The sequence below is a fragment of the Rhinolophus sinicus genome, linkage group LG07 (genome assembly GCF_036562045.2).
Source record: "Rhinolophus sinicus isolate RSC01 linkage group LG07, ASM3656204v1, whole genome shotgun sequence".
Taxonomy (NCBI): Eukaryota; Metazoa; Chordata; class Mammalia; order Chiroptera; family Rhinolophidae; genus Rhinolophus; species Rhinolophus sinicus.
In genome coordinates, this window is record NC_133757.1 from 104,105,269 (window position 1) to 104,350,130 (window position 244,862).

General features: G+C 41.3%; 4 protein-coding genes and 2 long non-coding RNA genes across 14 annotated transcripts; 2 read left to right on the forward strand and 4 right to left on the reverse strand.

Moving 5' to 3' along the window:
• Positions 1-1,858: 1,858 nt before the first annotated feature.
• LOC141572733 (uncharacterized) lies at positions 1,859-14,622 on the reverse strand. Its single transcript, XR_012498174.1, has 3 exons — positions 14,195-14,622; positions 2,947-3,168; positions 1,859-1,988 (listed from the first exon to the last, which is right to left on the reverse strand). It is a non-coding gene; the product is annotated as an uncharacterized LOC141572733 (long non-coding RNA).
• Positions 14,623-14,916: 294 nt separating this feature from the next.
• Positions 14,917-23,660, forward strand: SFRP2 (secreted frizzled related protein 2). Its single transcript, XM_019722455.2, has 3 exons — positions 14,917-16,104; positions 18,522-18,602; positions 22,485-23,660. The coding sequence occupies exons 1-3, from the start codon at positions 15,606-15,608 to the stop codon at positions 22,787-22,789; spliced, it is 885 nt and encodes a 294-aa protein (XP_019578014.1). The 5' UTR covers positions 14,917-15,605; the 3' UTR covers positions 22,790-23,660.
• A 2,605-nt stretch (positions 23,661-26,265) lies between these two features.
• On the reverse strand, positions 26,266-35,270 carry LOC109442211 (uncharacterized). Its single transcript, XR_002136632.2, has 4 exons — positions 34,878-35,270; positions 33,875-34,003; positions 33,416-33,533; positions 26,266-29,012 (listed from the first exon to the last, which is right to left on the reverse strand). It is a non-coding gene; the product is annotated as an uncharacterized LOC109442211 (long non-coding RNA).
• RNF175 (ring finger protein 175) lies at positions 34,343-71,775 on the forward strand. Of its 5 annotated transcripts, none has more exons than XM_074338421.1 (10): positions 34,343-34,553; positions 36,838-36,875; positions 39,624-39,765; positions 50,003-50,157; positions 53,825-53,899; positions 54,198-54,305; positions 58,246-58,366; positions 60,097-60,230; positions 63,105-63,206; positions 67,704-71,775. In XM_074338421.1, the coding sequence occupies exons 1-10, from the start codon at positions 34,491-34,493 to the stop codon at positions 67,723-67,725; spliced, it is 960 nt and encodes a 319-aa protein (XP_074194522.1). In that variant the 5' UTR covers positions 34,343-34,490; the 3' UTR covers positions 67,726-71,775. The 5 variants fall into 5 exon arrangements, with proteins under 5 accessions (XP_074194522.1, XP_074194521.1, XP_074194523.1 ...); XM_074338420.1 differs by lacking the exon at positions 67,704-71,775 and adding an exon at positions 65,518-65,863; XM_074338422.1 differs by lacking the exons at positions 63,105-63,206; positions 67,704-71,775 and adding an exon at positions 65,518-65,863.
• TLR2 (toll like receptor 2) lies at positions 69,251-80,413 on the reverse strand. 2 transcript variants are annotated; one of them, XM_074338419.1, is made up of 3 exons: positions 80,121-80,314; positions 78,339-78,508; positions 69,251-71,773 (listed from the first exon to the last, which is right to left on the reverse strand). In XM_074338419.1, the coding sequence occupies exons 2-3, from the start codon at positions 78,380-78,382 to the stop codon at positions 69,400-69,402; spliced, it is 2,418 nt and encodes an 805-aa protein (XP_074194520.1). In that variant the 5' UTR covers positions 78,383-78,508; positions 80,121-80,314; the 3' UTR covers positions 69,251-69,399. The 2 variants fall into 2 exon arrangements, with proteins under 2 accessions (XP_074194520.1, XP_019577939.2); XM_019722380.2 differs by lacking the exon at positions 78,339-78,508 and having other exon boundaries at positions 80,121-80,413.
• Positions 80,414-96,860: 16,447 nt separating this feature from the next.
• Positions 96,861-242,532, reverse strand: TMEM131L (transmembrane 131 like). Of its 4 annotated transcripts, XM_019722355.2 has the most exons (36): positions 242,331-242,532; positions 241,558-241,628; positions 234,476-234,519; positions 177,558-177,635; positions 170,993-171,061; positions 166,435-166,558; positions 165,241-165,357; positions 164,245-164,355; positions 145,297-145,374; positions 144,957-145,110; positions 143,593-143,651; positions 143,145-143,253; positions 140,925-141,018; positions 140,268-140,421; positions 139,556-139,726; positions 138,171-138,240; positions 136,746-136,863; positions 135,276-135,417; positions 133,930-134,039; positions 132,820-132,892; positions 130,200-130,327; positions 127,904-128,046; positions 126,153-126,339; positions 125,754-125,939; positions 125,019-125,168; positions 124,096-124,721; positions 117,950-118,098; positions 109,195-109,319; positions 105,913-106,079; positions 104,645-104,827; positions 103,432-103,510; positions 102,427-102,509; positions 100,019-100,139; positions 98,874-98,965; positions 97,805-97,944; positions 96,861-97,184 (listed from the first exon to the last, which is right to left on the reverse strand). In XM_019722355.2, the coding sequence occupies exons 1-36, from the start codon at positions 242,452-242,454 to the stop codon at positions 96,909-96,911; spliced, it is 4,905 nt and encodes a 1,634-aa protein (XP_019577914.2). In that variant the 5' UTR covers positions 242,455-242,532; the 3' UTR covers positions 96,861-96,908. The 4 variants fall into 4 exon arrangements, with proteins under 4 accessions (XP_019577914.2, XP_019577919.2, XP_074194519.1 ...); XM_019722360.2 differs by lacking the exon at positions 177,558-177,635 and having other exon boundaries at positions 242,331-242,531; XM_074338418.1 differs by lacking the exons at positions 177,558-177,635; positions 234,476-234,519; positions 241,558-241,628; positions 242,331-242,532 and adding an exon at positions 196,529-196,832.
• Between the last annotated feature and the right edge of the window lie 2,330 nt (positions 242,533-244,862).

A 244,862-nucleotide genomic window follows, 5' to 3' on the forward strand; every position in this document is an offset into this window, starting at 1 on the left:
CTGGGAAACTCCTCTCAGGAGCCTGAGCATCAACAGCCGGTATCAAGAACACAAGGCTGAATGTCCGTGTTCAGTTATATAACAAAAACAAGATTTAACAAGGAGGTTATAGGAAGAAGCTTCTATTCTTTCTCTTGACGACACCTCCCCCACCAACCACATCCCCTCACCTCTGTGAACAGCTAAATGCAACAGGGTCCCTGTCTTGCAAAACTTTGATAACCACCCTTCTCAGATGAAAACTATCACGTTATCAGTTCTCACGAAGAAAAACATACACAGTTTGTACACATATTTTTAGTACACTCGGAGGACGTAAAGGTGTGAAAAGTCAGAAATGTACGAATCTGAAAAAATATTAGCAAGATATTGTTCAGAGTAGTTGTTTCTGGAAGTCTGACAGTCAAGTAAGTGCTGTATGGAGAAAATATTTTAAATTATTATTTTAATCCTAGTTAGTTCTGTTGACTGAGAACTTGGTCATCATTAATTGTTTATTTCCTAAGTAAGACTATTTACATACTTTTCTAATATTTCTGTTGAGGATTTCCTATACCTATGACAAAAGTATTTCACTGTTGTAGGTGTACCAGCTTGCCACTATTTTTTTTTCATAACTATTTTATTTTCACATCCAAGGTGAGGTATTTTTTTTAATTGTTTTAATCACGTAAACTACTTATGGAAATTAATATCATTTTTGGATACCCCCCAACATCAAGATTTCTCTACGTTAGAATAAATTTTATCTGCTAATTTGTGTAAGGATCTGCCCATCAACGAATGGTCTCTGCCTGTGAACCTTTAGCTCGGGAACTAACAGTGGATTCACAGATGTCTCTTGTGGTTCCAGGGAGTAGGCAGTCTGTCTGATCCATGAACCACAAGCCACACAGGATATAACACTTAAACTGTCTTATAACTACTGCATAAATAACAGGTGAAGTTTTCCCATGACTGCCATTCTCTTGATTATTACCATAATCTCCTATGCTTTCAAGCAATACTGAAGTGTATCAATTTATTTATACCTTAATCTCAGTCCTGGAGGATTACTTTCTTATCCTTTGGTGTGTGATAGTCAAAGGACAGTAATCACCACTATACTTTGGCTAATAAAGGTAACCTTTATCCTCCATATTCAGCTAAGTAGGTCCAAATGAAAAAATTGGTAGTGAACATGAAAATAATATATGCATTGAAATATTTATTTGATGAGGTAGATGTATTTTTAACAACTGACCTTTCAAAATTAATAGCAACATGAAAAAGTAGGAAGGAACATCAGAACAAAAGTAGAAGCAAATAGAGAAAATAAAAGTACCCACCACATAAGGACATTTGTGACACTAGAAACAAAGTGTACATAACGAGAAACAGGAAAGCCAGATGCAAGTTCTACCAACTGAGCAAACCAATGATGGGTGAAACTGGATGATACATCATTAGCGAAAGCAGGATGAATCTTCTGCGCTACATAAGAACCTATTATACCCAAGAGTTTGTAAATCTCATTAAATCTGAAAGGCAAAGAAATAATAACAATAATAAAAGAGCATGCCTCATTGACTATAAGTCATCTAGAATATAATAACCTGCATAAATAAATAATGGTAACATTTGTCCACATAGACTAGAAAGATCAGTTCATTGAACCATTTAAAGCAAACCTATTGGCTTTATCAAATATCTGCAGTTATCTACCCCTAGATGTTTAGAAATGAGAAATCATCACATCACAGCTAGCACCTGTTCCCAACATGAATGCCCTTCAGTTACAATAAAAACTCATTGCATTACTGATAAGTATGAAATCTCAAAAGACAGTCACTTAAGACCTACCTTACGGAATCAGGTGCATAACTGCATGGAAAATCATCTCAATTTCAAAGCAGCAAAAGCACAGATGTGTCCAGGCGCTCCCATAAGGCTGTTTTATCCCGTTTCTCCAACCATTTCCAGTCCCGCTTCGGCATCCAACAAGAGAGCTTGAGGAATAAAGAGATGCATTTCAGTTCATTTTGTTGGGGTTCATTTGAGTACTGAGTGCCTACTTACTATGGGTGCTAAGTACCATGCTAGACTCTGGCCGCCCATGATGGAGAAGGCAGGATGCCTGTCCTTCAGGAGCCCCTAGTCAAACACAGTCTTTAAAGAGGTGATTAAATAAATGAAGATGTTAGGGTGGGGCCCTAATCCGATATGACTGGAGTTATAAGAAAAGGGAGGAAAAATAGGGATGCTCATACACAGAGGGATAACCACGTGACAAGGCAGCAAGAGGGCAGCCATCTGCAAGCCAAGGAGTGAAGACTCAGCAAACCAACCCTCTTGCCACCTTGACCTTAGACTTCCAGCCTCCAGAACTATGAGAAAATAAATTTCTGTTGTTTAACCCACCCAGTCTGTGGTATTTTGTTATGGCAACCCTAGCAAACTAATACAGCATCCTTCCCTATATCAAGTTGCTTGATGAATGCAGGAGACAGTGAAGGGAGTTAGGTGATCTTTAAAAAGAGCTCACGAGGAGCTCCTCATCCCTGTGTGTGTTTCATCCAAGGAGAAACTGGATGAATCCCTCTCAGCGACAACACAGTGGGTGCGAGACAGACCAGCTGGTCTCAAACCTCTTTTCCAACACTTAGATTCTATCATTTTTCTCTACAAACTTCAGTGTCTCCATGGAAGAGAATTATTACTTCCATTATCAAATATACATCAATGTCTCCTATCTAGAAATTAAAACGAAAACAAAAGTAAATTTAAATACTTTCACTGACTCCCTCTGGCCCATCCTTCATTTGGCTCCTTAATTTCTCGAACACATGGTCTCTTACTCCTGACATCATCTTTTCCCCACGTTTTGGAGGTGAGTATTTGAAATGGAACTCAAAGGACCCATCAGATCTTACCAAATGGAAGGAAAAGGTCTGGGAGTTGTCTTACCAGCTGAGAAGAAGGAGGGTGATGGTCGTCTGTCTCTACTGTCAGGGTAATGGAGAGGTGAGATGGCCTTTGACCAGCTGCAGTTACCACAAGATAGCAGTATTCTAGAATTTTCAGCCAGGATCCAGAGTCAGCAGATGCGTCTGCTCTTGCTGGTTGTAAAGATCGACTCAGCTTAGGGAACTGTGATCTGCATTAAGTTGTTGCCCAGTGGAACCAACTCTGTTAAGAGAAAATAATAGCAAGAATAATGGCTACTGCTAACTTAACATTTTCATTTTTGTCAAATACATTCTATTTTCTATGCCACCAAATCATTTTACAAAGCTGCGGCGGCGAGAACCCGTTCAATGATAAGGGGTGTCCCTGCTCTTCTGTTCCCTCCTTTGGTATAAGTGCTAATGAACAGCACACTCCCCAAAATGTAAATAGCACTTTGATTAAAAAGTTAACACATGTACTTAATGCCACGGAACTGTAAACTTAAAAATGGTAAAATTTATGTTATATATGTTTTACCACAATTTTTTAAAAGTAACACAAAGTTTTTATCACATAATAAAGTAATACCTCTCAGCATGTTAACCTTCTAAGAGAGTAAGAAGGAAACCGGCTAATAGAACCATGTTGGTCAGCATGGAGGGGTGGGAATACGAATGGAGAGCTGAGAATTATATCACCTGCACGCAAAGAGATTTAAATGTCTTTATGCTGAGAATAATACTCAGTGTGAACTTCTCTGCAAAACACGAGTCACACTATCCTAGTGGATTTTACAAGGTTATACTCTTAAGTTGTTTGAACCAGTTTTCTATGAACACTCTCTGTCTACTGTTTTTGAAGAAGAAGGTCAAAACCCAGGGTGGAGGGCCAGACTCCAGATGTTGTGGCTCACCCTGTCAGAAACAAATTCACTCTTTGCGCTTGGCTCGTCTCTCAACAATGGCATGTGACTGGAAAAGAGAATGGCTCGATTCCAGGAAATCCTTCTGTTCTGTGTTTGCCTTAAGTGTATAATTTTATATTCAGCTCTCCCTGCAGAGTAATAACAAACTACATCGATTATACACTTGCTGTATGCAAAACATACCACTGAATCTTGGGGCTGTGGCAGTACAAAAAATATATACTCCTGCCATCACCAGGCTTAGAATCTGGATGGGCTGACAAAACATGTTTCTAATTAGTAATGGTTACCCTGAGGAGATTACCAGTGAAGATTAATTACAAGGGTTTTCCTTGGAGTGCCAAAACCGTTTCCCTCAGTTAATATTTCAACTACTTGTCATCTATTTTGTAATACAATTTTTGACTTAAAATACAAATTCCAACAACAGTAACAACATTTTAAAAAATAATTAGACCTCTTTCCAACTTAGTGAGCCTGACTTTTGTTTTAATGTGTACAAAGCGTAAGTCATGTTTGCTTTCTCTTTCCTGGGATGATGGTGTGGAGTTCATTCCTGGCCCAGCCCTTCACTGCTGAGTGGCACTCCAACTCTCCGAGGCATTTGGGGTTTTATTTGCAACCTAGGCAAGTCCCTCAACACTTCATTACATATACATGATAAGTTGCTAGAGGAAGCCTCTGTGAGTGGAGTCGGCTGACAGGATGCACTAATGACAATTTGGCAGAAAAAATAATAATAAATAGCACTAAACATAAAATATTTACTCCGTATTTCTAAGTGTCGTACTCCTTCAACCCTCAATAGGTGCATTAGTATCCCATTTGACAGATGAAGAAACTGAGGCATGGAGAGTTTAGGTGACTTGTCCAGGATCTCACAGCCAAAAAGCAGTAAATTCAGGTTGGAACCCAGTCTGAGATTTTACTATCGGTCTGCCCAGATATCAGCCTAGGAGAAGCTGATATCTCCCAGTACCAAACATATATATCAAATTAAACCACAGGCTTTACTTTCTTGGGTTGTAACTATGCTGAAGAAAAGAATCTAAGAAAACATCTGCAATCCTCATTTCCCCCTCTGTGACAAAAAGACTCTGACTCCCCTCCCCTGGGGAGTCTTGAGATCTGTTCTTCCTCTTTTTGGCATTCCTCCTTCCCTGGGAAACAAGAGCATCCAAATAGCTTAGAGGGTTCCTTTATCTTCCTTCCCTCAATCTACTGTCTTTATCTAATTTCCTGGCAATTTACATTTCATTGAACGTATTTTCATAGCTGGATCACCTCAAAATGCCAAAAAAAAAAAATCTAATCCATGAAGACCAGTCATGCTTGTTATACAAAATATATCATAAGTATCTATTCCTAGCTATAGCTCCAACACATTTCAGTTTGCTCAAGGATTTTATTAAAAGAAATTAATTCAAAAAGTCATTTTCTTTCGTAAAAAAACTTTTGCTCTCCCAGGTTACATTCTTGTAAGCACTCTCTTTCTCAGCTACATAATGTAAACGTATTTGCAAAGCATATTTCCTTTGTTGTTTCCTTTCAGTAATTCTCTTATTTCCTGTAGGCATTCCTATAGGAAACACCTATAGGAGTTCATTAAAATTGCCAATTAGAGATGTAGATGAACTTTTACAAGTCCCATCAGCTCAGGCCTCAGTTTCAGGGAGCAGCTCTATATTCTCCTAGCCCTGCTAATAGTGGCCTGTTTTTATTTCTCCATGTTAGCCGACAATGTCAGTTACAAATGCAATGGAATCAGATCATAACTTAGCTGGTTGTCATAAAGATTCTGTTCTGATACAAATCATAGCATAACCATAGAAAAAGGTTCATGTAATATTTTCCAGTTGTCAATGTTTTCACTAACCCCAACTTTGCACCATGTCAATCTACAAACCTTACCAGTATTTACTCATCACTTGACAATTATTGATCAGCAATAGTAACTTAAGCACTACACAAAGCATGGAATTAGATATGAAATGCATACATATATGTGGTAGGCATTACTTCTGTTCCCTAATATCCAGTTCTTCTCCACTTCCAGCCACAGAGTAGGCCTGCACATTCCACCCTTCTAAAGTGAGGGATGGCCTTCTTACTGATTTTGGCCAATGGAATGTGAGTGAAAGTGACATGTATCACTTCCCAGTGGAAGTATTTAACTTCTAGTAATGGACTCACCAGCCCCTCTATGCCTATTAAGTGATTATGGGAGCACATCTTGATATGCAAGTGCCATAAAATAAAGCAGCTGGCAATGCTGAGCTGGGAAAACAACGGTCTTGGAAGGACACCTCAACCCACAGCAAACTTAGCATGAGTGAGAGACAATCTTCTGTTGTTTGGTGATGATTGTTACAGCAGTATAACCTAATCCATCCTGACTGATACAGTATTGGATGTGATCTGTGATTTGCATATGTGTAATTCCTGAGTAAATGAGTCGTTCTGCCAATGGTCAAACATCATGTTAACCCTACTACTGAAAATGAGTACTAATGTGCACAAGGAGCACTGGGAAAGATAATTTGTGTACATCAGTGTACAACTGTCTTTACTTCTCTAAAAGCCCTGTCCTCCTCCAAAACTATACCCGACAATGAACACATTCCTTTCCCAGATGACATAAACTCATGGAGTGATAACCCTCGACTATGATTAAACTTTCCCCCTCCTTCCCTGTCGATCATCCTCAGGATAGGCAGAACTGAACCTTCCAAGTATCTTCTCCCAGAACCAGAAAGTTCTGGTTCCCAAAGTACATTCTTCTCTGCACAAAGGAATACTTGAAATACATGAATGAGGAAAATGGCTCAGAAAAATAAGAGCAAACCAATCTCAAATTCTAACCATGCCATTTTTGAGGTTAACAGAAAAGCTCATTTGTCTTTTTTTGTTGTTGTTTCATGGCAAATCTAAAATTCCTCTTTTCAACCAAGTTGGTGTGGGAAATATCATATTGAGAAATACAAGAAAAACGGTTCCAGAGCTGTGGCCTATCTAGCTAAGTGACAAAAGCTATTATGATCAAACTTCCACATCTAGACCCTGAGGTGCTTACCCTGACCCATCTTAATCATGATATATTTACATAAGCCAGCTGCTACAAAAGCACTGCCACTTATGAACTGGTAAGAAACTGGAGAGGAAACATCAATCAATACAGGGAAATCCACTCATGAAATTGAATATGGGTCGAATACTATATTCAAAGGTAATTTATTATGACATAGATTTCCATTGGCTGACATACGGAAAGTTATTGCAAACAGTATCATGTGACTGGATTTTTATAAAACTTTGTGTATATTCCTTTTCTCTTAAATTAGAAGAATACAACTATTTTTCACATTTTTTTGGTAGATCTGGGCAGTGAAATTAAAGAGATTTCCATTTTTCTTTTTATAATTTCCGTGTTGCCTGAATTTTTTACATGTATTTCTTTTATAAACAACAAAGAAGCATTTGGGGAGGGAAAGCAATTCATGAGTAAAAATGAAAGTTTCATTCTAACTTGATTGAATTTTCCATCTATTTCCTTTAGTCTTCTATCCAATTGTCTGCTATTGATTTGGGAAATGCAACTATGCAGGATACATCACTTATCTGGGGTTAATGAGAATTTCCCTTGTATTTATTAGAATTTAGGGTTATTAGATGCTGAATATTCTTCTCTGAAAGTGAATTTATAAACTGGACAGAATGCAATCTCCCTTTGTTCATTTCAATTGGTCTTCTGTGAGGGCAAGGAACAGATCTCGCAAGATCTTTTACAGAAGGTTTTTTTGATTGTCTGCTTCCTAATAAGGCTTATGAATGTAAAAAACTATGTTCTATCACAATACAAAAAGCAACTAAGGTTCTCATACATGATCCACAAAATGATCATTAGCTTTGGTCTTTGTTATTCCTTCCCCTAGCAACACATATTTCACTCTGCGAGGACCTTCATAGCCTCCATAGCCCTGTATCCAAGTGTAATGGGAAAATGTCTTTATCCTTAGAAATATGTGCCATCTTCACCTTTAACTTAAATGCAGATAAATTGAAATCCTATTTTAACCTACAAATACTAACCTTTTGATTTCCCCCATAGTGGATGGTAGAGGCCCAATATCTTCTGATTGGATGGATGAATTAAACCCCAAGGAACTTTAGGAATTCATTCTTTAATGCATTAGGCTACTAATTACATCATCAATGGTTAAAGAGAAGAGGCAGGGCAGAATTATTTGTCCTGCCTGTGATAACATGGTAACATTCTATGGAAATCATCCCAAGGACTACCTGCGTCAGTCTCTCTCTCTCTCTCTCTCTCTCTCTCTCTCTCTCCCTTTCTCTCTGTCTCTCTCTCTCTCTCTGTCTCTCTCTCTCTCTCTCTCATACACACACACACACACACACACACACACACACACACATTCAAAATGAAAGAAATCTGGTTTTGAGACAAGCAAGACTGACCCCCTTTTCCCTCCCCCCATCCTACCTTACCTAACTCCTCTGCATGGAACTATAACTAGCATAATAAGCAAAATGTTTCGACTTCATAGTACCAAATAGAAGATAGTAAAAATGTGTTTTCAGTATTTATTCCAGGGAAGAATTGATAATAGAAAACCTCAGACAATCTTGCTCACTTTGAAACTCTAATCCAGACAAACTTGGGCATGGGAAAGGGTTTCTGAACTAGTACAAACAATAATAAAATAACTGTACTTATAAAAGCAGTCTTTTCTTTCTTTTTTCTTCCAGGGCTGAATTTGTTTTGAATTTCTTAAACTAAGATTTCAAGGAAACCAGGGAAACTAAGCTGTGAACATCATGGGTAAAATGATCACAAGACCCTTCATAGCCTGCCCGTTATACGCCCAATTTGATATTTGAAAATGTTATTTCTATGTTATATTTCACTTCCCATTATACCACTGGAGATATACAAACTATTAATATTAGGCTTACTAATGAAACTTTGTTAACATTTAGTGCCGATGAATTCAGAGTGCTGAGTCTGTGTATGCTGCATACTATAGTTACACTAGTTACACTATTTATGCCAGTTACACAATAGTTACTACAGTTATACAAGTTACACTATTAGCCCTACATCAACCAAAAACAAATACTTTTTTCTAATTTACATATTTGTTTGTTGCTGTGAATACCTGTGACTTACTGAAGCTGAATATGTCATAAAAGGATGAATCCCTTTAACGTATCTGTCAAATTTCTTAGTTTGGGCAGCATAAAACTTATAGAGAAAGACCAAAACACAGAATATGGAAAGGTGTCCCTAAAAGTCGGTTCAGTAAGAATGACAAAGGGCTTTTTATTCTGGGATTTGTCTCTGGAAAGATCGTACATGTGTGCAGGAATTCAGATTCCATCTGTTGCTTTAGAGCCAACAGGCTTTGTTGTATTGACTTTGTGCTCTTATCTGATGGCAATAAATTCCCACCAGAGTGAAACACCAGCTTAGCCACCGACCCCTGCTGTTCAGATCAGACAATGGAGCAGGTCTTTCTTCCCAGAGACACTCTGTGGCTTCTGGACCACCCTCTATGAATGGCCTTGGGATTTTGCTGTTTCCATTCAGGATTTCCTAATGTGAGCAATTAGGAGATGCTTCATTTCAAGAGTCTCATCGGCAGATGCAACACATCAGTGAGCAATAAACTACTGGAACCTGAGAAAAAGACACAGAAATTGGGGAGAAAGAGGCAGGAAAGGGGAAAGAATAAATATCTGGCAGAGTTCCTTGCATATCAGAGGTGCTCAATAAATATTTCTTTAATTCAGAGTGCAAAATAAACTAGGTGTACACAGTTGACAGGAATTTCAAAATTTTGAACCCCAAAGACCAAGGAATTACTACTGGTCCAGCAAATTTGAGACCTTATGCTGTAAACATAAGGTGGCTGGAGAGGATATGTGCACTAAACAAAAATGGAATTTCCTTTCCAGAGGTCCGTGTCACTGAACTTACTCCCCCAGGTGTTTTTGTTTGGTCAGTTGTTTTTGTTTTTGAAATAGAAGCAGCCTAGGGATGCACTAGTAGGACATGCCACACACTAGCCTCATCCTTTCTCTCCAATATCTAGGGTCATTTTCTTGTTGAGAGAATAATACTAGCAGAAGTGGAAATTGGTCTCTCCCAGGGCACCAATCACAGTCTCCATGATGTGCCTCTAGATGTTCTGAGAAAAGCACAGTACTATAAAACAGCTTTCTCGGTCTGTCCACGTCATCTGTTGACTAAAACCCTCATGTGGCTGGGGAAGCACAAGAAAATCATGTTGCAGTAGCAGACGATCACTTTAGGTGTATTTTATTTTTAAATCATTTTGGAGCAACTGTTTTTAGCCCTTTTACTGAGCTCCTAAGCATCCATCCATGGCTTTCAGGCCTTTCTCAAAGGGCATGTTCGCTGTACTTGGTACAAAGAGGCCTCAGGAACTTGAGGGGTTCACACTGGCTTAGGACACAGCAACCAGAGAGCTCACAGAGCCTTGCGCAATTACAGCTCTCCCCAGGCGGCCTCCTTCTCAGCCAGGTGGCCCGTGGGTAGGGGCCTGGGGTGGCTCCTGCTTCGCCCCAGGGAGCTGTCACCCTGCGCCCTGCGCCCTGAGTCCGGCAGAGCGCCCACCGCAGCCTTGGTCTCCACTGCCCATTCCACGCCCTTCCTGGGCCAGCTTTTATCTCCCGGTAAAGGGGGCGTCGAGCCCCCACATCGGCCTCGGCGGGGACGGGGACAGCGGGCATGGCAAGCGCCAGGCCTCCCTCGTGGCCCCCGCACCGGCCGAGCCAGAACCTTCGTTTGCTTTTCCAGCTCCGATCTGGGCCCCGCCGGCCCCTTGAAATCTTAAAGGAGATACACGCTACTGCGTGGGTTAGCACTTAGTAAACTGTCCGCCCTTAGTCTTGACTCTTCTTAATATGCAAGGCAAAGGCTCTCCCTTCTTCACAGGGCGGTACCTCCGTACCGGAAATCTGAGTCCTACCCTTTGGGGTCCGAGAGAGCCCAGAGCGCGCGGCCAGGGAGCTGCGGGCACCTGCGCCGCGTGCTTTGGCGGGGGAAGCTTCCCATCTATCGCGGACCGCTTCCTCGCAGCGGGGCGCGGGTGCCGGGAGGGTCAAAGGCGAAAGAATGTACGTAGTAACCCATCCACCGCCCCTCCCCCTCACAAAAGACGGCCTCAAACACCCAACACGTAAAATGTGAACGATCTCAGAGCCTCAACCACGTAAAGGAAGCCGACTTGAAACCCTCGTGGAACCATCTGTTTGGGAAATGGCGCCCCCAGATGGCTGCCGCGAATCCCACCGACAGAAGCTCGGGCTGGCGCGCCACACCGCCCTACCAGGACAGTGATGGCCTGGGACAGTCCCAGGAGGAGAAAGTGACGTCACCCACCTGGCCAGCCTGCCTGCCTGTAGATGAAAGCCAAGCAGCAGCACTGTTGGGAAACACCCAACAGGTGAAGATGCGTCCCCAAAGCCAGCCCGTGTAACACCAGCAGCTGGACCCTCACGGTGTGATCCGGTTCCAGCCACTTAACCCCTCCGTGCCTCTGTATTCTCGTAACTACTTACGAATTTGCAAAATGATAATAGTCACACCCATCTGCCCGCTGACAGTGAGGATTTCAGCAGACATGGGGTCTGCAGTCTGTTAGTGCAGCCTCTTGGCGTGGGTGCGCGCATGCAGTCTCCCCAGGAGGCTCTGGGCCTGCCCTAGCTAAATGCATCCTACCTGACTCAGAAGTTGCTATAAAGGTTTAAAGCCTCAGAAAAGGCCGTGCCTTTTAATAAGGAGCAGGTGTTATCGAACCAACGGGGTATGTTGCTTGGCGTGTTCTATTCAAACAGAAGCGTTTGTGGATAGTTTTATTTACTTGCAGCAAGTAAAAGAGAGATGGGATTCACATACAAAGCTGTCTCCCCAACGGAGGCCTACCCATTACTTATATACATTATTTGGTTAATTACATGTTGGTTTCTTCTTTGCAGTTGGCTAAACTTATCCGGTTGTGTTCAAGTCAAGCTCGCCGGGTTACAGCTGTGTCTGCAAAATACTGTGCTACATTTTAACATTTAGCAAGAACCTCCCCAGACCTCTGAGACCCTTGTGCTATATAACACAGGGAAACCCAAGCTTTCCGATCAAAAGGAAGGTCAGGTCAGGGGTACAGTCATTTGGGGCTAAGAAGCTTGTTTCCAATTTGAGGCTGCCCCTTCATAACCGGTCCTGGATTTTGAGAATTAAGAAATTGGCATACACTTGTTCTCCCCTTTCTTCCTTGCACTCCCTCTCAGAAATGAGTACATATGCCTTAACTTTCGTATTTGCGAGTGAGAGTGGGAGGTTCCGTTTCCCCGGCTCTCCACAGATGCAGAGGAGACGCAGGGGTCTGAGACCCCTCCCTCAGGACAAAATGTCTGAGCATGAGAGCAAGGGTCCTACTGGCCCAGAAACTCCTTTACTACCACAGCCGAATTGTTCTGGCGAAGTCGGCGGAAATTTTCTTTGTGCCTCTTGAGTCTTCTGCGCCTAAACAGTCGGAATCATTCAAGCAGAGCTGAGGGCCAAATCGGGAACACGGATTGTCGAGGGTGTTCTTCAGGCCTTCAGCATTTGGGTGGGATGTTGTTGGTGGGGTGTGTGGTGGGGGGTGGGCAGAGGTCCAACTCCATCGCCAGCTACCCAGGGCAGGCAGCCCCCTTTAAGCAGGCTGCCGGGAGGAGTGAGCACACACCACCACTTACCCTGGGTTTGGATGAATAGTTTCGGTTCCTAAAAACGGGCAAGTACTAAATGAACCGGGGATGGGGGTGGTAAGCATTGATTCTCGGTTTGTAAAAGCAAAAGCCTTTGGATAAGCGACAAGGATCTGCAGAGACCGGTAGGCACGAGGGCCAACCCGGAGTGCAGAGGAGTTCGGGCGAATGAAGGTGCCGCGGCGTGGCTGCACCACGTGTGCGTGTCTCTCTGCGGTTGCACAGCGACCCCGGCTGGGGAGGCGCGCCGCGACAGTCACCAAGCATCCGCTTTCGTGCGCTTTTCGCAAGGTCCGCGCTCGCATTGCAACCTCCGTGGGAGGTGATTTTCCTGTCCCCCCCAATCAGCTTGTCTCGCGGGGGCGTCTGTCACGCGGACACACATTTTCCCCGGCACTAAAGAGCAGAGAAGGAAAGGGAGTGGAGCGCGACCCGAGGTAGGGAAGAAGACGCAGCCAGTGCAGGGTGAAGTCGAGGCTGGGTGGCGCGGGAGCGAGGAGGGCCGCGGGACCAGGAACCACGCAGGCCAGAACACGACTGTAGGCGCGACGGGTTGGAAACTCCACTGAGGCTCCTGGCGCCCCCTGGCGGCCAATGGGGCCGCGCGGGCTCCCGAAACAATACTTCCAGCCGCGCGGGCCAGCGGGGCTCCTGAGTCTGTGCCACTCCCGGGTATGCGGTGGTGCCCCTCCTCAAACACGCCGGACCGGCTCTGGGCTCCTAGAGCCCGGTTCGTGCTAGGGGCTGTTAGGGACCGAGGCGCCCCCGGGGAGGGCGTTGGGGCTGGAGGGGTGAATGCAGTATGGCCCTCATCCTATCTCTGGGCCCAAGTCTCTCCCAACTCAAGTTCTAGTTGATTCGGAATGCTTCCGTTGCATTTGTGGTTTATTTTCAAAATAGTGTGTTGGGAACGCGGGATTTTCGGACTCTTGGGATTTTAGTTAGAAACTAAAAGGCCCAGAATCAATCCCGCGGAGGAACGGCCTTTTGCTGCCTCCCCGGCCCTTGCCCGGCAAAGCTGCACCCGTGTCAAAGCACAAAAGATGGAAGCTGTCTTTTAGGGACCCGTTCTTGAAGTCCAGAAGATGCTCTCCCTCCAGATGGCGATTTTCCCTGTGTGTTTACGGCCAGAACGGAGTAGGAGATAACAGAATGGGGCTTTCACCACCCAAATTAATCCCCTTTTCTAAGCAATGGGACCACAAAGCGAACCAGGCGACTTGGACCTGGGGAGCCGTCGTCAAGGACAAGTCCTCTTTCCGGGAGGAGGGAAGTAGGGAGACTGCGGATAGGGCCTGCCCACGGCTCCGAATGGCCGGGAAGTAATAACAATGCTCCCACCTTACATATGAAAGAACTTTGGAGGGCTCGCTCATCCGGGATTATCTCTTTGGACCTGCACCGCCACCCCTCTAGGGGAGCTGAGGGGGCGGAGACGACATGCCTCTAGGGGACACTTGGAGCGGCAAGAGGAAAAGAGCCCCCCCACCCCCCAATCACACACGTTCCCTCTGCTAGCACCCCAGTCCCAGTTTACAGCTAAGAACTCACCGTTTGCGGTTCCCAGGGGCACTAGAGCTCCAGACCACAAGGGCAGAAGCCGGCATGTTTGTTCACCTCTGCACACGGGGCGCCCAGCACCGTGCCGACCGGCATATATAGGACGAAAGAACCAACTCTGGCAAGGCCACGACTAGCGCTTGTTGATCTCTAGGCAGGGCTCCCTCCTCTGCCCACCCCCACCCCTTCCCAGTCTGCCCACCTGGCTCATTCTCTGCCAGTCCCTTGAGCCCAGCCCTAGTCCTTTCAAACCGTGCCCTGGGGCACGTCGTCTGGCTTTCCTGAGAGCCCCGCTGCGAGGACTGTGTGTTAGGGCCGGTGACGCCTTCGCGCCAAGAGTCATCCCATTCATTTAAGGAAGAACAGGTCTCTCAAACCGGGAAATGGTGGCAGGCGTGTGTGATTCACACGAGACTCTGTAGAGGTGTTTCCGCAACAGCAAAACCTATCTTCGCCCCAGCAAAATAACATCCCCAATGTTTTTTTGGTTTTTTTTTCCATGTCAAAGTTTTGCTCCTACGACTCACTGATAGTCTGATTTTTACAAGGGCAGGGGGAGCACACCGTACAGCATAGGACAGGTTGGTAACTGTAGCTGGAGATTCCAAAGGAAACCAAGCTCACGGAGGAGGCCTGGGACCGGCAAGTCCCGGCGCAAGTCGAGGGCACAAAGACCACGACGTCTGCGGGTTCGCGCCCAGGGATGCAGTTCCGCCGCGCAACCCCGGGGGCAGAACAGGAACTTCAGCTTGGGGTCAAGCAAACCCTGGCCGGGGCCTCGCGGGGGGCGGAGCGCGTTCCTGCTGGGACCTGGCGGGGAGGCCGCCCACCGCGTCCCGGGCACCCCACGATCTCCCGCAGCCCGCGCCCAGCACGCTCACTGTTGGGACGCAGCTGCCAGGCTCGTCTATTTGTTTGTTTGTTGTTTAAAACGATCCTAGAGCGCGCGCGCTCGGCAGCATCTGAAGGGGGGTTTGGGAGACAGCCAAAATTTCCTTCCAGGGAGCGCGTGAGGGGCATTCTCAAAGGAAAACCAGACCAAGAGAGTAGTGACCAACCCTCCTCAGATTACTCTCCACTGGCTCCTCCCTTGCTCCCCCCACCTCCAGATTTGCATAAAAAAGGCCAAGAAAACTCTGGCTGGGCCCCAACAGCCGTTCACTACTTCCCCGGGTCGGAGCCCCCCCGGAGCTGCACGCCGGCTTGCTGCACGAAGCCGAGCGGAGAGCGCCTCGCCGCGCAGTTCTGCCCGCGCCCGGCCTCTCGGCGGTCCCGCCGCCCGCTTTCCAGGCCCCCGAGCCGCGCCAAGCGAGCGAGCCAGCCCGGGACAAGCTCGGGCCCCGGCCGTCTCGCACTTCCCCGGTTCCGTTCCCTCCGCCCCCCCGGGGGTCGCGCGCCCACGATGCCGCAGGGCCCCGGCTCGCTGCTGTTGCTGGTCCTCGCCTCGCACTGCTGCTTGGGCTCTGCGCGCGGGCTCTTCTTCGGCCAGCCCGACTTCTCCTACAAGCGCAGCAATTGCAAGCCCATCCCGGCCAACCTGCAGCTATGCCACGGCATAGAATACCAGAACATGCGGCTGCCCAACCTGCTGGGCCACGAGACCATGAAGGAGGTGCTGGAGCAGGCGGGCGCCTGGATCCCGCTGGTCATGAAGCAGTGCCACCCGGACACCAAGAAGTTCCTGTGCTCGCTCTTCGCCCCGGTCTGCCTCGATGACCTGGACGAAACCATTCAGCCCTGCCACTCGCTCTGCGTGCAGGTGAAGGACCGCTGCGCTCCGGTCATGTCAGCCTTCGGCTTCCCCTGGCCCGACATGCTCGAGTGCGACCGTTTCCCCCAGGACAACGACCTTTGCATCCCCCTCGCTAGCAGCGACCACCTCCTGCCGGCCACCGAGGAAGGTAAGCCTTACTCCCTATTTCCCCTCCTCCCAGCTCCGCTAAGGCTTTGGGTGAGGGGGGAATCCCAAGGCCCGCCCCACGTCCGGATGCGTACCCGCCTGGGGTGCCAGTCCTGGGCGGGGGGCAGACGCTCTCCTTGCCCTGGTGTGTCATCGTGACAAATATGAGACAACCTCCCCACACACACCCCAGCCTCTAATTCCCTTCCCGAGTTACACCAGTTGCTCTTTCTTAGGGACAGTTTAAAAAAAGAAAGAAAACGAAGAACTGAACGGCATCTTTTCCTTATAGTAGATACATAATTATTTTTAAAGATGCTAGCAGGGAGGCCGAAATTTTGAGAGCGTTGGAAATGGTCCCGCGTGGAGTTGTTGACGGTGAGCATCTGGGCAGAGGCTCCTCGCTCAGCCTCATGCAGCACGTTCTTACCGCTGGGCAGGATTCTAGGCACTGGAACATTCCCATACAGACAGGACAGCCAAAATCCACAAAACATGCAGTCTTCTAAGGTACTTTTTGGTCTTTGGGGATGTAAGTTTGGGAAATAAAAGCAGGACTGGCTCGGAGTGGATTGAAAATTGAGCATTTGTTGTAACTGCCCAGGTGTCTAAGGAAGAGGGCATAAAGGGGATCTCCAGGGAACATTTTCTATCACAATTCAGCTTTTATCTTGGGAGTGGTTTTAATTAACTGGAGAAAATCATGCAAAAGAGAGTTTCCCAAGTTTTTAGAAAACAGAGGGGGAGTTCCTGTGCAAAAACCATCAAAGCAATGAAAACCTCATGGGCTCTTGATATTCTTCCTGAAAGGAAAACATATACAATGTGTCTGAGCTGATTTAGGTCCTCCTGGGATGGAAAGGGGGCTTGTAATCCCTTTCAGGGCTCCAGCAGCATCTCCCTTTCAATCTCTAATTGTTTTCCTACAGCCATCATTAGTTAAAGAAAATGCAAAGTTGCTTAGCAATCTTTCCTGGCAGGCACCATGAATGTGCAATCATCTTATTGGTTAGATTTCTAATTTATTGCAAATGTTTGGCATATTTCAAACATTTGTCCAACATACACCACAGACCAACCAATACAGGTTAGTAACATTTTATATACATTCCTAGAGCTCCTAATTGGAAATGTTTCATTTTGTTTGAGTGAGGGGAGTTAAGGGCAGTTTTATGTGTGTTGCAGTTTGTTTTTATTTCTTTCCACTATCAGCACCAACATTACACTACCTTTCTCCCAGAAGCCATTTTCTCCCTTCAAAATAAAAGTTTACGTTCTTCAAATTATGCTCTGCCATTTTTTTCTAACTTGATAAATAACTCTTCAATCATAAGTTACGTGAAGTTTTTTTCTGTGAAAATTCTATTTTGTGTTAATGAAATCAAATTTCACCTAAATTTTAAAGACAGAATTAACACATTTACAAATGGGAGAAAGGGAGTATGTTTTCCTTTTCCTAAGAAATCCAGCTCTTCTAGAAGAATCCTTAGTAGTCTCTCTGATTATTGTACAAGTGCACACTCCTACGTTTGGTCAGACCCCAGAGACCATTTGCTTCAACTTTGATTAGCTTCAGGAAAAGGTGTGTGTGTGTGTGTGTGTGTGTGTGTGTGTGTGTGTGTGTGTGTGTGTGTTTGTTTGGCTGGTTTTTTGTTTTGTTTGTTTTTGAGAATTCGTAATGGACAAAAAGGGGAAAGAAGAACCTTCACCAGGGACAAAGATAACAATGAAATACATGCTGCTGGACTCAAGCATGCATTTGGCAGGAAGCACAAGGTGATACAGACACAGCCAGTTAGAGCAGGTTGTTGGACTTATTGGGGTGTGTTTCCAAGGTGAGAAAGAGCCCCTCTGTGACCTTTACACCACTAGCCACTTCTCCCTGTCCAAACTTTAAAAGATCTTGAAATGACTCTCCTGAGGCACAGCTCTGCTAAAGAGCCCAGCACAGACATGGCTGTGCTCGTGCCCTGCAGCCAAGAAAGAATCTTTTAGCCGTACGTTGTGGTTATGTTTTCCAAAATCCTCAAGAACCTTCTGGTGTTTCCTTCTCAGAGAGCCTTTGGGAATGAACAACTCTTTCAGAGACTGAGTTTGTCCAGGGGTGGGGAAGAAGAGCTAAAAAGCTACAACCCATCCCCGTTAACTGTAGCTATACGTGCACACTATGCCCCTAATGCCCTTTTTCTTTGGGAGTGACTATTGATTAAACACAGCATATGGGCATTTTTGCCCCTCAAAAAAATGGCAGGCATGGGAGACTTCTTAGGAATGACTAATCCTTCTTGGATAAAGGAGGCAGAGCTGGAGTCTTGTAGGACAATTGCTACTCTTGCCTGGGTGGGCCCCTGTGAGTTATTTACAAACTCTACCTGCTGTCCCCTTTTAAGCAAACTTACTAATTTTTCACCTTTCTAGCTCCGAAGGTATGTGAAGCCTGCAAAAATAAAAATGAGGATGACAACGACATAATGGAAACTCTTTGTAAAAATGATTTTGGTAAGTAATACACCACCAACAACAAAAGATTTCACATTCAAAAGTTGTATTTACCACTAAAACTTAAAGGTGCAAATAATTAAGATGTTATTTGATAAAGGTTGGGTAAAATACTATCACCGTTCATCTTTCCTAAAATTATTTAACTTGCTGTATCCTAGTTTCCTCCCTATGTAACTATCTTGTATTGAGTTGTATCTTTTTAGGTGAGATTCGTTGTTTTGTTAAGCATCAAATAATGAGAATTATGAATTTTTCAATGTCACATTGTCCATTTCACTTTGGCTTTTTCTTGCCAACGAGCCTAATCCTGGGCCATGTTCTCTTTCTGACACTTGACATGTGCACCAGGGATGGAAACATAAATATTAGCCCCAGCAAAACACACTCAAAGCATTCAGTTGGCCACGAATGAAAATGTACTCCAGTGCCAAACAGAAATATTCTTACTTGATTCATAATACTTGACACTGTAGTGTTACACCATTAGTGAATATATCCAAGGTACTGGTTAACACTTGAAGGGGGTTCCTTAAATTTAAAAAAGAATAAATAAAGCTTAGAAATTTGCTTTGGCAAAATACATGAAAGATACCATGATAGCATGGTGCTTAGGAACAATAAACAATGCGTGTGATCTGTTACCCAAGTTCCATGGAGGGTAAGTCACCACCCTCAAGAGAGTATTATAAGAGGAAAGAGAGTTAGAAACTGTCCCCGCAGGACTCCATCAGCACCATAGCTGTTATCCTTAGGCCTCCGAGGTGAGGGCAGGAGCCCGGCTAGACACGGGATCGATACTCAATTCATAGCTGACAGCCGAGAACTTTACCCAGATTCCTTAGGCATTCTGGCTTTCGTTCCATTCCAAAAACAGGCACCTTTTGATGTGTTGAAGTGGTTGGTACCCCTTAGAATCATTTATGCAGGCAGAAGGCTGAACTTACTGGTAGACAGGTGCCGTTCATGCTCTATCAAACAATAGTGGACTCTAACAGACCTCGATTAATATTTCTACATCCTCAACAAAGTCCTTGAGACTGAGAGAAGTCACTCCCGCTCCCACTATTAAGGAATACCCTCTCAGAAATCTCAGGCTTCGTCGGGTCCCTGAAACTCTGGGAACAATCCAATCACTGCTCCTTACAACCCCAGGTCTCTTCTAGAAAGTGCTCTGGGTTTAACCTTAGCTGGTGCCAGAACAACCAGAGCCACAGCTTTCGGAAAAGCTTCACACTGACAAAGAAGGGAAAAAGAAAGGCTGCAACTCCTAAGTCCTAATCACTCCTTCCCCTCAGCAAGAGCCATAAATGGGATGAGAGGGTGTCCTATGTCTATATTCAAATACATACACATCTCAGAGTAGCTGAGGGCCGGGCACGCTGGTCAGCAATCCCAAACCTCCAGGGCCTTACCAAACCACAGCTTCCGTGCTATAATATTTGATTAAGGGCAAGATAGAAAAACAATGTGAATAAAATTTATATTAAAATTTACATAAAATGTCATTTTCTTCTGACAGCTTATGTCCTTTGCACTAGATCTAATACAGACCTCTCCTGACTTCCATGAAAAACCTGTTTATCCCGAGGCTCCAAAACAGTTCATTTAGGGAACACACAACACACACACACACATGTGTGCACCCTCGCATGCATTCATTGCGTGCATTGTGGTTTATCTTACAGAAGACCTCCTTCCTGAGAATGCTGTACAAGACTTGGGCCCTCAAAAAATGGGTGTGTGTGCTAGTCTGTCCTTAGAGGAGAAAGCCTTTCCAAACAACATGGAAGTCATTACACTTAAAGTATCACACATGTAGATTCTGTACAAGTATTGTTTTCTATTTCCCCACGTTCATTTTGTCGCAAAAAGAATAATGAACTGAATTGTAGGAAGTACATCATATACTCCTGGTTTATAAGCAGTAATCCACGTTGCCTCTGTACTTTGGGGGAGTAATGGAAGGGTAAAAAGAACAAGGGTAGAAATCGGATTTATTTAACATCACACTCTTCCCCCACGGCACTCCTTATTTCAGGGGCAAAAGTACCGGCAAAGACAGGAAGGCCCAAAGTGTATACAACCTATTGCTGGGTCACATAGTGTCCCCACTGCTTCCTACCCACACCCTGCCTCCCCATTCACATCTTCCAGGGCAAGAAAAGTTACTCTGAGGCTTTGATTCCCTATGCTCGGTCCCAGCTGAAAATCCGGGGAGTTAATGCCTGATGTTTTCCCATGGTAAACTTTTGCGGAGTTGGTTATTTTAAAGCTAGAGAAATATGACTAATAAACCTTTCCTCTGGTTAAAAGTGATGATTTTTCTGATGTTTGGAGTTCAAAAATATTTAATTTGACTAGGTGAGAGCTCACACACATGCCCTATCTGTGTTGTAGATAGGGCTCCCATGCAACGTACAATCATTTCTGTCATATTGTCCCCACCTCCCACCCTTTACCCAGAGGCCACAGGAACATGTGACGCTTCCATGTGAGTTGTTCCAGGATTTAAGACTCATAAACCCTGAGAACTCAGTCATGTGGTTCAGATGCATATCAGATAGAACATTGGTTGGTTAAATCACAGCGTCCTTGATTTACCTGGTTGAGCTTTGGTCATTTCCCAGTTGACGGGAAAAGCCATGCTTAAGTCAAATTCTCTTTCTAAGAAAGAAAGAAACCCCCAAAGCACTTATACACACACACAAAACTCTTCCTCTGTTAATAATTTACAAAATGCATTAAACTCCGTCAAAGTCAGGAAGTTCACACTTGCACATCATCTAAACAGAACAATTGCCAATGGCACCAAGGGTCTTAGGACACATCACAGTTAGGCGAGTTAATGCTCCAACCAGGACAAGAAATTGGAAGTTGCCTTCCGAGACTACAATGATGTTATAGGAGGCGGGGGGTGGGGGGAACCAGCGTTCTGAGAACTAGACTCAGCTGGGACACCACCTAACTGAGGGACCTCCTACACGTCTCTGGATTTCAGATTCTTCCTGTACCAACAAGAGATTTTAACTAGATGATTTCTTCCAATCTTAAAATTCTATACTTGCCCTGCCTTCATGGATTCTTGAAATGTAATTCCAGCATGTGTGTTTGTAGGGTTTTCTTTCCCAAAGCATACTGTTTATGACTATAAAATGTGTCTTTTATGTAAACCACTTACTTTTGGTCTTAGCATTCTAATGAGTCTAATATCCATTTTGGAAACAGTACATATATGATCTGTAAACGCCCTGGCCTTGGACAGGCAAATGATAGCATATGAGGATGAGGTCTTCAGAAAAACACTTTTACAGCTACACATGTGCTCTTAAAAAGAGTCTTGGATATTTTTCTCCTAGTTGCTTTACCAAATCAAATGCAGCTGTAAGATCAATTCTCCTTCCCTGTAGTCTGTTCTTTAGAAAACAATGATTGTGTGATATAATTTCCTTACAGGTTTGTCCAAAAACCTCTCTGACGTAATAAATTGAGTTTAAAGCTTATGGCCACAGAAGGATCACGTTTCACCAAAGAATCAGGCATTTCTTTTCATGCTGACGTTTCCAATAGGGGAAGTCATTTGTTGAGAGCACAAACCACATGCGACCTACACACAAACACAAGGAGGGCTAGGAGAGTTGAGTCCTGCAAAGGGAGTTTCCTGGCAAAACCTTTGAAGCTTTAGAAACGGAGCCACCTGCTGTCCGCAGCTCCCAACCCCCCAACGCAGCCCCTCACAGTCTAACTCTAGGAAGCCCTTCTTCCTTCCCCCCCAAGCCAGGTCACACCAATAGGCAGTGGAATGGGGTGAAGGAGGCTCCCAATCCATACTGCATCCCCTCCTTATCACTGGTGTGATTCCGTCTCCTTTTATCTTCGTAGCACTGAAAATAAAAGTGAAGGAGATAACCTACATCAACAGAGATACCAAAATCATCCTGGAGACCAAGAGCAAGACCATTTATAAGCTGAATGGTGTATCGGAAAGGGACCTGAAGAAGTCGGTGCTGTGGCTCAAAGACAGCTTGCAGTGCACCTGCGAGGAGATGAATGACATCAACGCGCCCTATCTGGTCATGGGACAGAAACTGGGCGGGGAGCTGGTGATCACCTCGGTGAAGCGGTGGCAGAAGGGGCAGAGAGAGTTCAAGCGCATCTCCCGCAGCATCCGCAAGCTGCAGTGCTAGTTCAGGCGCCTAGGTTGCTCCGGACAGGCCAGCTCCAGGGCTCAGCTGACCATTTCCACTCCGAGGCCTCAGCTCTCGTATCCCAAGCACAGTCCCTTCAGCTCCAGCCCCAGCCTGGAGCAGTGTCCCCCCCGCCTTTTGCACATTTGCACCCCCAGCCTTTCCTGAGATGTAAGGCCTTAGGAGGCCTCAGGAATGGATAGCTGTTTTCACATAAAGGAAAAACCCCCCAAATCTTGTAGAAATATTCAAATGAATAAAATCATGCATATTTTTATGAAGTTTTAAAATAGCTCACTTTAAAGCTAGTTTTGAATAGATGCAACTGTGACTTGGGTCTGATTATTTTTCCTCTTTGGTTTGGGTCACGTGATTTTCACTTTCCGCTGAGGTTGCCATAACCCACAAATAGCTTCATTTTTGTATGTGGCCCAAACTGTTGTGGGTCACAAACCTGGTTGAGATAAAGCTGGCTGTTATCTCAACATCTCAGCTCCAGCCTGAGACTCAGTTCCTAAGTCTTATAACAATTCACTTACCATTTTACACCCTCGTTGGGAACAACAACTGTAGCATGTATTGCATTTCCAGGTAGAGTACTTCCATTTATAAAAAGCACGTTAACCATCATAGCATGATTTCTTCGAGTAAAGGGCACAACAGACAAATTTTATAATTGACCTGAATACTTTAAGCTTTGTTTAAAACATTTTTTTTACTTAACTTTGCAAATTAAACCATTGTAGCTTACCTGTAATATACATAGTAGTTGACCTTAAAAAGTTGTAAAAATATTGCTTTAACCAACACTGTAAATATTTCAGATAAACATTATATTCTTGTATATAAACTTTACATCCTGTTTTACCTACTCTTTGTCTTCTGTCTTTTCTTCATAGAAGGAATTGGGAAGGGACCTGTGTAAGAGTGGTCACCTCCTTTTTCCTGAGGCCCATCCTTCCCAGTGTGAAGTATCTTTCTTAAGTGACTCAAAGTATCTGCCCCATACACCACTCAGCCCGTTTTGTGCTTTCATCTCACAGATTTTTATGCTGCGGACCCTGCAGGGAAGGCAGAGATTTACAGGTTCTGCAAAGGATTTTGCTGCTTTTGTCCCTTCTCAGCAGATTGATTGGAACTATATGGCACCACTACTCTAAACCTAAGGTTCACGAGCTCTATACTCCTTTACATTTCCAGAGATTTTCATAATGAAAAAGAACCACTGCAAAAGTGTTAGTTTTTTCTCCACTTAAGAGTATCCATTGGAAGGCAGGGGGTAAGGAGGGGATGATGAAACATCAACATTTAAGAGGAGGGGATATCCATCCATAAATTATCTGGAAGCCTCCAGAGAAATTCTACTAAACACATGAGGAAACAGGCTCAGAGGGGTTAGACATCATTGCTCATAAGAAGGAGAACTGAAACTCAGGCCTTTCAAATGACAAAGTCTACCTTCTATTCAACCTAGGAATGGATTATAGAAACATGGTGACACTCATCTATTAAAGAAATACTTATTGGGTATCTGCTGTATGCCTGGCCTTGTTGTAAGTACTGGCAATACATGCATTAGTCCTTGTTCTTATGGAACTTACTTGAGGGAGTGAAAGAAAACTGCAGTTGCAATTATAGATTTATAATTGGTAAGTTATATGAAGTATAAGTACAGGTAATGTGAAAGAGCAATAGAGTGTCTCCAGCAAATCTGAAATTTTTAGTGGCTTTCATGTGAAACCTTTATCTGATAGCAGTTTATTGATTTCTTTAAAAGTTTCCTGAACATACATCCACAACCTCTCTATAGCACTTCAAGTTCTTCTGCCACCAAAAGTCAATATAGCCTACCTCCTGGGCTGCACGATTTCGGCAGTCTCTTTCATTTTCTTATGGGTTGCCACTTGACTCTGCTTCTCATCTGAATCGACAAACTCAAGACACCACCCTCTTCCTACAAGGTACCCATGGACTAGACTAGAAGGGTGACACTCATGGATCGAGGTCTACTCTCCTTTAAACATTTAGAACAGAAAACTAGGGACCCTAGAAAAGGCAAAAGTGGAGAGAGAGAGAGAGAGTAAAAGACGAAATAGTAAAACAAAGATTGAGAGATTAGAAGGGGAAAATAAGTACAATTCATCAGAAACTAATGGAAAGAAACAATTTGGAAGAAACTGGCCCATCTGAATTCTCTCTTTCCAATCAAGCCAAAAGTTACTTGCCCATATAATGGGATGCAAAACTTTCAGCCCTGGAGAGCAAGTTAATGCCAGACATAGTCTCCTTCAGTGACATTCTGGGGAGTTTGCAGCTCAGGCATCACTCCAATGTCTGTCTCCTGCCATATGTGCCTCCCTTTGGACTTTCCATTCCAATATTTGATGAGGCTATAAGCCAATGAGACATGCTTGAGCTCAGTTGATTTTTGACAAGGGTGCCAAGAAAATAGCTCAACGGGGAAAAGAATAGTCTTTTCAATGAATAGTGCCAGGACAATTGGATATTAATATGCATAAGACTGAAGTTGGACCTCTACTTTACACTATATACAAAAATTAACTCAAAGTGGATCAAACCTCTAAATGTAAGAATTAAAACTATGAAACTCTTAGAAGAAAACATAGGAGTACATCTCCACAACTTGGGATTAAACAAAGATTTCTTGTAATGGCTCTGTGCGATGTCAGAGGGATAGTGGATGGGGGAAGGGAGATTCACACAGTGTGAGGAATATAAATGATAAACGTCTAAGTATTGCTTTGTCTTGCGTACCTGAAACTAATAAAATTAAAAAAAAAAAAAGATTTCTTAGATATGACACCAGAAGCACCCATACAAAAGAAAAAAATTGATAAATTTAAACATTTGTGCTTCAAGCCACACCATCAAAAAAATTAAAAGACAACTCATAGAATGGAAGAGAATATTTGCAAATCATATATCTAATGAAGGTCCTGTATACAGAATATATAGAGAACTCTTAACAGTAAAAAAACTAATGACCCAATTTTAAAATGGGTAAAGAATCTAGACATTTCTCCAAAGAAGATACACACATGGCCAATAATCACATGAAAATATGTTTGACATTATTATTCATTAGGGAAATACAAACCAAAATCAATGAGATACCACTTCATACCCATTAGAATGGCTAGAACAAAAAAAAGAAAAAATCAGGTAATGACAGCTATTAGTGAGGATGTGGAGAAATCAGAACTCTCATACACTGCTGATGGGATTGTAAAATGATACAGCCAATTTGAAAAACAGTTTGGCAGTTCCTCAAAATCTTAAACATAGAGTTACCATATGACCAAGCAGTTGTACTACTAGATATATACTCAAGAGAATTGAGAACATACATCCACAAAAACATTTGTATATGAATTTGCATAGCAGTATTATTCAGAATAGCCAAAAAGTAGAAACAACCCAAAAGTCCACCAATTGATGAGTAGATCAACAAAATGTGGTATAACTACATAGTGAAATTTTATTTGGCCATAAAAAGAAATGAAGTACTGATAAATGCTACAACATGGGTGAACCTTGAAAACATTATGCTACGTGAAAGAAGCCAGACACAAAGGCCGCATATTGTATGATTTCATTTATATGAAACATTCAGAAAATCTATGTAGACAGAAAGTAGATTACTGGTTACTGAGGGGTTGACAGAGAAAGGAGAAACAGGGGAGTGAGTACTAATGAATATGGGTTTCCTTTTTGAAGAAATTGTTCTGGAATTAAATCGTGCTGATGGTTGCATTGTTTTGTAAATATACTAAAAAACCACTGAATCATACACTTTAAAAGGGTGAATTGTATGGTATGTGAATTATATCTCAAGTCTGTTATTTGAAAAAACAGTCAGATGTCCCAAGGCTTAAGGTCACACAAGTTATAACTCGCTGTTATAACTCGTGTTATAACTCAGACTTGTAGCCAAATTTGGTTGATTCTAAATCCTATTGTCTATATCCTATCCACCAAATACCTGCACCTCCTTCTTTTCTCACAGTGCAGACTTTCAGGACAATGGTCTTCACTCCTAGAGAGTTCATCAATGTCAAACACCAAGTCACTGTCACGGTCCCTAACTCTTCTCCTGAGCTTTGGTTAGTCTCTAACTGTGGACATCTCTGCCCGCATGACCTAGACTGCCTCAAAATCAACGTGCATTAAACCAAATTCAACTTCACCTTCCACAGCCTTATCTTCCTTTTATGAATAACCTTTATTGGCAGTTACACTTCATTGGCTGGTGTCCTTTCCATTTGTCAGGCCATTTGGAAAGCCAAGATAATTAATCTACCCCTAAGTCTAGCAAATAATCAAGTTTTTCATGCTCAGGTTACCAGCTCTGACCTCTTCTTTGGTGATTCTTCACCCAGATGACGTCTTACTAGGAGATTTTTCATTTCTTTAATAATAATTCCTTAAATATGTATACTTAGAATATGAACGCAATAGCAACTACGGGGGGGAAAATAGAGAACCTTTCCAAAAAACTCTAGAAAGCCAGAAGTAGAGGGAGGCCCCTGACTCAAGCCCTGCCACACACTGAGACCACACATGCTCTTCTCCACATTTGTAACAGGATAAAACCTCCTTTGAGTTGTTCACTCAAAATCGTCCCCCAAACTATGGCCACTTTGACAGATATCCGCAATTATCTGCAGGAAAATCTTAAACAAGTAGTGCCCAACTATTCCCTAAATTACCTACTACCTATTGTATCCAGGATGGCTTCTAAAACTTTCCTTCTTTGGAGACCCAGCAAAATGTGTTTATTATAAAAATTAAACATACATAAGTAATTGTATGCCAAGATATTACATTTTTTAAATAGTCATAATTCGACATGCCCGACACAAAATTTTTGTTTATAACCATTTAGTAACTTAGAAAAATTAAAATTCCACAATGGGATTTATAGATGATGTAATATAGAATTGTCACCTGAAATCTATGTAACTTAATTAACAATTGTCACCCCAATAAACTTTAAAAAAAATTAAAATTCTTCCCCAAGCAGGGGTAAAATCAACAACAACCCAAAATGCTGATATTCCATTTGTCTGATCATCTAAAATAATGTAAATGTGTGTTTTATTTCCATGTGTACACTATTCTAATTATATGATGTACTAGGATTACTGCATTTATAGAATAAATTAGAAAAGGAACCGTATCTCCAGCACTCATGCAAGCCCCATATTTTTAGAATTATGTGGCTAAACACCAAAATTTACATTCACTTGATACAAGGATAAGATAACAGGTAGAATGGAACAGATGCAGGCCTCACCCTTTACATTGTTTTCCTTCTCTGGGCTGCTTCTCTAAGTGATGGCAAAAATACGTCCCCTTCCTAACTAATAATGCCACATGAGAAAACAAGAAGTAGTATCTGCACATTCTGAACTGCAATGGAGAAAACGTTAAGGGCACAACGTAGGCCTCTATTTTAAGTTCTTTTGGAAGTGCAGAGCTCTTAAAGGTCCTGTAATCAGTAGAATGGGAAAGTCTGCATCCACAATGGTCCCCTCTCCTTCCTTGAGAAACCTCTGCAGGCCATGGGCTAAAGGAAACCACCTGTCCTCACTCTCCCTCCATAAGGCTTGGGGTCCTTATGGAGGCTTGGGGCAAAAACCCCATGACCTGGAAATGTAACCATACCACCAATAAAATTTGGCTCCAGGCCAGACATTGTGTTCAATGCAGTGGTGGAATAGTGATTAGAACAGAGTCTCTGCTCGCTGAGTGTTTGCAGTTGGTGACTGACAGAAACATACGTACCAGCACCTTGAACACAAAACAGTCTGAATAGATGCAAATGCAAAAGGATTGAGAAAGATGTATTTCCACCGGGGATCTGGGAAAACCTGGTGAAAGAATAGGGTGGTCCTGGCATGAAGGGTGGGACTTTCCCAGATTAAAATGAGGAAAGGAGTGGGTCTCCTAAGCAAAGATGATGGCCTTATTTGTCCTTAATTGTAAATGAGGATAATAATAGCACAGCTAATTCATTGGGTGGTTTTGAGGATTAAATATACGTAAAGTACCTGGCATTAGTAGGAATTATAAAAAGCTTTGGCTATTACCATGGTAAGTCCAGAAGTGCAGGCTGTGGACTCCATGATAAAATAACCGTGTCCTCTTGTTGTTGCTTCTATAATGGATCTTGTTTCAAGCCCCCACATAGGGCAAATACCTAAAGTCAAGAGAAAATAGAAATGTTAGTATTTTTCTTTCATAAGAAAGTGACTTTTGTGGAACAGAGGTGCTAAGGGATATTCCCAATTAACCTGGGCTGTAACAATGATGGTGGCAAGTCTTTGGTCTTAACTAGAAACGACAAATACAACTTCCACAGTAGGACGGGGTTCCTGGGGGTGCCCCCAGTGAAGCAGTGGGCCTCCCATACAACCCGGTGCTTAGGGAGCTGGCAGAGCAGTGGTTGCTGCTATGCATTCTTAGATAAAACAATTAACCTCTTCTTAAATGTCTTAGATCTGTCTTCATGTGTAAAATGTGGATGATAATACTGTCACAGGGGTCATATTAAGGATTCAGTGATATCAGACACAGAAAGTACTCAGTCCGGTGCCTGGCGCTGGAGGAGTTTGATAAATATTAACTTTCTTCATAGTTAGGACAGTAAAGATTGGCTTGCCTGGGAGAGCTGTCTAGCTTCTAACTAACTGTGTTTCCCCGAAAATAAGACCTAGCCAGGCAATCAGCTCTAATACGTCTTTTGGAGCAAAAATTAATATAAGACCCGGTCTTATGTTATCTAAGACCTAGTATTATATTATATTATACCTGGTATTATATATATTATATTCTATTATATTACATTATATTCTATTAGAAGACCTGGTCTTATTTTACTATAAAATATTATTTTATTTTATTTTATTTTGCTATAAAATAAGACCGGGTCTTATATTAATTTTTGCTCCAAAAGATAGATTAGACCTGATTGTCTGGCTAGGTCTTATTTTCAGGGAAACATGGTAGTAAAGATGAGACTTCTTAGAAAAAGCACAGGAAAGGAAAACAAGAAGGGGAGAGGGGAAGGAGCCCCATGGAGGACTTAAATGTATTTTCCCCTCCTGCTAAGAGGGCCCCTGCACTCAATAAATTAGAATGACCCTATCTAAACTTCTAGACTTGGAAGTATAGTTGGTTTTTTAAAGCAGTTCTTTTTCAAGATCAGTTGTTCAACAGAACTGAAAAGCCTGCCCTTGGAAGAGGCCCAGTCCTAAAACCTGCAGGGTAACCCACGAAGAGCCAGAATGTGTCATCTCTCTATAGGGAGCGGGAAGCCCCATCATTGCTGTTGTCTGATGGCTGCTGCCTTCTCTAGTCCAAATTAACCAGAAACCTGAGAACCTGAAAACTGAGCTCCAGCTAACATTATTTAAATGAACTGGCTGTTACATGAACCTTAAACCGCATGTCATTTGGTTGTGGGGCTGCCCTGGGCCAAGAGACATTAATACAGAGTTCCCAGCTCACAAACGGATTGTGTTCCAAACCTGCATTTGGAAGCCTGTGGTTTGAAAGGCAGAATTCACTTCCCCAAAGAAGAGATGTTATAAATGGCAATCAGGAAAAAATAAAAAAATAAAAATAAATGGCGATCAGGGCCACACGCCAGCTCACAAAACTCCATGTAACCATGATAGAGCTAAACACTGTACATTTTTGCCAAAACAAGAGTAGGAGTCAATAATGTTACAATATTAATCATTAAAGGATGAGATAAACAGTTGAGTATCCATCATTTGTCTTGAATACTAGCACTTAAGCAAAGGCAGATTTAATAATTAAAAATGAAAAGGTATACCCAGGGAGGCTGAGGGGACGTGGAAAACTGTAGTCAGGAGCCCTGACAGTTGAGAATCAGACCAGATTGCACGATTCTTGTCACTTCTAAAAGGATGGTGTCTGCAGCTGAAGGCCAACCTAACACCCAGTGGGGGTTGGGGAGGAGGAAGGAGGGTGAAGGTTGACTCAAAGGGAGTTAGCCTAATTATCTCTATGCAGCCATCTCCTCAGCCAAGGTAGGACTTGGCTTCCCTATTCCTCTCCTTTTAGAAATGACTACACCCAGTTATCAATCTGCCCCTGACCTCAAGTATCACTGAAGTGCAGAACTTTTGGTGCCTCTTTCATACTGATTTCTGAGATCAGACAAGCTCTTGGATAGTCACATTGCCTGGATGGTTTGAATCTGACATCCTGGCTCCCATTTGGACTGATTCTGCTCCTGCTATCCCTCTCACAGAGCAAAGGCCTTGCCTGTTGTCTAGACTCTCTCCACCACCCTATTCCCTGTGACCAGCACTGCACCTGGTTGAAGACATCATAAATCACCCATTATAGCTGTAATGCTAAGGATCAAACATACATTTTGTGTATGAATATTAACAAGATGTGAGAAAAGTGGAAAGGAGTTCATTGAAAAAGAAAGTTACTTGCAAAAGACCATTTGTAACGTAATGGAGGGGACTTCTGCAAGATCTAACCATGATGTGGCACCATCAGCCCAGGGCAGTTTGGTTGTCCTCAGAAGGACAGTGGAGAAAGGGGGGAAATTCATGAGTGACAATCAGGGAGTGCATAGGAAGTCTGTAAGGAGCCACTTTACAGTAAGTAAATGCACTCTGTGCATTCTAGATTAACTCACATATATGTAAATACAATAATTCCCTTAAAATTACCAAAGTCTCACAATTTTATTTCTTCAAATTGATTTATATCCCTTGCTCATTTTCGATTAATCTACACTCTTTTGAAATTAATTCCTAACAGTTCTGTTTTTTCTGAGAACCAATCCTTGACAACTAGATATATGCAAATAAATATTCTTTGACCATGGTGTGCTTCTTTTTAATAGCAACTTTCTGTTGCACGGAAATGTTAAATTTTAATGTAAACTAATTCATTCATCTTTTACTTCATGATTTCTTCTTTTCTGAGTCTTGATTAATATGTTTTACTATCCTGAGATGATAAACGTAGTCTTCCAAATCTTAAAGTTTTGCTTTTAAAACCACCTGTTTTGTTTTGGTATGACATAAATTTTTTTTCAGATGGATAAGCCAATTACTCAATAGTGTATCCTTTCCCTGCTGATTTGCCACTCCTCTCATATAATGAGTTTCCTGTGAATGCATGTGACCATCTGGGGTCTTTCTATGCTGGTCCATGGCTCTATCTCTATTCCTGCACCAAATTCCATACTTAATTATCTACTACTCTTGACTCCGCCTTGTTTTTCAAACAGCTTTAGGACAATAGCTCATTTCTTCCATTCAGTCATTACAATCACCTTAGGGCTCTAGGACAGGAGAGGACAGAAGGATGCAGAAACTACTGCCAACAGGAATACAGCTCATCTATTCCAGGACTTATGACAGAGTCAGCTGCCAACCATTTGATTTGGGAAACAGAGTTGCAAACTAATTAACTGTGGTTGGGTGAACTACTCCAGAAAGTAGTGGTTAACGTACTGGGAAATGAGATATTGGCTCTGGCCTCCTGGAATTTGGTCACAAGAGGAACTGGGTATGAGGAAAATAGAGTAGAGCAAATCCATCACTATCAATGGGGGTGAATTGGACCTTTTCAGTTTTATTATCTTATGACTGTTGAGCTGAAGCCAGAAGGAAGATGACTACCTTTGTGTTTACATGTGTCTCCAGTGAAAGATGTGGACGATTCTGATGTCAGTCAACCAGGGAGGACAGGGAGCCAAAACTTATATAATGATAACGGGCCAGAATTTTATAGGAAAGAAAACTTCTAGATCTTTTTTGGAGGGTGGGAGAGAAAGACTGACAAAAGAATCTAGAAGAATTTGAGGACATCCTGAACTAGAGAAAAAAAGGGACTTTTGCCAGAAGTCAGGTTGGGAGGCAACATGTCCAAATGAACTCATTATGTTTGTACCCCCAAATCTGCTGCTCTTTCGGTATTCCCATTCTCAGGGATGACAGCACTATCCGCCCAAATGCCAAGCTACTCCAACCACATGCCTGGGCACCAACCTTGAAGATCAATTAAGTCTTACAGATTCCGTCACCTGCGCCACTAGGCTTCATCCACATTTCTCCGTCTTCCCTCCACCCCATCCCTGCACACATTCACAGACACCACCAAGGCCATCGCCACCTTTAGCTGGAACTACAGCAATAGCTTTCTAACTGGTCCCCCTGTCTTGGGTCATAGTGGAACCCCCCTCAAGGCAAGTCTAGTAATGTCATTTTCTTGCTAACCACTCTGCAATGCCTTCCCATTCTCCTTAGGCTACACTCCAAACCATTTAATATGATTTACACAGGCCTTCTTGATCTGGCCCCTGATGACCCTTGCAACCACTTTCCTGAGTGGTGAAGAGTCCAGACCATGGAGTCAGTCTTCTCTGGGTTCAAATTCCCCCAGCACCACGTACTAGCTTTGAAACTTAAACAAACTTCCGTACCTCTCTGTGCTTCAATGTTTTCATGTGTAAGATGGAGACAATAACACCAGCTACCTCATGGGGTTGTTTTGAGGACTGAATGAGTTAACATAGGTGAAGTATTTGGAACACGAAGCACTTACCACAACAGAATGTACTGGATGTTTGCCTCTATAGCATGCTAGGCTGGCAGGGACACGGCCATCTGTTGGTCAGTCTCCACTGGTAGCTTCTTGTAGGTGTTGGAAACACGAGTCATCACTGGAATGTAGTAAGCCATATGTGTAAGTCAGATTATCTAACTGTGTGTTCGCTCTTTATCTATTGGCCTATATTATCACCCAAGTATTCCTAAAGGCTTCCCCAGCCATGAGTCCAGGCTTGGGCCTGAGGGTAAGAGAAAGGAGAATGTCCTCTGAAAGTGGAGAGAACAAAGGCAAGTTGTGGGTGATTTCCAAGAGTCAAGTGCACCTTCCAGAAGTGGCACAGGGGCCAAGAGGCTCTGTGTTCTCTCCCCTACAGCAGTTTCTCTTTGTTATCTTAGGAGGGGCCAAGTTTGCCTTTACCAGGGAGCTGTCCCACACGATTAAAACTGCAGATACCTGAGGGAGGAGAGGACAGTGGGCCCAGGGAAAGGATCACGACTGCGGATGCAGCAAAGGTTCAGTCTCCCCGCCTTTGGACAACCACCTCAATTGTTGTCTTCTGAGAATCGCTGCTGGGGGACAGACCTGAGGAGGAGAAAACGAAAACAACAACAACAACCAAAAAAAAACCCCAAAAAACCGATCTCTCTTCCTCGCCCCTTCTCTCATCTCCATTTTCACTCGTCGTACACCCCACATCTCTTCCTACCTACCTCTGAGCTGTCCTCCAGCCCTGTCACCTGGTAACAAAACAGCTGGTTCCTGCCCCGCGCACAGGACGTTTTATTAGCGATGATGGCTGACAACTGCTCTGCGACAGAGGGGCCCGAAACCCGAAGGGTCTCCACAGCTGTGCTGGTGAGCACCCCTCCTCCGGAGCAGGCCGGAGCGCGAGCGGAGGGCGCAGGGGCGGGCGCGCTGCGAGGCTCCCCGCGCCGGCACCGCACTGCCCCGGGCGGGGCAGCCCGCTCGGCCGCCGCAAGCTCAGCTCCCACCGCGGCTCGCGCGTCGGAGGGGCGCCCCATCTGCTGACTCCGGGAGACCCTCCCCGCCCGCGCGGCGCGGCGCAGGCATGGCCGCGAGGGCCGCGCGCAAGGCGAAGCCGGTGCTGGAGGTGCCCCCACAGCACGAGCAGGTACAAAGAGCGGGACACAGGCCGAGGGAACACGGGGCCGGGATCCCAAGGTTCTCGCAGGCCTGGGCGGCCGCACAAAGTGTCCAAGTCCCCCGCCCCTAATGGTGGGAACCGGCCCAGGATGCTGGTGGCTTCTCTTTATCCCGCCCCACCCCAGGGAAGCTGAACTCCCCTCCGTTTCTCTTCCTTTTTCTCCTCTTTTTCTTCCTCTTTCTCCTCCGTTTCCCATCTTTCCTCCTCCGTCCTTCTTTTTCCCTTTTTCTCTCCCTCTTCACCACCCTCTCCTTAACCGGCTCATCCCTATCCATTCCCTGCTGGTCCTACCGGCTGCCCTGTCTCCTCCTCGCTCCCGCTCCCGGGCAAAAGCCTCCAGGGCCTAGGTGAAAGCCAAGGGCCTAGAAGGAAGACAGCTGAGGGGTGATGGAGATACACCAGGCTTGATTTTATGGTTCTCAAACTGAAGCGTGCGTCAGAATCACTCCGGAGGGCTGGTTAAAACGCAGATCGCTGGGCTCTGCCCTCAGGGTTTCTAATTCCTCGCCTTTGGGATACGGCCTGATTCTTCACAAGTGTAACTATTTAATTCCCAGGAGATGTCGATGCTTGAGCTTTGAGAACCACTGGGCTAGCACTTTCTTCCTTCTGCTGGCGGTGATTTCAAATCCAATCTTTTATTTTTCATTCATAGGACAATTCTTGGGCCATGACCAGGTACCTGAAGCTGTGCTACACATGGTGTGTGTGTGTGTGTGTGTGTGTGTGTGTGTGTGTGTGTGTATACACACACTGGTGCACGCGTGTGGGGGGGGCAATTAGAAGTGGAACCTTTCCTCTCGAAGCTCGCATCCTGGAAGGAAGGTATAACATGGACAAAAATGACTCAGAGAGTAGGAAGAGATTACTCTCCCCAAAACAGGTTCAAGTGAAGCTTTGTAAGATTTCTAAGAAGCAAGGAATTGCTCCTGGCTGAGGGGATGGGTAAGGCTGATGGGGAGCATTTGAGTCGGGCCTCGGAGGATGGATGAGATCTGGTGCTGGAGGTGATGAGGGGAAATGAGAATTCTAGGTGGAGGTGACCACAGACCACATTGCTTGAGGTGAAAAAAACTGTTGGGGGTGATGATGGGGAAATGCAGGGCTGCAGGAGGGGGATATTTACTATGACTCACAGAAATACAGGGTTCATGAAGGTTTGTAGTGAATAATAAAGGAGAGTAGGCCTTGTAGACCACAAGACGTATTTGAGGTTTATTCTCTAAAATGGGGAAGCTATAAGGAAGCTCCGTGGCTTCTTTGCTGGTTTCAATCCCTGATCATCCAAAGGGGTATGAATGAAGAACTCTGCACACCAGGAGGGGCAGAAGACTGGCAGAGTCACTTTTGCTGCTGCTATTTGCTCTCTCTTGATGCTGACATCACTTCCTTGCCCTCTGCCCTCAGGAGGCATGGCCCCTCTGTTAACTCCACCCTAGGAGGGACTCACATCTTTTCCCTTGATCCCCTGTAGCACAACTTTGTGATCCAGAGACCAGCAACCAAGATGTCACCTGGGAGCCAATTAGAAATGCAGTCTCAGTCCCCACCCCAAACCTACTGAATTAAAATCTCCACTTTAACCAGACTCCTGGGTGACTGCATGATTGGCTTTTAGCTTTCAAATGGCCAAATATAGTGGATTAGCAATGATCAAGGGATGACAGCACATGGGTACACTCTGTAGGTCATGCAAAAAGCACTTCCTGGGCATGGTCTCTGTGCTCTCTAGCTCAGCCTGCAAGGGTGTGGCCAGACTACCCCCTTCCCTGGGGCCAGGTTTTAAATTCAATTAATAAGAGGACACAAAAATGCTCCAAACAAGTACATCCTCTGGTCAGCTTTGTCTCTAAAACCTTGAACTTAGAGATGATATTTACTCATTGGCATCATTTAAGATATCAGAAAAACATGATTTTTAGGGATTCTTGGATTTATACATTGTATCCCCAAAGCCAGTGTGACACTGCCTATTGGTTGGCCACTATCTACAACCATGACTGAATGGGGCCTCATCTTGTTCTCAAACATTGACCAGATTACTATTTTGTTTTGGGGTGTGTGTGTGTGTGTGTGTGTGTGTGTGTGTGTGAGTTCAATAAGCAAACATTTTATTAGGACTTTCATCCTACATTATTCCAGTACTAGGAAACATCACTGTTTTTCTTGGTTTGGGTTTCCCATGTAATGCTATAAAATACAAGCTAAAAAACAAGGAAATTTTGAGAAGTGCTCTTTGTATGTTTTTCAGATCTCTCACACAAAGCTCTCCGTGGATGATGAGTGGAAGTAAGTGATTAGTATTTATTTTTATCACCATTATACTAAAAATTAGATTTCCATCGTAACAGTTTTAGAAATTAAATGGAGCTATCATTTTATTTGTCAATTTCTCAGGGTAGAAAAGATGGGTTTGCATAGCCAGGCCCACACAAAGGTAGTATAGACCAAAACCACAGTATACTCTGTGCAATCCCAAAAAGCTGGATTTATATGTCCTTCAAAATAAGGCAGTGTTAACTTATTATGTATTTTAGGCATGAGACACATCTGGTTTTCCTTATATGCTATTTCCTCTGCATTCTGGTACCTACTGTGGGGCCATTGGGTCTCTGTGGGCATCACATGAAATGAAATAAAAATGAAAAATTTCTCCTTTTTTTGCATTATGATAATCAATTATGAATGTATTCCTAATCAAAGTAGGAAATACATTTGTATACTGCTCTATACTTTCCACAGTATTTCCACATAGATTAACCATTTGAGATGTGCTTCCATTATACATACACAAAATAGATTAATATCATAAAACATAGTTTTATAGCTGTACAAGTCCTGTTTCAGACTGATGATAGATTTACTCCTCTACCTACATGGCCTAAGTTGAAAGTCTATTCATTACATAGAATATTAAATAGTTACTTTGGATTTGGGGCTACAAAAACTATAACTAAATTCTTGTACCATTTACTTTTTCCTCACTTCCTATTTCTTCAGAGGAATGAGAGTATTTTTTAATGAGTTTTTAGAAATCATTCTTGTCTCCCAAGTTCAGCTTCCAACACAGAGACTAATAGCCATGTAATTTTATTCAGGCTGCTTACCTGATACGGATTTCAGTGTCTTCATTTGATAAATAAAAGGTTTCAGTACATCTATGATCATTTGCAGTACTGATATTCTAAGATTCCATCTCCAAGAAACTGAACTCAAGCAGGAATATTTACTCTGTGGGCTCATTTCTGCACAGTCTCCAGCAGGGGGCACCCCTGGGATTTGGATGGGGCCCTTTTCTGAGGCACTTTGCTCTTCATAGTAGCTCTGTAGAAATGCTAGTAAAGAGAGAAACCCCAACCCACATACACAAGTGCCTTAAAAGGTCACAATCGTGTGACACAGAATGTTATTCTGCAGTATTTTCTGACTCGTTCTCTCATCAAATGCATACAGTCACAAGTGGAAACTTGAAGAGATTTTGTGACAGTGCCCCATAGGGGCTGAAATATAAAGCTAACTAATAGTTACAAAGGAATTGATTGGCAATGTTCATAATTTCCCCCTTCTTTCCTAATCTTGACTCTGGACCACTCTCTCGTCCTCTGGGCCCATAGTTCTCAATCTTGGTTGCATCTTAAAATCACATGGGTAGGGAACTTTAAAAATTACTGATGCCTAGATCCCTTCCTAGAATGGCAGTTTGCCAGAACTGCCATAACAAAATGCCACAGCCTGAGAGGCTTCAACAACAGAAATTCATTTTCTCATAGTTCTGGAGGCTAGAAGTCCAAGATTAACGCATCGGTGGTTTTTGTTTTATTCTGAGGCCTCTCTCCTTGAGACTTGGACACCTTCTCACTGTGTCTTCACATGGTCTTCTGTCTGTGTGAGTTTGTTTTATAATCTCCTCTTCTATAAGGATACCAGTCAAATTCAATTAGGGCCCACATCTATGACCTCATTTTACATTGATTACCCTTTAAAGTCCCTATCTCCAAATTCAGTCACATTTGGAGGCATTGAGGGTTAGGACTTCAAAATATGAATTTGGGGTTGGAGAGACACAATTCAGCCCATAACACCCAGCAATGGTGTTTTTCATTGATATGGGCATTGATCATTTAATCGATGTGGGGTACAGCTTGACAACTGCGATTTTTAAAAGCTCCCCCATGATTTTAACTTGCAGCCAAGGTCAAGACCCACTGCTTTAGGCTGCTTCAAGGTCACTTCTGCTATAGGAAGTTAAACCAGGTGACATATTATCTTAATGGTTTTCTCTCCCATTGTGTAAAACCAAGAGTCCAACTAAAAATTGAAACATTCAGTCATCAGCTGAATGTATGACCCATCTAATACTTAAACCTCTTCTTTCTCCTTATAATAAAAACAATTTATACATGTCATTCAAGAGTTTTCTGTAGCCCCATGGATATTCCCTCCCTAGGCTCCATCTGCAGGATATCCTTTTACTCGAGAATACTAGAAATTACTTGAAATTACCAATATTTTACTATTTTTGACTTTCAAAATTAGCAATTTCACATGATACAACCTAATAATTATTATTACTCCTCATGTAGGAACATATGTGCTTTGCAGTTTTAGAGCAATCCTGTGAGGTACGGAGCGATCGTTATTTTAAATTTGCAAATGAGGAAACAGGCTCAGAGACCCTCACTGACTTTTGAAAGGCTATGTGGTGATGAAATGGCAGATCGAGGACTGGAAGTGGGTCTTTCCAGGGCCCATCAAGATCCACTTAACTTGAAGGGACAAGGCTAAGGCCAAAACCACACAGAAAAGCTAAGGGCTGAGAAGAATTGGTTTTGCTGATAAACTTAGGCTCCTCCTCCCAGCTGACCCTCTCCCAAGCCTAAGGGGGGAACCTACAAAAACTTAGGAAAACTTTGCAGTCAAATCTTGAAAAACCCTACGTGTGATATCCCCAACTACTCCCTGTGAGCCCAGTCTGGTTGTTTTGCTAAATGTGCAAAGATTGAGGCCTTTCTCAATGACCTCCTTTGCCGGTTCCAGCCTGCAGCAAGAGAGGATGCACAAGATGCACCAGGGCCATGAGTCCATGCATGTGGAGATGATCTTGATCTTCCTCTGCATCCTAATCATCGCCCAGATAGTGCTGGTGCAGTGGAGACAGAGGCATGGCCGCTCCTACAACGTGAGTCGTCCCAGTGGCTGCTGCCCCTCTTGCTGCCACATCCCTCCTTTTTCGCCACTTTGAAGGAAATGATTTGGTTTAAGTCAGTTGCTCTCAACCGGGTGCATGGGTACAATTTTGCCCCCAGGAGACATTTGGCAATATCTGGAAACATCCTTTATCCTCACACCTCAGTGGGAAGAGAGGGGGGATGGGACTTGCTACTGGCATCTGCTGCTCAATATACACAGGATAACTCCTCAAGACAAAAATGTCAGTAGTGCCAACATTGAGAAGCCCTGGTTTAAGGAAACCAATTTTCCTTTTGTGCATGAGCAACTTCTGCCAATGGCCCAGGAAAGGAGAATTAGGCATAGCAGAAACAAAAGGTTGAGGCTGGCTGTCTCATCAGTGATAAGCGGTCTTGGCGCTGATGGTTTGCATATCCCTGGAAACCTATTAATGCACACACTGCACTGACCTCAGCCACGCAGAGCACCATCCCGTTTTCACAGACCAATCCCACGCTAGCACATCCACTAGAACTTTGCCATCTCACGGCCTCAGAATCATCCGCTGGGCTTTGTTGGACTTGAGGCCTTGCATTTGCAATGTTTAAAGCAGTAGTTCTCAAATCTTAGGGTGCATCAGACTCAACTGGAGGGCTTGTTCCATCAGACTCTCAGGTCCCACTCCCAGAGTTTCTGATTCAACAGGGCCCAATAATTCGCATGTCTAACAAGTTCCCAAGTGGTGCTGATGTTACTAGACCACATTTTGATAACCAACCGTTTAGACTTGAATTTGGCCTAAATGGAGAAAAGTCGCAAAGGGAGAAGGTCTTCAATTAACACTCAATAGGGTTCTGGGATTTAGACTGGTCATTGTGTAAGAAGACTTGCCTGTGACATATGCTAGCTTAGACCAATATGTCATTTTTTTTTTATCCATCATAAAAAAATTATTTTCTGTGTAGCACAGGGCCTAAGGGAATTCTTTTGAGTTCTGTATAATACTTAAGTTTAGGCAATTTTGAACATTTTACTTAGAAAGAGGAATCTATTTTTTGTCCTGTCAATTAAAATAAACACCCTCTATATTGTACTTGGGCAACTTTTTTTAAATGAAGGAGACTAGAATCAAACCTCATTAAGTATGCCCTCATATCAAAGAAAAGCTCCTTAACTGTATCTTAACCATAGTCTCCTTATCTGCAAAATAGAAATAGCTAACAGAATTTCTGGAGAAACTTACTAATATAAAAATACAGACAGGTTAAAAGTACAGGTTTTGGGAAAGGAAGCTGTATTAAGTTACATGAATTGCAGACAAAGCAGACTTTAGAACAAGAAAAATTATCAGGGGTAAAGAGGGCATTACATAATGATAAAAGGGTCAGTTATTCAAGAAGATATAACAATTCTTAATGTGTATGTGCATAGCAACAGCACATCAAAATGTATGAGGCAAAAACTGATAGAACTGCAAGGCGAAATTGACATTTACACCATTATATTTGAAGATTTCAATGCCCTCTTTCTGTAATGGATAGATCAAGCAAGCAGAAAATTGTAAGGATATAACTGACCTGAACAGCACCATTGATCAACTTACTTTAGTTGACTTTTATAAAGTAATTCCTCCAACAGCAGGAGAGTATACATTCTTCTCAAGCTTACATGGAACATTAACCAATATAGACCACAGTCTGGGCTATCAAACACACCAAAACAAATTTTAAAAAACAGAAATCATGCAAGTACAGTTGACCCTTGAAAAACCAGGTTTGAACTCCGTGAGTCCATTTATACAGATTTTTCTTTTCAGTAAATATACAGCCGGCCCTCTGTATCCTTGGCTTTCACATCTGTAAATTCACCAACTGCAGATTGAAAACAGTATTTTCCACCTTTGGTTGAGAATCCACTTATTTCGGAGGACCAACTGAAGTTGTGTGCAGATTGTTGACTGTGGGGCGGTGGGGAAGGATTTGTGCCACTAACCCACATGTTGTTCAAGGGTCAACTATATACTCTCAGACCAACAAAAATTAAACTAGAAATCAGTAACAGAAAGCTGGAAAAATTCCCAAATATTTGAAGATTAAATAACATAATACTAAATAACAGGAGTTAAAGAAGAGTACTTGAGAAGTTAAAAAATAAATTGAATTAAATGAAAATGAAAATATAACATATCAAAATTTATGGAATTCAGCAAAAGCAGTACTTAGAGGGAAGTTTATAGCATTGAATGCATACAATAGAAAAGAAATTTATAGTATTTAATGCATACAATAAAAAAGAAGAAAGATCTGAAATCAGTAATCTAAGCATCTACCTTAGGAAACTAGAGGAACAAGAATAAATTAAGCTACACAACAAAGGAAAAGAAATAAAAATTAGGGCAGAAATCAATGAAATTAAAAACAGAAAATCAATAAGAAACTTAATGAAACCAAAAGATGTTTCTTTGAAAAGATCAGTAAATTTAATAACCCTCTAGCCAGCTAACCAAGAAATATAAGATTGAGGACACAAATTACTAATATCAGAAAAGAAAAAGGGGTCATTGTTACTGATCCCATGAACATAAAAAGAACATAAAAGAATATTATGAACAATTCTGTGTCCACAGATTTGGATAACTTAGATGAAATAGGCTAATTCCTTGAAAGACACAAACTATACCAAAACACATGAGGAGAAATAGATAATCTAAATAGGCCTACATGTTTTTAAAAATTGAACCAATAATTTATAACCTTCCAAAAAAGAAAGCACCAAGCCCAGATGCTTTCACTGTGAAGTCTACATTTAAGGAAGAAATGATATCAATTCTCTATAATCTCTTCCAGAAAGTAAAAGCAGAGGAAACACATCAGAACTCATTCTTTGAGGACAGCATTACAGTAATACCAAAACCAGATGAAGACATTACAAGAAAGAGAAGCTCTAGACCAATATCTCTGATGAACATAAATGTAAAAATTCTCAACAGAATATTAGCAAATGGAATTAAACAGTGTACAAAAAGAATGATATACCATAACCAAATGGAATTTATTCCAGGTATGTAAGATTGATTCAACAACTAAGAACCAATTTAATCAATCATAGCAGGAGGCTAAAGAAGAAAAATCATATGATCGTATTAATAGATGTAGGAAAAGCATTTGACAAGGTCCAACACCCATTCATATAAAAATGCTCATCAAACAAAAAATAGAGAGGAACTTCCTCAACTTGATAAAGAATATCTACAAAACAAAAAAACAAAAAACCCTACAGATAACATTATACTTAGTGGTAAGAAACTGGATGCTTTCCCCTTAAAATAAGAAAGAAGGCAAGAATGTCCCTTCTCACCACTCCAGTTAAACACTATACTGGAAGTTCTAGCTAGTACAATAAGATTTTTAAAAGGAAATGAAAGGTATATAGATTGGGAAGCATAAAATAAAACCATCTTTGTTTGCAGATGACATGATTGTTTCTACGGAAAACTCAAAAACAAAATAAAAATAAAAAACTCCTGGAAATAAGAAGTGATTATAGCAAGGTATAGGAACAAGGTCAATATATAAAAATCAATTACTTTCATTCATATATACTAGCAATGAACAATTGAACTTTGAAATTAAAACACAATACCATTTACATAACACTCAAAAAAGGAAATACTTTGGTATAAATATAAAAACTATGTATAAGATCTATATGCAAAATGTAGAGCTCTCAAATAAATGGAAAGATAATTCGTGTTCATGGATTGGAAGGTTCAATATTGTCAAGAAGTTGATTCTTCCCAAACTGACCTATAAATTCAATAGAATCCCAATGAAAATCCCAGTAAACTATGTTGTGAATATCAACAAACTGATCCTACAGATTATATAGAAAGGAAAAGACCCAGAATAGACAACACAACACTGAAGAAGAACAATGTTGGAGCACCTACACTATCCAACTCCAATATTTATTGTAAAGCTACAGTAATCAATACAGTGTGGTATTGGTGAGAGAATACACAAATATGTCAATGGAACAGAATAGAGAGCCCAGAAATAGGCCCACATAAAAGTAGTTAACTGACCCATGACAAAAGAGCAAAGGCATTTCACTGGAGAAAGGGTCATCTTTTCAACAAATGGTGCTGGAACAATTGGACATCCATAAGCAAAATAAATAAACCTAGACAGAGAGCCTACTTATTTCACAAAAATTAACTCAAAATGGGTCATGGACCTACATGTAAAATACAAAACTTAAATCTTCTAGAAGGTAACATAGGAAAAAAAAATCTAGGTGAACTTGGATTTGGTAATGAGATTTTAGATACAACACCAAAAGCATGATCCTTGAAAGAACATACTGGTAAGTTGGATTTTATTGAAATTTAAAACTGCTCTGTCAAAAATACTGTTAAGAGAATGAAAAGACAAGCTACAGACTGGGAGAAAATAATTGTAAAACATCTACCTAATAAAGGACTGTTATCCAAAATATACTTAAAACTCAATCAAAAGCTCAGTTAAAGCAAAGATCTGAAAAGACAGTTCATCAAGGAAGATATGCACATGGCAAATAAGCATATGAAAAGAAGCTCATCATCATATGTCATTAGGGAATTGCAAATTAAAACAATAGTAAGAATACAAAACGGTAAAACCACTTTGGAAGGCAGTTTGGAGGTCTCCTATAAAGGTGAACATAGTCTTACCATATGATCCAGCAATAACACTACTAGGTATTTACCCAGTTGAATTGAAAACATACATCCACACAGAAACCTGCATGCAAATACTTATAGCACCTTTATTCAGAATCGCCCAAAACTGGAAGCAACCAAGATGTCCTTTAAAATATGAATAAATAAGCAAACCGTTACGCATCCATACAACAGAATATTAGTTAGCAATAAAAGATATGGGCCATCAAGCCATGAAAGACATAGAGGAAAAAGCCACATACTGTATGATTCCAATTATATGACATACTGAAAAATACAAAACCATAAAGACAGTAAAATGATCAGTGGTTGCCAGGGGTTCGGGGGGCGGGGCAAAGGGAAGGATAAACAAGTGAAATGAAAATTTTAGGGCAGTAAAATTGATCTGTATGATATTGTAATTTTGGATATAAGACATTATGCATTTATCAAAGCCCATTGAACGCTCCAGCACAAAAAGCGGACCTTAAGGTATGCCAATTTTATAAAAGCATTAAGGAGTTTGGGGAATCTCAGGGAGAAATGCAGGCGGTGATGAGAGCATCTAACTGTATTACAAATGTATGAAACAATCTCACTGAAGGGAATTGAGGGGAAGGTGCTGCCCAAGTACTTTTGGAAATGGGAGGGGTCGGTAAGATTAAGGCAATAGGAACTTCACATAGGCACTGTGTTCTAGTTGATCAAATTTCCCTTGGGAGAACAGGTTAAGTATTCTGCTACTGCTCTATATGTATACTGGGGTGCAACAATTACGTAAATCATGGCAGAGGGTGGGAGTGGGAGTTTACAGAGAAGCAAGGGAAGTTAGGAAAAAAGTAGGAAATGCACACAGTAATATGCGTGAACAGCTTTGTATACTAATTATTATTTATACAGTTATTTATACCCTGAAGATGTTACATATTAAGGATTCTTTTCACATTATTTTGTACATAATTTGGGCCACGTACTTCAGAGGAGAGGGACTAACCCAAAAAGCTCAGAACATTTTCAGATACAGCTTTTAACAAATATGTCTATCTTCTGAAGTGATCTTTTTTCAGTTTGTCTAAACAGGTTCTATTCTGTGGTCTGTAGAGCTGTGTATATCAGAGCAGCTTATTATACACACAGAAAGCAAAGGAAGCGGGTTATTTTTTAAAGTTTAAAAATACAGTATTAATTGCTCTTAGATGATGCCAAAAAGTGCAGAGAGAAAGTAGATAGAAAATGAAAAGTTCTTATTTTGTTTGGGATACAACTAAATCCCAGGATGTTTCCAAACACTCATATTTTTAGCATACTGTAGACTGCGCATCTGGATATTTGAATTTTTCTGTTTCCAGCTGATAGTGTTTGATATGGTATAGACATAGACAGAGCCTCAAAGTGAAATTATTTCCAAATGCTTGTAACAACATTTAATTAAAAATAAAATTTCATTCCACACATCCGCTCCACATTTTTTTATGTTCTCCTTTTCATATCTGCAGGAAACGGGTAAAGTACCAAAAAAGAACCCTACTTCCCTTCAAATGAATAGAAGGAAGGCCTGACGACTACCTACACACTGTTAACTTGCCTCATTTTACTGACAAATCATTTCCACGCTGTAAACCACTAGAACATATTACTGTACCTAGAAATATTACGTATATTCAAATCTTTTTAAAATGAGGCAAAGCATAAATACATACATACTAACATACCAGTGTAGAATCTCCTTTCAGAATTTAAATAGCAAAATCAACTGTCTAAATTTATCTGAACATAAAAATACGGATCAGGCAGGCCCGGTGCCTCAGGCGGTTACAGCTCCGTGCTCCTAACTCCGAAGGCTGCCGGTTCGATTCCCACATGGGCCAGTGGGCTCTCGACCACAAGGTTGTCAGTTCAATTCCTGGAGTCCCGCAAGGGATGGTGGGCAGCACCCCCTGCAACTAAAATTGAACATGGCACCTTGAGCTGTGCTGCCGCTGAGCTCCCGGATGGCTCAGTTGGTTGGAGTGTGTCCTCGCAACCACAGGTTGCCAGTTCGATTCCTCGACTCCCGCAAGGGATGGTGGGCTGTGCCCCCTGCAACTAAAAAATGGCAACTGGACCTGGAGCTGAGCTGCGCCCTCCACAACTAAGACTGAAAGGACAACAACTTGACTTGGAAAAAAGTCCTGGAAGTACACACTGTTCCCCAATAAAGTCCTGTTCCCCTTCCCCAGTAAAATCTTAAAAAAAAAAAAAAAAATACGGACCAAGTGAATTTCTAAGAGTCCTTCATATGCCAAGATTCCATAATTTTACTTGTTCAATTTATGACCACGCTTTCCTTCATGCCTGTGTACTGGTAACAACCATTTCCTGGAGTCACTTATGTACATGATACCTTTCTGCTTACCTCGAGCATCCCCCTGCTCTCCTTCCGCCCCTACCCAGACAAATACACACAGACACATGTACAAATGGTCGCAAATACAGTAGTTTGGGATTCGCAGTGCAAAGGAAATGAGCCTCATATGCATACATAACTTCCTTCCTTCTTTCTTTCCTTCCTTCCTTCTTTCCCTCCTTCCCTGCCTCCTTCCTTCCTTCCTTTTATCCTTCCTTCTTTCCCTCCTTCTTTTCTTTCTTATTTCATGACCCATTTATCATCCTGTACAAAAAGACAAATTAAAAGATACGTCAGTTTTGCAAGTCTTCTCAGATTCAGCATGCACATGGCTACAAGAAAAAACCATGGTGCTGTTGGGCAGCGTCTGATAAGTCAGGCTATTCCTCCTGCCACGAGGGGTGGGTGGGGAGAACGTGGGTGACGTGATCCAGGTGCATGGCTGCCCTTCACCCATCATGCAGATGTGTTTTATATGCACATGCCCAGATGGTGACCCCGCTGGCATTATTAATGGGTCCCAGGTGCCAGGTTTCCTCCATTGCATGCATACACCTCAATTTCACATATTTCATGTGTTTATTTATGAGGCACAACATTCCTACATTTCATATGTGGCAGTTACTATTAAAAATGTGAAGTTTTAACTGCTCTGGAAATTGATAAAGAATCTTTTAAATTGCTATGAAATGTGGCCCTCATTTCAAAAGGACGGCTCGTACAATTATTGAATTCATAAGGTGAATTTCTGACCTTTCCTCTTGCATGTTGAGAAAATATGGTGTTAGGTTTACACTTTAAAGATAGTTAAGAAATTAAATATCTGTATACATAATACACTATAATGATTTTTTTGCTTCCTTTTTATTTCTGATCTCTAAGGCCTATTTTTAAAAAGTAGTGTGTCTATACGTTTGAACATTGTTATTCACCGTTAATTAAATCCAGGCATCAAGTAAGAGAAATTTGGTGTATTCTAGAAATGGGTTGTATTTATAGATCCACAGGGAGAGAATAGTTTTATAAAAATATAGTCTAATCGTCGTTTCAAACTATCATGGATTGTAACTCCACCGAGTTGAGGAAATGGATTAGTCTTGTAAATTTAGGCTTATAATCTAAACCATAAAATATAGGAGCATGGTAGTTTCACCGAATTAAAATGAACTGACTCTTAACTTTTTACTAAAAAAAAAAAAAAAAAAAATACTTCAGCATTCTTATGGGGGAAATAAAAAGATGAATCAAATTCTTAAAACAGAAAGACAAAAAACACAAATGACAGGTGATCAGATTTTGAAAGGTGGAGTTCATGTCCACTTTCTTCTTTAATATCAGAAGTAATGAACTAAAAAAATTCAAAATCTATAATATATCATAGATAACAATTTGCATAATCAGCAAAAGGAAATCAATGACCAAAATACTGGTGAGACTTTTTTAAGGAGCTGCATACTTTTATCATCAATAGTAGAGGGTCAAAGTAATTAGTGCTGAATGCTAGAGGGAACGTATCTTGACTCTTGGTTACCTAGCATATGGTTTTTGGCCCTCATGAAAACTATTTTACTTCCTTAAGGAAAGACTGTTTTTCCTATTTGGATATATAAATTTATCTCAATTTCATCAATAAATTGGCAAACCCATTCATTAGCTTTGACCATACCCACAAAGTAGGATGGAAAATGAAAGCAATTATCTGACTAATTCAGGCAGAAGTAAACTCTTCCCTGAAAGTACTGCCTGGCATTTAAAAACAAAAAGTAGGTAATAGGATATGTTTCCTGAACTCTCTAGGTAGTTACCACAGTGTCACTTCATGTGTATTTTTGTTCGAATGCATATGCAGAATAACAACTGTAGCATTCTCTGAAAGACGATTTAGAGCAACTCTAAGATTTCAGATCCAAGTCATTTATGGGAATGAAGCAATAAAAAGAGAATGAAAAAAGACCAATAAATGACATCGGTCGTTTTTATGCTCAGATGATAAATATGTGACATGCATTCTCTAACAACTCTTTCCACGTCACTGGCAGACATTAACCAATCATGATACTCTTTACCACAGAACCAAGGACCCAGGTTTAGAATCCTCAATGGAGTGCTTCCAGGTGCCACTTCCAATTAAAGTCCACACCTAAGACAAAACCTCTTTGCCATTCCCCTCTTATATTGATGCTGAGCAAACAATAGGTGGTTAGTCTAAATGTGATAAAACATAAGAGACAAAGATATTGCTATCGTTTAAACCTAGCTGCTTGTCACAAGAGAGGTGACTAGCTGGTATTAGGCCTGATTTAAAGAGGAGGAGTGTCACTATGGGAACTGTGTGACACCATGGACCCACAGCCCATCAGCTTCCTGCCATGTGGGATTGAGGACAGCCAACTTAAAGAATCGTCTTAAGGCTACTTGGACTCAGGTCAGTGTTATAGGCCACAAAGGGGTTACACACAGAGGAACAGAAGAGTCCGATCCACATCTTAGGGCTGCCTGGAAAGGGCACCAGAAACTAAAGAAGAAAGACAAGAAGCAAAAGGTGGGTTGCAAATCTAGCAGTCAGGGGAGCGGTAACCCCCCAGTTAGGATTCGAGGGTTAACCCTGCAAAGTGCACTGGGACAGGGGACAGAGGAGATCCCAGAAATTGTTCTGACACCACTTCCTCCTTTGAGATCACTGTGCTTTTGCACATGTCACCGCGATAGTGACAACAGCACCTTAGCTCCACATAGTACAGTACTGTTTGCAGAACACTTTCCCATCTGTGATTTCTTTTGATCCCCCCTCAGGTAGCACAGGCAAGCAGGGCAGGCATTGTTATCCCCAATTTTGCAATTAAAAGGAGGCTCATTTGTCCAAAATCTCATAGCTGTTGAAGTCTAAAGTTGCTTTCATATGAACTATCCCAAGGAAAGGAGGGGACAGAAGCTGGGTACTTTGCATCATTTCCCATTGGAATTTTCAGAGACATGTGACAATCTGCTCCATAACTGTCCATGTACAGAGCAGCCCGCAGTTGGATGATGAACCAGTTGCATGTTACAGACAGGATGATGAAGGTGGTTTCCCCCAGAGCAGTTTCTGAATTATTTAATAACAGACATGCCATCTGGGGCTGTCAGTCATTAAGAGAGACTTTTTGTGCATTTCTCTGACAGCTGGTAACCCTGTTGCAGATGTGGGTTGTCCCTTTGTACTTCACGATAAAACTTTACTGGTGGCGATTTCTGTCTATGTGGGGACTGTTCTCCGTTATTACCAGTTACATCCTGTTCAGAGCTACCCGAAAGCCCCTCTCAGGGAGAACACCGAGGTACGTATGCCATTCATTCCTTCCCCACCACGCCCTTCACTATAAACACTAAAAAGTATATTTAATTTTCTTTTTTTTTTTTGGATCGGGGAGGAGGGTGTTATACTTCTTTTGCCTTCAGTAGCAAAACTATTTAGAGATTAGCCATGCTATTAGTTCACATTCATTATTGATTCAGATATACCTGTAAAATTTATTACTTTGGATATTAGCTCATGAAAGGCCAGAAGAAAGAGAAGTGAAACTGTTGTTTAAGTTTTCTAGAGCACTATTTGCATGTTTATTTTTAACGCAGCATTTTGTTTTATTCCACTAGAAGTTGTCACGCACATTTTATAATAGAGGAAGTTAGAAGTTTGTATTTCTGACAACTATGTATGAGGTTTATTTCTGATAAATCATAAGTAATGGACAACTTATTACTCTCATAACAAATGAGGTTTTAATAGTCCAATGATCATTTTAATTATCATTGTCAACCTCTTGACATTCATATAATTCCACATCATTCAAAAGTCTTTCCAAAGTGCTTATAATATGCTCACAAGTTTGCTCTCACTTTCCTTGTTCTTTAAATGATATCTGAATCCAAATCAAGATAAAACTGAAATGGGATCAAGAAAAGATGTGTAAAGGGTTTAATGATAAGACAATGTCAAATTTTGATCTTTGTCAGAGAATAAATCATAAACTCCTGTGAAATATGATTATTTAGCCATTTAGATATTTGTTTCTTATCCTCTAAAACAGTGGGAGAGACAAACTCAACTTTTCCTTTTACTATGGAGAAGAAAAAATATGTAGTGAGAGAAATCAGATAAATACATAATGATAAAGACAGAAATTCAAATAAATGAATTAAGGCCAATGATTATTTTAATTTAATTCCGCTTCAGGAAGAGCTTTGGGGTGATGACAGGAGACCTTCTACACTGGCCATTTAGGGGTCTCAGATAGCCTTTGGAGGGACTGGTTTACCCACCAGTAAAAGGACAGCTAGCACGCTTCCTCCTTCTCACAAAATGTTGTAAAGTTATTTAAGACTTGTGAAGCAATCTAAGTTTCAGATGAATTGAAATGTACTTGTTTTCATCCCCTAGACAGAATGTATATTGTATTTCAACGAGAACAGTTCTCTTTCCACTGCGTAATGAATTACCCTAGCTAAAGGTAGTGTTTCTGTGCATATCAGCTCGTTCCATACAGAGGAACTTCAGGAAATACCCAAATACTGCTTCCTTAGACTCATGGCTCATATATCTCAGATGACCATGGTCCCATGCCCTCTGCTTCTCATGCCCACAGAACATCCATTTCTGGACAGAACAACTCTGAGCCCTGGCATGGTCTGAGAGCCAAAATGCTCCACTAAAATTTTAAGCAGGCCCGGCTGTCATTTGAAAAGAAACAGTAAGAGAGGCTAATTAGGGCCCTTTCTCTTTTAGAAAAGCAGTAAGGATGAAGAAACTCCTAGTAATGAGAAGCAGTAGGCCCTAAGCATCTTTAAGGATCTTTGCTCAATTATCATCTTATAAGTAAGACACATCTTAGCAATTTTACATTTGGAAGCAGAGGACGTCGTTACAAGCTGAGACACCTGATCAGGCAAATCCACATGGTACAGAAGGCAAATCCAAGAGACGAGGTCTCCAGCACCAACGCCGTTTAAAAACTGGCTGTTCCTCCCCCAGCAAACACCAAGCCCTTGATGTAGGAAAGAGCAGCAGGGAAGAAGTGAGTTTCCTCTCTACTACAGTCGGGTTGTCTGTCAAGCAATGGACAGGCTCAAAAACAGGCCACGCGCAGCCACACAGAGCTGGGCCTGAGCACATCTATTCCAACCCAAACCCAAGGCCACGCTTTCCTTCGTGGATGCCACTCTGAAGCCCTAACTCAATTTCTTTTCTGGCGTATCTGCCTCCCTGTGTAATCAGATTAGCAAGGGAGTCCTGGACCCTAGTGCTCTGAAAACTTGTGCCCCTCCTCCATAAGCAGGATGACTTGGGGGTTGAGATTTGGAAAATATAACACATCTATAACAATAACATGGCAATATTGAGCATTTCCTGAGCCAAGTCTATGAATACCTTATCTCACATAATCTTCAGAATTATTTTAGGAGCTGGTGTGATCCTCCTCACTTTATAAAGGAGCAGGAAGAAATGCTAAGTAGGTTGGCCAGGGTCCACACAGGCAGGAAGCCACAGAGCCCAGAAGCAAACCCAAGATGACTGAAATGCAAAGCCCGCGCTCCCAACAGCATGCTATGGCTTAATTACATCAGCAGACCTCTTTGCACAGAGAAACCTTGCATTTCAAAAAGTTGTTTTGGGGTGAGGTGGAAGATCCTCTTAGAATTGGCCACTTTTCCCAACATCACCCCTTTTAGCAACAGAAACTTCCACCTCAATCTGGCTGCACTGAGAATAGATCCAAACTGCTCAGCACTGGCAAATCGAAAGGACCAGCCCAATAGCCCAAGGAGTCACTGAGGCAAAAAGAGCCCACAAGCCCTCTCTGGCCCCCTTTAGAGATGACACAGCCCCATAGCCATTGGCGCCACCTGTGCGGTCCATGTGACTTTCCAGCTCCATGCAACTCCCCATGGCCGACCCCTTCCACAGGCAGGATTCCACCTTGCAGGAGGAGGTGGCACCAGACAGCCCTTATATGTGAGTTGCTTAAAGTGGGGAAAGCTTTTCACTAAAGAAATGATATAAATGACAACTCATTTCTCAGATTAGCCCATAAACCCCCATTTAAACCATAGTGTTTCAGAAAATCCCTTCTGACTGGAATTCAGTGAAGCAGGGTATCTTTTAAAATAAAATAACATCAAAACATTACCTCAGTAATATCACCGAATTTAAGCATTTGGTGCCATGGTTCCAGCAGGGAGGAAGCTGGGGAAGGTGAGAGAGTTGGGGACAGGGCTCCAGGGTTTGGAGGTGAGAGGGTGGGGCCACGTCTCTGAAGTGAGACTCTGAATGAAGTTTGGCGTGGAAGGCAGGAGAGGGGCTTCAGGAGGATAGGGAACGACAGGGCTGAAGGGCAGACAGGGCCTCCGGCCATTGTTCGCCCTGAGATCAACTTTCCAGTGGCCCCCTTATTGTCTCTGGGCACCAAGGATAGCCCCCCAGCTGCTCCTTCTCCTCTCACTCCCTCTTCCTGTTCCAGTGGTGGGGCCCTCAGGCCGTGGCACACCAGGAAAGGAACTGTGCTCCAGCCTCTTCCGACATGCTCCCTGACATGGAACAACCATGCGGCCCTTTCCGTAGTTTTTCTAAGGCTTTTACTGCCAGGGATGAGGGGAATGAACAGGATGCAGGGATCCCTTCCATATCATCTCCACTCTCATTCTCCATTCCCATCCTCTCACTTCTCCACTGAGGCCCCGTGGAAAGAAAGAATGGCCTTAGGAGTGCTCATAGTGAGCTCTGGGACACACACAAGACTGACCCACATCACAGAAGAAAACAAGGCTGAAGCAGGCTTGCCATTTCATCCCAGTGCGAGGGAAGGGGCTCTTTGATGGAGAGGAGATGGGATGAGGGCTGAGGATATCTGCTCTAGTGCTGGGGGGCAGCAGGAGCAGGAGGGAAGAGAAACTCCTGGGGGAGGTGGTCTCCCCTCTTGACTTCTCTTCCTGTCTTTGCTTGCCTCTGAGGTACTTCCGCCCAAACCACTCTAAGCTAACCCTGGAGCCAAATGAGAAAAGGAAGGAAGGGAGGCAGAGTCCCAGGTAGAGTAAGCAATGCTGAAGGCCATTTTTACATGAGGAATATAGGTAAATTAAAATAAATTTATATATGCATACACATAGAAACACATGTACATGATAGTGCTATTTATATATTGCTTGATAGTATATTAAAACTCAAGATTACTATTGCATTTAGCTGATATAATTTACTTATGTTCTATATGTTACATAATAAACAGGATTTTAGAAACTAAAAACTGACTTATGACAATGTTTGAAAAAGATAAAATACTTTGTAATCTATCATGCTCTGTTTCTTCCGTTTTTCACTCCGTAGATTGGTCTACAAATGGTTTCTTCTAATCTACAAACTCAGCTATGCATTTGGTGTTGTGGGTTATTTGGCCATCATATTTACAATGTGTGGACTCCATTTATTTTTCAAGTAAGTATCTCCAATGAAGATATTAATATCTCTCTAAGCACTTGCTGGTACATTCATCTGGTCAAGTTCTCTGTAATATCTGGAAGCCACATTTGGCCCTACCATTTTCCATGCACGCATTGTTTATATTAGGTTGGTACAAAAGTGGTTACGGTTTTGCAATTATTTTTAATCTTTTAAACCGCAATTACTTTTGCACCAACCTAATAGATTTCAGTAGTATAGCAGATATCATTGGGGAAATCACAAGATAAGTAAGAGAGAACCCTACAGAATAAAAATTTTTCAAAAAACAATAAGCTTTAATTCAGTAAAAGAATCGCTGCTAACATTTTTGAAAAACACATTTCCCAATATGTTTTTAGATTTCCAGAGAAATTCTTCATTCCAGACTATATCTACCATAAATGAAAAACATGTAGTATAGCATTTTTAATTTAACTACAATGAATTCCAAAGTAAAGGTCCATTATCTCAATAACTTTGTGATTTATTTATCACTTTCTCAAAAAGCAAAGTTGGTAAATCTGATTATTGAATATACTTTGAAAAGAGAAATTAATTTCAAAGGACTAATAGTAACACTTTTCCCTCTTCCTACTTAAATATCAAAGACCTGAATAAGTTCAATCAATTTATCTCCTTTTTGTTAAAAACAAAGTGATTAATGTATGTGAGTAAAAGATGATACTCAAGCAAAGAATAATTTCAGGGTAGCTAAGTAGTTTCCTACATTTAAGTTTACTAAGATGTTTCTAGTTTACTTGCTATTTTTTTTAACACCCCTCTTTACTCCACCTGAAAAAGGAATATTCCAAAGGCAGCATATAGTTTAATAATCCACATGAATTAGTACTACTAGACTACTAAGAAAATACCAATGTATGTAACAACTTGTATGACAAAATGAATATTTTTCATTTTCTGATTCTCCTATTTTCAGTGTATTAAAACTAGTATACTTTCATTATGCATGTATTCTTTTTTCCCAATGAAAGTATGATACACATTGTGTATTTAGTTTTTCACCTTGGATTTATATGTTTACTCAAATATTTTTTAAAAACTATATTTGTTTAGGTTACAAAGAAACACTATTATTTACTACAACTGGAATCATTAAAGCTGAAGCATTTCAAAAGCAGCTAATGAAAAAAAAATGGATGTGATATTCCCAAATAACAGCAAAGCACTAAATGTATTTCACAGCTATGGTAGAACTTTCCTTTTAAAATAGGAAAAACATATTTGTATTAAATTTCATCATCATAATTAAATATAGTATTATTATACTGAATATTGACTTTATACATTATGCAAGACTTTGCTGTCACTGAAATGTATTATTAAAAGTAGAATGACAGGTATGATAAAATCTGCTTGTGTGTCTCAGAAAAAGTACATAAGCTTTAAAGAGAAACTGTACTTGATCTGCAAATTTAAAAGATCACCATTAAAAGTAGCCCTATGTTTGTGGTAGAGCATTTCTTACTGAACGACAAATTTTTCTTCCACAAAATTGTGAGGTGTCATTTTCTTATATATATCTTCTTCCCTAAAACCTTGAGAACTATGCTACCCAATACAGTAGCTGCTAGCTGATGTGACTATGGAGCACTTAAAATATGAAATAAAATGTACTGTAAGTATAAAATACACACTGGATTTCAAAGCCAGTATGAAAAAATAATTTTTATATTGACTACAGGTTGAAATGATGATAGTACTTTAGATGTATTGGTGAAATTATTTCATCTGTTTCTTTTTATCTTTTTAATGTGGCTACTAGAACATTTTTAATTTTCTATGTACGTCCAATCTAGAATTTTGTTGCTGGTACCCAAGAACCTCCCTTGATGGGGACAGTTGGAAACAGAGGAAACTGAGTGCTTAGAAATTGAAAGAGAGGTAAAAAGATAACAGAGCAAGAAAATCTTGGGAGAAATAAAGGGAATCAAGATAATTATGTCTATGATTCAGAACTAAGCTCCTATTTGGAAGATGGTTGCTGAGATGTGCTGTAAACAAGGTCCTCACGGTCAGAGCTGAGGCTGTGTGATCAACCTGTGTTCTGGAAAGGGAATTTAAGATGTACTACATAGCTATGGAGAGCCACTTAAATAAAAATTTCCCAGAATCTCTCTCTCTCACATTGAAGTTGCTCTAAATCTCTGGGACCATAACAGAAATTGAAAGGCAGAGATTGGCAAACTTTAACTCATAAAATAAGGAAGGCAATGAGATGGAGAGCAAGCCGTGGTGGAAAGGACTCTTCCTATGGCAACCGGTCAATCTGATTTTATAAGCATTTCATAAAACTTTCAGAGCAGGAGCTCTTACCATTTTCTAGCAGGAAAGGGATATAAAGTAATTCTATAGATCTATTATTGCTAGTTCAAGACATAGAAAAGACACTGATTCTTCTTTTTTAAGCATACTATCTCTATGACTTCATTTTAGTGAATGTAAGAATATTTGTAAGGACTTTAATTAAATCACTTGAAACTACAGTTGTCCTAAGACTATTATCGCATAAGATTTTAAGATCCTTAACCATGACTTCTCCAATGAAGCATACAAAGGACTCGACCCTTTAGATTGGGAAGAAATTATTTTTTCACTACTAAGTATTTTGATCATTATTGTATTAAGATTCTTTTCTGTGGAACCATGAATTGGTTACTATACTTTTTATCAATAGGATTATAAATACATGCTCCCCTGGACATGGAGGGAAAATCATCTTCACTCCTCTCCACTGAGTTCTTCCATACACCCAGGCAAATTTTAAAAAGATAAAGCCACCACCTGTGTTGAAATTCCCAATTCACATCACCAAAAGATCTGTACCCACTGAGTTTACAAAACGCTCTGCCTTTACATTTCTTTCTCAAATTAACAGAGCACAAAAATACCCAGAAGAAGTTTCCAGAAACAGACTACCCAATTCCTTTCTACTCCCCACTTCCTTCCTGACTCATTCAGGCCCACTGCTAATATCTGAGACTGTTGACAGATACAGCAAACCAAGTGTGCAATGATTAAGATTCAGAAATCAAATTAGGTGCTAATTATTCACTTTTTAAAGAGCTCTTTCTCTTAAAAAGAAGAAGGGGTTATTAAAGAGAATCCTACTGTATTTGAAATATCCAACTGCCAAAAATATTTTTTCATTAATGCATGACAACTTTGGCATAGTAGCAAAAGGCGTTAAAATTTGAGGTTGATTCTTGTATTTATCTCAAATATTTTCAGGCAAGATAAAGTATTGGAAAGCATTCTGTAAAATCTGAGCTGTACAGCAGGGATTCTCAACCCTAACTGTGCTGTAGAGTCACCTAAGGAGATCCTAAAAACCACTGCTATGCAGACCCCACCCCAGGCCACTTAAAACAGAGCCCTTGAAGGTGGGCTCGTGTGTCTGTATAGTTCTAAATCTCCCCGGGTGATTCAAAGCTATATTTAGGGCTGAGAACTATTACTCCATTAAAAAGGTTCAGAATGTGACCTGCCAGTTGGGATAGTTGGGGTCTGGAGAGCACCCCAAAATATTGCTGCACAGGCCCCATCCCCAGAGAGCCTGATGTAATTGGCCTAGGGTGTAATCAGAACATGGAGATTTTTACAAGCTGCCCATGTCTTTCTATGCTCAGCCCAGCTTGAGAACCATTGGTTAGAACTGGTTTGTCTAAGGACTATGGTACTGAGAAGCGGTTGAAGACTCTCCCAAGAATTACTCTGTCCACTTAGCACTGAGTGATGCAATTTTAGGGAAATTTAGAGAATTTAAATTCATCAAGAAAAAGGAAAGCACAAATCAATGAAAAGAATACCCCAAGTTTCTTTTAGATACTATGGTGGGAAATATTTTTCTAGCTATAGCCCTCCCTTACCCCTCAAATGCCACATTCTTAATTTCCGACCCTGTGGTTTCCAATAGAATCAAGGCTAGAGATTCCATGGATTTCGGCATCGTGTCCTTGTTCTATGGCCTCTATTATGGCATAATGGGGAGAGACTTTGCAGAGATCTGCTCAGATTACATGGCTTCTACTATAGGGGTAAGTGTTGCTTTTATTCTTTGCAGCCATTTATGGTACATGGAGAAATGGTCTCATCTGACACCACATTTGTATTTATTTTCAGAAATTGGTTAATCTTTTTTGGTTCTCTCAGCCCAAGGACTCCTTGGATTCTCCTTGCATCAAAAATTGTCTTTGCTAATTAGTTAGAAATACATTTCTTATTTATATAAAGTGTTGGAAATAAGGCATCTTTTAAAATAAAATACGCTAATTATTTGGAAATAACCATAGCTAGAATACTCCAATTGCCAACATTTAAAGGATTAGTAAAAATTCAACAATAACAAAAACACTTTATCTCCATCTAATACAAACAAAAGTCATATATGATGTACATATAACACTTTAGAATCAACCAGTGCCTGAGGGAAATACTCATCATAAAGATCATTGTTATATGGCATTATTGTTATATAGCATTTGAAGAAATAGAAGAAATAAAAAGTATGCTAAATATATTCTGACTATATATTGTTCCCTAGAATTAAAAGAGAAACCCTACTATTTTCTTTTTTTAAACTCTCTTAAAAATAAAACTCAGGATAGATATCCTTTCTGGTTAGATGGATTCCAGGTTCAGATATTAGGAGTATTCATCTGTGTCTCACACATGCACATTTCTTCTATACTTACAAGCCAAAGGCTCCGGGAATGATCCAGTAGTTTCAGGAATTCAGCATCTCTGTCCTCTCCCAGTCTCTCGGTATACAGCCAGATATGAAATAGAAAACCTAGTGTGAATGACAGGAGTGAACTTCTGACTATTCTCTCTCTCCATTTATGGGGCAAGACTGAGTGGACATGACCTTGACATTATCCCCGCCCGCTCTGACCTTCCCAATTTCTATAGGCTCCATCTCACCCTTTTCCTAGAGCCTGGAATCCAGCTTCTGTGGTGAAATGCTGGAAAAGATACCTTTTGGAATTCCTCTTCCATGTATCATCTATGGGACAACTGCCTTTCTTATAAGGTTTAAGGTGAACAAAAAAAGGAGCATTTTCACTTCCAGTTCCTCCAACAAAAACCAGAAAACTTAAAAAACCCTTAAAAAATTCCCAAAGCCTCTTGTGCTTGTTTATGGTCAAGAGAGGAAGAGAAGCGTTCTATGTACTCTCCTCCAGAAGTCGATCAAGTCTTTAAGCACCAACTTTCTAGAGCCTTCTCACCTGATCCCACCCATCCTCTGTCATCTTCACTTCAACCACCAAATATATAAAACCCACTGGCTCAAGTCATTGGCATAGCCACTAGTGAGCTGACCTGATGGTGTGTGTGTGTGTATGTACACGCACACACTATAATCACATGGGAATTAAAATATATAGAGAGATGCCTGGGTTTACTCCAGAGCTATGAACCAGAATCTCCAGGAGAATAAAGGGAAGGTTCAGGATCTGGGTAAGCCTAAAAAGCTTCCCATGTAATTCTGAACTACAGCCCTGGATAAAAACTGTTCCTCTCGAAGGATTCCTTAGTGGGGAGGTTAGATTGGAGATTATAATTAGCAACGTCCTTCACGTCCATTTGGGATTCAGTGGGGTTTTGCCTGGAAACCTTACTCCTACTATAGCATCATTCTATGAGAAAAAGTGTTTCAAGTTCCAAGTCAGTGAAGGAGCAGTAAAGCCTGGCAGGGGCTTCCCTGTGTTCAGAGAATGGCATGTGCTTGCCTTTCCAATGGCACCCTGTGCACTTCCCCCAACAGTTCTACAGTGTCAGTGGGATGCCCACAAGGAGCTTGTCAGACAGTATCTGCGCCATCTGTGGACAGAAGATCATTGTGGAGCTCGAGGAAGAAGGTCTCATTGAAAACACCTACCAGCTGTCATGCAATCATATGTATCCTTTTCATGGGAAACCCTTTGGTCTTCATGAGGCCAGTACTGGGAGGCAAGTTTCAACTAATCTGTGTTTGGGCATGGAGATGGCAAGTTAGAGAAGACTGTCTCATCACCTTCTGCTGCCTCTCCTCCTCCTATCCCCAGCTCCTCTGCTTTCCTTAGTTCCCAGGCCTTTATCCCCCCGCCCATCTTCCTTATTGAGGCTTTCTGATCATCCCTGTTGAATAATGAACTGCTAATTAAGGTGACTCTCCTCCTCCTCCTCCTCCAGTAATTTCCTTTTTAAAAAGGAATCTTAGTGCCACACAGACAGCATGCTGGCTGGGAAAGTTGAGAAGCCTTAAGTGAACAGGTAGCCAAGAGGGACCAGGGAGAGAAGGGGTTCAGGGGGTTGGCGGTGAGGAAAAGAGGGAAGTTTCAGGTGCAGTGAGGAACTCAGAACTATCCAGGGGAAGCCCTGTGTCTGACTCTCACAGGCCCAAGAACGCCAAAGTGTGCTATGCCTGGAAATAATCCTGGGAACGTGCTTGTGTCAACAGTGGTAATGGGGGCAGCAAGTATCAGTGTTGGTCTCGAAAAGAGGTTAAATACCACAGGGACCAGGACACCCTAGATTACAAAAGGAGGAACCAAAATATGAGCACCCAGTTCTCGGACTGGCCTATGGGTTCTGCCCAAATAGCCATCTCCTGGCTGAGGGATCTTGAGGTGTTAGGGACCGGACAAGCCTGGGCCTGGAAACCAGCATTTTCTGGGAACTCCAGTAAATCGAGGAAGACCTCAGTGTGTGGACAGCTGCTGGGGTGGAGGATCCCTGAGCAAGGCAGACAGCTTCCTGAGCATGTAACTGGACACTACAGTTGTGTTTGGCATGGGAACAATCAGTATTTTCATCTTTGTCTAAATATGTAAAAAGGCATCATTTGTCTTTATTTTATACTGCAATATCAATTTTATAATATTGTTATACACTCAGTTCAAAGCTCTGGCATTCTGAGATGATGAAAGCATCTGTCTCTTGCCTGTGAAACCCACCTGACTCAGTCAGTAATACCCTAGGTCTGCAGTGCCTATGATTCAGTTCTGTTTAATCTAGACAGATTCCATTTATTCAATCCTGAGAGTAAAAAATGGGACCAAATGCATCTGAAATGTACTAGGAGCCCTTACTCCAACATTTAATCCTGAATAGTTTAGGTAAGAAACACAAAAATAGACCATATGGAATTCTATGGTGGTTTTTCAGGCTGATTGCTTTCCCAAAAAACTATCATTCTTAGTAGAAATTTTCCAAGTCTGGCCCGAGTTTCAAATATGATTTACTTTTCAAAAATTGGAACAGAGCCCTTTCTGCCATTTGCAAGTAGAAATATTTTCTCTCTCCACCTTTAAAAGCCCTTAGGGATTGTTGTACATGTGTGCATATGTAATCTAAAATGTAGTTATCTTTAAATTTGCTTCACAGGGAGTATTATTAATGGCCCATGTTAGCATGCGTCACATTAACAAGGCAGCGGCAGAGAGCTGAGTAATTCTGCTAGAGTGGAGCCTGTTCAGCACGGAGATTTTGAACCTGAAAGAGAATATTAAAGAGGAGGTGGACATTTCAATGCTGGCTCTATGACCCCTGAACGCTATACCTAACTGGAAGGTAGGGCCATACTCCAGCCCTTTTGAATGAAGGGCCATATGGGTTTAGGTTCAAAATCTTTGTTATAATACATCACTTTTTGTTAACCCAAGCATATTGTAAAAGTGACCCTAATTCCAAGAACTTAAAATAGTGGAAACTTACTTGCCCACAGATCTAATACTGGGGAATTATTCACATGGCCTTGACTTGTGTACCCCTCCACAGTCTTCCGTTTGTTAGGGAGGGGACCTCAGCCTCATTGCTGTTCACATGGGTGTATAGCAGGCCCGTCACAAAATCATGTGATCTTGGTCCAGAAAGCCACAGGGGGATCAACTACTGTAGAAGTAAACAAATCAATAGGATGGATCTCATTATAGTTAATCATTTTGCCCAAATCTGCACAATATTGAAGAACCTGGGAACTTCTATTTGCGAAAGTAATCAGTTTTGAGTGATTCATTCAAATATTTGTTCACTACATTGGCACCCAGGCATTGGGGACAGAGATGAATGAGACAGTCCCACAGGTAACATATGGTCCACGTGACACACATAAGTACACAGATAGGCGCAATACAGTGTGGTACCTGTGCTAATAAGACTGAGTCCCTGGTGCTGTGGGAAAACATAGGGTTCACTCTCAACTTTGGGGGCAAAGGGTCAAACCTTTGTAGACAAGGGGATGTATACAAATGAATCTGTAAATACCTAGGCTTATATTCTATTAAAAATAACTGGCTCCTCATCAGTAATTTAAAAAAGTTGAGAGAACTTATGAAGCTAATAGAAATATTTGTAAGCTTATGATCACAAATAATTTAAACTTGTCTAAGTGCCTAAGTCTGATTACATAGTAGGTAATAAGTAGTAATACACAAAAGTAAGATAGGGAAATGCTATGGTAAATGCATAAGAAATGCGCGATAAGTGAGGCAGGGAAATAAAATGATCTATGTACACAAGCTATTACTGTAAAAAAGCACTTTCACATTCTTTGTCTAATTCTCGCGAGAATCAGGTGAAGCAAGAAGCTAAGGGACTCCAAGCTCATAGTCCTTTGTGGTTCCATTGTCCTACACAATCTCGCCTAAAAACGTGACGTGCATAGTCAAGACTGACAGCCATTCTCTCTCACCCTCCACTACTCCACCTTACAGATGGGATTGTTCCCATTATGTCCTCATGAAGCAGACCTTGTCTTCTAATCTCTAGAAGCTTCCCTAACAAGTGCCTAAGCTTTCATGAATTCTGCATCCGAGGTTGGTGTATTGTTGGGAAAAAGCAGACGTGCCCTTACTGCAAAGAGAAGGTTGATTTGAAGAGGATGATCAGTAACCCGTATCCTTTTTTTTTTTTTTTTAAGTTATGAAATATTATCTTAAATGTTCCTGGTAATTCATTGTTCAGTCTAAACTTTCATTATCTTCATTATAGTTACAGCAGAAAAAACTTTCTGGTTCCCCTAACCACCAATTTCAAAACGACTTACTGGTCTCTTTTCTCTCCTGTGCCTATGTTACTATTCTCGTTAGGAACTTAAATGCCAAAAAAGACACATTCTACTCTTTATATTCCAGATGTTCTGCTATAAGTGTTTTAGTGGAAATGTGATGACATTGCAAAAAATAAGTAAATGTATGGAAGGATTAGATAGATAGATAGATAGAGAGAGAGAGAGATAGATAGATAGATAGATAGATAGAGTGATAGGTAATGGATGGATGGGTAAATAGATTGGAATTGAAAATTTAAAAGTCTCAAATGTGAACTAGGGTATAAGAAAGTATTTTTAAGGTGTACCAAATTTTATTATTTCCAGAAATGAGTAGGGTTTCCCCTCTACCCCGGATTTTAGCTTTTTAATTTCTTGCCATGCTTCGTATTTTCTTAGGCTAAACCCTAGTGATAATAATATTGAAAGGAAATGAAGATTATTTTTACAGCCACTAGGATTTTTATAGACAGCAAGTAGGATTTTTATAGACAACATGGATCCCCAATAGAATAAACCCAAATCTCATTAAGGAAAGTAATGTGTACACAGCTCCTCCAGAGCTCATCAGAAAGACTTAGTCTCAATCCCACTAGCCCAAGACCACAATATCTCTTCCAAGGAGATATATGGGATTGAAAATTATCCCCCTTTAAGCAGAAGAACATTGAGAGGTTGGCATCAATCTGCCAAGTACTCTCTTTTCTCATAAGAGACAGGCTTTCTATACTTTCTGAGTACCAGTCACCTAAATTGTACAGTGCTAAAGGTGACACCTCCTTGCTTCCTACCGTGTTTCCCCAAAAATAAGATCTGGCCAGACCATCAGCTCTAATGTGTCTTTTGGAGCAAAAATTAATATAAGACCTGGTCTTATTTTAACGTAAGACTGAGTCTTATAATATAATACCTCGTCTTATGTAATATAAGACTGGGTCTTACATAATATAGTATAATATAATATAATACAATATAATATAATATGGTACCGGGTCTTATATAATAAAAGACTGGGTCTTATATTAATTTTTGCTCCAAAAAACGCAGTAGAGCTGATGTCCGGCTAGGTCTTATTTTCGGGGAAACACGGTACTCCCCCTTCTCTTTGCCAACAACCTTCAATGAATATTGGCTGTTGGCAGCAACACCCCTATCTCTGAGGACTGCAAATTTTATCTGGGAATGCACACTCATTTCAAGTAGGCCAGTAAAGGAGGCAGCATCCATGGGTCTGTGGGTCTTAAAGCCATACACAACCACAGACAGCACCCTCTGAGGTTACCAGCTCTTCTACAGGCCTGGCCTTTCTCAGTGAGTCAGTGCAACTCAAGCACAGCCAAGGCTAAAGTAAAAGCATGTGATGCTCTTTCCTCCTTCCTTTGCATTCACTCTCCCTGAATTTCCCTTTTAATATGAGAAGACCGAGTCCAGAACTACTTTAGGTTATAACTTATAAAACTATAGTACAGAGCTCTTTGTGATAAAATTGGTGATAATATGATCATAAATGTCACCTTAAATGATCATTTAAGTAACAAAGGACAATTGGTTTCTTTATATAGGCTTGAGAGAATACTTTGGAATATTGCATGTATTCTTTTTTATTGAGACTCAGTACAATAAAAAGCTACATGTGAAAAAATCTGCCTTTATGTATGTAACATTGCTCTCGGTATGAGAGAGCCCATGTATTAAGTCCCCTTAGCACAATTTATCAGAGATACCAGGAAAAGTATATCTTACCTGTGAACACGTTTTTCTTAATATAAAATAAGTTCCCTCTGATTAACTGACTATAGGAAAGCCCAGAGTTGTTTTTGCTCAATTACAGCAGCTTCCATTATCCTTGGCTTTCCAATGTAGTCATTTGCCTCTTCCTCCTTCTTTTAGCATAAGACCCTTGTCCTTTTTTCTTGTTATATAGTTTGGGAATTTATTCTAAACTGTTTCAACTTAGTTTTTGAAATTAGGTGTAGTGTAAATAACAGGGATAACCAAACGCTATAAAAATCATGTAAGGGCTTTTAAATGAGCACATAGAATCACCAAGAAAGGAAATACCCACTTATGATATTGCTTATTATATTTGCAAATGCTATTTATGAATGTTTCTGACACTTGACTGTATAGAGAGCAACCTCCTTAACTGAGATTTAGCTGGGAACGTACACACATTTTGTATGGACAAATCCTGGACTGGCTTCGTTATCTGGTGGCCTGGCAACCCATGGTGATAGGGATAGTACAAGTTATTAACTATTCATTAGGGCTGGAATAGCACAGCAGACTTACCCCAGAAGTAATGTATTGACTTAAGTGTTGAAACATCTTTAAATCCTTGATCCTGCATTTAATATTGACTTTTTTTCATTTTAGAGATGATCCCAAAAGAGAACTGAGTAAAATTTGGTCTATATAAGCAATTCGTATATGTGGAAAGAATTTAAAGAGCTGAACAACAGAATAAACAAATGATGCGTGCCTTGCATCTTTGCCATCATGATTGTTTTCTAATCCATGCATGTGACACGTTTGTTACAACCCCGCCTCCCCCCACCCCACATCCCACCTCTAGTTTGGCTGATAATGATCTCATCTGTAAAATGTTTTCAGAGGTTTGCAAAGTACTTCTCACATAGAACATTTAGTTACAATGGATACCTTCTGATCAATTCAAAATCTTCAAAGAAGTAGTTAAGAAGTAAGTAATCTGTGATTTTAAGGATATGGTCTTCTCTGCTCTTTGTGCCTGTGACCATGTGGCAGCTTGGGCGCCACAAAGCTCTTCTGTATAGAGGGGATTACTCCCGAAACGTCTAGCCTACAGCCCACTCACTGGGCCAGCACTACGCCGGGGTTCCTGGTCCCACCAACTGCACCCAATCCATCCAAGGGCTGCACTGAAGTAGAGAGAATTACTCTCTTCTTTTGTGCCACTCTGTGTACACACACACACACACACACACACACACACAATCACTCTATTGCTGTACTTTTTTATTTTCCTCATAGCACTTATCAATACCTGAAATGATATCTTATATTTATGTATTGTTTGTCTGCCCCTCCATGAAGGCAGAGAATTTTATCTGTTTTTGTTCCCTGCTGTATCTCCACCACTTGGAGAAATGCCTGGCACATAGTAGGCACTCAATAAATATTTGTTAAAAGAATTAATTAATCCAGCAGGAGGGAACAAAATTAATGGAATAGGGAACCAATCAGAAAGAATTAACCCAAGAATGATACGTTAGACTCCCAAAATTAATTCATTTTAAATTACTGGTCATTTGTTAAACAGCCAATACTGTCTACATAACACCAGACATCTACTCTGCAATACTTGAAGACATGACACTTGTATGAAGTAGAAACACACCTACCATTAAAAATATTGTCAATGGCAATGTACTTAACTTAATGCTATTCAAAGTTCCATCATAGTTATAATGAAACAAATGCACACTAAGATTTCTACTTGTTAGTCTTCCTTCTCGAAACAACCCAGTGCAGTCTTACTATTAGTTCCCCATCCACATTATTAGAAGACTTAACTCTACTTTATTTCTCTACTCAGCAAACATTTCAACAATTCAATATTACATGCCAGGCATGTGCAAGGGTTAAGGAGACAAAACAAGACTCTTGAGCTTATAATAGTCTATTGACAAGTAAAAGACCGCACAGTAGGATAAAGCACTGAAAATTAGTTTTTCTTCTGTACATGGAGCCCTTTAATTGACCTCTGATATATTTGCCACTTATCTTTTGTGGCCAGCTTTTAGAACCCTCTAAAACCCTGGGAAAGTAAACCACATGTATCTGTATGGAATTCTGAATTACCCTCAGAGTTCAGAAACGTTAGATAATAATAACTAAACAATCCCAGAAAAAAAACAAAGACGGTCTTTTCTTTAGGCAGTTTAAATATTTAAAATCAAATCCCAATTTTGTGAAGATATATATATATATATATGCTATATACTAGTTACCAGTGGTTATCTGAAGGTGAAGTGATAAGAGCTGATTATTATTTTCTTTTATACGTTCTTATTATCTCTTTTCCAAAATTTCTACAGTGAACATGTTTAACATTTTCAATGAGAAAAATAAAGATTATTTGGAAAATATTACTCTAAATCTATCAACTATGAAGCTATTTCTATTGCTGTTTAAATTACTGAAATTCAATCTACAGATCAAACCCAAGTTAAATGTGTCTGGTTCTCATGATAATTAACGTATTTAATGTAGGAAATAGAGAAGTAAAGCAAATCCCATTATTGGTTTCTGTGGCATCTGCTCAAGTTTCATTCTCCTGAACTTCTCCATTTTTTTCTTAGGTTGGTACTGTTTCCTCTATAAAACTCTCCCAGGAGTTTGCACAAGACAGAAGAAACACTATGTGACTGTCTCAAGGGCCAAAGCCTGTTTTGCACTTCATGAACTTATTTCTTTGGGTTATTTTTCTGCGAACAATGATCCCCACTATACTCATAACAGAAAAATACCCATTTGGAAATCATAATATACAAGGAGCCGAATCACTTCTTGGAAAATAATAATGGCAGCTAAAATCTACTGCAGGCACCCCCAGTCACCATGCAAGCACCCCATGGTTCCCATTCTCATAGGCTTGGTCCTCTTCTCACCCCACCAGAGGAAATGGTAACCAAGGGGCGTATGCTCAGTGGTTTAGTTACATTAATGTCGACATTACGCCCGATGATCTCAATATTATTATCCCTATTTTAAGAACAGGAGAATATTTTGGGTCAAGTTAAGTCACTTGTCCAAAGATACACATCTACTAACCCAGGTCTTTCAGACTCCAGAGCCCAATTAACCACACAAACCCTGCTCTGGCTGAAAATGGAGCAGGGTCAGAGGAGGTTCACTTCCTTTCACATATGGTTCCCAGCTTAAGAAGAAAGTCACACCCAATCAGTAAATAGCTCTTACATTTTAAATGTAATGCATTAATTATACTCAATGTAACGTATTATTAAATCTAAATTATAAAAATGAACATATGGAGGTAGTATCTATCTTTTAAATGACTGTGTCAAATATTTTGAGTCATTATGAGGAACCTCTAGGTTTATGCTTGTTTAAAAACCTATTTAGCTCGCATGTACTAGTATAAATTTTAAGAAGAAAAAAAAAGAGGAGGGCCTTTTTAGAATCAGAAATGAGACTTTTCAAATAAAAAAGAAAGCACCATGATGCAGGGGAGACAGACTAGAAAATGGATTGAGAGCCAGAGTAACTAGATACTAATTACAACTTCATGGATGAAGCCTGGAGGAATCTCAGAGTCAGGGATATGAAACGCTTCTTTTAAGTTCTTCTAAACTGAACATTTTATTTACCTCGCTAGTTTGATTTTCGTGGAAAGACATATTTGACTGTATCTTGTGTTATGTACTCTCTCTCGAGTGGCTAGAGAAATCTATCAAAAACCCAATCAGACAGACAGACCAGTTCACATGAAAACATACCTTCTAGGTATTTCGTGTCTTGCAACAAAAAAAGTTCGATGGGGACACACAACACTTTTTTCTAGGCATAGCAACAAGTTTGGCTGAGTGACGCAAATATTTTGCCTTGTTGATCATGAAAGGAATCACACAGAGAGGACAGCTAGGTAGTGCCAAGGATGCCCTCTGTCTGTGGATGTGGGTGAGTCCGCTAAGAGAAAGCTAACTGACACATTCACTTGAAGTCTTCTGTTCATCTGTGCTATCTCCTAATGAACGAAACCAATGGCTACAGAGAATTCAGAAATCAGTAATGGATGTAGATCATGGACTGGGATAAAGAAAAACCCCAAACCATCTTTTTTTCCAATCTGTAGCAGTTTTTATAAAACAGCATTCCAGATCAAATCTGAAGTTTTAGTACTTTTAGTAAGCAAGTCCTCAAATGACAGTACAATCATGTAGTTTACATATACAATAGCTGTGGCAGAATGGACTTAGTTACAATTACTGAGATAAAGACCACCGCCAGACCAAGACTGGCCTTTTAGGAAGGAACCTAGGACTTGATTGCAGCTCTCAAACTTAACCAAAAGCCTTCCTGTTGAGCTTCCTGAGGGGGCCACTCCAGGTAGGTCTTGGTGTTCATGATCTTCCGCAGCTTACAAAAACGCTGAGGGATGGCCTTTTTCTCAATGGGCTCCAGAAGAATGAGAATGGCAGCATCATCGTTCTCATCAAAGAGACGAAAATGGGAGAAGTCCAGTTCGTACTTGCACCACTCACTCTTCACAAAGTTTTCAGAAAGCACAAAGATAGTTTTGTGGCTTTTTTCGATGGAGTCAATGATATTGTCAATAATCCATTTGCCGGGAATAAAGTCCCGCTTATGAAGACACAACTTAAAGGGAGGGTTGAAGTGCTCCAGCTCCTGGACCATGAGGTTCTCCACCCAGTGGGAATCCTGTTCGCTGTAAGACACAAAGGCGTCATAACAGATGTCCCTGTGGGGAGCTTTCTGGGGCTTCCGTTTGGCCTGGAGCCAGGCCCACATCATTTGCATGTACCACAGTCCATGAAAATGGTGGCACAGCCCCCCAGTGACCAGGATCAACAGGAAAAGGGCACAGCACACAGCGGACACGAGAGCTGCCTTGTGGCACTCGGAAATGGAGAGGTGAGTGTCCTGAACCCGAAAGCCCCGCACATGGAATGGAGAGTCACACAGGTAGTTTTCTGGCCAGTCAATTAGGATCTGGGACACGCCTTGCTGCTCCTGAGTGAAAGACAGGAATTCACAGGAGCAAATGAAATTGTTGCCACCTGCTTCCAAAGTCTTCAGTTTTTCAAAAGAATCAAGTTGCTCCTTTGAAAAAGTATGTATTGCATTTCTGCTGATTCTCATGACTAGTAACAAGGGCAAGAAAGAAGCATCCGGTAGAGTGTTCAACTTATTTCTGGAAATATAAAGTTCTTTGAGTTGTGGCATAAGCAAAGAAAATGAATTGAGATTGTTATTGCTAACATCTAAAATTTCCAGAGTCTGGGGAATGCAAGAGGTTAAATCATGTATTCTTGTGCTGGATAAGTTCAAATATTTCATCTTTTCTGGCCACTGACAAGTTTCAGGGATAGGATGAAAATTGTTCTTGCTGATATCAAGGTTAGTCAGGTTTTTCAGAGTAAGCAAAATTTCTCCCGTTTCGTCTAATGATGTCAAATGATTTTGCCTTAAAATTAAGGTTTGTAGGGAGGGCCAGGCGTGCTCACAGGCAGAGTTTCTCAATAAGTTTCCAGCCAATAAATTGTCACTGAGATCCAAATACTCTAATGATTTCAAATGTCGTGAAAGTGAGCAAGGAACCAGAAAAACCTTACTGCTTTCTATTGTGATTCTTTTAACGCTTCCTGTAAATGAATATATACTTCTCAGGTCAGTAAATGAGTAAAAATGTGGAATATGCAACTTCCGTATTGTTAATGTCCCTACTTTACCTGCATCTTTAATTCTATCCAAAAGAGATATGTCAAAATTACCAATTCCGTCAAGGGTACAGTCATCAAACTCCAGATCTAACACTCCAGAAACAGAACTCAACAGTTTCACCAATTCATTAAAACTTTCATCAGTGACTTCCACATTTCTAAATGTGAACTTTTTAGTCAGTGTATTGGTTTCATTGATGGATATTTCTGGAAAACGGAAAGTGTTCAAATGAGTATCTCTCAGTTCCAAATATTCCAAAGAACTTAAAAGATCTACCACAATATCCAGGAGGAAAACAGGCTGCTTCAGATGAAGGACCAGATGACTGATATTCTGAATTGACTTCAAACTCTTTGGCTCATACCTTTGCAGATTTGAAGCAACAATCTCAAGTTCCTCAAGAAAAGTTAGCCCAACAAAATCGTTTTCCTGAATCTCACTGAAGGTGTACGTATTTCCTATTTTCAGGATTCTCAAATTGGTGAGGTGAGAAAAAAGAGATGCTTGCCCAAGTGTTTTGTAAGGATTTCCCAGTAAGTTTAAGAATGTCAAGGAAGAAAGGGGCCTGAACCAGGAGGATGATAAATTAAGTAAGCAGTTACAGGATAAGTCCAAACGTTTGAGGCTCCCCAAGGAGGAAAAAGAATTTTCCTCTATTGTGTTAATTCTGTTGCACTCCAGGCTCAGAGCCCTGAGGTTCACATAGCTCCGCAGGTCACTGTCGCTGACATAAGTGATGTTGTTGTTGGACAGGTCGAGGCTTTTCACAGTTGCCGTGAGTCCTGAGGGGATGGAGTTTAAAGACCCAGAGTGGCAATCACAGACACTGGCAGGGTCACAAGTCAGAGAAGACGGCTGATCAGGGGCCCCTTCTTTAAACAAGCTGATTATGGCCCCCAAGATCCATACTGTCCTCAAGGCACGAGGCATTATCCCGTGATTCAACCTACAAGTAAAAGAAGCGCAAATGAGTGGTTGCGTTTGACACATATTGTAATTTCAGTTCTTGAGAAACGTTTTGTAAGGTGCAACACACACACACACAGAGAGAGAGAGAGAGAGAGAGAGAGAGAGAGACAGAGAGACAGAGAGACAGAGAGACAGAGAGAGAGACAGAGAGACAGAGAGAGAGACAGAGAGAGAACTACCAGGAATTAACCAAGGCAAATGGAATGTATGAATGAGGATTAAAATGAATTCCCTGACACATCCAGCAACACTAACTCAGATACGCTGCTGCTGTGCAATGAGATAAAAGTGCAATACCACCTGGGGGTACAGAGCAGAACTCAATTAACATGGGTTGAAAGAATGAGTAAATGAATGAATAGAAGAATGAACAAGCAGCTTAAAAAAAGGGCTAAGCTTAACCATACGGATTTACAATCACCTGTTCGCGCATTTCAAACCTTCTTATATAGTAAGCTTGTCTCCACTTTGTCCCTACGAGTTAAGAGACCTCAGAGCCAAACCACAGCTCTCATTGGACAACTATACACAGAATGCAGCTCCAGGAAGACAGGCTCTTTGACCAAAAGAAAAAGGTCCCATGTTTGTCAATCCTGTCTAGCACCTACTGCTAGCAGGCATGAGGGATGCTGGGAACCCCAGGCAGAACAGGTGGTTTGCTGGGCTGAGGGACAATCAGACCTTCAGAACCTTCTTTTCCTGCAGAGAAGGCAGAAAGCAGTGCCTGCATCTCGAGGGGCTGTTCGAATGAATGTAGGGGAAGGGAAGTAAAGCTGTCTGCACACTCTCCACTACTGCTAATCCTTTCAACCATGAATCTGACACTTTCTCTCTGCCCACCTTCTGGGCGCTATATCCTTCTTGGGATATATTACCGTATTTCCCTGAAAATAAGACCTAGCTGAACCATCGGCTCTAATGCGTCTTTTGGAGCAAAAGTTATTATAAGACCTGTTCTTATTTTAATATAAGACCGAGTCATACAATATATTATATAATATAAGACTGGGTCTTATATTAATTTTTGCTCCAAAAGACGCATTAGAGCTGGTGGTTCAGCTAGGGCTTATTTTCAGGGAAACAGGGCAGCTTCTTCATTCCTTATTTCTGTATTCCTATGTGTTTGCTCACTGCATTAACTCTACAAAAAAAAATTAAATTTAATCCCAAGAACAAAACTTTTTATGGATAACACTAATTTCCTGCATTTCCATGTTCCCATAGAATCTGAGAGATGATAAAGGCCTAGGCTATAACTTATAAGCACAGAAAATGAAAATGTACATAATGTTAATTAATACATACTTGGTTTGGGAATGGAATTGCCGTTGCACCCAGATATTTTACAGCCACACCAATGCCACTGCTTTCCATCCCTTCCAGTCTTTTTTAGATAAATGGGGTCATACCATGCATACTTATTCTAGATTTTCATTTCTCATCTAAAAACATACCTTGATATCCTTCTGTGTCAGTATATAAAGACATTTCTGATTTTTTCCAATGGATCACAGCATTTTATAGTATGGATAAACCATTATTTCATAATCGTCAGGCAATTTTGTTGTTGTGCGAACATCATAGAGTGTACTTACACAGACCGAGATGGTAAAGCCTACTACATACCTAAGCTGTATGGTTTAGACTATTGCTCCTAGACTATACGTCTGTACAGCATGCTACAATAGAAAACAACACAAGGTTAAATCAAGAACAAGAGAAAATGATGCAATCGAGACATGGTAAACACGAGATGTACGAGGCTGCTGCCGGCATAACACAGCACAGTTCTTTACAGCAAACTTTTTTTTATGAGTAGAAAGAGCACACTCAAAAATAACAATAAGAAGTATAGTATAGTAAATACATAAACCAGGAACATAGTCGTTTATTATCATTATCAAGTATTAGGTACTGTATATAAGTGTATGTGCTGTACTTCTATATGACCGGCAGTGTACTAGATTTGTCTGCACCAGTGTCACCACAAACACAAGCGACGTGTTGCACTATAACATTACAACAGGTACAATGTCACTAGGTGATAGGAATTTTTCAGCTCCATCATAATCTTATGGTACCACCATCGTATATGTGGTCCATCGTTGACTGAAATGTTATGTGGCACATGACTGTAATTATTATTACAATTACTAAATTGTAGGGGCTCTTTATAAACTCTGGAAATGGAAGATATATGTGTTACAAATATCTTCTTCCACTCTGTGGTTTGCTTTTTCACTTTCTTAGCAAAATCTTTTGATGAACAAATGTTCTTAAATTTTCTATTTTGTTTCCTAATAGTGATTTTTGTGGCCTGTTTTTAAAAACTCTTTCCTACATTATAATAAAGATATTCTCTTTATTATTTTCTAAAATATTTATTGCTTTGCCCTTCACTTTTAGGCCTACAATCTACCTGGGATTAATATTCGAAGTAGCACACAGGATTGTTTTTTTTCCAATAAGGATATTCAATTGATCCTGCACCATTTTTTAAAAAGATCATTTTGGGGAACAATCAATAATATTATCTTTGCCAACAGCTACATGTCCTCATAGAGGTGGGTCTGTTTCAGTGCTCTCTATTCTGATCCAATGTCTATTTGTCTGTCCTTGTACCAGTAACACACTGTATTAAATATATAACATATCTTAATATCTAGGAGATCAAGTCCTTCCTTCTTGTTCTTCTTCTTCAACTGAGTCTTGGTTAGTCTGGGCCCTTTGCATATTCTTATAAATTGCAGAATCAGCTTATCAGTATCAAAAACAAAGCCTGTTTATTTTAACTGGCAATGCCATGAATCTACAGATCAATTTGGGAATTACTCACATCATTACAATACTGAATCTTCCATTCCTTGAGCATAATATATCTTTCCACTTACTTAAGTCTTCTTGAATTTATCACAATACTATCTTACGGTTTTCTGCACAGGTCTTGAGCGTATTTTGTGAGGGGTGTTCCTAGGCATTTGATACTTTTGAACCTTTAAAATAGTATTACGTACTGAAATGTGCCATATACATCTATATGTTTAAATTTTATATATTTACCATGTATTGAGTAGCCTTGCTGAACTTAGTAATTCCACAGTTTGTAGATTTAAAAAAGTTTTCTATGTATGCAATCATATCACCCAGATATAATAATGGTTTTATTGCTTCTTACAATCCTTATACTTTTATTTCATTTTCTTGATTACTGAATGTTGAATTTATCAAATTCTTTTTTTCTCCTGTATCTATTGAGATAATAATATTAATTTCCTCCTTTACCCCATTAATTAAACACTGGTGATTACATTAATCAATTTTAGTGTTAAGAAAATCTTGCATTTTTACAATAAACCCAAGTTAGTCTGGATGTATTATCCTTTTTATATATTGCTGGACTTTATTTACTAATATTTTATTTAGAATTTCTGCATCTACGTTCAGAAGTTAAAAACTACCCTATAAATTTCCTTTCCTTTCCTTTGGTAGAATTCACTAATACCATCTTCTGAGACTGCAGAGATCTTGGGCTAAATATTAGGTGGTACCTATAGCATGGTGAGTTTTAAACAATAACAATTATTGATGATGCTAAAACTATATTTATGATCAGAATTACTTCTCTTTCCTTTTGGTTCCCCAATACATTACAGCTAGGGCAGAGAACTCAAAGTAAGACATTGAGAAAGGGAAGGGCGACAGCTGAAGTTAGACTGCATAGAGTCATATCTAATGAGGATTGGGAGTCTACACAAAGTATAAAAATCATCTGCTCAAAGAATTCAGGAAGCTGACAGGGTAGTGAGTAATGACTTCTAGGTCTAAGACCCAGAAGAAGAAGATAGAAGTCTCAGAAATAAACCTGGCATTAGAGGCAACTTGTGCTGCAGACATCTATTTGCTGATCCAGAATAGGGAGGAAGTTGAAGCCCAGGGGCTCACAGTGAAACCACAACCAAAAATCCACCTTAGGGCTAGAGCTGTAATATCTGGTGAAACAAGAGTGGAGAAGAGACTCACAGCCAGTGCACTGTAGAAAACTGAAAGTGGACTCTTCATAAAGCCACGTACAGGAAAAAAGCCAGCCTACTAGAAATCTCTTGTAAGAAATCAGAACCCAGGCCCGCCATATATGTGCGGGTGGACACAAATATTAAAAGATATAATAACTAAGAATTTTTCAGAATTGAAGAAAAATGTAAGTTCCCAGATTATAAATGCATATTGAATCCTTAGCAAAAATTTCTCAACTGGCCCCAAAATGACACAACAATATCCTCAAAGGGCTGAGAAAACATACCTGTCAATCTAGACGTCCATACACACTGAAATGATGATTCGAGAACAAATGTGATATACACATTTTCAGACATTCAAAAAATAAAAGATCTTTTTTATCCAGAAATGCTCATTGAAAGAAGTACCCAAGAACATGTCCTTCAGCAATATGGGAAAGGAACCTGGTAAGAGTAGGCTTCAAGGAAATGAAAAAGAAAAAAAAAAAAAAACACTGAAGTTTTAAAAAACATAATAGGTAAGAGAAAAAAACAGCATTAAAAAACTCAGACATGGCTTTTCAGAATGAGAAAAAAGTAATGTAAATTTTAAGTGATATTACGGGGAAACACAATTTTGACAAGCAAGCCTACTATTTGGAAGAAGTATTCGTAAATACAACTTACACTTAAAGATCTTTTGTTAAAAGATCTTTATTAGGGACCGGCCTGGTGGCTCAGGCGGTTGGAGCTCCATGTTCCTAATGCCGAAGGCTGCCGGTTCGATTGCCACATGGGCTAGTGGGCTCTCAACCACAAGGTTGCCAGTTTGACTCCTCGAGTCCTGCAAGGGATGGTGGGCAGCGCCCCTTGCAACTAACAACAGGCAACTGGACCTGGAGCTGAGCTACGCGCTCCACAACTAAGATTGAAAGGACAACTTAGGACTTGGAAAAAGACCTGGAAGTACACACCGTTTCCCAATAAAGTGCTGTTCCCCTCCTCCAATAAAATCTTAAAAAAAAAAAAAAAGTCTTTATGAAGAGATCACACACAACATGCCATGTATGATAAACTATGCTCAATCATTAAAATCAAAACAAGATATTTAACCAGTCAAGCCAAATTCTTTTTTGAAATGCAAAAAGAAATAACTGATAGCTTAGAAACTTCCAAAACATGCTGTCAACTGACAATTTTCATAAAATGAATAGATGATTAAAAGTTTAAATGTTCTGTGCTTAGAATAGGAAGAAACTTAAAATATTGATGAATAAGTCATTTTCAAATAATCACGATGTTTGCCATTTCCCTTTTTTGGTCTCCACTTTCAAATCAGGGCACTCTACCTACCAGCTGCTTTTTGATAAAGATCTAAGCTAGTAAAGTGCAGTTCAGACCTTCTGCAAGATTTGGATCACCTTAGATTTCAATTCTTCTTTCCACTTTTCTGCCCTCCCTTTCCCTCTCCTCTCTCTGTCAGGAAAAAACACTATCCTGGCTTTCGCTTAAGTTCTAAACACAAGTTCTCATTTACGGAAGTTGAGGAAGTTATAAAGAGAACTTCAAAGCATCCTTACTTTAAAAAGTTGTCTCTGCTTAAACAAATGCTCTATGTTCTAACCAGAACTGATTAAACATAATCGTATCTGACATAGCTCAGAAATGCTAAGGATGAAGATACACGGAGGGGCCTTGGAGCCCACCCCGAAGCAAGGCAAGGCTCGGGGTTAGGGAGCGAGTCCCGAAAGTTTCCCAGTTCTGAGCCCCAGCGACCAAAATTCAACCTTTCGAAGTTTCGTCCTAGCGGTAACCAGTGAGCGCAGACACACCCCCAGCAGGACGCACAAGTACAAGCCTGAAAGCCTTTACCTGGCCCACGTCACCCCAGGCAGGGGTAGGGCTGGCGCGCAGAGCCACTGGCAGGCGGGCGGCCCTAAGGGAACCCGGAAACGGGAGTACAAGACAGGGGTCACTGCCCACCTCGGTCTCGGAGGACGCAGCCACCTGCAGCCTGCAGCCCAGCCCCGCGGAAGTTCCCGGAGGCGGCTCCAAGGGCCTCTGAGGCTGGAAGGGTGCTCCGGTCCCTTTCTGGGTGGCCCGTTTCTCCCGAAGGCTGACCTCCACCGGGCCTTCGCGTGTTCACTTTCCCGCACAGGGCCGTGCAGACTGGGACTGCCGAGCGTCTATGTCCCTGGGGGCTGGGTTTTCTCCCCGCCCGCTCTGTCCAGGACCCGGTGCCGCCCACTGGGAAGCAGGGATCCCTGGCGCCCCTTTGGAGGCCGCGCCTCCCCTGCGCCCCTGCCGAGCTGGGCCGGATCAGGGAGGGGCCAGTGGAGCGTACTTTCGGTCCCGGTGCCGGACTTACCTTGGAGTCGAAGGAGCCGCCACCAGGCAGCGCCTTCTGGCTCCCAAGGGGGCCGCCCCGCCTAGGAAGAGAGTCGGGTGTGTGTGTGGTGGAGGGGTGAGGGAGGGGCGCGAGTAGAGGGACGGCGGAGCGCCCCTGTTTCCCCGGCATAGGAACCGTCAGTTTCGCCCAGCGCTCACAACCGCAAAGGGGTGGAGGCTGTGCCTGGATCCACTGCGTCCATCCTTCCCCTTAGGCTCAGTCAGGTGACTGTGATATAGGTTGCCCGGTCCTGGGTCGGCGCACACGGGTCCTGCCTCGATTTCCGCCTTGTGCTGGGCTCGAGTCAGAGGAGGGCGCTGGGTGATGGCTGGGGATCACAGGGCAGGAAAAAGGGAACTGAGATGCTAGAAGCCCCGCGTGGCATTTCGCGAGGCCTAGAGGCAGATTTCGCAACCAAAGAGAAGACTGATTATCCAACCAGTGTTTTCTTGAAGCCTCCGGCATCCAAGCTGTACATTACCCTGAAACATACCAGCTTTAAATTCCACTTCTCCAATTCTTTTCCATCCTTGGAAGCCAGGCTCGTAGTGAATCATGCTTCTCATTCATCCCCCCTTTTCAATACTTACTTGCAGGATCATATATCCCCAGGGTCCATTTCCTCCCGCAAGTCTATGCTCTCCGGGTTAAAAATGGTCGCCAATCACTAACCAGATCAATACAGCAAGATTTTGCTTCAGTAGCAGGTAAGGACAGCGCCAGGATTTTTGTTTGTTTGCTTGTTTGTTCGTTTTAGCCCTGTGGAGTCTCTACTGATACACTATTTCCAGTACCTACATCCTTTCCATAGTCTCACCATAAAGAGATGTGGGGCTCCCACAGATACTGAGATTTTGAACCCGAGTCCTTCCCTTGCTCCATTCCACCCCTGTTTCTCAAGGTAAGTAATTCCAAAAACTGGCTTAGATTGGTTTTCTTCATTGCCACAGAAACTAGTTTATCTCACATAGTGAAGAGTGTTTATAAGGGAAACAAACTAGTACCATTTAAAAATTAAACTGCCTTAATATTAATAAACTACATTCCATCTTCATAATTACGTTTGATTTTCACAAATTGAGATTGGAGTCTGAGGAAGTATTCTTGCTGTCTTACACACAAGGAAATGTCATTGAAGCCAGAATTTTACCCTAAATCCGGGCTCCTTCTCTTAACCTTATTCCACATTCCTAATTCTCATTAAAGGTTCAACCCTCAGGTAAACTTAATCAACAGACATGAATGTGAAATTGAGGGTGCAGTCTGATTTTCCATACAGTTTCCTGAACATATGGCTATTTCTCTCTACCCCTGACCATCCCACTTTCCAGCTGCCTGAAAAGACTTTCTTCTTCTTGATTCAAAATCTTTACCTCTCTTCCTCATGATTTCTGAAGTGTGTACTTGACAAAACTTAATTCCAACTTTCCCTTCTGAAGCCTCTGTTCTTTCTCTATATATCTTCTCTAGTTGAACTGTCTAGATTGACTTTGGTGTTATTGCTTTGCAATCCCAAAGTAAATTAACATATTCTGGCGAAGTCAGTTAGAAATCATTTATCTACCCACAAGTCATCTATATACTGTGAAGGTATTCTGCGCTCCGCAAAATTATTAGCATGTTCTACTCAGGGATAGTCCTTATACTTGTTCAGTTCTTAATGCCTTCAAAGCACTTTCACAGATATTTTTTAATACATGAAATAAATAGTTCTGATACTTTAGCACCTTCAGTTCAAGTTCAGTTCGTATGAAGAGCAGTGTTTCTCACTTGTAAACAATTTGGAAACTTGAAAGATCAACCAGACCTCTCAGAATAAAATTCACTGTTTCGTATGTCAGCCCATGCGATTGATCTACATTGATTTCAGGCTTCTTGGTGCATATGCAGTCAGACAATGAAGTAGTTGGTGAATTCATCCTAGAAAAAGTGCTACATACCTCATTGCTGAATATCACCATGGTCACCTTCGAAGTACTCCCCTTGGGAAGCCATCCACCAATACCAGCACTTTGTCCACCCTTCAAAGCAATTTTGGAACTCTCTTTCTGGAATGGCCATCAGAGCTGTCGTCATATTACTTTCGATGTCCTGAATGTCATCAAAATGTCTTCCTTTCACTATTTCCTTTATCTTCGGGTAAAGAAAGAAGTCACTGGGAGCCAGATCAGGTGAGTAGGGAGGGTGTTCCAATACAGTTATTTGTTTACTGGCTAAAAACTCCCTCACAGACAGTGCCGTGTGAGCTGGTGCGTTGTCGTGATGCAAGAGCCATGAATTGTTAGGGAAAAGTTCAGGTCATTTTCGTCTAACTTTTTCACACAGCCTTTTCAGCACCTCCAAGTAGTAAACTTGGTTAACTGTCCAGTTGGTATGAATTCATAATGAATAATCCTCCGGACATCAGAAAAATGTAGCAACATCGTTGCAACAAGTTCACGAACTTAATTGTCAGACCTCATATCTCTGGGGATTAGAAGCATCAATCCTAAATTAATTCAGAACAGAGTCCATAATTTTTTTTTAATTTAGAGAATTTGTAAATACTTAGGGAATCTAAAATTTGGGAAAATGGAAAAAGAGAGACTTTTCCTCAAGTTCTTTGAGGGACTATTCCAGAAGCAAAGGGCCAAACCATGAGGATGCTATAGGTAAGCTGTTATAGGATAGGTCTAAATACACAAGACTCTCAAGGACAAGACAATTAATTTCCATCTGTTGCAAAAATTCTGCTAGACAATAGAAAGGCAGCTTCCAAATTTACACACATCTGCTGACTGTGGCTGGATGTGAATTTTCACGAAGGCATGGATTTTGTTCTCCCTTTTGCAGTGAAGTATCCCCAGCCCCGAGAACACAGTAGGCACTACTTAGCTAGGACTTGTTGAGGTGTGAATTGACAGACCTTTTCAGGACATCGGCTCAGGAGGAATAGAGAATGAACATCTGAAACTGCAAGGGACAGACGCCTGACCAGTGGCTCCTTGGCCTGATTTCCTGTCCTTGCCACATAATATCTGACTGACCTCATTTAAAGATGGGAATGAAGAAATATAGTGCATGATTTTCAACCATGTAGTCCAACAAAACCAGGCAGGAAGAATATAAAAGGAGGCAGAGTTTTATCAAGTTCTACATTCTTTGGAGCTCCTTGGAAAGTATACTGAAATATATTAAGAATCAAATACCTGCTAAATCCAACCTCATGCTGTGACAATCTGGGTAGGGGTTGCCAACTTCTATGTGGATGAAACAATAAAGGTAATAATATGACTCAAACCCAGGGATTGGAGCTATGTGACTACTTCCTTCTTTAGGCTCAGTCCCTGTTATAAAGTATAGCTAAGGTTCAGTGTGCACCAGTCGGGGTTGCAGACAAAAATACTGCCAGCCTCCTGGCCAATATCACTGGTCAATTAAAACGGAATTCCCCTAATTATATATGATACTGTAATGGTTTCCTATGTGTAAGTACCTTTGAAAGCCTGCAGGTTGCTGTCCTCTTGGCAATTTTATGAACAGACATACTTGGCCCAAAAAGTTTCTGGAAGCAATCTCTGGAAGATTACAATTAGTATTTACATTAATATTTTGTGTTAAGAAAACTGTGACTACTTGGTTTTTAAAGACTTGTCACATTTAAAAGAATTTGGCCTACTAGAGCTAAGCTCAAGTATACAATTTAAAATATGTACTTTATAGTTATGATTTTAAGTTGAAATTTTTCTATGTTTGTAGAAGTATGTATTGAAACATTTAAGAGAGTTTAAAATTCACCATGTTTATAAGTGTATTAGTTTATATCAGTTATTTAAGAACTCAGGAAAGTTATGTTAAGTCAAACCACTGAGACACCTAATGAAGATATCGAATATATTACATTTATAAAACTATTAATATTTATATTATATTATAAAACTATTTTAAAGTTTCATTAGCTATGTTTACAAATAGGATCAAACATAAGCCAAAGTCCCTTTTAAAGTGATGGGTAAATTTGGTAGACTTATAAATAGCTAGTCAAACCTAAAAACTTAAGGACAAGGTTTTCAACTTTGCATTTAGTAATATAGGTATTAAATCATAAAGCCAAAGCAAAATTCTGCAGACAAAAAATTTTGAGAACATTTAAAAACCAACATCGACAAAATTAGAGTTACTAAAGAAAAAGTTTTTCAAGTCCTTCCTTGCTCCCCATGTTTCCTGCTCTTCCCCTTCTGTTGCACACTGTCGTCACCATTTCCTCTAGTCTGAGTTAATCATGACTCGTCTTCCAGTCTTCCCCTGTGTGTCCTCTGCCCTTGCATCGGCTATAGCTTCTTTGAGCTTTCAATCACTGGTACGGATCCAACTATGTATACATTATTCCCCAGGTAACAGTTCCAGCCCACTTAGATTACTAAGAGATGATCTATGCTAAATCCCAATGGATGTGCTTCATGGGGTTCCACAAAAGGTCATCATCAGATGCAGGAACCCCACTCTCTGATGTTACTTCTCTTTTGTAGGAAACCAGTTCCTCTGAGACTCTAACTCACATCACACCACTTGCCCTCATGCCCTCCTGTGTCTGTCACCGTCCACTGACTTCCTCATCCCTTCGCCACATATTTAGTATTTCTTTTCAACTCTCCTTTTCAAATTTATCCTTCCTTACTTTATTTCCCAAGTCTAGATCATAGGTCACTCCTTACTGGCTGTGGTCTTCTTTTTCTTCTTCTTCTTTTTTTTTTTTTTTTGACCCAATTGGAAATCCAAAGTTTATTAAAAGAATTTATACAACAACATGATAAAAGGAACCGATTGACTTTTGCACTTCTACAACATAGGCTATGGTCTTCTTAAGGGATCTCATTTATGCCCATTTCTATGCCAATACCTTTCCTGGGCAGGATATTTCCTGTCCAGACATCTCATCCAAGCCCCAGACTTAGATTGGCAGCTGCCTACTTACACATATTTCTACTGGGGTGTCTCAGACCATGTCCACTCCACATGTCCACATCTAAGCTCATGATGTTTCTTGCCAAGGCTGGTCCTCTTCTAGTGTTATTTCAACACGCGGTACCACCATCCACCCAGGTCCATCTGCTACAGCACTTAGTCCTGCTGCTTTTACTTCAAATCCACCCCACTCTTTATTTTATTTATTTATTTATTTATTTATTTATTTATTTTTCACCCAACTCTTTTTATTCCCCCTACAGTCATCCCAGTTCAAGCTATCTTCCCCTCTTGCCTAGACCACAAAAACAGCCTCCTAATTGATCTCCTCCCTCCGCCTTCTCTGTAGCTCCTTCACCACCCTGCATCTAAGGAAGTCCTAGCTAATGAAAATATAGTGGGAGCCACAAATGCAAGCTACTTGCATAATTTTAAATTTCCTAGTAGCTACATTTAAAAAGGGTTGCAATAAACAGGTACAATTTTAATTACATTTTATTTAACCCCAAATATTATCATTTTGATGTGTAATCAATATAAAAAATGAGATATTTTACATTCTTTTTTCATACTAAGTACTCGAAATCCAGTACTTATTTTGTATTTGCAGCACATCTCAACTAAAACCAGCAACATTTCAAGTGTTCAGTAGCCATATGTAGCTAGTAGGTACTTATTGGACAGTGGAGATCTAGAATGATCTTTTTATAATGCAATCAGGTCATTTCACCCCACCGCATGTTTAAAACTCTTCTGTGACTGCCAAATTGTTTTTAGGATTAGGATGCAAATACTTAACATAGCCTACAAAGCCCGACAGGGTCTGTGGTGTGCTCCTGCTTAAACTTCTGGTCTCTCCTCTTCACTGCCTCACCATCTGTGTGGCAGCCATGTTAGACTTTCAGGTTTCCAGACATACAGAGTTTCTACCCACCACAGGTCCTCTGCATATGCTGTTCCCTCTGTCAATGCCACTCTCTACCACCGTTCCCTCCATCATCACCAGCACCTTGGCCACCAGCATCATCTCCACTATTATCACCACCACTCCCACTTCACTCTCACCATCATCTCCACCATCACCACCACCTCCGTCATTACTCTATTAGCACCACTACCACCATATCCACCAGCACATCATCACCCCCTGCTGGAGACACTCTTACTTCTCCTCCAGGTCTCTACTCACCTTCGCTTCCCTTACTCATCAGCCTAGATATTCTTTTCTTTCATAGCATTTAGCTTAGTTTGTAACTATATCATCCCACTTCTGTGATTAATTCATGTCTCCCTCACTGGGTCATAAAAAGGAATTGTTTAGTTTAATTCATCATTGTAGTCTCAATGCTTACCCAGTAACTTGTACATAGTAGGTGTTCAGTTAAAAACTTGTATAAATAAAGGAATAAATCAAGATATCAGGACATGAAGAACTATAAAATGGAGCACAGAATAGAGATTAAAGAAAGAGGTCAATGAACGCTTTCAAGTTTGGCAGGTAGAATCCAAAGTGGGGATGGAGGAGTGGAAGGTAATTACTTCTGTTGAGACAATATCTTTTGCTAAGGTCTCTGCTCCTTGTTTTATGTGTGTTTGTTGAATACTACAATAAGTCTATGAGGCAAATATTATCTGAGTTTTAAATTCAACGAGGCTTAGAAGGATTTGGGAACATGCCAAGTAACACAGTTGGGATTGGAACCGCAGTCTGTCTGATTTAAAAGCCTAAATTCCATGCATTTCACTAGCTCTCCTTAGACAACTTCCCAAGCTTCATAATCTTGCTAGACTTGTTATTCAATGACAATGTGGCCAAACACTCAAATAACAGGAAGCAGAATTGTCTAGAGTATGGGTGTGTCTATGTATACCCATTTTGCAAGATTTCTTAATTAATGTTGCCCAAAAATGCATTGTACAATGCAAGTATGGTTGTCCCATACCGTGTTTCCCCGAAAATAAGACCTAGCCAGACAATCAGCTCTAATGCGTCTTTTGGAGCAAAAATTAACATAAGACCTGGTCTTATTTTACTATAATAAATATATTTTACTTATATTTATTTTTGCTCCAAAAGACGCATGCTATCACTTGTTTGTTGTGAGAATATTTTTAAATTAAATTTATTGGAGTGACATTAGTTAATAAAATTATTAGGTTTCAAGTGTACAATTCTGTAATACATCATCTTTATATTGCATTACGTGTTCACCACCCAAAGTTAAATCTCTTTCCATCACCATATATTTGACCATCTTTACCCCCTTCTATCTCCTCTCTCCCCACTTACCCTCTGGTAACCACTAAACTGTTGTCTGTCTATGAGTTTTTGTTTCTTTGTTTGTCTTGTTCATTTGTTGTTTGCAGTTTTATATCCCACATATGAGTGAAGTCATATGGTTCTTGACTTTTTCTGTCTGACTTATTTCGCTTAGCATCATAATCTCAAGATCCAAACATTTGTTGTTGCAAATGGCAGTGTTTCATCTTTTCTTATGGCATAGTAGTATTCCATTGTGTATATTACCACATTTTCTTTATCCAATCATCTATTGAAGGACACTTCAGTTGTTGCCATATCTTGGCCACTGTGAATAAAGCTGCAATGAACACAGGGTACCTATGTATTTATGGATAAACGTTTTCAAACATTGGGAGTAGAGAAGAGGGATTGCTGGGCCACATGGTAATTCTATTCTTAAGCTTTTGAGGAACCTCCACACTGCTTTCCATAGTGGCTGCACCAGTTTACATTCCCACCACAGTGTACGAGGGTCCCTTTTCCCCACACAACCTCTCTAACACTTGTTATTATTTGTCTTGTTGATACTAGCCATTCTAACAGGTGTGAGGTGGTATTTCATTGTGGGTTTGATTTGCACTTCCCTAATTGCTAGTGAAGTTGAGCATTTTTTCATATATCTGTTGGCCATTTGTATGCCTTCTTGGGAGAAGTGTCTGTTCAGGTCTTTTGCCCATTTTTAAATTGGATTGTTTGTTTTTTGCTGTTGAGTTGTATGAGTTCTTCATATATAAGTATTATAATTTTTTATTGGTGAGTTCAGTCCATTTACATTTAGGGTAATTATTGATATATGAGGATTTCTTATAGCCATTTTGTCTTCTGTTTTTTGGTAGCTCAGTGTCTCCATTGTTTCTTCGCCCTTGGTGTTTCTGTCGTTATTTTAGTTTGGTGGTATTCCATGATTTTTTCTTCTTTTTTATACTATGTGTCTCAGTTGTGGATTTGTTTTGTGTGTGTGTATGGTTACTATTACATTTATGTAAAAGAAAGTTTACCATATATACAGCAGTCCTCTTTCTTCTGCATGCATCTTATCTCCATTCCCCTTTGCAAATTCAGACCTTTACCCCCTTTTATGTTTTTGTTGTCATAAATTATCCCTATTTATGCTGTGAGTTCATTTCTGAGTTGTAGTAACTATTCTCTTCTTCTTTCCTTTTTCCTTCTTCCTTCTCCTTCTCTGTCTATGTTTTTGCCTCCTTTAACCTTTATGTTATATTTAAGTGTGGTATTCTGAATAAGGGTTGCAACTCCCTGCTTCTGTCTGTTAGTCATCTTACTAATAGTTTTGTATCCTTTTGCCTTTTTGTTTCAGGTTGAGTAACCTCCTTCAGTATTTGCTATAATGCAGACCTTGTGGTGGAAAATTCCCCCAGCTTCTGTATTTTTGCAAAGGATAACTTTACTACTCTTTCATATCTAAAGGATAACTTTGTTGGATATATTATTCTTGGCTGGTAATTTCTCTCTTTCAATACTTTTAATATTTGATTCTACTTCCTCCTAGTTTGTAGAGTTTCTGCTAAAAATGTGATGATAATCTGATGGCTTTCTTTTATATGTTACAGTCTTCTTTTCCCTGTTTGCCTTGAGAATTCTTTTTTTGTCATTAATTTTTGTCAGTTTTAATATAATGTGCCTTAGAGAAGGACTTTTTGGATTGAGATAATAAGGTGTTCTGTTTGCTTTTTGGATTTGAGGATCTAGTTCTTTCCATAGGCTTGGGAAGTTCTTGTTGACAATTTGTTTGAATAGGTTCCCTGTGCCCTTCTCCTCTCTTCTCCTTCTGGTATACCCGTAATTCTCATGCTGCTCTTTCTGATGGAGTCAGATAGTTCTGATAGAGTTCTTTAATTTCTTTTTATTCTCAAATCTCTCTCTTCTTCGAGCTGCGTCATTTCTAGATTTCTATCTTCAATATCACTAATTCTGTCCTCCATCTGGTCAGCTCTATTTCCTAAGCTCGCTCTTTTCACTCTTTATCTCTTTTATTGAGTTCTTCAACTCCAGAATTTCTATTTGGTTCTTTTTTAAAGTTTCAATCTCTTTGGTTAAGTATTTCTTTTGGTCATTGATTGTATTTCTGAGTTCATTAAATGGGACTACCTGTGTCTTCTTTCATCTCACTGAGATTTTTCAGAACTGCTATCTTGAATTCTATGTCATTTAAGTCACACATTTCCAGGTCTTTAAGTTTATTTGCTGGAAATTTTTCATTTTTTTTCTAAGCTGCCTTGTTACCTTGGTTGTTCTTGGTATTTGATAGATTATTTCTCTGCCTAGGCATTTATAGGAAGGTACGCTGCAGCAGATTAATAAGATGGGGGGTGGGAGATGAGGGTAAGGGGGATCGAATATACGGTGATGGAAGGAGAACTGACTCTGGGTGATGAACACACAATGGGATTTATAGATGATGTAATACAGAATTGTACACCTGGAATCTATGTAATTTTACTAACAATTGTCACCCCAATAAATTTAATAAAAAAAAAAAAAAAGAAGTGGTCTTTCTTTAGTTTTGCAGTAGGTAGTACTGGAGTGCAAGTGTTTTATTTTGTCTTTACAGTGCCGGTTTCTCGGATCTCTGCTGGGTGGTGGAAAATGCCTTGTACTCCCTGGGGAGGTGGGCATGTCCTCTGTGACCACGTCACCTCAATCTCAGGGTATCTCCCCCATTGGAGAATGTGGTGGGCGATGGGATTCCAAGCCCTGAAATCCAAGTGCTGCACCTATAGTCAGACGCAGTGCTGCACTGCCTGAGGTGTCCCAGGTGCCCTGGCTGGGATCAGGCACAATGGATGGGGGTGGGGTGGATGGGGGTGGGGGGCTGGGGGTGGGGGGGTTGGGGGGGGGCTGGGGTGTGTTTCTGGCTTTGTTCTCCTCCCAGTAATGGTGACTGCCAGACCTCAGCTGCCTTGCCTCTGTGTCTCTACCCTTGTCCCTGGGACAAGTGTGCATCTGCTGCTCAGGAACTGTGAGAGCAATATTTTAACAAGTAATTCAAAAACATTTCTGACAACATGAAGTTAAAACAGATGCAGTGTGGTACAGTGGTTATGAATGAGAGTGTTGATGGCATAGGTGGAAATGCAATTTTGGAGCAGAGGGTATTACCTCATGTGGGTTCTGCTGAGACAGTGAAGGAAAAGTATTTGGAAGACAGGGATCTCCTCAGAAGTAGAGAATAGAATCCAGGCAAGGGGCGGGGAGAGGGGGGGTGCAGAGAAAGGAAGTAGGGAGGAACCTCTTGATGGAAATTTCATGTGTGGAAGCATTTGCCTCCTTGTCAATGGAGGGCTTCAGGCCCAACAATAACTTACCATTCATTACTGTGCAGGAGAGAGAGACGTAGACTTGGCTTTGGGAAGCAAAGTCCAGGACATTGTTCTCTTTTCCAAGAATGAGGGACAGTTCTGCTAAGTAGGTGTTCCTGGCACTTACAGAAACACAAGAACAGTTGTTCTGTTTTAAACCTCAGAAACTTATGCAACAGGGCCAACACCAGCTATGCCAGGAGCTTGTATTGAGTAACTCTGTCTTGCCCCCTGCCGTCCAGTGAGTGACTACATTGAAATTCCGCTCTTGCATAATATGTCTCACAGAAATTGCAATTTTAGGAAATGAAAGTGACTGCTCCAGAGGACCTGAACGCCCTGTGGTACTGAAAGCGCTCCATGCCTTGCACACAGCCATCTGTCCAGGAAGCCACTTAGAAAGGCCGGGGGCTGAGAAGGGAGGATGGGAAGAGAGCAATAACTATCAATCACCTATTAGGTACCAGACATACGTTTTAAGTCAACAAATGTTTGTTCAGCATGTCCTTGCTTGCTTGCTCTATTGACATGAGTGGCCATGCTCTGAGATGCCCTAACGGAGAGTTGCATGCGGTCAGGAAATGAGGGCAGCCTACAGCCAACAAACAGCAAGAAACCGAATCCTGCCAACACATGAATGAACTTGTAAGCAGATTCTCCCCCAGTCCAGCCTTGAGATGACTTTAGCCCCAGCCAACACCTAGATTGCAGCCACATGAGAAACCCTGAGGCCCAAGACTCCAACTAAGTCATTCCCTGATTCCTGCCCCACAGAAACTGAGAGATAATAAATATCATTTTAAGTAATTACATTTGGGGGAAATTTGTTGTGTACTGATGCATTATTTATTTCCTCCTCTAGAATATTAGCACCATGGCAGAAGGGACCATGCCTGTCGTGTTCACTTTTGTATGCCCAGAGCAAAAGCCAGTCTGGCACATAATAGATGCTCAATTTTATTGAATGAGCAAACAATGAGGGCACAGGCTATGTAAGGACAGATGCAATAAATTTTGTTGAATGCATGACTGATTTAGTGACCAATTAAATGTAAGAAAGGTTAGGAAAACAGTGTCTGGGCTGACTTATCATTAACTATCAAGTGTGTAGGCCCCTATGCTGGGCTCTGAAAATGTTGAATGAATAAGCGATGAACAAACTCAGGCACAGGTTTGGGTTAGGGATAGATTACAAGTGATAAGCTTTGTGTTGACACATTGAGTGTAAAATGTCTAATAGGCATTCAGAAATAAGTCTAGCTGTTCACAGAATATTAAGTCAGAAAAGCAATTCCAGGATAGTATGGATATCCCATTTTTGTGGAAACACACACATACACACAAATCTGGAAGGAAACATAACAAGATGTTAAGTGCTACTTGGGGCCTGGTAGGATTACAATGATTTTCATTCCTTAGTTTCTTTTGATTATCCATATTTTCTACAACAGACAGAAGAAACAATAAAGGTACTCCCACTTAAAAAGCAGAGAAAGAGCCCATAATAGATATAAAAGTCAGTCTCCTGGAAGACATTTGAAGATAACGGGGGTGGAGGAGATAACACAGTAAGAGTGAGAAGAGGAGAGAGGACCGGTTGCTGCAGGTATAACTCCAATGCCATTTTTAAGCAAAATTTATGGTTGGATAAGAGAAAAAGCATCTGACGTTGACTGTCAGGGCCATGGCCACCTCTCCCACTGCCATGCTCACTCTGCCTCGTCCTGACAGCCCTCTTTCTCTGAAACATTTCTCAACCTGCATTTCAAATCCATTTCCTGCCAGTGCACTGGCCTAGCCTTGATTTTCCTCACGCTTGCATGTATGTATACTGCCTCCTGCTAGCATCCAGCTTTCCCAGTCTCTAGAGCAGGGGTGTCCAAACTACGGCCCACGGGCCAACTGCGGCCCGCAATCCATTTTTAATTGGCCCGCAGCAAATTCCAAAAATATGTTTAGTTTACTTAAATAAACCAGGTGAGGCACTACGTACTTCACCTCGAGTGAGTGGCCCGGCTGTTTGTGTATTTTACCGCATATGGACCTTGGTAAAAAACCTTGGTAAAAAACGTTGAAAAAAGTTTGGACACCCCTGCTCTAGAGGCTGTCTCACGTTCAACAGCTAGAATCATCTCCCACTGTTGTTCTGAACACCCTTCTCTCACCTCAGCCGGCGCATGAAATCATGAGCTTCGAGACTATTTCAGCCTTTACCTCATCCCCCAACAGAACTTGATTAGACTTTCACTTCCCGTCAGGAAGCCAACATTTTACCCCTAGTATGTAACTGCTACTTATAATTCCAAGTTCTGGTTCAGAATCAATCCAGCAATGACCCCTTTCACGGCTACCTAGGTTTCAGGCATACCGGTTTCTCTGGCAAAGTGCTTCTGAGGAGCTGTCAGTAGTTGACATGTATTTGTAACTACGATTGTAAGTTTTATTTTTCTGAAAGGAAGGCAACACAGGGAGCGCACACTGTGTTTGCCGAACCAGGCTGGGCTCCTAGTGGGGACATAAACCCCAGTAGGGATGGCGTGCATCTAAGTCCCTCAGCAGATGGAAGCCTGGTGGGCTGGGTGCCAGGTACCACCGGAAATCAGCCCTCCATTTTCAGTAAGTCCCAAGGCATATCCCAAACAGTGGGGTTTCAAGTCAGACTTTTGCAAGAGTCTGGAGGCCTAGGCCCTAGTGGCTGCCGTGGGTTTCAGACACCAACATCTCTCCAAGTAGAGGAGAAATACCGTTTCCCCGAAAATAAGACCTAGCCAGATGATCAGCTCTAATGCGTCTTTTGGAGCAAAAATTAATGTAAGACCTGGTCTTATATTCTGTAATATTAATGTAAGACCTGGTATTACATTCTATAATATAAGACCGGGTCTTACATTAATTTTTGCTCCAAAAGATGCATTAGAGCTGATTGTCTGGCTAGGTCTTATTTTGGGGGAAACATGGTAAAGAAACCTTTGCCAAGCCTGTATACGTGTGGCTAACCGCTAGTAGTTCCCAGCAATATCTTCTCCTCTTTTCGGACACGTGGAAGCCTCTCTTTCCCCTTGAGTGGGACCACATGGCTAGTTCCTGCCCACAGTCTGTAAGCAGAAGTCATGTACATACCTCACTGCTGGGATGAAGCATAGAAGAGGCTGAGTCCTCCCAGCACCTGCTGGAGTGGGAAACACGCAGACCTCGTGTGGAGGTGGCAGTCACCACAGTGGCTTGGATTCCTAAGTCACATCGGAGTGCAGTTGCCCTGGAGTGTCATCTGGGCCTGTTTGGGAATCAATTTGTTACTACAGTGTAACCTCGCCTATCCCGACTGAATACAAAATCAATTCTGGATTTTGATACATTATTTTGATTTAATTACCTTTTTTTAATTAAAGAAGAAAAGCAAACACTTGACTGGTTTCTCTTCATCAGCACTGCAGATCTAGAATACATGATGGATTTGGGAACCTGGCCTAACCCGGTACTACTCCCTCCTCTTGTTGCAGGAATTGCTTTTAATACTGAATTACAGAATGAGTGGCCATTTTTCACTCCAGTGTGGTACCATGTTTCCCCGAAAATAAGACCTAGCCGCACAATCAGCTCTAATGTGTCTTTTGGAGCAAAAATTAATATAAGACTTGGTATTATATTATTATATTACACTATATAAGATCCAGTCTTATAGTAAAATAAGATCAGGTCTTATATTAATTTTTGCCCCAAAAGATGCATTAGAGGTGATTGTCCGGCTAGGTCTTATTTTTGGGGAAACACGGTAGCCTATCCAATCCTGTAACACTACTTGGTTAGTTCCTTACATTTTTTAAAGATTTTATATAAGGTCTCCCTCTACAGTGAAAGAATAAACACTCAATTAGCCAGATGAAATGACACTTGGTCAAGTTTTTTAATTTCTAAAGTAAGTTTTCCTTTATAAATACTATTAGGTTGGTGCAAAAGTAATTGCAGTTTTTGCAATTATTTTTAACCTTTTAAACCATAATCACTTTTGCACCAATCTAATACATTCCACCTCCATAAATAATAAATACATTCTATTTTACTGATATCTTCTCTGGACTCCAGTCTGAGCACTAAATTGTTCACATGTCTGGGTCACACCAAAATAATTATTTTGAAATGTTCATTTGAGTTTGCGTAACTATTATATGTATTTTCACAAAGTTGTATTTTAAAGGTGACTTTTTACTACTTGTCAAGCATTTTGATTAATTGCAATCAGACTGCCTTGCATTTTGCATGTTGGCTATGTGAGTATTTAAAAGACATTCTTACGTGTGTTTATTCCTAGCCCAGGTAATTACTACATACCTCATTTTATAGGCTTTTTATTAGGAAATGCTTAGGGAAAGTTTCACTCTGCCTTTGCCTTTACATTAAGGCCTTTTATAGCACGATGGAAATTTTATGAGGACTTCAGCATTTGTTTTTAACATACTTACCTCTCCCCATTGTTAAATAAAATATACTTTCCCTTAAGATTTAATTAAAAGTTTTTGAGGGGAGGTGCAGTGATAATAACAAAGGCTTATAACAGACAATGCAAAAAAAATACAACAAAGAAAATCACTCCCAATCCCACCCACCAGACGGTGCATAACCCCTCACCCTCATATTCCATGTGGGATCATACTGTATATAACTTTATATTCTACTCTTTCACTGCCTATGTCATTCTGTTACAATGATTTTTAGAGGCTTCCAAGTATTCCAACATCTGTATGTACTATAATTTGAATACATTCCTACTGTAGAACATTTATTTCCAACTCATCACTGTTCTAAACCTTGTAATGAAGATGCTCGTACATCCTTTGTGCTAGGCAGACAATGACCCCTGCCACTCACCTCCTAGCCTTTCGTCAACTCATTCCAGCTGGAATGGCTTAAGGACACCAGTGATAGTCATTTGTCAAATCCAGAGTTCATGCTCTCTCCTTGCGTGACCTGGTCCCACGGAATTTTACACAACTGACCACTCCGCTTCCTGGCTCCCTCCTACCTTATCAGCTCTTCTTCTCGCTCTACCCTGCCACTTGTCTCCTCTCCTCTCCACTTCTAAAGATGGGGGTCCCCAGGCTGAGTCCTCAAAATTCTTCTCCTCCCCAAGAGGCCTCACTCACTCCCATTACTTTAATACCATCAATAGGCCGCAGATGCCCCCATGGATGTCTCCAGACCTAAACTTCACTGAGCTCCAGATGTGTAGGAGCAACTGCCTCCATGATATCTCCACTTGGACGTAAAGGGTCTTTGCACACTGCCAAGCTCGGAGCTTGACCCCCTGCCTCCTACCAGAACCTCCCCAAATGCTCTCCTCTGTCAGTGGCATCACATGACCAGCCCACAAAGCCCGATCAGGGGTGTCCACTTTCCTACAACCCCACAACCCCACCCTGCCTTCCAGCACATTCACATGTAAAACGCATCGTCTGTCTATCTCCACTGTAGCAATGGACTTCTACTTGGTGTTACTGTTACTTCCCCACTCCCTGTACCCGGTCTCTATTCAGCTGTCAGTGATTTCTTTGAAACTCAAATCAGGTAACTGTTCCTTCCCTCTTAAATCACTCCAGTGGCTTCCCACCGCACTGAGTAAAACCCATCCTCTTTTTGGTGGCCTACAAGGCCTTATGAAAGTGTCCTCTGCCCACCTCTTTCCCTGTGGCCCTCGCTCTCTGGGCCCGTCACACTGGCCTCCTGCCCCAGGGCCTTTGCCCTTGCCCTTTGCTTGGCTGGAAAGCTTTGTCCCCTAATCTTGGCACAGCTGGCTCTTTCTTGTTCAAGTTTTACTCAGATGGACCTTCTCAGAGACTTTCCTTGACCACCCCGAAGTACTCGCCGCCACCTCCCCCGTTTATCACATCATCATTTAATTGCCCTCACAGCACACAGCAGTATCCAAAATAGTCTTTGAATCTTTTGTTTTTTCCATCCCTCCGTCTGGAATGTGCCAGGGCAGCAGGACTTTGCCCTGTTCTCTGCTGTCCCCACAGCCCCGGGGCCAGGTCCGAGCTCCTAGAAGGCTCTTAGTAAATATTTTAAATGAATGAAAACTTCCAGTTTCCCTATCAATGATTTTAGTTAGGGTTAAAGATAATATTCCTGTTAAGGTGAATATTTTCACTTTCTTTTCCATGTAGTGGAAAAACTTATTTTGGTTTCTCACATATTCCTGATGAGGAATTAAGGTATCAATCAACGCAGGAAAGTAAATTACATCAACAATCATACTGAGCAGAACACACATCTGTCTCATACACGCTGCAGTGGGAAAGATTTTAATTTGATACTAAAAATCTTTTTCATCAACCTAATATTTTTTTTGTAAAATATACATAACACAAAACTTACCATTTTAACTATTTTTACGTGTACAATTTAGTGCATAAAGTACATTCACATTGTTGTGCAACCATCGCCACCATCCATCTCCAGAACTTTTTCAAATCTTCTCAAACAAAAACTGTACCCATTAAACAATAACTCAGTCCCCATTTCCTCCTCCCCCCAACCCCTAGTAACCACCATTCTACTTTCTATCTCTATGAATTTGACTACACTAGGTACCTCGTATAAGTGGAATCCTATGGTATTTGTCCTTTGGCTTATTTCACTTAGCATGTTTTCATGGTACATCCATGTTGTGGCATGTCTAATTCCCTTCCTCTTTGAGGCTGAATAATATCCCACTGTATGTATGTACCATGTTTCCTTTATCTATGCATTCATCAATGGACACAGGTTGCTCCCACCTTTTGGCTACTGTGAAGAATGCTGCCATGAACATGGCATGTGAACATTTGTTCACGTCTCTGCTTTCAATTCTTTTGGGTATATGCCTAGAACCTACATTATTTTTCACTAGCATTCAGTATTGGGGGGTTGGGGCCTGTTTCACCCAAATCAGGATTCTAACTGGGTGACCTGAGAAGTTTCTAGTAGCCCTACATGCTTGGAGGTGCTCCTGGCAGAAGGGCAGTCGCAGATTTACGGGACGTGTGCCCTCCTTGTCCCTGCCTCCACACACCCATGGCAAAGAGAAATCAACTCAAAGCAAGCAAATCCAGCATTCCACTTATAAAAACTTACCTATGGAATTTCCAGTAAATAGAAAACAAACTGAAAAAAATAAGACATTTTTATTCAAAGTTAGAAATGTTTTCAGTTTACAATGCCACTCGATAATCCCACCATTATATGGAGCGCTGAAATCACTGACAGGCAGATATAAACCAGCAACGTGGTTTGGCAACATAGGGGGCAAACGTGCATCAGCTACCTAACCCCGCTAAGTGCTGGCATTTGGAGCAAAGCTGCTCGTTCAGAGTGAAACCAAACACTTACCAGAATGTCCTGGCTGCTGTCCCCAGTGACTGGCCTGATGGAGAGAAGGGTACATCCTTGCTGTAAGTGAACAGGCAGAGTGCTAGGCTCTCTGCTTCACCTCAGCAGCCAAGACCACCAGGACCAGCAGGGGCTGCCCTCCACCCTGAGCAGGGTCCATCCAGGCAAGTGACTGCCGTGTTTCCCCAAAAATAAGACCTAACCGGAAAATAAGCCTAACAGATTTTTCAGGATGACATCCCTTGAACATAAGTCCTAATGTGTCTTTTGGAGCACAACTTAATATAAGACCTGGTTTTATTTTCAGGGAAACACAGTAGTTGCTCAGCTAGGCTTTCTCAGCCAGCAGCTCTCCATCCTTGCTGCACGTTACAATCAATGGAGAACTTAGAAAAAAAGATCCTAATTGCCTGAGCCACTGGTCCGTGAAATCGGAATCTCTGGGAATGTTACCCGACCAACTTCACTTATTGCAAGCTCCCCAGGAGTGCTAATGCCTAGGGAGGTGAGAACCACAGCATTTCTTTCTCAACTCTTACCTTCTTAGAAGTCTCCCTTGTTCTAAGCATTTGGCATGTCTGACATGCTTCTTGATTTGGGAAGTTATGACATATGGATGCTTACCACAGATTTGTGAAGGGTTAAAAAAAAAATGGAGTACCCAGATTTCATAAAAAATGTTTATTTCCATATAAAAGTGCCAAAATAGCCACCAATATCATAATTCAAGAACCAGTTTACGCTAGTCATCAAAACACAAGGCTCTTTATTCACATTGTTTAAAAATCAAATTATTCTCACACATTCCCACAGTAACTCGAGTCTCTCGACAGTGGGAAATTTGCATTCCTATTGGCTGTGGTAGTCCATATGTCCAGGTTCATATAGGCACGAAACGGGTTAAACCCTGGGTAGTATTCCTTGCACATGACCGCCTGGTTTTCCATGTGAGTCGAATGTTCCCTGGTGGGGTTGATGGGGCAGCAATTTTCATACACATCACTTTGAGGGGCCCAGATGGAACCAAAAAGTCCAGACATTGGAGATAAGCTTCGGGTGCTGGTGAGGTAGGGCTGAAGTGTAAATGAGAAAGTGAAGAAAAAAAAAAAAAAAGAAACATTAAAAAAAAACAAAACAGAAACGAAACCTTAGAAAGACAATGTCAAGGTTGAATATATACCAGTGGATACCACAATGGTATCCATCTAAGTACTTGCAAGTTATTAAACCCAAGGAAAGACCCCACAGGTCACTGTCCTTCTCCCTGTACAAAGAAGTGGCACATGGGTGTGAAAGGGGGAAGGCACTGGCTTTTAAGCAGAGGGGAGTATTCACAGCCAGGAAGGCTTCAGGACCAGACCACTGATTGACCTTCTTGCGACTTTCATTCCATCTCTTCTCACAAATGAAAAGGTCAGCAGGGCCACATAAAACACAGCTGTGTCACAGAGGGCTTCCTGGCCCACACTCCTTGGTGTAGTTTGGAACTGGCTCGAATGTCAATGTCGGCAAGCCCCTACCTGTCTGATTAGGCGTTAGGTTCCTTCACAGGGTGCCGAGCTTGGGCTTCTGCGATCGATAGGACACCAGCCAGGCTTTGGCTGATCCGAACCCAACGATACAACGAAGTGATACCAAGACGGAAAGCAGCCGGAGCTGCCCCAGGGCCACAGTGCAGGACAGCAGCACTCACCTGCGAGCTGATGAGATCAGCATGTCCCCAGGCAGTCGGCATGTTGGGTGGGGTGTTCCAGGTAGACTGCGAGGTGTGATCAATAAAATCTGTTTGAATTTCAGCAGGACAGGGGAAGCCAGTGGGGTAATTCATGTTTTCTACAAATGGGAGACATCAACATAAGTAAACATGTTTATGGTGAGAACTGAATTCTCACTCTCAGCAAAAAACAAACAAACAAAAAAACACCAAAATTTTAAGGCCTTACTATATTAACAATCTAAACACATACATAAAATACTTATTCTGTGTGGGCCAGGAGGGCTGTTTCACTGTCACTCTCAAGGTTAAAACTGTCGGTCAGATACATCACCTGGGAAGCCCTCAGTGAGGAAGGTCATCTTCTGGGTTTGATGTTCTGTATTTGATCATTTGATGGGAATCTAATATACAGAATACACTATAATACTACTCTACATTTGAATAGTGGCAAGATTCTTACCAGTCCTTAAAATTTTCTTCTATTACCTCTCAGGTAGCCAACCTCAGCCATCTGCATATATGCCATATGCACTGATAAAAGCAATACGTAACCAAGCACTTCTTAGCTCAGAAGATAATAAACTCGACTCATAAGCACAGGATGAAAGTTACCACAGCACCCCCTTGTGGTTAGCATGGAGCAATACATGTATCAAAATCCACATTATATCCAATATACCACTTATCCCTTTCCTCAAAAAGGTGACTCTAGTATGAGAAATCATGATCATACTGCAATGTACAATAAAAACATTTTCCAGTTTATCAAGGAAATCTTGTATCTCTTACTGTTTATCATTACAGAAAATAATTTAAGAACACAGTATGGTGATGGATGTTAACTAGACTTACTGGGGTGACCATTTCACAATACACACCAATATTGAATCATTACATTGTACACCTGAAACTAATATGTTATATATCAATTAGAGCTAATGTTTTTAAAAGGTACGTTTTTCTACAGTTAGTGCCTTAGGTCTATACACTTCCTGCTTTGACTTTCTGAGAAGAAAGGCCCTGGGATTGTTCAAATAGATTTTACCTTCTGGAAAGGCATTGTAATCGTTCAATTCCAATGGACAGTACATATTGGGGAACTGGCCTTCGCAAGTTGCATTCCAATCAATGAAACTGCTACAAAATAAACAAGAGGGCTCGTTTCAGAAACAGGATATCAACAGATCAAGTAAAGCAGGAAGAAACCAATTTTATTGCCCAGAATCCTAATCACTGCTAACTCCTCAATTTTGGAAATAAAAGAGATGCTTTCTCAGGTCACAGAATCAAAGACTTACTAACTACAAGCTCATCATCAATGACACACCATGGCAGGATGGAGAGCTCGGACGAGGAGCACACTTCCTTCATCATCAGCTTGTTACGTTTAACCAGAGACAGAATCCGAGGCCCGGCTTTAGCAACACTGGGGAAGAACAGCTGGACAACCTGGAAATGTCTTAGCTCACAGCTAAGGGGCTGAAACACGTTCTGCTATTAAGATGTCCACCCGTCACTCACAGCAAGGCCGGCATTCCCCTCAGGTCAATCACTACTATAAAGACTATGATTCCTCCTATTTTGATCTGTAGTACAAACTGGATTCTCATAGAAATAAGAAAGGAAATACTGCTGTAATAAGCTGAACTCCACCCTCCCATCCCCCCAAAAAAACTTCAAGTGGGTTCTGTGATTAAACACAGATATTAACATTTTCTCAAGTTTGCGTAATTCAATGACATATTAATATCCAACAGCAAATTTGAGACTGCCATTGTATAACTATTTCTCAACACTCAAATCCTTTGACCTTTTAAAAATTCAAATGTGTTCAAGATTAATACCATGAAAAAAATGGAAATCTTTGCTCTGTTAGGGAGTAGGAAAGACGAGCGATTATTTTTTTCAATTTTTCTTCTAATATGTTAATAGCGCATCTTTTCAATTTGAAAAAGGAAAGTAATGACATGGTCATCAACTATATTATTTCTATTTTCCTTCAGGTTTCTCTCAGTGTCTGGTTTGCTATTTTCAACGACATCACAACGCAGTTCCAAAGGCAGACGGCAACACCCAGCTGAGGCATCTGGGGAAGGAAGCCTGGGCCTCGATTCTCTAACAGATGGAACTCAAATGCCCACTTCAAGCCCTCAGGCTCAGAAGGCAGCAGTCAGCGAGGAGACGCTATACCTATTATGAACCGGGGCCGGTCCTGGCATCACGCTGGGCACAGTACTCTCCAGAGTGCAGTTGAAGCCGCTCGTCACACACACGGGCTGTGCGGGCCACAGGTCTCCTGGTGGGTAAAGACCTAAGGACGAGAGTGAGGGCTCAGTCTGCCTTCTTCCCCCTCAGCCCACCTCCCTGCTGGGCCCAGCTCCACTTCTCTTTCCTATAGAAAACAGCCCCCATGTCACCCACACAACGCTTCCCGTCCCCTTTCAGAAGTTTTTCAGAATATAAAGTGGTAAGATATACTCTTGTACTTGTAATGACTCAACAAGTATTTGCGGGCCTACTTTCTGCAAGGCCTTGGTATAGACACCAAGGACACAGCCGTGAACAGGTTGATAGACAAGGGAGCAGAGACAGACAACGGACAAAGTAAAAAGTAGAGCATGGCTGATGGTCTCAGTGCCATGATGACACAGTGATTTTAAATAGAGCAGTCAAAGACCTCACGGAGGGAATATGATCCATCCCAGGAGTGAATGAGGTGAGAAGTGGGCCAAGGAAGTATGGGGCAGACATTGTCCATGCACTGGGAACAGCACTAACTGCAAAATCGCTGAAGTGGGAGTGTGGCTGGTGGGTTCAGAACAGCAAGGATCCCGGGGTGGCCAGCAAGGAGGGGGTGAGAGGAGAGCCGTGGGGGATGAGGTCAGAGGTGACTGGGAGCCAGACAGAGAAGACCCTGGAGGACCCCACTGAGGTCATGAGCATTTACTCTGATCAGATGGGAAGCCGCTGGAAGGTTCTGAGCAGTCACTGCTGTGAGAAAAAGTCTCCACGGGCTTCTCGCATTTCTATACATCTTGCAAACAGAGGCCCTGAATGCCTTTGTTCCAGACTATCTTTGCCAGGGTGTTTGCTAAGCAAAAGCCTTGCAACATACGGTGTCGCCCTCTGGAGCAATCGGATACTATCCTTACTGCCTATTATAAAAGATACGGACAGGTTCCCTAAGCTCAAGATTCCTTCCCAAAAAGCAACACACACTGTATGTAAACATCTGGGCCTGGTGGAGTCCCTCCAGTGACACTTGGAACTCAGGGGAATTAATATGCAAACACGATGATGCTCATGCAACTGCCCTTGCTCCAGCCCTATGTCAGCTTTATGCGGGGGGGGGAGGCTGCTATCCTCCTAGGGAAACTTAATTCCCCTCTCTGCTACCTAAAGCAAAGCTGCTGGATCAATGGGGCCCCCGATTCACTGAGGTTTCCCTACATGTCGGAGCTTGGTGCATTGGTGGTGGGGGTAACCGTATGGTGTACGCTGGGCCACGTGTCCCCCTCAGCACCTGCTATGCAACACCAAGAATAAACGTGGCCACTCTGTTCAAGGGACAGACCCAAAGCGGTTCTCGTAGCTTAAGCCAATTTTCCCTACTCTGCTGTGTTTTCAGACTCTTAGGCTATTGCCAATGGCCTACATGTTTGGTCTGTCACTTGGAAAGCTACAGACAGGCAGACTAAAGACCCTTTGGGGCTGTGAAATGTGGCGACGAATCTTGGCTTCTGATTAAACCTTCTGAACCACTCAGGTAGAGGCCTCAGGTGAAGGCTCATTGTCTGACAGGGCCGAATGGAGTTAAGCTGCGCCACCCTGACCACCAGCACGGCTGCCTGGGTCTGTCATCGCACTGGACATGGCAGAGCTTCCAGGGTCACACTCTGGGCATAAAGGGAAGGACCCCATATAGCATATTTGCATGCTGATTAGAGGAGGGATGGGGAAACGTGCTCAGCAGTATGCTTGGAAAGGAAGGCTGCACTGGCAATTCAACAGGCTGTAACAGGAGGGAGCAGAAAATGGCACGACAGCGGCAGTGGGTAGATGGGCGCCTTCTGAAGGCCTCAATTGCTTCTCTCTTTCCAAGTGAAACAGGAACCCAGATCAGCTAAGAGAGGGAGGCAGATGGTACTAGAAGCGTGGGCATGGAGGAGGGTGGGCTTCTAAGACAAGGGAAGGGAAGGGAGGAGGAGAGGGCAGGAAAATCAGCAGGAATCTAAGATGTGGGAACCTCACCCTTGGTATGTTCTCCAACCAGACCTCACCACTGCCTTCTCAGACTGGGAAAGGTGGGTTAAACGCAGTGGTCGCCCCCTCTAAAGGGGCCTTGCTCTGTGTCAGGGCCATAGGAAGGAGCTCAGGGTCGATGTTGAAGGGGCAGCTGAAGTCAGAGGCCCCTAATGATACCACTCGAGAGGCAGGTGTCTTCCCACTGCACAACAGCCCAGTGTCATGGCTTGGAGAAGAGGGCCCTGGGGCAATGGCCCTGCCCCACCCAACCTGTCTTCTCAAACGCTCACGCACACAATGCCACAGAGAACGAACACCTGGCTGGTGTCTGGAGCAAGAAGAATGCGCCTTACCTTTATCTTCTTCAACGACTGCAGGCCCAGCAGGAAGGCTGGGACAGGGAACCTCTGCGTATTGTGGGAGATTGTTCACGTCTCTGTGGGAAAAGCAAGAAAATGAAGGTCTGCTGAGATTTGCTTGTACGAGGAAATACTGAATTGGTATAACCCAGTCGGATTGGGTTTTTACAGGGATTCTTCCCCCAAGAAACATGGATACTAGAGACATAACAGTACACAGCCAGAAAAGGGTTGAGGAATATTAAATTCCCAAGATCCAGTTAAGTCTTCTTTTAATAAACAGCAAAACAATTTTAACTTTGGTCACTAAGGGCAGCTACAGTTTCTTATCTGCCTGCCACCAGCTACTCCCTAGTCTCCTGTCTACCCCTAATGAAAACCATTCGTACAGGGCTTTCCTTGTCCCCTAGCTGAGGTTTGGGTTTTTTTCCTTCACACACTCACCAATTCAGTTTTAATGGCATCTCCCTGTCTTCTCACCATGTGTCAGCACCTAAGAAACGTGGTTACGTTTCTCACTCTGAAACCCTCTCCTTCCTGTGTACCTTCTGTTCTCTCACTCACTAAAAGGTGCTTGTTTATTTTGTCTGCTGCTGCAGCAGCCATCATCAGTGTGAATGCAAACATGTAGTATCTACGAGGTTCTTGCAAAATTCCCTATAAATCATCATCGCTCAGTTTTATTTCAAGTGACGCAAAGGCTAGATGATGCCCATCCTTCTAATAACTACAGTTTCTTCTTCCTACTTTCAGGATGGGAGATGCTCTAACGTGGCGACATCACGGAAATGACCAGCGATGCCACAGCCACTCCCATATGAACCATGTTCACTCGGGAGGCTTCTGTTTCCCGAATTATTAATAAAATCAGATTTTACTTTCTCACATCCTTAAAAAGTTTTCATGTCAACCTACAGAACCAAGTACCAAGAAGAAACGTGCTGACAGGAAGAGCAGTGCATAAAACAGACTGTAAAAGCTGGAAAGTTAAAAACTTACATGGGATTGCAGATGTTATGACAAAGATTCAAGGAGATGGGAGTTTCCAAAGGAAAGTCATTTTGTGAAACACTGTCTCCTGAATAAAAACAAAAAATTATCAGAAGGTTTTACAAGCATAGTTCAGCTACATCATGTATTATAATACAGATGGTTAATGTCATTAACTCCTAATGAGCAATTTATTTTTCACTTTAAAATGATATTCATACGTTTAGGAATTTAATTTTTATAAGGCCTTTTATAATTTATCTTTTCACTGAAGACTCAATGATGCAACATTTAAATTTATGAATGTTGGCTTAATAACGTTTTAATTATGGAGAAAAAGCTGAAGCCATTAGTATTATGTAACTTTTTAATAGGGGTTTTCTGAGGAAATAAATTTTGCTATACAAATAGACTCCTCCAGTTTATAAAAGTTAACATATGTTCATTGTAGAAAATCTGTAAAAATAAACAAAAGTTTGAAGAAGAAAAACCTAAGTCACCTGCAATTATATTACCGTTATCAACATTTAGGGCTATTTCCTTACAATCTCTTTTATGTGTACATGTATATATAAAATTGGGGTCATATTTCATATGAACTTTGCCTTTTTCGTCTTTTATACCATTAATTATATTGGGGACATTTTCCTGACATTACATAGCCCTCAAATTTTTATCATCCTTTTGTTTTCCCCCCAAACAAAAGTGGTACTTCTATTTTTCGTTAATGTTAAGTACCAAATTTTTGAAAATATTGCATTAGCATCATTAGGCAAATTTTGTCTTCAGTAGTGGATGGAGCTGAGCTAGGCTGTGAAAACCAAGCTTCCTCTGGCCAAGAAAACCAATCAGCCCCATTATTGTCAAAACCTTCATTTATGTTCCTATGTTCTCAATGTGGGTGATACTGTACCCCAAAGAAGCAGGACTGGTTTGTTTCTTGGGGGCTGGAAAAAATCTTACCTTTAAATGCACAGCACACAGTAATAAACAGATTACAGTGAATCTCAGTGGTATTAAAATTTTACGGAGGTCATTAGGAAAACAGTGACTAGTAAGGCTCCTGAGAAAGGAAGCCGATAATGAAAAAAAAAAAAAGACTGAGAAACATGAAATCACATGTGGGCACTTTGTCCAGGTTTCTAGGTGCCCTGGTCTCAGACAAGACCCTGGCTGGTAGGAGAGGCCATTCCGGAGTGCCTGGGCTTACGCTCAGACTCACCAGCAGGCAGGAAGTGTGGGGCGCCCACCACCGGCTTCTTGTCTCCGTCGGAGCTGCTGGTGCTGCTCCAGCTGCCCCAGCTGCCCCGGCTGGCACGCACGCTTCCGGAGGAGCTGCCACAGTCCGAGCTGGAGTCTGAGCAGGACTTCTCCACACTCTTCCCAGGCTTCTGGAAGTAACCCTCTACAGGAAGGAAGAGAGAAGAGCTGAACCCACACACGGATGTCCTGTTTCACTTAAACAATTTTCAACTTGATGCCCTTTCCAATCCAAGGAGACAGGTGAAATTATGAAGAAGGCAAGGTTCAACGTCAGGGTCTGCTGCTGCTACCTCTGCTCATTTAATGAGAAGAAAGACGTTAACTGAAACTAATGATGGGTCTTTACGATTCCGTGGGCGATAGGCTATGTCTCCTCTGCCTATGCGGTGGGCAATTACACTTACCTAGGGCTCAGTCAATACCAACGCTAACGTTGATCTAAAAATGGTTCTGGGAATAACATACTTCTATCAAAAAACCGAGGCTACTCTATTATACTGGAGAGGTGTAGGTAATTTCCTCCTCTCTTTTATTAAGATATCCGCTATAAGCTTCAAAGTATTATGTGTGGGTGGGAAGAACCTCCAATAAGACCAAAAAGATACACACGTGTCAAGGGAATGAACCAAAGACAAAGACAGAAACCCATGACCTCTGCCAGGCTGTGTGCACTGACGTGGACATATGCCTGGGAACGTGGGTGTTGGTTTGGAGAACTACACCTCCCCTTCCTCCGTATCCCACATGTATTGCTAACTTCAGTGGCTCGTTAGCCTCTGCTATGCTCTGCCCTGCCCTGGACCTAGCACTGGGTGCCCTCTACCTTCCACTCCTAGGGATGTGCCAGGTCTACCTGCATGGGACAGTGGCGGGGCCCTGCAGGAGCCACTTGGCTCAGGTGTGTGAGAACAGCCACTATTGGTACCTGGCTGTTCCTTAGAACAAGCCACACCCATTCCTTCAGCAATCTGCATGAGGACAGTTGAGAATGGCCAGGTTTAGGGACGGTGGGAAGGAGGAGGGGGCAGTACTAGAGGCCTGCCCAGACCCAAGAGTCTTAGCTTTCTAATCTCCTCCTGACAGCTTTCCACTCGGCCTTTCGTAAGTAAGTTAGCTGCCTGTAATGTGATAACGTCATCAAGACACCATTTCTCTCACACTGGATACTTCCTCGAGGAAACAAGAGTTCCACCAGAAACACCACCTGTAGCTCATCCGGTTACATACCTGCCTCTCTCTGTGCAGCAGGTAAGCTTCTCCCAATGCCAGCATCTGTTTTACACATTTCCCCAGAGGTTTCCTGTACACACCAGTTTCTTACATCGATGTCCCCACTGAGCTCAGACCTTTCAAATTCACTGCACCCAAGTTTTAATTCACTCTGTTCAGAAGACCTGGAAGAACCATAAAAAAAGAAAACAATCACCTCTGCGTGTTATCGTGCATCATACATACGTACTGCTTCCCAGGAGACTTTTTCGAGGTGAAAACGTGCCTCTGGGACACCCTGAGACCTGTTCTCTTTGGGTCTGGTGGGAGAAGATGATGCGTAAAGGAGGAATATCCAAAAGAAAAAGACTGTGCTGTTCAGAAATAGAATTAATTTGCCGCTCACTGAATCTATTTTCACATTTTACAATGAGAAGAATAAAACTCCATGAGGTTAAATGAGTCACTCAGGGTCAGTTGGTAAGGCAACAGGTCCAGGACCTGAGCTCAGGATTTCTGGCTCGTGTTCTTGGTTATAGTGTAAAATACGATCCTCCACAGATGCACCTGCTCCTTGGTGTCTGAGGGGAGGTCCTGAGCGTTTGTATCAAGCTTTCCTCGTTCCTTCCTCACTCATTCATTTAGTTGAGTGACTACCATGTGCCGCGTATTGTTCGGAAAGGGCGGTGTCTACAAAGAATCAAGTCCTTCTCCCGAGGAGCTCATGGTCCAATACTACTCTCTCTCTTACTAGACTTGAACTCCTTGAGGGAAGAACTGTCACACAATTTTATAAATATTGATGGAGAAATGTGGAGCGAATGCTGTGCCACGCCCCGATTATTTCACACAGGCCACTTTCAGTCCTTGTGTTAGGTTAGCAAGATGGTAGTAAGGAGATCATATGTAAAGAGCACTGACTCTAGGTGGTGAGCACATAATGTGATATACAGATGACGTATTACAGAATTGTACACCTGAAACCTGTGTAACTTTACTAACCATTGTCACCCCAATAAATTAAAAGAAAAACTAAAATATGTGAGATGTAGCACATGACGCCACTGGTTTCTGACAGCTCAAGGGACAGAGTATACAGATAGGAGCGCGAGCTAAGGAAACAGACAGTCCAACAGCTACCTACTTCTTAAGCATCATGTTCTCAAAACATCCTGATTAGCTAAATGCTACTTGAAAATTATATTTTAAGAACTTTTTTTTTTAGCATGTCAGAAATCTGCTTTTAATATATATGTACCATGACATTTAATTGCTGAAATTCCATTCTAATTTTATATCTTTCTATATGTTCATACCATGTTTCCCCGAAAATAAGACCTACCCGGACAATCAGCTCTAATGCGTCTTTTGGAGCAAAAATTAATTTTTGGAGCAAAAATTAATATGAGACTATAACATAAGACCTGGTGTAATATAACATAATATAATACAACACAACACAACACAACACAACACAACACAACACAACACAACACAACACAACACAACACTGGGTCTTATGTTAATTTTTGCTCCAAAAGATGCATTAGAGCTGATTGTCCAGCTAGGTCTTATTTTCGGGGAAACAGGGTATCAGGAAAACATACAACTTTAGAGTGACCTCATAAGTCAATCAAATTTTTATGGAAATCCACATGAAAGAATACAAGATATAACTTTCCTTTCTAGAGGATGCTGCATTGCAACTTTCAAATAATTTAGCCTAAATAATTTCAACTAAAATAAGGATAATTACCAATCAACAATTAGTATTCAGTATTAACAACAAACTAACAACGAGTCTATTTCTTTTTTCATAGTTGCATTTCGCTGATGGCTCTATGAGCTGTGGACTGAATTGAAGCTTGACGACCCCTTGGCGTTGGCTGACCCTTCTCCACAGGGTACACAGAGAACTGCCGGGGAGCGTGTTACAGTGCTGAATCAGAGTTCGAGCCCCAGATCACAACCTCCCTGGGACCTAGGGACAGACACTGTAAATAGTACCATTCGTGCTTCCCATCGGAGGGCCTGGTCACAATGCAGGTTGCTCAGAGTTCCCTTCTAACAAGTGGACACACAGCAAGGTAGAACCCTTTCCCCTGAAAATCTGGAGCCACTAGAGAAGAACTGGACAGTATTTAAATATCTAGCGGACCTCACAGGAAAGAGCAATCTCCAGATGGAGAACTCAAAAAAGAAAAAGCCAGCGTGGTGAGGATGGAGGATGACTTGGGCGAAACAGGCTTTAATGCCTAGGGCTTGGGCTTTACCACGTGGACAGCAGCATACAGGAGCCAGGGAGCTGGGACTAAGTCTCCTAAACTGGGTCCCTCTGGAAGGGGGCACTATCAGTGCAAGGGACCTTTGGAAAGCTCCATCCATGACCCAGGGAGGAAAAGGCAGGGATGAGCGTCTCTGCTGGAGACTGTCGGCTCACGTGTGCGTTGGTGTTGCAAGTCTAACCTAAGAAATCACAATTCAGACAAATCCCACCACTGAACTTAGAATCAGAATGTACACACTACCGACCTGGTGGAAAAAAAACTCAAGCTGTAAAATTTACATAAAATTAGATTTAAAGAGATATTTCTGGAAACTTGCAAACACGGGACTCCCACATACACACTTTCCAGATCCTTCATTTTACTAACAAGAGACTAAGAGTCTCGAGGAAGCAAGGTTGTCAAAGATTGTGATATTGCAAGGCCCCAGTTTAGAAGACTGGTCCCAATTCTGGCTCTGCCCCGACCCACTCTGGGGCTTTAAGCAAACCACATAACGCCTGGGCACCTCACTACCTGCAGCCGCAAGAACCTCACTTCTGCAGGACTGAACCGAGGCTTCCACGAGTGATGGAAGCCTTTCATTTTTAGGACCCCACATGGGTCAAGGTCAAGCTAGGAACATGGTACCTGCCTGTACCCCGTGGTTTTCTGTATTGCCTGCTCTACAAACGCTCGCGCATTCCACAGGCAGAACTCAGGTCCTGGCATAGAGGATGTCTTATGCTTTGTCTCTAAAACCTCCCATAGCTCTTAGCATTTTATAAAGTAAAACTCTGAAAAATCGATCCACTTAAAGGTATTTTTAACAAATGAAAACATACCCAGAAAAAAAAATTGATTAATATATTAATTTAAAATATATTAACATGCTTTTATCTCAAAATACAAACATCTACAGTTTCATATTATCTGTATCTAACATAACAAAAGTAAGGTTAAAAGGTAATAGCTAAACGTAAACTCAGAGTACAAAACAGATCAAAATTTTAAAGGGATTGTAATAATAACACACCTCAAAACCTGAGCAGCACCCCTTTTCTTGTTTTTTCTACACGTTCGATTTTTGCTCCAATTTAAATTTGGTAAATTTCCTTCTTTTTTCTCCTGAAGCTTCTTCTTCCTATAAGAATCTTCTTGCTAAAGAGAAAAAAGAAAACTTTTAGTTAAGGTTTAAGCTGACTAAATATTCATTTAAAAAACCTCCCTATGATTTTTTTTCAAAAGGGTTTTGCATAGGAAAATTTGGCCAAGTTAATCTGGAAAAGTAAGGGGGTTTATGATTTCTTAAATAAACTTTTGAAGACCAACTCTATGTGAATTTAGAACGTTCCAACACTGGTGAAAACTGAGACATACAGTTCTCAATCTCTAGTTTGTTTTCATTTCCCTTCTTTCTCTACCTCCCTTAACCTCCGCAGAAAGAAAAAAAAAAAATTGTTGCCTATAAAATTCCCAAGGGGTGAAAAAGGAAAAACATCTGTTAGCAATTTATGGTCAGTTTGCTGTTACCTTCAGCAGCAATAAATCCTCCAACCTTCACCTGTTAATTTGGTATGTGCAATTCACATGAATTACTACTAAAGAAAAACCATGTAAAAACTCTACTTAGGAGTAATTTGTGTGTTTACACTTTTATTTGTTTATAGATGAACTTTAGGAGAACAGCCAAATCTCCCCAGAATGCTCCAAACTAGTTTAAGCTATTTAAATATATAAGGCAAGAATATGCTTGATGTTTTTTAAATGTGGCTCTGAAAACTTAAGTTAGCATGGTACATATATATATGTAGCTACAAATAATATATATATGTATGTACATATATCAATTAAAGGTTAGGCATGGTCCATTAACTGGACCAAGGGGAGGGGGATTTCCCTGTTCTTCAAAATTTTAAAGCAGCTTTTGTCTTTAAAGTCTTCTAATATTTAACTCTTTCACATCTTTCTGCCAGGCTGCCTCTTTAAAGCAGAAGCACAGTGAGCAAGGGGAGGTGGTGGCAGCTCGCACACTGAGACCCTCAGGGCTTTAACAGTATCAGGTTTTTTCCGGAGGAAAATGCCTGCTCTAGGGATCTCACAGAAGCAAACCCCCTAGCTCAGCGTCCCCTTCCTTTTGACCCTTAGGATTCTCATTTCATAAAGAGCAAAGATTGGCTCCTTTTTCCTTTTTTCATAAGGTTGGTCCAGAAATCAAGAGTAGGAATCCATGAAGTTCCAGCATACACTTGAGTAAAACATACATGACTTGAAAGAAGAAAAATAAAAGCATTTCAGATGCCTGCCTGTTACATGTCTGGGGTGTGGAAAGTCTTATGTACCTATCAAAGCAGTACGCTTACTACAATAGACAAATGCTAGAAATAAAATAAAATTGTAACTGTGCACGTGGTGGAATTATGAGATTTTCGCTTTCTTCTCTACACTCCTTTATTTTTTCCCCAATAAGTATGCATTAATTTTTTTCTGATACTGAAGGTATTTTAAAACCATGACAAGTTAAACACATAAAGCTCTAGTCTATAGGACCTTAGGCTAATTGCTTAAGTTTCCTGCTAAACAGATGCACACATTGAAGACATGATCCAAAGCTAAACATCAGCTACATACCATATTTATTCATGTATTGTTCCCTGTGTATTTCTAACTTTGGAGGGTGGGGGAATGTTCTCTTCTCCCCTGCTGTACCCTGTCCACTTAAGGACCAAGAAAGGCTTTTGAACACAAGTACTTGAACTTTTCTGCCCCTTCAGGGTCACACACAAATAAAGGATCAGCAATAAGTGTACTCAAGAAAGAGTGGAGAGCTAGCTGGTCACTGGTCGCTCTGACACCTGGCTGCCTTTCTCAAATCAATCTGGTTAGAAGTGTCATCATGTGCAAACAAGGATATGTATTTTAGGATTATGGAGAGGTGGGCTTGGTGGTCAGAAGCATCATCACCTCCGAATACTCGGAAGAGGGAATATTGGGAGAGTGCTGGACATGCTGGACCGAGACACAATGTCCACGAGCAAACACAGGAGGAGACAAAGAAAGCACGGGCAGGAGAGCAAAAAGACAGACGACATATTCAGGAAGACAAAACTAATGAATGGCCTTTTTCTTTGGCCATGTGCGCACGCGCGCGCGTGTGAGAGAGAGAGAGAGAGAGAGAGAGAAAGAGACAAAGAGAGAGAGAGAGACAAAGAAACAATGGGCAGTGAGGATGAGGGAGAACCAGGATTGCAACGGAGGCAGCAGATAGAACCGAGAAGAGAAAGCAAACAGGAGAACCGAAGCAACAGACTTGTCAAGAAAGGAGAGGAACAATAAAGGGACAACTTGATTTTGTGCTTTCTGGTAGATAGGGTGTCACATACAGGGAACTGAAGAGGCCATGCACAGCGGCAATTAAGGTAACAGTCCCAGACACCAAACTTCCTGCTTTGAATTTCACTCGTGCTTAGCCACTGTGTTATCTTGGGCAAGTTACTGAGCCTGTCTTTGCCTCAGTTTCCTGAGTCTTCCTCAAAAGGCTGTTGTGAGGATGAAATTATCTGACACATAGTAAGCAGTTCATATAAGGCTTAGCTATTACCATCTTTATTATTGAATTACTTGAACTAGCTAAGTTCTAGGACCTCTCTGACAGAATGTATAATTTAACTGATTGTTGGGTAGGGAAATAAGATTGCCTAAGCTGTAATAAAAGCAAAGAAATCATAGAAGAGACATCACAGATTGACTGCACAAGGCATTCTGACAGCCACTGTATATGAGTAAGTAAAAGGAACGGCAAATAAACATGAAAGAGAAAGGGCAACTATGAAAAAAAATGTAACCCACTATTCGATAAACAAAGAGTTAATACCTTTACATATGTTCTTATAGGAAAGAAGAAAAAAGCATTAACATTCAATAGCAAAGTGAGCAAAGGACACAAAATGAAAATTCACAAAGGAAATAGAAAAGGCCAAAAAAATAAATAATGAGTTCAACCTAAATATTCAATAATGAAGTATATTTTTAAGCAACATAAATTTAGACCAGCTTGTATCTCATCTTTCCATTTTGGTTTTAAAAAACTCAAATGTGTTTATCCTGTAAGTTTACACCTGCAAACCCTAGGAAAGGGCTGGCAGGCAAGGTACTGTAGGCAGTGCCTGCCTCTGAGCAGTGGAAGTGAAACCAGGTTAGACATTTGCTTCTTACTTTATAAAGAATAATGTAATACAAAAATTGTTCAGTGGTAGTATTTTGGATGGATGATTTTGATTTTTTACTTGTTTTTTTAGAATTTTACCCAAAAGATGCAATGGAGGAAAATGCTCCCTTTTCCCTAGTAAGAGATGCAAATTGAAATGAAAAATAGAACACTGTCGTTCCCCTATCACATGGACCGAGATTTGGCCAAAAAATGGTGCTGCTGAGACCAGAGTAAAACCAGTGTTCTCATATACCATGCACGTGAATATAAATCGCTACCACCTTCCTGGAAAACAGCCTGGCTGCACACGTGAGGATCCTTACACAGTTAATACTCTTCCATTCTTTTTCTAGAAATCTAGAACAAGGATATATCAGGTATATTGGCAAGACTTGAGAACAAAATAGTTCATCATAGTATTATTTATGAAAAAAAGAGTTGCAAACAACTCTAATATCCAACTGCAGGGGAATGGTTTAGATTATGGCATAGTTAAATGATGGAATGTCATGCAACCACGGAAAACAAAGTTCCCCATTCATTTCTAACATCAGGAAATTTAGAATTACAACATTATAACCAAGTTAGATATGCACAGTGATAATGATCTTGAGTTTTTTAAAATCTGCATAGAAAAGCAGAATACAGATAAATGTGAAAAGTGGTTCATGTTGAATAGATCTTTTCTGCACTTCCTTATGCTTCTATAATAATTATGAATTCCTTTTCTAAGGACAAAAAGAATCTGCTTAAAAGAAAATAAACAGCCAAGGCTAGGATCAAAACTTAGTTTGTGGCTCCCAAATCTGGGCTTCAACCTTCTTTGCCAATAAATCTAGAGGAATGTTCCCCATATACTGTACAGATTTATGTAATTTTCTAAGCTGCAAAATTAGGCCCTAAGAATGTACTAGGAAAACAAACATTGAGCAATGCACTTGGGGATGTGTTTACTGAGAATGATTTTTTTCCCAATGAACAATGAAAGAAATGGAAAGTACACACACGCAAGGGGTTTTAAAGGAGAGTTCTTCTACGAAACTGGGAGTGAGTCTCACAGCCAGCGAAGGAATGACAGGCGACAGCCCCACAAGCTGCAGCAGAAAACCCATGTTGGCTGACTACCTGGACAGCCTGGTATCACAAAGCACAGCCTGAGTCCCCCCAGTCCCTACCCCTGACTGTGACTAGCTGCCACCATTAGGGCCAGGTGCCTGCACAGGCTCACAGACCAGAAACGGAAGGAGGATCATATGCAACGACTGGGACCCAATGCAAGACATGTCTGAGCTCCAGGGAGAGAGAGAGAAAAACCACGATCAAAGATAAAGAACTTGAATAAATTAAGAAAACTGCCCTAACTAAGGGCATCCATAGAGGGCTAGCTAGTCTGGCACAGGAGCTGAGGGCTGAGTTTGAGATGGGAGATTGGTGCCCACACAGGTGGCAAATGGGTGCCAGCAGTGGCACCACATGGCACCATGTGGCCTGAGGGGACTTGGAGGGACAAGTTCCCACCTCTCCTCCCAGCACACAAGACTGTGAGGCTGCCACGTCAGCACATCTCAGTATCGGTTTGTACTTCCTCGCAGGGCAAGCCCTAAGTCTCCTAACTCCATCCATCCCACCTATCCCCAATCCAAAGGCTCTGTTTCTGCTCCTGCAAGCACGCCTGTCTTCATCATCTGGCCTAGCTTTCTGTGCATCTGCTAACCGCATCCTCAAGCTCTCTGCAGCTTCAACGCCGGCCACGGTGCAGATCGAGGCCCTGGGTCTTCTCTCTGCACACACCACAGAGAACTCAGGCACACCCTTCAATTCTACCCTCCACGGGGACAACTCCCAAATCGCAAGCCTGACTTGCCATGGAAGCTTTGGTCCCCTGTCTCCCTCTGTTTACTATACTTTCTCACATCCAAGCCCAGGCATCTCCTCTGTCAGTAATGGTCAGTCATACCGGTCATTTCCTTGTTACTTAGTACTCGTCAGTACTTAGTGCTTCTGTTCTGACCACTGATCGTACTAACTTATTTAATCCTCACAATCCCATGAAGTAGGTACAGTATTTTGGATTAATAAGAGATTATTGTTATATTGTTTTTCAGACAAGGAAACGGGGATGTTAAATAACTTGCCCAATGTTATTGAGCAAATAAGAGCTGGATTCAAATCCAGGAAGTCTGGCTGCAAAGCCCACGCTCTTAATCCCTATGCAGCACTGCTCTGACAGACATCAATCATTTTTCTAGTCTCCCAATCTTACAAACCTTGGCGTTAGTTTGATGTAAGAGAAGATGGCTCCTCTCCTGTATGCAATTAGGTTCTAAGAAAACCGGTTGTGTTTTCCTTCTAAACTGTCTCTTATCTCCTCTTCCTATCCTTTCCCGCTGCTTCTGCCCAAACAGAGGTCTTGACTACATCACACCCTTACAGAGTAACAGCCTCCATGTGAGAAGAGAGGTGGTATCTCTTTCTGCCCTCTCCAACCCAGCCTCCAAAATACTCAGATCGACCCTCCAAAAACACATTATTCATACATTAATTCAAGCATTTACTAAACTACTACACTGGTTCTTTAAAACAGGCATTCTGCCAGTGTCTGTGAAACTGAATTGAAAAACAACCTATAGATTGTTTTCATTTGTTATCCACCCTCCATCCACCGCCCAGTTCAGAAACCTTCAATCATGCACTACAATTTGCAGCAGGGCCCCCAAACTGACCACCCGCAGGCCAAATCCTCTCAAAAGACTTTTGGTTTGGACAAACATGCTTGCAAAACTTTGATTCTGAAATTCCTTAGCAAGCAAGCATTCCCCAGGTCTCTACAGGTATCAGCACTTCCTACCGCTTATGTTCACCTACTTCATTTTGTGTTTCCAACTGAGATCTAGGGAATAAACTCCAAACTTATAATCATGCAAGGGCCTTCACCATCTGGTAGGGCTGTCTCTTTCCTCCCAACACTTCTCATTACTGATCAAGCTTCTTCTCAATCAGATGATTCCCTCACGCTCCCAATTATGCCATGAGGCTTAGAGGCGTCGCCTGACCACTTTCCCTCCTCAACGTGTCCGACTCTGCATAAGTTTCCACCTCCTCTAGGGGCTTTTCACAGCCACTGCAGCCGAAACTGACTTTCCAATTTCTGAAATTCCTTCTATTATGTATTAGGTTGGTGCAAAAGTAATTGCGGTTTAAAAGGTTCAAAATTGCAAAAACCACAATTACTTTTATACCAACCTAATATTAATTTTGGCGTCCGACCACACAGAAATATCTTGTTTTTGTCAACAGACTGCAAATTCCTAGTTGGAAATGTCTGTGATAAACCTATTTTGTACCACGTTCATTTTATTTAAATGAAAAATTCATGTTTGTTATAAAGTGTTAAGCAAAAACACAGGAGTATAGAGAAGGAAAAAAGAAAACATCCCAAATCCCACCACTTAGAAATAGCCAGGGTCTCCCATTGATTATTGGCAAACCTTATTTTTCACTCTCTCTCCGAAAACAGTAAGGATGGCAGGACAGATGATGGGAAAAATTTACAACACTGGGACCATGTGTTATTTAAATAAAAATGTAAACCTCAACTGTATTTGAATTTTACATAAGAAAGTGAAGTAGAACCAAAGGAACTGCCAACTTTCAAGTAATTGTTTCTTCTTCACGATATATTAATTCCTTAAGGATCTCTCTAAGGTTAAGAAAAAGTGTGTGAAAGTTAGTTTCATTAAGTTTTCACGTTTTTAAACCGTGTGTTTCCGTGTTATACAGTCTTGGCTCGCTACCAAGATCGATCAAAACTTACTTTCACCTACCTTTCTATCCCATGTACCGTTTTGCAAGTTATATTACTATTTTTACTTTGTTAATCTTTTAATATTTGCAATCTCTTCTGCAAATTGTAATTGCCAACTGTTTAATCTTAGTTCTGGATATAAAATGGATAGAAACCTCAACTACAGACCTTTGACGTGGCTTCCTCAAACCTGGGTCTTTATGTTTTACTTCCATCGTGGTTGGCTAAATTTCATTAACTTGATTTTTCAAGAAAGGCTCATGAGTTCATATGTGTTGAAGGAGGTATGCTTGTAGCCCTTGTACTTGAGTGTTAACTTGGGGGGACATAATATTCCTGTTCACATTTTTATCCTCTCAATGATACTGCTCCACTGTTTTTTGACATTAGATGCTCCTAGAAAGTCTGAAGCAAGCCTAAGTTTGTGTTTCTTGCTTTTCCTGTCTTTGCACAATTCTTTATGCTCTAAGATCAATAATGTAACCAGGATATACTTATGTCCATTATTATGTATCAGTTTTCCCTGGAGCACGCAGTGTCCCCTTTTGGTCTAGAAATCCAGTTCTTCCCTCATACCAGGAAAATTTTCTCCTGCGGCATTTCCGCTTACTTTTCTGATCTGTTTGTTGGGCCATTTACTTAGATAATCATTATTCTTATGTTGTACTGTTTTTGTTTTTCTTTGTCTCCATATCTATCATCTTTTCTCTAAATGTTTCAATCCCTTAAAGTTTTTCCCTCACATTCACTCTGATTATATTAGGTTGGTGCAAAAGTAATTGCGGTTTAAAAGGTCAAAAGTAATTGCAAAAACCACAACTACTTTTGTACCAACCTAATATCAAAGCCTTCCCTTGAGGTCAATAATTCAATTTTCAGCCACTATACATGTAGTATATTGTCTTATGTACTTAGCTTTATAATACCCCTTTTAACCTCATCCTACTGCATTACTTTGCCTTTAAAAGCCCTCATTTGATTGAATTCAGACTGTAGTGTGAAGTACTCTTAGAGTTTCTTTCAGGTCACTGGATGTTTTCTAGACTGGGATCTTTAGCTGTCTTCTATGTTCTACTCCTGTCATTTTTACTACAGTATATTTGCATAATTGAAACGTTATTTTTTTCACTGCACTTGTGCTAATACATAGATAGCTCTGTTTTGATGTGAAGTAGGTAAATTCTCCTAAATACCTTTCCCACCTTCATCTGGACCTGTCTGTTTTCCTGGGTTCTGCTTTCTAAACACTTTTCAGCGGCCTATCCTGGTAGGAAGGGAAAGAGCTAGCTGGAGGCAGTGTGCGAGCTTTGCTTTCCCTTCTTGGACTCTGTTGTACTAGGGTCCACGCACCTGAGCTAGAAAGGCATTCCTCTCCTGTGGATTTTGGCTTCGGCTTCTAACTGAGCAAGATTATGGCCTAAAAATGAATGTTGGGTAACTAACAACTGGAGAGAAGGGATATGTGATCTGGTTCTACTCCACCATCTTCACCCAGGAGTTAACTGATTTGCTTAAGAACAGCGTCTCTTGAGAGTAAAAGCGATCTGAGGTCACACTAAAAATTATTTTATCATCTCCTATATAATTAGGAAATAAAACTTTCTAAACACATCAAACTCACCAATTATCAATGTGGATCCAAATGCATCATAATTATCCTCTTTCAAAAGTATGAAATACACATGCACAGTTATTACACAGGTATTTTCATTCCAAGCCCCCCCCCCAAAATAGGTTTTGTTCTTTCTAACAGGCAAGAAAAAAAGGAGTACAGACCTCAACAGAAGTTATGTTCTGTTTCTCAGAACATATGTCTTCTTTAGATGCTCTGTGAATCTTCTTTTCTGAAGAAGACTTTGTGTCAACCTTTTTCAAAGTTTCGTAATTGTCTACTTCATTCTTGACAGGCACTTGCTGGTTATTCCCTTGAACAAATAAAAATGGTTCAATGTCTAGCTAATAATTTCCATTCCTGTTCCCCATAGTTAAGTCTCTTTCCTACACCAAACAATCGCATTTGATTTAATGAAATTTAGACTTAATGATTAGTTTTGACATCCACAATGCTCTAGAAATTTATTTTGTTTACAGGTGAAAACTTACTTATATTAAGAGTTCTACAAACAGTCTTTAAAAGAAGTCAAGAAAAAATTGTGGGGGGAGGGGCACATCATTATTCATGGTGGCAATATTCATAAAAGTCAAGAAGGTAGAAACAACCCAAATGTCAATGGACAGATGACTTGAAAAACAAAATGTAGGAAACATACAATGGAATACTCAGCCTTAAAAAGAAGTTATTCCTTGCACAACAATGTGAATATACTTAACACTACGGAACTGTATACACAAAAATGGTTAAGGTGGGGAAAAACATGCAAATCTGATACATGGCACAACATGAACGAACCTTAAAGACATAATGCTGTGATAAGCCAGACACAAAAAGGCAAATATATTATATGATTCTACTTGTTCAAGGGACCTAAAACTTCACAGAGATAAAAAGTAGAATGGTGGTTACCAGGGGCTGGGAGAGGACGTATGGGCGTATTTATTTTTTGGGATGATAAAAAAAGTTCTGAAAATGGATGATGTTGACAACTGTACAACAATATGAATGTTCTTAATGCCACTGAGCTTGATCATTTAAAACGGTAAATTTTACGCTATGTACAATTTATTACCTTTTTTTAAAAAAGTTAGAGCAGAGAAGAGAGAGGGGTAAAGACTCAGGTTCTGGTTATGACTCAGCCCCTCAACTAATTTTATGATCCAAGTCAGTCTCTTAAGCTGCCCAAGCTTCAGTTTCCTTGCTTATAAAACAAAACTACCACCTTCTCTGCCTCCCCTGCCTGTTATAAAGATGAAACCAGAACAGATATAAACGTAAAGGGCCACCATCAGAAGACACATGAATGGCTCCAAGGCAGGCCCTTCTCATACAGTGAATGCCCACTTGCCCCCAGGAGCAGTGCCTGCACGCTGAAAAGCGAGCCCGAGACGTCAATCCCATGGCAAAGGCTGGTGTGAGTAGGAACCTCCTCTGGAAACACGATTTTTTCCATGTTTCCTTCAAGCGATTTTCTTTACAAGTGTATTTCTTCTTCTATGGCTTACGTCAGTCACGTCAAATCAACTTGAATCCCACAATAACTGGCCTCAGTGTCCTAATATGAAACAAAGTCTCTCAACCACCTCCCCCTTTTTTCTTTATCTGAGATTCCCTGACCACCTCTGCAAGCTGAGGAAGATTCAGAAGACCCGAGTGCAACGATTTCACAGCCAAGCCGGCTGCAGGCTCTGGGGAGAGGACGGCCTGACCACAGTGGCCTGGTTTTGCTGTGGGACCTGGGGGCAGGGAGGTCTCTCACCCACAAAATGAAAGGAGCAGTCAAATCCCTTCTGATTCTGAAATGCTGAAGCTACAAATTAAACTCACTCGAAGCAAGGTACACACATTTTTAAAATAACACGCATACAGTCAGCATACTTTTATTTTGTTAACAGAAAACTGTATAAATATTACCTAACTATAAAAATGCTCGGGAAGCATACGTTCCTCTACGACAACGCAAACTGGGTGTTAAGACACCCGCAGAGGAAAATGATGTATCCGGCGCTATGAAGGAGTAAAAGAAATAGCCCAGAGCAAGGGTCTGGAACTGACAAAGAAGCCATAAATAAAGACATCACTTTGGATTCTGGAAGCCCTGAGTATGAAACAGAATACAGATATTCTCCTCAAAAAACATTCCGTTACTTTCCTAGAGCCTTAATTCATGACAAAATGAATTTCCTTAAGTTGTCAGCAGGCCACAAATAGCACCAAAAATAAGTTTCTTAGGAAGGATCAAAATTTAACATCCAACAGTAACCTATGTCCCCAAAAGTGGTAAAGTAGAGACTCTTAGAGAATTAGTAATGCCTTCTGTGGGGCCAAGGGCAAACAATTGAATGAATTCTAAAACTAGGTTCTTCATTAAATCTTTGAGAAATTCTAACATGACAATATCCAAAAATTTAGAAATACCATGAGTATATACTCCATTTAAAAAATGGAGCCAAGGGGCTGGCCCGGTGGCTCAGGCGGTTAGAGCTCCATGCTCCTAACTCCGAAGGCTGCCGGTTCGATTCCCACATGGGCCAGTGGGCTCTCAACCACAAGGTTGCCGGTTCAACTCCTCGAGTCCCGCAAGGGATGGTGGGCTCCGCCCCCTGCAACTAAGATTGAACATGGCATCTTGAGCTGAGCTGCCTCCCGGATGGCTCAGTTGGTTGGAGTGCGTCCTCTCAACCACAAGGTTGCCGGTTCGACTCCCGCAAGGGATGGTGGGCTGTGCCCCCTGCAACTAGAAAACGGCAACTGGACCTGGAGCTGAGCTGCGCCTTCCACAACTAAGACTGAAAGGACAACAACTTGAAGCTGAATGGCACCCTCCACAACTAAGATTGAAAGGACAACAACTTAACTTGGAAAAAAAAGGCCTGGAAGTACACACTGTTCCCCAATAAAGTCCTGTTCCCCTTCCCCAATAAAATCTTAAAAAAAAAAAAAAAAGAAAAAAAGGAGCCAATCTGCGTCATCCTATCCAGCATACAATATTACACAACTTTCTTACATTTCTCTCACAGAGTAAGAGTGTTTGAGCCACAAAGATAAAAAACAAACAGAAGAACAAGGAACAAGTGAACTCCCAGAATAACTGCTTCAAGTTTTACTGTACCAAACCTAATCATATGGTATATTTTAAGGAAACTGCTAGAAACTTCATTTCACGTTATTAGTATCCATAAGTAAATGAGACTATTCTTTGAATTTCTGCAAATATTGGTATTTCAGCAGCTAACAGTACGTGAAAACTGTCACGTACTGTTAATTTCAAGGCTTAGGGTATTATGAAACTTAAATGTTTGTTATGCTCTACATTATTACAAACAGAAAAAAATAATATGCCTCTTTGGTAGTGCTGAGGACAGCAGCAGTTTGCTTTAGTCTTAATTCTAAACCTACGCTATTTTGATCATACAATTAAAAAATGATAGTTATAAGCATTTGAAAAGAGACACTTTGTAAGATCCTTTACATTATACATAAAAGCCCTCACTCTTGTCAGATGATCCACAGACTCTGGAACACAAAACAAATGTTTGAAATATGTAGCTCTTTCAGTTGTCTGACAGGTTCATGCCAAAAAGAAACAAGTATGCGTAAACAGAGCCCTGAAAAACGTGACAACAGACTTCACTCCCATCGAGAATTTTAATTTATGATTTACCAAAGGCCTCTCGGAAGGAGGCAGGCGAAAAGGAGCAGGAAAGGATGGCACACACATTCTGTGATTCAGAAAATACTGTTTCTCAACAACAACAACAACAAAGAACAGGTAGGTAGCGACATTAATATACACCTTGGGACACTTTCTTCTCACACAATGTTACACTCAGAACAAAAAACAAACCTCTGAAGTGGAGAAGGCGCGATTCTTCAGGTGCCTCAGGGAGTTATGATAGGTTAAAATTACTTCAGGCCCCCTTAGGAGACAGAACACCGCCCTCTTCCCCCTTCCCAAAGGCAATCCTATCACTCGACTTGTTTCTGAGAACATTTGTACACTTGGGGAGAAATGGCTAGAATGTGACAAACACACTAACTGGGTTCAACTCAGTAAATGGAATTTGCCGGCAGGATCCCCGACCATCAGGCGGGCTAAGCTCAGCGGGCAATGCCGAGAGAAGTTGTTTTCTTCAGATCCTAGAAAGGATCTTAAGATGGAGACAACATGCTTTTCACAAAGAAAAATACTTAAAAAAAAAAAAAAAAGAACTAATGCTCACTGTTGAAAGTGAAAACTCAGAAGGTCTGTAAATATATGGTTTTCCCATTCTCAAGTATTCTTTATACACACACCACCGATTATATGCCTGTTCACTCACTGTCTGCCCATTTATTGCAATGTTTTCCTTTAAAATTTGACAAAAGAGCCCCAAACCTTTAATATTACTAAAAAACTCCAAACCCTATCTTCAAATTACAATGTTCTCCCTTAGATGTCTCAGTCCTTTCTTATTTTTAAAATTTTCAAGTTCTTTCATCAACTCTTATTTGATCTGATCGACAATCACCCTGATACCACATAACGTGCTGCTGCTCCCGCCAAAAAGAATAGATAAAAAATAACTGTTGTAGTGAGAGATTTATTTCCCTTTAAAACATTATAAGCATACCAGTCCTCTCTGCACAGGAAGTAGACTCTGGGCAGGTCTGCCACCTGCAATGATCTGAGCAAACCCTGTGTGTATGAACTCCATAGTAAATGTACTCATACGTGCTGAAGGGATATTCCATGACGTGGTCACCTAGGCCACTACAGGCATTAGCCATCAAGTACTGGACAACAGGCTCCTGAAGCACAAACTCCAACTCTCTGGCCTGCCTTGGCCTTACACTGCTGGTCTGCACCTCTCCATTTCATCCACTTCAAAAACTGTGATCGGTAGAAGATCCCTTCCATCTATCTGTTCACAAGGCCACGGCCACTGTATTTCGCAGGCACATTTATCCAGACATCTGACGGACACAACAGACCACAGAAGAAGCACTTCTGGAGGGACGAGTCCCTCACACAACTAGGATTTTAGGTTTGTGGAAAGTCGGTCCATGTCAAATACTGTGCTCTGGCATAAAGGGCACACAAAACAAGAGAAAAGCCCAGCCAAACTCACCCCATAATTTCACCTTTCACAAGAGTTTTGTGGTCTGGGTCCCAGTGAGTATCTGGGACAGAAATGGAACAGTAGGAACCCCACCCACCATAAAACACCCTCAGACTAGCTGTGCTATGACTTTATGCAAAGATCTAGTTGAATGCACTGTCCAGAGGGTGTCCTCACGTGCCAGGTGGAGGGGACGCAGGGGACAGTACTCACTCTGCAACCAGAAATCCACCTCAAGCCTGAGCTCTGCTGCAGGGGGATGGTACAAACAGGCTGGAACAGGTACAGCCGGAACCCAGGCGCCCAGACCAGGTTCCATCCAGAGGACTCCAGCTTTCTTTTCCACTAGAGATGTTCTTTTATGGAACATCTAAAATTCAGTGTTTGTTTTTTTTTGTTTTGTTTAACCAAATGCATAAAGCTCACTAGAATTAGCCAAATCATAATATTTCGGTACCTCCTCCACAACATCAAAGAGCGAAAATAAGAAGTTATTTATATTTAAATGTTTCAAGTAAGATCAATAGTAACTGATGGTTCCAGATTAAGAAGCGTCACAAATCTGTTAACAGGTACAAAAATGTGCTTATTAAAAATGGTCAGAATGGACAAGAATTATAAGCACAGGCTCGTATGCCAGAGGCCAAGGGGGTCAGTTAAAAGCTTAATGGCAATTTTATACGTAGGTATTCTTCCTAGTCTACTGTGCTTACATTTTCATTAACTGTATTTGCTACAAGAGAACATTTGTCTTCTTTTAACCAAGGGACACAATTAGAAAAGAACCAGGGCCAAGGAACATGAGATGGTGGCAGCTGTTAAATACAGGAAATTGTTAAGTTTTGTTCATTCAGAAACATTTTATGGGCTGATAAATTTTTGCAAATAGTCTGAAAAGCCAAGATAAAAATATAATTAGGAAAAGGTGTCCCTATCCTCCTAACAATAAAATATGATATTCACATCCCTCGAAACATACGTACTAAAAAGTATCTTATCCATGCTATTCTAAAAACTTGGTGCCTTGTCCTCAACTTTTCATCTCATAAACTGAATTTCAACATTTATAACCTTTGCTGAAATTCTGTGCGTGAACTAAACATTCAGCATCCACAATGAAAACTCAGGTCACAGATGAGAACACATTCCATTTAAAACACACCGGAGACAAACGAGAGAATCATCCAGAAGGAGGAGAAGATTACCATTATTTTTCCTGGAACTTTCTGCCAAGTCTGACTGGTCCTGAGCTGAATTTCTTGGTAAATGGTTTTCAGGTAGTTTCTTAGAGTTCTTCAGAGGACCGAGCTCTTGTTCCTTGAGTTGAACTATGTTTTCTGAAATTTTAATGTCCGTTTCCTTAGGAAACATACATGTCTGTATTCCCTCCTTCATATGACATTCTGAAGAAGTATTACTGACAACCATTGGGTTTTTCAGTGTGTTTTCCTCTTTATTCAATAAGTTTTGGGGGAGGGTTAAATTCTTTTGCAGGCTGACATTCATGCCACTTGCATATTTGAGGTTTATCCAGTTCTCACCCATAACCTCAGCGCACACGTCTCCTTTAGGAGCAGAGAAAGCGCTGCTCAGGGTTGAAGTCTGTTTTTCCTCAGTAGTAGTGTTGGCACTGCTGGTGACAGATGTGCTGGGTTTGTGTTTGCTGTAATAGACTGAGCATTTATGCTTCTTCTGAGAATGACTGTAGGTCGCTGGGCTCCTCTTGGCAGCATTCTGGATCCTGCTTTGTGGAGTGTTTACCGGAAGGCAGCTTTTCCCTCTGCCTTTATCAGAGGGGCTGTAGGTATCGAGAAAGTTCTTGCAATGGCTTCTGAAGTGAAGAAGAAAAGCATTTTACATAAAGCCATACCGAGTAGAACTGTACCTCTTTGTTTCTAACTCCACTAGAAAGAGGTAGCCATTGGTACTGTGTCTATTAAGGAGTTCTACCTTTCCTTCTAAACTAAGTTGTTACAGGAAGTCTATCGTATAATAAAAGAGAGGTTTCAGCTGTCACATAATGACTTAAAGACAATTTTTTTAAAACAAAATGTATTACCTTACAATAAAATAAAAAATGAGTTGCATCAAAAGTGAGAACCCACGCACATGCCACAAGAATTCTTACTTATGAGAATGGGAGTTGATGACCTCCATCGGACTGCTGTTTTGCTGTGCAGAGGAGCTAGCATTTTGCCTCTGTCTTGTTTTCATGAACTCCATAAGAATGTACTGTGCTTGTTGGAAGGCTATTAAAATCACACCCAACAGGGACAAACTGAGGAAGAAAGCAACAAGGTTCGTTACTGCATGGTTCTGACAGGCATTAAAAACAGTAGCTTTATTATAGAAGGGTGGTGAATGGTTGATGGGTAACGTCTACAGATATGGCATTGAAATTCCATTAAGATGTATGACATCATCACGTCTGATGTTTCTTAAAGATGAAAACAGCCAAGTTTCTAAAAATGTGCATATTTATAAGTTTGATATTTCAATTCTTTTTAAAGTTGCTCCAAGGATAAAATCACTCTAAAAGGGTCATTCTATTCTTCTAATCTCAAACTGCCATTGCCACTGAGCTAGTAAGTGACATTTATATCTGCCACAATGACTGTCGATGAATGAAAATGACACACAACTGTCTATTAATAGACTTCTAGGTCCTGTGAATCTTACAACTCATTTACTATTATCTTAAAGCTTTCCAGTTACTATTTTCTCCACTTCATATATGCCTAAGTTCTCAAAGCAATATAAATTCCACTCAATTCATATGCTTTAATTACATGCAGGCAATATACATTTCCATGCAATTTGCCCACATGGCTTCTCTACTCAGTGAGAGAAGGTGGCAGTTTACCTGACAAAGAAGACCGTAAGTCTCCAAAACGACTCCTCCCAGCTGGGTCCTGGGACCACGTCTGCACACAAAGGCAATAGGTGATGAGGGAGGGTCACATTGAGAGTAAATCGAAACTCTAGGTCTGCTGCAGTGACTAGAGTCAGCTCACGAATGACCCAGGAAGAGGTAAAGTCTGGAGTAAACCTGATAACAAAAGATTCATATTCATGAACTTTAATTGTTGTAATTTTAGGCATAAATATAATCATCATAATGGAAGCACAATTTCTTACTTATACAAGATAAATACTTACATAAAAACAATTTAAGACATCTTACCCATGGAAAAAGGCTTTTTCCCCCACCGGACATTAAATGCATCACAAAACTTAAAGGAGGTGAAAGCTCTATGCTTACACAATGCTGATATCCCGCGAAGTGTTTGGGTCCAAGGAAAACTGATGGCAATCCAGCACTTCGAATCCATAACCTTGGCAATTATACCCATTAATTTTCAGAGATATCACAGTTATAGGAAGTGGTCCGATATTCTCAACTTTAAAGTTCTTTGTAATAGATAAAATTTGTTTGCTGTCTTTCAGTTCTAGTGAGGGTGAAAAGTGATACTTAGTATATATGAACTGCAAAATTGATTTAAAATAAATTATTGAATCAACATGCATTGAATCAACAAACCATGATGCACATTATTAAAATGTAAAAACAAAAAAATATAAGATTTGCTCGAAGCATGACTTCTATTTAATTTCTGGAACAGTTATAGATTCTGTTATACTATCAGAATACAATAAAAATACTTAACTAGGCAACATTTTTCTTAAGTTAAACGATCTGCCTGGATACCAAAAGTAATCAGAACCTCCTCTTCGTTCTTTTACTTATTAAAGGTTAAAGTTAAGTTTATTCTTGACAGAAGCCAAATCATTTGGATTTATCACTAACCACCATGCATGCTCAGCCCCGGAGGTCCTCACTCACAATAAACAGGGACCAGTAAGAGGGTATGTGTGTGCTTCTGTGTCAATCCATCACAGCTACTAGAAATACCAGTTCAAACACCCACCATATTAAGAGGAAGTAAATAAGTCCTTGCAAATAAATTAGAGCACATTTTACATTGGGAGTTCAAAAATGGAAGAATTATCACAATTTTCAAACATTCCTGTAAATGTATAAGGCACAGTCTATTCCATATAGGGGTTAGTATTTTATCTGGTTCTACAGTTTTTATATTACTCCTTAATTATCTTTCAAGGTCAACTCTGAATGAATGAATGAATGAATGAATGAATGAATGAATGAAAAAATGAATACTCTGATGAAGACCTTTCAAGGCACAATGGCTCATAAACCTTTTCAAATACAGTGTTCATTTAGCATAGTTTTCTAAATTAAAATATAGTGCTACAAATTATCCAACAGTTTCACCAACCAGCTTTCTCCACAGGAAACACATTGTTATATTAAAATGCTTTCAGTGTGTTCCTGAAATTAAAAATAATACACGAAGAAAACAAGAATTTACAAAAACATGTTGCAACTATTGTTTGATTTTTGTTTTAGTACATGAGGGAGTTACTGTAACTAATTTAAGTAGCTTTAAAGCATTTAACTTAAATAAATGCATAATTTAGAAATTTCTAAAGGAACATTTAAGCAAGTTTCTAAACCTGCATTGTCTGGTATAGTAGTCACGAGGCACATATGACTACTTAAATTAAAATTAAAATTTAATAAATTTAAAAATTGATTTTCTTAGAACACTTGCATTATTGCAAAAAGTTCTATTGGTTACCATACTTTCAGTCTTTTCTCTACCATTTTGGTGTGATTTTCTATGATTAGATAACTGATAATCAAATTAAGTTTCATACTATTTATCTTAAATATCTCGCACTATACTGGTAAGTTAGCAATTAAATTTTTTTCCTATATATCTATTATTTAAGTCAGGTTAAACATCTAAAGCTATTGTTCTAATTGAGTGGTACCAGCCTATCTATGCTCAAATATTTGCCTGATTTAATTATTTGCATCAATGTAATAAATTTACGGTCAATTTTTAAAAGAATCTTCTTATAGAATCCTTTTGCTCTTGACTTTAGCACCAACCCTGCCCTGTCAGAGTGCCATGAATACGGACTCACGTCGACGGCAGTCCATCAGCGTGGACTCGGGCACCTTAAATCGGAGTGAACCTCCCGCGCCAGGAAGCCTCCCGCCCACTTTCAGTAACTCTCTTGCGCCAAATCCTTCCACACCAATCATGTCGATAATAGTCAAGTTATTCCTATAGTGAAAGCAGATACAAATAAAAATGCATTACAATAGTCACAAGATAAGATGCACTTGAATTTAAATATTCCTAATGAGCAAAAACATTTTTAAAGAAAAACGATCTATTTAAGTAGTGCGGCATTCTCCCACCGTCTCTCAGAATATGGGTGCGTCCATGGAAAATGGAAGCTGCCAAACATGGAAGGGTCAAAGCAAGCTGACAATAGGCAAGTACAAGTGAATGGTCATGATCACGCTTCAATCCTGGCCCAAGAACGTTAACCTATGTATTTCTAATAACCAGCTACCAGGGTGATGATCAGACCCCCAAGTGAAAAAAAACCGAAGAAACAAATTGTGGACCACAGAGAAACACCAACAAATACAGATAAACTGGTAAAACTGTTTACATTGTAAACTAATTAGTTTTCACAGTAATTGTGACTATAAGAAAATCTGCCTTAGGAATAATTCTAGAAATAAAATCTTACTGTTTCTTTTGAACAAAAGATTTAAAATAACATTCCACAAATAACATATATTTACTCAAGTTCTTACTAGTCAAACAGTAATTCAGACTAGCTTTTGCCTTCACATTCATTAAAATCATGATTCCTAGGACCAAAAAGTAAGTGAAAATGATGTTTAAATGATGCCTACTGGTCTGAAAGCCACTTATCATTCATGTAAATACTGCAGAATCAGAGGAAGAAGTCATTTCTAATTATGCAAAAATACACAAATATCTTAGCATCTTTATCTGAATGATTAAAAATCTTTACCCATTTAAAAAACTTTTAGTGATATTAGATGATTAATACTGTTTACAGAAAAATATTGTCTATGAATATAGAAATCACCAAAAATAAACTACTATAAAAAATTTAGGCTTTCCTTTTGATTCTGGGATAGTTGAACCTGAGATGAGGTAAAATTTATATCTACATATCCTACAACCTTAGTTCTTCAACAGAGAATGGGTTGAAAATGCAACACATCATCAACAGAGCATTAGGAGTCTTAGTTAAAATGCTTAATAGAACAAATTCTTTCAAGAACTTTTTAGTACATTTTCTTTTTAGTAGCATTCACTTGCAAAAGAACAAAATCATGATATATTAAAGGACGTCCAGAATAAGAAAGTCTTTGCCAACTGATCTGATACTAGAATAGCTTTAAAAACATAACTAAAATGTCATTAATTAAAATTAAATTTGTTGGGGCGGCTGGATGGCTCAGTTGGTTAGAGCGCGAGCTCTCAACAAGGTTGCAGGTTCAATTCCCGCATGGGATGATGGGCTGCACCCCCTGCAAATAAGGATTAAAAATGGCGACTGGGCTTGGAGCTGAGCTGCACCCTCCACAACTAGATTGAAGGACAATGACTTGGAGCTGATGGGCACTGGAGAAACACACTGTTCCCCAATAAAAATTAAAATAATAATAATAATAAGCTTTCCATTAAAAAAAAATTAAATGTGTTAGACTTCTCGCCAATGCAGAGGGCTTCGACATAGATTTGTATTTAAATTTTTGAAAGAAGACTCTCAATAAAGACTACCTAAAGATGAAAAAACAATTAAAAATAAAAAACATTTAATTTAGCTGCTTAAATCAGTTAGCAATAACTCTCACTTAAAAGGTAAATAAGTACAAAAGCCAATGGGCTCAACTGAGCACTTTTTCTATTGTTCTTTGGGGCTACAGAGAATTTCAGATCAAGACAGATATGTGAGTGGTGAACATCCAGACACTTAGGAATGAAAATGTATATAGAGTGTTTCACTTATTTGGCCAAGCTAAGAGAAGTAAATGTGTGTACAAATGTGTCCATTTGTGTATATGTATGCCTATATGCGTTCTGCCCTCTGTGGCAGCAATGGATGAGATGCTGAGTGAAATGTAATGCTGCTATTGGAGAGACGGGCACACACTCCCTATTGCACAAGGGAGGAAACTGAGGCACAGAGGGATTAAGTGTGGAGCCTCAGGCAGCCTCTCGCCTCAGCCACCGCTTCTTCCTGCCATGCAACCAGCCTCATCACTGAAGGCCTGAGACATAAATGTTAACTTTTAACTAAAGAGATTCTTGTATTCTTGACAGAAAACAATTAGACAGATGAGTCAGCGAGAAAGAAACAGACTCCGTGATGGGTCCACACCTACCGGATTAGTATGAGAGAGGTAACTTTTCCATAGTCAGCTGGCGTGAAAACTACACCGACTCTTTGCATTTCCAAAGGCTGCAAATGTAAGTGGAGGCTGCCAAACCTGGATTCCTCAGAAAGCATGCCCTGCAAATTTAAAAAGTGCAATTCAACAACTACTGTAAAGCAAGCTTCCATCTTCATTTCATGCATTTTAGAGTGTAAACATGGTTGCTTTTCATGTCCAGATTGGATCACCCCAATCAACCTGTAGAACTTGTTTATCCTGAGAGTTTACACTAACAAACAGCTCCCAAGCCATAGCGGAGATAACCCAGTTGGATGCTGGAAAGGAGATTTGCTTCCTGGCTTCTATGGGAGTTGGGGCTAGAGGCCTTTTATGCAAAGATGCTTTGAATGTAAAACATCACTTAGAAAACAGACCAAATAGCCTCTACTTAAATGCTACAGGGATATGATGAAACCACCATCCACTGCTGGGCAACACTAAATTCTCTTTAGTGTTGAATGTTAAGTTTATAAAGAAACCAACTTTATTATATTTAGTCTCTTCCCTCAGGAGAAAGATTTTTATTTATTCACATCTTCCTTTATTCTAAGGTGTCTAAGTTTCTCTGAATAAATCTTGTGATCTAAACTGAATATTCAAGATTTAGTTCTTTATCATTTCCTCTCCTTTGCATTCCTTTTTCTAGCTCCTTCTCACTAAAAACAATTGATTGATTTCTTAGAGCTATAATCACATAATCCACATGGTAATACTTCTCTTTTCTATGTTTTTAATTTGTTTTATTCTTCAATTGTTGCTAGCATTTCCCACGCTATCTGCAAGAAGAAATAATGATGATATTTGTTCATTTTCATTAGAATTATAAACTTCATGAAGAGAGAAACTGCTTTATACATATGAATTTTGAATGAAAAGCTGCTGATTTTTAGTATTAAAACAATAATAACAACAGCACCATTTATTAAATGGTTCTCATACGCCAGACACTGGTATATAAGGTATATAAAATGCTGAGCATTCTATAAACCTTACTAAATCTTTAATATTATCATGAATGAGAAAGATGAGGCTGAGAAAGGTTAAATTATTTGTCCAGGGTCACATAGCTAGAATATGGAAGAGCCTGGATTCGGAAACTTACATGCCCAATTCCACATGCTCTTAACGAAAGGAACTACATTTCTACAAGCAAACCAACAAAATTAAAACACAGGCCCCTTTCTTTATATGACAAAGAGTTCTAATAAGAATTGTAAGTTAAATATTTAAGTGTGGCTACTGCATAGATACTGACTATTCTTTTTTGTCAATGTGATAAATTCACAATGATAAAGGAAATTCACAATTTCCTTTATCACGGAAGGCATATATTCTTGGGGAAAATCTTCAATCGTAGATTTAAAAACTTTTTCTGAATGAGTTACACCATTTATTCAAATCTGAATGGAATATTTCTATGTAAAAGAAATTGACCATTATTTTTGGAATTTCAAATTACATATGATTCAGTACTACTGGGGCAAACTATCACTGAGTATTTTTGACTGATTTATCTCAAACAGCCCGTGGAGACTGCTGGGTGGAGGGGATTGAGAGGGACAGAGTGGGACAGGTTTTTAACAAAAACAAGCTCACTTAACAAAGAGAAAGGAACGTCTGCTGCTAGTGAGTTTCCTATTGTAAATAAGTCTCTTAAAAATCCACTTTAAAAAATCCACTTAAAAACTCACTTTGATTAGTTGTATTTTGACTCTTAGTTGGAGGTTATCTATGATGATCCACTCTCTAAATGTTACTCAAGCTAATCTAGAGCCAACAGTATATGTTTGAAGAGTTAAGTAAGGAGAAGAGAGAAACATTTAAATATGTATGTGTTAGAAATATAGTTATAGACATTTGTGTGTTTATATGTGTACTTGTGTATTTTTTTTAACAGATGCTCTACTTTTGAATGGATCTACACACAGAATGCCTGTACGGAAAATACTCAGCTACATACAAAGAACCACAGAACTACTGAAAACTAAGAAACACAGTTGCCAAGACCCCAGTCAAATAACATCCTCACCACATGACATGTTTATTCCTACTCCTAAGTATTTATGCAAGACCTCATGAGTGCCCAGAGGCTTGAGAATTTCAGAGAAATGCTTTTTTATAGATGAGGTGATTATCACAGATATTGGGTGACCTGCTAAAAACATGAGCCAGTTTAGTAAGAGAAAAAAAAAATTTTTTTTTAATGTATTTACTTTTACCTTATCTTGCCCTAAAAAGAATTTGATGGGGCCAAGGAATCTTAAGAGAATTATAAATTCCGGGGTCTCGAGTTTTATGGTTTTCTACATGGCCATGATTTAATTGTTATTTCTTCATCACATGAATCTAAATCATCAAATTAAAGTGATTTACACGCTAACAGGAACCACGGATGCCTGCTGCCTTAGTTAATTGAAAAAATCTGCTGTGTATACTTAATGCCGAGAATATAATAACAAGAGAGCCACATGTATTAAGTAAAGCCACTTGACACATAAATCAGCGAGGCCCACATACTATGTGTCTAGTTTGCAAGCATTTCTTTTTCTGTTTACAGACGACATCCTACCTGGTATGGGCAAGCTTTGGTGAGCTGGAATTCACCAGTTGTGAAATTAATCATCTGCATATCGGTGCCAAACCTATAAAGAAAAAAAAAATGTTCGCCAGTAAAGAAAGAATAATATACATGTGTGCACATATATTTTTTCATTTGTGTGAGCACATGTGTTTGCACACATGAACAATTCATCCCATCCTGTCATTATGTCCCACCCTTGCCCCGCCCACACTGTACCTGGCATATTGTTTAAGTGCTTGGTTCAATAATGTTGAATGAATGACTTTGGCAGCATGGAATGTAACAAAAGCTCTAAATATGAAGCAATTTTTTTTCTCCAAATGGTTCCTAACTATAATATGAAACCTGATAGGAAGTGACTCTCAACCAAGGGTCATTTCATCTCCCAGTTGAATGTCCAGTGGACATTTGGCAATGTCTGGAAACACTTTCGGTTGCCACAGCTGGGGAGGTCCTGCTGGCATCTACTGGGTGGAAGCTATCGATGCTGCTAAACAGCCTTCAAAGAACAGAACAGACCTTCCTCTCCCTCACAGAGAATCGTCTGGATCTAAATGTCAATAGTGCTGAAGTTGAAAACTTCTAGGTTAAGGGTAGATCCTACTAAGCCAAGAGGGAACATTCTAAGTGAAACGGTGTTGTCTGAAAATAAGTTAAGCTATAACTTAGACGTGAACTAACAGTATCATCATCTTACCTTGTCTAACACTAGATTAAAGTATACGAAAACACCAACCTCATTTCTTGTGTTGCCTAGAGATCACTGTGATTTAGATTTCAAATTTTAGGAGTATTTGTAAAAAAAAAAAATCATGATTGTCAAAGTTCCGTGGCCAAAGAAAAGAATATTCTGCTGACAACTGGATATGACATAGTAACACTGAAAATTCCACACAACAAATAGAACTGGTAATTTCCATCCAGTAATAGGCATCGAGGAGCTGGGTACCCAAGGTGCATGGATTAATGAATGCTATGTACAGCCACAGCCACATACAGTCTCCGGGTGAAAAGTGGGAAGCACTTAAAATAATTCCAAGTGTTTACAGTATTTTCCAAACCACCCACCAGAAGGGCTTCACTGACTGGGGACCTTACCATTTGTTGAGCAGGCGCACTGCAGCTTCGGGTTTAGGATACAAGGAGAGAGGCAGGAGCTGTAAGGAGACGGGCAGAGAGGACGGGTTCTTCACCACAAAGTACTTCACCTAGATATGATGGGGAAAGGAAAATCAAAACCTTGGGAAAGACACAGCATCACTTCTGAGATACTCCTGCAAAAAACACATAACCTGAATCTAATCACGAGGAGCCATCACACAAATCAAACTGAGGGACATTCCACAGAAAATATTCTGTGGCCTGCACACTTCACAATTGTCTATATCATGAAAGACCAAGAAAGGCTGAGGAAGATTAAAGCAGACGAAAAAGACTTGACCATGCAGTGTAAGAACCTGAACAAGGAAAACAAAATTGTTACAAAGTATATTAGGGGGATAACTGGAAAAATTTCAATATAGACTGCAGATTCGATAACAGTATGATTAATGTTACATTTTCTAATTTTGATAAGTATACTCTAGTATATAAGATATTCCTGTTCTTGGGAAATTTACACTGAAGTAGTCAGAGGTTGGGGGCATGGCTGACATGCTCAAATAGCATAAAAATATGTGTGTGTGGAAAGAGGAAGAGGAAACAATAAAGCAAGTATGGCAAATGTTAAACATTTATAAAGGGCAATGGGAGTTCTTGGAACTATTCTTGAAACTTCTCTAAGTTAAAATTATTTCAAAATAAAACATAAACAGCCTTAGAATGTCATCCCTAAGAAATCGAATGAGTATCTGATGAAGTACAAATTATTACTCAAATCAGATGTGATGTTGTTCTTTGGCAATGAGGCTTATGAGACATAAGTGGAAGTCTGCCGGAGTCTTTCCTTTGCCTTTCTTCCTGCCCTCCCAGCTCAATGAGAGAAGCACAGGCGAGGAAGGAGGCCAACACTCTAAGGATGGAGAGCGAACAGAAAGAGCCAGCCTGGCGTCCTGAGGGCATCACAAAGCCACTTCACCAGCTTTGGGGCTTCTCTCCTTTGAGCTTCTCGTTATTAAACCAACTCCTACTTAAGCCAGTGTTAATCAAGATTTTCTGCTGTTTGCAGTTGGATACTTTCTCTGCTGATAAGAATTTAAATTGAATGCAAACTTAATAAAAATATACTGATTTCATGCATTTTGTTCAGAGCTCTATTCCTTTTTTTTTTTCTTTTGACACCTCCCTCACAAGCAATGAATGGCATGTGCATGTGTCGCTTAAAGTGAATTTAAATTAATTTTGGTTCTGAAACAATATTCTCAAGGTGGAAAGGCTCTGGTATCTTAAAAACCCAAGAGCTGGGGTGTCACTGACAAAGAGGTTAAAAGATCCAGGGTCCTCACCACACTGTTCCTAAGGGCAGTTGCACTGAAGTTCAACACAAGGCCAGGCTCTGCAATCAAACGAGGCAGAAAGAAAACAAAGGATTCTGACTCCTTGGATTTCTTCAAGTGGGCAAACCGAGTCATTCCTAAAACATTCCTCCTGTGTAATTCACAAAGAAAGAAATTATTGTGAAAAACAATTTTGACAAAAAAAAAAAAAAGGACAGAAATATCACTAAATATATCATTCCCATTAAAAAGAACAAAAGGTCTTGGAAAAAATGGTTTATTCTGGGTCTGGGGAAGAGAAAGTACAAGATGATCCCAGACCATCCTATTTTACTCGAAAGCAAAGAAGCGCTCAAAGACTGCTAGCCCGAAGAGGCTCCCATCAGCCAAATGTGGGACAATTTAGCATCAAAAATAATGATGGTAATGGTGGTAGTGATCTAAGAATCCATAGTGATGCTCAAAAACAAGGTAAAAGTGAAGAAAATAATTAGAAACATCACCACTTTGCAGCCATCCATCAAACAACTGATCCAGGCAGATTACCAATGGACGCTAAAATCATGGGGTGAAGCATTTCTAGGGAATAGGAAATTTATGATCTCCAATAATCACAGCACACATTCCTTATTAATTACAAAAGGAAAACTGTATCTGCAGTGGAGAGAAATCTGTCACACAATGAAGAGAGTCAAATGACTCAATGTAGCAAAGCCAAGAATGGGATAAATTGACATTTATGTCATTCCTGAGCTGATGCAATGCTAAGGACACGAGACCAACCCAGGACTCTTCCCCAAAATGTTTAACATGAATGTAAACTTAAGAATGCAATAAAAAAATCCAGAGTGTTGAATGTTCTTTAAGACACCGGGCTAGGACTCTTCAAAATGTCAACGTTGTGAAAGATGAAGAAAGGTGGGGACACTAGTCTACATAAAGTTAAGGAAACATGGACAACCCAATACAATGCATGATCCTCAAATGGATCCTAGACTTTAAAAAGGGGGAAAAGACAGCTATTGTGGATATTTTGGGGTCAAATAGGGAAATTGGAATACAGACTGTATATCAGATAATAAAACTGGATCAATGGTTAAGTCTGTTTGGTACGTAATGGTAGTTATAGACAGAAGAGAATATTCTCCTTAGGACATGAAGTATTTCCTAATAAAGTATTGAAGGTTGACGTTATCTTGGTGTCTATAGCTTACTTTGAAATGACTCAGCAAAAAGAAAATGTGTGTACACAGAGGTAGAATGTAGAAAGAGAAATGAAGCAAGTGTGGTGAGATGAGAACCACTGCTGAATCCAGACAAGGGATATTTCAGTGTTCACTGCACGATACTTTCACCTGCGCTGAGGTTTGAAATTCATCACAGTAAAAGGCTGGAGAGAAATAGCAGTATTCAAAAATTCAGTCCTGCCATTTCAACAAAGTAGTAACGTAACAGAAGTGAAGCAAGATGAAGACCTACTTGCAGGCGTCACCATTTTTAAATTTCTTCCATCTTTCATACAATTTATTTGCAAGCTCGAAATCCACATCCCAGGTAGACCGATCCAGAGACAGGCTCCCTTGCCAATGAGGAGTTTCTAAAAGTCAGATCAGATTTAACACTTATATTTACAGGAAACACAATTCAATTAGTCAATACTGCCAAGGCTGACTGTTAAACTTCACAAACTGAGAGGATGGTAGAGGGAGTAAATGCACCCTCTGCCCTCTGATTGCTTTACTGAAAGTCCTTCTAACTCAATGGCAAATGACATATCAAATCAAACAAACATGTATAAAAACAAAACTAAATAGAATTATGTAAAGGTAATAACAGAAAAGACACATGGCTCATGAATACAGCCTGAAGCAAGTTAAAATTGCACTTGGAACATTTTTAACGGCTTTAAATCTAAAAGGGTAAACTGCTTCTATGTATGTGAATGCATGTCATCATGGAAGTCTTGCGGGTTACTATGTCGAATGGACAAATCCTCAAAAGAGGGCAGAGACCCGGGGCTCAGCCCAGAGAAGGTGCATATGGGGTGCCAAAAAACGTATACAAGTGGACACTTTGGTCAACACTACACAAGCAGTAGTTCGCTGTAACCAGAAGTGTCTGGACGCTGATGGTAACCACTTTGAGCACCTCTTGTAATTGCAGAAGTCAAACGTGACTCGTATATATCTTTTGTGATTGGTATATATTATCACAATTTTAATAGTTTTCCTTTCTTAAAATGTGTATACATTTTTTTGGCACCCTATATATTTATCAGCTGGCCTCTTCATAATCTCGCCCTCTCTACTTATCTGTTCTGTCTTGTTTGTACTAAACAGCATATCAGGGTGAAAAAGTGGGAATCTCCCCCTTAGAAACGTCTGTTCTGTAATACTCTCCTTAGAGTAAATATTTCAGTAAATCCAAAGGCAGAAACAAAACTAGAAACAGCTTCTGCATCAACATTCTGGCCGTCTGTCTCACACAACAACCAGCGCCCCCACACAATGTTTATGCTCCTGTAACGAGACTTCAAATGCAATTCCAAATTGTTTTTAATAACTTCTAGTCAACCCCTTTTTAAAAGGATCAGAATCTTTCAATTCTTCCTGGAAACAATGTTGCCATGATGATCAAATAATGTGTTTGGAATAAAAAACCAAAACCCTTTAAAAAAGTACAAACTACTTAAGAGGGTATCATTTATACAAAGACCTTGGATGGTTTTGGAGGCTTCTTAATTTCATGCCGTTCTGTTAAAGATCATGCTCTTTTACGAATAGAATATGATGCAATTACATTTATAGGACTAATTATCCCATCTACAAATGCCAATGTTCCTCACTACCTCCCACCCAACCCCCAACTAGAGTTCTACAGAAAGCCTAAGGGCAAACTACTTACCTGCTTTTGACTTTCCCATGAAATAATGCATGCCACAATGTGCTATCACTTCAAAACCCAGACTCCCTTCCTAGATTGAAAAGTAATATATGAATAACTTAAAACACAGCACTAAACATAAAAATCCTAATGCACTCAAATGCGAGCAGGCATTGGCCTCCACCTCTGTGAACTTCCATTCAACCAAAAGCCAAATAGCTAGGAAGTGATTTCTTGGCTTCCTTTATCCCTGGATGGGAGCTCAGAGCTGCCTCTCTCACAGGAAGGCTCACTACAGTAGGTTTGGGACAATAATCAATGCCCACAGTGACAACCCCTGGGCCCAAAAGACACCCAAGCTGCCTTCTGAATTAAAGATGAAGTTAGTGTCAGGACATTCTTAGGTTTTTTTAAAAAAAACTGTACTCAAATCCTCTGAGAAACAGTAAGTATCCAATCCACAGTAACTCCTAAGTGACTCAGGAGATTCAAATGAAGGTAGCATTTCCTGCCAGTGGGGAAAGCAGAGACTTGCTACTTCCACACATACCTGAAACCTGCCTGCGCCCTCCCACAGTCATTCTCCTCCTATGCACCTCTTGATCGAAAAAAGGAAATTTCTAAGAAATCTCCCCTGCTCAGAATCTGGATGTATGGAATGAACCTTACATTTGGCTTAGTTTTCAGAAGTCCTATCTGAACACGAGGAATTCCTATCTGAAACACCGCTATGTGAGAAAAATCATAAAGATGGTTGCATGAGTGTCTCATAGTGAAAAAGTAGAACCCAGAGTTCTACAGAATAGCTTGGATCAAAAAGAAGCAATAACAGTAACTAAATGGAAAGAAATAAACATTAAGGAAAAAATGAGACATGTTTAAGATAAGATCTAAATTAAATACAATTTACCCAGATTTTAGAAAGCATTCTCTTTAATTGTGAACTCTTTCAGGTTTTAGATTTGGCTCTAAAGAAATTCAAGGATTACGAGCAACTGAAAGTCACTTACCAGAGGTCTAAATAAAGCATTTTAACCAGCTCATTTACTTGAAGTCATTGCAAGTATCTAATAAGAGCTCGACTGTGTTTTCTACAGCAAACACACATTCCTTACTCTACAAATTTTGGCAATACATGAAAATGAAATCTATCTACTTATGATATCTTATTTCATTCAAGAACCTCGAATTACTTTATGAAAAATGATAACTCTCTCCAAATAAAGATTTCTACATTTAAACAATTCACCATCTACGATTGGCCGGGTAATATCCTTCAATTTCTTAGAGAGCCTTAAAGAACATGAGCTTAGCTCAGTCAATAAAACCCAAGCACCATACATTAATAAAAAGAAACAGTAATTATAACAAAAATTATAATACATATATAGTGTTGTAAACAATACCTTGGTCGGAGCAGAATAAATCTGTAGAGGTATTGCAAAAATGGCACCTATGTTTGTAGTCAAAAATACATTGGTGAATAGATTTATGGCAATGTCTTTTACAGCAAGTTTCAAAGAAAATATATTCCAACAGCCTGGAGGTAGAAATAAAGGGCCAGTGAAATTCAGAATCTAAAAAGAAAAGAAGCAAGAGAAATTACTTTCCTAACACTTATTATGATTAAAATCATTATAAAGTTTGATACTAAAATTCTTCTATACTTTAATAAATATAATTATACTCAGTTATCTCCAGGTCAGAAATGGAAATATTTTTTATATAAACGATAGGTTTCAAATGATGTGTAATATACAACTGTCTATAAATTTCACAAAAGTGATCTTGAAATTTTCATAGGTGGTATTTTGCAAAAACCTTCTATTTTATCATGAACCAGTCTTATTTTTACTAAATTTAGCATTTTTAGTATAAGTTTATAAAGTTTTTGAATAATGGTAAGAATAAATATCTTTAAAGGCTATATACTGGTCCCTTTGAGCTCCCTAAACAATAGTTTTAAAAATAAAAGAAGAGAGATGCTAAAAGTAATTTTGAAAACATTAAAAGAACAAAACTTGCTTTAAAATTGTTAAGTAAATATTAACTTCATAGTCTCTGACCTTGAACAAAGCTTAAAATAGGCTAAAACATAGGTGAAAATACCATATGTACCTTCAAAAGGTGCTTGGTCTCCTTGGAAACAAACACATCATTTAAAACAACACTACGGTCAAAATGGTTGAGGTACCACATTGACCAAACTCCTGATGTATTCTCGTGGGTCTCTATGTGAAACTGGGTTGCAGAAGAATCCATTCTAAAATACCTATGAACACAACACATGCATGTGATCAGCTCTGAGTTCAAGAGAACTGTTGGCAATCGAATGAGCCTCTAACTGCGGGAAAAGAAAGAGTGCATCATAAAATGTCAGAGAATGAATGATAGCACTGGGAACGACCTTACAAATCACCTTCTTCAACCTTCCTGCCCACAAGTAGAGCATCTGAAGGCCAGGGCGGAAAAGACAGGGCCAGGAACAGGACAAGGACAGCTCACAGAGGCCGCCAGGGCAAAAGCAGGACCCAAATGCGATTTGAGAAACAGGGAGTACATCTTCTCGCACGCCTGGCTCGGGACCTGCCTTGGGAAGCGAATCACTCAGCTTCCTCTTTCCCATTCTGCAAACAGTCCTTCCGCTGCTGTGAGCAGTGTTAAAGCATGAAAGGCAAGTCCAGAAAGAATCATACAAGTCTCCGTTATACTTTTAAATCATTTCTAAACCAAAAACAACCCCATATGATTTCAGGGAAAGTGGAATTAACCTACCCTGGAACCACAGGAGAGGAGAGGCAGGCATTTAGTGTTGGAGTGTTTTTTGTTTTCCTCATGTCTTCCTTCACTCCACTGGCACACGATGTAGCTGTTTTGAGATACAAAGAAATACATGTGAAATATAAGGTATCTTTTCTTTCATGACTCCTAAACAAAAACAAGATATATGTGTTACTTAACAACTTTTTAATGACCACTTTTTTTGGTCTCCATTAAAATCGTGCATCAGATACAAACAGTAAAATCCTGTCTCAAACACTACCTTTCTTCTTTACTGGCTTACTGCCTGCCACCCCACCTCCCCTTTTGTAAACCAAGCTCTTATTTCTTCTTTGAGGGCAGGTGAAAAACTCAACACTTTGTGGCGTTCTTTCTACAGAAATCTGTGTTCACCATAAATAAGAGGAAAGTCCTTAGGTCTGCCAGAGATGACGAAAGTGAAAAATGAAGCTTAGGGGTCGGCCGGGTGGCTCAGGCGGTTAGAGCTCCATGCTCCTAACTCCGAAGGTTGCCGGTTCGATTCCCACATGGGCCAGTGGGCTCTCAACCACAAGGTTGCCAGTTTAATCCCTCGAGTCCCGCAAAGGATGGTGGGCAGCCACCCCTGCAACTAAGACTGAACACGGCACCTTGAGCTGAGCTGCCACTGAGCTCCCGGATGGCTCAGTTGGTTGGAGCGCATCCTCTCAACCACAAGGTTGCCGGTTTGACTCCCGAAGGGATGGTGGGCAGCCACCCCTGCAACTAGAAAACGGCAACTGGACCTGGACCTGAGCTGTGCCCTCCACAACCAAGACTGAAAGGACAACTTGAAGCTGAACGGCACCCTCCACAACTAGGATTGAAAGGACAACAACCTGACATGGAAAAAAGGCCTGGAAGTACACACTGTTCCCCAATCAAGTCCTGTTCCCCTTCCCCAATAAAAATCTTTAAAAGAAAAAAAAATGAAGCTCGGCAAGGTGGGGACATGAACATGATTGAGAAAGGACTACAACTTCAGTGACAAGAAGGACCTTCACGGTGAAGGTGGGAGTGCATTTCAAATCAGCGCTGCTTCATCAAAACAAGGCTTCCTTGAACTAAGTTATAATATTAAACCACTGGTACTGAATTCTTAACTCCAGTACTAATACCCAACTCTTTTTTGAAGCTACATATGTGATTAAAAAAAAAAAAAATTCCAACAGTAACAAAAACCATGAAAATAAAGTCTACCTTTCACCCCTAACTTCCCAATAATCTTAGAGGAAACAACAGCTTAACAGATTCTTGAGCAACTTTCCAGTTGTTGTATGCATATACCAGTACATGGATATACCCTTTTTAAAAAAAACCCAAATGTACACACACAGCCTGCGTTACAGGTCCACGCATGCTTTTCAATAGCTGCAGAGTATACCCTCCATAGAGGAATTACAATTTAATCAGTCACCTACGATAAATGTTTATGCTAGTTCTGTTGTCACAAAAAATGCACATTTCTGCAGGTAGACACATATATGAATATAACTGTAGATAAGTTCCTAGAAGTAGAATTAAGGATTAGAGAGCATATATATGCATTGTAAATTTTCATAGAGATTATCTCTTTTTCCTCCAAAAAAGCCTATATCAATTTACACTCTTGTGAAAAATGAGTGGATTGTTTTTCTAGTCATTACCAACACAGAATATTAGTCATTTTTATTATTTTCACCAATCTAAGTAATAAATGATATCTCACTTTTTGCTTTAAATGAATGTTTCTTTCAATGTAAGTGACACGGGGCATGTTTCCACATGTTTAAAATCCATGTGCATTTCTTTACAGAAATCTCCTCAACTGTAAGTAAGAACCTAAGGCTAGGATTGGGTTTATACTCACTAGACCTTCTGCATCGCATTCTACACAAAAAACAAAACTGAGGCAGCCCAGCCTTCGTACCTGCGAAAGCAACACCTCCATCAAACACATTTACATTCTGGTCTTTCAAATCACCCACCGAGCTACACTTTAAACTCAAAATCCTCCATGTGTGGCAGAACAAAAGTGGCATCCACAATCATTTTCTCCATCATCCGAGCTCTGAGAACTATTAAGGCTGTGATAGTAAAAGCAAACTCATTCACTTTCTTAGAACCTTGCCTAATCTGGAGTTGTAATTTCACAGAAAGAACTGCCATCGATGACAAAAATAAAAAGGCAATCTTCAATATTTTTAAAATCTGTACCTTTGCAAGTAAAAGAGGCAATTTTTGTGAAGTTCGTTGTAGATGTAGGCAGGAGGACTGGTTCAAACTGCAGAGACAGGGCGTCTCTCTGTGAGAAATGATGCACGTCCTACAACAACAACAACAACAACAAATCCACATTACCACTCTCAGCGAGGCAAATATTTATCCAATTTGAATCAACTCTTAAAATAACTAAGTAGCTCAGACTGGCATTCATTCATCTAGCAACTGCTCAGCAGATGCGTCTCTAACAGTATGAAAGGGGGCGGGCAGTCCTGAGATCCATCATCCAAATGCGGGATCACGCAAGGGAAAATGGGTTTAAATTAAGCAAAAGAGAATAGAGGCAAGTGTTTCTGCATCTGTTCCTGTAAAAGTCTCATGTTCTACAGTTAAATACTGCTTGTTAGTTTAAATTTCACTGTATGGAAGCATTTACAATTACCTGTATCCAAATAAGGCTGTTTCCTGAATGTAATATATACATATTTACTGCCGAATCATCTGTCCAAAAAGAATCAGAGCAATGAGATTAAAACAAAAAGCCACCTCATTCCCACACATTACACATTTCTCTAAAAAACATAACTTGTTTTTCAACACTGAAATTGAAACTAGGAGCTATTTTCTGTTGGGTATTCTTTTAAGTCACAAGAAAAAGAATCCTTATAAAAATATTGACCTACTAACACAGACTCTACATGATGAAGAACTACCAGTAGAAAAATTCTGATGTTAGGGTTAGACTACTGCTCCTCTGGATGCAACCAACCAACCGGACAACTGCAAATGAAGCTATGCTTTCCTGTTGATTAGACAGCCCCTCCCCTTACTGGGAAGACCACAGGTGAGAAAAATAAAACCCTGGGATTTCAAAACATAGCCTTCCTTTTAACCCTCAACAGAAATGTTCCCTATGAGACCGTGGTCTTCCCTACATTGAGGTCCACCGGGCTATTCGAAGGATCACCAAAAGCTATGAATCTGAGGACAGAAACACTCTCTGCTGAACCATCATGACTATAATCAATTCTGAGGGCTGGAAGTAAATGATGTTTGATCAACAGTTAAGATTGCCAATATAAAACCATACTTTGGTGCCATTTCTTTCTCAGAATATGTATGTGTGTATACACACTCACACACACACGCCAGAACAGTCTTGACAACCAATGGGCAATATAGCAAATCCTACATTATATAAAAGTAATTGCTGTTTTTGCAATTATTTTTAACCTTTTAAACCGCAATTACTTTTGTACCAACCTAATAAATATTATGGATCACGTAATATGTGTCTCCTACAGAAGTTCTTAGAAACTGAAACTGATGAATTAGGTTATTTCTGGTAAGTAGGAGATACATTTTCAAAGATAAAATTCATCAAACAAACACTAAAATTCATACTACTCTGACTTGTCAAGCATCAGAAACAATGAGTAGTCAATCAACTATTAAAAAATACTAAACAATATGATTTGGTCAACTTCAGTAAACCTGGAGCAAGAGACAGACTTCAAATACTTTGTGAATATTTCTATTAGACGGTTGTACCCATTTAATATCTCCAGAATTCCAAGAAAAATTATTCCCAAGGAAACTCAGAATAGTTTGGAACTGCCACTTAATTTACTCTAAAATTTTACTAGCAGTTGCAGAATGAGAATCAGTTATTATTACAATCTCTTGATAATGAAAGCAAAAGCTCTTTGTTGTCTTAGATTGCAATGATACAATCTATAAATAAATGCTATAATGATGGTTAATCAAAATATATTACCATGAAAATTTTAAAAGATTCCACCTTACCTGAAGTCTCAGATTTATCTGTAGCTACATATATAATAGAAAGATGATCTAACAAATCTTGTGTGTTTTCTTCAAATTCTTGTGAGGCGTTTTCCATTGTTACAATTATGCTCATTTGTAGCCGTAAAACATCATCAGACTCCAGATAACAGCTCTGAGATGGGAGGGATGGAAAAAAAAGGAAAAACTCAAAAATATCATCTGAACTTTGTGATCTCAAATTTCAGGGGGAAAAAGCACTTAAGTAAGGGCATGTGTATTTCTGAGAATAGAATGTACTGTTTTACTTTTGATTTCTAAGCAAAGAGGCAGGAAGAAAATACTGAATTTTTTATTTTACCTTTAATCGCTGACACACTTTATTATGTAAACTGCATTCCAGTTGTACCTGCAAGAGGCTAGTATTAGTGGTTTCTGCCTAAAAGAAAAAAAAGGAGGAAAAGAATTTAAAAGGAAGCAAAAGGCTCAGTCTAAGTATTAATAGTAGACAATCTATGTATTCGGAAACTACATTTACTCATTTAACAAATATTTGAGTATCTGCTAAATGCTGGGTATTGTACTATTTACTGGAAATACAACACTGAATAAAAGCAAACAAATCTCTCTGTCACTAAGCTTCCATTCTAATGGAGATCATACACCCTCCCCTGGGCAACATGAAAATTCCAACTGTGGCAATAAGCAGATAAATATGTTCTAAATATACACAGGAACACTGTAGTTTGGCATCTCTTACGCTTTTTGAACACTTTGTTTCAACACAGGAGTCTACTTTTATTTTAAAGAAGGTTCGCCCAATAATAGCCAATTAACACGTTCTTATGTCTGCCTTTCCTCCGTAGAAGCTGACAAATCCATAAGCGATATCCAAAATTCAACTGGCTATCATTTTTAATATGTGGAAGAGCTATGGATGCAAGCGACAAAAGTATATACAAAGAATGAAGAATTTCGTCAAGTTCAAAGATCTTAACAGCCACACAGGATGATATGAACGTATCTTGAAGACAAAAAAAAAAAGCAAAGTCCCATCCAGGGATCCAGACATTTTCGGGGGGAGGATGGGGGTTGCAGATGGTGAATGCACAGAGAAGGCAGGCAGTGAGCACAGCATATGAACCTAAAGGGCCTGGCTGTAACACCTCCTCTTCAGCTGAGTTTGAGGCATCCGGCATAGTTATTGTAAAAAGGCACTTGGGGGGCCGGCCCGGTGGCTTAGGCGGTTGAAGCTCCATGCTCCTAACTCCGAAGGCTACTGGTTCGATTCCCACATGGGCCAGTGGGCTCTCAACCACAAGGCTGCCAGTTCAACTCCTCAAGTCCCGCAAGGGATGGTGGGCAACGTTCCCTGCAACTAAGATTGAACATGGCACCTTGAGCTGAGCTGCCTCCAGGATGGCTCAGTTGGTTGGACAGCGGACTCTCAACCACAAGGTTGCCAGTTCGATTCCTTGAGTCCCACAAGGGATGGTGGGCAGTGTCCCCTGCAACTAAGATTGAACACGGCACCTTGAGCTGAGCTGCCGCTGAGCTCCCAGATGGCTCAGTTGGTTGGAGTGCGTCCTCTCAACCACAAGGTTGCCGGTTTGACTCCCGCAAGGCATGGTGGGCTGTGCCCCCTGCAACTAGCAACCGCAACTGGACCTGGAGCTGAGCTGCGCCTTCCACAACTAAGATTGAAAGGACAACAACTTGACTTGGAAAAAAGTCCTGAAAGTGCACACTGTTCCCTAATAAAGTCCTGTTCCCCTTCCCCAATAAAATCTTTGAAAAAAAAAAAAAAAGGCACTCGGCCTGGCAGCCATCAGGAAATCTCCGTAAGGTAATAAGGCAATTCCCAAATCCTTGGCTGACTTAATTGTGGGTGAGTGTCTATTTACTCCAGGAAGATTTAGTATTGAGGAGAATCATCCCAATTATGTTTGATTTGTTAGATTTATAAGAATTACCTAAGTACATAATATAAAAACCCCTTTTTAACTACTTCAATTGTCATTCAGGCCATTAAAGTACAGGAAAAAAGAAGAAAGTAGGTTACATTTTAAAATGCAGTGAAAATATTCAAGGAGTTTAATCAGACTTGTAAATGGGACGAAACGCTCACCAATGGCTCTTTCAAAAAAAATTAATTGCTAATATCTGCTAGACTTAAAGAGAATAATCTCATCTGTGAACTGAACCTAAAATCCTGAAGAACTAGATATTTGAAGTTGTCTTTTTGGGAACAAATTCCACCATCAAAGACATAAATAATAACCCAAAGCCCACCACATCTCTGAAATTGCTTTAACCAAAGTTACAAACGACCTCCTCATATCCAAATCCAATAGAAACGTCTCTTTTTGCCCAACCCTTCTCCCCCATTTAACACCATTAATCACGTGTCCTTCTGGTTCTTAGCTTTCGTCTTTGGCTCTCGCTTTACTTGGCTCTTCCTCCTGTCACCATCAGATGCTGGAATTGTTCTGGATTCTGTGTTTAGCTCCCCAGGGGGGCTCTATGACAAGCTGAAGCCATCCACAGTTATTTCTCCAGCTCAGAACTGTCTGCACACCCGTATGTCCAACCAATGACAGGGCATCTGCATGAATCCTCCCTCACAACCCCCCAGGCAGCAAACGACCCTTGCTATGCCCCTTCTCTTAGCACCATTATTAATTTACTTGTTTAAGCCAGAAACCTAAAACCAACTTCACTTCCTCAAACAAATCCATAACCAACTTAAAACTGATTTTACCTCATCAGTAGCCCTTGAATCCATTCACTTCTCTTCATTCCTAATACCCTAAAGATCAGGGGTCAGCAAACCATGCCAGTGGGCCAAATTCAGCCCGTTGTCTGTATTTGTAAATAAAGTTTTATTGGAACACAGCCACACTCATTCCTTGAGCATTGCCTATCGCTGCTTTTGTGCTGACAATGGCAGAGCTGAGTACTTGCAACAGAGGTCTATGGTCTGCAAAGCTAAAAATAACGATTCTCTGGGCCTTTACAGAAAGAGTTATGGACCCTTGCCCCAGTGGGAGGGTGGGAGGGACAAAGGCAGGTAGGCTGCTGCACCAACTTCCTCCTAGTGCCCCTGTGTCCACCTCTGCGCTCTCCACTTCACCACACTGCATCAAGAGTGAGTTTACAAATACGCAAATCAGTTCAAGCGACTATCTGCTTAAAATCCTTCAAAGACCTCCTGCTTGCTCCAACTCCCAAATCCTTTACTGTAGCTACAAAACTCAGGCACCCATCTCCTCTGTACCCCTGGTTTACACCCCAGCCTCTCTGGTCTACTTTCTGCTCTGTTTTGCCTTCAGCCTCTGAGTTTGCTGTTCCTTTGTTTTGAACCCACATCCCCAACTCACCCTTTTCCTCACCTAGCGAAACCCAAGTCAGACTCAGGTGCCAGCTGAAACATCACTCTCAGGGAGGTTTTCCCTGACACCACAGCTGGGTTAAGAGCCGAAACTCACACCCACAGCACCCTTCAACCCACTTTCTTTAACACTCCTCACTACAATGTAATTACAACTTTTTTAAGGTCTGTCTTCCCCAGCACACTATAAGCACTTTGTATGATGCTTTTACCACACTGCCTACCACTTAATCGGCGTTCAATACACAGCTGTAAATGAAGAAAAGTGGGCACACAGCCACATGCTTGCTTGAAAACAATAAGAAACTAAAAATAATTAACAATGGCTATAAAATAAAAGAATATATCAAAACACGGTATTTAGTGTGTACTTCTGCTCTGAAACTTTCAAAATAATAAAGTTTAAAAAAACTCCTATCAACACACTTTCAACATATATGTTTATAATAAGTTGTTGGGGTTTTAAAAATATATAATTTACAACAATTTAACTATATGTCTTAACACAGCAAGGCAATTCTCTTCCCTAAAACATTTCCTCAAATGTTGAAATAATGCTAAAAATTCAAAATTATGATTTTGCACATGATTAAAAATCCTATTTGCACAGTAATTTGATGTGATCTAAAGCTTAACATTTTGTTACACTTGGTAAATTTCTGTATGGATGAATTTATAATTTATCACTTTAAGTAAGATTCTTCTATTAGCCGGAAACAAAACAAAAAAAAACTACATTGTTTTATTTGCTATAGAACATATTTCAGAATCCCACAAGGGGGAGTTCCAGCACCTCTAAACTGCCCTTGAAGTGTGCTAACTTTTCTCAAAGAGAAATTTAAACGTTCATGTCTTTTTTTTTTTTTTTTCAAAAGAACGAAAGTATGGCAGTCAACTTTAAAAAGGAAACTATAAGCAAAATATGAGCCACTTGGGGTAACCACACACATGTTGGGAGTACAAATTCCCCCTGAGAGGCTCCTAACCGAGCACATTTGTTATGACAGTAGGACACCCCCTTATCCAGAAGTGTGTGCCTGGGCAGATTATAAAAGAAAAACAAACAAAAACCTATTTCTTTACTTTTGAAATCTGCCACACTACTTGAACAAAATTAGGTCATAAATTTCATAGCTAAAAGAAAAAATAATATCTTAGTAGTTTTCATATTAAGTATATGGGATTATCCTCTTTTAGAAAATGGAGGGAAATGTGGTTTGGAGGGGTTAAATAACTTATCAAACAGTCCTAAGGTTAATTAGTAGAAAAATGCAAAAACAATAGCAGGTCTGTTAACACAAGTCAGTATTTTTTTCCAAGTAAATCAGAACAGACCAATTGTATTCCTTCTAGGTACTTAAAAGCCTAAAATATTTTCAACATGGAAACATGTATTAGAAAACATACCAAGAAATAATGCAAAGGTCAAGAAAACAGCAATGTAAAAACTCCTTTTATATGGCTTGCATTCCCATGATTTTGTGGTGAAGAGGTATGTATCTAGGTAATTGGATCTAAGAGAGAGAAAAAAAATGACCTTCCTTATTTGCTAAGAAATCGGTCTTTGTGTACTGGCTCAGGGGCAGAGTGTGATTTTGGGGTAGGGGGGACTGTGTGAAATGAAATAGGAAAGAAAATGATTTTTCTTAACAAGAGTAAACTATACCCTAAGAAAAGTATGTGAGAACCTGTATTAATCCAGACAGAATGAACAACGAACACGACATTCTCAGTAATGACCATACATGAAAACCTTTCCTTTAAGGAATACAACTTGTGAAATACAAAAGAATGACTTCAATAAATTCTGATCTTAGATTCTAATTGTCTCCCCTTTCACAATTTGGAATGCTCAATGTCAGAGGTCCTTATAAAGGTAAATCTGATGCCAACAGGTGTATCACTAGGAACACAGATTCCATTGAAGGCACGTGACCATTCCAGACAGTGGCCCCCACACACAGTGCTAGGTACATGCTACACAGCGGATGACTTTGTATAAAATCGGATGACTTCGTATAAAATGAGCATTTTCTTGGGTCCCTCCCACACAACACTCACGCTCTATAACCAAACTCCTAATTCAGCGTTTCCTGCCTAACAGATTCAGCCGAGGTATTCGTAAGCACTGGCCAGTTGCTTTACCCTTGTATGAAACAGCAACTGTGTTCCAACCCTCACCACCACCACTGCTACCCTTCTAGTATTCCTCAGCTATTCAACAGCTGAAAGAAAATTTACCTGTGTTGCCAGACTCCCTCACTAAAATTTGCAAAAACCTAGCAACTGGCTGAAATGACTCATTTTTTGTTGTTGTTTGTTTTAAGGGATAGAGGGTTAAAGCATATGCATAACATCTTTCCTTATCCACATCTTTTGAGAAAAGGCAGTGGGCCAGATGACTGCAGTGAGCACAGCTTCAAGATGAAACCCCAGCCATAAAACCTTGGGGACATTCCCTACCCTTTCTAAGCCTCAGCTTCCTCTTCCATAAAACAGAGTTAATGAACTCACAGCCATGTTAAAAGCATTAAATGAGATGCATATGACAATCATAGGACACCCAGTGGGCCCTCAACAGGGAGCATTATTATTTTTACTTGTTTATTCACAATTAATGTGTTATATTAGTAAAATTCCACATCAAATAATTCAAATGCTTCGGGAAAGCATTTTTCCCACATCAAAGTTGTTAGAGGGGAAACTCTTCTTTCTCACTCCTTTGGTTTCTAAGAGAAGGGACTTTTTTTTTTTTTCTTAAACACTTCAAATTCTTTTTTGTCTTATGTCACCATTTGTTCTGAACCCAAGAAGAGAAGTGTCATTTGCTGCACACCACCTTCCAACCCACCCACCCCGCAGAAATGGGTCAGAAACCCTGAAAGATAAACAAAAAGCAATTCAGAGAACAAGGAAACACTGAGATATTGAGACTTGGCTGGACCAAGTGGCAGTGACCTGTGTGTTGTTCAGTGCCCTGGCTTTTATATTTGGGTGGCTAGCTTTTCACTACTACAACCTGCGCTGGCAGTTTCAGCAGAGCCACGTGGGATTTTCACCTTGGTAGGTCATGCAACATATGGTGGCTGTTTCCAAAGGCAAGCAGCTATTTTTATATAGCTGGATGCTCCTGGGCCATGAGCAAATGGCAAGTGGGTCCTTAAGGCCTGGCTCAGACCTTGAACCGGGGCCCAGGCTCGGACAAAGTTCAGGTGTTAAGATGCAGTCTGCCGCTGCCTGACCTCGAGCGATGAAGGCACAGTTCTTACCTAAGGAGGCATGGCCATGGCAAGGAAGGTTCAGCTATGAAAGAAAGGGTGTTGCCATATGGAGCAGTATGGTGGTTCCTCAAAACCTAACACAGAATTACCAGGAGGGACAGTAAAGGTACTTCTACACCCAAATTCAGAGAAGCCATCATACACAATAGTCAAAAGATGGAAACAAACCAAAATCCATCCATGGGTGATTGAAGGGAAAAAAATATGCTATATACATACAATGAACTATTATTCAGTCTTAACAGGGAAGGAAATTCTGACATGGATAAACCTGGAGGACATTATGCTAAGTGAAATAAGTCAGTCACAAAAGGACAAATATTGTGTGATTCCACTTACATGAGGAAACCGAGCATAGTCAAATTCATAGAGACAGAAAAAAGAATAATGGTTACCAGCGGCTGAGAGGAGGCGGAAATGAGGAGCTATTGTTTAATGGGTACAGTGCTTAAGTTTCGGATGATGAAAAAGTTCTAGAAATAGATGGTGGTGATGGCTGCACAAAGTGCCACTGAACTATACATATAAAAATGGTTAAAATGGTAAGTTTTGTGTTATGTATATTTTACCACAAGAAAAATTAAAGGCAAACGGAGAAGGAAAAAGAGAAAAAGGGAAAAGGGAAAGGAAAAGAAAAAAGAAAAAGACGTCCCTGTCAGGGTTCTCCTCAAAATAGAGTTTCCAGAATACTACCGTGTTTGCCTGAAAATAAGATATGGCCAGACAATTTGCTCTAACGCGTCTTTTGGAGCAAAAATTAATATAAGACCCAGTCTTATTTTACTATAAGACCCAGTCTTATTTTACTATAAGACTGGGTATAATATAATATAATATAATATAATATAATATAATATAATATAACATAACACCCAGTCTTATATAAGACCAGGTCTTACATTAATTTTTGCTCCAAAGGACACAACAGAGCTGATGGTCCGGCGAGGTCTTATTTTCAGGGAAACACGGTATCTGCTGCTTTCATATCCAGGTCATGAAGAAACTACTGGGTCCAACTCTTGGCAGGCAGTATAGACAGATTGTCCCAAAATCTGCTCCTTCTTTATGTATTATCTTCACGGAGACTCAGCTGACTGGACTTGCTCCCCCAAGGAAAACAGGATTCAGCTCTAGTTCTAAGAGTCAGAACTGCAAAAGGGTGCAGCTTCAATTCATGAGGTTGGTCCACAGACCCACAAGTTCCTCCCCAACTCATGGGCTCTAGATTTGTTTACCATCTAAACGCTCACCACTGCTTTAGATTTTCAAGATCTGAAGTGTCAGAGCCACAGAAGGGTGACAGATTTTATAAACAAAAATGCAATATGGTATTTTTTATTAAGGAGGTATGCTGTCATGTTGGGTTGAGTCAGAGAACAATTAGACAAAAGTATTGCATGCAAAAAGAAGACAACCACGAAGGTCTGTCCTTGGAACCATCAGGTTCACTCCGGAAATCAAAGAGGTGCTAGAAGGTTAGAGAAACACATGTTAGCCTTCCTGCCAGGACATGATGGAACAAAAACCAAAAAAGGAAGGCAGATTTGATGATGTAGGAGGAAGAGGGCTGCCCTTTGGAGCAAAGCTGCCATCTTAGGAAACAACTAGACAGAGCTGAAATAGAACAGGAGACCTTGAAGGCCCAGTTCAACAGACATAAAGAGATGGAAGTAACTAGAATCTCACTGAAAAGAGGAAAATATATCTTTTTGTTGGAGTTTAAAAAAAAAAAAGCTGATAAGAAAGACAGGCAAGATCTCAGCTGACTGGACTTGCTCCCCCAAGGAAAACAGGATTCAGCTCTAGGAACTATGGAGAAACACACTTCTAAAGCCACGTAAAGAACCCATAGTAAGAGCAATTGTGGACCTTCACCCTCAAAGATTGAGGCAGCTACCATGTTTCCTCGAAAATAAGACCTAGCTGGACCATCAGCGTCTTTTGGAGCAAAAATTAATATAAGGCCCAGTATTATATTACATTATATTATATAAGACCTGGTCTTATTTTAATATAAGATAATTTGATACAAGTTTTGCTCCAAAAGACGTGTTAGAGCTGATGGTCTGGCTAGGTCTTATTTTCAGAGCAACACAGTAGACCAAAGGTTACAGATGTGGGCAGGCTGTGAGGAGATCAGAGCAGAAAGCTCAGAGCGTTTTGGTGGAGACGGCAGTTACTGTCTGTGCCCTGAGGGAACATGTTGGAGAAGCGATGGAATTAGGACTCCATGTAAGGGAAGGGGCAGCAAAGAGGAAATCCATTAAAGGGGAAGCAGTAGGACAAGATAAACTGACCGCAGGCCTGGTTTAGATGTTGTTCTAAGGTGGGGGGGGGGACGGCGAGGGGGGTTCTCTTCTGTAAAACTGTACAATGCAGGGAAGAAAAGATTTGTTTAAACAATAGGTGCTTTCCGATTTTCTCTTTGTTGCTTTGGGAGAACTCCCAAGAAAATATCTACAACACCTAGAAGGAAAAAAAATACCTAGACCAAAAAGTAAAGGAAAAAGAGAAAGAGTGTACCAATTCCAGCAAACAGTAGCAGCTTACAAGTGGTAGAGAAAGAAAGAACAACAAAAGGAGCTGGTTAAACAGCTGGAAGCTCAACTGAGCCTTCCTGAAAGAAAGCGGGGACAGCGGATGGCAAGCACATCCTGCAGGTATAGGCTGAGACTAGAGAGAAAGGGCACCCCCTGCACCCTGGGGGAGACAGGGAGTGGTTCCCAGCCTAGGTCTCTCCCCACCAGGCCCGAAGCTTCCCAAGTGTCAACAGCAGCTCTCCTCCAGGAATCTGCTGAGAACAATGCTCCATTTGAAATAAGTGGGGCGAAAAAGGAAAAGCCTTCCTTAAGTAGTAGTAGGTTCCAGAAGCCTCAGTGAGTCCACAGTAAGAGGCAATGGAAAGCACAGATCTCTAAGTCCCTGCTCACAGCCACGGTGGACACTCCATCCCTACACAGATCAGAGGTTGACCGCACTGAGCATGGGCTGCCAGAAAAAAGGGGTCCATCCGGAAAGGAAAAGACAGACACCTGAGGACTAGGGTGCTGCCACTGCAAAGTTCTGACTCAGGGAAGACCAGAGCGTTTCAGGTGCGACTTCCTGAGAGAGGAAGTGATATGCACAGGTGGCTCTTCCCCAACCCCCAAAGGTCCCAAATTAGCCTCCTGACGGGCAGGGTAACTTCTCCCCATCAAGTTCAAATGCCAAGATCTTGGACTCAGAACAAGTGGCATGAATTGAAGCTGAAACCAAGGTGATGCTCTGTCTGTCCTCCGTCCCTCTCTTTGGGAAACAGGAAGTACTGGGAACAATTTTGAGGGCTGGCATGTTTTCCAAATTTGGTGGATGTAAGGTTGATCATCGGATATGTGTGTCTTATTAAGATTCTACTCAAGTGCGGCTCACGAGAGACTTAGTACTGAAGTACTGTAACTTCTGAAACCCTGGGGAAGCACCTTCTAGCAAGAGGGAGTCCAGGCTACAGCTGCTAAGTTTCCCAAGCTGCATGCAGGCATGGAGAATCTCCTGCTAAGACCAAAAAAAAAAAACAAAAAACTGGGGAGGACTTCAAATTCTTTGAATGTTAACTCACAGTCCAAGATAATTTGATATGGGACTATAGCCTTGAACTTTCATGTCTTGCCAAAAGACTGAATTTCTGAATTTTAAAATTCTCCAAGAGTTTCATAATAGGAGCGGATTTATATTCAAAACTTTTTTTAAGTGAGTAGTGCATTTTAGCTAAGTGCCAGGTAATAGTTCTAAGCACTTTACATGTATTAATTTATTTATTAGGTTGGTGCACAAGTACTTGCGGTTTTTGCAATGTTTAACCTTTTAAACCGCAATTACTTTTGCACCAACCTAATAATAGCTACAGCAATCGCATGAGGTAGCACTATTTTTATCTATGTTATAGGTAAACTAAGAAACAAGGAGGTTACATATTTGGCCAAGGTCACTCAGAACTAAGATTTTTATCCCGGTGGTCTGGTTTTAGAATTCACCTTGATGTATGCTACACTGTGCATGCCTATGATGGGGCATCAGATAGCTGGTATTTTTTATTGGAGCATCTTGACTGTTATTCGATGCCACTGCAAAAGCTCTAATAAGCTGTATTGGACACCACACTTGAAAAGAATTTGGGATGGGAAACAGACAAGAATATGAACTTTCAATCTTGGGTATAGTATGGCTTTGGAGAAGATTATTAATGAATAATTATCACCACCCCAGAGCTTTCAAGGGGCAAGCTCAACAGTGTGCCCCAGCCATCAGAGGGGGATCAACAAACAAATGGGGGGTGGTGTGGGGGGGAGCGTAGTACTCCTGGGAGGAGCAGGCTCAGGAAGGTGTGAGCACAGCTACCAGAGGTCTAATGATCTCATCAGAGGAGGGAGGGCCATAGCTTAAAAACAGGCGAGCCCAATGGGTCAGGAGTACAAAACAGACGTTTTAAGGAAAGGATTCTCTTTCCCTAAATACTCCTGTTCTCTTGCCCCCAGCCTTCCTCTCCCCTTAGGTAGAGGGAGTTGCCTATTACTAGGCAACAGACAATGATCCTGCTATAGACAGCAGTGACAAGGGTGGGGTTTTCAGAGGAGCTGGTTTTTCTCCTTCACTTCACACCCTGGGTAAGGGTGTTGGTCCTGGATTCAAACTTCCCTTCCCGTGGGCCACCCCATGGTCTACACCCAGGGGACCGCAAGTTAGCAACCCTGGCTCTTACCTCAGCTGACACAGACGAAGGAGGCTTACAGTAATATAAAGGTGGCATTTGAGTTCTCTAACTCCTGATTTTATAGGTCCACTAGTTGAGAACTTGGCCAGGAAAAGAGGTGCTACCATGTTTCCCCGAAAATAAGACCTTGCCAGAGCATCAGCCCTAATGTGTCTTTTGGAGCAAAAATTAATATAAGACCCGGTCTTATTTTACTGTATTATATTATACCCGGTTATATATTATATAAGACCCGGTCTTATTTTACTATTCCCTCTTATAGTGAAATAAGACCGGGTCTTATATAATATATAACCGGGTATAATATAATATAATATAATATAATATAATATAATATAATAAATATAATATAATAAATATAATATAATATAATATAATATAATATAATATAATATAATACCTGGTCTTATTTTCGGGGAAACACGGTATTCATTGGGCATCTTCAAATCTTCTAACAAAAGTTTCTAGAATATGCTAATGTAATTAATGAATGTTTGAAAGACATCAAAAAAAGACTCATGGTCTTATAACTTCGTAAATAGCTGAGATTATAATTTCTTCCTTTTTAAGATCATCTATTCTATTATCAAGCGACTGAATCAATTCTCCTGGGAGGCAAGAAAACAGACAAAGCAACCACTGAGTTTAAAGAGGGACCAGGAAACTGTGTTCTCCCAGTAGCCAAGAGAGCAGAGATTTTAGAGATGGGGCAGATGGAGGGGACGAGGCTCCACTGGCCTGTAAAATACAGAAGAGGGAAGAGAAACACTGACACCCACACCTCTTCACATTTCTCTCTAGGCTTTACCATGCTTTCTTCCTTTCTCCTACTCACCAACCTTCTATCTCTCCTCTTCCCAAGTTCCCATTTCACTGAATCATTCTCACTCGTGGCTCCAAAGAAAAGGAGAGATTTTTTTAAATTGAAGCAATTTCCTTGCTTTTAAAAACTATATTCAGGAGGAGGTAGTAGGGGGAAATTAGGTAACGGCATATATTTACCTAACATACAGTAACAACTTTCCAGAGTCTGACAACCTATCATTTTTATGTAACAAAGATCAAACTACTTTTATCACACAAAGAAATATTAGTACATTATGATTACACACATATTTGAAGGAATTCTCAGCTATGACACCCAGAAATTCTGTTTTATTTCACTTAATTATGTAAGACAATCAGGAAAACACAATAGCTACAGAAGCCCTGGTTCTCTATTTTCCGTCTCCGAAGCCTAGATCAGGCTTTTGCAACTTCTTCGTTCGTGACAAATCCAAACTCTTTCCATTTGTCTTCTGTCAAATGGTGATGGAAAAAAACTTCCCTTGTTCTCCCTACAGGGATTTTACAGCTTCCCTTCCAGACTGCCACATTTAATTGACAGAGATCAGCACCTCGGGAGGCAAGGAGCAGGAAAGCAACTTGGGGCGCCCTCCCCCCTACCTGGCAGACACCAGGCTCCACGCAGGCCCGGACTGCAGTGCTTGCCCAACACCTGTCCTAGGCAGGCAGGCACAAGGGCCTGACAGCACCACTCCACAAGCAAAGGCTGTGCCAATCTTAAAAGGTTAAGAACTCCTGGTCTGAAGTGTATTAGATATCACACAGAATACCCAGAAATAATCACTCCTTTACACAATCCAGAAACATGATTCTGTGGCGGGGGGTTAGAACCCCAGCCCATCACATACACACATGCTCAAAAAAAAAAAAAAAAAAAAAAAACTAAAAGGAGATGGTAAAATATTCATCTCGGTTACCCCTGCATAGTATGACTGTGGTCTTGGGGCTTATTTCTAATTTTTCATTTTCTGATTTGCCATTTTTTAATAATTACATTGTCATTTCTTCTAATCGTACACTTTTATAGAATTCAGTGTGATACCATGTTGGGACACACACACACAACCAGCTTTACTGGGTTTCCCATCTTGCCTTATAATTAAACATTATTTCACAATGATTCCAATAACAATTATTTAAGTTCTTTTAACTCTCTGAGACAAGTATATCACTGTAGTGACCATATATGCTGGATTCTGAGACAATGGCCATTTCAAATATTGTTTTGCCCAAATAAATCACTGTAACACTCCCTGAACCTCAGTGGCTTACATCCAAAACAGCACTGAAAACTACGTTAAAAAATAAAATTGCTTGCTTTTTATGAGCCTAATGCAACTGTATTTACACATTATATCCCACCATATATTTTAGTTACAATCACAGAACCCAGTATACCTTGTACACTACTATTCACTTGTTAGACATTTCTACATAAGCATCATAATTATAACTTGGAAGAACTATTTAATATTCTACTATGTTGATATACTCAAACTTATCAAATCCTTTTTTCCACTGTTGAGCCTTTAAGCTGTTTCTACGGTTCTTTGCCATTATAAAAATGGTACAAGAAAAACCAACAAACCATTTTATTTGCATTTATCTTTCCTGCAACGTGAATTAGTAAGTCAACAGATAGGAAAATCATTATGACACTTACTATATGTGGGAAACATTTAAGACATACTAAGCTGGGATTGCCAATCCTGGCTCTGCTGTCAAACTCCACCAAGTAACTTAAACTCTAAGTCCATTCTATAATTTCTAAAATAAGAATAATAGCACCTGCCCTGGTAGTAAATCTGTTGAAGGTCAGACTGGTTGATGTGGTGAAAAGGTGAAGTTATGCAAATCTTAGATGTTACGAGGGGATAGATACCCTATTTGGGGATCTCAGCTCAGATGCCCACTGATTCATCTATCTATTAAAAATTCTGGGGGCCCTCATTGAACTTACACACTAAATTGATATTGAGATTACAAAAATGAAAAGAAACAGGCCCTGTCCCAGAAAGCCTCATGGCAGAGCAGAATTGGGGGACAACATCAGACACAAATTGTTAAATAAAGCAGGGGGTTTAACCAAGTGCCATGGGGACCAGAGCACAGACTTGCCCGGGAATCTATAGTTTCCAGAGGCGGTGCTATCTGACTGGGTCTCGAAGCATGGAATTATTAAAAGGATAATTAGAGTTTGAATGGGGTGAAAGCTTACGGAGGTGAGCTGGCTTGAGATGTTCTGGCAATGAGAGGTGTCTGAAGCCAGAGGTGAGAAAAGAGGGGTGGGACCACTGAGGAAGGAGCCGGCTGATGAAGGACCTTGTATGCCAAACTAAGGCACTTGGGCTTTGTCGTGCAAACCACCAGGGACCCGACCAGCACGGTGACCAGGGAAACGATGCACAGTTCTCTTTAAGAAGACGTCGCCAGCAGCAGTGTGATGATGTGAGCACTAGAGCAGAGAAGACGGCCTGGGAGGATAATCCAGGGGCCAGATGACGACAAAACGGCAACAAAAACAGAGGAACCTCAGATTCTCCACTAGACCCACTGTGATCTCTCAGCTGCTAGGAATTCTCACATCAGAAAGGTCAAGGCAAATGAAAGAGAAGGACCAAATGAAAGATTTCAAAAGGGAAGTGCAATCTTAATTCCTTGTTATTTCCCTACTTCCTTCCCAGGAAGATGAATCATACAAACACTTGGTTTCAGAAGAGAGGAAGCTATTTAGTCCAATTCAGCGCAGCCGGAAAAATGCAAAAGTCAGATACAAATGGACAATAGACACAAACAAAAAGGACCAAAATGAGCCCACATACAAAAAAAAAAAAAATGAAACAGCTTAATTATTTGCTGGCATCCTAGTTTATTTCACAAGATGGATACATTTTTTGTTATTCTGAAAAACAAACTGGGATCTTAACCATAAGACTCACTTAGGAGAGCAGAACTAATCTGTCTATATGACATTATGGATATTAATGCTATTTTATCCTACTCACAGAAATAAGATGAAATAAAATGGACTTATTTGGTTTGACTGTTTTTCCTAAATAATACTCTGTTATAAAAGAAAAACAAACTATCAAATAATGCCCTCTTCAGAGTGCTGTCATGAAGTTCTACTCTGTGACTCTGGGGTAGGCCCTGTGCTGGGTTCTTTACAGGTGCTCATTTCATGCTTCCAGCAAGAGGCAGCGTTGCTCGGTGGAAAGGTCCCAGGCTTGGAAACAGGCTGCAGTATGAAACTGGCTTTTTTTATACTTCATACAGGTAATTCATTTTCCCTCCAGTTTGTACCGCTAATATAAATCCCTGATTTTTCTTTTTTTTTTTTTTGCATTGCTTACACTTAATTTTTGTTACAGCCATCGAGGCACGGTCCTAGAGCTCTAGCCTCTAACCATCCTGGTACATGACCAGAATATGGTTCAGGTTCTTTAACTCCAAGCTATAGTGGAGGAATCAATGGTGTCGAGTCATATAGATCATGACACCACACAAAGGCATGCATCTGGTTTTTGACTGATTTCCATTTAATTTCTCATGATGGAATTTTGTTCGGTTTGCAGCAGCAAACTATCTGACGTCTTCTGTGACCATCCTGACAACTCAAATTTCTTTCAAGTTTTGAAACAGACAACTTGTGGCCATCTTCAAAAAGCCTTTTGAACTGTGTCCTAAATGCAGCCTTTTGAACTGTGTCCTTAATGCGTGCATTAAGAGCACGTTCTGTTCTGATCTGTGCTCATAGTTTTATGACACCTGCTACTTTCCTTCTCTGGTCAGCAAGCTCAGCTTTGAGAATTCCAGCAGCCTCTGTATCCAGAGGGTGCCAAAAAAATGTATACACATTTTAAGAAAGGAAAAACTGTATTAAAATTATGCTGACGGTGACCACTTTGAGCACCTCTTGTAATTGCAGAAGTCATACGGAACTTGTATTCATCTTTCGTTATCGGCATATATTGAGTATTATGAATTTAATACAGTTTTATCCTGTCTTAAAATGTGTATACATTTTTTTGGCACCCTCTGTATTTTGGAGTCTTCACCTTCAGACTCCTCATATTCAGGGATCGTTGGGTGCATGTCTTATTTAGCCTTTTGCCCATGTTTAAGCCAGATTATTTAAAAACACTCAATGAATGATACTAAAATCCAATTCTATTCAGATCCTTAGGTATAAGCTTTGAGTGCCAAACAATGGAAACAATTCCAATGTCCACCAACTGACAAATGGTTAAATAAAATGTGGTATGTCTATACAATTATTATTTGGCAATAAAAAGGAACGGAAGACTGATACGTGCTAAGACACAGATAAACTTGAAAACACTATTCTAAGTGAAAGAAGCCCATCGCAAAGACCACATATTTCCTTTACATGAGGTGTCTAGAACAGACAAAACTATAAAGACCAAAAGACAGAGTAGTGCTTTCCAGGGACTTGGGTGATGAATTAGATTGTGGTGATGGTTACACAAATTCGGGACTATATTAAAAACCACTGAACTGTACACTTTAAATGGATGAATTTTGTGGTATGTGAATAAATAAAGCTATTTTAAAATAAAGCTATTTTAAAAACAAATTAAAATGCAAAAAAAAGAAAAAGAAAGAAAGGGGGGAGGGAGGGAGGGAGGGAGGGAGAAAGAAAAGAAAAGAAAAGAAAAGAAAAGAAAAGAAAAGAAAAGAAAAGAAAAGAAAAGAAAGGAAAAGAAAGGAAAAGAAAGGAAAAGAAAAGAATCCAAACTGACAGTTTGGTTATCAGTTAACACAGAAACAAAGACCTAGAAAAGCCAAGTCACCACCATGGTGGGCCACAGGCCAGGGAGCGATGAAAACTGCCCCTGAGGGAGAACTACAAACCTACCTCGAGGCCAGAATGTCACTTAGCCAGGTTTGCTGGGCACCTCTGACTGCAGCAGGCCCTGGGTGAGGCTCAGGGGATACAGTAGAGAGCCAAATCAGACAGTCCCTGCTTTCACCGGGCGTTAAATTCCATACAGTGAAGGGAAGAGTGGCTAAGTGACCACATAGTGGGGTGTGTGGTTATTTAATGGGGATACACATTCTAAGGGGGGAAGGAACACCGTTCTACTACAGTCCAACATGGATTCTGAACTAGAACGGGAGAGATGGCAAGATTCTGTGAAGAACTTGAGCTGATAAATGAAGAATGAAATAAGGGTTAATTTGGAGAAAAGCTGGAGAAGGGGGAGTGGGAGGGAAACTGTAGGCATAAAGGACCTGTGGCAGGAGTGGAAAGGGCCTGTGCAAGCAAGCAGAGGGAGGCTAGAGAGACTGTAACGCAGGTGGTGTGTGACACAGGCGACAAGACAAAAGACCCGGCCACACACTGTGTCAGGCCTTACTGGAGCCACACTAAGGATTGGGTTTAAATCCTAAAACCTACAGGAATGCACTGAAAGGTGTTCAGCAGGTGACTAAATGAGGTCCAACTTGCATTTTTGCTGGCAGACCAGTCAAGGGGCTACTACAGCAGTCCAGGAGGGCCCGGGTATGGAAAAGGGCAGTGGGCACCACGGCCAACAGACAGGAGATGCCAGGGAGCGAGGATAACACACAAGCTCCCTTCACATCAAGGTTTCATGCCGGCCTCTTTATGAGACCCTGAATTCCATGTGCCCTTCAATTAACCCCATTAACTCATCTGGACACCCATCTCGGTTTCAACACTTGTATCAACACTAATATGGCATCTGGCACTCAAAGCTCCCAGTCTCGGTCACCAGAGAAACCTGGCCGTTCTCAGCTGCCCCAGCTTTGCTGAAGGGGCCCTGAGATAAGGCTAAAAATGTACATGCGAAAAAACCCCTGCTGTCGGCATATGCAAGTGAAGCTTATGCTTGCCCTTTGGAACCCTTACAAAAATGCAAGTCGGATCATATCAGTCTCCCCTGCTTAATACCTTTCAGTACATCCCCTCTGGTCTTAGGATTTAAACCAAAGCAAAAGGTGCAAATGAAAAGAAATCTTCCTTAAAATCCTGGAAGGAGGGACTCTTCAATTTATAAAGATGAAAATAGTATTAAACATCCTTAAGGATTGTGTATGTAGTGACAAAGCTCCCAGACATTACATTACAGGTAAATTAGCTGTTGTTGTCTCACCTACTGGAATGTACACTCCAGGAAGACAGAAATGCTAGACCAACTCCTGGCCTACAGCAGAAGCCCAAGGAGAATGCTGAACGAAAAATGGCCCCAGGTACTGCTGTAACTGACAAAAAAGTCTAAGCACTGTTCTTTATTTGCTAATCAGAAAGAACGGGTAGGTAAGGGGGTAAGGTTCATAATCTTGGTTCAAGAGCTTTTTTCAATTTCAAAAGCTATCTATTGTTACAAGGAAATGTGGACAATCAAAGAAAAAAATGACCAAATCTATATGCTATTAGTAAAATGCATATTAAAAGATGCAACGGTATCATTATATACCTTCAAAAACATCAAATAGATTTTTTGCACTAAGCGACACACAGGAAGGACGGGAAGCATGCAGAAGGGAAAAGAGTAAAACCTTCCTGGAGGAATATCATTACTGGTGACCAGGGAGGGCTGTCTTCCTAAAAAGCAACCTGGCAAGATTTAATAAGCTCTATAAAATGGTTCATAGTGTCTCACTAAAGAATCTCTCTTTACGCAATATACCCCAAGGAAACAGGTAATCCAAAGGGAAATAAAGAAAGTTATAAAATACGTACGTGGCCTAAGGGTAATAATAATGAAAAACTGGCAACATTTCAAATGACCAACAATAGGATTAAGAAAACTATGAAATGTCAACACCATGGACTGTACAGCCATTAAAAAGAAATATACAGATTCCACTGACCTTTTACATACCTACACTATTTCCTTATATAGCTGGACTTTTTTTTCAAAAAGCAGAAAAAAGTATCTCAATTCTGACTATGTAAAAGGGCTGCATTTATACTCTGCAAAACACACATAAATTTAGAGAAATACAAAGTTTGGTGTCGACGACCATTCAAAATAAGTCTACTATTAAAATTACCTGTGTTTGTGAAAGCTGAATGCTCTGGACCTGTGGAAGCAGAAAATAAGCATTTGGGAGCTGCTTTGCAGACCCTTCTGTAGAGATTCTGCGAGTGCCAATTCCAGATACCTGGATGGGGGTGCGGGGAAAGAGAAAGAGGGAGACTCCTCTGTTAATTTTGAAAACAAACTTGCCATAGTGCTAAAATGCCTTTCCAAAGGAAATCTGTATTCATCACCCTGGCATTCACAACCCTATCCTATTATTTCATTTATCTTTGTTTACCAAAAAAAAAAAAGTAACAAAAGTTGCTGTATTTAAGCTGAATGTTCCTCGCTACAGCAAACCTTTCCACAAATAGTCAACTTTTCTGATATGGGACCAGGTGTTTAATGGAATCTAGTAAGAATTAGCCATAAAAATGGCTAGCTGTATCTTGGCACTTAAATTCCTTCATGTCATGTCCTCTTAAAGATGTCACAGGTGCAACTTAAGTAAAGATCCCTAACTATTTTTGTGAATCACAACACAAAAAGATACTCTCCTTCCCTAGTGCCTTGATATGAATAATGAGTTTCCTGAGGACTGGCCCCCAAGCACAAAATCCATGTTCCCTGATGAGCCCAGGAAGGGGGGAATCTAAGCCACTAGAAAATACCCCTATAGCTCCCTCCCTCTGGACCATTTATGAAGTGAGGGCCACGGGTTTTGACAGCCGGCTGTATTTTATACTAGAAACAAGTATGGTAGATTTCTTTGTTTTGTTCTAATACCCTTCAAAGATCCTTGGTGAGAGCAACAGCTCTGCACTGCAAAACTGAAGACAGCCAAATGGAGGCTGGTGGGCAAATTTAAGGAGGGCAGAAGATAGGGAAGGCTGGTGAGTTAGCATCACTGATAGCCTTATAATATTAATGGCAGAAACCAGGTGGCAACATTTCCAAACAGTGTCTTTAAACTATCCCAACCCCTAGGTTAAGCCAACAACCGAAGTAAGTGACGAAAGTTACTTACATGATAGGAAAGGATTCCATGTGAGGAGGTATTAATAAATAAAGAACTTTCAATGCTCCCTTCTTCAGTAGGTAAGAAAATAATTCTGAAGGAAGTTTTCCCCAGTGCTGGGATTACCTGAAAGAAGGAACCTAATTAGCCATTTGGAATGGGCCCCTCTGAAAAAATTTTTTCTCCTCAGACTTTCTTTTTGACAACTTCTGTGAACAGATGTTTGCATATTCTGCACCCTTGATTCATAAGTATCATGAATTTCTGAGAATCTCCCACATGAATCAACATCCAATAATCTAAAAGAGTATTTTAGGAACATGGCACGGACTTACGGGAAGATAGTCGCCAAGTCCTTTCACTTTGGATTGGAGCCACTGCCTCCCATCTTTTCCCTCCTCTTCCACACCCATGTGTTCAATGCCTTTAACTAAAACACAGTTCTAGCTCTACTGAAATAAAGAGAACTACCAATGTACAAACATCTGATACTTAATAAAAGTCGGGGATAGTGCTTATTATTCAGAGAGACTATCATAAACAAAACACTGGGCTCCATCTCCTTGGTCCCAGTTTTTTTGTTTTTGTTTGTTTGTTTGTTTAATGCATCAGGTAGACAAAAGGGAGCAAAATAAGTCAATAAAATCCATTAGTAACTGGGACCTTCATTAAAAGTTAAAGACCACTAAAATTAAAACTATTTGAAGACTAGGGTCTTGATCTCTGTGTTAGGATGCAAATAGCTTTGTAAGGAGCCATTCACTCACTACCTCTTACTCCTACATTTAGAAAGGACTTCTAACGATATCTTAGTAGGTTTGCCAGGTGAAGAGATCATGATAGATCCACCCCTGCATCCACTTACACTTGTATTAGTTACTAAATGCTTCAGCATTTGTAGTCATTTCAAAACAAATAATGAGTTTTTTTAATGATGGAAAGTCACATTAAATATACATCCATTACCACCTAGTTTAGATGCTTTAAACTTTTTTTTTCCCATGGAGATATGTCAAAAGCCACCAAAATTATGAATATGAACAACTGAAAAAAATAAATGCTAAAGCAAACACACAGAAGGAAAGAGTTTGGGTAGCAGAAATAAGGGAGACAGGGAGCAGAAAGTAAAAACTTCAGGCCAAAGCAAGCAGAAACCCTGGCAGCCCGCCACAGCATAGTTTCCAAGAGTACATCAACACTTACCCTGCAATGAACAGGAGGCACATGAAAATGTCTAGCAGCTGTAAACACTGAATTCACCACGACCTCGCTATCCCTACTCGGGTTATAAGCATAGAGAATCTTGGCTGCAGGGTGTCCCAGGAACCTAGCATGACAAAAGGGAGAAAAAGCAATGTATTGTGTCGTTATAAATATAGCCATCCATCCATCTATCCATCCATCCATCCGTCCATCCACATATATACTTTAAACCATGAAAAGTTGTTGATGTTCATTACAAAGTTAAAAGCAACAATTATCAAATCCTGTTATTAATAAAGCATCTACTCCACAACAATCAAAAAGAAAGAATCCTTTCTTTTACAAAACTTATGCCCATCCGTAGTAGCAAACCACTGGTTTTTGTGTTAGAAGAATTTAACCCATCTAGACCATTACATGCTTGCAAAAAACACACAGTGGGAACTGGGTACTTGTCTGATGTGAGACTCTAAATCAAATGAAAATATGTTTAAATAAGAAAATTTACTCATAGAAAAACCCAAGTTTCTTAGGGTTTGTTTCCTGAGCAATATATTTAAGGAGGCTTTGTGTGTGTGTGTGTGTGTGTGTGTGTGTGTGTGTGTGTGTGTGTGTGTGTGTTGGGGGTGGGGGGGGAACAGGGAATGGACTTCTGGACTTCAACTCGCAGAGACTTTATTAAGTCTTATAAAATGAAAACTTAATTGTTGCTAAAAACGATTCTTCTAAGAAAAATGAAAACCCTACGTCGCTGTCTAGCAGTGGTTCTTGTCCATTTAAATCATGAGTCTTTCATAGCACTCTGATGAAGGGTTGGCTTCTGCCTCCATAACATGCACACACAAAAGTTGATACGTAATTTCAAAACTTTCCATGAGGGCCGGCCGGTGGCTCAGGCAGTTAGAGCTCCATGCTCCTAACTCTGAAGGCTGCAGGTTCGATTCCCACATGGGCCAGTGGGCTCTCAACCACAAAGTTGCCAGTTCAATTCCTCGAGTCCCACAAGGGATGGGGAGGCAGCACCCCCTGCAACTAGAAATAGCAACTGGACCTGGAGCTGAGCTGCACCCTCCACAACTAAGACTGAAAGGACAACAACTTGAAGCTGAACGGCACCTTGCACAACTAAGATTGAAAGGACAACAACTTGCTTGGAAAAAAGGCCTGGAAGTACACACTGTTCCCCAATAAAGTTCTGTTCCCCTTCCCCAATAAAATCTTAAAAAAAAAAAAAACTAAAAAAAAAACCTTTAAAAAAAAAACAAAAAAAACTTTCCATGAATCTCAGACGAAGAATCGCTGCTTGACAGCAAATAACCTACCTGATACAGACCTTAATTTTGATTTTCCCACACAAGGTTGGCTCTGACAAAGGAACTACAAGAGAAAAGGAGCTGATCTCTGGCCCACCTACCTGGAACTACCTGAAATGTTCCCTTTATCATTTACCTTTGGTTCCTACTGTCCAATGCCAAATTCACTCTAGTTAAATTATGCTGCAATAAACAGAGAGCCTGCAAACATTTCACTGAAGTCATTTCTCTAGTATTATTACCCTCAGTGGCAGACACCCCAATACACAGTTCTCATTAGTACGGCCCAGAAATAAAATAAAACTATAACTATATTCTAAATTCAGTAAAAAAAAAAAAAAAAAAAAAACTAAAAAAAATTCATCGACATTATGCTTGTATTTCTGACTTTATTCTGATTTCTGTGGTATTAAGAAATGCATGCTTTTAGAAAAACAAAATTAAGTTGTTTCTCTTATACACAATGGGATTTCAAAAATACTGTATTATCACCATCAAGTCCTTGGGGTTTTTCTTCTAGCCTTTCCTCCTATTTTTAATCACAGGTCTTAATTGAAGGTTTACTATGTCCAATGGTCCAATGTGTATTTTAAAAAATAAATCCTTTACAGCCAGCTACAAGTAAAATACACGAGTGTGATTAAAAAAATTTTTTAAAGAGTGTTCTTAGTTACTAAAATTTTTTTATACAACCATAAGCATAAAGGGTCACCTCAGAAAGTCCTACCTCAAGAGTACCAGGTCCACATTTGCCTTTTCACTCAAATTAAATAAAAAGGACTTCTGTGGTTTTAGGTAAATAATAGGAACCGATCAGCAATGTTGTTAATACTTATCCTCAAAGCTTTATATACCAAGTCACATAAGTGGAACACAAGATCTCTCATTTCAAAGGATGCAACTCTCTCTCAGAGAAACAAGTTAGAAAATAAGGCTGCAAAACTGCAATGTATTATAACAGAGCCCAGTGACTGCCTCCACCAGAAACCTCACCAGACCTGACAGAGGGTGCCGGCTGAGACCAGGTTACCACTGCGCTATTTTTATTCTTTTTTTTTTTTAATTCTATTTTTAAAAGTGTTATGAGGATAAGAATTTCCTTTACTAGTGACAACTGGAAGATGCTCTATTAATTTAATACTACAAAAGAATGATTAAAATCTCTTATGAACGATTAGCACTTTTCATCTCAGGACCAGCAGAATATTAACCTTTAAAACAAAGCCTAAGAAGCAGGCAGAGGGCAACTGAATCACATGATCCCCATTCTGCATTCTAGGGGGAAATCAAAGCTATGAAAAGGGATGGGGTGTGTCCATGGCCAACATCGAAATAAACAACACCTAGCAAAAGCTACACTAGGGCAGTGAAGAGATCAGAACTCTCTGCTGAAAGTTTTCATCTAATGCCTATAAATTATGCCATGTATCAGAAGTGAGAGAAAACAACTAATTTTTAAACTGTTGAAATTTAAACTATAGTTTGTTCGTACTGAGATTTTTTAAAATTTCAGCAAAAACATTTTATTCCCAGAATCATATCCTCGATAGATCTCACTCATAAGAAAAATAGCGTGGGGTGTGCTGGCTCAGGAATCAGAAGAATTACTCTGTCATTTCTAGTGAAATGACTTTGGGCAAACTGCATTACCCCTTTGCAACAAATGCATGAACACATCTTAGCACACGCTTGGGCACACGCACACACACGACTATCTTCTGAGAACTACGTATGCAAGTACTACGTAAACATAACTGAAGCATCCAAAGGTGACTCAAGTCTGAAAGTTAGCAACCTTTTCAATTAAAGACTTCAAACACTTTTTCGACCTGCTTCCAGCTATCAGGAACAGCAACTGCTACATATAGTTAATTAACCCATGTGGCTAATATATACATACATGTGCACTGATTACAGAATTTTATGTTACTGAAGAATAAATATATTACACACAGCCAGCGTCCTATGACCTGGAATTGTTAGCCTACTCTAACTTACTACTATCCATCTTATTATAGCTACCAGTCTATATAATATAGTCTTTAAAATAGGCTCTGCATTAAGATTTCTTTTTACAATAAAAACTTTCCACAAAAGCAAAGTGCTCCCTCAGAATTTGAAATCAGTGAGGTTTTATTATAAATTGAGCTTCTTCTAAAAAAATTTCTTTACCTAGGAGTAAAAATAATAAAAATTCATAAGTGAAAACGCAGGCAGCTAGAATCTTATAAAGTCAGCAATTTCCCTTCACACTTTTCTCTCTTCCTTTTACAGAATCTCCTGTAAAAAGCTCAACAAGATACTTGTAAATTGAAAACGTCATTCTCCCTCACTGCAGCGCTAATCTTTTGATGATCAGAAGAAAACGGAAAGAAGGACACCCAGATGACTAAAGGACACACCAGGAGACCCCCACCGACCCACCCCACCCTCTTGTAACACCATGGCTCCTTCATTCACATAACTTTTCTTGTAATTCAGCAAAGCTCTTCGTAAAACTGAAGTGCTATTTCAGGCTGCTAAAGCAAGCAGCGCTTTTACACCTGAAATACTCTTTCACTTCCAGCCTTGAAACTCTACTAATTTGAAATTCAATCTATTTAATGCAGCAATATTCTGCATTCAGGGAGTTTAACACGTTAAGCTGCAAACTTGATCACAGCCAACAAGAGTCCTTAAACTCCCCTCCTTCCATACAGCATCATCCTTCTCTTCATCCCTCAGCCGATAGTCAAATCGCCTTCCCTTCATCTCATGGCTCTTCACACGACACGTAAGTAATTACAGCTTACATGCTGTCTTCCCCACTTAACTTGTTGCTAAAGTCTTAATCATAATAACTATTGTCTGCACAGTGCAATTCTGAATCCTGAAGCAGAGTGAGCAGTAAAAAAGATTGAGGAAATGAATCTAATGAAAAGAATTCAGAAACCATCAATATTTAAAGTTTTCTATTATAAAATAACCTGATTTGTTTCAGAAACACAAGGACTTAACACTGACTTATTAAATTCCAATCACTATAAATTATTACAAGGCATGTTTATTAAAAATTATAGAAAGGGCTAAAACAATTCTTACACTCTCTTTTTCTCAAAAAATATTCCTTTTAACAAGACCCAGGATCAATATCCCTTGATATTATTAATATACTTTAAAAGTATTTAACATCATGCATATATAAGATATCCTGAAAGCAAATAATGCAAATACGTTATTGAAAATTATAAAGAAAAGATACTCACTGAATTCCAAAATCCAGAACTGATGGCTGAAAATGTAAGCCCTTTCCACTAAATAGTTTGTCTGAGAAGCTATAAAAAAAAAAAAAAAAAAACAGGAGAGACTTAATTTTTGTTGTAGTTTAACATTTGAATAAAATACACACACACAAAGGATATGCTTAGGCCAAAGGCTCTTATGAGATACAACTTTACTCCCATATAGATGAGTCTGAACTAGATTTTAAATGCTAAAATTGAATTATTATAAGTCTGATAATTAATTCTACAGCTGCAAAAATTTAAGATACTCTTAGATTATGGTTAATATAACTTCATATCAAACGTACAGATTGTGTAAGCATTCAGACAAAAATGGGGATGGCTTCATTTCTGGATGAATTCAGATAACATGACTATTTTCATAAACCCCAAATCAAGAAAAGACATACAAATAAGGGGGACAAGGGTGAGAGTAGGGGGCTGGAGAAGGTGGGAGCTTCGGCCTCTAAATTTGTTAGGCTGCCTGTAACAGGGGAAGGATGGAGTTGTAGCCAGGGTTGTTCCTGAGGGCTGAAACCATCACCAGATCTGCATTTTTAAGGATAACCATTACATAAAATCTCACATGGTAGGACACTTTTCAGCAGTTGTTAACCATTATTATGATTTCATTTTCCTTCAGAATCAAAAGCTACCAATTAACATACCAAAAAGTATATAAAGAAAACATATAAAAGAAAAAAATAAGCTATAACAATATATAAGCATATGTAAAGACATAAAATACAAAAAACATGTAAAATATATAATATATAAATGTTTGTGTATTGTATACATACATATATACCTATCCATGCATACATGCATATATACACATATGTACATAGATACATACATATATACACATACATGTATACAATATGCATACACCAAGAAACTATCAACTGTCAGACATTTTAAAAGCTATGTAATTCAAAAATATTTAACTGGAGAAGCTCCTAAATGTAACAAGTATAACTGTTTTCAAAGACTCAAGCAAGCTTTCCAAAATGCAATCTTTCCATTTTCTCCTCCCCACAAGTAGCTCTCCACCAAGCATGGTTCAGAGGCTGGTCCAGGAGTAGACATCTGAGTTTCAAACCTGTTTGCCAACAGAAGCTTTGTGACCTTCACCAATCCCTCTCCCATTTTCCTTGAAGGTGTAAACATTATAAAGACCAAGAACCCCTTCCAAAATCCTCAGCTCGTAAGGAGAATTCTGGATGCAATCTTTTCTTCCTCCCTCCATTTTTCTGCCTCTATCTAAGCTTCCCTTTCTCCGGCCTCTGTTCATCGACTCCTTTCTCTGTTATCTTCTATCTGTAACTCCTTTATTCTATCTCCAACATCAGCCCTGTGAATAATAAAGATGACATCTCAGTCTCCATCTGCCTAACTTCTGACAACCTCTCCTCTTGTGTTGAGCTCGGGCAGAGAAGAGGCATGCTATTTACTGGGCCCCCTCAAACCCCACAAGGCTGGGACTAACTCCAAGACTTGCTTGCAAAAATGGCCACTAACACACCCAGTAGCTTCCAGAAATGTTTTTGAAGAGCCACAGGAGGTGACGAACATCAACAGGTGTCCCCAACAGCAGATGCACCATGCCACCCCACTCCAGACCGAGCTGGCCAGCGCTCAGCATTCCAGAAGAAAAAGAAAACAGGCAAGTTCACATGCCAGAAATTATCTTACAAAGGTCAAGCTACTGTGTAAGTAATAAGCAAAATGATTATTGACAGTCTCCTTCCGGCCTTGTGTACCAAAAGTGGATTTATCATCAGATTTCACATACAACTTCTGAATGAAGATGGTTTGGGGGCTTAAAGTAATTCACCAAGATCACATAGCTACTAAGACGCAGAGCCAACATTCATTCCAATGCAGATCTGTCCGGGTCAGAAATACGAACCCGGTATGATGTGCCGGCCTAGCCAAGTTCGCATGACCTACCCCAGGAGCCGAGGCCGTCTTGCCCACGGGGTGAGGGCTTGGGCTTCAGAGTCCAGGCAAACCTGGCTCCCAGGTCCGAGGCCATCACTTTTTAGTCCTGAGGTGCTTGACTACTCTCAAATCCTAGCCTCAGGATCCGTGAAGTGGAGATGACAACAGTACGTGCCTTGCAGTCATCGTGTGTTGAAAATGAGGTGACAATGCCTTTGCTTCATGACGGGTACACAGTTAAGTGCAATAAATATTAGACTGTGTTACTAAGAAGATGATTCTCATCTAATGAGAAAAGCAGTGAGAACAGAGGCAATCGAGCTTGGAGCCAGAGCTGACTCTGGGTTTAGAAGTCCCAAATGGGTTAGTAGCCATTATCTCTGAACAGAACAAATGAAATATAAACCTGGGTCATCCGCCAGCACACCTGATTTGTAAGTTCCACAATCAGGAAGTTTTACATACCCAATGAAAACCAGACATTTAAGGTCCAACCCAAAGCAAGATAGAAATAGTCTGAATTTCTTTCACATCAAAGAAAACTCTATCTTGACCTCACACGGGAGAAATAAAACTATGTCAATATTTTTTCCCTAAAAGTCATACAGCAGATGCATGTTTCTCACTGGTCAGCTGTAGCTCACTTGACTTCATGGTTTGGAAACTAGATCAAGTTGCAAGGCGATCTACCATCACTACATAAAGTTAAAAGTTAGGTCTCATAGATAAAACCATTTTAGACATAGATATTTGCCTGCACACACATATACATGCCCTCAAGCATTTGTTAAAGACTCAAGTGGGGAAAAAGCTGCAAACCACGAAAATTTAGTCAACTATGGACATCAACAATTATCCAGAAATATCAGTGCTAGCTGAGAAATTACACTGTTTGAAGATGCCAAAGGCTTCATTTCTAAATTGACAGCTTCAAAGAAACAGATTCAGCTTCAAGAGTGGCTGCAATAAAAGATAAAATTTCCTCCCTTTTCCCCTTTCTCTCAAAAGCCAGTATTAACCATGTCACCTTTGTTCCCTTAATGCTGCAGATGATTCTTTTATGTCGTAGTTCCACCTGGCCTCTTTCAATCTCAGGGGTCCCCACATCTGGCATAAACACTTGACACTTGTAAAAATAAATTATAAATGTATGCCACACAGTTCTAATTTTCACCCTTTCCCCATCTGCAAGATTCTTTACAAGGAAAAGTCCTTTATTAAATAAATAAACAAACAAACAAATAAATAAATAAAATAAGAGGGGGCAGCCGGATGGCTCTGTTGGTTAGAGCGCAGTTCTCTTAACAGTTGCCGGTTTGATTCCCACAAGGGCCAGTGAGCTGCACCCTCCACAACTAGATTGAAGACAATGAGCTGTCACTGATCTGCCGGAGGTTGTCGTTTCAATTCCCAGATGGGATGGTGGGCTGCACCCCCAGCAACTAAGACTGAAAACGGCGACTGGACTTGGAGCTGAGCTGCGCCCTCCACAACTAGGTTGAAGGCAACAAGCTGCTGCTGGAGGGGCGGCCGAATGGCTCAGCTGGTTAGAGCGCGAGCTCTCAACAACAAAGTTGCCGGTTCAATTCCCACATGGGATGGTGGGCTGCGCCTCCTGCAACTAAAGATTGAAAATGGCGACTGGAGGTGGAGCTGAGCTGCGCCCTCCACTAGATTGAAGGACAATGACTTGGAGCTGATGGGCCCTGGAAAAACACACTGTTCCCCAATATTCCCCAATAAAAATTTTTAAAAAGGGGGGGGGGGTGTCCATTTTGCTTCCATGACTGGAGCTAAGCATAGGGATAAGAAACAAAAGTGACAGTGATCTGAGGTGAGTGGGCTCTTGTTTACAGGAATCCTGTCCCACACATTTTCACAGCCCTTATTCTAAAGACACCCACCTTCCCTCAGCAGCAGGGCAAGTGGAAAAGGAATTCCACACATTATTTTGAAAGAATATCTTTGCCTTAGATTACCTAACATTTTTTTAATCTTTATTTTTTTAAACTTTAGTTGCCTTTTTCTCTATGTAAAACACAGTTCCAAAAAGTGGCTAGAATACAAGAAAAGAAATTTCGCTGGAAACGAGAAGACCTGGATTCTGGTCCCCGCTATGACATCAGTTCCCATGGGACCCAGGCTTCAGTTTCCTCTTTGGTACATGGAGAGAGCTGAACTAGGTGATGCAGAGATCCTTAGAACAGTGTTGGGCTGCCCAGACTCCTTATTCTTAGGAAAATGACATCTCTCTACGGATATCAGACACACCCTTTTAGAAAAATTCAGTCCGGCAACTTAGATGTGGAAATGAATTAATGACAACCAACTGTCGAGGCCATTCGCAAATGTTGCTAAAACATGTCATTTCAAACACCACGCTCCACCCCTCCGGAATGAGCAACAAGGCCCAGGGACTCCAGACCCAGCCTCACATCTCTTGGCAATTTCGTGAGGCTTGGCTACACGGGAGCAGGCAGCCAGCCCAAGGAAGATTCTCCCCCTTGAGATTCTGCTCCTGGGAGCCGGACATGGCTCACCCAAGCTGGGCAAGCCGAACTGGAAGATCAAGAGAGTTCAAAGAGAGAAAAGGAGAAACCTACCAAAAAAAAAAAAAAAAAAGTCAGAAAAGTCTTCCAAGAGGTGGAGAGGGGAATGAGCCTCAACAAACAGCTAACGTGAATGAAAACTAAATGGAGGCCCCTTTCAGGACAGCTAACAGGATGAGGGAAGATGCAAAGGCTTAGGCAAGCACAGGCCACATTTGGAGAAGACCATCTAAGCAAGGAAAACACACTAGAAAGTCAGTCTGTTCTCTGCGTGGTAGAGTACAGGGCATAAATCAGGGAATAGAGTGTGAGCAGTGAGGGGAGGAGAAAGCTGAGATGAGGGCAGCCCTGGAAGAGCACTGCAGCTAACAAAGAAGGCTTCACTGGACTGAGGACGGTGACACGGCGGACAAGTCAGACGCTCGCCATAACACTCAATGAAACAAGTCTTATGTACCACAGCTCTGTGCAGACCCTACGCCTCAAGGCAAACCCATGGTTTCACTAATTTCTGGAGAACACTGCAATGTTTCAGAAGAGGGCCTGCAGAGGCCAGAGTCCTTTCAGATCAAGTGAGAAAAAAACTTTGCCTTCTAATAGGGACCTGAGAAACAACAACGACCACCTACAAGGATGGTGCAACTGTCTGGTTTTCCATATTCCTGAACGCAAGGCCTTTCACCTGTGTCTAGAAGCCCAACATCTACAGCTAGCTGCCTTTCAAATGTCAACTCTTTCAATACCTGGAGAGAGCAGAATGCGTTTAAAAACAAACAAAAAATTTTTAAGGCTATGGCAAGGGTTTTAGCCACCAGACTAGGTAAAAGGGCTGGGTGAGCAAGAGAAAAGGTTTCCCACCCATTTCACACACGCTTGGAAAGATAACTAAGTAGACCACACCAAAATAATGCAATTGTCTAGACTCTGACGGTTTCAAGGAAAGACCTGTTATGCTAATGAGCTAAGTACTGGTCTATTAGTCACAAAGACGTGAGTGCCTATTAAGGTCCCAGTGCTGGGAGGACTGTAACAGACCTGTGACAGACGCCATGAAGGTGGGGATTCGGCATTGGGAATCTCCTTGGAGCCTGAGCAGCAAACAAGTATTTCTAGGACTCTGCTGCTATTCCCAGGGACCTTGGAGGAATTTAATACTTTCGTGTTATGCAATAAACCTGGACTTGATCCCTGCACAGATATAAGAAGCCCCAGGCTGGGGGCAGCCCTTCCTGAAGTTTTTCCACTCCCGGTAAAGGCCTCCACAGGCCCCAGCAGTTAGTGCCCACACAGCTTGAAGCACTTCTGTGATCTACCGGTAACAGCAGCGTTAGAGACTTCAGGAAAAGCAAATGGCCTGAAGCATGATTTATGCAATGAGTTCTATAGCTACATCAGTAATAAAATTCTGCATCATACTCTTAGTATTTCCAAGCACCCTGTGTGGATACCTTGGAAAACAAATTATTTTCCACTGTTACTGTTAATTGAAAAAAAAGATACAGACGTTTATTGACAGGAAAAGATATGAAATACACAGGTACGTCTACTTAAGTTAGAGCTGCCATTCTTCCTGGTAGATTACAGAAGCCAGTATTTTCAACCCCCTTAAATTCCACAGAGGAGGTAAAAAATCATTTGGTAGAACATGACTGTCTACCTTTCTTCTACTATATGGAAAGCCTCAGACTTACTTCAAGGTCAAAGCAAAAGGAGCAATACCAACAGTGGCCTGTCAGAGGCGCTATCAACAAAAACAGGACATCTGGGGTTTTAAGATACTCCTGCAAGTTGATGGCCAAGCCGCCCTAAGGCCAGGACAAAAGTTCCCCATGCTAGTCTGTCCCCTGAATTGCTGATGACCCTCTCTACGTTCCTCCCACCCATGGATGAGGTGTTCCTTCTCTCAAAGGTGAACCCCTCCCACCCCTTTCTGGGTGGGTCCTGAGATGATTCAGGGCCTCACAGCCCCCACCCTGCCCTCTCCAGGATTTGCACAGCTCCTCCCCTGCTATGTCTTTCTCCTCCACTCCATGAGAGGCTCATGACCCGCTCACTTGAGAAGATCGCCTTGAGAAGATTGCCGAAGTTCCCCACGTGCTGTAAGCCCTCTTCTTCCCTGCGTAGTCACACTGCTGACAAAAGGAACATTGACAACAAGGACATTTATTAAGCACTCACAGCGTACCAGATGCTGTGCCCAGCCCTTTGTTGTCCGAAGCACCCTGTGTGGATACCTAGTATTATTATCCCTTTTCACACACAAGGAAACAGACGCTTTGAGAGTTTAAACCACTTGCCCAAGCCCACTCCGCCACTGGGTGGTTGAACAGGAATCGGAAGGCACGCTCAGGGCCCATGCACTACTCTGCCTGCCGTCCCCTTTCTCCCTGGCATCCTGCACCCTCACAACACCAAGACTTTTCTTGCTGAAGTCATCAATAATTCCAAGCTGTGAACTCAAGTACTTAATCTCTCCACTGGCTACTCTCTCTTGCCGTGCCCTCCCTTGGTTTCTAGGAAATCTCACCCAGGCTTCCTCCTACCCTTACAGCTGCTCCTTCTCATCTGCCTGTCAAGTTCCCCTCCCTCTGCTTATCTCTCCCATGTTGCTGTTTTCTCAGCTCTTCCTCAATTCTTAATCTTTCTGGCCAATCGTACCCCCCCCCCGCCCCCGCCCCCGCCCCCCAGGTTCACCTCTCACCAATAGGGTAACATTTCCTATGCAGATGTTTTTTTCAATTCTTTTGCAGTCCAGCAGCTAAGCTTCCTTACTCCATTCACTGATTTCCCACTGTCGCCCCTTCTGGATTGTGAAAGGGCCACTTACTAGTTTTACTAGCCTTGCTTGCAGCTAGGTGCTGGCAGATAACCTAGACATGGCCGGTCACTGGCCTGACTCACTTGCATCACAAACTGAGGGAGCAAGGGAGGGAGGAAGGAAGGGAGGGAGGAAGACAATCATTCTGGGGGCCACCACAGCAGTCGTGCAGTGGGGTGACTGGCAGAGAAGCAGTGTCCTCAGAGTGTTACTTCCATGACACATTTTGGCTGTGGTTCTAGCTGCTAAGTCCCCTTTTGGCTTGTTTGTTTTCTGAAACTGGTTCTTAAGTCTTCCTAGAGATTCTGTAAGCTGTCCAACAGCTTTTCAATAAATTCCTTTTCTGTTTAAATCAGCCAGAGTTGGTTTCTGTGGTTTCACTGATTCATTTCCCAAGCCTGTGTATCTGTGTCCTGGACTCCTCTCCTGAGCTCCTGACTTGTGTTTCCATCTGAACCAGACGTTGTCCCACCGGTAGCCCACAGGCACCGCCACATGGAATCTAAGATGGAGCTTAACATCCTGCCCAGCCTCTCCTTCAGTTCACGGAGCTGTGTGACCTTGGTGAGTGATGGCCTACGAGAACCTGACTCCTGTGCCTTTCTTAACTCTGCATACAATTGACACAGAGGGCTGTCCCAGGATCTGACACCTTTACACCACTCAACTCTCTCCCTTCCTTTTAGTCTCACTAGCATGACCTGATATTCAAAAGACATTACATTTGCATTTTAAGAATTTCACAATACCTCATTACATTTACACATTGAATCACACCACAGTCCTCGTGCTCTAAAGAACTCCTTTAGCTAAGTGGTTAAATAACTTTGCACAAAAATAAATAAATAAACAAACCTATAAAAAGAAAAGGCCAGTAATTAAGTTCCTGTTTCCTAACTTCTGTTCCAACTTTCTCCTTACTGCAATGTATGGCTTCTCATCTATGGTTTAAAGATTACGCATCTTTGTCTAGGCTCTACTATACGTTAAAATAATTAAATGTGATTTTTAAATCTGCAAAACACAAAACACATTTTGCACTACCTTTCAGCTAACGGACAACAAGTGAGCATGAAAAAGTAATTCAGCATTAGATGTCTCCAGCAGTCATAGAGTTGGGCAGATGCTACATGTCAGAAAAGAAAGCCAAAGCAGAAATTCACAAAGATGACCAGGGAAGGGGGATGCCAGGGAGGAAGGAGTTTCCCTCCTCAATCACAGACAGACAATGCAAGTTGGTGCAATACTGTAGCTCTTTTCAGAAAACCAACTTTGCATTCTCAAAGTGTCCCTATCACTTTAAGTATTAGTCTCTGAATATGAACCAGCTATTTTTTTAAGAAGCTCGGCTATAACCCTTTAAGCAACTCAGTAGCTAGATGCACTCATATTATAAAAGCAGCAATGCCAAATCCCACCAACAGTCGTGTCCTCACTCTGCCTACATTAAAACAGTGCCACGGTGATGGCAGCTGGACACAGGAATCCAAAGATGACTCAGAAGCTGCGTAACTTTCCTGGGTTTACAGTGTCACCTACGATCCAGGTAGAGCACAGCCCACAGAGGAAAAGACGGCGTGGAGCGGGTTGGGAAAAGCGTTCTGGAAGAGGTGGCGTCAGAGCAGGGCCGCGAAGGCTGGATGTGTGGCCTCCAGGTGAAAATGCAAAACGTCCAGACAAGGGGAAACACAAATGAAGGCATAAAGGTTGGTAAGGTGAAAACTAAAGTACACAGGCAATTTCTTAAGCGTTTCTTGGTCGGATGAAAGACTAATCCCATCGAACTTCACATCCCAGAACAATTTTCATTCAAACACAATGAACTGATTTTCTTTTTTTAATCCCAATGCGAGCACGTATAGCAAAACAGTCTTCAGCAATCACAACGAATATGAGCAATACTATTCGAAAATGCGAAGGACACATTTCCTAGCTTTTTAACCATCCCTTAAAGGGCCAGCCTAAGTGGCCTTCTTGGCCACGGTCAGTGAAGGACCGCCCAGCTTCAGGTGGTTGGGGAGACCACGTGATTGTTAGTTTTGTACAAGACCAGCTTGTGTACCAGGGGCATTCCTTCCTGATTCTCAGAATACTTGGGCAACACTATTCATCAAGTTCAAATCTTGTCCCTTTAAAACAAGAAGAAGAAGAAAAATAAATCTACCCTCTGAATGTAATATTTTAAAAGTTCTCTTAATTGGTCTGTTAAGCCGTCCGCTGAACACATCAGTATAAGCCACACACTTGCCCACAGAGCAGAACTTACTAGTGAGAAACTCACGTGTGTGATATGATCCCACTGTCACAATGGTTTGGAGGCTGATTTTTCTCATGTGCAACCCAAAAATACTGACACTGGAGAAAGCGGTCTCGAGTGTGCCCAGAAAAACAGCTACTCCTTAACACCAGTCATTGGGGCTGGGTTCCGCCCTCCCCGCCCCACCTTCACCACCCCCTCCCAGGGATAAATTAAAAATGTGTTATGTCAAAAGCCATTTTCCCTTGAGAAACAAAGGTTTCATGGTTTACTTTCCAGGGTTCTATGACAGAGGTTGTTCTTTGACCCTTAATATCCTTTCTCTCCTTCTTCCATGTAATTTTCAGTTGATCACGTTTCCCAGGTCCCCTTGCAGCTGGGTGTGACCCCAGGACCACACTCCAGCAAACAGGATGTAAGCTGAAGTAGCATGTGGCAGCACCCAGACACCCTCGGGCCCTTTCCTCCCGTCTGCTGCCGTGAACACAAATGTCTCCCTGTGCGGACTGGGCCGGGAGCCCTAGGGAAGGGAATGCAGTGACCTGGAGGCAGGGCTCCCTGAACACTTCCTGGAGCCATGGGCTGCACAGCTCTAGACTCCCACAGGAGAGAGAAAACACTGTTTTGTTTTAAACCACAGGTATTTTGTAACTCAGTTACCTTGCAACTTAATTCCAATTGAAACAGCTTCTTCCCTCCTTTCAAACACCAGAAACTGCCAGTGGCCACTGCTCAACAGAACTAACACCATGCCGCTGGCCCCCCTCCAGCCTCTGCTGCCCTGGGGGAGCCGGGCTCCCCGGGGAGCCTTTCGTGTGGTTCAGAACCAGAGCTTCCCGATGAATCAGAAGGCTCAATGGCGAAAGCCATAAAAGTAACTCCAGCAGAACCCAAACCTGATGGTGAAACAAAGAAAAGTCTAAGTACCTAACGGATGGTGCCTGCCTCCCTGTCTCCCGCTGCCTTTCACTGGGAAAAGCCGTGGACTGTGGTGGCGGCCAATGGCAGCTGCTTTGGTCACATGCGGTGTCAACTAAGAAACGCCTGCAGGAACTGGCCTTCAGGAGTAGGCACACAGAAACCACCTTCTACTGCAGAACCTTCCATTCTGCCTCACCCCTCACACACAGGGCCCAGTCCCACGAAGGGCTGAGCAAGGACCTCAATGACACTTCAGGGAACCCAGGCTGAGGTGGCCACGCTAGAAATAAAAGACATGCTAGAAGGGACTCAGGTGACAATGTCCCCCACCTGGCCTTCTGGGAATAAAGTCCTAGGAAGAGCCTCACCAGTGAGAGCCCAATACCATTTACCTGCAGTGAAGGCAAGGAGTAAAAATTACTTTTTAAAGACTGCTGGAAACTTTCTCAATTATTGAGACACATTCCTCCTTCCCCTACAATAGAAAATAGCTACCTTCCTGCTCTACTTCAAGTCCATCAACACTGTCAAATGGCAGAGCTCTTGCAAAACCAGAAGAGGAAAAATGGGCGGAAGACAGCGTTTTGTTTCCTAGTCAGGCCTGGGAGAAAAGGATACCAAAGTTAGACAGTGAAAAAAATCTGCTCAAGTCCCAGCACCAACAGGGTCACTGGGTCCCAATCAGAGCCCAATGCACAAAGGCGAATTAACTAGAAAAATTAGTACAAGAGATCATTTAATGTTCCTGTGATCAGAATCTCAGTTTCCACTACTATAAAATTAAAGCAATGCCCCTAGGTCCACTGGGAGGATTTAATGAAATTTGTATGTAAAGGGTGCCAAGCAAAGGGAGGAGAGAAGTGTCTGTTCTAAGGTCAACAGAAGAGCAAAATAGTAAGGATTCAAACTCTGAGTTCCATGAACTCTACAGAAGCCAGTCAGGCTAAAACAAGGCTAAAAGGTGTCTCTTTTAGAACGTAATTTATGGGGGGGGGGGGGGAGAAGCAGGGGTGGGCAGACCGCCTCCAGCTTAATTCAAGTGAGCTGGCAGCTCCAGGCTGCACTCCACTGGCACAGCAGCAAAGGAGCAGAAGCCTCCCTTTCGATTCAGGCCAGGGAATTTAATTGTTCTTAATTATACAGACGCCACTCATATGCAAATAGTGCATGAAGGGTTTCCCTTTTAAATTGTAATTTTGCTTTCAAACTCTTGAGGCACTGAAGTGTTACTGCTGAAGATGTCACTGAAGAAAGAGTGGCCCTGCGGTCACTCAGGCCCCGGGAGAAAGGCCCCTCTTCACTGGCCTGCCCTCCCTTTGTCTAGCCCTGCAGACTGTTATTCTCCCACTGCCAGGCCTGCCCCGGTCTTGTTATCCAGCCCAGTTCTTCTCTAACAAACACCTTGCCCTCTCTTTCCAGCATTCTCCATTCCTGGACAAAGCACAGCACAAATCAAGCACAGACTCCAGGGCCCAGCACAGAGAGAAGGGGAAGCCAAGATCAGCTGGTCCCCATGTTGTTTTATCCATTCAATCTTTACATCAATGAACAACGATTCCAAAAGAAGTAGAGCTCTCCCATAGAAATTGTGTTTTGAAGCTAATAATAGCAACATGGAAAAAAATGCTGCCAGCAAGTCAATAAAAGGAAACATAACTGTCATGTGCAGCATGACTGCAACAAAAAAATATACAAAGGAAAATGAGAAGGCAATTGCCAGAACGTTAACAGCAATGTTAGGATGGGGGGGCTAGCATAACTGGTCCCCCCCCCCCAGTTTTCCTAAATTATTAAGTGATTTGTATCTTTGAGAATATTAAAAACTTTTGGAGTTCTGTTGCTTTCACAAAGCTCAAGAGCAACAGCAAGTACATTCTTCTTAACTAATACAACTTGTACTTATTTCTTTGTATTGATTCAAATAACACATTTCCACATTTACAAGTAACTTAAAAGGTAACAAAAGTTTCAATTCTGAAACACTTACTTATTACTTTTGTTTCACGTCCCTAACTCGCTGGTTACTTTTCAGGCTCTCCGCCTCCACCAACTCTTTACACTTCTTGTCTTTCCCATCTACACTCACTCACTTGCTGATCTGATCCAGTCTCCAGACTCTAAACATTACCTGGAATTTACACCTCCGGCCCAGCCGTCTCTCCAGTCCCAACAGCCAGTTGCCCAACCACAGGCTGATGGGGAAGTCTAAGACTTTTAACAAAAAGACTAGACCGTACCACAGCCCATTCCATCACTAGCCATCCTGGCTCAGTTGTTCAAGCCAATAATCTTGGAATCATCCTTCACTGTATTCTGCCTTACACTTCGCATTAATCTACTGGCAATCGCGTGAGCTTGGCTTTCAAAACATACCCAGAAGCTCACCACAGCCACCAGCTCCACCCCATCCAAGCCACATCATCTAACCCTCATCTCACCTGATTTCTTGACTGTCGACTGCAGTGGCCTCACCTGGCGTCTCCCTACAGTCTGGGCTCCACATGAGCCATGGCAGCCTTGTAAAACCTAATTCAGGTCACGTCACTGCGCTGCTCCAAAGCCCGTGATGACTCTCCATTTCCAAGGTCTCACAGGAAGGCCACCATGTTCTCCCAATGACCTTCCCAACTTGACGTGTTTGTCTCTGTGGGCTCTCCTACCCTCCTTGGTACATGTTCTGCTCTAGCCACATCCTCTTCTGGCTGCTCTGTGAACACGCCCGGTGTAAATTCCCACCACAAAGGCCATTGCACTGGCCATTCTGTCTGGAACTTTCTTCTCCCAGATAGCTTCATGGTGAACTCCCTCACCTCCAAACCTTTGTAAAGTCTCACCCTGACGTGACCAATGTGGGGATAAAAGATCCAAGAGCTGCAGACAACATCCCTAAATTCACTTATTCCTAAAGCCAGCAATCCTCCTTTCCAGGTTGGAAGAGCTAATACCTTTCATTTAGTACTTAAGCTAACGGATCGGAATCTGTCACTTGAAGCTGAAAAGGTCCCAACTCGTAGTGAGATGAACCCAGTAACTATGCATGAGGTTGGGTCCAGGAAAGCAGGTAACCTTAGGAACATTAAAATTAAAATACATTGTATGACTATTTATGAAAACCTGCTTTCTGAGAAACAAGATGATTCCGAGAAAGCCTATATTAATCTGCATCCCACCAAAAAAAATGGGGGGTAGTGGCTCTTAAAAGTACAAACTACATCTTCTTTATAAAAGAACCAACAGCTACTTTTAAGAGACAGACATGTTCTAAAATTAGATTATGGTGACGGCTGCACAACCCCGCAGATATACTTAAAAAAACAAAACAAAACTGAAATGCACACTTTAAATGGGTGAACTGTATCGTGTGTGAATTATATCTTCATAAAGTTGTCCAAAAAAAAAAAAAGGAGAAGAACCAAAAGCAGCACCTACACCAGCTTCCAAACTGAAGGCTTCTGTCAGAAGTCAACGTAGGAAGGGGAAGAGGAGGCCCTTTCTGCAGCCGCATCTTCTCAGACATGCAGCCATACAATCTCCACCAGCTCATTTCCTTTCTGTGCGCAGACGCCTCGTACACATAGTGAAAATGCCATCCGCAGATGCCTTTCATTAGCGGCCGTCCACATTTCCCATCATTATGCAGCACTTTGTAAGCTGCAGTTAATTCCTGCCTATTATCCAAGTGCAAAATCATTCTGCCTAATTTTAAGCAGCCGAGCAGCTGCAGAGGAAGAACAGCTCTGCCCTGCAGAGGAGGCCCATCTGACATACATAATAACCCCTGCTGCTACAAGGACTCCAATCATCGAGGGCTAATCAATTTCAATCAAAGAGGCACTATGAGACCAGAGAACGCCGGTGACTTTCCTTTTTCATCTGTTAGCACAGACCTTCAAAAAGCCAGCATGGGAAGGAAGACGAAGAGAAGGGCAGAAATCAGGACTAGCATATTTGGGTTGTGTTTGTTTGTTTGTTTGTTTGTTTGTTTGTTTTGGGGTGATGAAAAAATCCAGTAAGAGCAGAACAAGTGCTTACACCCTGACATGCTCTGTCCCCCTGCTCTCTCCATCCCAATATTAATCTTCATGGATGTGTGAGCCCTGATCTTTAAACCACCTGGCTCCAGTGCTCAATGAACTCCAAAACGACTAAATTATTCTGAATTCGCCAGTTCTCCAAATAATCCCTTGACCTCTCTTCTGAGGAGGCATTTCCGTATTTTAAATAGCTTCCATTGTGGCCTTCCTTTAAACAGAGATTAAGAAAATATACTCACTGTACCTTATACATCGAAACAGGGTGCTATATTGTGAAAGGCCATTTTACACAATAAAATACTGTATATAAAGTATTCAGTTAAATGTGTAACTCTCATTACAAACTCAAGTTTTATTCTGTATTCAGTAACACTTTCAGAATGTAATTCTTTCCTTTAGTAAAAACAAAAGAGGGAAATCCTGTACACCCCACACTAGAATTACGGCCACATTCTGGCAGTAATTACAGAATTAATCCCTTTACATTCAAGAAAAGGTAAATCCCCTGCAGTGGAATCTTTAAAAATGTGCAGCGCCTCAATGCTTCCTCCCTTTCAGAAAGGCTCATCATGAGCTCCACCTCAGAGTCAAGAAATTATCTGGTCCACTAGTACCCAGTCTGGCCATCTCTGCAAGATAACCAGGGCAGCGTTTAAAAATATGGATCCCCGGACTCCACTAGTTCTTCCCAATTCATAATCTCCGTGGATAGAGCCTGGACACCTGCATTTCGAGAAGAGCTACCCCACGGAATTCCACTGTCCTTGCTCCCATTAGAAAAGTAGGAGTGTGAGCGTTTGGGAGCCACAGATCCATTCATCCATCATCCATCTGTTGCTCATTCCAGGATCCTTCCAGTGGATCCTCCTGTTTATAATGCAGCGCATTTTCATAACAAAATTCTGCAGCCTCACAGAGAGCCAGGGTGCAAGAAACAAGCTCACTATGTTAAGCAGAAAGGGATGGTAACAGGGAATTTGGTACTTATGTGATCATTGAAAGGTTCAAGGGAGCACGCTCTACAGTGGGCCTCGAGGAAGGACTCCCAGCACAACAGGGAGCCAGCCTCCAAGGCCACTGGTGCCCCTGTCACATCTGTCACATCGGCAAGGTGGGGCATGCCAGGAAGCTGCCCTGGAACTACTGAGTCAGGGACATCCTGTCAGCTGTGATCCCAGGACTTGGCTGCTGCCTGTGCCACCATCCTCAGGCCTACGCCAGATAGGCACTAAGCTGAATCGTAGGAAGAAGCACTCTTTTTGCTACACTCCAGAGGCTGAACTCACGTGAGTGAAATATGCTTCTGATGCTACTGCACTGGAGTGGTCACCAGAGCCAGCGTGCCAGCCTACCCTCAACAGAGGACCTCGGCTCTAACACTGACCGATGCAGCATTCGCTTTCAAGCCGTCTCTACACCACTGAGTCTCCCAAGGTTACTTCCTCTGGCCTTTCTTCTCTCCATTTCCCCTTCCTGTGGGGGCACCTGCTAATTCAGATCCTAGCATTATGTTTCCCCGAAAATAAGACCTAGCTGGACAGTCAGCTCTAATGCGTCTTTTGGAGCAAAAATCAATATAAGACCCAGTTTTACATTATGTTATATTATACCCGGTATTATATTATATTATACCTGGTATTATATTATATTATATTATATTACACTATATTATATTATACCTGGTCTTATACTAAAATAAGACCAAGTCTTATATTAATTTTTACTCCAAAAGACGCATTAGAGCTGATTATCCGACTAGGTCTTATTTTGGGGGAAACATGGTACTGCACACAATGACATCTTTTGAATTTCTTCTTCTTTGATTCAACTCCTAACGTACGCTGTCTAAATGTTCTAGGGTCCTGATTTTTTGTCATCCAATAAACTGGCTCTTTGCCCCCAAATCCTGTCACTCATCAAATTAATGACACTGGAACAGATAGAATACAAAATATACTAACACCACCATTGCTGGAAAATTCTAATAATCACATTATCAAGATCTGTTCAAATGCAACCGGCATTTTTGACACGGTCTTTTCTGGACCATATGTCCCACATAGCATTTGGTGCTCTGAACGGCTAAAAGCCCTGACCACAGGAATTAGTCTTCTCAGAGGAGCAGCAGAGGCCTAAGAAAAAAGAACAGGAGAGACGGCAAGAATTCTAGGTGCTGCAAGTAGAATATTTGACACCAATATAAACTATAAACTACTCAGATTTGAAATAATCATGGTTGTCCCTTTTTTTTTTTTAAAGTGTATGTGAGGTCTCGTGAAATGAACATATGGTAACATCTTGTGTGACAGCCCACAGAGTCCATTTTTGCCATCAGATCTTGCTTAAGACAATATACTGTGTGACTTCAAAACAACGGGGCATATGTCAAATACAGAAACTCTCCCAGTTACCTGGATAGGGTGGGGAGTGGAGGGAGGTCTTTACATTAAATGAAACCATTTCTAACACAGGCAGTCAGGCCAGAGAATACACCACAGGTTAACATAAGATGCACATATACTCTTAATTTCTGAATTTATTTTCTCCTATGAGTAAACTACTTTTACTCCTGGATTTAACTTTGGTATCATATTTGTGCTTGCATAAAGATTTTCTCCCCCCTGGGATTGTTTTCTTTTCTCATTGGTCTTTCACCTTTGTCAACCCACTCCCTTCCAAAGCAGCAGCATCTGTTCTTAACTAAAGCGTCCACATGGGCTTCTTACTTTACATATTCACTTTCAGTAACTAGAAATAAACCCACTGAATTTCTCTTCAGGTTATGCTGAAGGTGGAAGACGCACACCCACAAAAGCTTGCTAATTTAAGTGGAAATTTTACTTTCATGTCTTTTGTAAAAGGATTTCATCCCACCTACCACATTTTAGAAGCATGCTGTTATGCAATTACCTTAAACAGAAATTTCAAAATAATCAATCATTTCTTTTACTACTGCAAGTAATTACATCCAAGTCCACATGGAACAGAACATTTCCATCTTCTAGAGATGAAAGTCAAAAATTCACGGACATTAGATGAAGTGTCATTTCTCATAAGTACCAAGATAAAATCAATCACAAACTATCCTGGAAATCACCAATGAGCATGGAACAGAAGGCTGATGAGAGGTCTCTGGAGCTCTCTGGACAGTGGGGAGTAAAAGCCGTGGAAGATTCTTCCTCACCTCTCAGGACCCTGCCTCCTTAATACAGAGAATATAATCCTCCCAGACCAGACTAAATCCACAGTTTAGTGTATTTGCTTCCTTCCTAAGGAGCAAATATTCAAAGCCTGGTGTGATCTACAACATACATCGTCAGATAAGAAACAACCGTGAACATTTCTCTTGAGTTTCAAAGTGTATCCTCTCTCTATCCCACACTCTCCAAGGGAGGGGCAGGCTCCCCCAATCCTAACCAAATCCCTTGCCTCCTTATGCTACTTCTATTAGAATTAGAAACTCTATGACTGAGGTATACATTTTAACTGCTTTGCTTGATACAGCGACTTTGATACAAACATTATGAGACAGGTCTGGGAAGGGAACCCACAAGAAACAAGACAGGGTTTCTTTCACACAAAGTAAGAGGCATCAGAGAAAATGGAAGTGAGAAAGTTATTTCCTCTGTAAGTTCTAAAGTCATTTCTTCCTCTACTTGCTTTTAAACTGATGCTTGTTCTTACCTTGTTTTTAATTGTTTTGTTCTTTTTAAACTTATAGATTTCCCCCTAAATTTCCACAGGTGAATGAGTTCATCTGCGTTACTGCAACCAGACCGTACACTCTATTTTAAAACCAGTGCTCTTTTTTCAATATTTTAAAACATGCCACATAGTTTTCTCCAGTCACTGGAAAAGAATACAGTAAATATAAAACTTATGTTTCTCAACCCACACAAATCTATCAACGCCAACTGCTAGGAGCTCAAATACAGCACTACTCTCTGTTCTTTTTTCATATACTAGGTTCTCCCTATCAATAAATTTCCATTTTTACAACTAAAAACCCACTCTTTGAAGAGGCAAGCTGTAACCTGTTTTATATTATCTACTACGAAAATCTGGAAGAAAGCTGAGGCTACGATATTTCACCCCCAGTTCTAAAACTCCATACGTTTCTATACTGGTCTCCATTTCAGAGATGGAAGAGAACTCAGTAAGTAAATGCACGTCCAGTGCCTAGCAGGCGATGTCTTTCAGCGTGCCAAGGAAATTCAGAACAGACCCAGGGAAAAAGCAGCTGCTCCCAGTAATGGTATAGCTAACACTCTAAAACACACAGGACCCAAAATCAAAAAAGCCTCTAATACTACGGTACCCAAAAGATGAAACGGAAGAGGAACAAATGCAAGGTGGGCCACAAAGGCAGGAAAAACTAACAGTGGCCTGTAAAAGGACGCCTGTCAAATACTTAGACAGTGTTCCATTTAGCACACTTAGCATCATTAAGTATGTGCGTCACTATCCAAATAAGGTGGACTTAAAAAAAAAAGCCATCCAGTGAAGTTTCTTACACAGAGACAGTCCCTGCATTACCTCCACAGGGCACCCCTAGAAACCACAACATAAAGCCAATCATATCTTCCCTCATCTTCCCGAAGGGTTACATCCTGGCCACAGGCACCAAGTAAATCACGGGAATGAAATGTTGCACAAAATCTATGACACAACTTCAGACCCTCTAAATAATGTAAAGTGATCAAACCAAGCCATAACACTGGAATTTGACACTGGCAGTGACCTTATGGACCACAGGGTCTAAGTGTCTCCTTCTTCGGGCCAGGAAATGGAAACTCAGAGGACCACTTGCTGAAGGGTAGGGATCTCGCTGGAAGTCAACTGAGAAACACACCCAGGTCTCCTACCAACCAATCCATGTGCTGCTAGCCAAGTGGAACTTCTTTACAGAAGTCCCTTAAAACAGACGAGACGCATACACAGGCCTCCAAAATAACACATACAGGAAGCCAATAAAAATATAACTCCCATATCACACATTTTATCTGCAAAGAGTATCAGGCATTTAAAAAATCCGTATCTGTATGCTTGTTGTTAGCAACCATTTTTCTTTTTGGCCTCTTTTTAAATTTACAAAGTATTGCAGGAGAAGATTTGGACTGCCAATCGGCGTAACCATGACTTGTGGTCCCCACCTCCTTCTGATTAGAGACTCGGCCTCCCTGGGCACTGGGACGTGCGTGTGACCCAAGGCAGGTCCATAAGAACCCGTCTCTGGACCACATGCCCAGGAAGGGCATTCTGCAGGTGCGAAGCTTTGAGGAGGGCGGTCTAGTGCTGCCAGTGGCCAAATTCCCCACTAGGCTTTCTGCAAGAGGGACGGAAAAAAATCAAACAGAAGTGAAACGTGGGAAAGACAGAAAACAGCCTGGCACAGCTACAGTGAGATGTGCTGGTAAGACAGTCTAAGTGGGGAGAGTGGGCTACTGATGATTTCTGTCCTCTTTGCTCTTTTTTGAATGACCTCATCTTGCTACAACAAACATAAATTTTGTAATGAGAAATGTAATGAGAAAACTATGTCATGAAGTAAGGGCACGGCTGATATTCAACTGGAATGGATTCGCTTTCCTGTCTAAGGCCTTTTCTGATTGGCTGGAACTTTAGGTATCACCCTGAGCTTGGCGTTAAAAAAAAACAAACAAAAAAACACACAATAAAACGGTCTGTATAATCCACGAGGCTGGCTGCAGAGGAACGAGGATGGCAGCTTCTTTTCTGGACATCAATTTTAATTTTGTTTTAACACCAGCTAACTGCAGGTCCTTTTCCACAATCCTATCAATAATAACATGTTACTTATTGGCCACGTGAAAAATCAGCTACAAAACCTGAGACTAATGAGAGGCATCCAAACTCCTTCCAGACCACACTATTCAGCACACTCTTGGCAACTGTTAGCCAATCATCTCTGCAAATTTCAGCCTTTGCATTTCTAAAACCTTAATTCCTCTTCCTCAAAGACTTCCCCTCCTTTTTACTAAAAGTCTTACCTTCAGACTTGCATCAGATTTGGTTTCCTGCTACACTGTGCAGGGCCATTTCCCTTCAGCTTTTAAATTTTTGTTTGTTACACTTCTCTCCCTTCTCCATTTCATTCCTGACACAACCAAGTGTCCCCTACTCTAGCTTTCGGCAAACTGCCTAACCTCATGTCTTATAGAAGGAATTTCATTCAACAGACAGCAGTGGAGACAAACATAGGAAATTCCTAAGTTTCACAAATACGTCTACTTCAAAAGCAACATAATTCTGGCAGTTTTAATGAACATGGTTTGCCAATGCCTGACATAACATTTGGGAATTATATTCACAGGAAACTATATTTCAGGTCTTATTTTGGCACCAAATGCTAAAGGCACAACAAATGCTAAAGGCAAAAATACAAGTAATCCCTACAGTCACACGGTCTTTATTAGGTATTTTCTTAGACCAAAGAAAACACCGTACCATAGAAATATTACACAATGGTTAAGTGAACAGATGAAGCCACAAAACCCTACTCAATCCTGAAGTCCTGTAATGTCTAACCACGAAGCATCAGAGTGGGCTAAGGGAAAGCCCAGGAGCCCTGCAGCCCTGGCAGAGGTGACGGGGATTTCCTTTACCTGGTGTAACTTACCAAAGGTAACCCGAGACAGGACCTCAAGCAAACCCAGAGCAGAAGGTGGTTTGTGGGAAGCGGGAGTGGGAGGATGGGGAGATCCTGGGGGGCAGAGGAGGAGTTGGGAGGAGGGATACAGAAACAGAGTGAAAGATGGGAAGAGAATCGAGGTGAGAATCAAAACGGGCATGGCACAGAAGGAGACATGGGAACAACTACCTTCTGGGCAGGTGCTCCATTCACTCCAAGAAAACATTAAAGGCCGACCAGGGCTAGGGCATCCAGCTGAGTGCTGGGGCTACAAAAATTTAAAAACAACAGAAGGATCTTGATCTTAAAGAACTCCATGTCACAGGGTGAAGACACACTAGAGACTAAAAAATTATGCGGACAGAGCACCGAATGTTCTGGCAGAAGGAGATTGACGGCTGGGGGAGGGGTCAGGCTTCCAGGAAGCTACACCCCACAGGCTGAGTCTCAGCGGACCCTGAGAGCGGCCCCCTTAGCACTGCATGTACCTTCACTTCCATGCTGGGGCCCTTCCTTCCCCTGATATTAGCACACAGCTTTCTTCCCAACCCTCCTACCTTGGAAGAAAAGGGACTACCCTTCTGAGGTCTAATATTTGCACATAATGAAAGCCAGGACACCTATTTACTACAAACTTATGAACTTAGAAAGTTGAAATTAAAGGGCACAAAACAGGAACTCAAAACCCACAAGCTCAAGCTTCAAAGGTGAGAATGTCCCATTTCATAAAAGGCGGTTAAGGGTTCCCACTTCACTGTTCCACATTCTTTCCCCCACCTCCAGGCTGGCTCCTTCATCACAACCCGAGACAGACTCACACTTGATTTCTCACCGTCTCCAAAACTTAAATTCAACAGTTCCCCTCACATCCAAAGAGGAGGCCAAAGGTCCTATCCAGTAAATGTAGGATTTCACTCCATGCTGTTCATTCCGCTTCCAGACGCAGTGTCTCATCAGGAGCACACACACCAGAATAGTAAGAGTTATGTTGGGGTAGAGAATTATGGGATGCTTTTCTTCTTCTCTATATTGTTGAAAAATTGTAAACAAACATGCATTTCTTCTGGAATAAGACCAAGAAATAGAAAACAAAGAACAACAACAACAACAAAAAACCCACTTGCTACAACATGGATGAACCTTGAAGACATAACACTAAGTGAAATAAGCCAGTCCCCAAAGGACAAATACTGTATGATTCCACTCAGAGTAGTCACATCCATAGTGACGAAAAGTAGAAAGGTGGCTGCCAGGGGGTGGGGGAGGAGGAGGGGAAGTGGGGAGTTATTGTTTAAAAAGCACAGGGTTGCAGTTTTGCAAGATGAAACGAGTTCTGAGGATAAATGGTGGTGATAACGGCTCAACAATGTGAACGTATTTAATGCCTCGGAACTGTACCCTTAAACACAATTAAAATGGTAAGTTTTATGTTATACATAGTTGATCACAATTAAAGTAAATTAACCTTTAAAAAGAACCATCCTCGGGAATTTATTGTATCTAAACAAGGCGTTGTCTGTGTTTAACAACATACATGTGTTTCTCGAGAAAGGCACAAGGGTTCTTCTACCTAGCAGGTACAAGGGACACCATCCAAACTAGAAAAACAAGGGGGGACACGTGTACAGAGAGTCCTGCCGGGAAGGCCAGGACCCAGGATTTTCCCAGGAGAAATAGCCACCCCCTTCCCTGCCAGTGATAGTAGTGTCATTACCATCACTCCAGCCACCACGACGGAGAGCAGATCCCTAGCACAGATTCGCCTGAGACTTGTTATCTCCATCCTTACAACCACCTGGAAGAGCGGGTGTCACCCCCATTGCACATGTGAAGAAAAAAAGCCGGAGTTGACTCAAGCCGGAGGTGACTCAAGTCAATGCACCACCAACCTGTGAGCAGTGCTGCCCCCCACTGTGGACTCGCTCCCCACTAAAGCCACACCCACAAAGAACTGGCTTCCCAGGGTAGACTGCAAATCAATTCACCCTTCATTCCTTCAACACACACACACACACACACACTGCACCCCTGGAGCTCTACAACTTCGGTGCACTGTTTTCAGTGCTGGATCCAAAGACCTCGACTGAAAAAGCAGAAGCTACAACCACCCCTATGAAAGGTTCCACGGTGCCTCCTATTAACTAACTCTAAAAGAAAAAGGACTTGAAGCAATGCTCCAATGTTTTGCATTTAGGATCAAACCGCCTCAGTCATGAATCCAGGGATTTGCCTCTGTCACCTAGCCTGCTCAGTCACTGGGGAAAGGAGAGACCCCATGGGGCTGCCCTTTCCTAATCGCTCATCAGTGCTTCTCAAACTTTCCCCCTAAACTCCCCTGACGGAAGGATGAACTGCCCCGGAGATCCAGGCCTTCCCAGTTCTCTGACGGAAGGGTGAAAAATATCTAAAGGCTAGTTGTCTGTTTTTAAGATGGACACACAAACTGAGCACTCTACTCAACCTCTTGGGTTTAACATAAAAATCTTCCTTCCAAATCTTAAGTAAAATTGGTACCAAGAAACAAGGTCCATGTATATATTCAAAGCTTCCAGAGAGTCCTCAAACCCAAGTTGGCTCAGAAGAGGAAGCAGGTCTGGCTGTCGTGGCATACAGAGGTCCTCATAGATGGCCCCCAGATGAATTCCTGGTAAGATTTTCCCCGTAGCAAATGACTGCTGCTTGTATATTTGCTTGGCATTTAGGCACCGGGCTTTACCCTGGCGGTTCTGTTTTCAAGTGCCTCATGTGTAAACTCCCTGTGTTCAAGGGCTGTCACACTTCCCTATTCCTCTACGACATCTATTTCTGTTTCTTACACATAACAGAAGCTTGGTATAGCAGGTTCTTCAAAAAGTCCTTGTGTGAGAGAGTAAGTGTGTGAAAGGAGCCAACAGGCCATCTTCCTAGAGACTCCTACTGAATTTCTGTCTCAAAGCCTGATAAACCTCCCAGTCCCAATGGGGACAGCAGCAGTGTATCCTTCTGCCTGTGGGGTCATTTTTCCTTTGTCCCTGCCATTGACATTGGCCAAATTATGTAGGTACTTAATTTATGTATTGGCTGTAAAGTTACATTTGGCTGGTATATCCTTCCTGTGTAAAACCAGGTATTGAAGTTTAAAATTGCTCATTCTTCATGTTCTAAATGTGTAGACCAAACATCAGACAGGAAAATATATTCAAACTCCTTCCATAGCGATAAAGTCTCTCTGTACTTTTATACCTGTTTTTCTCCTTCGATGATGTTAATGTCACCTAACGTTTGAGTAAAACTTCATAATCTCTGTAGAAAGAAGAAAAAAACCGCGAAGACCTGTCCATTTGGAGTTGTGAGTCTTCACTTAGTATCGTCAAGTGACCCATAACGAAACCAATTTTAACTAGGCTAACTGATACAAATTAGAGTTAAGCTCCTATGGTACCTCATGACCTTATAATGAAATGACATTGAATGAAATGATGTTATTCGAGGACCTGCTGTACAAAGTCTTCAACTTCAAAACGAAGTATGCTAGGTTCACTAAATAATTTTCTATCACAGCTTTTGTCACTTCAGCAGCTGTCACTGAAAGCTTGGCCCCAAGCCAGCAACTCAAAACGACAATATTTACCCATGACATCAGAACTGCTGTCGAAATCCCAGAGGACTTTCCCTACCCAATCTCTAAGCCAAGGACAAAAGGTACCCACACAGCTTCCACATCTCTCCAGCACACGTGCAGCAGGCCCATAACTATTATGGTTCTCATTTTTCCTAAGGCTGTTTGATCACATCACGGATTTAGCAAGTCCTTGACACATACGATCCCCCCCCTCCAGGGCAGGGAGAAAAGTATTCTACATAAAGACTATCAACTGATCACAGGAAATGTAAGAAAGGTATTCAGGAGTTTAATACACAGCAAGTAAACCACAGGTGAAAATCGCTTAGTGGCCATACAGCCACCACAACAAGGCCTGCCAGGTGGCTGCCCTGATATGGAGCAAACTGAAAAGGGCGGGGGGGGGACCGGTTTGCTGAATCAGTAAATTGCTAAGTGTGTCCCCTGCAGTCACAGATTCCAGGCTCTGACATATCGTAGGGCTACTGAAAATAGTGTCTGACCACCAAGTAAACACACACCAGCATATAAGAGGGTGCCAAAAAAACATATACACATTTTAAAAAAGGAAAGAACTGTATTAAAATTGTAATAGTCAATATATACCGGTAACAACAAATGAATACAAGTCATGTGTATATATTTTTTTGGCACCCCCAGTACATACCAAAGCCGGTCCCCTTATTTTTTTTGAAATTGTCATACATAATTTTAATCAATGGGAAATTTCTCAAGAACTTACCCAATGGTCTCTTTCCTCAGGGCAGGCTAGTGTCACTACTCTATGCTTCCACCCTGCAACAGGGCACACATTGCATTTGTCACACACGTTTTCTCTCCAGGACGATCTAAAGCTGAGACAAAAACTAATTTCTTCACTGTTTTCGAGCTTTTCTATTCCACTACCAGTTTCTCAGCTAATGATGTGTGCTTCTTACTCTCCCAGACCTTGCTCGACACTGTGCTCAGCCTCTTCTGATCTCTTTTCTCTTTCTTTGCATTGGCTTTCGGAGGTCCCACCTCACCCCTGGCTGCCACAGCTTTCTGTAACACCAAAAACACATCTCACGGTGCCATTCCAACAGTGCTCAGGAAATGAGACATCTTTATGCGAAAGTGTTCAATCCCACAAGCACGGGGCACAGCATGTTCTAGGGACCCTGTGAGAACCGAACACCTGCTCACTGACCTCGGCTCTAAGCACGAACCTGGCTGCAGTCAAGTTAAAGCCCTGCGTGCTCACCCCAATGCTCCAGGTCTCAGCACTCACTGAAAGCAAGTCAGGAACGTTCTGTCCGACAAAAAGTGTATTGTTTTCTTTTCACCTTGTTATTAAACACACACTCATAGTAGCCTCCTAAACTTTTAAGAGATACGGAACATTAGTAAACAAATCCCCTTGACACCCCATCATCAAGTTGGGCAAATTTTCAAGACATAAAAAACAGGGTTCCAAAATACTCCCAGTCAGTGTAAAGGCTTTAAAAGACATGAGTCACGGAGGGAGTTAAGACAGAGGCTCTCTGGGCACTGAGTAACTTATCACAGGAAATCAGGAAGGTACCAAAATAGATTTTCGACTTCTGGTTAACAAGGTTCGGGAACACATGATGACATAAGCACACATACTGCACACAAAATTAATCTTAACTGTTAAAAGCCTTCAAAGAGTATTTCTTTGACTGCTACCACAGTTTTCATGAGCCTAGTAGGAACCAAGCCTCAGTGGAACAAAAGTCTCTTCGCCTAAAAGCTAAAAAAGATAATGAGCATTCAACTTAGTGGGTTCCATGCCATTCAACTTTGTATTGAACACCTACCATGTCCCAAACGGGCAGATCCAGCTTTCGTGGGACTTGACACTGATTGTGCAGGGTAGGGGGTTGTTCAAGGGAGAAAAAAATGCCCAATGTACTTTACTGTTGAAAATGTAATTGAAAACGTAATCATGTGGACACATTCCTAAGATCCCTTCCAGGGCCTTGAAAAGGACCTGTGCCAGAGAGAATGACAGAAAATGTGTTTGAGTCTGTGCAGGTAGGGGATGGAGTAGGAAACACTTCCCAGATCCAGGGGTGTCCAAGCAAAGATCTGGAGGAAGGAGAGGAGGGAATCTCCAGGCTCAGGAAACTAGTCCAATGACAGAAAACAAAGGAAGACTTCTACCAACTTCATTAATAAATGAATGCACATGAAAACAAGTAACCTTTTTTAGATTAAAATTCAAAAAATTAACAAAAATACTAATACTCAGTGCTAGGAAGTTTGCAGGGAAACTGACAATCCTAAAAACACTGTCATCAGACTATAAACCAGAGCCACCTTTCTAGAGGGCAATCTGGGAATATTTTTCAAAGCTTTAAAACATGCCCAGCAATTTTGACCCAGCAATTCCAGTTCTAGTAATGTATTCTAATGAAATGATTGCACAAGGGTTTAAGATATAGATGCAGTGTGTGGATTTTTTTTCTTTCCCTTTTAAATAAATCCCATATACAAAAGATTTAGATTTTAATTATGGAACATTCATATAATGTACTACAAAGCAATCATTAGAAGTAATGTAATTAGACACAGACACGGAGGGATGCTCAAAGTATATTATTCGGTGGGTGCAAAATTTGCGTTTTAAAAGGTTAAATTGCAAAAACTGCAATTACTTTTGCACCAACCTAGTAAGTTTCAAAACCAAGTTACACTAACTCAAAAAGACGTGCACTCCCACGTTCTAGCAGCATTGTTTGTAATAACTAAGACAAGGAAACAACCTAAGTGTCCATCAGTGGACAAATGGATAAAGAGGATGTGATATACATTACACACACACACACACACACACACACACACCCCACAATGGATTATTCAGCCATTAAAAATGGGCAGAAGATTGAATAGACATTTCTCCAAAGAATATATACAAACGGCCAATGAACACATGAAAAGATGCTCAATATGACTAGTCATTAAAGCAACGCAAATTCCAACAACAATGAGGTCCCGCTTCATACCCTCTATCATGGCTATACTCAAAAAGTCGGCTAATAAATAAATGATGGTGAGGATGTGGAGAAACCAGAACCCTCATAAAACGGTGCAGACACTTTGGAAAACAGTCTGGTACTTCCTCAAAATGTAACACATAGTTACCATAGGAACCAGCAATTCCACTCTTAGATAGATCTACCCAACAGAATTGAAAACATGTCCACACAAAAACCTGTACACCAATGTTCATAGCACCGTTACCGATAACAGCCCCAAATAGAAAACATCCTAAATGCATAGCAATTGATGAATGGATAGACAAAACGTGGTATAGCCACAGCAAGCATGCTATTTGGTAATACAAAGGAATGCAGTACTGATATATGCTACCCTCTGGATAGACCCTGAAAACATTGTGCCCAATGAAAGAAGGCAGCCACAAAAGACTGCATATTGTGTGATTCCATTTATAGGGAATATTCAGAATAGGCAAATCTATAGAGACAGAAAGTAGGTTAGTGGTTGCCAGGGACTGAAGTGGAGGGCTGGGAAGTAACTACTAATGGGTGTGAGGTTTCTTTCTGGGGTGATAAAATGTTCAAAAAATTAGTGGTGATAGTTGTACAACTGCTAATATACTAATCATCCATCTTAACAGGGTGCATTTATGTGGGACGATGTGAATTATATCTCAATAAAATGGCTATTTAAAAAAAAGGCAGGTTTTCTCCAAAGAGGACAATAGATATATAAAAAGACGCTCAATTTCACTCATCATCAGAGAAATACAAATTAAAACCACAATGAGTTATCAACTCACACCTATCAGAATGGCCATCATCAATAAATCAACAACCAACAAATTTTCACACAGATGTGGAGAAAAGGGAACTCTTACGCACTGTTGGTGGGATTGCAAATTGGTGCAGTCACTATGGAAAACAGTTTGGGGGTTCCTAAAAAAATTAAAATACAACTACTTGATGACTCAGCAATTCTACTCCTGGGTATTTATCCAAAGAAATCCAAAACACTAATCTGAAAAGACACATGCACCCATATGTTCATTGCAGCATTATTTACAATAGCCAAGAAACGGAAGCAACCTAAGTGCCCATCAACAGACAACTGATAAAGAAATGGTGGCACATGTACACACTGGAATATTACTTAGTCATAAAAGAATGGAATCTTATTATTTGCGACAACATGGATGGACCTGGAAGGTATTATGCTAAGTGAATTAAGTCAGACAGAGAAAGACAAATACCAAATGATCTCACTTATATGCAGAATCTAAAGAACAAAATAAATGAAGAAACAAAACAGAAACAGACTCATAGGTGCAGGCAACATGATGGCTGTCAGATGGAAAGGGGGTTGGGGGACAGAGGGTGCTGGGTGAAAAAGGTGAAGCGATTAAGAAGTACAAATTGGTAGTTATGAAATAGTCATGTGAATATAAAGCATAAGGAATATAGTCAATAATATGGTAATGACTATGTATAGTGCCAGGTGGGTACTAGACTAGTCAGGGGGATCACTCTACTATGCTGTACGCCTGAAACTAATTATTAAAAATATCAAATATCAACTATAATTAAAAAAATTTTAAAGGGGGGAGCTCAAACTTCCAAGTATTAAACAAATAAGTCATGGGATGTAATGTACAACATGGGGAATACAGTCAATGATATTGTGATAGCGTGGTGCAGTGTCAGATGGTTGCTGGACTTAACATGGTGATCACTTCTTTAGGTATAATTGTTGAATAACTATGGTGTACATTATAAATTAGCTATATTTTAATAAAAAATCTTTTTTAAAATACAATAAAAATTGAAAATACAGCAGTTATTTCTGTACCTTATGGTGGTTTTAATTTTCGTCTTTACATTTTATAGTAGTTTCTAAGAAAAAAAATGTGAACAACAGGTATTACACTTACCACCTGGGCAAGCATGAGTGAGTGCTAACTTTGGTTTCGTATTATAAAATGTGGCTAGTAATGATAGCCATCTTAACGATATGTAGCTCATAGTTTTATTCAAAGGAGTAAATGATATGTCATTTGTCGAGGGCTTTTAAAAGTAGTATTAAGCAAGCACTCAAAACTGAGCTATTATGATTATAACCTTTAAAATAAACAAAACTACTGCCACCGTGAAAACGGAAACATGACTTCGCTACACATTCTTTGTTTTTCATCATGTAAGAAGCAATCCTCATCTCAGCTGAGACAAATGTCAAGTGCAAAGCAATTGAGATGCAAGAGTAACATGGCATATAATAAATCACAGCCTCCGGTCCCGTTATGGAGTATTTCCTATTGTGTAGCCCCCCACACACACACACTACATGCTTTATATGCACTCTGCCACTACACCTTCTCCACAGCACTCTGGGAGAGGTACCATTAGTCTCGTTTTATAAAGGAGGAAATCAAAGCTTTGCACAGACTTATTTGGCCAAGGGTGCCCAGGGCAAGGGGCTGAGCCAGGACTCAAACCCAGGTTCATGCTTCCAAAGCCTGTTCTATGCCATATCCTAGGGAAAACTGGGACCTGAAAAAAAGCTGCTCCAAAGAATCCACTTCAAATCCACAATAGTGAGAAAGAAAAAACAAACAGTGATTTATTCAGTACTTTACATTTTAAAAAACAAAACTAAGTTATGAAAATAAATGATTTATATTTAATAGTTTGTTATAATCCCAACCATGCCCCAGTTTCATTAGGAACAAAGAATGAGTCAAGAACTGATAGTTTTTTTTAAGCATAATTTTTCATAAATACTAGCACGATTTGACATAGGAGGTCACAGAAAGATAATTTTTGCTAAAATATTTGAGGGCCCCATTCATTTTCACAAGGGCATCTCTTAATATGTTGACATTTAAACCATCCTCTTTTGAGCATCAAATACATCGTCTTTGTCAATGTTTCTCTTCTTCAATTGCCAACACAACGACACTGATTACAGACCAGATGAGAAATGGCTGGAATAGAAGTTAGTATTAAGCAGGAAATATTAAGGCATGTTTGAATGGAGACCAATTCTACAAGTGTTACATTTATTATACATATGTCTATATGTTCTGACAGCTTCTGTATTCCTATGAAACCTGAGTACTGGAACTCGGAGAATAAACAAGAAAACAAGAATACTTAGAATACCTACACTGTTTCCCCAATACCTAATCTGCTCATGAAAGGTAAAAAGCAAACTGAATGTCTTCTGCCCTATTGCAATCTTCAGTTGACTCATCTGACAAGTATCTTTTGGTGGTATCTTTTCAAAATTGTCCACTCGAAAGTGACAGAGAAGCGTTCCTATACTACCCAACAGAGACCTAGGACCAACAGAAATAAGCTTTTCGTAGTCAAGTCTCACAATTTTCTCTAGCAAGTACACAGATGTGCTCTGGGAAAAGCAACAAGAAAGGCACCAACACCCATCCCCACCCCTTAGGCTAACAAGACTGTCTGTAAAGTACCTGAAAATCCAAACAGTTAGCTAGCAATAGTCTCAACTGGACCACACAATATCTGGACTCTTTCTCAGGGATCTTTCTACTTCTCGATGCATTCCCAGTCTCTCTAAGCAACTTGATCACTAAAACCAGCATATGAAACATGAAAATCCCCCAAAGATGAAGGCAAACCTGAACGTGACAGACTGGTGAGTTAAAACCCCATGGACATCTATTGATAATGCAAGCATCCTGCACAACTGAAACAACATCATAAAGAAGAGGAGGTTCCTGAGCAAGAGGAAAGCAGAAGACAAGATGTCAGAAATGGCACTGACAGAGGCTCAGAGCAGAATGGGCTGTTCAGTGAAGTGATCTTAGAAAGAAAGAGTGTGTATGTTTGGATGCCATGGTCAAGCCCGGTAGCTATCCTTTTTTGTTAAAATATGGCTGAGAGGCTTAAAAATATCCAATCCTCTCGTCTTTCCAGGTATTTTAACTAATGAAAGAAAGAAATAACCGACCCTGTTTTCCTCATCATCCTTGCCCCCATAATAGGCCTTACCCAGGGTTCTTCATATTTTTGTTTCCATAATCCCAAAAAGGATTTGGAAAAACTATGTACTCCATACATTTTTAAGTTAACATTCAAAATTTCACATTGTGATTTTAAATATTTACAAAAAATATAATTCTGGCATACTGTAACATTAAGTTTTAAAATAAAACTATTACATCACTTTTAAATGTATCTATTCTGGTCTAAATTCCATCACCATTTCCCATATACCAACATCCATTTAAAAAAATTAATGAATAAACTCTTTAAGAGTTGGAAATTGTACGTCATTTCCCTTTCTCCTTGACCTCATCTTTCCACTCCACTTCCCCAAAGTATTCCATCCTAATATGTTTTAATGCTTAAAGGCCTATCATACCTCTCAGCAACAAAAGGCTGTAAACAATTTGAGATTTATGTATTTAACCATAAAAATCAGTGTTAAAATTTCCTTCTAAATTGAGTGAAACACAATTATTGCTCTAAGGACAAAACTGAGCAAAAGAAACATTACAGATTTCATATAAGCAAAATTTTATTGGTAATGTGTATCTTAATGACATGCATGGGATTTTCCCTCCCCTGAGTTCATTCTTTGTAGAAGATTATTACTTATTACTGAGACAGGACAAGATTCCACATGAAATCTATTATGCTTAGTTCTCATTGATGTGAACACTAAGAAAATGTGTTCACATAAACAGGTAGATGGAAATAGAGAAAGATTTTTCTAGCAAAGAATAATAATATGCATTCAAAGGTGTAATTTGTATAATCTATCAGCTGACCACTCAATTAAGTTTTCTTTCAATTTTATTGAAAGCTAAGAATGGGAAATTTATTTGCAAAAGGATCCTTTAGGCAGTGATTTGAGTCATTCACTTTCTCAGCAGCCACACCAACATTTTAATTATCCCTCTGCTTGGCACCTTGATGATTAGAGGCAGGTGAAAGGTGTGCCTTCCCTTTAAAGAATGGTAATTCTGAAAGGGGAGGTGTGAAAGGAGAACCAGCAGGCCACCTGGGTCACAGGCATTTTCTCAGGCAGGTCAATTTTAGGACTAATTACACTGAAGATCTAAGAATCTGAAATTGATTCCCTTTAAATTATAGGTGTCTGCATATCCCTTGAAAAGGCTTCAAAATACCTCCAGGTGTGTATCCTCTTGGATCTGAAGGCCACCACACCACTGCTCTAAGACTCAGGCATGGATAGACCTCAAGTTCAAAGGCAGACGAGAACGAAAGGGAAGTACAGGGTCAAGATTAAGAAAAAATTATCCAAAGTCTGATTCTAATTTGGGCTGTTTTATACACACATTCTTTGACAAATGAAAGTCAGATATCAAAATTGTAACATAAAAATGAGTGTTATCATTCCCTTCCACATTAGCTAGGTTTTCATTTTAAAATGAAAACTTTAGCCTTTCACAAAATGATCAGTCATCCCTTTCCTAACAGATCATGTTTCAGTTACCAAGATCCAAATAAGGGCGCCATGAAAGCAGCTGCTGGCCTGTTACAAAAGCAAGCTCCATGCAGCAAGTTCAACTCTGGCTGCCCATATTCTTATTCATTACTGTAGTGTGGGGCCAGGGGCCAGGGGCATCAGTGTTTTCTTTTTAAAAACTCTCCAGGTGATTCTAAAGTGTGGCCAGGGTTGAGAACCACTGAACTAATTCACACCTAAACATTAAAATTCATTTTTAATTGTGGAGGGATGACACATATTTTGAATTTGAAAATTAACCCAAGGTTAAACTATTTTAATTTTTAAGATGTTATTAATTATCATTTAAAAAGCATGATGGGGGTAGAACTCTATGCAGATAAAAATGTGCCAGCTTTTTAACGTCTTTAATAAAAGAGGCTGTTTAAAGCAAACCCTAAATCACATCCCTCAATTCAAGGAAACCTATGAGATATACATCGTTAATCAATTTCTATTTGGAATCTATTTAATGGATGACATTATCTGCAATAGTGTGAGAAGAAAGCATTAAATGAGAAAACAGTTAAGGAATTTAGCACATTGCTTGGTACACAGCAGAAACTCAGTAACTGTGCTTTACAAGTTCTGAACTTAGGATTCAGATGGAACATCTACCTAAGTTTGTAACTTTACAACGCCAGTCTTCAGAGCCTTCCTTCGTTTGACATATGATGACTTCTCAGATTAGGAATAAATAACATGTTCAAACACAGGTATAATACACATACCAAAATTTAGTATTTGAACACATTTCTAATCATCCTGGCTCAATCCTTAGGGCTCTTTTAAAATCATGAGAATACTATAGGCACATAGTAAACACAACATACAGTGGGGTAGAAATTGAAAAGTATGCCTCGACCTCCCTATTATTCACATATGCCCAAACATCCTTATGTCACACCCAAACCATAACCCAGACGTAATGCTGAACACGGTTTGATTTTTTTATCCCCCATCATTTCCTTATTCTAACCATCATTAAGTGGGATTCATTCCTTCTTTCATATATTCATTCTATTGAGTCCTTATATACATTCTTACAGTCTATTAAGTCCACCTCAGTTCGGGTTTCACCAGTTCCCACGTGGACTGTGTTCCGTGGTCTCTTAACTGATCTCCCTGCCTCCAAGCTATTTCCTCCACATATCTAGTCTAGGCATGTGTCATGTTCTCAGTTGCCAATCACAGAATCCACTCCACATGTTTTAAAGGCATTTATTGCAGCAGGATACGAGGTTATACTCCGTTCCCAAGAGCTAGGCTGAATCACATTGTAGAACTGGTCTGGTAAGGAAGCAGCTACCATCACCAGAATCACCCCAGCTTTACTATGACGAGGAAGCCGCCTCTAAGGCCACCAACACCATCAAAATGCATACTACAAGCCTTGCCGGTTTTTTCACATTTCACTTCTTAAATCAAGTCTTGTTAAGGGATCTCACTCAAACAGACAGAACTTGCAGTCATACGTCTGCACCCTAACAAGCAAGAAGGCTAGGTAATAGTTTGATGGGTTCTTATGTTTTGGGTTTCTGTTGTATATTCTCTGGTGGAAGTCAGGATTCACAATACAGAGAACTATCTAAATGTGGACAGGATGTTGAAAAGATTCTGGGAAATCACTAAATAACAGAGGTCTACAGCCGTGAGAAGAAATTCATCTTTCTAAATTATCACTTGGACCATCGTCTTCTACTAAAGAAAAAGCAAGAATGGTGCACATGGAGATGTGTGCTACGCAGACAACTGTGGGTAGATAGCCTCCAGCAGTCAGCTCCTCCGGGGTTTGCCTCAGCTATGGATAGTCAAAAACATGCCCTTTGGCTCTCAACCCCAAGGTTGCCAGTTCAATTCCTCGAGTCCCACAAGGGATGGTGGGCAGCGCCCCCTGAGACTAAGATTGAACACGACACCTTGAGCTGAGCTGCAGCTGAGCTCCCAAATGGCTCAGATGGTTGGAACGCATCCTCTCAACCACAAAGGTTGCCAGTGTGAGTCCTCAATTCCCGCAAGGAATGGTGGGCAGCGCACCCTGCAACTAGCAACGGCAACTGAACCTGGAGCTGAGCTGAGCCCTCCACAACTAAGACTGAAAGGACAACAACTGGAATGGAGAAAAGTCCTGGAAGTACACACTGTTCCCCAATAGAAGTCCTGTTCCCCTTCCCCAATAAAAGAAAAAAAAAAAAAAAAAAAAGAAAAATGCCCTTTGAGAGGCAGTCCACATCCAGTTGACTGATGAAGCCCAATCATTTCAGCCCAAGACTGGACAGCTCTACTGGGCCATAAATGCTCCAAAGCTCCCTGTGGTGTTGGCCAAAGCTTTGCAGGCCTATGTTGCAGCCTGACTTCTCCCTCTGCTCAGTCCTGCTTCTGCTCTCTCCCTTGCACAGGCGTTAATTCTTCATAAACATCCCACATACACCAAACTCTGTCTCAGCATCCGCTTCTAAGAACCCACACTACGACAGAAAACCACCTCAAGGAGCTTCCAGTTATGGTTAAGGGGAAGGCTTTTATCCTCCCATCTTTATCCCTTACTCCATTTTAGTCTTGGATCTGCAAACAAAATATGAAGTGCTCAGGCTCAGTCACCTTGCAGAAGTTTCCAGCGTAGTTTCTTGGTTAAATGAAGTTCATCCTCTAACAGATTCCTCAACAAGGGCTGAAAGGTACAAAATTCTGAGTTTGCGTATATTTAAAACTGTTTTTCTGGCTTTGATACCTGAAGGACAGCTTGGCTGGGTATAAATCCAGCGTTGTCACTTTCTATAAAATGCTGTTTTCTCTGTGGCCTTGCTTTGTATATCATTTAAGAAATGTGATTATGGTCAAATTCTTTTTGCCTCTGTGCATTAGCCAATCTTTTAGCATGGAGCCCTCGAGAATTTTTTCTTTACTTTGGAGGCTAATACTTTTTCTAGAATATATCTCCATGTTCATCATTTTGGGTTAATTTCCCCAGATAATGGGAAGGCTGTTCCAATTTATAGATGTAGGTCTTCTTTCAGTTCCAGAAAGTTTCCCTGGCTTCGAAATAGTAGTATCACTGCATAATTTTATTTTTCTTCTTCATAGTCCTCTTACACATAAGCTGTGGTTTCTTTGCTATCATCTACTTCACACATTTTTTCTCTGATTCTTTTTGCTTCACGGAAAAGTTTTTACTCCTCAGACAAAAATTCAAGGTATCAAAATCTGGTATGACTTATCTGCAAAACTAATGTTTGACACCCCCAAACGAGCCCTCTGCTATAGCCAGGCAGTCCCCTCACAGAACCCGGGCATGCCCTACCCACTTCAATCTGAAGTCTTCTGTTCCTCTCAAGTCCTCTCCTGCTTATTATACGAGTCCCTTTCTCACCATTCTAACCCAAAATTAGTTCCCTTTTTGTGAATTCTTATAAGTTTATTGCCTAACTCATTTTTGTGGTATAAGACATTTTAACTATGCAATTTACAGTGCTATCTTATACCATTACTGTGTCATGGGTTTATAACCCATTTCCCAAACAGAAGGAGAACCTGAATACTAAGAAGCATGAGTTAACATTTTTCTTTTCCTCTTCAGTACCTAATATGCTTTCAAATTCGAATTCAAATGATATACAAACATGTGTACACTCACATTATAATTAAAGAATGGATTCACAGTTTTGGAGTTCATTACAGACTTGTGTTACACTGCAAATACTATTTATGGATATAAAATACAAGTTGTCTTTATCCACCCCCCAAGGCCCTCTGACACTTGCTCTATCTCCCCCCCCCCCCCAGTTTGCACCTAGCCAACCCTATCCTCTCCTCCCACCTGCTCCCCTGGAACTCTAACCTGTGATACTGCTCAGCAAGGCTGGTCACTCTGGAAAAGGCAAGCTGAGATTCAAGCGAACACATCCATCCCTGACATCAACATGCTGTCAGCAGTAAATGTGATGAAGAGGCAAAAAGTCAAGGATTCTGTTTTTCATATACCCTAAATTCCATTAGTTTATACAACAAGCCTTTGTAGAAGCAAATCCGATAACCTACTTAAAAGAATCATAACATTTTACTAGGTTTATGGCATAAATGGGGGGTAAAAAAAATCATCATTTATAAGAAAATGTATATTACAACTCAGACTATGCAATCAACAAAATAATTATCATTCTAATTAGCCAATATTGCTCTTGCTTTGGATAAAACAAAAAGAACTAATGCATTTAGCTTTCATTATACATTTAAAAACAAAGGACATAATATATATATATATATATATATATATATATGTAAAGCCTTTCAATATAATTGAAAACAATATATTGAAAAGCCGTGAGTTTTCCACTTTTTGTTTCCTTATTAAAGATTTGCTTCTAGTGCTCGCTGTGACTCTACCATAACATAACCTTACATTTCATGACTCTTGATCATTTTCAAAGCACTTTCATAACCAGTATCTTATTACATTTTGCAATGAGGCTGGCAAGGCAGATATTAGGCTTATTTTGGTTGTGGTGAAATAAACTCAATTGTCCCAAATCGTATCACTGTTGGACCCAGATTCTCTGACTCCTTGCCCTGGCTCTGGCCACGAAACTAAATTAGGGCATTAATTTAACGTATGTCCAATGTTTTTTCTTAACTATTAATATTTTAGTTTATCCAATAGTATATCCCAATAGATTTTTCAGAGCTATATCCTAGCAGTCACTTTAAATAGAATATAAATAATGTCTGAATTTGAAAATGACAGTAAATCAGACAGAATCAATTCATTTAGCTATATTTTAAACAGCTGTCCATTTGTACCACTTTATTCCATTCTACCCTATCTAATATGGTTAATACTATCCTAGTTTATGTTTAAAAGCTATGTTATGCTCCAAGGGGCAAGAAGGAATAATAACCAAATCCCTGAAATGTGAAAATTCCCTTGCATTCTAAAAATGAATAAGGAAAAAAGTGAATTAAACAAGAAAGTTATAGCAATGGAACACATCACATGAACATTTGCTAAGTGTTAAGATTCTTGAGAAATTTCCTAAGTGAGAACGCACTCTCTGAGTGTGAGAAACTGAAATTATGTCTTTGTTTGTTTTAATGCACAATTTGTAGAGTTTAAGATTACCCCTCAGCCATCTCTGAGTTTTTCCAACTAAAAATAAATCTCAAGTATTTGGGTCAATAGAAATAAACATGGTCAGGAAGACCAGGGGGAAAAAAGGTCATCCAGCAAGATGAGACTTTGCAGTAGCTGGCTTTCTAGAAATTTCCTATCTAGGAACGGGGTCATGGACCCCACAGTTATTCTCTTACCAGAAGGGAATAGTGTGAAAAACAAAAGATGTAGATTTCCTAGGAGTGACAATAGAGGTATAGCACTCGCAGGGGAGAAAGATCAAATAACAAGAAGTTATGAACAACAAATGCTGTACGCATTCTCTAATAGAGCAATCTGCACAAATTGTCTCCACACCACAAGAATAAAGGTATGACTAATACCAGCCTCACATGACAGTCTCAGTAATAACCAGTTTTCCCCTTATCGGCAGATCTTTTCAAAAGTAATGTTAAGCTGAGCTGTTTCAGCACAGTCCATTTAAAAACATTTCAGCCATATTAAAAGCTTCTGTGGTTTAAATGCCTGGTTTAACACATAATAATTCATATGTCAACCAAAGTATACTATGTCAATGGACCTTTGTGTTAACTCCCAAAGAGCTGAAACAAATCTTACATTCCAGAAGTTTAGGATCTAATGTATTGATGAGTAAAGGCTTATTGTGACAAAGAGAATGCTAGCTGTCGACCCCAATAACTGCTTTTCCCTTCCTCCTTAAAAGAAATTCTGAACTAGGCACATGGCTGCAGATTAGATTTCTTTTCCTAGCCTACCATGTTTGGAACTGAGATGCAATCATATGTCTAAGTTCTAGACACGAAATGTATGTTAAAATTTGGGGGCTATTTCCAGGAAGTGACCTTCAAGGGAAGTGGGCAGGCAGGGGGCAAAAGCTACTGCAGCTCCTTCATTCTCCCCTGAGGGACTATGAACACAGTCCTGCAGGTAAGCAGTCACGTTAGACTAGTAAACAGAAGGAGCCACAACCTTGATGGTCATGGGACTGTCACATCAGCTCTGCCCTGCCCACTGCTCTCAGATAAGCAGTAAACTTCTCTCGTTTACTCCACTCACATCTTGTTTATGCCACTGGGCTGACTGTCTCATGGAGCTGATCCTAACCCTGGCACACTTCTCCATCCCAGCAGCAATGGTGAGAGTAGCAATAACACTTGCACACACCTTGACAGTTCTTACCACAGGCCAGCAAACACATTAGGTGCTTTACATACATTATTTAATATTTGCCGCACTGTGTGAGGTGGGCATTCTAAGTCCCATCCTCAGTTAGGCATCCAGTGATACAGTGTGGTCAACTGGAAATCCCAGAACTGCGTTGTATTCATTCACGGCCTATTCCACACCAAACCCTGCCCACCTTTCCCCCCCCCAAAAAAAAAACCTTTGAGAATCTTCTCTTTATCTTTGTCGTGCTGAAATTTCATAGTATGCTTGGTGGGCCCTCTTAATCTTTCCTGTTGTAGGCTTTTGTCTGTCTCCTGCATCAATAACCATCTCATCCATTTTCTCTCTTTTTTTAAAGTTTATTAGGGTGACAATTGTTAGTCAAGTTACAGAGGTTTCAAGTGTACAATTCTGTAATACATCATCTATATATCACATTGTGTACTCAGCACCCAGTCAGTTCTCCTTCTGTCACCACATATTTGATCCCCTTTACCCTCATTTACCACCCCCTTACCCCCTTCATCCATTTTCAATCTTTCAGAATTTTTTTGAAATTTCTTATCAACTAATTTCTTATCAACTTTCCGAAACATCTGTTCATGATGGGCTTTTTCTACCTTTAAAATTTTTGTCCTGTCATATTAAATGGGGTCTTGGGAGAGGGAAGGGACTAAGTCTTGTGGTCATTTTGGGATCAATTTTCACAATTAGGAAAAAAAGTGCATGTGCATGCATGCATGCATGCATTTCTGTGGTCTCAACAAGCTAAGGTAGGTCAAATCAACAAGATGAAACACCAAATGTAAATGCTGTGTTTCCCCAAAAATAAGACCTACCCAGACCATCAGCTCTAATGTGTTATTAGGAGCAAAAAGTAACATAAGGTCGGCCCGGTGGCTCAGGGGGTTAGAGCTCCGTGCTCCTGACTCCGAAGGCTGCCGGTTCGATTCCCACATGGGCCAGTGGGCTCTCAACCACAAGGTTGCCAGTTCAATTCCTCAAGTCCCGCAAGGGATGGTGGGCAACGCCCCCTGCAACTAAGATTGAACACGGCACCTTGAGCTGAGCTGCCTCCCGAATGGCTCAGTTGGTTGGAGTGCATCCTCTCAACCACAAATTTGCCAGTTCAATTCCTCGACTCCCGCAAGGGATGGTGGGCAGCGCCCCCTGCAACTAAAATTGAACACGGCACCTTGAGGTGAGCCTCCGCTGAGCTCCCGGATGGCTCAGTTGGTTGGAGGGTGTCCTCTCTACCACAAGGTTGCCGGTTTGACTCCCGCAAGGGATGGTGGGCTGTGCCCCCTGCAACTAGCAACGGCAACTGGACCTGGAGCTGAGCTGCGCCCTCCACAACTAAGACTGAAAGGACAACAACTTGAAGCTGAACGGCACCCTTCACAATTAAGATTGAAAGGACAACTTGACCTGGAAAAAAGAAGTCCTGGAAGTACACACTGTTCCCCAATAAAGTCCTGTTCACCTTCCCCAGTAAAAAAAATCTTAAAAAAAAAAAAAAAAAAAAATTTACATAAGACCTGATGTTAATTTACTATACTATAAGACCAGGTCTTATATTAATTTTTGCTCCAAAAGACGCATTAGAGTTGATGGTCCGAGTAGGTCTTATTTTCGGGGAAACAGGGTACTTACACTTAAGGTTTTTGTTTTTTTAAGGCAATTAACTAAGTGTATATTGAGAAAAAAGGAACTTAATCAGTCCTGGTAAAAATAGAAAAAGAAAACAAAAAGAGAAAAAGAGAGGCTTAAGGACTTTTTTTTTTTCTGTTTTTGTTTGGCCATAAAATCAACATGGTCCAAGCAGGAAGTGAATGATAGAGTGCTAATGAAATCTTAGGTTTCGTTAAAATAAGTAGAGTCCAGGAAAAAAAGAAATGAATTCACCACATATGGCACCATTCAGATCTCAACTGAATCACTCCATCCATTTGTGGCCGAACTTAAGCTTCAAAAACAGTTCTGATCAAATTAACATTAGAACTTGGGGGGGCGGGGGTTCGGGGAGGACTAGTTTAACATGGAGAAGTCAAAAAAAAAAACACAATCAGGAATATTCAAGCCAAAGATGAGTTTGATAACTTTCTCCAAATCTATGAAGATCTGTCTGTCCCAGGGCAGACAGAGGGGACGTGTTCGGCAGACTGGGATCAGCCGGTGGGAGGCTAAGATGGTGAAAGCGAAATCACAACCAGAGAACATCTTAATAAGAGAGGCTCAAAATGGGAAGTCCGTTTCAGAGACGGTGAACTCCCATCACCCGGTGTTTAAGCTGAAGCTGAGTAATGAACCATGTGTAAAAGCCACCACCATAAAGGGGTTTAGTTCTTCAACGACATAGTCAATTCCCATCCAAACTGACAGACGAGTGAGGATGTACCATAGCCTTGGCCGTGGCCATGCTGCCGGATGCTGCGGGTCAGTAGCCATGGCAACTTCCAAACCTCCCAAGGATGTGGCTGAGCTCTTAGTGCCTGAGCTCTGAGCATCACTAACTTGGGGAAAGGGACGGCCCCGGATCAGTGCTCGTAAGATATAAGCTGCAGTCTTGGAGCCATAAAACAGTGAGTTCAGCTCTGATCCACCCATAAACAGTAACAGAAGAAAGAAAAACAAATGAGTTGTGCCTAGAATAAGCCAGATAAAGGTTTCGGAAAATGAGAGGCAGCCCACGTTTTCTGCATTCAGAGAAAAGGACAACAAAATCAATCCAGGCTTACATGCTACATGTGTACACCGGACAAATGCAGAACCGGCTCTGCTGTGTAGCAGCGTGAGGTTTCTCTTAACTCCAGTGGGTTTTTTTTCCCCCAAGAAAGGTTGGCAAAAGCTCGAAGCTGATATACCTGCAAAGTTTGGAACGGACTCTCTCCTGCATATGTTCTATCAACTTCTAAATGGCAACTTCTCAATTTCCAGCATCCAACTACTAGCTTCCAAAGTGATTGAAACCGAAAAAGACGAGGGTAATTGGGGAGCCCCACCTTGCCCAGAAGGGCAAGGAAAAGCTCCTGGGGACCCACAGGGTGACAGAAGCTCAACTCTTCATTGTTCATACTCTGTATAAATACTAAGAGAGAAAACACTTTGCATCTTGTGAAGAGAGAGAAGAGAGTTTTAAAACAAAACTATATTCTCCCTTTACCTCCCTACCCACCTCCAAAACTACACACTCTCTCACACACACTCAACTCAGATAGTGCAATTACCCATGTAGGTTGTAGCAAAGAATGTGCAGCCTCTATTCCAGAATCCTGCAAAAAAACATTTTTATGAACCAATTCACTAAAACACATGTTCCAGGATTTCAAATTGAACAGAGAGCCGGAAATGAGTGGGAGAACAGGGAAAGCTGGCCTCGGCGCTTCTTGGCTCTGCTGCTACAATCCAGGATTCTCGCCCCAAAGTGGACTTTTAGGAAAAGTTCCCAGCGTGAGAGGGCCTCTCAAAGTCTCTTCATCCTCTTAGAGGGGAAAAAAAACATACAAAGAAAGGCCTGATGGAAAGGGCTCCCGGCTCAGGACGCCTCAAAACCCCTGGCTCTGTCCAGGACCTCTGGGCAATGTTTGTGAAGAAAGCAAGATGCTCATTTTCCATCCTCCTCCATCTTCTCCCACCCGCCTCCTCCAACTTACATAAACTGGCAACGGCAGGCAGACAGAAAAAGAGCTGTGCCTTCAATCTGACAAAATACAAAAACCGAGAAGGCAGCATAACGTTTTTCTTTATTTCACCAAAAGCTTCAAAGTGCTTCCACACTGGCCTCTGCTACGAAACGCTTTAAGAATGTCAACAGAAGCTGAATCGAGATGTATATCTGGGTGTTCATTGTAGAATTCTTTCGAGTTGTCTTTATTTTTGAAATTTTCTTAAGAAAAAAAATATTTAGGTATTTCTGTATTTTGTGATATAGCTTTGGGAACACACATGAAATAGTAAAGGGTGGAAAAGACTATAGTCTGTGATATATATATATATATAAAAAAGCCAGGCACTAATGTTTGTCATCAATTTCTAATTTCAAGTCTGTGAGTTCAGCACACAAATGACTTTCTTTTCCAGAACGGGACAAAACAGCAGCAATACACGTGACACACTGTAACATGGAAAATGCTTTCCCTGGGGTGCAGACTTCAAAAACATGCCTTTGAAAATATGAATGACAGAAAATATAAGGGCTAATTAAATCAAATTAACTCTCTCGGTAGATGATTCTAGGGAATAAAAAGTGTCAAACTGGGTTAGAGAGTCACAGGTTTCTGATAGGTTTAGCTCAGAGAGGTGCCTCAAACATAGGTGTTTACAGGATGTCCCCCACCCACACCCCCAGCTTCCAGCAGCATGAGGTCTAACTCAAAACAAAGTAAGTAAGAGTATTGCTCTCACTTGACTCACATGACCTGAAGTCCCAGACAGTTCCAGAGCAGGTTGATCACGTCTTCATTAGAGGTCAATGTTCTTTAGAGGCAAGAGATACCCAGAATCCTTAAGCAACATTCCCTTCAAACTGTCTTCATAAACATCCAATCCTACATCATTCGCTGACAACATCGAGGGGACAACCATGCCACTGCCGCGGTCACACCACACACACAGCTGTGCAGAAGGGACTGACCTACTGACTGAGCTCCATTTCTGGGGTTGGTCTTTCCTGCCATGCGTGGCCACTCCAGCTGAACAATAAGATGCAGGTGGGGAGGCAGGTCTTGAAAGGCCTAAAATATTCCTTTGCCTCAGTGGACCTCCCCGTCCCCAGTGTAATACAGGAGCCTATAGTTATCTTTTTGTATACCAGTCTTCTACAGAAAATTCTGTTGAAATAAAGCGATCAGTGATTTAAAATCTTTTCTTTGAAGCTGTCGTTTAGGCCAAGCTTCTGGAGTAATGCCTAGGCAAGAAGTATCTGATTCCTTTCTAAAGAATTCCTATCCATTCAATCCATAGCCTAATCTGTTTTGATACTGTGACTCTGAATGGGATATTCTCTTCAACCAACCAAACTCCTGATTTTCGGTTACGCCACCTGCAGTGAGGCTGGCTTGACATTCAAAAGCCCTGCTGGCACTCTAGGAATTCATCTTCACACTTCTTTTCTGGCCCGAGCTGACACTCCCTAAGCACAGGTACAGCCATATCCGTCTTAACCTGCTGGAATAGCTTCCTACTAGTTATGCAAATAGCTACTACCGCTCCCTCACCCCAGGACCGAGCTGACAAAAGGGTCAACACCTGGCAGAGCAGGGGTGCCCCCAGGTCCACTGCACCCCTGTGTCAGAGCCAGTGTTTAGAGCATCACCCTAATCAGCCCACTGGTGTCAGTAACATGACAACTCCACTCCCAGCTCCGCCTCAACAATCCCAAACTCCCATTAACTAAATGGCTCTTCACACTTTCCCTTTTCCCATGGCCTGGCCTCATCTTCACTCCTCATTTGCAAGAAAATAGCTCCCCAGTAGTCAGGAGAGACGGCATTAAGCAAGGTCTACAAGCGAATGAAAAGCACCTCAGCGAAAGGGCTTTCCCTGGCTCCCAGCACTCAGATTCCATCAGGGCTTACGGGTAGCTCTATCTAAGCTTCCGGAAGACAGGAGGGCTGGTTTTTTTAATGTACCTTATGGGATAATAGGCAAAAATGAAAATAACATTTCACTACGAAAGGAAAACAACGAACACTTTCAAGTGTATTCTTCCGGACGGCACAGTTTTGTTTGTGCAGCGTCATACAGGTAGGTCTGTGTTTTCAACAGCAGCCCTAGCAGCTGTTCTAAGGGCAAAACACAGCAACATCTGGGGAACCTATCGCAAAACCTGGCATAGACCCACTCAATCAACATCAGCACTGTCCTTTAAGAGAAAAATTTTTTATTGCAGCATAACTGCCATGTCACGTGATATTAGTTTCAGGTATACAACATAACGATTCAATATTTGTATATACTGTGAAATGATCACAATAGCTCTAGTTAACATCTGTGGGGGCAGAGCCCCAGAAAGTAGTTTCCAGGCTCTCGGCCTCACATAGACAGGTGCTGGCTCAGGTAGTAAATGGCCATCAACTGTGATTGCATGGCCATCAGCTGTGGCTAGTTGGCCGTCGGCTGTGACCAGTGAGCCACTGGCCACTGGTATAACTGCTGTGGCTACGCTAGCAGAGAAGGAGGAGAGAGAAGAAGAACGGGGGCTAGCAAGAAGATGGCGGCTGGGCTGGCAAGCGTGGATGGCGGTTTGCGGACAGTGTGGATCCAGCCTCCAGTGAGAGTATAGTGCTGCCAGAGAGAATATAGTGGTATGACTCCCCTACCTATGGCTCCGTGGGTGTTCCTTTTTGGCCTCACCATGTCCTGCGTTCTTATGTGGGGAGCGGGACCAGAGACCCCGCAGGCCTTCCTGCACGACACATGGTGCAGCAAGCAGGGTCTCCCGCACGACAACATCTGTCCGTAATTTTTTTCTATAAACAATTCAATATCGTGACATCTTTCTTAAATATTTTACGACATTATCTATACAGATGTACTGTTGCACACGCACGTTGTTTCTCGTTTTTCCCCCCAGTATAAACAGACTTCGCTGTAAGTATATCTTTGTAAACTTATCCCACTGTTTTAACTCTTGAAAGTGTCACTTCTTTAATGCAGGCACACATGTTGGTAGGTGCTGCCAACTGCATATTCCCCTCAGGAGAGTTTCCTTACACGTACCCCTTTACGTCTGTCTGTGAGGACACAGCTCTGGGGAGAAGGCACCATTATTGTCCCAACTTTACAGATGAGAAGACTGAGGCTCAGGATCACACAGCTAGTAAGCCAGAGACAGGATTCAAACCCCAAGCCCGGGGACTCACTACCCGCACTAGCTCTGGCTTTTCAGATGCCACAATACCTTGGCGGGGGAAGGATTCTCCCCTGCAAGCTAGAGAAGGCGCAGGCTAGATCAGAGCACTTGCCGTTCCCAGCAGCACCACCACTAGAATGCCGACAGCCTTAATTGCACAGCAGGTCAGGATGGAGACTTCACAAACTGCACTGTTTTAAACGCCTTATGTGTACGTATGTAATTAATTCTTACAATGAACTCTGTGATCAGCACTATAAGTCATACCCATATTTTAGAGAAAGGAGAATTAAGGCACAGAGGGTGTTGGCAACCTGCCAAAAGTCACCAGCTGGGGCGGCCAGTTGTCCCAGTGGTTAGAGCACAGTGCTCATAACACCAAGGTCTCCAGTTCGATTCTCACATGGGCCAGTGAGCTGCGCCCCCCACAACTAGACTGAAAATAACGACTTGACATGGAGCTGATGGGTAGGTCCTGAAAAAAACACACTGTTCCCCAATTAAAAAAAAAAAGTCACCAGCTAATAAGTAGGAAGTCAGATTCAAACCCAGAGGCTCTGGCTCCAGGCACATCTCTCTGTCACTGAACTCCTACCCTAACTTGAGGCTGGAAAAAAATACTCTTGACTCAGGTAATCATGACCATAGCTACCTGTGTCTCACCATCTTATTCACAGTCCTGCCCACGACCCCCTCGGGCTCCTGACCTTAGCTCATTTCTTAACTTCCTGGGCCCTACTCCTCCTTACCAGCTGTCTCCTCCCTAACTCTGCCAGCTGCTCTCCTTCCCACCCACTACTCTTCATCCCACCCATCTTTGTCCCATTTTCTGTTCTGTTCTTTCCACCCCATCCCTAGCCCTAACCCAACAGTATACGAAGCCAGAAAAGACATAAGGAACTAAATTAAAAACTCAGCTCATAAACATACAATACTTCGTGTGTCACCAAAGTCACGTGCTCCTTCTCTTAAAACTATATACATTCCTCGAGAGCAGAGCCTGTATTTATAACCTACTAGTTTAACCAATATGCTCCAGGGCTTTCTGGTAACCGTGCAATGCCAGTTTTCTATCACCAGCATATTGTCTTTTAATCACTGCTTACAGCACAATATTTGTTTTCCCCAGGTCCTATTTGGTACATTTGAGATATTATACCGGGCGTGCCAAGAAAATGTATACAAGAGGACACTTCAGTCAATGTTGCTCAAGCAGTAGTTCGCCAAAGTGTTTGGCTGATGGTAACCACTTTGAGCACCTCTTGTGATTGCAGAAGTCAAACGTGACTTGTGTTCATATTTTTTATTGGTATATATTATTACAATTTTAATACAGTTTTTCTGTCTAAAAATGTATATACATTTTTTGGTACCCTCTGTATATGCATAATTTTGAAACTCAGTTAATGATTTATGCAAAGTTTTGTGCCTATTAATGAATGTAATACAGACTATTTCAAAATAGTCTTTGAAAATCTCTCCAGCTGGGGCATCATCAATTTGGAAAATGTAATGATCTGGATAAGGGTGAGTGAAAATTCAAAAGTTCAACAAGCTCCCTCTATTTTTAATCCAGGGGAAAATATTTTAACACTAAGCATTTAATTATAAGGATGATCTGCAATCAAACGAATATGTTAATTTTAAGTCACCATGATCATGGACATTTTGATCAAAGCCTTTGAGCTAAATTATGTATTAAATAAAAATTGTTTTAAATAATCTTTAAGTCAAACTTCCCATAACTCGGTATTGTACTTTCTCAGCTTACATGAATTAAGAACATTTCAATACATGTAGATAAATGGTACTATTCCATCTTGTTTTTCCTGGTTTACTCATCTTAAAATAGAGGGGAACTAAAGAAAGAAATGAGAGCAAGTGAGAATTTTCTAATCATTTCAATTGACATCATGTCTGTAAATGTGAGACATTCAAAGTCTGGAATCCAGTCTCAGCTCCAACACTTCTCAGTTGTGACAAGAACTGAAACGTTCAGAGGCATGAGCCTCAACAAACTCAATAAAATGGAGCTAAGGCTATTTTCTCTTGGGAGGGTCTATGAATTAAGTAAACTAATACTTTTTTTTTTTAATGTTCGATGTTCCATAAATGTTAGTTCTCTACATCCAGAATCTTGGTTTCATGATCTCTGTTTGCCAGATGAGATCTGCTTTATGAAGTTATACAGACCAAATGAGAATACACAGCCCTATGCTTTAAACTACAAAGTGTGATATGTTAGTTAACGGCGAGGAAAAACCAGTATGCTACGACATTCTCGGTTTTAAAAATTAACAATTTTAATTTAATTCCTCGATGAATGTTTTAGGCTACAAAAGGAATACAAACTCAGTATAATAAAAATTGTAGCAAGCAGAGTCAAGTTCAGGACTCGCCCATACGATGCTTTTGTACAAATTTGAATAAGACACCCCCTCTGGGAGAACACAGCTCCAAGGATAAGATCAGCCTGGCTACCCTGTGTGCCATGCCACAAAGAGGCTAAATCAGCCTAGCCCTCCATTCTCTGAAGGCCAGAAGAGACTTAACTTTCAGGGCTTCAACTCCCATGAAAAATGTTAGGGCTCCAATCTCCATAAAAACTAAAATCTAAATATTTCATTTATTTACTATAATAGATGTGTACTAAAGCCACTTAATCGGGATTACATTTTATAGTACAAACAATATGTGCTTTGTGCTGCCAAATATATCCAAAACGAGACATTACAAGAAAAACACTCCCAAAGTTATATAAATTTAAAAAACTCACAAACTAGAATAGCCTAAATAACTTTTGGATACCAAAAGCCTTCATTTGGGGAACCAAAAGAAACCTTAAAAAAAAAAAAAAAAAGTACTACTAAAAAGTAATCCAGAGATTAACTATCTTGAATGTGTACACAGAGGGCTTTTACAATAATGTTAAACAACCTAAACACAAATTGGAATAAAATAACTAATGTGACAAAATACTTAAGGGTGTCCCTAAACAGACAGGAATAAAAGTGGTTTTTATGAACCACCTGAATAATTACAGTGGAATAGAAAACTGACATGAATCACTGAGAAAACAATAATACAAAAGACTGGTGATTTAATTTCCTATGATTAATACCTATAATCACCATCTACCTGATCAAAATCCCTAAAGGGGAGGCTGGGGGGGGTGAGTGTAGATTAAAAGAATTCCCACAATCCAGACGCTAGATTTGTTTTTCTCTTCTCCCTTTCTTTACCAGCTTCCTACTCCCCCTTCTTTCATTAGTCAGTATTACAGGTGTGCAGGTCTCCTGAAGTTTTTCTGTCTTCAGTTTCCTTCTCCAGTTTCCCCTTTTAGCCCCAATTCAAAAGCAGAAATAAAAAGAAAATGTAAATAGTGTGTGTTGAAGGGACAGGCCTTTAACGCAGCGAGGGACCAGGTTACCTGATATCGGCGTGGCCATCCATATAAGTAAGCCCTTTACCATATGCCACAAACATATTTCTGAACTCCCAAGGACAATGCCCACGACACATCTCTGAACTGGGCTTTGTGTTTGTTGGGCTTGTTTGGTTTGGTTTTAGGCTTCTTTTTTAATTCTAGAGTGTCAGTTTCCAACGAGAGCAGCATAACTTTAATGGACCCTTACTGTGGTAACCACGATAACTTGAAGTTTAGGCGATTTGTGAGAACCTTCCTCCCTTAATTATGGTCTAAATGTGGTAAATTAATGAAACTCCCTCCCAACTACCTAAACATACTTTCAAATTAAAACGAAGCCTGAATTTACAACCCAGGTTAAATGGATTAAAAGATTAAGGGATATAGAGCCAGTGCTTTCTCCATCTCACTCACATTTCAACCTCAAATTACCTTAGCCCTCTAATGACTAGAACAGTCACTGTGACGGCGCCTAATTACCCACGAATTACACCAACCATAACCATTTGCAAGATCACAGATCAGATTTTCCCAAAACATGAATCTGCTAATTAAGTTACATGAGAGTCAAACTAACAGGCAATTTGGATGTGACATTCATCCACCTGAAAGTAGACGTACAGGTGAAGTACTAAAATTCACAGTGACAGCAGCTATGCTTTATGCTTAGCCCTATTACACACCCGGATAATTGCAGTTAAAATATATGGGAGCAGAAACAGACTAATCTCCTTGATTCAAGCATTTCCAGCACACAACAGAAGGATTCTCCCACCAAACCAATAAATGGCTCACAGGAGCTGCTTCTGCAAGGGAGTCAACCCACAGGTCTTCATCTGCTAAGTTTAAAGTGGGAGTGAAACAAATTGAAGATACACAGACTCAACACAGCACACAGAGCCTGGCAGCTGTTTCAGGAGTTGTATTTCTCTGAATGAATTCTAATCAAAAGAATGTGGTTTAATTTCAAGGTTTTGCCTATTTGCTAAGCTTTGACAAATACAGAAATACTCATCAATCTACCTATCTATTTCTCACAAGAAAAAAAAATCATAAAATAAAAAATAATGGTCCCCAGCACTCACAACTCTGTGTAAATAAAATGAAGATGTCCCTTAGCTATGCTCTTACAGGTATGCAAATAATTCAGAAATAAAAGCCATTTGACCAAAAGGCCAGGTTCAATGAGTTGGGAAGAAACCTGTGGGGCTCCTAGCTGCCCCTGAACTCTGGCAATCCAAAGCAGTGGCAGACCCCTAAGTGCAGGTCTGAGAAATGAAAATTCGCAGCCAGTCACTTAGCAGAGCATGAGCCTAATGCCGGTTACTTCCTAGGGGCCCCAGAGGTCGGGGAGGGCAGGGAAAGGCGGTGAGGGGATCCTCGCAAGGGCTTACAAGAGTCTGTATGTTATGGGTTGAATTGTGTCCTCCCTGCTAAAATGATATGCTGAAGTCCTAACCCCCAGTACCTCAGAATGTGACCTTGTTTAGAAATAGGGTCACTGCAGACGTAATTAGTTAAGACCACACCATACTGATGTGGGGTGGGCCCTAATATAATAGGACTGGTGTCCTTCTAAGACAGTCATGTGAACACACGGGGAGACACAGGGAGAACGCCATGTGATGACAGAGAGATTAGCGTGCTGAGCAGAAGCTAAGAAGAGGCAGGGAAGGATTCCCCTGCAGGTTTCAGAAGGAGTACAGCCCTGCCAACACCTTGCTTTCAGACAGTGGCTGGTGTGTGAAGCCTACCCCGTTTGTGATACTTTGTTATGGCAGCCCTAGGAAACACACACCACACGTGAACTTGGGTTTCTGCTTCTTGCCCTTCTCCGTCTTGCCCTTCTCTACCCTGCCCCTTCAGCGAGCAAATGTTCCCACTGCGCCAGGAAAGAGCTACAGGGAATCCCCAGTCTGTGGTCTGGTTGGGTAGGCCTTTCTTCCCCCAAAGCGTCAAAGGAGAAGCTCAGCTCTCCTAGGCCCGCCTCCCAATTCTATTCCTTCTTTTCAGCTCCCACCCTGCAGCCGGGCCCCACCCCTGCTCCTTCTGCAAGCATCCCTGACCAGAGGCAGGGGTGGGGGGAGTCGGGCAGGATGTGGAGGCTCCCTTCAGTGTGGGCTGTGCCTGTGCTGCTTCCGCCCACCCCAGTTTCTCATACAATTTTTAGAACACTTCTTTCAGTTTTTACTTAAGTAATATCCTTCCTCATGCCCCACCACCCCCTACACACACACACACACACACACACACACATACACACACACGGCCACGTGCCCAGAGGGAGCTAGGCCAGGAGACGGATCTGAGTACACACACCACCCTGTACTGTAAGTGGCCACTCCCATCCAGTAACTGAGACTTTTTGTTACTGGGCCAAGCTTGTCGGCCAGACTCACTTCCCTCAGAATGAATGGGTTATCCCTGAGAAAGTTCCCCAGTTCTCCCCTGGAAGGGGACCTGCAACGGCGTAACCCACCTGTTTACCAGGCATGCCAGGGCATAGGGAACCCCAACGGGTGACCCCAATGGGCACACACTAAAACTCAACCTGGATCCCCTAACCATGCCAGAACTTTTTCAGAAAAATGGAATCAACAGCTGAATCTGGACAACATATGGAAAGAATACCTACGTAGTCTAAGTGTGCTAAAATCCTGGGCTCGTGAGCAGTGCTGAAAACCACCCCATTGTTTTACCTACAACACCATTTCTTATTATTTCATCTTCAAGCAAAAGTGTATTCTGAAACAAGCTTCCTTAGATGCCTTACCCTGCAACCCTCGGTTCTCAAAACCTGAGCGGGCATCAGAACGACCCAGCGGGCTTGTTTAAGCAGATCGCAGGCCCCTCCCCCAGCGTCAGGTTCAGTAGCCCGTGGGTGGGGCCTGAGAACTGGCCTGACAGGTTCCCAGGTGGTGCTGCTTCTGCTGATCCCAGGACTACACTCTGAGAAACGTCGCCCTAGACCTCAGTCCTTACTCAGCTCCAGTGACAAATTCCCCGACGGGCACTGCTGCTGGTCTGCAGCCACCCACCCCCTTCCCCGCCTCGGGTGCAGTCCTGGTGTGTTCAGTGCCTGGGTCACCCCCGCCACGAAGCAAATCTCAGGGGTCCCACCACTCCTTAAGTGGCTCCCTGAGTACGGACCCATCTTTGACCTGTGACAAAGGTTCTTTTAACCTGCCTTTGGGTGTTCCAGTGGGAGGACGCAAGGCTGTGAAGCCCGCAGCCCTCCTGCAACTTTGAGGGGAGCTGGACAGCACTGAGCCAGCAGCACAGACAGGTAGAGAGCACCTGGCTGCCCGGTGCTGACACTCCCCTGCTGTGTAAACCAACCCAGAACCACCATGGCTCCTGGCCTCTTGTTAGGTGACATAATACATTCTTTATTGTTTGAGCTAGTTGAGTCAGGGTTTTCTGTTACTCGAAGCTGACAATATCTAATCACAAAGCAAAGCAAACTAACAGGATCACACATCCACTGAGGACGAAAGGCAGCCTCTCGGCACATGTAACAATGGCATGTGGTCCACAAGTAATCGGAAAATGAGACTTACATTTTCCAGATCCTCTCAAAAGCTATGCAACTGCATGTCAGTGGATGAGCAACATTTTAAAAGAGTGTGAAACTAAAGAAACTAGCGCACAACAAAGGATTACTGAAACCCAACTCTGGGTCACTCTTACAAGAGCCATGCCCATTTTCTTCACGGGTTTGCTGGGAACCGTACAACCCTAGAGTTTGCTGAAGAATTCAATTGCTTCCACATACCGGTCTCAGACTGAATCTCCTTCTACAGAGAGCAGATGATCAGCATATCTAACTGGGAAAATGGTTTTCCAACCTATTTCACTTTAGATACAAGGTAGACGAGTGGATCCAGAGAGGACACCTCACGTTAGGAGCCTCTTCTGCCACTTCATAGCTCTGTAATCTTAAATGGTTTAACCTTCATAAACTTGTTTCCATATCTATAAACTGGAAATGCAGACCTGGTTACCTAAGCACAATGCATGTGAAAGTACTTTGTAAACCATAAAGTATGATACAAGGGCAATTACTTAAATCCAATTTTTAATGGATTAACTGGATTAGCACAGCCCAATTTTAAGAGATAAAGATTAATCATGGTCCTAGAAGAATTACTGTGTTTCCCCGAAAATAAGACCTAGCCGGACAATCAGCTCTGATGCGTCTTTTGGAGCAAAAATTAATATAAGACCCGGTATTATATTATATTATATTATATTATATTATATTATATTATATTATATTATATTATATTATATATAACACCCGGTCTTATTTTAATATAAGACCCGGTATTATATATTATATTATATTATATTATATTATATTATATTATATTATTTTATTTTATTTTATTTTATATTATATATAACACACGGTCTTATTTTAATATAAGACCGGGTCTTATATTAATTTTTGCTCCAAAAGACGCATTAGAGCTGATTGCCCGGCTAGGTCTTATTTTCGGGGAAACATGGTACTTCACTAAAAAGTAACATTACACACATCTGCCGTAACTATTAACTGGACCATTGTCTGGATTGTTATTTAAACCAGACTTCACCTGTTATCAATAATTTAGTGGCAGCTAGAGGAAGCGACATCCCCAAGATGGCACAACCCTAAAGTCAATGTGTACAAGGTACGACATCACTGTGAATTACTGACTAGGTCCATTTTCACAATCGTCAACTAGGGAGACCACACAGTGTCGGTGCTTTTACTGAAGCTATTCTCTGAGAACTACCTTCAAACGCATCTGTGGGTTTCTTTGACGATTTCACAGGTGGCAAATCATCTTTCCTACCGAAGTTTAGTTTTAGCCCAAGAGCCACATGCCCTTCAGAGCCATGTTTTCTAAACGAAATACTTGAACAAGCTAGGTAAAAACAACAGGAATTGACAGGAGGGAAAAAACAGGTATGGCACTAAACCCGTGTTTCTCAAACTGGTATGTGTATCTATGCAGTAAAGAATGTCACGCGGCAGCTATGACCATTTCCTGAAACATGAATTTTACTAAAAGATTTTTGGAAAACAACCAGAGAGTAACTTTTAAATGAAGGAAAATTCTCAATAAATTTTGAATTTTTTTTTTTTTAATTTCAAAGAATTTTCATGCTTATAGCAGACTTTTCAAAACTCTACCCTCACTGCTTTGGGGGGAAACATTGGGAAAGACTGCAGTATGCAAACAAGACTTTTCCTTGTATCATTTATAAATTAGTAACAAAGGCAATCCTAAAACAATGGGTCCAAAACACAGCTTTGACCACAACATCTGTGAAATACTGTCTAGACTATCACAGTAATTGTCTGTAAAGTGGCCACATTCTTTTTACATTTATTGGGGGGGAGGGGGGAGGAATCACTATTACTCTAGAGTCATATTTCATGTGCTATAACAACAAACTAATAATTTGATGGCAATTCATTTAAAACTAAAGTAACAAGCTCCCAGGTGACCCCATTATCTTAATATCGGTGTTCCCAGACAGAGACTACTACCTTGGGAAATTATATTTCTCCACTGAACCTTGAAATCCCAAGCCCTGCTACCTTCTTCAGCAGTAAGAAGCTGGTATCACAACATATTCATAATACCTTTACAGAACCAATCAATGCTGCTGCCGATATATTGAGATCCATCTAAGAAGTATTTTAGTTTCTCCCTGATCCATCATGATGAGTAAAAAGCAAACCAAAGCACAATGCTCACAGCATACACGAAGTCTAAAACAATCAAAAGGTCAGTTCCTCTCTGGCTATACAGCTATGAGCTTTGCCGAAGATGGATGCTGGATTCCCAGTGGTGAAACACCCCTTCCTCTTGTTCACAGGGGTACCTTCACTCATCTGAAATGTGCTTCTCACAAGTGTCTCCTGTCCTTTTCAACACCCATGGGCACCTCTTCCTGGGCTATTGAATCTGCCTAAGCTTTTTCTTCAGGATGCACACCTGACTGAATGGATTCATGCAGGTACTTTACTGTTAAATACTGCGATGAGTAGCTATAAATAATCAGTCCAGCCAGCGAGCGGCAGACGGAATGAAGCCAGCTGAGAATCAGACTTTTCCTGTCCAGTTAAGTCACTTCGGAAGGCAATCCCTCGTCCAATGAGCATCGCGGTTCCAGCACTAACTAGTTCTGGCACAGCTCTCCAGACTTCCATTCTACTTTTTTGATTCAGGAATGTCAATATGAAGAAACTGTTTTGCCTGTTTTTATTCTAGATTAACCTGTCAAAATACACCTGGAATTACTAAACTTGGTTCAACTGTATTTTTCCATATAAAGATACAAATGAACACAAGCCCAATCACTCTAGTCTGTAAAAAGACACATCTAGGAGAAGTAAAAATTGCAATGAAAACCAGAATTAGGATTCTGGTCCTATTATATTATTTTCCTAATTGATTCCAATTGAGGGCTCCATAATTATATAAATGGCAAAAGTTTTGCTAAAAAATGTCACCCCCTAAAAAAACCCAACAAGGTTTTTATGGCTCGAAAACAATTTTTATACATATCAAGAACCCTGTTTAAAAGCGTGCATTCTAAGAACAGCTAAATTATGAGATCTATTACAGTGAAAGAAAATTCACTTTACACGGTTATGGCCATGAAAACCATGACTGAATGCATCCATTGTGCAACCCTCTCAGGCCCACACAACCTGCAGGCAGTGCCAGGGGGCACACATAGATAGAGCAAAAAACCCAATTAAAAAAACCACAGCCCCTAACACAAATATCATCAGGACTGTGGTTTTGAGGGCAAATATGGTTTGTGAGCTTGGATATGAAGGACATGTGAAACATGACAAGTAATCAATTTAAAAGGCTTACATTTAAAAATAGAAGCTTGCATTCCTTCAGTTAGCAGCTCTTCACCTAGGTGTTAGGTGCTAGGGTAGGGGCTGTTGATTGAGACTCAGATAGGACCTCGGGTAGTGTGAGAAAGGCGATTTCAAAACAGAGGATTAAGTGCCCTGTGCTGAGAGAAGTGCACAGTGCTGTGTGGAGCAGGCCTGAGGGTGTCAGTCAGATGAGAGAGGGCTTAGCCACAGAAGAGAAGTGTTTGGGGGAGAGGGGAGGGGAGGCTCTATGAATGAGGGGAAGTGAGAAGCAGGGGGAGGAAGGCTGAGGAGGTGAGCAGGGCCCACATCACAAAAGGCCTCCTGTGCCACACTCAGGCATCTGCACTTATCCTGCAGGTAAGAAGCTCCACAAAGGCTGTTTGTAAGAGGAACCACGGGAAAGGATGTATGATTTAGACACATTGCTCGAGGAGGAATGCGGAGAACAGACGCGGGGAGGTATAAGATGGAGGCAGGAGACCCTGTGAAGAAGCTCCAGCCATACCTGATGATTCACAGGGCATGGGGACGATGAAAGGAGTCACAGAAGGCGTGCTGATTTCTGGCGCATGCAAACGAATGCACAGTGCGGCCATTCACCAGGAGGGGCTCTGCCAGAGGAGGAGCAGTTGGGGGAGGCCTGAGAGGGCACTGAGCCCAACAGCTCAGGTCAGGACACACTCATTTAGCAGCAAGGGAGATCTCTTCGGGCACCTGAACAGGTGAGACCCCACCACCACGCCCGTTCAAGTTCCTGCTATAGATAGAAAAACCCAAGAGAACAGGTGAGATCATCTAGGGAAATAACAGACGGGAAGAGAACAGCGGAAGCCTGGGGAGGCCTGCTCAGGTTTAAAACCTACAAGCCTACCCACAAGTGAAGGATCTGGGGTTGTGCCGAAAACACAGCTTCAACTTCTGGATAAGAACAAAGAAAAGTGAATAGGCGTTCCCGGCCCTGTGGGGAGTCTGAGGTCCCCTTCACTGCCAAAAGAAAGTGTCCCTAAAGATTAAGTCATTTTTGTCTGCAATTCTATCTTTCAGTGTGTTGCTGAAAGGTTAACAAGATTTTCTTCAGGCTGACTCTTCAGGATCTGCTTTTAACGCATGTAAACGGTTTTAGGAAGACACATTTTGCTGTTGTTACTAATCAGATCAAAGCACAGTTAAAAAACACACATACACACACACACAAACTCTACAGCCACTGTACCTAGCCAATCAGTATTTATTATTTTTATATAACCATTTCTAAAAGCTGAAATAATATACTATTCATACTTTGACATTGCTTCAACTCTACACATTCTAACAAATATACCCTACAAAGGCTTATCAGAGACATGCACAGAGCCAGCCAAGCTTCCCAGAGCATTCAGTTCTAGTAAGAGCTGAAGTCAGCTCTCATTTGCTCTCATCACCGAATCCCCAAAAGCAATCTTTCTTTCTCAGCAAAGCAATAGATCACTGCTGATATTTGAGAACACCCAGGAGAAAAACAGGGATGGAGAGGACAGAAGGAAGAAAGTTTTTCAAATATTGCTCTTCTGGCTTTCAACCAAATACAATTACACAGCATTCGCAGAAGATGAAGTCAAGATAATATAAACAAAATCTTCAATGAGGCCAGTTACCCTGAAAGCTTTCTCAAACTGTGTTTGAGATCATAGGCTAACTACTCGAGGACCCTCCACCCCGGAATGAACAGTAGTCGTTTTCTGGCCCCGCCTTGGGCAGTCTCAGGGGGGAGGCACGGAGCCTCTTCACTATCTAGATGCCCTCCCGTGACAGGTGTCATTGCCTCCTACACTTTTCTTGGGACATATTGCAACTCTGTTCTATGGTCAAATCTATTTCTTGAGTCCCAAGGTAGTAACTGCTCCTCGGTGGGGTTCTCTCAGAGACAATGCGTCATTTTCTGGAATTCATTAAGTGTCGGCTCTACGGACGTCAGGTCCCCCTGAACATCATTAAGAGCTGGCATTGCAGGGTAGTAATTAAACTGAAAGTCACAAAAATGTCTGAGAAATGTGTAAGGAGATGTGAGTAACTTCATAAGTAAGATTAAGGATAAAGGACATTACAACAGCAGGGCACATCTAGCATTGGATTATAACTCAAAAGTATAAAGTAAGTATCTCTGAGTCCAAACCAACAAATGACCAAATAAATAAATAAATTAGGGAGAATAGACACATCTCCCGTACAAAAGAATTCCAAATACTTTATGCAGATGGAACTTAATTTTACTTAATGACTTGCCTCCAGAGTGCAGCATGGAATGAGGTGAGGGAAAAAAAGTAGAAAAACCTGACGAACGGTACCTCAGCCAGGTGATTAAGATCAACTTCAAAGTGATATCTCATGTTGATATGTCATCAATATGTGATATGTGGTCAGAAGGGCAATTTCTATCTGTGGTCTTCCTCTGGCAAACCCAGCACCCTAATCTAACCATGAAGAAAAAGACAACCCGAAACTAAGGGATATTTTATACAATACCTGCCCAGCCCTCCTCAAAACTGTCGGGGTTTCAAACACAAGAGAAGTCTGACCAACTGTGACAACCAAGGTGATTCTCAAGGGGAAATGACAACTAACATTAAGGTGGGGTCCTGGACAGGATTCTGGACAGAAAAAAGGACTTTAGGGACAAACAAATGAAGTCCAAGTAAAGTGTGGGCTTAGTAATGTACCCACGCTGGTTTCTTAGTTGTGACAAATGTATCACAGTACTACTATAAGGCGTTAACATTGGGCTGAACTACGTGAGGGGTGTGTGGGAACTCTCTGTATCATCTTCACAGCATTCTGTGAATCTAAATCTATCCCAAAGCAAAGGCGAATTTCAAAAGTAGCAAGACATTACCTGAGCTCTGGGAGTATTACATTTTTCATTGAAAAAAAATTCCCAACTTCACAGTAAAGGTAAATGAACAGAAAGTACTTAGGTGACAAATTCACCCACATCACAGGACATTACACTTTTCAGAGGTAATTCTCTGGCGAGAACTCCAGAATCGACATTTTCAGAAAATGGACACAAAGATAGTTTCTAATAGCAGCATCAAACCTGTGTCATGATCTTGTCTGTACACATAAGGAACAAATCTCAACCAAGAGAAAATAAAGAGGCTTGGAAGTCACGTTGAAAGGAAGACAACTGGGATAAAATAATAGCAAAATACTGGAATACGTGATATTTGGAAAATTAAAATACTACATAAGTCAGGGTTGATCATGATTAAGGAGTTTTCAAATCAATGCTGTAGTGGCAACCAGCATTTTTTTTAAATAAAATGAAATAGAGAAAGAAGTTCTGTGGATGAATGATGGTGATGGTTGCACAACCATGTTAACGCACTCAATGCCACAGAAATGTACACTTAAAAATGGTTAAAATGGTAAATGTTATATATAATTTACTACCAAAAAAAGAAAGAAACAGAAAAGAGAGTGAAACACAGGTAGTAAGCGTAAGCACCATTTTCCCAATAAATAAGCATGTGTGTACACAGTCACACATCCACATATATGCCTGCGGGAAAGTAAGTAATCATGATGTAAAATGTCTCTCTTACCGTGAGTCACTGTCAAAAAGTTTGAAAGCCACTGTTCTAAATCACTGACAATTCTCCCTCACTCCACACCTCCATTCTGATAATCTGACACAGTGCCAAAAGACCAATAAGGATAAAGTCTTACTCATACCTTTAAGAGGGACAGAAAATTGGTGAAAAGAAATGAGTTCTAACTAGCGAGAAAGGAGAAATCTGCCTTTGCAAAAGAGACCCACAAACTCAAAAGCACATGCAAAATAAGGCTCTCTACAGGCCAGGCACACCCACCCCGGGAGACACAGAGCAGGCCTTCCTAGCTCCACGCTCACCTCATCACCTGCCTACCTGCCAGCTCTGCTTGGACATGTCATATCAAGTCTGAGATTCCTAGGAGACAATCAACCAGACTTCCTGATTTTCCCTCCCACTAAATCCTTTCCCATCACAGGCAACGCCTCCCCAGATGCTCAAGCAAATGCTAGAAGCCGTCCATGACTTCTCTTTCCCTCCCTCCACAACTGACTAGACAAATGATGAATCTGTTCCACCCCAAAAATTCATCTCAGAACTTTCCGCGTCCCTCCATCCCCACAACCGCCAGACTAGGCCGAGTCACCATATTCCTCACCTTTTCTTGCTCCCAGGATTGTGACAAACTCTGAACTCTGCCCCATAGGCGTAAATTAGCCCTCATTTAAAATTTTATGCTGAGTTTAAATGGTGGCTAGGAAAGCAATGTTGTAAATATCGGCATTTTACATAAAACGCACAATAATTTTTTAAAATATATTCAATGGAATCTAAATACCACCGCAATAATGCCCGTCATCATCCATTTTTAAAAATATACAAATAGGCTTTCTTGTATTGCTGGATATTCCCTCCAAGAGTTTTAACCTAATATACCTTTATATTTAAAGCCTTTTGCAACAAAACTATGGGTACAAAGTAAAATTTCGGATCTAACCATAGGATCTAAGTGTTAAATATTTTTTCCTTCTAAATTGAGTCACCATTATAATTTTATTAGTATGCAATTGATAAACCAACAAAATTTAACAGGTAATTAAACATAAGTCAAATTATACTGAAAATGCATCCTTTTTTTAAAATTTATTTTTTAAATTTATTGGGGTGACAATTGTTAGTAAAATTACATAGATTTCAGGTGTACAATTCTGTATTACATCATCTATAAATCCCATTGTGTGTTCACCACCCAGAGTCAGTTCTCCTTCCATCACCATATATATGATCCCCCTTACCCTCATCTCCCACCCCCCACCCCCCAAAATGCATCCTTTAATGAGATGAATGGAACTGTCTTTTTCTCCCAACAGGTTCATGTGAATATTATTTACTACTAGAATGAAATAGGGTTAGTAAGCATCAATGTAATCTTATTTTCCTTGTCCTTTTTTTTTTTCAATGTAAGCACTGAAAAAGCTTGTTCACATAAACAGATATGAATGGACGGAGCTTTGTTATAGCACTGCCCGTATATTCTCTAAATTCCCTCAATATAAAAGTCACAGTGATCTATCATGAAAAATAACTCTGGATGAGCTATCAACTGCCAATTTGATTGGGTCCTCCTTCAATTTTGTTGAAAGTAAAGAGTTGAAAACCACCAGAGTTACAAATGACTTTGTCATCCACTCAGAGTTAATCAGTTTCTCCTAACCAATATCAATATTTCAAGTTGTCCCTTTGTTTGCCCAAAATGAAACACCCAGTAGGATTGGGCTGGAAAAGAAGTAGGCCTTTCTTTTGTGAAGTGGAGAAGGATAACTTGTGACTTCAGACAGATCAATTGTAGGAGAGTATGTGGATGTTGGGAATCTAGAAGCTAATTCCCTGAAAGTTACCACTGAGCCTCAGTACCACTGAGCCTTCAAGTACCTCCAAGGGACCAAAGATCCCAGTTTGACAACTGATCGAGACTGCCGCATGACCAAAGTATTCTCTGAAAAATGTATTTACATCTTTTGATTTGCTAGCCCAGCCCCTGCTTAAAATCCTGTAGTAACTCACACAATACTGTATTTTATTTTATTAAAAAAAATAAAACTCAAGGGTGGCCGGATGGCTGTTGGTTAGAGCACAAGCTCTGAACAACAGAGTGGCCAGTTCGATTCCCGCATGGGCCAGTGAGCTGCACCCTCCATAACTAGGTTGAAGGCAACGAGCTGCTGGAGGGGCGGCCGAATGGCTCAGCTGTTTAGAGCGCGAGCTCTCAACAACAAAGTTGCGGGTTCAATTCCTGCACGGGGTGATGGGCTGTGCCCCTTGCAACTAAAGACTGAAAATGGCGACTGGGCTTGGAGCTGAGCTGCACCCTCCACAACTAGATTGAAGGACGACTTGGAGCTGATGGGCCCTAGAGAAACACACTGTGACCCAATATTCCCCAATAAAAAAGTAAAAAAAATAACACTCAAACTTCTTACTGTGGCCTCCAAGGTCCTACCTCTTACTACCCCACAAACCACTCTGGCCTTCTCCAAGTTGCCAGTGGTTCCTACCTCAGGGCCTTTGCACCTGCCATCTCCTCTGCCCAGAGCATTCTCCATCTGCTTGCTGTGTGGGGGCTTCGCACAACCTCCAGACCTCAGCTCAAATGTTACCTCCTAAGAGGGGCCTCACCTGATTGCTCCATCTACCTCATTATTCTCTACCACAGCCCTCTAATTTTTGATAGTTCTTTTAAAAGCATAATTATTTTGTTTTGTTTGCAATAATGCCTGACTCCCCCACTACAAGCAATACAGGTCTTGTTCAGTGTTTTATGTGTATATCCAGCATCAGGCATGGGGTCGATGCTCAGTAGATATTTGTGAACAAGATGGAGAGTGGAAGCATGCCATGGGAAAAGTGAAGTTGGTGGGGTGTGTGTGGGTATGCGTGGGTGTGTTGGGGGGAGCGGGTCAGTGTATGTGAGTGTATTTAACAGCTTTCTTATTTCCAAACAAAGTACAACCTTATTTCCAAACAAAGTCGTATTATTAGAGAATATAGATACCCCAAAGGCTAAAGAGAAAGGTCTATTACAGATAATATTAAACATGGAAACACAGACATATCAAAGACTTCAGATAGCATCCAAAGTGGGCAGGGAAGTTCAGCAAGTATACGCTCCCAAGTTTTTACTTACCTCTGTTCTGGAGAATGTTCTTCCATGTCCTCTTCAGAATCACCCTATTGAAAAAGAACACGCTTTAACAGTTGTTTCAAAGAAACACAAAATCTCCACAAAAAAGTTCTTTAAATCTCGCAGGAGTGATGAACTTGTAACGCATGTCTACAGTAGTGCCTCCCACACAGCAGGCATTTGATAACGATGTACTGAAAGAAACAGTGACACTAGCAATGACAGTGCTAAAAGCCACAACTTCCCAAGTGATCCCCTATATACGCACTGTAAATATTCGACCTATTTAACATCACGACCTAAACATAATCTCAAAAGTAGTTTGACATCACTTCTCGCCAAGAGCAGTTTTTAATGTTTCCGTTTAATCACACAAGGTAAAATGTAATGATACTTAAAATTCCCAAATACAGAAAACATACTGTTTGGCTCAGAATCCCCTGAATGAATGAATGTCTGATAGACTTTGCCATCAACATACAAAGGCTGATAAACATTATAAATGGCATAAATAATCACGCTCTAAAGTGATTCCAAAATCTTCTTTCAGATTAACCATGCCAAAAATCAGCCCCCATATCACGTACCAGGAAGGGAAAAAGAAAGGGGTCTTGAAACAGAAACAGTATGTAATGGGCAGGTCCCATGAAATACTACATTGTCATCTGCCTGATGAATGTCATCTTGACTATTCTTTCTTGAAGCTCGCCTCTGCTGGCTTCAGGCACGTGGCCCCTTCCTGAACCTGCAGCTTCTCTCGGACCCTTGGCTCTCTTGGTAACACTGCCTCACTGCCCCTTTCCTTCCGTCACTGCCCGTCCTCCTGGGCTCAGACTCTACATTAATTCCCTCTGGATGTTAACTCACACTTGTAATCATGGGGCCCAAGTCCCCATCTCCAGCCCCAACTTCTCACTCACTCACGCATGTAGACACTCAGTAAATGCCTATCCTTCCACAAGAACCAAAACTCACCTTGTTTTGGTCAGCACAGCCCATGGCAGGTGCTCCCTCACACGTGTAGGATGAACTAATTCACAGCTCCAGCCCCACTGTCCTATGCCTCCAGGATATATGCACTTTGTCTTCCCAGAAACAAGTAGGGCCGACACCAGATTTATCCACGTCAGGGGTCCCTGCCAAGTCGCTTCTATTCTAACCAGCCTCCTTCCTTCAAAGGTACCACCACACTCTCTGACCCCGGGGCAAACCCTAGAGTGGGGCTTACACGACTCTCCTTCCTTCATCTCCAAACATTAAAGACCCACCCACTCATCTGAAACACAGTTCAGACCTGTCCTTTCTTCTCCTTCCCTTCTGCCAGCAAACTGGCCACAGCATCAGCACCCCTCATCATCACCACCGATGATAGGGTTTTCTTCTCTAAGAGTTCGGCCTTCAACCGTCCTGGGTGACCCTGCCCGGCCAATCTTCCTCTACGTCCATCATTCCTTACCAGCCACCTGGTATGGCCCCAGCATCCAACGTCATTGTGCTCATCTCTGCTCAAGAAGCTCCCATGGTTCCCTAAGTGCCAGTCAGATAGACTCCAACCTGCTTCCCCTGAACTGACCCTGATATATCCATCCCAATCTCTACAACCAAGCTTCAGCTGAGGCGCTGGGCTCCGATTTAAAACATCAGCATAAATACAATGAACCTTCACCTACGTGAGGGAGGCTCTAGGCTACATCCCAGTCACGTGTCTGCTCAGGCGGAACTCTAAGGGGCCCCTGCAATACACACAGCTTCTCCTCTCAGTTCCTACATTTCAGCATTTGAATGTTATCTCAGGGTATTACCAGCCTTATCTCCCCAGCAACACCACACTCTCAAAGGCCAAGGACTGAAATCCTGTCATTCTGCCCCCAACCAGGCGAGTGGGGGTGGAGCAAAATGAGTGAAGGTGGTCAAAGGTACAAACTTCCACTTCTAAGTAAATCATGAGGATGTAATGTACAGCATGGAAAGTACAGCGAATAATACTGCAGTGCCTATTTGGAAATTGCTATGAGAGTAAATCTTAAAAGTGCTCATCACAAGAAAAATTTTTGTAACTATGTACTGTGACATCTAGACTTATCAAGGCGATCATTTCACAATACATACAAATATTAGCTCATGTTGTACACCTGAAACTAATATAACGTTATATGTCAATTACACCTCAATAAAAACGTTTTAATAAAGATAATTTAAAAATACTAGTAGATATGACTATTTTTTAAAACTTTATTTAAGCAAATTTTCCTAAATCAAAACAGAATATGAAAGTAATTTCCCTCAGATACAGGAACCTTATCTACTACAATACTACTTTTCTGGCCCGACTGTGCTAAAACGCAATACAATAGTGAAGTGGCCAAAAGCAAGGGCTCTGGAGCTAAACACCTCCTGGGATTAAATCCCACCACTGCCACTTTCTTACAGCCTTGGGCAAGTTATTTAAGGACTCCCTGCCTCAATTTCCCCATCTGTAAAATCAGGTCATAGTACTTCACAGGTTTTAGCATATTAATATGTTAATACTCGCTAAGTACTTAAACAATGCCGTTAGCATTCCATCTCATGATGGTTATTATTTGTCTGTGTTGATAGCGGATATGATTAAACCAAAAATAAATCTCTATGACAAAAAGATTTCCAAATACTAGTTAATGATTCACTGACTGGAGCAAGATGCCATTGACTGGAGCAAGATGCCATTACGTAACACAGAATCTCCCATAATTAAGAATCCTCGTAGACTCAGTATACCATTTCCTATTTCACTTTCTAACAATTTCCGTTACCTAGTCTCAGGCTTTTAAGAGGGGTAAATTTAACAAGACATGCAATTTTTAAAGGCAGAGACCTTACTCATCACTGACTCCCAGGCCAGGTCCATGCTAGGTGTCTGCTAGATGAACAAACAAGGCCGGGAGACCCCAGAGCCGACCACCCCAGACCTGACCCGTGAGAGTCTGCACCGGGCAGCAGCTGCTCCTGCAGCGCCGGTGTCCGCGTCCCACACCTAACCAGGGGCATTAGGAGTGAGGCTTCTCATCCTAGCAAAGTCTGAACGGATTAAAAGCACAAATTCTAGATTGCCCTTCTTGTTGCTAGAACTAACACGAAAATGTGATTATTGAACAATACTAGGAAACCAATGCGCAAGGCATTCAGCCTGCCATCTTTAGAACTGAATAACCTAAAAATAGAGGAACTGGACAACACACTGACAACTGTCTCTCCACCAGGAAGAACTCATGAGCTAACAACTGAAAGCCTACTGCATACAGAACCTTGTGGCCACTTAGGGCGACCAAGCTTAGAAGCCCAAACCCTCTTATGGGGAACCTAGTTAGGGCAACATACAGCAAAGAAAATCCAGACACTCAAGAAATTCAAAGAGGGAGAAATAATGACAGCGCCACTGCCAAGTTAGGAGTCAGGGAGAACTGGCCCTATACAAAAAGCAGGGCAATAGCATCCATTCTTTCATTTAACCAGTAAGTGCTGGGTCCACTCAGACAAGAGTGAGGCTGGAGTGAGCATCCCAGATGACTGACCAGAGCAGCAGACAAGGTCAGAACGTGGAAGGACCTCAGGGCCAGAGCAGGTCAAGTGGATCACGGGGAATCCCAGTTTTTGACCTTGAAGGTGAAGTAAGAAAGTGCACAATGCAGGATCTTGAACACATGCAATTACTTCTGGACAGTAAGCTAACGAAAATGTTTCTTTGGTTTCTACACCATCACTGCTTTGGATTCAGTGTGGTGAAGTATGGTCACGTGATACAGAATCAGAGGAAAGGAAAAACTCTGTAACTCTAAGTACAAAACCACATGTGTTTTTTTTTCTTCCTTCTCATTATCACCATGGACAGTTTTTATGTTCCTACACCAAGCTATTCTACAACATGAAAGAGTACATAACAAAAAGATGTGACTAACACAATTTATCTGTATAACTGGCCACATGTTAATAGCCTCAAGTTATCGGCACTGGTTCAGCCCCTTCAAAGCAGGAGAGCTGTCCCATGTTCTCCAATGACCAAACCTAAGGGAACAGGTGAGAGACTGCCAAAATAACAGAATGTATTAAGTGCTTACTAAATTCAAGGCACTTAATCCTCACAAAATCCTCCAAGATGAGCACCGTTATCAGCCCCATTTTGCAGATAAAGAAACTGAGAACAGAGAAGCGAAAAGGAATAGAGATTGGAGTCAAATCCTGGAAGCCTGGCCAGAGGATCTGGCAGTTTACAAAAACTCAATTGTTATATTTGTTTTTACTAATGATGCATTACTCAAATTCTTGATCACTTAGAGACCCATTAGATGAGGGGAAAAAAAAAAATTTCTAAATAGATAACTGTACAAATAATTAGTGTTGGCAAATGTTAGTATTCAATTTTTTTAACGTCACATCTTCTGATGCTATGTCACCTATAACTGAAAAATCTTAGTTTGTGAAGGTATCTTTAAGTCCTCCTGAATGAAAGGAACCCAGCCTACAAGCTAGTTAAGCAGAAAACCCTCAAATTTAAATAACACCTATAAATATTCTCTTGTCAACGAACTCCATGACACACATGAGGGAACTTTTTCAGAAAAAAATTCAAAATCTTTTGAAAAGAATTCCCTAAAGATAACTTTCTTCAGAACTCTGTAGTTTTTATGTATCTGCAATATACATATATATACACATATATATATATATGTATATATACATATATATATATGTGTGTGTGTGTATATATATATATCATGTTTCCCCAAAAATAAGACCTAGCAGGACAATCAGCTCTAATGTGTCTTTTGGAGCAAAAATTAATACAAGACCTGGTCATATTTTACTATAAGACCAGGTATAATATAATATAATGTAATATAATACCGAATCATACTAATTTTTGCTCCAAAAGACACATTAGAGCTGATTGTCAGGTTAGGTCTTATTTTCTGGGAAACACGGTACTGTATGTGTATGTATATATACACCAGTAGTTAAAATAGATACATATGCACATACATAGTTCGCAGTTCAGGTAGACACATATGGATATATAGGTCCATAAATATCCTCACCTCCACCCAGGTACATGGAGGGTAATGTAAAATCGTCTCTAAAAGATCCACATAGACATAGAGATGGAGTGTTTAGAAAATTACTTTGAATAAGTTTCACTTTCATTACAGCTTTGATTAAAATAACTTAGCTATAAATGCCTCCATAGCAAGTATTCCAGAAAAACAGCTTCTAAATTCTAACATCTTTACCCAAAACAAACTGCATTACACATATAAACAAAAACAAAACCAGAAATTAACAGTTTTATAAAAGAACGTCCGAGCCTTTAAATAAAATCCTGTCACCGGCCTTGACATTTGCACCTCTGAGCACAGGGACATCTTCACCTAATGCTGTAACAAATGCGAGTCTATAATTTCCTTTTGGCCAGGGTTGGCTTCCAACAGTAACCAGGAAGAGGTAGGGGCTACAACTGAGTAAAAATGCAAATACAAATACATATAGATATACACCAGAGCTTCTCCGCCGGGCAGTTTTACTCCCCAGGGACATCTGGCAATGTCTGGAGATATTTTTAGCTGTCACAACTGAGGAGACAAGAGGGAGGAGTGAATGCCACTGGCATCTAGTGGGTAGAGGCAGAGATGCTCTTACTGCCTGACATCCCCCTGCCCAGAACAGCCCCCCACAGCAAAGAATTCTCCAGCCGAAAATGTCACTAATGCCGCTGCTGAACAACTCTGATATACACAAATACAGCTATATTTTTAAAAAGTAAATACATCCAGTGTTAAGTGTGGTTCTCTCAGGATTATGAACAATTTCTATTTTGACTGTTTTATCTTTCTGTATATTCCAAACTTTCAACAATACACATTATTTATAATCAGGAAAAACAATGCATTTGGGAATAAACTTTTAAGAGAGGGGCAGACTATTTACTCCCCATCTTGCTGGGGCTTTTTCTCAAAGGACTGGTCTTATTCAGCCTGCTGGCCTTCAGAGAAGGTCCAGGAAATTTTTCCTCTAAAGATCACCTCTTCGCCTTGAAGCTGTTATTCATTAGCCCTGGTTAAAATGAATATTCCAAATATCTCAAAACCAGCTTCGCATAGGAGGAAGAAAATTGAAATGTAAAACTGCATAGCCTCTCCAGTGAAGTTTCGGTGAGACATCCTGTTTTTCTAAACAGCCACAAGAGACAGCATAGAATTAAGTGCTGCCACCAATGTGGGAAGTAATGAACATCTTAAAAATTACGGCACACAGCAGAATATTCCCTTGTAATTCAAACTACTCCCCATTTCCCAGAAAAAAAATGCACTTGGGGTCACTACTGTCGCTGCTGAAAAACAATCAACAATATTTAGATGTGTACATTTTCAGTCAAGGAGAATTTCTTCTAAAAGTTAAACCTTAAACAAAAAAGCTTTGCAGTACTGTCTACGGCTGCAGTAAACCCTGTATGATGCCACAGATTCCAATAAAATGTTAGGAATTAGTTTTCCACATGCAATCATCATATCATTTAGTGGGGGAGAAAACCCAAAACCGGAAATTGAAGATCTTAAAAGGGTGTATTCTAAAACGAATTAAAGAAACTTGGAACAAATCCAAGATTACAATTCTTTAAAGTCACATCTTTATCCCACAGCTACTTAACGCTAATGGCAAGTACCACTTACTAACATTTTTTAAATCAATATTCCTATTGTCCTCAGGCACACAGCACTACCTTATTTAGAGAACAGGGCACAAGTCCCTAGCCCACCCAGGGCCACAGCTGGCCGAGGGGCCCGCCCTTCCCCTCCGCACTGCAGCCGCTGGCCTCGGCCCTGCTGAGGTGGCCTCAGCTCCCACCTCCTGAACTTGGGGCAGGCGTGACTCACGCCGTCACATGGCGCGGGAGGAGGCCTGGAAGGCCACCGTTGCCAGGTGTTTAGGCTCGGCCCAACCGTTTATTTGCCTTGCAAAGTGGCCCGAGAGCCTGTGCCACTGGGGGGCCGGCGGCCTCCCGGCCTCTCCTCCCTCGCACACCCACCCCCGCCCTGTCACCTGGTTGTCCTCACCTGAGTGGGCAACAGGAGTTCCCCTTCTTCTGCCTGCCACAGCTCCACCACGTTCGGCAACGGCTCAATAGCTGCACGGACACCAAAAAATACAGAGTGTTTTTAATGCACGGTAAAGGCTTCCTGTTTCCCTATCTTTACCCATGTACCCACCTCACCAAAACAAGTCTCCCTTTCCTTCTAGAAGTGGAGGACAGCAGAGGAGCGAGCCGAGGATAAGAACACAATGGACCGGGTGTAAGCCGGCGGCCCCTCTGAGAGGCGACGGCGTGCAGGGTCGGGGGGGGGGGGGTGTCTCATGTTGGAGGTCGGATGGGGAAAACCCACCCCGCGGGCCACTCTGCGCTCGCATCCCGCAGCATCTGGGGCGGGCATCTGCAGGATGGGTCCTAGGCGACCAGGCTCCGGGAACAAAGCTGCAGGAAGCCAGGCTGCGGCGGGGCCCCAGCGCGCGCTACACAAAGCGGGGGCTGCGCCCGGGGCGCCGGGGGCCCGCGCACAAAGGCTCCCGGACGCGTGCGGCTAGCGGTCCGCGCCACGATCCCCAAACCCCGCGATTTCCCAGCTTTCTGTTTGCATGGGGGAGGGGGCGCGGTAGGAGACGCCGCGGTTAGAAAATGTTATCAGCCCAGAATTGCAATCGCTTCCTCCTCCTACCCTTTCCCTTTCCTCCCCTCGCCCTCTAATAGATTTCAGCAGTTCCCTAAAAGAAAGACGGGGGGGTGGGGGGGCAGGGTAGAGAGGGGAAGCCAACAGAACGGCTCAAGGCTGACCTTGTCCCTGAGCCCCTCCCGGGCGACAGCAGGGCAGGAGGACCTGGAAGACACCCAGCAGGAGGTTCACGGCCGCGGCGGTGCGGCAGTAGCAGCCCGGCTGCGGGCGTCGGAGCCCCGCCATGCTGCTGCTCGCCCTCCTCTCGGTGCTCGCCGCGCTCGCCGCTAGCTTGCTGGCGCCGGGGCTGCCTCGCCCCGGGCCCGCCCCCGCGCCGCCCGCCCCGCCCCGCCCCGCGCCGCCGCCCCCGCCCCCGCCGCCGCCGCCGCCGCCGCCGCAGCTGCTGTAGCTTCAGCCCGGGGCGCGCCGCTCGCCCTGCGCGCGTGTGCGCCACAGATAGAGGGGGGACGGAACGCTGCGGGGTGCGGGGAACGTGGACAATGCGAACGCAGCGGCCGCGGGTGCCCCACCCCGGCGCGGGGCACATGGTTGCTGCCCCGCCCCGCCGCGCTCTCGGCTTCTCTCCCAAATCTGCGGGGCCCAGGCACTTTTTGCGGCGGTGACTTAGAGCTGTCGGGAGAGACTATCAGGCCACTGTCGCCAAGTGCGATTTCAGTAAATTTCGGAGAGTTTTCGCTTTGTTTGGGTGCACGGGCCACAGTCGGGTTATTGCCATCGGGCAGGGAAGTCGGCAGTGGGTGATAGGAGTGAAGAGTCGCCCAGCTGGAGGCCTGAGACAGGGTATTAGTGGAAATAATGCAGTGGTTGTCAGGAAACGCGAGTGCAGCCACATGGCTGCTGCCAGTTCTGCAGCGAGGATATCCGGTGGCTGCAAAGTCTGTAATTTAGAATAAAAAGAGCTCTCCCAAGACCGGAGAGGCTGACCTCAGCGCCGCGTGGCGGTGGTGTGCGCCCGGCGCCCTCCGTGGATACGGTCCAGGTTGTGACAGGTGGGGAAGCCTCTTCCTAGGGGAGTTATTGCGTCAAGGACCTTGCAAATACTCCCCTTCGGATTCACGTTGCAAAATTTAGCCAGCCCCTTCTGAAACATGATGGGGGCCAGGACGAGGGTAAGTTGCCTATTTCTAACATTAACAGGATAATATAAGCAATATTAGGAACTACACTTTCTAGCCCCATTTTTTGATTCCTAGAACCGAAAAGCACATCTAAGATCGAGATCTCTTTTAATATCATGCCTTTGCCAATCAATTTGCATCACCTGGAAGTATTAGCAATCTGCAGATTTTTTTCTCTCGTTAATTTGCTGCTTCCAGAGTAGCTTGTATGAAATTCAGAGAATATGAGCAGTGTAGAATAAAGAAGGGAAGTGACCCGGGCACACCTGTCTGCTTACATTGATCCTTCACTTAATTGCTTCTGGTGCCTTACAGTCTAGACAATGGAAAAGTGGTGGTCGAATAGCAGGACAGATGCCAGAGAAGGACTAAATCAATTAGGAATCCTCTCTCTCTGCTAGGGACATAATATAGTACTGTGAGCCCAGTCTCCACACTGTGTCTGGACAGAACTATAAACAACGTTAAATAGCCTAATTGCTTGGCCAGGACTTAACATTTAAGAAGATTAGCAGAAATACAAGACCTCTATGTGATAACAAACAAACAAAACACTTCACTTTGCATTATCTAACTTGCACACCTCCGGAATTTTCTCTGTTCCTTACCTTTTCCCTATGTTCCCTGGCAGCCTGTTTATTTCTTTTTCAAGAAGCCCCAGTCCCATCCCAGTGGGTCCCTTTTTTCTCTTCATGTCATTTCTCTAGGTTTCTATTTGCCCCTTGGGCTCTGAAGGTTCTCCCACTTGGTTAAGGGGACCCCTTATGATAAGAATACTTCCATAGCCCAAAATAACACATAGCCCAATATGTATTACTTTTAAGTCCTCTTATGACTATACTACTTAGAAAAGAAAGCAAGCAAAAATTGATGGCTTAACAGGTTTTATTAGACAGGTTTAATAAAAAGTCATGGTACAAAACATTGTTACTAATTTTTAAACAATTTTAATTTTTTTACTAAAAGTCTTTCCCACACTAACCAGTATCACAGAATCAATGGAAATGACATAAAAGCGTAAAATAGCCATGGACAATCTATAAATAAGGCTCTATTTTGTTCTCATACTGAAGTCTTTTAAAGGCCAGCTTGATTTTTCACGTTGTACTCTTGTGGACTTGATAAAGTGGGTAGTGCTATTTGACTGTTGTTCAAAAAGTTAGAACCACGTATCTGCAGTGCCAAAGGGTTGGAGAAGGGCGCAGGATTACACAGCTGTGTTCTTAGATAAATCTGACCTACTTAGCCTTCTCTGGAGGTATTTTTCATGCTGACTCATGAACAACAGGAAAGTTATGGCCCATGAAGTAGCATCTATGTTTTGAAGTAAACTTGTTCTCCAAAGACTCCTGTGTCTTTTGTGCTATATTTATTCCCATTATTCCCCTGTAGATAGTATGTTGTCACAGAATATTAGAGCTGCAAAAACTTTAGCTATTAAATAATGGCCCAACTGCCTCATTTTATAGGTGAAACTGAAGCCCAGAACAGATGAGAAATATCCAAGTTATAGTG

What these genes read in the sequence shown, in the direction of transcription:
- SFRP2 (XM_019722455.2), top strand. Translation starts at nt 15,606, where the DNA reads ATGCCGCAGGGCCCCGGCTCGCTGCTGTTGCTGGTCCTCGCCTCGCAC. An exon ending in CCTGCCGGCCACCGAGGAAG is followed by an intron (nt 16,105 to 18,521) that starts GTAAGCCTTACT and finishes TCACCTTTCTAG; the next exon opens with CTCCGAAGGTATGTGAAGCC. An exon ending in TCTTTGTAAAAATGATTTTG is followed by an intron (nt 18,603 to 22,484) that starts GTAAGTAATACA and finishes TTATCTTCGTAG; the next exon opens with CACTGAAAATAAAAGTGAAG.
- RNF175 (XM_074338420.1), top strand. Translation starts at nt 34,491, where the DNA reads ATGGCCGCGAGGGCCGCGCGCAAGGCGAAGCCGGTGCTGGAGGTGCCC. An exon ending in GAAGGGAGGCAGAGTCCCAG is followed by an intron (nt 53,900 to 54,197) that starts GTAGAGTAAGCA and finishes TTCACTCCGTAG; the next exon opens with ATTGGTCTACAAATGGTTTC. An exon ending in CAGCTGTCATGCAATCATAT is followed by an intron (nt 60,231 to 63,104) that starts GTATCCTTTTCA and finishes CAAGTGCCTAAG; the next exon opens with CTTTCATGAATTCTGCATCC.
- TLR2 (XM_074338419.1), bottom strand. Translation starts at nt 78,382, where the DNA reads ATGGACGCAGTGGATCCAGGCACAGCCTCCACCCCTTTGCGGTT. An exon ending in GCCTCCACCCCTTTGCGGTT is followed by an intron (nt 71,774 to 78,338) that starts GTGAGCGCTGGG and finishes TTTTACTTGTAG; the next exon opens with GTTGAATCACGGGATAATGC.
- TMEM131L (XM_019722355.2), bottom strand. Translation starts at nt 242,454, where the DNA reads ATGGCGGGGCTCCGACGCCCGCAGCCGGGCTGCTACTGCCGCACCGCC. An exon ending in TGCCTCTTTTACTTGCAAAG is followed by an intron (nt 141,019 to 143,144) that starts GTACAGATTTTA and finishes ATCTCAAAACAG; the next exon opens with CTACATCGTGTGCCAGTGGA. An exon ending in CTGCCCTTAGGAACAGTGTG is followed by an intron (nt 134,040 to 135,275) that starts GTGAGGACCCTG and finishes CATCATATCTAG; the next exon opens with GTGAAGTACTTTGTGGTGAA.